This window comes from Vulpes lagopus, chromosome X (assembly GCF_018345385.1).
Source record: "Vulpes lagopus strain Blue_001 chromosome X, ASM1834538v1, whole genome shotgun sequence".
Taxonomy (NCBI): Eukaryota; Metazoa; Chordata; class Mammalia; order Carnivora; family Canidae; genus Vulpes; species Vulpes lagopus.
In genome coordinates this window covers 45001339-45250921 of record NC_054848.1, presented here as the reverse complement: position 1 = coordinate 45250921, position 249583 = coordinate 45001339, and the positions used below count along the sequence as shown (strand labels likewise).

Genomic DNA, 249583 nt, shown 5'->3' with positions numbered 1-249583 from the left:
AGCCCATTGATTTAAGAAGAAACCAATAGAAAGTTGATTGGTTGGGAGCCTGGAAGAGGCAGAGGTCGATCAAGTCAACTACTAGACTTTACTGTGACTGGGTGGGGACCAGCACCTTCTGCTGGAGGACTCCTAAAGTCCGGAAATTGGAGGCTTTGTTCTAGAACTGTTTGATTTCTTTAAGAAACCCTCTGTATTTTGCTTAAGTGCAGATGCTTGGCTCTTCGGATTTCTGCACATGGAGAAGGGCAGAGGGAGGGTGGGGGAGTCAACTGTTCCAACACATACTTTGAATTCTCCCCTGTCAGGGGCTCTACATTTCATGCCTACCATCAGGATAGCTCTTCTGTGCCAGAGTCTCACCAGGATTTTTGCAGGGTAGACCAGGGTTCTCCTTCGCAGGTTCCCCGTCCCACATGTGGACTGTGCCTCTACCTTTCTCTGTCCTGCTTTCTCAGTTACCACCACTCCAGCCTCTTTCTGCTTGCCCGAAAGTTACTGAAATCTCATCCCCATTGATGGGACCTCCTCCAGCTCTTTTTGGAGATGTGGGTTTGTACACAATTCCTTTACTTTTATTCCCAGGAATTAGAGGAGACAGATGTGTTCCACTTTCTTGAATGGAAGTTAGAATCTGAATTATTAGCTGTCTCAGATTATGTGGATATGCCTTAAGCATGTAGGCCAACATTTGTGAACCACTGGCGATAGAAAAAGCCTGGGTTTGGGAGTCTGAAGCATTTAAGTTCGAATTCTGACTCTGACCTCCTTACTCAAGTCACATCCATGGGCCTTGACTTTGTCCTCTACGAAATGGGAATGATAATGCCTATCTGATAGAGTTCTGGAGAGATTTTCTTAGCTACTGTGTGTAAAGCATCTAACACAGGCCTTGGCAGACAGCAAGCAGGTGTTCAGAATGGGAATGATTACTCTTTAATGGGAGCAAGTGGGAAATGTGATTGGAAAGATTTGAATCAGGTTTTAGGAGAGCCTCAGACACCAGGACTTATTCTTGTGACACTGAGCCGTAGCAGGCTTGTGATCAGGGAAGTCACTTGAACCCAGAGAATATGTCAGATTGTTCCCTCAGTCTGGTGTGGGGAGGAAGCTAGAAGCCCTTGGACCAGCAGCTGTTGGGTTAAAATCTTCATCTGCATCTGAGTTATTTGTAACCTGTTGTCATGGCAACAAGTTTGGCAAGAGAGCCAGTGCTGCAAACTCCTGACAGTAGGGAGGGGAGGGCAGTGGGAGAAGACTGAAGATTTGGAAGGGGGGTCGTCTGTGACCAGCGTCTCACTTTCCTCTGATTTGTCTGAAGCATTCTGCTAAAGATGAGGGTGAGCATCCTCCAGGGAGAATCATTGGACATTGGAGAGTCTCCTGCTCCATCTCCTGATATTCCAGATGTGAAAATAGGCCCAGAGAGGTCCAGCAGGCTGGCTCAGTGCCATACAGTAAGTCAGGGCTGGAAACAGAATTAGACTTTTTTTTTTTTAAATAAAAAAGGACTCAGGGTCATAGAACTAACGCATAACACACCTGGAGAGCATCTTTGGAAACATTTCATCCACCTTTCCACCAACACACACATGCTTTTATTGTTGTGTATATGGGAACTTGGGACCCAGAGTGGGTTAGAACTGACTCAGGGTCACACAGCAACTCAGGCACTGACTTGAGATCAGAACTCAAAGGTCTCAGGCCTTCTGGGCCTGGGTACTTCCTGAGGAAGTGGCTGTCTCAGGTTCATGATTCAGAGAGGCTCTTCACTGCTGACTGCCAAGATACAGCCTCCCAGGGGTAGATTCATTTGACTGCCTTGATCTTTGACCCCCTCAAATCCAACATGCATGTGTTCCAATCACATTTCCCCTTCCCGCACACCTTCTCCTGCAAGGATGTGTTCCCACTGCCAATGGCAAGGCTGTTGCACAAATGGCAGCCCAGCCCCACCTCTCCCTGGACCAAACCCACCTGTCACACACCTTCCCCTCCAAATCATCCACAGGGCTAGGCACTTCCTGAACATTCTTTGATGTGATTCATTCCTCACAATTATCATTCTCTGCCTCCTAAGTTAGCAGGTGGACATCTAGCCTTCTTCCTTCCTTTCTTTTTTAAAGTAAGCTCCATGCCCAATGTGGGGCTTGAACTCACAACCCTAAGATTGTCACATGCTCTACTGACTGAGTCAGCCAGGCTAGCAGGTGGAAATCTAAAGAACCAGAGGAAGATAAAATGACTGAACCAGAGGAAGATAAAATGACTGACCTAAGGTCACATGGTGAGTCTAAACCTGAATCCCTCCTCGTCCAAAAAGGTGTTTCTGTCCTTTCTATCCCACACTGATTTCTCAGCCCTCAGAGTTCCCCCATTATCTTTGTCTTAGTCACCCCCTTGACACTTGCACAATACATTTCCTCTGTGTCCTCTGCTTATGTGCATCCTGAACCCCCCCTTCTCTCATCAGAGCCAATCCCTCACCAAGTCCAGCTGATTCTCCTTTCTGTCTCTCAAATCCACCTTTTCTCATCCTCTGGCATTGCCTTGCTTCAACCTCAACATCCCTCATATGAGCGACCCCAAGTCTATTCCCTGGTTCCCTGGTTCCCGACTGGCCAAAATCAACCTACTATTTTGCACACCAGCAGTGAGAGAGCAGTGATCCAGATGCTAATACATCACTTTCTTCCTTTACATCCCTGCCACCCATCCCCCGCCACTACCATTAAAGTTCTAGCTCCTTGTTAGGCAATTAAGGCCATTCAGAGTTCAGACCCCTGCCATACCACTCCAGCCTCATCTCCTACCACACTTTGCCTCACATGCTGTGCTCTGACCACTGAACTAACTACAGGGGGTTACTGCAATATACCAGGATTTCTCTTGTCTCTGTCTTTCTATGGAAGGCCTTTACAGTGAAGTCCCAAATCTGATGAACTTATTTCAAGTGTCATTTCTTCCAAGCAGCCTACCTTGATTCCCAAGTGGGATTGGATCCCATCCTCTGGGCTCCCACAGCCCCGAGAGATCCCCGCCGTCTGCCCCCATGTGTTCTCGTAGCAGCTCAGAAGTTCCCTGAAGGCAGGGACTCTATCTCTAGCAAAGCCCAGGACCTGGCCAGTCCCTAGGAAGGGTCAGTGAATATTCATTGAATGCATTCAGGTGCATGAATGGTTGGACGAGGAATGGAATTTGGGTTCAGCCCTGTGGTTGCACACTCTTGCCTCAGAGGGCCTGCAAGATGTCACTAGTTCCTGGCAGGTTCCTCTGGGTTCCAGGGCATGGTTTCTCTGGGAGGGGCCACAGAGTGGGTCAGCTGTTGCAGGGTGAGGCCAAAGCAGCCAAGTCTTGAGCCTGAAGGTGAGCTTGACATTTTTCTCCTTCAAGTTGGGTCCTTGGTTCCTCCACATATTTAGACTGACCCTCAAGAATGGAGTAGAGTGAAAGCTCATTGGAAGAGAAGGGGTGCGATGCAAGATAGAAAGTGAGGGGAGCCACTAAGGTAGGTGCTATTATTGTCCCTCTTTGCTATAGGTATGGAAACTGAGGCACAGCGAGTCTTAGGTGACTTGCCAAAGCCATACAGCTAAATATGGTCATTCAACTCCAGCTCTGTTCAGCTCCAAGTCACTTTTCACCTTGTCCCCATCTCTCCCAGGATTCACTTTGGACAACAGGTTTGCAGTAGATAATGGTGGAGTTGTGCCTCCAACCTGGGTCTTAGAGAAACAGTTGTCAAGGCAGAAATGAAAGAAGAAATCATACCCTGAACACCTACTGTGACCTTAAGCTCTGGGGACATCTGGAGTGGGGATCAGGGGAGGAGGATGGAGTTTGAACATTTATTGAGTTTCTGTTACCTGCTCATACATAACCTCCTAACACTTAGACTAACTCCTTTATGTGGAAACTATTAATATTGTGGTTCACCTCTGAAAACCTGAGGCTCCTAGAGAGGAAATGACTTACATAAGTTTAGCCACCTAATAAGCAGTGAGGGCAGGGCTTGTGTAGGTGTGTCAAGCTCCACAGTGAAAGGAGCCAAGCAAGGCTCCGAAGCAAATTAGATCATGGCTTTCCAAGGGGCTGGGACAAGAATGTTTGGGTTGAGAGCAGCCTGGAGGACAGGAGAGCCTTGTGGGGGCTGTGCTTTGAAAAGGAAGGGTGGAGTTTGGCTCTGGAGGGTCCAGAGGTAGAATATCAGACCCAGATCTGTTAAAAAGTGATAAATATATCACACATAAATATTATGTTCTCTCTATATATTAAATATTATATAGATATTTAGAGAGAATATATGTTATATGTAAGTAAGCATATTCTCTTTATAGAGAGAACATTATAATATATACCTATATTATTATGCATTTATATATTAAAACATATGTCATATGTATATTAAAGAGAAAATTTTCTGATGCTAAAAGTAAAACTCACTAAATACACTTAAATGTTTTTTGGGGGAATGGGAGTGAGAATGGGGTGTGGGGGGCAGCCTGGGTGACTCAGCGGTTTAGCGCTGCCTTCAGCCCAGGATGTGATCCTGGAGACCCAGGACCGAGTCCCGCATCGGGCTCCCTGCATGGAGCCTGCTTCTCCCTCTGCCAGTGTCTCCGCCTCTCTCTCTGTGTGTGTGTCTCTCATGAATAAACAAAATCTTAAAAAAAAGAAAAAAAGAAAAAAAGAGAGAATGGGGTGTGGGAACTCTGGAGAATAAATAAATAAAATGAACAAAGAAAGGAATCAAGAGAAGAGAAGAAGGAGCCAATGATGATAACGTGCCTGATCTGAGGCCATTAGTAACCTCACCTACTACCCAGAATGTCCCCAAACAACAAAATAAATGTCCCTCCCCCCAAAAGTAATACGTGTTCATTGACAAAAATTATAGGGTAAAAAACATCCTACTGCCCAAACACAACCAATGTTAGCATCTCAGTGTATTTTGGCTTTATTTTTTTTTAAGATTTTATTTATTCATCAGACACAGAGAGAGAGAGAGGCAGAGACACAGGCAGAAGGAGAAGCAGGCTCCATGCAGGGAGCCCGACGTGGGACTCAATCCCGGGTCTCCAGGGCCACACCCTGGGCTGAAGGCAGCGCTAAACCGCTGAGCCCCCCAGGCTGCCTCATATTTAGGCTTTATTTTTGTCCTTAAGAACCACATTTGAGATCACGCTTTACATTCAGTTATATACTGCCACTTGCACATCAACATTTTCCCATTTAAATTGTTCATAAACATTATTTAAACAGTGCAAAATATCGTGTTGAATGGAGATACTTATGGAATTCCTTTCTGCGTGGGATTTGGTATTACTTTTGTTACTTTTTTTTTTCTTTCTTTAGAATTGTTTGGCCAGGTTTTAGGTTTGATTTCCTCTATGTCTTATTTTGGAAGATAGCAGAAAGATCGTTGTTTGAGAGAAGTTGGGAAAAGTAGGCTTATTGGAAGCAGTAGTACTTGAAGGAAACTTTGGAGTATGTTAGACATTACAGGATAAAACCTTGAAATGATACAAGAAGGTATTCAGTGAAAAATCTGTCTCTTTCACACGGCTCACCTTCAGTTCTCACCTTCAGTTCTGCTGGGTAGCACTCTTTGTCTTCTGTGTGTGGATATCCTAAGCCTATACAAGTGTGTGTGTGTGGCTATGTTTTAATTTTTTAACAGCCTTATTGAGATATAATTCACATACTATACAATTCACCCGTTTAGAGTGTGTCATTCAATGGCTTTAGTGTACTCAGAGTTGTGCAATGATCACTGCAATAAATTTTAGAATATTTTTATCATCCTCAAGAGAAACCCTGTACTCCTTTGCTGTCACCTTGAAGCACCCATCTCCCCATCCCTAGACAGCCACTAATCTAGCTCTATAAATCTGCCTATTTCTGAATGTTTCATATAAATGGAATCATGATATACAGCCTTCTGAAAATGACTTTTTTACTTAGCTTGTTTTTAAGGTTCATCCATGTTGTAGTATGTATCAATACTTCATTCTGTTTTTTATAGATAAACTGTATTTAAAACTTAATTTTTTAAGGTAAATTCTACACCCAATGTGGGGCTCGAACTCACAACATTGAGATCAAGAGTTGCATGTTATACTGACTGAGCCAGCCTGGGGCCCCTAAACTTTACTTTTTTGAGCAGCTTTAGGTTTAAACAAAAATTGGGTGGTGAGTACAAAGTTCCTAAATGCCCCTTTACCAAACCCAGTTTCCCCTATTGTTAACGCCATGCATTAGTGTGATGTATTTATTACAATTGATAAACCAATAATGATACATTATTATTTTTCTTTTTTTAAGCTTTATTGAGATATACTTGACTGATACACTATTGAAAGTCCTAAAGTCCATAGTTTACATCAGGGTTCACTCTCTGTTGTACATTCTATGGGTTTTGACAAGTGTATAATGACATGTATCCACCTAATGATATTATACACGGTAGTTTCACTGCCCTAAAAATCCTCTGGTGCTTTGCCTGTTCATCCCTCCCTCTCCCTAACCCCTAGTAACCACTGATCTTTTTACTATCTCCATAGCTTTGCCGTTTCCAGAATGTCATATAATTGGAACCATACACTATGTCTAGTCTTTCACATTAGCGTCCTTCATTTAGTCATATGCATTTAAGGCTCTTCCATGTCTTTTCATGGCTTGACAGCTCACCTCTCTTTATCACTGAATAATATCTCATTGTCTGGATGTACCACAGTTTATTATATAATAATAATGTTGGTGATGTGAGATGCTTTCAAGTTGGGTCCTTGGTTCCTCCACATATTTAGACTGACCCTCAAGAATGGAGTAGAGTGAAAGCTCATTAACCTTCACAGAAGCTGGATTTTTAAAAAGATTTTATTTATTTATTCATAAGAGAGGCAGAGAGAGAGAGGCAGAGGGCAATCCCAATGGCTCAGCGGTTTAGCGCCGCCTTCAGCCCAGGGTGTGATCCTGGAGACCTGGGATCGAGTCCCACGTCAGGCTCCCTACATGGAGCCTGCTTCTCCCTCTGCCTGTGTCTCTGCCTCTCTCTCTCTCTCTCTTTCTGCATCTCTCATGAATAAATAAATAAGATCTTAAAAAAAACCCCACAATACTAAAGAGAGAGGATCACCACCTGAGCCAAAGGCAGATGCTCAACCACTAAGCCACCCAGGTGCTCCTCTTTTCATCTTCTTAATGGTATCTTCCTACCAATAATGAAGCCCAATTTATTGATTTTTTTTTTCTGTCATGGATTGTGCTTTTGGTGTTATATTTAGTCACTGCCAAACTCAAGGTCACCTAGATTTTCCCCAAGTAGTCTTCTAGGAATCTTATAGTTTTGTGTGATCCATTTTGAGTTGATTTTGGTGAACAGTGTAAGGTCTGTGTCTAGATTAATATTTTTTACATGTGATGTTCAGTTGTTTCAACATCATTTGTTGAAAAGACTATCCTTTCTCCATTGACTTGCCTTTGTTCCCTTGTGAAAAGATCACTTGACTACTTATGTGGATAAATTTCTAGACTCTCTGTTCTCTTCCATTAATCTATTTGTCCATTCTTTTATGATCCTACACCTCGATTACTATTAACTGATAGTAAGTTTTGAAGTCAGGTAGTGTCAAGTCCTCATACCTCATTTTTCTCCTTCAATGTCATGTTGGCATTCTGGGTCTTTGCATTTACAGATAAACTTTACAATCAGTTTGTTGATATCCAGAAGATAACTTGGTGGGATTTTTATTGGGATTGCATTGACTCTATAGATCAAGTTGGGAAGAACTGACATCTAGACAATATTGAATCTTCCATCCATGTACATGCTCCATGTATCTTCTTTGATTTATCAGAGTTTTATAGTTTATATAGATTTTATACATATCTTGTTAGATTTATACCCATGTATTTCATTTTTTTGGTACTACTGCAAGTGGTATTGTGTTTTAAATTTTTAAAATTTTTTGTGTATTTTTAATTTAAAATCCCAGTTGTTCATTGTGGTATGTAGGCAAACAATTGACTTTAAAAAATTTAATTTCAATTTGCCAACGTATAGTATAACACCACGTGCTTATCACATCATGTGCCCTCCTTAATGCCCATCAGCCAGTTACCCCATTCCCCTACTCACTCAGTTTGTTTCCCAGAGTTAAGAGTCTCTCATGGTTTGTCTTCCTCTCTAATTTTTCCTCAGTTTCCCCTCCTTTCTGTATGGTCCTTTGTACTATTTCTTATATTCCACATATAAATGAAACCGTATGATAATTGTCTTTATCTGATTTATTTCACTTTAGCAAGCATAATACCATGCAGTTCCAGCCATGCCCATGAAAATGGGAGGTATTCATCCTGTCTGATGGCTGAGTAATATTCCATTGTATGTATATATACTACATCTTCTTTATCCATTCATCTGTCAAAGGCTTCTTCCACAGTTTGGCTGTTGTGGACAAGCAATTAACTTTTATATGTTAACCTTGCACCCTATAACCTTATGATAATTGTTTATTAGTTCCAGCAGTTTTTTTGTTGATTATTTGGGATTTCCTACATAAACAATTACGTCATCTGTACAAAGGCAGTTTTATTTCTTCCTTCCCAATCTGTATACCTTTTTTTTTTTTTTAATTTTTTTTATTTATTTATGATAGTCACAGAGAGAGAGAGAGAGGGGCAGAGACACAGGCAGAGGAAGAAGCAGGCTCCATGCACCGGGAGCCCGATGTGGGATTCGATCCCGGGTCTCCAGGATCGCGCCCTGGGCCAAAGGCAGGCGCCAAACCGCTGCGCCACCCAGGGATCCCAATCTGTATACCTTTTAATCCTTTTCTCAAGTTATTTCATTAGCTAATTGTATAGGAGCAATAAGAGCAGACATCCTTGCCCTGTTCCTGATCTTAGTAGGAAAGCATCTAGTTTCTCACCATTAGACATGATGCTAGCTCTAGGTTTTTTGTAGATGTTCTTTAACTATGTTTTTTAATTAGGAATTTTTCTCTTAAATTTTTATTTAGGCAATTTCAGATTTACTGAAAAGCTCCAAGAATAGTACAAAGAGCTGCTTACACTCTTCACCCAGATTCCTCAAATGTTAACATTTTACCACATTTGTTTATCCTACTCTATTTCTCCCTCTGTCTCATATATATATTTTTATATTTCATGTATATATATACATATTTCTTTTTTCTCCTGAACTAATTAATAGTCAATTGCAGATATGATATCCCTTTACCCATAAGTACTTCAATGTATATTTCTTTTTTAAAAGATTTTATTTATTTGAGAGAGAGAGAGAGAGAGAATACATGTAGGGGAAGGGGCAGAGGGAGAGCGAGAAGCAGACTCCCCGCTGAGCAGGGAGCCCAATGCAGGGCTGAATCCCAGGACCCTGAGATCATGACCTGAGCCAAAGGCAGACACTTAACAGACTGAGCCATCCAGGTGCCCCTCAATGTGTATTTCTTAAAACAAAAAATTATCTTACATAAACAGAGCAATTATCAGTCAGGAAATTCACATTTTAAAAAAAGGAAATTCACATTGATACAATACTATTATAAACATAATTTACTGAATTTATTTAGAACCGATAGATAAATAAATATCTTTTTTAAAAAAAATGACTGAGCCATGTTAAGAATACAGAGAGGGAGGAAGAGGGTGGGAGAGGCCATCAGAGAGAAAAAAATAGCATATCTCTGTGCTTCGGAGGAGGCTGTCTGGAGTAATAAGCTAAGAATTTGAAGACTGAGACTCTAGTTTCACCTCTGCCATTCATTGTGAGATCTGAGGTGGCCGTGTAGCCTCTCTGAACCTTAGTTTCATTGCTTGGCCACGTCACAGAGTTGTTATGAGAATCAAATTAAATGATAGCTCCAAAGCAGACTTGTAAACCCTGAAACATTACACACATGGACATGGTTGTTATTTACCTACCCTAATGAGCCTGGAGTCTCTTCTTCCACCAGAGACCACAATTCTCTTGGAAATGCAATTGATCTAAGTTACAGGAGAATCCTGAAGACCCAAACAGGGGATTTCTATGACGTTCCCTTGGCAAATTTTATTTTGTTTTTTTTTTTTTTAAAGATTTTATTTATTTATTCATGAGAAATACAGAGAGAGAGGCAGAGACACAGGCAGAGGTTAGAAGCAGACTCCCTGCAGGGAACCTGATGTGGGACTCAATCTCAGGACCGGATCATGCCCTGAGCCGAAGACAGAGGCTCAACCACTAAGCCACCCAGATGTCCCTCTCTTGGCAAATTTTGACTCTTGGTATTCATACCCTTATGTAATCCCCTCTTTGAGTGTGGGCTGACCTAGGTACTTACTTCTAACTGATTGAATGTGGCCAAGGTGATGGAATGTCACTTAGGGATTTTACTACATAAGACTGTGACTTCCATCTTGCTAATGGACTGTCTCCCTTGCTGGCTTTGATGAAGCAGATTGCCATGTTGGGGAGGTCCATGTGCCAAGGAAGTGAAGGCTAGCATCCAACCAGGAACGGAGTCTCTCAGTCCAGCAGTCCTTGAGGAACTGAAAATCTGGCAACAATCAGGTGATCTGGAGGTGTATCCTTCCACTGTCAGGCTTTCAGATGAGACCAAGCTATGGCAGACATCTTGATTGCAGCCTCACGAAAGACCCTGAAACAGAGAACTCAGAAGAGGACCTGGACCCAGCTAAGCCCACAGAAACTATGAGATGAATACATGTTGTTTTTTTTAAGCCACTAAGTTTGTAGTTATCTTTTACTCAACAATAGATAACTAATTATAATAACCATCATTTATACAAGCTCCTCCAATCATCTATTCTCTCCTGTATTTCGTACAACTCTGTGCTTTCCCTCTCTTCAGCAAAACTTGAAATACCTCTCTTCCTCCAAAATCTTTCTACTGTACCCCCTGAAAACTTCATTCTGTAGTTAATAAGGTCCCTTGTTGGTTCAGAAATATGTGAATAAACAGACATATCTGGTTCCTGCATGGGCATACTCAGTATTATAAAGATGTGAGTTCCCTTCAAATTAATTTATAAATCTAATGCAATCAAAATCACTTTTAATTCATATTACAGCTCTAAATTATATACAGTTCTAAATTATATAATAAACATCCAGAAATAATGAGGGAAATTCTGAAAAAGAAGAGTAATGAGTACCAATCAGTCTTACCACTTATTGAAACACATTGTAAAGCTATGGCAATTAAAACACAGTGGTACTGATTCAAAACTGACAATTTGATAGAAAGTTCAGGAAAAAGTCATTCAGTCTATGGAGAATTTAGTATATTGAAAGATAATATTTTGGGAACTTGAGTGGCTCAGTCAGTTAAGTGTCTGCCTTTGGCTCAGGTCACAATCCCAAAGTCCTGGGATCAAGTCCCACATCGGGTTCCCAGCAAAGTGGGGAGTCTGGTGTAATAGACTCTCATGCTCTCTCTCTCTAATAAATAAACAAAATATTTTTTAAAAGAAAGATAATATTTTAATTCTTGGTGAAAAGATTATGCAAAAAATGGTTTTGGGATAATTGACTTAAGATTTGGCAAAAATAATGTTGGATCTCTACCTCATTGCTTACACCAAAGTAAGTTCCAGATGTACTAAAAATATAAATGTTCTGCCCTCCCACCCAATATGTTATTCATAATCACACAAAAAGACCAAAAACAACCCAAGTGGCCATTAACAGGTACATGGATAAACAAAATGTGGTATAGCCATACAATGGAATATTAGTCAATACTAAAAAATAATGAACTAAAATGGATCTTGATTTGGAGAGATTATCTTGGATTATTTGGGGAGATCGATGTAATCAAAAGGAGGGAGGAGAGTCAGAATCAGAAGATGTGACATCAGATGCAGAGATCAGAAAGAGAGATTTGAAGATGCATCCGTGCTGGTTTTGAAGATGAAGAAGGGGCCATGAACCTAGGAATCCAAGTATAAAAGTGCAAAAGCTGGAAAAAGCAAAGTAATAATTCTTTTTTAGTCCCCAGGAAAAAAGTCTTTGATTTTAGTCCCATAAAGATCATTTAAGACTTCTGATCTCCAGAACTGCCAGATAATAAATTTGCATTGTTTTTAAAAAAGATTTTATTTATTTATTCATGAGAGAGAGAGAGAGAGAGAGAGGCAGACACAGGCAGAGGGAGAAGCAGGCTCCATGCAGGGAGCCCAGTGCGGGACTCCATCCCAGGACCCTGGGATGACATCCTGAGCCGAAGGCAGACGCTCAACTGCTGAGCCACCCAGGCGTCCCAATTTGCACTGTTTTAAGCCAACAAGTTTGTGGTAATTTGTTACAGTAACAATAGGAAGACTAATGTATATAGTTAAAAAAAAATCAGGGATGCCTGGGTGGCTCAGCAGTTTAGCGCCTGCCTTCGGCCCAGGGAGTGATCTTGGAGTCCCAGGATAGAGTCCCACATCGGGCTCCCTGCATGGAGCCTGCTTCTCCCTCTGCCTGTGTCTCTGCCTCTCTCTCTCTCTCTCTCTCTCTCTCTGTGTGTCGCTCATGAATAAATAAACAAAATCTTTAAAAAAAAAACTATATAAATAGGTGTACACTGATATACAGTGCTCACACCATGTCCCCATCCACTTGTTCCTCCTTGAACACTATAGATAACTGGTTTTGTTAACTTTCTGTTCATTCAGCCAATGTTTCTTTATGCCAATATGAGCAAATGTGAATATTGATTCCTTTTTTCTCCTTTCTTACACAAAAGGTAATATATTATATATACTGTTCTTTCACTTTTCCCCCAAGTAACAATGTAAAGCTACATTTTGTGTACACTTAAATTTATGAGTGGCACTGTACATAAAGTCAAAGGACACACTTGGAAAGGCATTTGCATGTAACCCACAGTAAAAATAAAAGCTGATTGTCCACTGATAGGGAATTATTCAAATAAGTTATGTTGCATTCATATAATGGAATACTATGGGGTCATTCAAACACATGTATAGTCAAGGAAGAAATTAGAATTGGGTGATGGTCAAAAAGAACTTTAGCCTTACCTTAAAGCGTAATTTTTTAGAAAGATTTTATTTATTTATTAATGAGAGACACACAGAGAGGGGCAGAGACAGGCAGAGGGAGAAGCAGGCTTCTCACAGGGAGCCCGATGTGGGACTCAATCCCAGGTCCCAGGAATCATGCCCTGAGCTGAAGGTAGACACTCAACCACTAAGCAGTGTCTCGCTTTAACATTTTTTAAAGGATCATCTACTCCTATATTACTTGTATAATTAAATAATTATTAAAAATAAAACAGAGGGAATTAAGAAAGTATAGCTCTATATAACTTGGAACAATGTTAAATATATAGTGTTAAGTAAAGAAGGCACTTGCAAAATAATAACTATAGTATTATCCTATTTTTGATAAAACATTACTATTGGCATAGGAAAATATATAAAGACAATATAAAAACTTAATAGTTATTTCAAGAGTGTGATATTATGAAGGACTTTTGGCTTTCTACATTAAATGTTTATGTAATGTTCAAATTTTAAAACATCTATCACTTTCACAAGCAGAAATAAAATGAAGATATATATATATATTTTTTAAATTTTTATTTATTTATGATAGTCACAGAGAGAGAGAGAGAGGCAGAGACACAGGCAGAGGGAGAAGCAGGCTCCATGCACCGGGAGCCCAATGTGGGATTCGATCCCGGGTCTCCAGGATTGCGCCCTGGGCCAAAGGCTGGCGCCAAACCACTGCGCCACCCAGGGATCCCTATATGTGGTTTTTTTTTTTAATGTTCTAGGGACACCTGGGCGGCTCAGTGGTTGAGCGTCTGCCTTTGGCTTGGGGCGTTATCCCAGGATCCAGGATCAAGTCCCACATCAGGCTCCTTGCAGGGCATCTGCTTCTCCCTCTGCCGGTATCTCTGCCTCTCTCTCTCTCTCTCTCTCTCTCTCTCTCTCTCTCTGTCTCTCATGAATAAATAAGTAAATTCTAAAAAAAAAAAGAATAAAAAATAAATGTTCTAGGGGATCCCTGGGTGGCGCAGCGGTTTGGCGCCTGCCTTTGGCCCAGGGCGCGATCCTGGAGACCCGGGATCGAATCCCACGTCGGGCTCCCGGTGCATGGAGCCTGCTTCTCCCTCTGCCTGTGTCTCTGCCTCTCTCTCTATCTCTCTGTGACTATCATAAATAAATAAAAATTAAAAAAAATAAATAAATGTTCTAACCACCTAATATCCTTTACTAATCATGGTTCTTTTTTTTTAAAGATTTTATTTATTTATTCATGATAGTCACAGAGAGAGAGAGAGAGAGAGAGAAAGAGAGAGAGAGAGAGGCAGAGACACAGGCATAGGGAGAAGCAGGCTCCATGCACCGGGAGCCCGACGCTCAGGACAAAGGCAGGCACCAAACCGCTGCGCCACCCAGGGATCCCTAATCATGGTTCTTGATTGTAAATAATGCATTGCATCACTGATGACTTTGGTTAACTGTAGCATAAAATGAAATTACTAGAAGGAGTGGCCAAGTCATTTACTGTTTGCTGGATATCCATGTGCTTCCCCACATTTCCCAGTCCTCTCAGAGTTAGATGAGGCCATGTGAAGAGTTCTGGCCAATAGTGCATTGAAGAATTGATGTTCAATCCTTCTGCACTCTGTTCTGCTATGGCAATCATGGAGGCCTCAAGTGCTAGTTGAGACAGCCACAAGATGTCAGCCTGTATCCCTAAGATCCCATTTGGAAAGGAAACTTGCTGTAGATTTTGGATAAGCAAAAAATAAACGTGTATATGTTGTTATTGAGATTTGGGGTTCATTTATGAACAAAACATAAACCATCCCATCTTGACTAACAGAAAATGGTGTTACATATTTCATGGGGTCCATGAGAGGCCTGGAGAACCAGATGGGGTCAGGAACCAAAGGTGGCATGACATGACACAGCAAAGATTTTACTGAAGGAGTGGTCAGATAGCATGATGCTGTTGCTTCCATTGCCAACTAATACTTGCCACTACAGCTGGACCCTGTTGTCCCTTGATACTATTTCTGTACTATCAGATTTTTGACTTTGCAGTAGCTGGTTAAAAAATTACTAACTAAAAAAAAAAAATCACTAACTGACAGCATACTTTTGTATCACTCCTTCAACAATCAAGGTTCCAGGCAAGATCATGTGATTTGTCATTCTGAGGTCACATACTCATGCACTAGCTACAAGTGGATGGGGAGAAGAAATATGTGCCCCCATTCTCTAGCCCATAATATCCTCAACCAAATGCCTTATTGTCCTTCCATCACAGCCCCAACTCCAGATGGATACAACATTCACCTTCTCTATATCAATCCTATGCTCATATAATTGCTTAGATGGAAACCAATAAAAAGTCATGGTCCCCAACCTCTACTGCATCCTGGGAATCCTGCTTCCTTGTTCTCTTCTCCAAGTCTCCATAGCAGCTTTGTCAAATCCCCATTTCCTTAGCCTTCCTACATTTTTCTCTCTTTCCTGTCACTTCACTTCCTACTGAACTTAAAATAGAAAATCCCAAGCAGCATTGCTCTCAACTTTTTGCCACAAACTACTTGCAAATTCATCAGGATCCACACCTGGCCAATCCTTGCTTTTTTCCTTCTGTCATAGTGAAGAGATGCCTTTTTCATACTGACTAATCCTGTTGATGTTCTGTGTCCCATGCCCCATTACTTCCTCAAGAATCTTGATCTATCAGTTTCTCTCTCCCTCCTGTATCCTCAGTCTCTCCCTCTCTACTGATTCAGCCTTTAAACATATTCAAGTTTCTTAAATCTTAAAAAAAATTGCCTTATTTACAATAACATCAAAAAATAATAAAATTCTTAGGAATAAATTTAAACAAGAATATGCAAGACTTGTACACTAAAGACTGTAAAACATTACAAAATTAAAGTAAATAAGAACTAAATAAATGGAAACACATCCCATATTCATGGATTGGAAGATTTAACATTGTTAAGATGGCAATACTACCCAAGCCATCTACCAAACGAATACAACCCCTATCAAAATCCTAATGATCCTAATATAGCACTGCATGCCAATTACAGTTCAAAAATAATCCCGATGATCTTTTTGCAGAAATGGAAAAGTTAAACCTATCATTTATATGGAATTGCAAGAGTCCCCACATAGCCAAAACAATTTTGAAACAAGAAAACAAAGTTGGAAAACTCACACTTCTTAGCTTCAAAACTTACTACAAAGCTATAGTAATCAAACAGTGTGGTACTGACATAAGGATAGACATAGAGATCAAAGGAATAGAACTTTGGATGTCCAAAATAAGCTGAAACATCTATGGCCAACTGATTTTCAACAAAGACGCCAAAACATTCAATGGGGGAAAGAAAGCCTTTTCAACAATGGTAATGGGATAAGTGGATAGCTATATGCAAAAGAATGAAGTTGAACCCCTTACTTCACACCATATACAAAAATTAACTCAAATGGATCAAAGACTTAAATGTAAGAGCTAAAACAATAAAACATTTGGAAGAAAACCAGGGGTAAATCTTCATGATCTTGGATTTGGCAATGGATTCTTATAGATGACACCAAAAGCACAGGCAACAAAAGAAAACATGATTTTGGCTCAGGTCGTGATATCAGGGTCCTGAGATTGAGCCCTGCCTCAGGCTCCATGCTCAGCATGAAGTCTGCTTGAGATTCTCTCTCCCTCTTCCTCAGCCCCTCCTGCTCGCTCTCTCTCTCTCAAATAAATAAATCTTTTAAAAACCACAAAAGAGAAGAAAATGGGCAAAGGACTCAAATAGAAATTTTTTTCAAAGAAAATATATAAATAATCATGAAGCACATGAAAAAAATGCTCAATATTATTAACCACCAGGGAAACACAAACAAATGAGATACTACTTCACATCCACTAGGATGGCCATAATTTTAAAAAAGGAAAATAAGTGTTGACAAGTACATGAGAAAATTGGAACCTTTGTATATCGCTGATGGGAATATAATATGGCATGACCACTGTGGAAATAAGTTTGGCATTTTCCCAAAAGATAAACATGCAATTGTCATATACAGCAATTCTACTCTTTGGTATATACTCAAAAGAATTGAAAACAAATATTCAAATACATGCATGAGGGAGGGAGGGGCAAGATGGCAGAGGAGTAGGGTCTCCAAATCACCTGTCCCCAACAAATTACCTAAAAAACCTTCAAATCATCCTGAAAATCTACGAATTCGGCCTGAGATTTAAAGAGAGACGAGCTGGAATGCTCCAGTGAGAAGAGTTCGCGCTTCTATCAAGGTAGGAAGACGGGGAAAAAGAAATAAAGACACAAAAGGCCTCCAAGGGGGAGGGGCCCCGCAAGGAGCCGGGCTGAGGCCGGGGCGAGTGTCCCCAGGTCAGGAGAGCCCCGTCCCGGAGGAGCAGGAGCTGCACCAACCTTCCCGGGCGGAAAGGCCTCCCAGGGAATTGGAGCAGGATCCCCAGAAAGGCGGGGATGCCCTCGGGCTCCCTGGGTCAGTAACAGAGGAACTGCGCCCGGGGAGATGCGCCGAGCTCCCTAAGGGCTGCAGCGCTCGGCGGGACCCGGAGCAGCTCGGAGGGGCTCGGGCGGCGGCTCCGCGGAGGGGGCTGCGCGGCTCCGGGAGCAGCTCAGCGGCGGCAGCTCGGGCAGAGAAAGAAGCTCAGCGCGGAGGGGGCGGCGCGGCTCTGGGAGCAGCTTGGAGGGGCTCGGGCGGCGGCTCCGCGGAGGGGGCTGCGGGGCGGGAACGCGAATCCAACAGCGCAGGCTCCGGAGCACAGGGCGCCGGGACACAGCCCAGGATCCGGCCTCCCCCCGGGACAGGCAGAGGCCGGGAGGGCCCAGGACAGCAAGGACGCTCCTGCCTGGAACTGAGCAGATCAGCGGCCCCGCCCGGGAGCCCCCAGGCCCTGCAGACGGAGAGCCCCGGAGTTACTGCGGGGGCCGAATCCAGAGTCCCAGAGCTGCCCCCGCCACTGTGGCTTCCTCCTGGGGCCTCACGGGGTGAACACCCCCACTGAGCCCTGCACCAGGCAGGGGCAGAGCAGCTCCCCCAAGTGCTAACACCTGAGAATCAGCACAGCAGGCCCCTCCCCCAGAAGACCAAGGAGACGGACCAGTTCCAGGGGAAGTCAAGGGACTTAAAGTATACAGAATCAGAAGATACTCCCCCGTGTTTTTTTTTTTTTTTGGTTTTGTTTTTTTTTGTTTTTGTTTTGTGCTTTTTTTTCTTTCTTTCTTCTTGATTTCTGATTGCTTCCCCCACCCCACCCCCTATTTTTTCTCCTTTCTTTCTTTTTCTTTCTCTTTTTCTTCTCTTTCCCCCCTTTTTTTCTTCTTTCTCTTTTTTCTTTTTCTCTTTTCTTTCCTTCTCTCTCTTTTTCTCCTTTTCCCAATACAACTTGTTTTTGGCCACTCTGCACTGAGCAAAATGACTAGAAGGAAAACCTCACCTCAAAAAAAAAAGAATCAGAAACAGCCCTCTCTCCCACAGAGTTACAAAATCTGGATTACAATTCAATGTCAGAAAGCCAATTCAGAAGCACTATGATACAGCTACTGGTGGCTCTAGAAAAAACCATAAAGGACTCAAGAGACTTCATGACTGCAGAATTTAGATCCAATCAGGCAGAAATTAAAAATCAATTAAATGAGATGCAATCCAAGCTAGAAGTCCTAACGACGAGGCTTAACGAGGTGGAAGAACGAGTGAGTGACATAGAAGACAAGTTGATGGCAAAGAGGGAAACTGAGGAAAAAAGAGACAGGCAATTAAAAGACCATGAGGATAGATTAAGGGAAATAAACGACAACCTGAGGAAGAAAAACCTACGTTTAATTGGGGTTCCCGAGGGCGCCGAAAGGGCCAGAGGGCCAGAATATGTATTTGAACAAATCCTAGCTGAAAACTTTCCGAATCTGGGAAGGGAAACAGGCATTCAGATCCAGGAAATAGAGAGATCCCCCCCTAAAATCAACAAAAACCGTTCAACACCTCGACATTTAATAGTGAAGCTTGCAAATTCCAAAGATAAGGAGAAGATCCTTAAAGCAGCAAGAGAAAAAAGTCCCTGACTTTTATGGGGAGGAGTATTAGGGTAACAGCAGACCTCTCCACAGAGACCTGGCAGGCCAGAAAGGGCTGGCAGGATATATTCAGGGTCCTAAATGAGAAGAACATGCAACCAAGAATACTTTATCCAGCAAGGCTCTCATTCAAAATGGAAGGAGAGATAAAGAGCTTCCAAGACAGGCAGGAACTGAAAGAATATGTAACCTCCAAACCAGCTCTGCAAGAAATTTTAAGGGGGACTCTTAAAATTCCCCTTTAAGAAGAAGTTCAGTGGAACAATCCACAAAAACAAGGACTGAATAGATATCATGATGACACTAAACTCATATCTGTCAATAGTAACTCTGAACGTGAACGGGCTTAATGATCCCATCAAAAGGCGCAGGGTTTCAGACTGGATAAAAAAGCAGGACCCATCTATTTGCTGTCTACAAGAGACTCATTTTAGACAGAAGGACACATACAACCTGAAAATAAAAGGTTGGAGAACCATTTACCATTCAAATGGTCCTCAAAAGAAAGCAGGGGTAGCCATCCTTATATCAGATAAATTAAAATTTACCCCGAAGACTATAGTGAGAGATGAAGAGGGACACTATCTCATACTCAAAGGATCTATCCAACAAGAGGACTTAACAATCCTCAATATATATGCCCCGAATGTGGGAGCTGCCAAATATTTAAACCAATTAATAACCAAACTGAAGAAATACTTTGATAATAATACACTTATACTTGGTGACTTCAATCTAGCTCTTTCTATACTAGATAGGTCTTCTAAGCACAACATATCCAAAGAAACGAGAGCTTTAAATGATACACTGGACCAGATGGATTTCACAGATATCTACAGAACTTTACATCCAAACTCAACTGAATACACATTCTTCTCAAGTGCACATGGAACTTTCTCCAGAATAGACCACATACTGGGTCACAAATCGGGTCTGAACCGATACCAAAAGATTGGGATAGTCCCCTGTATATTCTCAGACCATAATGCCTTGAAATTAGAACTTAATCACAACAAGAAGTTTGGAAGGACCACAAACACGTGGAGGTTAAGGACCATCCTGCTAAAAGATGAAAAGGTCAACCAGGAAATTAAGGAAGAATTAAAAAGATTCATGGAAACTAATGAGAATGAAGATACAACCATTCAAAATCTTTGGGATGCAGCAAAAGCAGTCCTGAGGGGGAAATACATCGCAATACAAGCATCCATTCAAAAACTGGAAAGAACTCAAATTCAAAAGCTCACCTTACACATAAAGGAACTAGAGAAAAAGCAACAAATGGACCCCACCCCCAGCAGAAGAAGAGAGTTAATTAAAATTTGAGCAGAACTAAAAGAAATCGAGACCAAAAGAACTGTGGAACAGATCAACAGAACCAGGAGTTGGTTCTTTGAAAGAATTAATAAGATAGATAAACCATTAGCCAACCTTATTAAAAAGAAGAGAGAGAAGACTCAAATTAATAAAATCATGAATGAGAAAGGAGAGATCACTACCAACACCAAGGAAATACAAACGATTTTAAAAACATATTATGAACAGCTGTACGCCAATAAATTAGGAAATCTAGAAGAAATGGATGCATTCCTGGAAAGCCACAAACTACCAAAACTGGAGCAGGAAGAAATAGAAAACCTGAACAGGCCAATAACCAGGGAGGAAATTGAAGCAGTCCTCAAAAACCTCCCAAGACACAAGAGTCCAGGGCCAGATGGCTTCCCAGGGGAATTCTATCAAACGTTTAAAGAAGAAATCATACCTAGTCTACTAAAGCTGTTTGGAAAGATAGAAAGAGATGGAGTACTTCCAAATTCGTTCTATGAGGCCAGAATCACCTTAATTCCGAAACCAGACAAAGATCCCACCAAAAAGGAGAATTACAGACCAATATCCCTGATGAACATGGATGCAAAAATTCTCAACAAGATACTAGCCAATAGGATCCAACAACACATTAAGAAAATTATTCACCATGACCAAGTAGGATTTATCCCCGGGACACAAGGCTGGTTCAACACTTGTAAAACCATCAATGTGATTCATCATATCAGCAAGAAAAAAACCAAGAACCATATGATACTCTCATTAGATGCAGAGAAAGCATTTGACAAAATACAGCATCCATTCCTGATCAAAACCCTTCAGAGTGTTGGGATAGAGGGAACTTTCCTTGTCATCTTAAAAGCCATTTACGAAAAGCTCACAGCAAATATCATTCTCAATGGGGAAGCACTGGGAGCCTTTCCCCTAAGATCAGGAACAAGACAGGGATGTCCACTCTCACCACTGCTGTTCAACATAGTTCTGGAAGTCCTCGCCTCAGCAATCAGACAACAAAAAGACATTAAAGGCATTCAAATTGGCAAAGAAGAAGTCAAACTCTCCCTCTTCGCCGATGACATGATACTCTACATAGAAAACCCAAAAGCCTCCACCCCAAGATTGCTAGAACTCATACAGCAATTTGGTAGCGTGGCAGGATACAAAATCAATGCCCAGAAATCAATGGCATTTCTATACACTAACAATGAGACTGAAGAAAGAGAAATTAAGGAGTCAATCCCATTTACAATTGCACCCAAAAGCATAAGATACCTAGGAATAAACCTAACCAAAGAGGTAAAAGATCTATACCCTAAAAAGTATAGAACACTTCTGAAAGAAATTGAGGAAGACACAAAGAGATGGAAAAATATTCCATGCTCATGGATTGGCAGAATTAATATTGTGAAAATGTCAATGTTACCCAGGGCAATTTACATGTTTAATGCAATCCGTATCAAGATACCATGGACTTTCTTCAGAGAGTTGGAACAAATTATTTTAAGATTTGTGTGGAATCAGAAAAGACCCCGAATAGCCAGGGGAATTTTAAAAAAGAAAGCCATAGCTGGGGGCATCACAATGCCAGATTTCAGGTTGTACTACAAAGCTGTGGTCATCAAGACAGTGTGGTGCTGGCACAAAAACAGACACATAGATCAATGGAACAGAATAGGGAATCCAGAAGTGGACCCTCAACTTTATGGTCAACTAATATTCGATAAAGGAGGAAAGACTATCCATTGGAAGAAAGTCTCTTCAATAAATGATGTTGGGAAAATTGGACATTCACATGCAGCAGAATGAAACTAGACCACTCTCTTTCACCATACACAAAGATCAACTCAAAATGGATGAGAGATCTAAATGTGAGACAGGATTCCATCAAAATCCTAGAGGAGAACACAGGCAACACCCTTTTTGAACTCGGCCACAGTAACTCCTTACAAGATACATCCACGAAGGGAAAAGAAACAAAAGCAAAAATGAACTATTGGGACTTCATCAAGATAAGAAGCTTTTGCACATCAAAGGATACAGTCAACAAAACTAAAAGACAACCTACAGAATGGGAGAAGATATTTGCAAATGACATATCAGATAAAGGGCTAGTTTCCAAAATCTATAAAGAACTTATTAAACTCAACACCAAAGAAACAAACAATCCAATCATGAAATGGGCAAAAGACATGAAGAGAAATCTCACAGAGGAAGACATGGACATGGCCAACATGCACATGAGAAAATGCTCTGCATCACTTGCCATCAGGGAAATACAAATCAAAACCACAATGAGATACCACTTCACACCAGTGAGAATGGGGAAAATTAACAAGGCAGGAAACAACAAATGTTGGAGAGGATGCGGAGAAAAGGGAACCCTCTTCCACTGTTGGTGGGAATGTGAACTGGTGCAGCCACTCTGGAAAACTGTGTGGAGGTTCCTCAAAGAGTTAAAAATAGACCTGCCCTACGACCCAGCAATTGCACTGTTGGGGATTTACCCCAAAGATTCAGATGCAATGAAACGTCGGGACACCTGCACCCCGATGTTTCTATCAGCAATGGCCACAATAGCCAAACTGTGGAAGGAGCCTCGTTGTCCATCGAAAGATGAATGGATAAAGAAGATGTGGTTTATGTATACAATGGAATATTCCTCAGTCATTAGAAACGACAAATACCCACCATTTGCTTCAACGTGGATGGAACTGGAGGGTATTATGCTGAGTGAAATAAGTCAATCGGAGAAGGACAAACAGTGTATGTTCTCATTCATTTGGGGAATATAAATAATAGTGAAAGGGAATATAAAGGAAGGGAAAAGAAATGTTGGGAAATATCAGGAAGGGAGACAGAACATAAAGACTCCTAACTCGGGGAAACGAACTAGGGGTGGTGGAAGGGGAGGAGGGCGGGTGTTGGAGGGGAATGGGTGACGGGCACTGAGGCGGACACTTGACGGGATGAGCACTGGGTGTTTTTCTGTATGTTGGTAAATTGAACACCAATAAAAATTAATTTAAAAAAATACATGCATGAATATTTATAATAGTACTATTCACAATAGGCAAAAGGTATAAACAACCCAAATATGCATCAAGTGATGAATAGACAAACAAAATAGTGGTATGTCCATATTATGGAATATTATTCAGACATAAAAAGGAGTGAAGTACTGATACATGCTACAACATGGATGAATCTTGGAAACATTATGCTGAGTGAAAGAAGCCATATATAATAGGCCGCATATTATATAATCCCACTTACATGAAATGTCCAGAAAAGGTAAATTTATATAGGTAGAAAGCAGATTGTTTGTTTCCAGGGACTAGGAACATAGGAAGAATGGCAAATGACTGGCTAATGGGTGTAGGGTTTCATTTGGGGGTGATGAAAATGTTTGTAAATAGATAAAAGTGATGGCTGCACAACACTATGTATTTACTAAATGTCATAGAATTGTACACTTTAAAATAGCTACTTTTATGTTTTGTGAACTTTACCTCAATTTATTTTTTTTATTTTTATTTTTTTTTACTTTACCTCAATTTAAAAAGTCATTGCCTCCATTTCTTTAAATGTTAAACATAAATTTACCATATGATGCAGCAATTCCACTGTTAAATACCTACCTAAGAGAAATGAAAATGTGTCTGCATAAAAAATTGTACTTGGATGTTCATAGCAACATTATTCATCATAGCTAAAAGGTAGAAACAGTCCAAATGTTCACCAACTGGTAAATGCATAAACAAAATGTAATGTATCTATAGATATTTGTCAATAAAGCAACAGAGTATACGTGCTATACCATATATGAAACTCAAAAACATTTTGCTCCATGGAAGAAGCCAGACACACACACAAACACATATTATGAGTTTATTTATATGAAATTTCCAAAAATTGCAAGTCTATAGAGACAAAAAGTACATTATTGGTTGCCTGGGGCAAGGGGTGCAGATAGGGAGTGACTACAGTCATGAGGGATCATTCTGGGGAGGTGGTAAAGGTGGATTGTTATGATAGTTTTACAACACTGTAAATACGATACAACTAATTAAACTGTATACTTAAAGAAGGTAAATTTTATGCTACTTAACTATATCTCAGTAAAACTGTTTTTTTTTTAAAGAACAACACAGAACATGGCATCCAACAGTAGCAGAATACACATTCTTCTCAAGTGCACATGAAACATTTTCCTAGATGCATCATGTGTTAGGTCACAAAACAAGACATAATACATTTCAGAAGACTGAAATTATATTAAGCATCTTTTCCAAACACAAAAGTATGAAACTAAAGATCAATTACAAGAAGGAAATCGGGGCACCTGGGTGGCTCAGTTGGTTAAGTATCTGCCTTTGGCTGAGGTCATGAATCTGGGGTCCTGGGATCAAGCCCCATATCCGGACTCCCTGCTCAGTGGGAAATCTGCTTCTCCTTTTCCCTGCCCCGTCCCCTGCTTGTGCTCTCTCATAAATAAATAAATTAATAAATTAATAAATTAATAAATAAATTAAAATCTTTTAAAAAACAAGAAGTAAACTGGAAAACTCACATATCTGTGGAGATTAAACAACATGCTACTGAATAACTGATACGTCAAAGAAGAAATCAAAAGAGAAATAAATATTTTGAGACAAATGAAAATGGAAATACAACAAATTTAAATTTATGTGATACAGCAAAAGTATTTAGACTTTTTTCACCTCCTTTTTAGCAAAAGTAGTTTTGAGAAGTTTGAGAATTTTGAAATTTAAATTTATGGGATACAGCAAAAGTATTTAGTCTTTTTTTCACCTCCTTTTTAGCAAAAGTAGTTTTGAGAAGGAATTTCATAACAATAAACACCTACATTAAGAAAAAAGAAAGATCTCAGATAAACAATTTAATTTTACATCTAAAAGAACCAGATAAAGAAGATCAAATCAAGCCCAAAGTTAGTAGAAGGAAGGAAATAACAAAGAGTGAAATAAATGAAATAGAGACTAAAAAGACAATAGAAAAGATTAAAAAAAAACCTTTGCAAAGGTAGATGAACCTTTAGCTAGACTTAGAGGGAGAGAGAGAGAGAACCCAAATAAATTAATTTAGAAATGAGGGAGGAGTCATTACAACTGAAACCACACAAATACTAAGGATCACAAGAGACTGAATAATTGTAGGCTAACAAATTGGACAACCTAGAAAGAACGGATAAATTCCTAGAAACATATCAAGACAAACCTATCAAGACTGAATCATGAAGAAATAGATAATCTGAACAGACCAATTACCAGTAAAGAGATTAAATTAGCAATCAAGAACCTCCAACAAAGAAAAGCCCATGACCAATGACTTCACAGGTGAATTCTACCAAACATTTATAGAAGAATAAATACCAGTCCTTTTCAAACTTATCCAAAAACTAGAAGAGAGGAAACACTTCCTTTTTTTTTTTTTAATTTTTTATTTATTTATGATAGTCACAGAGAGAGAGAGAGGCAGAGACACAGGCAGAGGGAGAAGCAGGCTCCATGCACCGGGAGCCTGATGTGGGATTCGATCCCGGGTCTCCAGGATCGCGCCCTGGGCCAAAGGCAGGCGCCAAACCGCTGCGCCACCCAGGGATCCCGTGAGGAAACACTTCCAATCTCATTTTATGAGGCCAGCATTACCCCAATACCAAAACCAGATAATAACACTAGAAAAAAATAAAATTACAGGCCAATGTCCTGCCCTGAATTCAACAATACATTAAAATAATCGTGCACATGATAAAGTGGGATATATTCCAAAGGTGCAAGGATGGTTCAACATCCATGAGCCAATCAATGTGATATGCCACATTAGCAAAATGATGTATAAAAATCATATTATTTTCCTAATGGATACAGAAAAAAACATTTGACAAAATTCAACAAACTGGGTATAGAAGGAACATACTTTAACACAATAAAGGCCATATATGACAAGTTTATAGCCGATACCACACCTAATAGTGAGAATCTGAAAGTTTTTCCTCTAAGATCAGGAACAAGACAAGGAGGCCTGCCTATACCTGCTGCTTTTATTCAACATAGTACTGCAAGTCTTAGCCAGAAAAAATAGGCAATAAAGAGAAATAAAGACATTCATATTAGAAAGGAAGAAGTAGGGATCCCTGGGTGGCGCAGCGGTTTGGCGCCTGCCTTTCGCCCGGGGCACGATCCTGGAGACCCGGGATCGAATCCCACGTCAGGCTCCTGGTGCATGGAGCCTGCTTCTCCCTCTGCCTGTGTCTGTGCCTCTCTCTCTCTCTCTGTAACTATCATAAATAAATAAAAAAATTTAAAAAAAAAAAAAAAAAGAAAGGAAGAAGTAAAACTGCCTCTATTTGCAGATAATATTATATATATAAAACCCTAAAGACTCCACGAAAGAACTGTTAGAATGAATCAACGAATTCAGTAAATTTGCAGAGTACAAAATCAATCTTAAAAAATGAGTTGTATTTCTATATCCTAACAATGAACTATCAGAAGGAAATTAAAAAAATAATCCTGTTTACAATTGCATTGAAGGGAATAAAATACCTAGGAATAAATTTAACCAAGAAGGTGAAACATCTGTACACTGAAAACTATAATACATGTGTTTTACACCAATACAAGAAATTGAAGAAGACACAAATAACTGGAAAGATATTCCATGATATGGATTGGAAGAACTAACATTATTAAAATGTTTGTACTATCCAAAGCAATCTACAGATTCAAAGAGATCTTTATCAAAATTCCAATGGCATTTTTTCATATAAATACAACAAACAATCATAAAATTTGTTGCTACCATGAAAGATCCTGAATAGCCAAAGCAATCTTGAGGAAGAGCAAAGCTGGAAGCATCATATTCCCTGATTTTGAGCTATATTACAAAACTACAGTCATCTGAGAAATATGCTCTCAGATCCTAAAAGTTCTCATCCCAAGGAAAAAAAAAATTGTAACTATATGAGGTGACAGATGTTAGCTAAACTTATGTTAACTAATCTTAATTGTTTTGTAATATATGTATGTCAAGTCATTATTCTATACACCTTAAACTTATACAGTGTTCGTATCAATTATATCTCAATAAAACTGGGGAAAAAACAGTATGGTATTTAGCATGAAAAGAGACACATTGATCAGTGGAAAGAACAGAGAGCCCAGGAATAAACCCATGCATATACAGTCAATTAATTTACAATAAAGGAGTCAAGCATACACATGGGGAAAGGATAAGCCCTTCAATAAATGGTATTGGGAAAATTGGACAGACACATGCAAAATGATGAACAAGATCTCTATCTTACAACATACCCAAAGATCAACTCAAAATTGATTAAAAGCTTGGATATAAGACCTGAAATTGTAGGAGAAAACATAGAGGGTAACCTCCTCGATAGGGATCTTGGCAAAGATTTTTTGGATTTGACAACAAAAGCAAAGGCAACTAAAGCAAAAATAAACAAGTGTAACTGCTTCAAACTAAAAAGCTTCTGCACAGCAAAGGAAAGTCATTATGCTGCTCACCTTTTCAAAATGGAAAGGCAACCTATGGAATGGTTGAAGATATTTGCAAATAATATATCTGATAAAGGTTAATATTCACAATATATAAAGACCTCATACAACTCAATAGCAAAAAAACCAAACAAGATTAAAAATGGGAAGAGGAACTGTAGACATTAAAAAAAAAAAGATATACAAATGGCCAATGGGTACATGAAAGGTGTTCAACATCACTAATCAGAGAAATGCACATCAAAATCACAATATTATTTCACACATGTTAGAATGGCTATCATAAAAAAGACAAGAGAAAAGTGTTGGCAAAAACGTGGAGAAAAGGGAACTCTTGTGCACTGTTGGTGGGAATGCAAATTGGTGGAGCCACTATGGAAAACACTATGGAGTTTTCCTTAAAAAATTAAAACTTGAACTACTATATGATCCAGCAATCCAACTTCTGGACATATATCCAAAGGAAATAAGAACACAGCCTCACAGAGATATCTGTATTCCCATGTCATTACAGTATTATTCACAATAGCCAAGATACAGAGAAAACCTAAGAGTCCAATAAAGGATAAATGGATAAAGAGCATGTGATATATATTCACATATTATATATTTGGATATATATTCAGACTACTATTCAGCTATGTGAAAGAAGGAAATCCTGCCATTTGTGACAACACGGATGGACCTTGAGGCCTTATGCTAAGTGAAATAAGCCAGACAGAGAAAAACAAATATTTCGTAGTATCATGCAAAGTGTGGAATCTAAAAGAAAAAAAGTCAAACTCAGAGAAACAGACAATAGAAAAGTGGTTGCCAAGGGTGGGGCAGTGGAGAAAATGGGGACAGGTTGGTAAAAAGGTAAAAACTTTCAGCTATAAGATGAATAAGTCTGAGGATCTAATGTATATAACATGGTGACTAGAGTTGACAACACCGTAATATATAATTGAAATTAGCTAAGAAAGTAGAACTTAAATGTCCTCATCAAAAATAAAAAAATGACAACAACAATGCCTTGGTGCCTCATTATTCTCTACCTTCTGCCCTGTTTCTTTGCTCTCTGTCATGGGCAAGCAGCTTTAAAATGTTGTTTGCACTCCTGTCTATACTTCCTCATTTCCTGTTCATTTCTTTCTTCTTTTAGTCTTTTTTCACCTCCAGTCTCCTCTTCACCCATTGTATTTTGCCTTCCACTCCTTCCTCCTTAACCCATCATAATTTGCCATCCATCCCCATCATTCCCTGTTCTCTGAAAGACAACCAGTGACCTTGTTACTAAACCTAGTAGAAGGTTTTCAGACTTTGTTTCGTGTAATATCTGGCATGTTGACGCCTCCCTCCATTTGGAAGATGATTTTCCCTTGGTTCCTCTGACACCACACTCTCCTGGTTCTGTTCATTACTTTTTGGCCACTACTTCCTGGTCCCTTTTGTGATCCCCTCTCCCTCTTCCTTTCCTCAAATGTTGGTGTCTGATAGGGTTATATCCAAGGCCCTTTGTTCTTCTCAGTCCGTACAGTCACAGTGGGTGATCTCATCCATTCCTATGGCCCTAATAGCCATGTACATGCTGATGGCTCCCAGTTCTATAGCTCCTGCCTACATTTCTTTCCTGAACTCCAGATTCATATATCCAACTGCCTTCTAAATATCTCCCCTTGGATAGCCCACAAACACCTAAAAGTCGCCAGGTCCAAATCGGATTCAGTATTTTCCCTCTGAAATCTGTTCTTCTTTGGGTATTCTCTCAGTGAATTCACTAATAGTGTTCATTTTTACCTCCTAAATATTCTCTTATTCAAAGATTCTATACAGTGATTCATGGACCCTGGAGGGTTTAGAAAATCCATGAACATACTGAGTTGTAGGCAAAATTTGGTATGGTTATGTGTATTAGTATTTTTCTGTAAGAGTGTGCAAGGCATAGCCTTCCTCACACTCTCAGGCAGGTCTGTGACTCCTCAGAAAGTTAAGCATATTGCTCTAACTCCACTTCTCTTCATCCACCCCTCCACTCTGACTAGATGTAGTCACTGTGGAAGGTTATTTCTCTGTATAACAGTTCTCTTTGCTCTCCAAGTGCTGCAAATAAGGAGGGGATCTTGCCCAGGAAATGGGCTGAGGTGAGCAAAGCTGGAGGCACTCTGTTCCTAGGGGCTCCTGTGTGCTATATAGCTTGCTACTTTCCCCACTTTCTGCCAACAGATTATTTATTCTTTCCCTTTTCCTCCCTTCCCCCATCTCTCTTTCTTCATCTTCTTCAAAACTCTATTCCTCATTATCCTTCCCTTCCCCTTTCCCTTCTCCAGCTCCTCCCTCATGCTTCATTAACACATAATTATAGGGTAATAGTATCTTTGATACACATAGCTTGAAGCCTCTTAAAATCAAGACTAGAGGCAGCTTCACTCTGTTCATTGGTTCCCACTTGCAGAGAGCCCCCAGAAACCCCCCATCCCATCCAAAGGAGAAAAAAGGGGACTGAGCTTGGAGGCGTGGTGTGTGTAAGTAGGGAGACGCCAGTCCCAAGTATAGCTGTAGTGGGTTAGGAGAAATATGTGGGGCAGGCCAAGGAATCATAGACCTTACAATTTTTTATTAAAACTTAAGGTTTGGAAGAAAAATTTGAAAGGATCTACTCTGATCTTCCTCTCATCTCATACAGATGGTTCTTCTTGATTCCCTTCTTTTCTTTATCCTGTATATCCATCAACAAGTTTTGGGGCTCTATTTTAAAATATATTTCACTTTGTTCCATTGACCTATATGTTTATTCTTTCTTTTAATACCACTGCCTTATGTACCATAGTTTTATAGTATTGTAGCTGTCTTGAAATCAGTAGTATGAATCCTCCAACTTTGTTGTTCAGTATCATTTTGGTTGTGTTAGGTCTTTGGCTTTTCCATATAAACTTTAGAATCACTTTGTTTATATCTACAAAATACCATGGTTGTATTTTAACTGAAATTATGTTAAATCGATAGATCAAGTTGAGAAGAACTGATATTTAACATCAATATTTAACAATATTTAACATCATTGAGTCTTCCTATCCATGAACATGGAATATCTCTCCATTTATTTAGATCTCCTTTGGTTTCTTTTATGTGTTTTTCAGCTTTTCATATTCAGATCCTGTACATATTTTGTAACATTTATACCTAAGTATTTCATTGTTTTGCAGCTGCTGTAAGTAGTAACATTTTCTTAAAAGTTCCAATTCTAACATTGCTGGTGTATAAGAAAGAACTTGATTTTTGTGTATTGAAGTTGTATCTGCAACCTTGCTGTACATGTTCTCATTAGTTCCAGAAGGGTGTGAAGGTGTGTGTATGTGTGCGTGCGTGTAAATTGTTGGGGATTTTCTACAATGCTACAAATTTGGATAAACTGTATTTTCATTTAATTCAAAATATTTTAAACTTTCTCTTGAAACTCCTTCTTTGACCCACACATTATTTAGAAATGTGTTGTTTAATGTCTAAACATTTGGAGATTTTCCAGCTACTTTCTGTTATAGATTTCTGGTTTAATTCCATTGTGATCTGAGAGCATACTTTATGTGATTTTTATTCTTTTAAATTTGTCAAGATGTGTTTCATGGCCCAGAATATGGTCTTTCTTGGTGAGTGTTCACTGTAGATTTGAGAAGAATGTGCACTCTGCTGTTGCATGGAATAATCTGTAAATGCCAGTGAGATCAAGTTGATTGATAATGATGTTCAGGTAAAAACATATCCCAAATCTGTCCACTTAACTTTCTCTGTCATCACTATCCTAGCCAAAGCTATCATGGTCAGTCACTTGGACCTCCTAACTGGTTTCATAACTAGCCTTCTAACTCATCGACCTGTTTACAGTTTTGCTGTCACTATAATTCATTCTCTTCATATCATACAAAATGATCATAGATCATATCACTCTCAGCTCAAAGTCTCCATTGGCTTTTAATTGTACCCACAATAAAATCTAGACACTTTCCCATGACTGGCATGGTCCAACACAATCTTTTTAAAATTAATTAATTAATTAATTTTTAAAAGATTTTATTTATTCACGAAAGACACACAGAGAAAGGCAGAGACATAGGCAGAAGGAGAAGCAGACACCCTGTGGAGAGCCCAATGCGGGACTCGATCCCAGGACCCCAGGATCACAATCTGAGCCAAAGGCAGGTGCTCAACCACTGAGTCACCCAGGTGCCCCTTTAATTTACTTTTTTAATTCAAGTGTAATTAACATACAGTATTATATTAGTTTCAGGTGTACAATATAGTGATTCAATGATTCTTTTCTTTAAAAGATTTTATTTATTCATGAGAAACAGAGAGAGGCAGAGACACAGGCAGAGGGAGAAGCAGGCTCCATGCAGGGAGCCCGACGTGGGATTGGATCCCGGGTCTCCAGGATCACGCCCCGGGCTGCAGGCGGCGCTAAACCGCTGCGCCATCGGGGCAGCCCGATAAATGTACTCTTAATCTCTATCATTTCACCATGCCCATACCCACCTCCCCTCTGGCAACCACCAGTTTATCCTATATATTTTTAAAAATATTTTATTTATTTATTTATTTATTTATTTATTTATTTATTCATGAGAGACACAGAGACCAAGACAGAGACAGAGACATAGGCAGATGGAGCCTATGCTCCCTCTCTCCTTGTGGGGAGCCTGTTGCAGGACTCGATCCCGGGACCCTGGGATCACAACCTGAGCCAAAGGCAGATGTTCAACCACTGAGCCACCCAGGTGCCCCAGTTTATTCTCTATATTTAAGAGTCTGGTTTTTTGTGCTTTTTTCCTTTGTTTTGTTTCTTAAATTATGCATATGAGCAAAATCACATGGCATATTTGTCTTTCTCCGACTTATTTCACCTAGCATTATACCCTCTAGCTCCACCCATGCTGTTGTAAATGGCAAGATTTCATTCTTTTTTACGACTAATATGCTCTACACAGTTTTGCTCTGGAACTTCTTTCCTGACTCATCTATTACAAGTCTCTCCTCTTGCTCTCTCTAGTCAGACTTCTTCTGAAGCCCCTTGAATATACCAAACTCATTCTCACCTTAGGGCCTTTGCCCTTGTGTTTCACCGTGACTGGGATGCCATGTCTCTGGATCTTTATGAAATGACTTCCTTCTTGTCTCATGTGCCTTAACTGTCACCTCCTTGGAGAGACCTCCCTGACTACTCTATTTAACCTTGTTCCCCATCCCTACCGGTCACACTGCCTTTGTACATTTTTTCCCATTTGTTTTCAAAGCACTTTTAACTTTTGGGAATGATCTTGTATTTGTTGATTGTTTGTGTCTATCATCTTTTATCTAAAATGTAAGCACCAAGAGAGCTGGGACTCTTTTAACCACTGACTTGTCTATACCTAGAACAGAGCCTGGTATCTAAATATTTACTGGATGGCTGCACTTCTGCTTGAACATTTCCAGTGACTTGGAGCTGACTGCTTTGATCTATAAGGCAGCCAATGCTTCTGTGGGTAGTTTTGTATATTAGAAATTTCATTTTTCTCTTGAGCTAAATATTGCATTCTTGACCATATAAACAGATTAGAAAATAAAAAAAACATGATCATTACAAAAGATGCTGAGGACGCCTTTGATAAAATTTAACACCTGTTAGTGATAAAAAAATATCTTAGCATACTACGAATAAAAGGAAATTTCCTTAACCCAATAAAAGCATCCTCCAAATTCCTACAGCAAACATATATAACGGTGAAACATTGAAATTTTTCCTTTTAAGTTGAATAACAAAACAAGGATGCCCATTATTGCCCCTTTGTTCAGTATTGAACTGGTGATCCTGCACAGTAAGACAAGGACATAAAATAGCTGGAATAAGGATTTGGAAGGAAGAAACAAAACTGTCATTTAAATCTACTTTCTCATATCTTTCACCCACTCATCCTCCTTCTGTTTCCTGGAGGCCCACAGACCAAAGCTGTCCCCTCTTCTGCATGACAGTTCAGGTCTTCTTTCCTCTCTAGGCCTCAGTCACCTCAGCTGAAAAATGAAGAGTTGGACAAAGTAATCCAAAAAGCTCCTTGTGGTTCTATCTTGCCATGATTTATGAGTCTGTATCCTCTCTGCTACTAAACATTTCTATTTTCCTTAATAGTTTCTACTAGTGATGACTTCCAGAGCCCTCCTTTCCTATCAGCACACTCCATCTTGTTTTGTTTTGTTTTTTGTTTGTTTGTTTGTTTGTTTTGTTTTGCTTTAAGTATGACGCTCAGAACTAGGCAGAAGGTGAAGATAGGATAGGACACAAAAACACTGGAGTTAAAAGGAGTTAGACTGAAAACAGAGCCTAAAAATGAAATGGTAGAGGCAGCAGAGGGAATGGGCAAGGGACAGCATCTGAGGGAGAAGTTGCGTCGTGCAAGGACTAGAGAGCTCCTTGACTTCGCTCCCTGGGATGGGAGGATGGTCTCCTGCATGGTTTGGGGGACAGTGATGGGAACTGAGTTTGTGGTTGGCCACAACCATTTGGTGGTTCTGTCAGTCCTTCCTTCCAGCCTTCCTACCTCTAGGCTGGAGGACCCTCCTTCCCAAAGCTGAGGTTGGGGGAGGAGTATTGACAAAAGCCAGCTCTGGATGAGAAGGGATGCTGCACTGAGCCAGGTCTCTGTCCAGGAGGCAGGAGCAGCCATCACAGTGGGAGGGAGAAGCAAGCCAACAGCTGAGTGAGACAAGGCCTGGGTTATTTTTTTTCCAGTTTGTTGGCATGTGGGTGGATTTTTCTCCTTTTTTCTTCTCTCCTGCTCTCTGCCGTTTCCACAGAGATGTGGGAGTTTGCAAATTTGTCTCCGTGGAGGGGAGAAGCAAGAGCTGATTTGGGGGGTCTTTGTCAGGGACCAGGGGATCACCAAAGGACACTGTAATTCTGGTAGCAAGAAATTAGGACCTATTCCTTGATGGTATCACTGGGCAAGGAAGGCTCTCACTCTCTTTCCTTTCCTCTTAAGGCCGCAGGGATGCCTTCTTACCTCTGCTTAGCTCTTGGCTCTCAAATCCATCCCACCTGGTAATTGCAAAAATCTCTCTCTGCTTCTTTCCTTCCTCTGCAATGCCAAATGCCTTTTTCTCAGGGCCCTGAACGAACTATGGGCATACCTGACACTCATGCCCAGAGGCTGTTCTCCTCCCCAGTACTTGTGGGGGTTTGAGGGTGGGAGGCCAGGGAACTTTCCTTTTTTTCCAGTTATATATTTAAAGCATAAAAAACCCCAGTACCTATAGCATATGCTAAGTGTCAGATGAGTGTTTCAGGGGAAAGCTTTCTGAAAGGATTGAGAGATGGATAGTTTAGGAAAGGCTTCCTAAAGGATGTAGCACCTAGACAAACTGACAAAGCATGCCAGGCAGAGGCAGAGAGCACAGCATTGTGGGTCTGGACACCTACATGTTGATCCTAGTTCTGCTATAAATTTGTAATGTGATGTTGAACAAAGAATTTGCTTCTCTTGGGCTTTCTTTTCTCATCTGGAAATCAGACTGGATATCTAAAGCTCTACTGATCTCTGAAGCCTGAATCCTGATTCCTGGCCTTGGGGGTTATGAGCCATCTAATGAGATCACGTATATGCATAGTACACTGAACACCATCAAGGAGTAGGATGACCAACTGTCACTGCCTGGGACTCAGAGGTTCCCTGGGAAGCAGAACTTGAATGCAGAAAATATCCTGAACAAACCTGGGTTGTTGGTCATTCTACCCATATCCACTACTTGTTATGATCATGATCATGGTCATTATTACCACTAGAGGGCAACACTCTCTTATGCCTAGGAGTAGGTCTTACCCCCCCCCCCCCCAAAGGTGCAGAACTGCTCCCTCATTCCAGGACCAAGGACCAATCAATCCTCTGGGTCTTTCTCCTATAGAGGACCTCACTGAGGAACAGAGAGATCAGTGAATTTTGAATACCAGGAGTGTCCTTTTGGTCATACCAGTCCCATATGGTCTGATTTCAGACTCGTGGTACAATGGGGAGCAAAACAGACAGAGTATCTGCCCTTGTAGAGCTAATAGTCTAGTGAAGGAGGCAGGAGGAAAGCAAACAAAGAACTGCACAAATCAATATGTGATTACATACTTGCTAAGCTCAAGGAAGGAGAACGACTCACTGAGAGCTTTTATCAGAGGGATCTGCCTCATCTGGGAGTGAGAGACAGTGCTGCTGAGGAATTGACATTTGAACTGAGATCTGAAGAATGAATAGGCGGTAAGTAGGCAAAGGCAGCAAAAAGAGCTTTCCACGCCAAAAGAACAGCAGGTATGTAGGGCCCAAGAGGGAAAGAGCCCAGCTCCCAGGAGGAGCCATTTGCTCCTTGAGGGCACAGCCTGCCTCTTGTTCATCTCTTGCTATAGCTTCAGGCCTGGTGCACAGATATGCCAAATCAATGTCTGCTGAATTGAATTGGATGAAATTTTGTCATGGAAAATCATCATGGGCTGGGGGTGGAGGTGTCAAGGACCTAGCTTCTACTTCCAGCGCTCCTGGGCAATTCAATTTTCCAATTGCTTACTGTGCCTTCACCATGTGCAAGGAGCTGCAGCCAGGTCTAGTTGGGAGATTGAAAGGTAAACAGAATAGTCTCTGCCCTTCAGCGGCACAGGATCAGTGATGTGGCCGACAGGTAGACAGGCCCCTTCCACTCTCTGGGCCTCTTTCTCTCTAATTCTAAAGTGAGGGGTTGGGATTATAGGATCTCTAAGACTCCTTTGAGCTCTAACAGTCTTGATGTGCTCTTTCTTGAACAATAGCCATGGAAGCAAGGGAGCTGATTCTTTCATTTCTCCTGCCCTGTAAGAGTCATATGGAATAGGACTGGGGATTCTGTTTATGGACCATCTTTCCATTTACAAGGATCTCAGAATCAGTTAGGGTTCACTGCTTTTGACTAGAACATTCTAGCATTTGATGAACTCTTTTGTTTCTTTCTTTCTTGTCTCCTTTCCCCACCTGCCTCTCTCTCCAGTCTTCTTTTCTACACCTAGAGCTGTATTTTGCATATATTAGGGCTGGAAAGGGCCTTTTATTTATTTATTTTAAAGATTATTTATTTATTCATGAGAGACACACAGAGAGAGACAGAGACATAGGCTTCCCGTGGGGAGCCCGATGTGGGACTTGATCCTAGGACCCAGGATGACGAACTGAACCGAAAGCAGATGCTCAACTACTGAGCCATCCAGGTGCCCCAGGAAAGGGCCTTTTAAATTGTCTTATCCAGCCCCTCCATCCAGTTGTTTACATTCCGTATGCAACAGACCTTCCAAATGAAGCCATCCAGCCACTATTTGAAGACCTCCAGTGATGGTGAACTCACTGTCTTTACTAAGCTTTGCCTGTGAGACGTTTCTTCCCTCTGGGAATATGTCTCCCTGTACTTTTTATCCATTGTTCTGGTTGTGTCCTTTGGAGCTAAGCACAATAATTCCACTGCATTGCCCCTCTGACAGCCTATTGGATATTTGATGCCAGTAATCATGTATTCATAAGCCTGCTCTCTTCTGGGCCAAATATCATCTGTTCCTTCAAATGTTCTTTACTAGTTCAAATCCCCTTAGCACCTGTATATATAGTTTAGTTTATGTAAGATTTGTGTCCCGCCTACTTTAAAGAGGTTATTAGGAGACTCATCAGTTATAACATGAAAGAAAGACAATTAGGGATAAAACTGTGGAAGAAAACAGACCAGAGACCATGTAAAGGAAGCACGAATAGATGTTGCCAGGTACCCAAAATGAACTGGATTATAATTGGACTCTGAATTTGGCTCAAAATTTTATGGCAGCTAGGACAAATTTGGAAACACGTTGGGTTATGTGGTTTTATGTTCTGACAGGATCAAGCTTACAAATCATCTTCAGAGAGAAGATTTTTCCTGAAACAAAACTCCAGACTAGCCTATTAGGATTGCTCTCTGTGAGGCTGTTCAAGACTGACAGGTACTTTGAATATATCTTACCCCTTCCCCCACTAGGGGAAAGAGGACTGGAAGGATGATTAATTAATTAGCTAAATACTGTCTCAGTTTTAAGCACCGCTATCTCTTTAGGGATTCCCCACAGAGATAAGAGACTTCCTTTTCCCTTCCTTCTTCATTCTTTTGAGCAGCGTTCTGCTCTGTAAAGTCTGCAATCTTAAGATTCTTCGGAACACCAGACCTCAGGAAATAGCCCAAGTGAGAAATTGTAGCCCAAGCAGTCACACAGCAAGTATGGACAAATAATTTCTCTTGGGTCCTCAGTGTCCTCATCTGAAAGGTGAATTAATCTCTAACATCACTTCGGCTCTGACATTCTGAACTATAAACTCTTTGATGGAAAGACCAATGACTGTTTTTTTTTTTATTTAATTTTCCCATTTCATGTCTGGCAGCTAACCGGTATAAGAAGATCTGTTGATGGACAGAGCTGTGAGAACCCAAAAGGAAAAACCAATTTGAACAGATGCCACCTTTGCAGCTGAGGAAAATATTTCCTGGCTCTCATTATCATGATGAATTCTTGTTGACTAGATACTGGTAGTGGTGAGATGTGGTTTTGGGGGTTCTTTCCTGCTGTAGCTCCATATTCCTTGGCAATGCTGGACCTAGGGTAAGGGGCATTGGAACAACCACACCAGGGGCTGAGGCTTCAGCCCCTGAAATGACTCTGGGAACCAGCAGGCAGGAAAAAATAAAAAGGTAGTACTTCAGTTTCTGCTGAACAACAATGAACCAATACAAAACTCACCTTGTAGTGTGTAATATTTGGTACGTATAATATCCATGTGGACCCACTCCTACCTACCATTTTACTCTCTTGCTCAAAATTGTTCCATGACTTTTCATTGCCTATAAGTGAAGGTCCAGATGCTCCAACTTGGCAATAGAGTCTTCTCCAAGCTAAATCAAGCCATGTCTTCCCACTACCTCCCATTCCTTACAACACACATGCACACACACACACCTGTTCACGCACACATTTCTTGTGCTCTCTTCCACCAAACTATGTATGGGTCCCTAAACACACACTGTTTTACTGACTGTTCCTTTCCTCTTACCACACATGGCTCCTTTCAACAGGTATTTCTCAGCTCTACCACTTCCACCTGTTGAAATGCTAAGCTCAGCTCAAACACCTTCATATCCATAAAGACCTCCCAGCATCCTAGTCCTGCGGTGTCTCTACTCTCATGCTTCATGCATCATGTTGTTAGTTCTGTTTGTGACTTATGGTTGTAACTCTCTGATTAGACTGGGAGCTCCTTGAGGGCACAGGCTCTGTCTGGTTCACCCAGGGCTCTCCGTCATCCTTCCCCCTTTTGTCTTTCTCCAGAGCACCCAGCAGTACCTGTGTTAGTCTCCTCGTGCTGCTGTAACAAAGTACCACAAACTGGGTGACTTAAAACAACATAAATTTATTCTCTCACAGTTCTGGGGGCTAGAAGTCCAAAACTGAGGTGTTGGCAGGGCTATGCCCCTTCTGAAATCTCTAGGGAAGAATCCTTCCCTGTATCCTCCTACCTTCTGGTGGTTGCTGGCAATCCTTAGCATTCCTTGGCTTGTAGACTGCAATCTCTGCCTGTGTCTCCACATGACATTGTCCTCATGTGTGTGCGTGTCTATGTCCAAATTTCCCCTCTTCTTATGAGGCCACCAGTCATTGGATTAGGACTCAGACTAATAGAGTATGACCTCACCTTAACATGATTACATCTGCAAAGACCTTTATTTCCAAATAAGGTTACATGCAGGAGGAGGACATCAAGTTTTGAGGGACACTATGCAATCTAGTGTGCCCTCCAACATGCTCTATACATCCTATTTATTTATTGTCTCTCCATCCCACTAGAATGTTAGCTCCATGAGGTCAGGGATTGTTGTCTATTTCTTTCATTGCTCTGTCCTCGGTGTCTAGAATAGTACTTGATACATATAGACACTCAATAAGTATTTTGTGAATGACTCTCCATACCCACTTGCCCCATGCCCCACAGGGAATCTGAATGAAAGAAGCAAGGATAAGGATGGGAACATAGACCTAGAACATAATATATACTTTGTAAGTGTTCACTGGATGAATAGAAGTATTTGACAGATGTGTTAATTTAACACTTTTGGGGGCACCTCTTTTGTATAAAGTACTGAGAAGATGTACAAAGAAGTGAGAAGGAAACATCTGAGCATCTGGGCTATGCCTTCATGTGGGCCCTGGGCAAGTCATTCAACCTCTGGGTTTCACTTTCCTTACCTGTAACATGGAGGTAATAACATTACCTATGTCATAGGATTGTCACAAGGATTAAGTGAGGTCATACATGTAAAATGCTTAGCACGGCGGTTGGCAAATGGTAAGCTCCATAGATGTGTTAGTTATTATTACTGTAGTTGCTGTTATGTGCCAGACTCTGTGAAAAGTATTTGTTATTTTTAAAGTATTTTATTTATTCATGAGAGACAAAGGCAGAGGGAGAAGCAGGCTCCATGCAGGGAGCCCGATGTGGGACTCAATCCCAGGACTTCAGGATCGATCGCGCCCTGGGCTGAAGGCGGCGCTAAACCGCTGAGCCACCCAGGCGTTCTGGTATTTGTTATTTTTTAAACCAGCTTTATAGAGATAAAATTCACATATCATAAAATTCTCCCTTTAAAAACGTATAGTTCAGTGATTTTTTAATTAAGAGTCGTACAACAATCACCACAATCTAATTTTATTTTTTATTTCTTGTGTTTTTAGGGAGGGGGAGAGAGAGAAGGGAAGAATCTTAAGCAGACTTCACGCCAGTGTGGTGCCCAACTCGGGGCTTGGTCTCATAACCCTGAGGTCATGACCTGAGCCAAAATCAAGAGTTGGAGGCTTAACTGACCACCCAGGCGCCCCAACACAATCTAATTTTAGAACATTTTTTTTCTCCCTCAAAAAACCCCATACCTGTTAGCAGTCATTCCCCTTTCCCCAACACATGCCCCAGCCCCTGGCAACCACTACTCTGCCTTTTGTCTCTACTAGTTTGCCTATTCTGGAATTTTATAAGTGAAATCACCATATGTGGACTTTAAAAAACATATTTTATTTATTCATGAGAGACACAGAGAGAGGCAGAGACATAGGCAGAGGGAGAGGCAGAAGCAGGCTGCCCGTGGGAGGCCCAATACAGGACTTGATCCCAGGATCAAAACCTGAACCAAAAGGCAGACTCTCAACCACTGAGCCACCCAGTGCCCCTTGCCTTTTTAATAAGATTTTATTTCAATATGTGGCCTTTTGTGTCTCATTTAGCATAACGTAGCATAGTGTTTTTAAGATTTATCCATGTTTTAGGATGGATCAGCACTTTATTCCTTTTTGTGGCTGAATAATACTCCATTGTGTGGATATGCCACATTTTATTTGCTTATTCATCAACAGATGAGCATTTGATTGTTTCTACTTTTTGGTTATTATGAATAATGCTACTATGAACATTCATGTACAAGTTTTTATGTGGACATATGCTTTCATTGGTATAGAACCTAGGAGTATAGGGTAGGGGTATAGACCTAGGAGTGGAATTCCTGGATCATGTGGTGACTCTGTTTCACATTTTGAGAAAATTTCAAACTGTTTTCCCAAGTGACCACACCATTTTGCATCCCAACCAGCAGCGAATGAGGGTTCTAATGTCACCACATACTTCTTCTTGTCTATCCTTTTTTAAAAAATTTAAAAAAAAAGATTTTATTTATTTATTAGAGACAGAGACACAGGCAGAAGGAGAAGCAGGCTCCATGCAGGGAGCCTGATGTGGGACTCGATCCTGGGACTCCAGGATCATGCCCTGGGCCTAAGGCAGGTGCCAAACCACTGAGCCACCCAGGGATTCCTTGTCTGTCCTTTTAATTTTAGCTACTATAGTGGGTGTGAAGTGGTATCTGTGTGTGTGTGTGTGTGTGTGTGTGTGTGTGTTAAGAAGCTTGTGTTTATTTTTCAATAACCTTATTTCCATTTATTTTGTTTAAGAGCGTGTGGAAGAGCAGCTTAAGACCACCCAGCGGTTGTTCCTATCCATTCAGTGATCTAAGCAGTGGGAGCTGAGTACCATTGTTCAGTAGTAGGCTGAGCACTCCAGTCTTCAATAGGGAACTTCTGGAAAGTCAATGAGGGTATATGCACACCTTCAGACCAGTCCATGACCTTGGGTTGAGTAACAGTTAACTCAGAAGCTGGAGCAGTACATTCACCTTGAAATTCCTCTTGGACACAGTATTTCAGGAGTGGCTCTCTCTTCCCTTCCGTCTCTTCAGGATCTCCATAGAAGTAGAGATCAGGTATGATCTCCTGTGGGTGCTCATGAGAGATGATGCCACGCACGCGCAGAATGAACTTCCTGGTCCAGCAACCACCACATCAGACCCACTGAGTATTCTCTCTTGTCGTTGCATGGGACAGCAATGTCCATATGGCATTGCCCACAGAGGAGAGTCTGTGTTACACAGAGCAATGGGAACATAACATCAGACACCTCTGTGACAGGCTGATGGTCAGCCCTGGGACCAGTAACCACTAGATGTTATGGCTCTTGGGAGGCTGCCTGGATCTGGCTAGTAAAGCTTCCAGGAGTGAAGTGGCCAGCAGTATGAGTGCCCCTGGTGGCAGCAGAAAATTTCAGCACAGCTGGCCAGCCTGCCAGTATTTCTGGAGGATATGACACTAACATCAGCCAGGTTTTCAATGGCAACAATGGTACAAGCCACCAGCAGAAGCATCTCCTAGGTTCTCTTCAGACTTAAGATGTAGATGCATTTACTTTTCCTTCGGTAGATGTACTGTTCCACTTGGAAGTCGTTGGTGCCACCTAAGAGGGTTCCTGCTGCCGGGAATTTAAAGACTGCCTCCTCCCATCTACAGGACATCGAGGGCTCTGGAAACCATGAAAATTATGACAGGAACCCAGAACAGCATGATGTGTGGGGGGCACAGAAAGCTCATTGTGTGTGTGTGTTTTAAAGACTTTATTCGTTTACTCACAAGAGCCAGAGAGAGAGAGAGAGACAGACAGAGGCTCCATGCAGAAAGCCCAATGCGGGACTCGATCCCAGGACTCCAGAATCACACCCTGGGCTGAAGGCAGGCTCTAAACCGCTGAGCCACCCAAGGATCCCCTCTCACTGTCGTTTTTGATCTGCATTTCTCTGGTGGCTAATGATGTTGAGCATCTCATGAGCTTATTGGTCACTTGTACACCTTCTTTGGAGAAATGTGTCTTCAAATTCTTCACCCAAAGAGATTGGGTTATCTTTTTGTTGTTGGGCTGTAAGAGTTCTTTGCATATTCTGAATACAAAACCAACCCTTATCAGATATATCATCTGCAAATATTTTTTTCCTATTCCATGGGTTGTGTGTTCTGTGCCAAATGTTTTTACTGTTTTTTTTCCAAGACCACTTCCTGTGTGGCAGGTGTTATTGATAGGGGAAATGGAAGTTTGGAGAGGAGAAGATAGAATACAAATCCATTTTTTTTCTGACTGTAAAACGTAGCTTTCTCCTCTACCCCAACTTGCTCACAAAGATGAATGAAGATATGTTTCTGGCTTTAAGAAGCTGAGACTGGCAGAGGACATAAAACAAGAACACAAATGAATGTGCTTTTGTCCCACAAGTGCCACAAGAGAAAAATGTAGGGAAGTGCAATGGAAGGTTGAGAGGAGAGAGAAGGCAAGCACTTCTGGCTAGGGAAATCAAGGTTGCCTTCAGTAAGGTGGCATTTAAGTCTCGAAGGATGAGTACAGTTTCATTAGATGAAGATGATGGACAGAATGGAGAAGCCCATTTCTGAAGGAGGGCAGAAATTGAGAGTTGAATGAATGGAGCTTTGATCCTAAGATTGACTGCAATGGGGAGTCCCAGAGCTTGTTAGGATGGGCATCCTGGCACTGCCTCTGTTGGAGGACCCAGGGACTGGCTAACCTTCCGGATGGTGGGGTTGACTGGGATAGGTGATCTGGGTGCTGGCTTGCCTGGAGCGTTTAGGAACTGGCTGGAGTTGGGGGATGACTGTGATGTTATGGGGGTGGGGTGGGAAGGGGGAGTGGTGTTCCAGGGGCTGCCTGGGAAGAGGGAGCTGTGGATCACCTGGGCTGGAGGAACCATAGGCTAGCTGGGCTGGAGGAATGGTCCACGGACTGGCTAGGATGAGAGATCCTGGGACTACTCGGGATGTGGGCGGGAAGGAGGTCGCCTGAGACAGGACGTCCAGGGGTTGGACGGAACAGGGAATCTGACACTTGGGATTGGCAGACCCAGGGAATGCGGACTCCGTGGGATGTCCGGACCTGGAGGCTGCCTGAGATGGGGATTCCAGGGATGTCTTAAGATGAGGATCTCGGGCTGAGAGGACCCGAGGGACACTGGAACGGGCTGGGATGGAGGGCTTCGTTAGGCTGCCTTTGGTGAAGCCCCTGGGATTGCTGGAATGGAGAGATCCCCGGAAGCTTGTGATGCAGCCTGCCCCTGCCTGGCGCGGGGGTCTCGGGGCGGGTCCGCCTTCGTGCGCGGGTGGCGGCGGCAGGTGGGGCGCGCGGGGGCGGGCCCGGCGCGCGTGGTGGGGGCAGGGGCGGGGGGCGGGCCGGCGGCTGGGGCGGTCCCGCGCGGCCGCGCTGCGCAGTGACTCCGCAGCGGGCGGAGCGCCGTGGGCCGCGTCCTCCCGAGCCCTGGCGGTGGTGGCGGCGGCAGCCGTAGCCTCAGCTCCTGCTTCCAGTGCCGCCGGCCCCAGAGCTGTCTCCCGGGCCCCCCCGGGCCCCCGGGCCCTCGAGCCCGGTGCGCGCCCTCGCGTCCCGCCGGCCCCCTCCCCCGGCTGGGCCCGGGGGAGGGTGGCGCCGTGACCGAGCGGGAACCGGGCTCTCCTGCCCCTTCCCCTGCCCCTGGGCCGCCAGGATGGAGGCGGGGTCGGGGCCCCCGGGCGGTCCGGGATCCGAGAGCCCCAACCGGGCGGTGGAGTACCTGCTGGAGCTGAACAACATCATCGAGAGCCAGCAGCAGCTGCTGGAGACCCAGCGGCGGCGCATTGAAGAGCTGGAGGGCCAGCTGGACCAGCTCACCCAGGAGAACCGCGATCTGAGGGAGGAAAGCCAGCTGCACCGCGGGGAGCTGCACCGGGACCCCCACGGCGCGCGGGATAGCCCCGGCCGCGAGAGCCAGTACCAGAACCTGCGCGAGACCCAGTTCCACCACCGCGAGCTGCGGGAGAGCCAGTTCCACCAGGCGACCCGGGACGTGGGCTACCCGAACCGGGATGGCGCCTACCAGAACCGGGAGGCAGCATATCGGGACAAGGAACGGGACGCCGCCTATCCGCTCCAGGACACTACTGGATACCCAGCCCGCGAACGTGACGTGGCCCAGTGCCACCTGCACCACGAGAACCCAGCCCTGGGGCGCGAGCGTGGCGGGCGGGAGACAGGGCCAGCTCACCCTGGCCGCGAGAAGGAAGCCGGCTATTCAGCGGCGGTGGGCGTGGGGTCCCGGCCACCGCGGGAGCGAGGCCAGCTGAGCCGTGGCGCATCCAGGAGCTCCAGCCCTGGGGCCGGCGGAGGCCACAGCACCAGTACCAGCACCAGCCCGGCCACAACCCTTCAGAGAAAGTAAGGAACGTGTGTTCGTACCCTCCTATCCCTGTCCCAACCTTCCCATTCATCCCGGCTCTTCCCCTCTAGTTCCCTCTCCCAACTTGTCCGGTTGATAAAGTAAGAAGCCTGTGCCTGATTCCATGTCCTCCTCTACCGTCCCAGCCTGTCGGGAGGAAGCTGGGTCCTCCTCAAGCAGCCGCCACCCCTTCTCTAGCCACCCCAGCTTGGGCTGGCCAGATGAGTGCAGGTGTCTTCTTTCTCAAAACCGCCTCCAGGGAGGGCTTACGGCAGTCATCACCCCTCCACTTCTTCACCCCCTAGCTGTAGCCGTGCCAGAGGATGGCTTTTAATTTCTTTATTGATTTTGGATGTGCTGCTTGGGATTTTTATTATCTGTGATTGTGTCACCTCAGAGCCTCAAGGGAAAGAAAGCCCCCCATCCTTACCCCCGCCCTTTGGGTCTCCTCTGCAGGTCCCAAGTGCAGGCCGGATCTTGTCTCTGGTTGCCTCAGCCCCATCCTTTCCCAGAGAGGCAGGTGGGGACCAGAATGGCTGCTGGAGGCTGAGATATCCCTCTGAGGGGAACTGCAGCACATCCTGGCCAGGGGAGCAAAGATGGGGGAGCAAAGATGGAGGCCAGGCCCTTGGCTAGTTCCTCAAAGACCACCCCTCTCTCCACCCTCGAGAAAAACACTACCCAATTAAAGAGCTACCAAGGAAGGGAAGTCTACAGAGCTTTCCTCTTGTTGGATCAGTGCCAGTTTTCCGTGCTGGTGTTTGTGTATCTGCCTATTTGTGACACCTTGGCTGTCTCTCTTGGGTTGGTGGGACATGGGCTGGGGCCACTTCTTCTATGCAGATACTACCAGTATCTACCAGTCGGGATAGATGTCAGGTGAAGAGTCAAGGGCATGCAGGCTCACAGGACTGCCCTGAAGGCCCCCTAATTTCCCTTTTGCTGTGCTGAAGAGAACACCAGACTGAGAGCTAGGAGACCTGGGATCCCCCTTCCAGCCATGCTGCAGATGGACTTCGTGACCTTGACGGAGTCCCTTCCTCTCTCTGGCCAGCAGGTCCCCCCATATCTTGTCTGCCTCGAATGCTCCCTAAAGTCCCTCAGTTTAGATTTGCTGGTTCCGTGACTAATCCAGCCACACTACAGAGCAAGTCTGAAGTCCTCTAGCGAATGGACAGCCTTCCCCCTCCTCTCACTGCTCAGCTGGTCCTACCATGTGCCACAACCAGTGGAGTGTCTCTTGGAGGCTGGGCTGGGGGTGGGGAAGCCTTCTGCCTCAGGAAATCTGCCGGGAGACAGCTCTCTGCAACTCCCCCGTGGTGAGGCAGCAGGCTGGGGTGCTGGGTTGAGATGGCTGGGCCCCAGGAGCAGCAGCTGCAGCTCGAGGGCTCAGCTGGGCTCCACTGCAATGCACCCTCAGCTGAGTTTTGGTGTGGACTGCCCCAGAGTCGTCTGGGGGCAAAGAAGATGGGTTCTCCTGTCCAGGCTCATTCCCAGGAGTCTGCCCGGGTGCAGCTTGGGTCCCCACACCAGAGGAAGGGTCCAGACCCACCAAGCAAGGCTGTGTCCGGAGAGGGCCACAGTGGGGTGGAAGCAAGAGACTGGGTGGGCATGGTGGGCGCTGATCCTGGCTGTGGAATACTTTTCAGAGTGATCAGGCCTGTGACAGGGCAAAGCAGCCTCATTATGTGTGGTTCTGGGGAACAGAAGAACCAGGAGCAGGGGGAGATTTGGGCAGAAATCAGGGAGAACTTTCCAATCTGGCTGTCTGGTGATGCAGTGGACTGACTTGAGAGGTGGGGGGTGGGAGCCGGCTGGACCTGTCCAGCAGAGGCCCAGTGGATGTTGGGATGAGCTGGAGAAAGCAGTGTTCTTGAATCGGGTGTAAAGCCCAGTGAAGTGACCTGGGTCTTCCTCAATTCCAGGATTCCATTGCCCTCAGATTCTCCATCCTGCAGATGTGGATCTGAATCTTTTGGCTGGCTGGGAGCCCATTTGCTCCTGAGCTCTGTGCTTCTGCCATCCGCACAGGCCTGCCTTTCAGTCGGTCCCTCTTTTGTGTACCCTCTAGGCTGTTGGTTGGATTTCTCTGCTTCCTTCACATTTCCCACTGGATTAATAAGACAGTTTAGATAGTACTTTGAGTCTCTCCTAAACATATATTAAATATTTGCACATCCCTTATTGCCTCTTTGGGGGCCTCGCCACAGGCCCCATGCAGTGAGCATTAGCAACTCCATTTTAGAGATGGAGAAACTGAGCTTCCGAGAAAAGGTTTTTGCTCAGGCTTATGCTGCTGGCTCCTGTCGGGGCTGGGACTCAAACCCAAGTCCCTCTGTCTCTGAGGCCTGTCATTTTTCCACCAGAGCTTTCCAACCCACGGGAGACTCCTGGCTTCAGGACCCAGCCGGGTCACAAACTGGGAGAGGCCAGGAGAGCCTTAGGATCTAGAGGATTTGAGCAGCAGGAACTGAGTCTGGGATGAGTGGGGGCGTCGACGGGGGTGGGGGGAGGAGAAGGGGGATGCGGGGTTGAGGCGCAAGGGGGCAAAAGGCTGTGTCTCCCTCCTCGCCATTCTCCCTTGCAGCCAGGCATCAAGAGGGCCTGCTGCTGCAGTGGCCATTGCTGCCTCCATGGCTGCTGAGGAGACTCCCCTGCCAGGCCTGTTGGGGTTTGTCAGGAGTGGGTGAGCAGGCTGCCTTGAGAAGCCAGGGCCAGCAGGGTGGGAGTCTTCGCAGCAGAGGATGCAGCACTGGGGGAGGATAAGTAGCACCTGTCCAGGCGACCCGTTTCTGGTCCCTGGGCTCCCTCTGGTGGAGGAAGAGGGGAGAGAGGGCCTGAGGCCCAGCTGCCATTCGTGGCCCGGAGGGGGGGGTGTGAGGGGTGGGGGGGGGTGTTCTCCCCTCCCCCTTTGCCTCAGGGACTTGAATTAGCTCTTCCCTGAGACCCTGTGTGTCTGTCACTATGATCCACACTTGACAGCTGAAGAAACTGAGCAGCTCCGAGGAGTGAAGCCACACGCCAGAGGTCACACTACCCCGAAGATGGACTCTTGGTCCTGTGAACTTTCCCTCTACTGCAGTTGGCGGCTGCTGTCGTGTCCACCCCCCACCTGTGTCATACCCCCAGGATTCCCACAGCCGCCTGCACTGTCTCCTCTGGACAGGTTCCCGGTTGCCAGTATGCCTTCTGCTTGCTCTGGGTGTGGCCTTTCTTGTACAGCATAGAGTGAGGCGAGGCTCAACCTCCTGCTGGCCACTCACTGCTCTCCTGTATGTGAGGGCTTTGCTTGCTTGCTTATTTGTTTGTGGCTACTGGTCTCTGCCACGCCAATGTACAGGTCTTTTACCCTTGGAATCAGTGTCCCTCTCCAGATGACTAGAGAAGAGGTCTGCGTTTCTTCATTGTTGATCTTGGCCTGCCCTCTCCCCTGCCCGCCCCCACCTGCAGTTCTGGTACCTGGAATGATTTACCAGTGTGCTGGGGGCCACTGCTGAGGTGCTCCACACCGAAGAGAGCTTTATTTCCCACGCTTTTTGCATGGGCCTGGCTCTGGCTCTGCTGTAGGCGGTGGGTGGCTGAAGCTGGTTTGGTGGTAACTCTTCATCCTCTGCCCTCACCCCAGCACCTCCTCATACCCCCCAGCCTACCCTGCATGCTGGCTCACATTGTGAGACAGCAGCCAAAGGGCCCGGCCTGGTGTTCTTGACAGCCAGGGCAGTGCGTGGTCTACTGCTTGGCTGCTGGGCTGTGTCAGTGTGGTCCCTGCAGGGCCTGAGGGCACTGGGAGGGAGAAGGGAGGGGGAGGAGAGAGTGAGCCCAGGGAAGGGCCCTGGGGAAGTCTGTTTCCTCTGGGGTCTGGGGTGCTTTTCCCAGGGGGATTTCTCCTTCTTCCCAGGAGGGTAAGCCATTTATTCCCCTCCCCCCCATGTTGGGAGCATTATACTTGTGTGGGAGGAAATGATAATGTCAAGTTGAATGAGAATTAGAGGAGTCTTTCTTCTCTGTCTATATCTGGGGCAAGAAGGGGTTGTTGTCATCCACAAACATTTCTTGGCTGCGTGCACAGAGCAAGAGGGGCCACCAGGCTGAGTGAACACCATGCTCCTGTGCTTGCAGAGCCCCTTCCTCCTGGCCAGAGATGCAGGGCTCCAGGCTCAGCCCACCAGAGTGACAGTGTTTAGGACAAAATGAGTAGCAAGGGTGGAGGGGTGTGGAGGTTCTCGGAGGAAGGAATGAAAGAGCAAGACACGTCAGGACACTGGCCAAGGACCAGGCTGGAGGGCTTTGAAGAGAGTGGGTGTCTCCTAGTGTCAGATGGGGACCTCGGTTGGAGAAGCCTGGACCCAGGCTTGCTCTCTGCTCCTCTTTCATCTCACCCTCTCCTGCCTACCCAGGGCCTCTGAATTTGCCAAGAGTATAGTGAAGGCCGGGAGCATGGAGAAGAGGCCACTCATGTGCTGAGTGAGTCTCAGCCTTCAATGTGCCAGGCACCACCCTATGTGGCTTTATGTAATAATAGCTAGCACTTTTTTTTCTATATTTACTGTGTGCCAAGCACTATTTGTTCTAAGCGCTTTCCATGTATTAATTCATTCAATCTTCACGTGAATCCTTTGATGTAGATATTGTCATTAAATCTATTATACAGGGATCCCTGGGTGGCTCAGCGGTTTGGCGCCTGCCTTTGGCCCAGGGCACAATCCTGGAGACCCAGGATCGAGTCCCACGTTGGGCTCCCGGCATGGAGCCTGCTTCTCCCTCCTCCTGTGTTCTGCCTCTCTCTCTCTCTCTCTCTCTCTCTCTCTCTCTGTCTATCGTAAATAAATAAATAAATCTTTTAAAAAAATCTATTATACAGATGAGGAAACTGAGGCCCAGAGAGGTTGGTTAACTACCCAAGGTGATTCAATGAATAAGCAGCAGAATGGAGAAGGAGCTAGAAGGAACCCAGGTGGCTAGGCTCCAGAGTCCATCTGCAGCATTCTTACCCACCATGCAGTACTACCTCTTATCTCATTTGCAGAGTCCCTGCCAGGTGGGGGTTAGTATTATCCTCATTTTTCAGACAGGGAAATGAGGATCAGAGAGGTGCAGTGACCTGCCTGAGCTTACACAACGGCATGGGGCCCAGAACTGTCTGGTTCAAGTCTGTGGTGTGCCATCACCTCCCGCAGGCAAGGTGTAAAGATGTTAAAGACACTCCAGGCATGGCTCCGGCCTTCCCTCAGAGCTCCCAAGACCACTGCTCAGAGTCAGGGTCCATCTGCTGATTGCCCCTTGGATTTTCCTGATTGCCTCCTGGATTTTTGCCAGAGTCTTCTCTAATAGATGCCTCCCCTGCTCTTGTTCCTTCAAGCCTCCGATGACATGCAGCCAGGCCAAGCTTTCTGCAGGGCTCCTGTGGTTTCACTCTGCTTTGGCCTGCAGGAGAATGTTTGCAGGCCTCTGCCTGCCACACATGGTCCTCTTAGGATCTGCACTTAACTTACCTTTCTCCTCTCATCTTTCCTACACACTGTGCTCTGGCCAGAAGGGCCTGTATACCCCATTGTTAGCCCACTCAGCCTTTTGATAATTTCAGAGTCTACTCATGCTGTTTCTTTCTCCTAGGCTGTTCCATCCAGTTCCCAGGCTGAGCTGCACTGTCACCTATCCGAGTTTGTTTGTTAGCTTATCCCTGACCCTTGAAATGAGCGCTTTGCCCCTTTTTATACCTTAACGACTCTTTGTTTGCATCTTGTGTCCTCCCTACCAGATTGGGAACTCCTTCAGATAGAGATTTAACTGATAGTATCGAGAGTGTGTTGTGTTGGTCCCTCTGGTAGGTGCTCTGGGCATGAGTGAAAGAGCAAGCAGCCTGGAAACATATAGCACAGTAGTGACTGCTTGGTAAATGCTGAATAGATAAATGCAGGTCAGGTTAACTCTTGGTGCCCTAATGGCCAGAGGCGCCTAAGTTTTTCTTCATCCCAGGGCTCCTATAGAGACGACTCCACTTCAGAATTCTCTTGGCTCCTGTGTGGCCTTCTTATGCTTCCAGGAGTTGTTGGGCCTCCTCCCCCTGTGCTTTTTGTACTCACCCCTCTTCCAGTTGCTAGGATGTCAGGGTAGCAGTCAGAGGAACCTTAGGAGACATTTAGGGCAATCTGCTTATCGTTACCCCTCTGTCCCATGCCATGGCCATGTCACACCATGGTCTTGACCCCCAATCTGTTCTGAAAGGAGCAAAGAGACATGCATAGGACCTGTGTGCAGCCGGTGCGGTCTAGTGGGAAGTTACTTATTATCCATCAAGTCTTTATTGGGCTCAGACCTGGGGCTCAGCAAGGTGTCTTAGAGTAAGAATAAGATGCAACCCCTTTGGCTCTTCCCCTGCTGTGTTCCTCGGCAGAATGATAAACCCTGGTTGTGGGCAAGAATGATGAGTAAATGATTTGTTTCCACTTTTGATGTCACTCATTTAGGCCAGGTAATTTGTTAGTTACTCTGACTTCCTCCTGGAAATTATGTGGTCTCTCTCCAAGCATCCATGTTGATAGCATTTACACGGGGAAGGCTGTTTTCAAGCACTTTGGAACTGAAGTTCTCTGGGGGCCTTAGTATTCGGAGAAAGTGCAGTGCCCTGGAAGGGGGACTTTCTGCAAATTTAGGCAAGTCACTTAACTTTCAGAGCCTCGGTTTTTCTCAAGTAGCAGATAAAACTGTGTTTTCTGATATATAAGATTCATGTTGCGCCCCCCCCCCCCCCACATACCAGAAAATTTCCTGTTTGCCTAACATACCCATCAAAGTTCTTGATCAGATGGAAAGCTGAGAGACAAGGATGGAAAATCATTTGTGGGCCTGCCCTGCCCCCTAGAGGTGTAATGTAGCAAACAAAACAACTCCGCCAAGATCCTCACATCACATCTTCTTCAAAACAACCCAGAGCTACAAGGGCTAATCAGGATGATTCCTCTAACATTTTAGAAGGAAATTTATCACAATTATCACCTGGTATATACCATTTCCTAATATAAATGCATTTTTTATAGCTAGGTAATGTTTATACCCTTTGAAAGGGATAATATGACTGCCAATCTGGACCTTGTGATTTCCTCCTGGATTCCAGGATGTTGCATTTACCTGACAAAAACCAATATTTTCCTCCCTATAGCCACTTTAGAATTATTGTCATCATATCTGAGATTAAAAGTACTTAAATTTTTTCCCTCCCCAAAATTCCCTTATAAAAAAAAAACTGGGAGGGAAGGCACCAGGGTGGCTCAGTTGGTTAAGCATTTGCCTTTGGCTCAGGTCATGATCTCAGGGTCCTGCTATCGGGTCCTGAGTCCCAAATTGAGCTCTCTGCTCAGCGGGGAGTCTACTTCTCCTTCTAACTCTCCCTCTGTGCTCTTCCTCTCTCTCTCAAATAAATGAATGAAATCTTAAAAAAAAAACTGGTAGGGAGGTAGTTGTCTGTCTGATAAGCTGGCCAATTCATAAATGGCTATGAATCTTCTCATGATTGTCGTGAAAATGAAATAAGATGACACAGGTGAAGTGTTTAGCACACAGTGTCTGCTTACTTAGCAGTAGGCATTATTATTATTAATAACTTTGCCAAACTCTGTGCTGTGGAGGGACCAGAGGGAGAGGCCATGTGGGAGCTCACCACATTTCTGAATGAGAGATCAGTCCAGTGAATATTGCATGCCTAGTATGTGCCATGCCTTGTACTACTGCAGGCAGGAAGTTCTGTCGTTAATATTACACAGTTCTCGGCTTCACAACATTCACAGTTGGGCAGTGAAGATGAATGTACTGCGGTTTCCTGTGCGCTGGGCTAGAGGGGAGCACAGGGGGCTGTGGGTGCCCAAAGGAGGGACATCTATCTAGACTGTCAGGGAGGACTTCCTGGAGGAAGTGATGCCCGAGCTGAGACTTGGATGAGTAGAAGTTAGTTAGATGAAGAAGGACGGTATGTGGGTTGGTGGAAATGGAGAACAAATGGGAGGCTAAGGCAGAGGGAACCACAGGAGTGAACATGCAGAGACATGGAACCAGCAGAGTGTGTGTGTGTGGGGGGGCAGTTTATGAGGTCAGTACAAAACTAAAGCACAAACAGGAAAGGCAGGAAGAGTCTGGAGCAGGGTCTGAAAAGTCAGCCAGCCCAGATCAGGAGGACACTTGAAGAGCAGGATAAGGAGCTTTATTCTGTTGGGAATTGGGAGCCAAGATAGGGTTTTAGGTTGAGGAAAGAGGTGCTCATTTTAGAATATGGGGTGGTGTCAAAAGCTATGTTTTGGAGAGATCCCACTAGTGGACAATTTGGAAGACAGATTGGAGGGCACCTAGTGAGAAGTCAGTGGTGACAGTCTAGATGAGAGATGATAAGACCTGATCTTAGGCAGTGGGGAGTAGAGATAATCTATTGGAGAGAGACAGTGACAACACATTGGTAAGTGCTGTGAAAGAGGGGCGTGCAGCTAACTGTGGGAACTCAGAGAAGTGGCAGCCATGCACGACTAGCAGGATTTTAATAATACCAGCATAAAAGCCAAGAAACTTCAAATTAGAAGGACCCTTAGAAATGATCCAGCTCAAGGGGCATCTGGGTGGGTCAGTTGGTTAAGTGTCTGCCTTCTGCTCAGGTCTCGATCTCAGGGTTCTAGGATGGAACCCTGTGGTCCTGGGATCCAGTCTATGGTTGGCTGTCTGCTCAGTGGGGAGCCTGCTTCTCCTTCTCCCTCTGTCCCTCCTCCTGTGCATGCTCTCTCTGTCTCTTTCTGTCTCTCTCTTACTCAAATAAATCAATAAAATCTCTAAAAAAAATCATTCAGCTAAAGCTGTTCATTTCATAGATGAGAAGGCTGAGGCCCAGAGAGAGAGAACCTGTATGATGCTGCTCAATGTCGAAGCAGAAGAGCTCTGATTAGAAGAGTCACTCTAATGTTAATGCCAGGGTTCAAAGGACCATTCCTTAAATGTGCTATTTTATGCCTTGAAATCCTGTGAAGGTTGAAGGGCTCATTATTGTTGTGTCCTACAGATGAGGAAGCCGGGTCTTTGAGACAAACCCTCTGTCTGCCATTGAAGCAAGAGACCCTCTGCTCTGTCTGGCTCAGCCCCACAGAAATCAGATCTCAGATTCACAGCGAGGGAGTAGACCCAGATTTCCCTTTTTCCGCCCAACCCACCTTTTCTCCTGCTGCTTTCTGCCTTCTAGGTCCTCATTTAATGTAAGTGAGGCAGCTCAGAGGCAGATTTTGGCCTGAGAGCCCTGCCTGTCATGCCCCTTTTTTCTGTTTTCATGGAGGAGGACAGGCTTGTCTGTCATCACCTGTGTGTGCCCATTGCTTAGGGCAGAGCCTCTCCAGCCTGGATGACTTTGTTTTGAGGCTCCATGGCATGATACACAAAGAACGAGCTTTGGAGACAGACAGATTAAGTTTGTTTCTCTTTTGTTTTGAGTATAGTGGACACACAATATTACATTCATTTCAGGTATAGGACATAGTGATTCCACAAGTTTATACATTATGCTATGCTCCCCACAAGTGTAGCTACCAGTAGAGAGCTCTAGGTTTGAATCTCGGCTTGCCCCAACCCACTGGAGGACCTCAGCTATGTCATCTTGTCTTCTCTGAGCTTTAGTTTCCTTGTCTGGAAGATGGCTGGACAATGCCCATCTTTTAGGATTAACCTAGATCATTTGAATGGCATTCACTGATATATGTAGGTGCTTCCTAGGCATTTCCAAGGGCAGAAAACCAATGAAATAATCCAAGATCATGCCAAAGCACATGCCCTTATACCTCATTTCTTTTTTTTTTGTATTTTTTTAAAAAATTTATTCATTTGAGAGAGAAAGAGAGAACAGTGGGGGAGGGGGTGGAGAAGGAGAAGCAGACTCCCTGCTGAGCAGGGAGCCCAATGTGGGACTCAATCCCAGGACCCCAGGATCATGATCTGAGCTGAGGGCAGATGCCCAACTGACTGAGCCACCCAGGCACCCCTCTTACACTTCATTTCTATAATCATGATATTACCTGAGATTCTTTAGTTTTTATTTTATTTTTTTAAAGATTTTATTTATTTCTTCCTAAGAGACACAGAGAGAGAAGCAGAGACATAGGCAGAGGGAGAAGCAGGCTCCTCACAGGGAGCCTGATGTGGGACTCGATCCCAGGATCCCGAGATCACTACCTGAGCCAAAGGCAGATGCTCAACGGCTGAGCCATCCAGGTGCCCATCTTTAGTTTTTAATAGGAGCTAACTCATCCAAATATCTGGATAGCATATCATTTAAAGTAGGACAACTTAAAGTTTAAAAACCAAACCAAACCCGTCATTTCCTTCTCCCTCATGAAATCTCCCATGGACAGCGATTTGCAGAATTCCATGCCCAGAGAATGGGTGTATTTCCTCCTTCCTAATATGAGGCTGTCATGGCTCATTGTATCTCACCCCTCTTCCCTGGCTACTGATTAATTTGAAGTACAGCTTGAGCATCTTTGTTGATCTCTTTTTCTGAGCTTATTTTCTAGTTCAATTTCTTATTCTTTCTTTGTGTTATTGAAGTAAGCCACCTCAAATCCTTTGTGACTCAGGCAGGTATAAATAACTAACGGGTGTAAATAGTAGAATGAGTGGAAGGCTGGAGAGGCTGGATGGGTGATGGTGGGGCTAAAAGGGGACCGGAAGGCGGTGCTGGTTGGGGTAGCTGAGAAGGCATTCCCATGGACAACTGTGGCATCAGGAGGAATGGAAGTGTTATTAGGGGGGGGCATCGGCCCCTCACTCACCTGTTTCATTCCTGCTTTAAAAGGAAGCCTGTAGGGCGCCTGGGTGGCTCAGTCCATTAAAGGTTAGATGGCTGCCTTCAGCTCAGGTAATGATCCCAGGGTCCTGGGATGGAGCCCCATATTGGGCCCTCTGCTCAGTGGGGAGTCTGCTTCTCCCTCTCCCCCTGCCCATCCCCCCTGCTTGTGATCTCTCTCTCTCTCAAATAAATAAAAATCTTTTAAAAATATAAAAATAAAAAGAAGCCTACATTGAAGAACAGGACCTTATATCACATAGAATCATACCTTCCCTCTTTTATACATACTGTGTGGGGAAACTGAGGTCCAAAGAAAGAGGAGGGACTCATTCTTTAAATTAAAGCGGTTACATGTGCATACTATCAAAAAGGCAAACAGTGGCACCTGGCTGGCTCAGGCGATAGAGACTGTGACTCCTGATCTCTGGGTTGGAGTTGTGGATTTGAGCCCCATGTTGGGTGGAGAGACTACTTAAAAACAAAATCTTAAAAAAAAACAAAAAATGGCAAAGAGTACACAGACACGTGTATAGTAAAAAGCAATGTCTCCCTCTTCTCCCCTTCCAGCCCCCAGAGGTTACTGCTTTTACCATTTAGGTTTTCTGGTGGTGGTTTCATCTAAGTCATGTGCTTTGATGGTTATTTCTTCATTTATCAACTTGAAACATTATCTACTGACTTCTTTCTCCTCCGACAAATGAGGATTTAACTTATTTATGACACATCTTTCCCCCTCACAGATTGTGATAGTTAACATTACTACTTTAGTTCCTCTGTTAGTTACTTTTGTAACTTTATTAAGCACTGTTTTATTTTTATTTCTTTTAAGATTTTATTTATTTTTTCATGAGAGACACACAGAGAGAGGCAGAGATAGAGGCAGAGGAAGAAGCAGGCTCCTCGGGAAGGCCGATGTGGGACTCAATCCCCGGACCCTGGGATCATGACCTGAGCCAAAGGTAGACACTCAACCACTGAGCCATCCAGGTGTCCCTATTAAGCACTGTTTTAAACTACAGTTTCTGAGTCCATCCATTTTCTACAGTATCTCTTCACCACTGGGTCTGTAAGGCAGTTATTAGGGCCATCCTTCCCTCTATCTCTCCACCCTTGCACCTCCCACATTCTGTGCTCGACACTTTTGCATTCCACAAGGTTGATTGCAGTTGCATCCTGTAATAATTAGGCCTCCAGTGCTTTATCAAGACACATCGATTTAAAAAGTCAACCACCCGTCACCCAGTTACCCCATGGGCACCCCTCACCCAGTAAGGAGGGCACTTGATGGGATGAGCACTGGGTGTTATACTATATGTTGGCAAATCGAACTTCAATAAAAACAAACAAATAAAAGTGGACCACCAATATACTCTGTTTATGTGATTATGACTATAATTGCAGCTCAGTTTCCAGGATCCACAGTCACGACCTCTGTCCTCATAGGAAGATGTGCCTCGCATCAAAAGCAAATGAATTTTCCTTTCTTACTCTCTATGGCATGGCTCAAAATCATGCCACCTTTTACTTTGTTTTATATTTGAGCCTAGGACTTTTCTCCCTCGTTTGTTTGCTTGCTTGCTTACTTATTTAGTTATCACTGTATGGAGCTCCTTGAAACTGCAGGACAATCATAGCACATCTTCTGGGGACAGTTTACCTGGAGTTTTCTTAGAAGAAGGATTTTTTGGTAAACGTCACACTGAAGTATAATATGGATACAGAAAAGTGCTCATATCACAAATGAACAGCTGGGGCAATTTTTGCAAGCCAAACATACCCATGTCACTAGCACTCAGTTCAAGGTCTGTTTTCCATTCACCTGGCCTGGTACTCAGTGAGTGTTCAATCCAGTGCCTTTTATCTCTTCTTACATAATTTCCTTGGTAGTTTCCTCCTCTTCATTTTCTCTGTTTCCTCTTTCTGGAATGTCTGCTAGTTAGATGTTGAACTTCCAGGATTGATCCTCCAGGCTGCCTATCTTTTCTCTCATACTTTCCATTTTATTGTTTATGAATGAGTTCATAGAAAGCCTGATTGATATGTTTATATATCCAGGCTGTCTTGTCCACTTGCCAGCTTTATTTCAGGTGAGCCTCCAGAGAGCTGGCTGTTATCATAAATGCCAGAATGTAAAACACTTCATTCTGGAGACACCAGCATGCCACTGGGTGCCCTAATTCACCCTAGATAGTTTAATTCCTTTAGCTAGAAGCTCTCTGACATTTTGCCTAGGGGCACATGCCAGGCAGCTTGTATTCTGGATTTGGGAGTTAGGGGAGCAGGGGAGGATTTCATGTACTTATTTTCAGTTTATCCCCCTGTTTTCAGATCCTGATCATCCCTGTCCTTCCTTGTATCTACCATCTCCAAGTCTGGAGTCTCTCTGGGCCTCTGCTGGCCCGATTGGCTCCCACCCTGGCTGCCACCCCCTGAATGGTGTCCCTGGCTCTCCTTCAAATATGAACACTCTTCTCTTTGTTTTTAGCTTCCAGAACTTCATTTAAATCTCTCATCCGTTGATATTGCTTTCTTCCATCCTCTTCACTGTTATGACTTCATATCTTGTTTTGTTTTTCACATTCATTTTAGTGGGCTCCTGGGAGTGCAGCCCAGCCTCCTTTGCTTAGGCAAGGGGAGCAGGTAGGCCAGACCAGGGCCCCTAGCGCACAGGAGGGGCTTTGAGGCTGAGTGAGGCTTCTGCAACAGCGAGCTGCTCTAGGCTGCTCCCCACTTCCACCCACTCTCCTTCCCATCATGACTGATCCTCCATCCCTTTGCCTCTAGCAGAGGGAGGCAGGAAGGGAGGGCTGGAGAGAGCCAGTTCCATTTTACTTTTCTCTCTCTCTCTCTCCCCATTCTTTTTCTTTTTTTTCTTTTTTTCTTTATTTTGTCCTAATGCTGAGCTGATCTGGACTGTAATACCTGTGCCTAATCCCACCTTCCCTGTTTGGTGCCCTCCCTCTGACCTAGAATGATTGTTTCTTCCAGAAGTACTTCCCTGAATGTTTATGGTTGAGGGTGGGTGCCGGGCCTGGGCTGCACCATGTATAGGGGAGATGGGGGCCAGGTGAGGGAGAGAGGCCAAGCTCACAGGCTGGTATGGGAGATGAAGTGCCACTTAGCTCTGGCATGACAGAAGGAAGCCACAGCTGTAGCAGTTAAAAGCGTTGGTTTTAGAGTCAGACCAACCAGACCTGAATCTCAGCCCCACCACTTATTAGCTGCATAACTCTAGGCAAATCACATGGCTGTCCTGAGCCTGAGTTTTCACATCTGTACGATGGGAAGAATAACCATCTTACCCAGCTGTCAAGAACACAGTGCAAGCCCCGAACCCATCATAGGTACTTAATAAATAGTCACTTTATTCTTTTTGGATTATTAGAAGGCAGAATATGCTTAAGACCAAATAAAGCCTGCTTGACAGGAAGGAGCCTGGGGTCAGGGAAGGCAGCATCTGACCTTATCAGTCCCGGGGCTGAGCTCCCTAAGGGCTCCCCAGAAATTACAGGACAATAGTCTGTTGCCTGGCATTCAAGGCTCTTCGTTGTAGTCTCTGCCTGTCTTCTTTTTTAAATAATAATGTAAAGTGGCACTGCCTATTTCCTGAGAAAAGAAATTGAAAAGTGATAGCCAAATATTTCCTTTGAAGTATGCAGCCGTCTTCATCATCATCCTCAGCATCCTAGAACTTACTCCACAAATAGTGCTCATCAAGGACCATAGGAAGAGTGATCACCAACAAAAGGATAAACAGCAACCGAAATTATCATGGCCTTCGTTTTACATCTCTGCCACCATCTTGGCCTTTGATTGCTGAAAGTGGTTTCATTATCCAACAAGCTTTTTGATTTGTCCAGTGACTCATCTAGTGGTTCTCTCTTATTAACCTTTATAAGATTTTCTTGCATGTCACCAATCATCAAATCTTCCTGACTTCTCTACCACCTATGTGTCATTTCTAGGTCCGATTCTTGGCTCAGATGGGTCCCTGTGGCAGGAGTCTTCTCCTCCTGAATTATCTTTCAAGAGTTGTTGTTGGTTTTTTTTTAAGATTTAAAAAAAAATTTTATTCAAGTTCAATTTACCAACATTTAGCATAACATCCAGTGCTCATCCCGCCAAGTGCCCCCCTCAGTGCCCATCACCCAGTCACCCCAACCCCCCGCCCACCTCCCTTTCCACTACCCCTTGTTCATTTCCCAGAGTTAGGTGTCTCTCATGTTTTGTCACCCTCACTGATATTTTCACTCATTTTCTCTCCTTTCCCTTTATTCCCTTTCACTAATTTTTATATTCCCCAAATGAATGAGACCATATAATGTTTGTCCTTTTCCGATTGACTTATTTCACTCAGCATAGATTTTTATTTATTTATTCATGACAGAGAGAGAGAGAGAGAGAGAGAGAGAGAGAGAGAGAGAGAGAGAGAGAAAGGCAGGTAAAGACACAGGCAGAGGAAGAAGCAGGCTCCATGCAGGGAGCCTGACGTGGGACTCGATCCCGGGTCTCCAGGATTACACCCCGGGCTGAAGATGGCGCTAAACTGCTGGGCCACCAGGGCTGCCCTCTTTCAAGAGTTTTTTTGTTTTTTTTTTTTTTTTCAAGAGGTTTTTACAGTCACTTTTCACATTGTCACGATTTAGGTGGCTCTTGAACTTAGGAGGCGTCTTTTGCCTTTTCCTCAGGGCTTTTCCATTCCTTGGCCATTGTAAGTAAGTCTTTATATCACTTTTGGTCTAGGAAAGCTCTTGCATGCTCCTTTTGGAAAGGCCAGGGCTCCACTCATCTTTCTAGCCATGCTCTTCCTTTCCTGACCAGTATTCAAGTTGTATTGAACTGTGTCATGTTCCCTAAACAAAGTGGACTTCTTTGTGCTCCCATACCCATATTCTGGCTATTTTATTAGCCAAGAACATCTTTTTACCCCTAAGGAGCAGATAGCTACTGAACTGTAGAAGAACATCTTCTCTGTATGTCGCACTGTTCCAGGTACATGGCAACACTGAACAAAGCAGACAAAATCTCTGCCTTGTGAAGCTGATATTCTAGTGTGTGGATATCTGGGGGTGGGCAGGCAGGGGCAGAAAAGAAACAAGAGGATGCAGAATCTGTCCTATAGTGTTAAGTGCTATGGTGAAAAATCAAGCTGGACAGGAGTATGGGGAGTAGAGAAGGCCCCGTCGACTCCACCATAGTCAGTATTTGCACAATTATTTTTTTTTAATTTATGATAGTCAGAGAGAGAGAGAGAGAGAGAGAGAGAGGCAGAGACATAGGCAGAGGGAGAAGCAGGCTCCATGCACCGGGAGCCCGACGTGGGATTTGATCCCGGGTCTCCAGGATCGCGCCCTGGGCCAAAGGCAGGCGCTAAACCGCTGCACCACCCAGGGATCCCTATTTGCACAATTATTATTAAGCAGCCTTTCCTCATTGAAGCATTTTCCAATGTTTTGCACATTATTTATGACCATAATCCTTCCAGAAGCTCTGTTGGGTTAATGCTATTGCTATTTACATTACATTGATGAGCAAACTGAACCTTACAGATATAATTCACATAGTTAAGAGGGGCAGAGCTGCAATTGAGGTCTAGGCCTGTCTGACCCAAAGCCTGTGCTTGTAACCACTAGGCTGTTCTGTCCCCAGCAAGCCTCACCACAACTCTCTGAAGTGGAAATTATTATACCTGTTTTATAGTTGGAGAAACTGAGGTTCAGGGAAAGGAATGGACTCATTTGTGGTTGCACAGCAAATAAGTGGATTTGAACCTAGATCTGTCTTCCTCTTAGTGTTAGGCCTTTCTATAAACCCTGAGGCCTAAGGACCTATGGACTTGCCTGCCTCTACTTTTTCAGGGCCCAGGCAAGGTACCAGTTGAGGCTTTTGGCCCTCCCTGCTTCTCTTCCTACCTATGGTTCTTATAGAACCTTGGGATGAATATGGCTACTCCATATTCATGGAGTACATACACATCAAAGCCCTGCCCCATACAACTTCCCCTTGGCCACCTGTTGGGCCTAGCAGATGGACCTGGATGATAAGACCACATAATTCTTGCAAATAAGCTCAAGAGGTACAGGCAGGGGACTCTGGGGTTCTGGGTACCAGGAGTGCAGTCTAGAAGACAGAGGGCCAAAGATCCTGATGGCTGTATTCCCATGGCCCCACAGACCCTTTACCTCATGGAGAGAGGCATCTAAAGTTTGGGGTCCAATTTAGGGCCCTCTGTTTCCCAGAATGGCCAATGGTATTGTGATTTGTAATAAGCTAGACCCCAAGATCCCCCTTCTTTGGCTTCCCGAGCTAGGTCCTGCTTTTGCAGTGAGGGGATGGGTGGTATCCATGGGCCTGAGTCTTCAAGGCCTCTGAGCAGTAAAGAACAGACCCTTCCCAGCAAGCACGGCTGGACCTGCCCAGACTCTTAGGTCCCCCGTCACAGTATTTTCTCCATAGCACTTGCAGGACATTTACCTTCATTTCTTAGGAGCTTTTAAAAAATTAGACATTTAATGCATCCTTGCATTAGAAAATGTAGAAAAAACTCAGAAAAGTAGAGGCGAAAAACATTACCTGTAATTACAGCACACAAAGGCAGCCACTGCGAGCATTTGGTGTACTTCCCTTGTTCTTTTTTATTCTTTTCATGTAGTTGAAATGATATAGCACATACGATTTTTTTCTTGCTTCTTTTCACTTGAGCGTTTCCCCCACGTAATTGCATATTCTCCACGAGCATTATTTTTAACGGCAACTGATATACCATAATGTACTTAACCATCCTCCAAATGTAGGGCACAGAAGCTGGGCCCATTTTTTCCACAGTTTTAAATCAGGCTGCAGTGGGCATCCTTGCACATACAGCTCTAAAACTTACAGCATTTTGGGAACTGGCCTTGTAGAGGAACAACTGTCCTCAGCTTATTTCCCTTTCTAGATGTTCCCCGTGGCTGGGTCTGACACATTCTGGTAGTAATTCATTTGTTCATTCATTCCATCACCACATAATGGCTCCATACCTCTGTGAGCTAGACCCTGAGATATAGGGGTACAGGTGTGACTAAGTCACAGCCCCAGACTGCCAGGGGCTCCCCCTCTGCAGGGAGAGTCAGGCACAGTAATGGACACTTTCAGAAAAGTTTGATCAGGGCTGTGATGGAAGCAAGAAAAGGTTACTACAGAAGAACAGAGGAGGGCCTCCTCATCTAGCCTAGAAACATTAAGATAAGCTTTCTGGAGGAGGTCTTGCCTAAATGAGTTACGGAAAATGATTAGGAGTTGGCTGCAATAAAAAAAAAGGGGGGGGGAACTTCCTGTTAAACATAATGAGTTGAATTAACTTATTTATCTCTGCTGCTTCCCCAAATCCAACTGAAATATGAGAATTCAGAGGCACTATGAACCACAGAAGGCAGGGTGAGGTATGGAATTGAAAACAGGGAGAATTTTAAAAGTCTGTTAACAGACCCTCTTGTCCCCTCCCTGGCCCCATCTAGTGAGGGGCCTCCTCCACCCCCAACCCCATCTCTGCAGATGGGGGTTGATTTTTTGGAGAAATTGAAGTTAAGAGGCCCCGGGCTTGGGGATACCAGGCACAATAAAGGGTGGGATGGAATAGGGTTATAAGCAAAGGTTTCTGCATCCTAAAACAGTGGGACCCCAACCTCCTCCCACTTTCCTACTTCTAGGACACCAAAGTCAGGAGCATACAAGAGAGCAAAGTAGTCTTCTTTGAGGAAACTGAAAGGCTCTAGAGAAAGGCCTGCAAAAAATGACAAATGGGAGTCTTCCAACAAAAGAACAGGCTTCAGCCCAGCAACTGTAGTGAAGCCTACCACCTGGCAACCCTCATCTATACACAGAGCTTCCCGTCTGCTTGTTAGTGTTAGGGAAACCAATCGCCAAGGATCACCAGCCAAGGACCCTTAAGATTGGTATATTTGATTTTATGTAAATTAAGCATTGTTACAACTGACATTTAACACACACACACACACACACACACACACACACACACACACTCACACATCCCACTGGCAAGCCTTAGGTAGCTAGATATGATCAGATAGTACAAGGCTTTTTGAAGAAGATATCAACCTATAGAGTGACCAAAAAAGCAAGCAAACAAACAGTAAAGAGAGGAACTTGGAAGGAACAGATGTCAGGAGGGAGGAGAAGAACCTTGGGAAATTAAAGATAGGGTCAAAATAAAGATTTCAGCAGGAAGGATTAGAAAATAAAAGGAGAGAAAACATCCTAGGAAAGCAAAATAACAAGATGAAGAAATAGACAACAGAAGAGAAAAGATGAGAAAATTGGAGGATCAGTTGAGGAACTCCAACATCCAACCACAGGAGTTCCAGAAATAGAGAGTGGCGGAAGCAGCACGAAGGAAGTAATCAAAGCCAAAATACAAGAACATGTCCCAGAACTGAAGGAATAAAAATCCCACTGAGTAACCAGCAAAATAAATGATAAAAAGACCCACACCAAGGTATGCCTGTGGAATTCCAGAATACCAGTGATAAAGAGAGGATCCTTAGGGGTTCCAGAAAACAAAAACATATCATACACAAAAAATCAAGAAAAAGAATGGCATTGGATTTCTCAACAGCAGCACTGGAAGCTAGGAGACTATAAATGTAGCAGTGTTCTAAAAATTCTGAGCAAACATAATTTCCAACCTGGGAGTCTATACTCAGTTGAATTATCAATCAAGGGGCAGCCCCGGTGGCGCAGCGGTTTAGGGCCACCTGCAGCCCAGGGCATGATCCTGGAGACCCTGGATCCAGTCCCACGTTGGGCTCTCTGCATGGAGCCCGCTTCTCCCTCTGCCTGTGTCTCTGCCTCTCATTCTCTATCCGTGTCTCTATGAATAAATAAATAAAATCTTTAAAAAAAGAATTATCAATCAAGGCTGAAGGCCTAATGAATACATTTTTCAGATAGATGGGGTCTGAAGATTTTATGTCCTAGGCCTTTTTGCTCAGAGTGCTGGAGAATGTGCTCCAGCAAAATGTAGACATAAAGTCAGAAAAAAGTCCAAGGGATCTAGGAAACAGATGAAAGGTGAAAGGAATCCCAGAGTGATGGGGCAGGGACAAGATCTTAGTGCAACCTTAGGTGGGTGTAGAGAGCGCCCAGCCTGAATTGCAGTAGGGACAATGTCTTGAAGGGAAAAAGAAGAAAATCTGATGGATTGCCTGATGTGTCAAAACACGTTGAGAGAAGAAATGCGCTTCTGACAGAGTTTGGGGAGAACTGATCATTGTTCTGAAGAAAACTAAGCAAGCAAAGTCATCACCACCATCAACCCCAGGGAAAAGGAAAAGCAGTATGGGAAAGGAAATGTAGTTATAGCATATGATATGATTTATCCATTATTAGCATTGATGCAGTCATAGTAATGTCAGCTACCAGTACTGGGTATTGAGGTAGGTGTATGCACGGGTTCTTTAGAAATGATGAGGTAAATACCTGAACAAGCAGTTAAAAGAGTTGAAGTGGGTTTGTCTCAGAGAGTGGGGGTTGGGGGTGGGAAGGGGGTAGAGTGGAGAATCTGTTTTTTACAATCCTCACAGTCCTGTGTGACTTGAAAATCTACATACATGTATTACTTTGGCAAAAAAAATGTAAAAGGACACACAAAAGAAGTTTCACAAGCAGATTAACAATGTGAACATATACTTTAGAAATCTGAAAGTGAACTGAGAAAAAATAACACTGATAAGGAGTTTCATTCTAAGATCCTTTGACAGTTTGACTTTTTCAGCTGTTTCACATATCACTTTAATACAATTAAAAATAATTTTAAAAGGGCACCTGGAGGGCTCAGTTGGTTAGGCGTCTGCCTTTGGCTCAGGTCATGATCCTGGGGTCCTGGGATGGAGTCCTGCATCGGGGCTCCCTGCTCAGCGGGAAGTCTGCTTCTCCCTCTACTCCTCCCCCCTGCTTGTGTGTTTTCTCTCTCTCTCTCTCTCTCTCTCTCTTTCTCTCTCTCAAATAAATAAAGATCTTAAAAAAATAATTTAAAAGACCTAAAGAGGGGCAGGGAGTGTTCCAGGTAGCCAATACCAGATGCGTGAAAAAGAGATGGGAGGGCAGGGTGAGGTGGAGAGCCTTGGAGAGTTTGGGCAAGACAGGCAGGGAGGTCACTGGGAGGAGTTACTGATGCTTAAAGCAAGAGAACCACATCAACTGATGTGTACTTTAGAGATGTTCCTTTAGCAGTGAGAAGGGAGTTCTCCAGTGAAGAGACTTGCAGTTAGATCAGGCGATGTCTAGGAGAGAAGGTGCCTGGCTGCCCTAAGGCCGATTGTCAGTTTATGGAGAGACCTGTGTGATACCTGGGCTAGGATACCCACCTCCTTGTCCTCAGGGCACTGCTGGAAGAAGCCCTGTTCATGGTTGTCCTTCAGGCTTCCTTAAAAAAAATCTACCTCCATCAGTATCCAACCTCCTTTCTCTTGGACACACGAGTTTTTAGACATGTTACTCAACTCACATCCTGACTTGAGGACCAGTCTGTCTCTTTCAGGTAACTTTGCATTTCTCATTTCTGATATATTTTATGTTTGTTAGTTTAGCTCTCAGAGGACAGTCTTGTTTATCTAATTCCAGGTTCTTGGGGTGAAGCATCTTATTGTTTCCTGAGGTGCTGTTTATGGATGGCTGGGAAGACCTAAACCAGAGGCAGGGAACCAGTCAGAAGGCAAGGGCAGAAACCCCAATGTGGCATCTCAAGGGCTTACATTCTTTTCAGTTATTCTGCCCTGTTATCCCAATAGGTCCCCCAAAGGTTCAGGAACTTTCCATATTTTGCCATTTATTGTCTCATCTGCCAGACTGCTTCTTATACCTGGAAGCAGCAGTGTCAGAATCCTTGGTCAAGGGTGCCTGGCTGGCTTGGTTGGAAGAGCATGAGACTCTTGATCTCGGGGTTGTGAGTTCGAGCCGCATGTTGGATGTAGAGATTGCTTTAAAAAAATCCTCGGTCCGATTACATGCCCAAGTTTTGGGTTCAGAAAATATGGTCACTGTACTCATAGGCTTTGATGAATTACTATTTATTGAGGACCACTCCTGAGGATAGGAACTGGCCCTGTTAAACCTTTTGAGAACCCTGGAATCTTAAGTGGCCTGTCATCAGGAGAAGGCTGTGGGAGTAGCAAGACAGATTGATTTCTTCTCCTGACATGGATTGATAAAGGGAGGCCTTGTCCCCTGGGTCTTTGGGTCTCTATGTAATAGACAGCTGAACCAAATTGATACAAAAGAGAAACTTTGGCATTCCGAAGGAACAAAAAATTTCAGAGCCTGAAGGTTGTTGGGAACTCAACTTAACACAGCCCCATTGTTTATAGATGAGGAACCAAGGTCTAGCCAGAAATGACTTATCCAAGTGTGTGCTATCTTTCAAAGAATAGTGGCTCAGCTTGGTGGAGTAAGAGGTAGACTGACCATTAGGCAGGTCATTAGCCCCAGGGAGGTATAGGAAAGAATAGCATTAATGGTCACTGTTATCTACATGTAATTCATAACATACTAAATGTGTAAGGAGCCGGAAACCTCCGAGGTGGGAAACACCCCTACCTTGAATGTTGCATGATGCCAAACACTCTCAAACTGGTAAGAATTAGTCCACGGTGAGGAGAACTGGTTAATACATCTGCATCATGGCTTGGAGCTCTTTCACTCCCCTGAAGTGCCACCTTGAGGACTGTAACACATCACATAGAAATGCTTTTGGAGCAGAAGTACATGTGTGATAACCCCTCAGAAGAAAGAGCCCTAGAGAGGAAGAGTCTGTCTTGGCATCAGGGAAATAGGACAAGGGATCTCACCTTAATGGTGTGCATGTGCTCAGCATCAAGCCACTGGTACAGTGGAGTATGGTGATAAGAGCACAAGCTTTGGGCTTTATGCCAAGCTCCCCTACTTGTATGATGTGTGGCAAATCATTTCAACCTCTCTGAGTCTCAGTTTAATCATCTAGAAATTGGATGAACAGTTTTCACATTGCAGGATCAAAGTATATAACGTAGGGAAAGAGCCTAACATGGTGCCTGGTACATAGCAGGTGCTCAGCGATTATTCACATGATGATGGGGATGATTATATATGTTGCTTATGCTCTAAAGCAGATTGGGGCAGGGGGCCAGTCCATGAGCTCTTGGAAGGTTCATATTTCCAGGTCTGGGTTTGGTATACAGTAGACCTATTTAGTGTGTGCCGGGGCTCAGGGGTGGGGTGCCTGCCTGGAGCAGAGGCTTAGTGTTAGGGAGAGAGGCTGAGGGGCTTGGCCTTGATTCTGTTGGGGGATCATTGAAGTCAGACCCCTCCGACCTGGTACCTGTGACTAATTGAGCCAGGCCTCAGAAGCAATCTTGCTGATTCGGAGTGAGATGGAAGGTTTTAATAAATGTGAAAACGTGCTCTGTGGCCCTAGTCCTCTGTCCCTTTAGGGGGCCGTGAAGGCTAAAGGTTAGTGCCACTGTCCTTGGCTGAACACACGTGCCATGTGCCAGGCAGAAAGTGTGCTAGGCCAAGCCTCATAGCCACCTGATGAGGGGAGGGATCCTCCCCTCACCCCCATTTTCCAAGTGAGAAAGCCAAGGCTTGGCATAGGGGAGTGCCTTCCCCAGGATCATGTGGCTAGTAAGTAGCAGAACTGGGAGTGCTCTGTTAGAGCTCCAGTGCCCTGATGCTTGCCTGCCCTACCTCTCTGTGAGGGCTCCATTCACTCTTTTTGTTTGTTTGTTTGTTTTTTATTGGAGTTCAATAACACCCAGTGCTCATCCCACCAGGCTCCATTCACTCTTTTTTTTTTTTTAATTTATGATAGTCACAGAGAGAGAGAGAGAGAGAGAGGCAGAGACACAGGCAGAGGGAGAAGCAGGCTCCATGCAACGGGAGCCCGACGTGGGATTTGATCCCTGTTCTCCAGGATCGCTCTCCAGGATCCTGCCCTGGGCCAAAGGCAGGCGCTAAACTGCTGCGCCACCCAGGGATCCCATTCACTCTTATAGCAAATACTCTCTTCTGAGGTCCACCTCCTCTCCCCATGCACCCCTGTCTCATTTTGCATGCAGCAGAGATAATGCTCCTCTCACTGAGCTTGAGTCTTGGTTCTCTTACCTGAGGACAGAGCCTGTGATGTGTTATCTCTCTCTTCTCTGCAGGGAAAATGTGGCGGGGGTGGGGCTGGGGGGGTGGCGGGTGGGGAGTGTGGGGAGGGGTGGGGGGACTCTAAAGGAGGAGGAAGAAGACAAAGGAGATGAGAAAGGCTGCTTCCCACACTTTGCCAATTCTTCCAAGTTCCTGGGTCCTGTCTCCCCTTTCCCACCCTGGAGACCCCAGTGCCACGATCCCAATCCTCCCTGCCCCTCACCACACCCCCTCCCCAGGAGAAGCAGCCAGAGGGGTGTGCTGCAGATTTCACTCATTCCCTCAGCTCCCTCAGAGCTGTCCTGCACCCCACTCTCTCCTCTCTGCCCTTCTTTCACCTCTGAGGGGGCCTCACGATGAAGAAGGCAGGCCAGCATAGTAGAAAGGAGCCCAGCAGCTGACTCACTTACCCCCTCAGCTTCATTCCCTTCATCTAGAAAATAAGCAGGTTGAACTAGGCAATTGGCAAAGCCTTTTCTATGTTGTTAATAATACCTGGCATTTGTCTGCTGGGTTCCAGAGGGCTTAATCATCCCAACAGTCCTGCCAGATTGGCCTTATGTTCCAGGTGGGGAGAGGGAGACTGAGGCTTAGGTCCTGAGAGGGGAAATGGCTTGCCTGGGTCACAGGGCTGGTCTGTGGCAGAACTAATATCCAGGGCTAGGTCTCTCTGCGTTTAAAGTGGGGGGCTCTGCCTTGGCCCACAGTTGTGGGCTGCCTCTTAGCCACTTCGATTTGGGCCTCACTTCTCACTCTGACCCACCAGAGCCCTCATGGTTGGTTCCAGGAACCTCTCCAACCTCACCCACACCCACTCCTCCCCTGGTTCAGTCCACCCCCACCATACTATCTTCCTCCTGGTCCCAACAACTTTCCCATTGGCTCTCCTCTGCATGAAATACCCTCCCCTTCCTTTTCATGGCATGTGTTAGGCCACAAGGCCATTGCATAGGGCACCAGGAGAAGAACAGAGAACGTGTACTGATCATTGGGGTTTTTTTTTTCTGCTTCCCTTTCAGATCTGATGGTGAGAATTCCAGGACAGTCAGGTCAGTACCCTCTTTCTGTAGTAGCAGTGGGGAGATGGGACAGGGACTGGGGTGGGCCCTTTGGTTTGTTACTTGGGGATCTGTGGGCAGGGGCCGGCGGGGGGGGGCGGGTTGACCCCAGGGGTTTTGTCCCATTGGTACTAGGAGTGGGTATGGAGCAGAGTGGGAGGGCTAAGGTGAGTGTAGCAGGCGTGGAAGGAGGCTGAAAACTGTTCCTCAGTCTTTCTGACCCTGGCTACTCTGGGCTGGGCTGAACCCCAGAAAGACTCATGATTGCTGCTCAGATGGGAAAGCTGACCTGCAGAGAGGTCAGCTCTGGACCTGGGTCCTTCTCCACCTTCTCCTTTCTGGAGAAGAGGGCATGAGAGAAGCAGGGCTTCTTTGGTCTGGCATTGGTGCTCCACCCTGAACTGCACTAGCTAGCTCTGAGTAGTGAGATCTGGGTGGACTTTTGACATGACACATTCTACACATTAGAAACATACATTATGGTGACAAGTGCACTTTTTTTTCCATGCTTGGTAAAAAATTACAAGCTTCAGTAAGTTTTCGTGGTGTGATCAATCTGCCACTCGAAGAGATGGGAATAAAACTGGGGTAAAGACAAGGGCTAGTTGTGCATTTCCCAGGCCTTAACCCATCAGAAGCTTCACGAAGTCACAAGTATCAAGAATAGGGTCTATGGGGGAATGATGGGGTATTCAGGATAGGGCCCATTAAGTGTTAGCATCCAGATCAGGGGCAATGCAGTGGGCCTCTGAGATAAGATGAGATGGGCCCAGGCAACAGAGGCATGGGATGGGTACACTGAATTCCAGCCAGGGCTACACAGTTCTTAATGAGCACACACAGTGCCTTTGTGAAGGGTGGGATCCACTGAGTGGACCAGTTGAAGGCATGTTCCCTTTCTCCAGGGCTACTGCGGCCTCTCACCGGGGTTCCCAGCTCAGTGAGCAGAGCACAGGTTGCATTTCAGCCCGCCCCCCGCCCTGCGCTGTTTGTGGCCTCTTGGCCATGAACCCTTGTGCAGAGCACAGCTTGTCCAACCATATGCAGCCGCCCAGGTCCTGCCATTGGGCAGTGGATGTGGGAAGCGAGGCAGAGGATCCCAGCATATAGCCAGAAGCACATAGTGAGACACAGCATGTCCTAGTATCCCAGGCAGGAGCTGTGGGAAGATCACACTGATGCCCCGGGTCTGGGGTATAGGCTGTGGCCAGCGGGAGAGCAGGGGACTGTGTTAGGTGCAGTCAGGCCCAGCGTCTAGGCAAGGAGTACATGACAAGATGCAATTAGTCCCAGCACGCAGCCAAGGAGGACAGCATGGGCACAGCCTGTCCTAGCATTTAGGAAGGCACTACTAGTCTAGCAAAGGATATGGATCCCACTGTCCCACTACGGGTTTGGAGAGAGGCAACTTAACATGGCTCTGAGCACAGGTTCCCAGGCCTCCCCCCTGATATCCCTGCTGCTTGTCGAGGAACCTGATCAAAGGCATCTCTAGCTCCCAGCTCTCCCCAGCAGGAGAGTTCCTGGGACATGCAGCTCAGGGTGTTTACTGATGATCATAATCATAAGTCACGATGGCATACACTAGGCCTTTACAACTTATAAAAGTTGTCAGGGACTTTCTTTTGTTTGATCCTCCCAGCAACACTGTAGGTGGAGCCCGAGCTGGCCTTATCATCACTGTTTTACAGTTAAAGAAATTGAAGCTTGGGCTAGTTATGGGTTTTGCCTACAGCCACACAGCTAATAGATGGCTGGGCTGGAATTCAAACCAAGGTCTGCCTGGCACCAAGCCCAGAGCCCTTCCCACGTTGCCACTGTGGGAGCTCTTGACAGCCTGGCAGATAATAATAATCATCCTCCTCATCATCCTAATATTAGTAATAATAGTAGTTATCCTTTGCTCCTCACATATTAAGAACTCTGAGCATGATCTTATTTAATGCTCACAATGGCCCTGTTAGATGTGGGTTGGGATCCCAGATTTATGGATGAGGACAATGAGGTACCCCAGAGGGTCAGCACCTTGCCCAAGGAAAGAACAGCAATAGGTCAGGGCAGCATCACTCTGACTCATGCCTTGTGCTGTCTGGTTGCAGAGCCAGCATTGATTTTACTGAGCCATACTTCCCAACACCTGTCCCAGTTCCACAGTCCAGGAGGCCGTGGGGGGAGGGTGTCTTGAGGACTCAGCAATTGAGAAGCAAGGGTCACACTTGGGCTGTGGAAGGGTCCTAACACATAGCACTTGTGGGGCAAGAGCCAGCAAATGGGGTGGGAAGACAAACTTGGAACCAGGACTGGGTGGAGACGTGTGAAGGTGCTCCCGGACCGGACCACACACATAAATGTTTGAGCTCACTTCAGTTAGGGGTTAGGGAGATCTTTGTGGAGAAGGCATAATCTGATCCAGGCTGTGGAAGACTGTCATGCAGACTTTACAAGGCAGTGAGGGCATGGGGGCAGGGTCCACATCCCTGGAAGTGGAACCAGCATGCATCAGAAGTGAGGATGGGATGAGAGTGGGTGCATTCTGTTGGGCTCCAACGGATCAGGGCAGGAAAAGAGCTAATGCTAAAGTTCAGAACATGGATCGGGGCTGGGTCAGAGACCTTCTGTCCTCAACAGGAGCCAGGGAAGGCCAGAGGAGAGAGACTGGGCTCTGCAGCATAGCAAAGGCAGCATCTGGGTTGGGGCACAGGACGCCATTTATGGCTAGGTCACTTTCTCGTTATGCGACTTTGGACAAATCTGCTCATCCCTTGGAGCTCCAAGTGTCCTCATCTAATAAACTGTGTGTGTGTGTGTGTGTGTGTGTGTGTGTGTGTGTGTAGAAGGGAACGGTGGATAGAAGAAACACCAAGGAGAGAGGCTAGGCCTTGGCTGTTGTGGCAGCCAAGCAGCAAGGAGGGAGCAGGGTGGGTAGATTGCAAACCACTGAGGCCTGAGGGCTTCTAAGTATGGGGTGCCAGAGAAAGTGTGGAGTCTAATTAGAGCTGAACAGCTGGTGTTGTGCGAGGGCTGTGGGCAGAGGAAGGTGCCTGGACTTCCTGTGGATTTGTGAGAAGCTGTCGGGCCTACAGGCATTTGAAACCAAGGTCCGCAGAGGGCATGAGGATGGCTCAAATTCACAAAGCTACCTGGTCAGTGGAGCCTGCTTCCTCACTGTGTGCTCTCTGCAGTCACTGAACTTCTCAGATGAGGTTTCCTCATCCGTGAGTGGGGACAACAGTTTGGACTCCTCTGGGTTAGATGAGAGAAATGAAAGCAAAGCAGTGTCCAGCATAAAATAGTGCTCACTACATCCTAATGCCCTCAGCCTTCGGCCGCCCCCAATCCATTGTCTTTCACTGGATAGCCAAGCTTGAAAAATGTGGAGATGTGCCTGAGAGGCAGGAGGGACTGCTACCTCTGCCACCAGAAACCCAGGGATCTCAGGTTTGGAGGCACTGCCATGGTTGGGAGGGTCAGGCTGGAACTAGGGGGCCTGGGGGACCAGGCTGGGGTTGCCAGGCATGCAAGGATGAGAGCCACGGAGGTGGCCTGTTGCTAGGGAAGGAGGGAGGAGGTGGGGGAGCCACTGACACCCGCAGAGCCCAGGAGGTCCCCATGGCAACAGGAGCCGCTGCCTTCTGAGGAGAAGTGGGAGGAGGAACCACTGCTGGCTCTGTTCCCAGAGGAGGCCTCCCACTCTGGGCCCCAGTGCCCCCATCTGTCCAACTGGAGTTTGGCTTAGATCACCTCTAAGATTCTTCTTTGTTTTGACCTCCTGGCAATCTGGGGTGGCTGAGACCACAGACCTTCCAAGGCTCCCCAGTCCACATGTCGATGACACTGCCAGTCCCAGGAGGCAACCCAGCTGTGTCCAAGTCTTCCCTCCCATGCTGCCTACCGTTCAGCAGAGCCTAGTTTCCTGTCCTGCCCAGCTCTCTGTTCTCACCACTTCCTGTGCCTGCCACCTTGTCACTTTCAGGTCAGCTGAAGTCTTTCTGGCTCTGGGGGGCCCAACCCCAGTCCTGCTCATTCTGGGAAGCCTTGCCTGGCTGCCCTAAGCCCACCCCGGCTGCTTCCTCCCTCCTGGGATGCTCTGGCCCCCCAAACCTCAGGTCAAGAGCTCCTCCTTGCTGCCTCTCCATATCCACTGCTGCCATTTATCTGGCAGCTTCTTCTTTTTTAAAATATTTTATTTATTTTTCATGACACACACACACACACACACACACACACAGAGAGAGAGAGAGAGAGAGAGAGAGAGAGAGAGAGAGAGAGGCAGAGACACAGGCAGAGGGAGAAGCCGGCTCCATGCAGGGAGCCTCACATGGGACTTGATCCCGATCCTGGTCTCCAGGATCACGCCCTGGGCTGAAGGCGGTGCTAAACCACTGAGCCACCTGGGCTGCCCTATCTGGCAGCTTCTAAGGATGGGGCTCCACACAGGATGCCTGACAGGCTCAGATCTTTACAGTAAAATCTACGGGGTCATATCATGAATCTCCATTTTACAGACAAGTCACTGCTCTGTGAGCTTCTGTGACCTGTCTGAGGTTCCCTGGGTAGTGTGTGGTGGAGCCAGGCTTGAACTTGGCTCTGTGTGATTGCTGCTACCCCAGGGCTGGTGAGGCGGGTGTTTGCAGCAGCAGCACTTACAGAGTGTTAGCTAGAGCTTTTGCATGCCAGGCACCATGCTGGGCACTTTACCTATACTCTCTCATTTCATCTCCATAATAACGCTATCGGGTATATGTTCTTGTCATTTTACCAGCAAGGAAACTAACCTTAGCTGAAATTATTTCCCTGGTAGTAGAACAAGGATAGGGATTCAGACCATCAGAGTTGCCATCACCACAGCAACTCTCCAGCAGCACATAGAGCATTCCCTGTGTACTGGACCTGTGTTGGGTGGTCTGTTGGGGGTGGGAGGGCAAAAGCGAGGTGCCAACACAAACGAGCCAGCTCTGGCAAGCCTATATGGGAGTGTGCTAAAGAGGAGAAACCAGTTGTAAGGACAAGAGTCTGGAGTGGGAGAGCTGGAGTGACAGTGGGATAGAGGAGGATGATGTGGGGGGAAACACGGGGGAGTTGGATAGTTTTCCCAAAGGAGGCACCATTTCAGGAAGCTCACGAGGGACAAGAAAGGGTAAGAGGGTCTTCCCTCCCCTTCCTGTTTGCACTCCCCAGCCTCTGCCTGGCCCAGCCCCAAGAAGCAGGTGACCCCTGAGCTGGTTGCATGCCTGGTTGGCACCAAAATAAACTTGCCTTCTCTCTCTTCCCCTCCCCTTGCCTCTGTCCCCTCTGTCCTGGCTTTAATTAGCAGCCCTGGGGATGAGTCACTTGGCAGCTGGGGAGGGAGGCTGCACAGAGCCCAGTCAAGCCTCGACTCCTGCCCCACGCCCTGTGGGCAATGCCACTGTGCTCATGCATGCAGGTGCCCTCCAGTGTGCCACCCAGTTTCATGTCCATGAGGGTGTGAAGAGCACCAGGGTGCTGGCATGCGTCCATGTGTGTCTGGATGTCTGCAGAGAAGCAAATCTAGGCATCACTGCCTTTGTTTCTGCGTGCCACTGAATGTCAGTGTGTGTGAGTGTGGGGCTATAATGTGTGTCTGTGGTAGCAAGTGGCAGAAAATGAGGGAGCATTTGAGTGAGCAAATACAAACACTGTATAATTGCATTCACCCCTCCCTACATAATGTTCTCTATGCAGTCTTGCTTATGCAAGCCCTGCACTTATATCCCCAATTTTCCCTTGTCTTAGTCTGGGTACATTTTATTGCAGGGAACAGAAACCCACTCAAACTTGCTCCAGAATAAAGGGGGAGAACTATTGTGAGGCTAAGGCTACATCTCACAGAATCTGAGAAATGAAATATATATATATATATGTATATATATATATATATATATATATATATATATATATATATAGAGAGAGAGAGAGAGAGAGAGAGAGAGAGAGCGCGAGCGCCAGGCCTCATACCAATTGGAAGCAGGACCAAGAAGTCAAGGACCAGGATTCTTTCTCTTCCCTCACCCCACCCCCCTCCGCCCTGCATCTTCCAGGCCCATGTCTTGTCTATGTATCTCATGGCTTGACTGGTCCCCCATCATCTCTTTGTCACTGCCTCGCCCCTCTGGACTAAGCCTCCTCTGCTTTCACACCTTTTGATATGGCTGCCAACCCTGGAAGCTATGTGACCTTATAGCTTACGGGTCCATTCCATAGGACTACAGCATTTCTATCCAGCCTATGGTAACATAAGACAGCAAGGGGGGCTGTAGGTGGGAGTCAGTTCTCCTAGAAGTGGGTAAGGATAGAGAGGTCAGATACTTCCACAGTGAGCAGTTTTTATGAGTCCACAAGTGAAATCAGAGCCTGGGCACCTGGTGGGCGGGGGGGGGGCAGTCTGCTCAGAGCCCAGGTTTGTAAGGTTGCCCATCTATCAAGATTTTGATTATTTGCTCACCATGCTTTCAAGTTCTATGCCCTTGCCTCAGAACACCTTGTTTTATCGAAATAATTCCCCCTTTTAATGCCAGAACAGCTTTTATGTGCACCCGTGAATATTACCATTGCTATCCAGGTATGGTTATTGTCATAGCTCTGGAACAACTGGCACAGTGCTACTCATGGGACAGCTGTTACTGAGTTCTTGGTTGCTTTGAGAATTTGCACATTTTATTAGTGCAGTGACTGAATTTATAGTTATCTGCGGTATATAATTACAGGCACACATTATCAATATTATCTGCTTGATGCTTGAGCTTACTTTTCCATTAATATAAACCCTTGCAGTTTTTACATTAATTACAGAGAGAATTAATGACTTCTTAGACAAGTTTTCATCTATGAGTAAAGAGTTTGGAACCAGCTGTGCCCATAATGACTACTCTCCAGACGCAGGGGCAATGCCCACGGCTCTAACTTTGGCCATGGCCTCGCATCCTCTGGCTGAGACTTAGAGGCTGCCCACCACCTCCCCGGGGGCCTCCTGTTTCTGGCCTGGCACAGAGAAGGTGCTGTTGCTATTTTTAATAAGAATGATCGCTTTTTCATTATCATTAAAGCTGTCTTCTACAGGTAAATGGTAAATGTGAGTGGGAGAGATCATCCCAGGTTCAGAGCAGAGTCTCCTTCAACTTCTCCCCTCTGCCTCCTTATTTATTTATTTATTTATTTATTTATTTATTTATTACTATTCCAAATATTAATAATTGCTTTAATTCACAAAATGTCTGCTGTGCAGGTACTGTTAGGGAGCATTTGGCACAGGTTCTCTTTAAGCCTCCTGGCCACCCTGCCAAGTAGGAGTGATTGTGTACACTATACAGCTGGGGAAGCTGAAGCCTGGGGAAGTAAAGTGACTTGCCAGTCATCCATCCATCCATCCACCCACCTGTCCACTCACCCATCCATCCGTTTGTCCACCTATCCACTCATTCATGCGAGGATGATTTATTGAGTACCTCCAGTGTTCTAGGCACTGTGCTAAATTAGATGCAGTTGATACAAATACAAATAATAGAGTCCTGCTCTGAGGAAGCCCACTGTCCAGTAGGGAAACAGACAAGGAGACAATTACCAGGAAGTGGAAGGCGGGAGCATCTCAGAAGTATACCCAACCCAGCCTGAGGGCCAGGGAGGCTTCTCTAAGCTGCCATCTAAGCTGAGACTTGGAGGATGAGTAGAAGTTAGCCGGGTGAGGAGTGGGGGTGGGGTGAGGTGTTTTGGGCAGAGCAGAAAATGTACGCCATGATGGTGGCGGCACGGTCGGCCCCTATATTTGGGAAGAATGGAAGCTCTTTTCTGCAAAAGGAATGGGGCTGTCATGAGAAATGGCGTGGAAACAGAGCAGAAGGTAAATTGGGAGGCTGTAACTGGGACCCTGGTCAATTAGGCTCAGAGCTAAGGAGCTGCAGTCCCCTGGGGCAGTTTCCCTGCTTCCCGGAGCACCTGGTACGTACACACACACACACACACACACACACACACACACACCGCCTTTTGCCTGGGCAGCATCGGGCCACGATCCCAGTGGCCACAGTGCCCTCTAGTGTCCACCAGCCCATCTTGCAGCCTCTCCACCTCCAGGTGGATTGTCCACCAATCAACACCACTTACTGACCTGTGTGACTAGATGCCCTGTGCTGGTTGCAGGGGACACTGGGATAAATAAGACCCAGCCTCTATCCCCATAGGGCTCCTGGCCCAGAAGGAGCATCCGCATGTGGACAGAGGACGCTGAGACAAGTGCAGGGTGAGAAGGAAACAGGGAAGGGGTCAGGGCAGGTTCCCCAAGGGCACAACCTGTGGGCAGAGCAGGTATTTACCTATTTACCTATACACCGACCTGTGAAGAACAAGGGTGAGCTTGCAAGGTGGAGAGGTGGCAGTGGGAGGCCGGGGGGGGGGGCGTGGTGGGGAATGGCTTCTTGAACAGAGGCAGAGTGAAGGCTTGGACAGCTGTGTGGCCAAGAATATAAGCACTTCTGTCTGGGTGGTGCACTGCTTGAAGATGGGAGTCGGGGGAAAGCTGAGACTAACCAGAGGGTGGGGGGTTAGGTGCCAGCTCAGAGAAAGTTCTAGGGTGCCTGCCTCTAGCTTATGGTTGGCACTTAGTGAATGGAATCATATAAGGAGCTCCCCTGCCCTTTGGGGATAAAATAAATAAAATAAGATTTTATTTACTCATTCATTAAAGACAGAGAGAGGCAAAGACATAGGCAGGCTCCCCATGGGGAGCCTGATGTGGGGCTAGATCCTGGACCCTGGGATCACACCCAGAGCTGAAGGCAAATGCTCAACTGCTGAGTCACCCAGGCATCCCCCCTTTGGGGATTTTAAACCCATCTGAGGATCTGATGAAGCTATGCTCCCCCCACCCCCAAACATGCTGTTACTCATTAATATTTTCCATACGACTTCAAGAACTTCAGAGATACTCCCCCCACTCCCACCCCCCAGTGCCTACCCATGAACCACAGGCTGCCAAACTACTCTTAGTATAAATACTGAAACTTTATCGTGGCCTCCAAGGCTCTGTGTGATTGGACACCTGCCTACATCTCCAGCCTGGCCTCTCTCCCCTTTGCTTTTTCCACTCAGCTGCGTTGGCCTCCTTGTAGTTCCTGGAAATACCACCTCAGGCCTTTTGTCGAGTTGTTTCCTCGGCCTGGAACATCCTCTCCTGCTACCTCCACTTTTTGTCCAGCTTAATTCCATTCGTTGGTGAATATCTTCTCCTCTCTGATACAAGCTCTGTGAGATCAGGATGTTGGCTCCCCTCAGCCCCTGCCATATCAGGTCCCGGCCCAGTGCCTGGTCCGTAGGATTTATTGAACAAGTGAGTGAAGGCCCTGCTGGTGCCCTATGGCTGGGTGAAGCTCCTCACCCTCAATTCCTTCTTCCTTTTGGCCCACTGGGTCATCACATGAGTCTACCCAACATGCTCAGATACATCTGATTTCCAAGAGTGGCTCAGAGACTTCTCCCCATCCCTGAAACAAACAGGCTTCCTGTGGGTCTCCCCTGTCTTCCTGGGGTAGGGGTCAGATTCTTTCAGGCTCGAGCTGATTCTTTGTCATATATGCACTTTTGTTTCATGGCACCCTTAGAAGAATCCATGAGGTAGAAATGGCTACTCCTCTCTCATAAATAAGGAGACTGATCCTCAGAGGGGTTATCCAGCTAGAAAGTGCTGGAGCTGGGACTTGCACTTGATCCACCAGGCACCCAGCTCTCTGCCTCGCCACAGAGGGGAAGGAGCCTACCCCAGGTCACACAGTATCAGCCTTCCTTAAGGCCAGGACTAGAATTTTTGTCTCTCAGCTCCTACCAGGCCAAGAGGCGGGTCTGGGCCAGAGGTGCAGCAATGAAGGCACAAGACACAGCTGCCGTAGGAGCTAGAAAAGCTGAAAGAAGAGAGAAAAGAAGCGGGAGTTGAGGCCCCCCCAAGCAGCACCCCAAGGACCAGGGGCTTTAGAAGGTGGGAAGAGGGAAAGGAGGCCACGATAAGCCCATAGATGCCAACTTTGCAGTGGTCTAAAGGGCCTATCTCTCTCAGCAGCTTTGGCCTTTTTTGAGAGGAACCAGCTGCCCCAGCAGGGAGGCAGGAAGGCAGGAAGGCTGGCCTGTTGCCTGTCAGTTCCTATTCTTTCTAGATCACTGGCCCCCTGGCCCCTCCCAGGGCCGCCTTCTGCTCAGAACAGCTAGGGGCCTGGGCTCTGGGGCCATGAAAGGACAGGAGCTCTCTGAGCTGGATATGTGGGACTCTTAGGAACCCCCCTATCTCCCATCCTTCACATCCTCCAAATTCTCTACTCTTTCCAGCTCCACTCATATAGAAGAGGGAGGGAGAGAGAGAGATTACTGTGATAGGTAGGTAGGGAGTCAGGGCATCTGGATTCTAGTCTGACTGGCAGTGTGAACATTAGCAAGACTCTTCCCCTCTGGAGGCCTCAATTTCCCCATCTGTCAAGTCAGGCAGGGCACTTTCCTTGGGAGAAGAGCCTCTTGATTGAGAATGGCGTTTCTTCTGATTTGTGCTTCTCTACTCAGGGAACATTTCTCTTAGCCAACTTGGGAGACAACACAAAAGAGAATGAGAGCTTATTTTTTTTTAATTAATTTTTATTGGTGTTCAATTTACCAACATACAGAAAAACACCCAGTGCTCATCCCATCAAGTGTCCACCTCAGTGCCCGTCACCCATTCCCCTCCACCCCCCGCCCTCCTCCCCTTCCACCACCCCTAGTTCGTTTCCCCGAGTTAGGAGTCTTTATGTTCTGTCTCCCTACCTGATATTTCCCACACATTTCTTTTCCCTTCCTTTATATTCCCTTTCACTATTATTTATATTCCCCAAATAAATGAGAACATACACTGTTTGTCCTTCTCCAATTGACTTATTTCACTCAGCATAATACCCTCCAGTTCCATCCACATCGAAGCAAATGGTGGGTATTTGTCGTTTCTAATGGCTGAGTAATATTCCATTGTATACATAAACCACATCTTCTTTATCCATTCATCTTTCGATGGACACCGAGGCTCCTTCCACAGTTTGGCTATTGTGGCCATTGCTGATAGAAACATCGGGGTGCAGGTGTCCCGACGTTTCATTGCATCTGAATCTTTGGGGTAAATCCCCAACAGTGCAATTGCTGGGTCGTAGGGCAGGTCTATTTTTAACTCTTTGAGGAACCTCCACACAGTTTTCCAGAGTGGCTGCACCAGTTCACATTCCCACCAACAGTGTAAGAGGGTTCCCTTTTCTCCGCATCCTCTCCAACATTTGTGGTTTCCTGCCTTGTTAATTTTCCCCATTCTCACTGGTGTGAGGTGGTATCTCATTGTGGTTTTGATTTGTATTTCCCTGATGGCAAGTGATGCGGAGCATTTTCTCATGTGCTTGTTGGCCATGTCCATGTCTTCGTCTGTGAGATTTCTCTTAATGTCTTTTGCCCATTTCATGATTGGATTGTTTGTTTCTTTGGTGTTGAGTTTAATAAGTTCTTTATAGATTTTGGAAACTAGCCCTTTATCTGATATGTCATTTGCAAATATCTTCTCCCGAGAATGAGAGCTTATTGCTGTGGTCAGGAATATTGGCCAGGGCCTCATCTTGATTTCCCAAAGTGGTCGAATAGAACATTACTTGATCTGGAGCACCTCGCACAATGACAGCTGTAGTACCTGAGCCCAATTACTTAATGTCTCTCCATCTTGTTTTCTCCTCAGGAGAATAGGGCTTAGTGACACATACTTGACAGGGTGCTTGGGGAGATTCTAGCAAAGATGCAGGAGCCTAGCCTGGGTTTGGCCCAGAGGAGTCACTGTGAGTTCTCAAAACTGCTTCCTCTTACTTGAAGTTCCCAGCCCTCCGGGGGGAGCAGGGGAAGGAGCAAAGTTTCCAGTTGCAGTCTGGCCTACCGCCCAGCTGGTCTGGCCACGCCTCCTTGGTTCCTCCTTCTAGGGAAGGGCTAGGGAGGAGGGGGTGGTGACACAGTGGAAGCACCGCCCGGCCAGGGGGCCTGCCCTCAGGACAGGTCCAGACCCATGGAGGCCCCCAGGAGGAGTAGCAGGTAGGAAGATAGCCCCCCCGCCCCACCCTGCAGCCTGACCCCCTCCTTCCCTGCGCTGGCCTGGACTCGGTCCTTGGGCTGCTGATTCAGCAGCCTCCTGGCTTCCTGGTTCCTGGCTCCACTCTTGAACTTTAGGAGGCCTCTGGCTTGGGGAAGGAGTTAGAGTGGGTGAGCATGGGCATCTGGGTGCCCAGTGCTGTAAGGACTCTGGAGCCCTGAACAGCAGCACAGTCTGTGGCCTATGAGGGGTGTAACTAGTGGCTGCCTTGGCATGCTAGCCTGGCTCAGCACTGCAGGGCTCCCCGTAGCCACTGAGATTCTCTGATACTCACATTCCTAAAGCCTAAGGGTCTCTACTTCTCAGGTTTAATGAGATAATGGGTCAAGAACTCTGGCTGGTGACCAGCACATAGATAGCACTTGAGAAACAGTCGTTCTGATGATGATCATCATCATCATCAACATCATTTCAGAGTCTCTGACAAGAACAGTCTCAGATTCCAAGATCCTTATAAGGATCTAAGATTTGGGCATCCTCAAAATCACAAGGGAGATCCTGGGTAGCTGGCCTGGCCTGCAGCCACATTTCCTGGCCTTTACTTGGGCTTTGGAATAGCTAGTCCCTGACCACAACCTGCCTTCAAGGGCTGTGGAGGGGACAGGAGCTGGCTGATCTGGAAGGGCACTGGGTAGACCAGGCCCTCAGCCTCACTGCCCTACTATCTCCTGGTGCCCCTTCCCCCACCCCTGTCCATTCTCTGGACTTTAATCGTGGGAAACAGGAGGCACAGGGGCCTTTGGACCCTTGCACTAGGGGTGGGGGCACAGCACTGGGGGCTGGCGTGTGGGCCGTGTGCTAGGCACAGCACTGGCCTTGGAAGCAAAGATTCCTACTGGGAACCACTGTGTCCTCTGGCTCACTGGGCCCCATCCACCCACTCAGCCCCCACCTTGTCACCTAGACCACTGAGACCTTGTCACCTCTCCTCCGCCCTCGCCTCTCCTCTCCTCTGCTCTGGTGCTCTCTTGCTGTCTTCTCTCTGTGTCTTTTGTCTTGCCCTTTCTCTGTCTTCCTCCTTTTCTGTCTCACCCTTTCCTTGTCCCTTTCAGTTTCTCTCTGTCCCTTTCCCACTCCTCCCACAGTGTTTCCTTCACCCTCCTGGCCTGAGTTCTTCCCCGGCTTTGGGCCCAGAGCCTCTTCTCCCTCTCTCCCTCCCTCCCTTTTCATCAGGGGCCTTCTATAAGGGGGAGCCCCCCCCCCATACATCTTCGCCCTTTCTCTTTCATTCCCCTTCCCTCCCCCTTCCCTACCCGTGTGGTGTCTGGTGTGAGGAGGGCTCCCTTCCCCCTTCCCTGCTGTGGTGTACCAGTGTCTCCGTGGCTCAGGTCCCCATGGAGTCACCTGGAACACAGGAGGCCCAGACTGGATCTTTTGTCTCTGCTGCCCCCTGTTGTCATTGTGTTCTGTTTGTGGTTCGAGTGCCGTCCTCTCTTTCTTGACTTTGTGGTTTTTTTTCTTTTTTCCTTCCTTCCTTCCTTCCTTCCTTCCTTCCTTCCTTCCTTCCTTCCTTTCCTCCCTTCCTCCCGCTCTTCCTCCCTCCTTCTCTTCCTCCCTCCCTCCTTATTTCCCCCTTTCCCTTCTCTCCTTCCTTCCCTGCCTCCCCACCTCCTAACCCTCCTCTTCTATTCCCAATCCTCCACCACCCATTCCTCCCAGTCTTTCCTTTCCCCTACCTCACTTACTCTCATTTCCTTGTCCCTGCTCCCTCACCCTGCCTCTCCCCTCCCTCCTTGTCTCTCTCTCTCTCTCTCTCTGTCTCTCTCTCTCTGTCTCTCTTTCTCTCTCTGTCTTTTGCTGTCTCTCAGGTCCACAGCGTCTCATACTCTACACCAGTATTGCTGTCCTACTCAGGTCCTTGACTCCATGAAGCTTATCCCCTCAGGCAGGCTGGCAGAGAGCAGGTAAGAGCTAGACCCAACCCTCCCCCCATCCTTCACCCTCCTGGACAAATCTGCCACAGCATTGCCAGACCCCCCTCCCCCATCTCCCTCTAGCCCCTGGAGTGATTGTGGATGGATGTCTGATCCTGTGAGGAGAGTGACTGGGAGACCAGGTAGGAGACCAGAGAGGACATTCAGATTCTGTTTGTAGTTTGTCCTTCCTTAAAAATCCCTCCCTAGATACCCACCCCAAAAAGTGGGAGTGGTCGGTTCTAGAATATGGAATATTTGAGCTGTTTTGAAGGATAAATAAGAGTTTGCCAGTTGGATAGGATAGAGAAGGGTGTTTAGGCAGAGGGAAAAATCACCCACACCTTTGAGAGCAACATTATTTCCAAGTTAATTGGAAATCACATTTTATATTTTCTAATCATAATGCAATAACATTAAATATTAATAGCAACAGCAAAAAGGTTAGGCCCATTTGAGAGCTGAAAAAACTACTTGAGTGAAGAAGGAAGTAAGAATGAATTTATAAACTATTTGGGATAAATATCAATTATAGACTATTTAGAATAAATGTCATCAGGAATACTATATATCAAAACCTACAGGATGTGACCATGGGAGATTCCCAGAGGAAAATTTATAGTCTTAAATGCTTTTATTAGAGAACAAGACAGTTTAAATAGAATGAACTAATTATTCCACTCAAGAATTTAGGAAAAGAACAACCAAAAGAAAGAAGAATAAAGTAATTACTATAGATAAACCTGGAAATTAATGAAATCGAAAACAAAAGATTTGATAAATTAAGAGGTGGTTTGGTTTATGAAAAGACCAGTAAACTAGACAGACTGTCCTCTGACAGATATGACAGAGAAAAGGCAAGAAAGACATAAATAAAATAAAGTATCATGAAGGAGATTTAAACAAAATTTGAAGAGATGAAAAAGTCATAAAAGATGCTTTGTTTAATTCTATACCAATAAATGTGAAAATCTAGGTGAAATGGGTGGTTTTCTAGGAAAATATAAATTACCAAAATGACTTAAGGAGTGACAGAAAACCTGAATAGAATAGAACAATATAGAAGTTAAAAAGATGGCCAAAGTTTTCTCCTCAGAAATGGTACCAGGGCCCAGTTGATATTATGGAAGTTCTGGTATTGACAGAAGTTCTATTGAATCTGGAAAGATAGGATAATCGAAGAAAATGGACAGCTTCCCAGTTCATTCCAGAAAGGAGGACTGAATAGGTCCTATAACTGGACTGAATAGGTTTAGACAAAATTCATTCCAGAAAGCAGTACTGAATAGGTCCTGTAACTGGACTGAATAGATTTAGACAAAAAAAAAGAAGAAAAGAAAAAAGGAAACTATAGCCTAATCTCATATATTAATACAGTCATGAATATTTTAAATAAAAGATAAATAATAAATAAAATAAAAAATAAACTGAATCCATCAGTGTATTGAAAAAAGAATGTATTGTGACAAATGGTTTGTCCCGGGAAGGCAGGGATTGTTAAACATTAGGAAAGCTGTTATTATGATGGATTACATTAATAGATTAAAGTAAAAATAACTATCTCCATAAATGCTGAAAAAAATAATCTGATAGAACTACACATCCATTCTTGATTTTAGAACTCTTAGTAAGTGTCCTAGTTATTTCTTGCTGTATTGGGGTAATTTGTTACACAGCAATAGATAACTAGTACAGTAAGCTCTCAGTGAAGAAGACCTTAGGGAAGCCCAGGTGGCTCAGCGGTTTAGCGCCTGCCTTCAGCCCAGGGCATGATCCTGGAGTCCTGGGATCGAGTCCCACATCAGGCTCCCTGCATGGAGCCTGGTTCTCCCTCTGCCTGTCTCTCTGCCTCTCTCTCTCTCTCTCTCTCTCTCTCTCTCTCTCTCTCTGTGTCTCTCATGAGTGAATAAATAAAATCTTAAAAAAAAGACATCCTTAACTTAGTAAAGAATTTTTTTTATCAGAAACCAAAGACAGTCATCAAATGTAATAGTGAAATGCTAGGTAAATTTCCATTAAGTTCAGGAACAAAGTAAGTATGACTGCCATCACTGTCACTAACCAACATTTTTTTCTAGAAGTTTTAAGCAGTGGTATTAAAAAAAGAAGAAATAAGTGGTATGAATATTAGAAAGAAAGACTCAGAATTAGCACTGCTTGAAGATGATATGGTTGTCTACTTAGGTAATAAAAGAGAATAAAAGGAAAACTTATTAGAACTAATAAGAAAATTACATGAGATGGCTAGATACAAGATAAATATACACCCAAACCATTAGCTTCTCTGAATACCAGCAATAACTAATTAGAAGACTTAATAAAAAGAAAGATTCCATTCACAACAGTAGGAAAAAATGATAAAATTCCTAGGAATTGACAAGAAACATGAAATACTTTCCTGTAGAAAACTGTAAAATTTCATCGAAGGCTATGAGAAGACTTGAATAGTCAAGCATCCTATCCTGTTCCTAAATGGGAAGGTTGAATACAGTAAAACTGACATTTCCCCCCTCTCAATTTGGTTAAAAAGGTTCAATGCATTTTGCATTACAATTTCAGTGGTATTTTCTTTCTTTTTTTTAAGATTTTATTTATTTATTCATGATAGACATAGAGAGAGAAAGAGAGAGGCAGAGACACAGACAGAGGGAGAAGCAGGCTCCATGCAGGGAGCCTGATATGGGACTCGATCCTGGGACTCAATCCTGGGACTCCAGGATCACACCCTGGACCAAAGGCAGGCGCAAAACCACTGAGCCACCCAGGGATCCCCGTCAGTGGTATTTTCTTTGGGACTTGGGCAATTGGATTTTAAAGTTCACTTGGAAGAGTAAATACCCATGAATCGCTAAGAAAATTTTGAAAAAAAAGAAGAGTGAGGGGCCATTTGTCCTATTAAATGCAAAACTTATCACAAAGCTGCAGAAATTACATATATAAACACAGAAATAGAGGATTATACATATGGAACAAAATAGTCTAAAAACAAACTCATATTCATATGGGAATTTAATTTATGATTACAAAGTACATTTAAAGTCAGTAGGGAGGGATCCCTGGGTGGTGCAGCGGTTTGGCGCCTGCCTTTGGCCCAGGGCGCGATCCTGGAGACCCGGGATCGAATCCCACGTCGGGCTCCCGGTGCATGGAGCCTGCTTATCCCTCTGCCTGTGTCTCTGCCTCTCTTTCTCTCTCTCTCTCTGTGTGACTATCATAAATAAATAAAAATTTTTAAAAAAAGATTAAAAAAATAAAGTCAGTAGGGAATCAGTAAATGGGATGGGACCATTGACTCCCATTTGGGAAAAATTTAAGTTAAACCTCTTTCTCATATAAAATCAAATGTACCAGAAGAAAATACTGAATATTTTTAAAATATTAGGGTAGAGAAGTCTTCCTGAGCATGAATTAAGAACCCAGAAGCCATAAAGTAAAGAACAATAATTTAGGCAACATTGAAGTTAGGAACTTCTGTGTGGAGAAAGAGACTATACACAAAGTTAAAACATAACAGGTTAGGAAAAAGTATTTGCTACATAAATATCAGAGGTTAATATCTCTGTCTATATATCATCTCCTGGAAATCAATAAGAAAAAGATGTATAGCACATTTAGAATAGAGAAATAACATGATTTGGCAATTCAGCGAAGAAATCAACATCCATTAGCTGATGAATGAGAAAGGATATTCAAGCTTGCTAATAACTAAAGAAATGTAACTAAAACAACAACGAAGTACCAATTTTAAAGTGCCAAAAATTAAAAAGATTGGAAGAATTGTGAGGAAATAGAACCTCTCATATTCCTTGACTGGAGTGCAACTTGGTGCAATTTTTTATGGCACCATTTGTTGCCCCCAGAATCTTTTTTTTAAATTAATTAATTTATTTATGATAGTCACAGAGAGAGAGAGAGAGAGGCAGAGACACAGGCAGAGGGAGAAGCAGGCTCCATGCACCAGGAGCCTGATGTGGGATTCGATCCCGGGTCTCCAGGCTCGCGCCCTGGGCCAAAGGCAGGTGCTAAACTGCTGCGCCACCCAGGGATCCCCTGCCCCCAGAATCTTAAATGTGCATATACTTCTAACCTGAGAGCTATGTCTTGGAGGTAGATTTCTGTAAGGCTTTACTACTTGATGGTCCCCCAACCAGATGTCTTTTCTAAAACATTCAATCCCAACTGCAAACAAACCATACTATGCAACTCTTTATCACATACCCTTGTAGGATAGCATTCTCAACCAGCTCTTAATGAAAAGGTTATATGATGTATGCTCCTCAAAATAAAGATGGGATTATGTGACCAGGAATAATCTTTTAGCCAGTCTATAAAAATTATGTGAGCAGAAGTAATCTTTTAGCCAGTCTATAAAAAATAACTTTTATCTACATTTTAATCAAAGTATGCATTCCTTTGGCCCAGCAATTCAACCTTTAGGCAGCCATCCTTCAAAACTACTTCCAGACATACACAAAGATGTTCATTGCAGCATTGTTTATAATAGCGAAAAATTAAAGCAACCTACATGTTCATCAATAGAGAACAGCTTTTCCTTCGTGATTCACCCATACTATGGAATACTCTTACAGATCAAAAGAAAAATATATATCTCTGTATACTGGCATGGAAGTATATCCAAGATTTATTGTTATATGAAAAACAAGTTGCAGAACAGGGCTTGTAGTATTATCCCATTCTGGTAAGGAAAAGAAAATCCGGGATCCCTGGGTGGCGCAGCGGTTTGGCGCCTGCCTTTGGCCCAGGGCGCAATCCTGGAGACCTGGGATCGAATCCCACGTCGGGCTCCCGGTGCATGGAGCCTGCTTCTCCCTCTGCCTGTGTCTCTGCTTCTCTCTCTATCTCTCTGTGACGATCATAAATAAATAAAAATTAAATAAAAAAAAAAGAAAATCCATATAAAAATGGTGGAAACAAGTTATACACATCATGTCATAATTTCAAAATTACTGGCTTTTTTCCTTGCTCCCATTTCCTTGCTTCTACTACCTCATTTCCTTCCTCCTCTATACCATTTCCCTATGTCCAGTTGTTCAGATCTTGCTTTTCCTTTTAATAACTAGCTCAAATACCACCTTATTCATTCAGCAAGGTTTGTCCTGCCTACCCTCTGTTAGGCCTTTTGCTGAACCTTTGTGGCATATAGGAATGAATTGCATCTGGTCCTACCATCAGGGAGCTCAAGTCTAGAAGGGAGAGACATATAGACCATGACAGTGCAGTGTGGTTTGGTATGGGACAGAAGAAAGTTCAGAGGGGTTGCTGAGGAAGGGTACCTAATCCTATCTGTCCCTGACAGGAGGGAACATGGGTACTGAGTCTTGAAAGAGTACTAGCTTACCCTGCCAGAAGTGGTCTTGCCTACTTTTTGGCTCTTGTGAGCAGGATGACCTAATGGGGGAAAATAGTTGAGTCAGTACCTTTCTTTATTCAAATCTAAGTTTGACCACTTACCAACTCTATGACTGTGGGAAAACCATTTAACCTCTGAGCCTCTGTTTCCTCATCAGTATAATGAGGATGATGCCTACTTACTTCTCAGAGCTGATTTAGGATTGGAGATGGTACGTGTAAAATTCCTGAGTGATTATCAACTCCTGAAGAGCAGGGACTGCCCATGTCTTGTTTTCCTGATAGCCAAGTATATAGCATTGGATTGGATTGGATCTAAAGGCTTTATGTGTCTGGGGATGGTTCTGGAGCAAAGAATGGGCCTGACCATAGTGGGACTTCTTATGTTAATGAGAAGGCTGAGAATAATAAATGGGATGGAGGGGGTTGCACTGTAAGAGAGAGCCATGTCTCAGGTCTTGGCATGAAGGTGACACATGAGCAGAAAAAATGGGCAGGTGGCCCTGGGAAATGGAGCCTAGATGGGGCATTCTGGCCCTGGTTATTGGCCCTGTTCTTCTACTGATACCATCTTTCAATCTCACAGTCCAGGGCAGGGAAGCATGGTGGACCAATATTTGCACTGGTGCCAACACATCTCAATTTCTTTTTTTTTTTTTTTTTTTTCACATCTCAATTTCATTCTCAGTTCTTTCACTCACTAGCTGAGTGGCCATAAACAACTCACTTCACATCTCTGAACTTAGTTCCATATCTGTTAAAAGAAACACAATACCACTAACATCATGGGGTTTAAAGATGAGATCAGTTGCTGAGTGCCTGGCACATAATGGGTACTCAAAAACAGCATAGCTGTCATTAGTGTTCATTTCAGTAGACACTTATGGAGTCCTGCTGTAGCCAGGGCCTATGCTGGGTAATGGTTTTTGCCTCCCACAAGTCCCCAGTTAGTTGAGGAGACCAAGGAGGGCTATGATAGAGGGGGTCATAGTGGTGGTGGGGTGCTGTAGAAGCCCAAAGGAAGGGATCTGGCCCATTCCAGGACTGCTGCAGGTCAACTCACCCTAAGAGTTGAGTCTTAGAGGATGAGTAAGAGGTAGTCAGGGACAGAAGGGTAATGTGTGGAAGAACATTTCAGGCAGAAGGAGCAGCATATGCAGAAAAACCTAGATGTTATTGGATAGGGTCAGAGTTCTTAACCTGGGTTGCATGGGCTCTGGGTTGTCCCTGAACCTCCTGAAATTGAGTGCAGAATGTTTTGTGTGTATACCTATGGGCCTTTTTTGTTGGGGAGATGGTCCGTGGCTTTTGTTATACACATAAAGGGTTTATGTTCCTCCAGAAGGGTGGAGAACCAATGTTGCTAGTGACAAGTATCATGGGAATGGATTCTAAATAGGAGAGAAATTTGGTAAAATTTGTGTTTTAGAAACATCACATCAGCAGTCCGTATGAGAAATGGATTGTATGCATGGGGGCCAGTTGGAAGGCCTAAACCGGGGTACTGGCATAGAAGGGAATGGAATTGAGCAGGACTACCCTGTTGCACTACTCCATTGGGTACCAGTCATATAGAAATATTTTCATTTCAAATTATGAAATCAAAAGCCTTTGGGAGTGATTAATGAGATAGACCCAACAAAAGATGAAGGAGAAGGAAGAGACAAGGATGAGTTGGCATTAGCAGAGGGCCAGAGGGATGTGAATCCCGGATAACAGTGCAAGAGGAAAAGGCAACCTCTTTTAATACTTACCCAGCACTAACATCCTTGGGAATTACTAACTTCCAATCTACTCGGTTCTTGGAGATCCTGAGTGACACTGGAGACACTTATCTCTCTATGGACTTTGGAGAGGAACTAACGTCTGGTTTGTGCATCAGGTTGTTTCTCAAAGAAAGTGGTGTTGAGTCAATCATTCAAGGTCCATAAAGATTTATAGAGCTAGAGATGGGAGAGGATGCTCTAAGAGTACACGCAAAGGCCCAGGGGTGAGAGATGGTGAAACTGAACATGGGAAGGGGGCAGAGCTTAGACCTGCCCCAAATAGCTCCCTGGGGAGTTCAGGCTTCATCCTTCGTGGTAGGCCAGGTAGAGAGCCATGAGCAGCTCTTGAGTAGGTGAAGTGACACATCAAAGTGGCTTTTTAGAGGACGAGAAACTAGGGAGGAGGCAGCCATGGTAATCCAAGAGAGAGATTCGCTAAGGTAGTGGCTGTGGGGATAGAGCAGAGGGGATGCATTTGAGAGGTGATGGGAAGAGAGAACTGGAGTAGTAGGCCAAATAAATAGTGGGGGTTGAAGGGAGTAGAGAGGACAGAGTTTGGAATTCAGAGGGAGCTTCAGTGTTCAGGTCTGGCCATGGAGTCATTCATTCAACAAATACCTATTGAGTGCCAGACACTGTGCTGGGCATCAGGAAAATGGCACTGGACAGAACAGATGCTGGGCCTGATGGATCTTGTGGTGGACGAGATGGATAACAAATAAACAACCTAATATATAGACTGTGTCTGGTGCCATACCTCTCTGGGGGACGATGTTCCAGACAGAAGGAACATAGAGCACAAAGGCCTGGAGGCAGGAGTTTGCGTGTCATGTTTGAGGGACAGCAAGACCAGTATGATTGGAGAAAGAGTCAACAAGGAGTGAGAAGAGTAGAAGATGAGGAGGTGAAATCCACAGAATTTGGTGACTAACTTGTTAAGGGAGCGGGAAGAATGACTCTCGGGTGTGTTTGGGGCTTGAGCAAGTGGGTGGATGGTGCTGCTTTTTGCTAAGGTGCAAAACACAGAGGACAGGTTGGCAGTGGTAAGATGACAAATTTGAGGTCCCTGTGAGCTCTGAAGGCCATCCTGGTGGGGCTTCCTGCAAGAATTAGGCTTGAGGGGGCTGAGGCCCAGGAGAGAGATCCATGAAACAGGGTTGGGGTAGGGGTCCTAAGCCATCCCTGAAGTCATGCAATGTAGTGAGATCACTGACACAGGATGTGAAATGATAGAGAAGAGGACCAGAGCAGAACTGGGGAAGAGGGACCAACCTATGAGTAATGAGGAGAAGAAGAAGAGATGGGGTGGTCAGAGGAGTAGGAGGAAAACCAGCAGGGAGGTGGGCTCAGGGAAGCAGAGGAAGGAAAGAGCCATCCACATACAGGAGGGGCTTGTAAAGAGTGGCAAGTGTTACACCTGGGGGAAGGCAGATGAGGGTAGAAGAGTCTATTGGCTTTAACCACTAGGAGGTTCTTGGTGACCTGGCTGAGAACAGTTTCAGTGACATGGTGGGTGCATGAGGCAGATTGCAGTGGGCCGAAGAGCTCGTGGGAGGTACTGAGGTGGAGATGGCCAGTGTAGATGAATTTCTCAAGAAGCTTAGCTGTGAAGAGGAGAGAGGGACAGTGATTGCTAGAGGGAGATGTGGGGGCAGATAGAGGGTTTTTATTCCCAGATGGGAGAGACTTGAGCTTCTATAAATGTGGTAAGAAGGAGGCAACAGAAAGAGAGAGAGAGAGAGAGAGAGAGAGAGAGAGAGAGAGAGATTGAAATACAGGAGGGAGAGGGGATGATGGTTGTGGAGGAGGTAGCAGGTGTGGGCTCCAGAGCCCAAGTGGAAGGGCTGGCCTTAAGTAGTATAGGGGCCCTCTCTTTCTCACACAGAAGCAGAGCAGAGGTAGTAGGGGCGAATACAAGGGCGTTGAAGGGGTTGGTGAAAGAAATGCTTTGGTGAAGTTTGGAGCAGCTGCCGGAGATCCAAGGGCAGAGATGGGGGAGCAAGGAGGAAGCAAAGGAGTACTTCTGGTTGAGAGGGAGGACTTCCTGTAGGAAGCAGCATTTAATATGGGCCATAACGTTTCAGATGGGATTTTGATAGCGAAAGATGTGTGCCGAAGGAAGAAACAGAGTCACCAAAGCAGAGATGTGTAAAGAAGCTGGCCATTCTGATGGAATAGTGAACAAGCTAGTTTGATGGAGGCTGAGCATGAGGAGCTACTGATAATGACAGTACTAATAACAGTTACTGTGTATGAAGCACCAAACCTACCCTGTGGCAAGTGCTTTGAATACTTGAATTCATTTCATCCCACCATGCCCTGCGGAATAGGCATTTTTCTCACTTCGTAGATGAGGAAAGTAAGTCCTAGTGAAGTAAAGAAGCAGACCCAAGGTCACCCAGCTAGTAGGAGGTGGGGGCTGATATTTGTACCAAGATCTGTCCAACTCTGAAGCCAATGCTTTTTCCACTGGACAGGGTAGGTCAGGTGAAGCCATCTGGTGAGGGAGCCTTGAATACCAAGTTGAAGAGCTTGACCTTTATCCAGGAAGCAATGGGGAGCCAAAGTGGGTGTCTAAGCAGAGACAAGCAAGAGATCTGTGCTTGCGGATTTTAATAGGAAGCCTAGTGGGTCCAAAAGGGTAGAGAGAAGAAATTCGGAGGTGACTGCAGGGTCAGGGTGAGGGGTGGCAGGAGCTGGGCCTGGATACGAGGGGAAGTGAGCAGCAGGACTGGAAGATCACTCATTTTTCATGACAGCCTTGAGAGGTGTGGAGACTTCTCCTTTTATAGATGAGGAATGGGAAACTCAGGGGGATCTGCTTGCCCAGGACTTGAGCTCTGCTTCACGTGGTTTTGCTGACTCAGTGACTCTGTGGAACAGTGTGTCAGAGGGAGCTTGAAGGATGAAGTGGGGGGCGCGTGTGCTCGGGTGTGTGTATGTGCGCATGTGCATGGGTGTGTGCTTGTCCAGCTGTCAGATGGACCGCAGTGCCTTCCCTTGCCTGTCCTCTCTCCTTTCCATCTCTTCCCAGCCCTCCAGGTTCCAGGATTCCACACTTCCTGCATCTCTTGAGCCATGGGGTCTGGGAGTGGGGATGATACCGTTTCATTGGCTATCTCTCCAGAGGATCAGCCTTTTTCTTCCTGAGGCAGCTGGACCCCTCTCAGCCCTCCTGTCTGTCCATCCACGCCGTGAAACCATAGCCCAGCTCCAGTGACTGCCATGTGCAGACCGGCCCCTGGGATCATTCCGCAGGACCCTGGGGCCCGGGGCCTGTTCCTGTACCGACTCCTCCCTGCCACTGCGGCACTTCTGCGTGGGGGGCGAATGGCCGCCTTGGGAATTAGATTCAGTTCATGAGCTGTGAGCAGTAACCACCACCACATCCCCGTTACTCTGATTTGCCAGGCACTTGATGCATGTTCCAGTCCTTGCAACAATCCTGTGGGCTTGGCATCCTGAGCCCTATTTTTATAGATGAGGACACTGAGGCTTCAAGAGGGGCCAATAACATGCCTGGGCACATAGCCTGGAAGCGCTCGTAGAGCTGGCCTTGGAACCCAGGTCTGTTTGCTTTCAAAGCTGTGGGCTTTCTACACTCCATGCCTGAGCATCTCCAACCTCCCCTACCCAGAGCCTTCCAGAAATAGAAATCTTTGTCCTTTAAGGGCAGCCTAGAGTTCTAGAGATAGTGCCAAGTTCACCTAAGGGACCTAGTGGGATGAGTTGGAGACTTGGAGCTCTGAGAACTCCACATTGAAATCCTGACTCTACCACTTTCCCAGCTGTGTGACCTTGGTTGGGCTGGTTAACCAACCTCTCTGAGCTTCAGTTCCCTTCTCTCTAAAAGGTTGCAGTTTTGTTGCACGAGTTCAATGAGCCAATGTCTGCAAAGAGCCAGCACAGAGAAGGATGCTACTATTTCTATTCAGATGAAGGTTGGGTACCTGTCAGGTCCGAAATAGAATTGGTATACTCTGGGCCTGACTATAAGTGAGCCCAGCCTGGGTGTGGGGGAGGGCTATCTCAGGCTCCTTGGAGACTGAGTAGGGTGTGGCCCTAGCTAATCTGTCACACTGGCCTCCCCATTCAGACCCCCATCCCAGCCCTACTGCCCTGGTTCCAGCCGTTCATGTATCTCCCCTGCTCTGCAAACTAATGCCTCTGCCTCTCTCTGTCACCCGCCTGCCTGTGGCCTCTACCCTGCCCTTCCTGGCCTCAGGGAACAGGAGGAGGAGGAGGAGACTGAGGAAGAGGAAGAGGAAGACGCTCATCAGTTCTGCTGTCCGGCCTCCGAGTGCAGTAGTCCCTCCTCTCGGTAACTGAGAGGGCATGGGTCATTTTCTATGCAGAAGCAAAAGCCTTAACCAGCCCCCTCACCCCCGCCCACCCACACACCCTGCCCTCGACCCCCCCAAGGGGACCCTGTCCCTGCTTCAAGATGGGCAAGCATCGTGCCCCTTCTTCCCCCACCTCCTTGGAATTCTCACCCCCATCCCCCTGCTGTCTCCCCTGGACTCCAGCCCCCGAATTATGAAGGCTGGAGCCCTAGATCTGAATAAAACAGCTTGGAGCTTGGAGCTTGGACCCTCCTGCACCTGCACCCCACTTCCCAGGCACCCTGGAGCCTGCCACTCCTGGAGAGGTCTCCAAATGACATCCTAAGGACCTACCTCTGTCCTCTGTGAGCACAAACAGAGATGCAGGGTGCCTAGGGCTTTAGTGGACCAGACGGGGGCGGGACCCAGCCTGCCTAGTTCCTACCCCCACCCCCCCACCCCCATCCTGCCCCCCCGCCTTGCTCCGTCCCTCGCCCGCCCTTGGCCATTGCTGCCATCTCTTCCCCCTGCTTGAAGGCCTCATCCACGCCCTCTGCCACTCCCATAGTGCTCTGTAAATATGATCAGGAGGAAAAGGCCTTTCAGAGTGCGTGTGTCGCTGTGTACAAAGGAATTTCCATCAATAAAAGCTGATCTCTTCTCTCTGTCTGATGTATGATCCACCCTGCCCCCACTTTCCTCTCCTCATTCCCACCAGGGCCTTACTTCTTTCCTAGCCAAGGCTGAAAACAGGGCCTGGGAGAGAGAGAGAAAGGGTGGGGGGAAGGCTTCAGTTTTTGTTATTGTCAACACCCAAGAGACAGGCACTCAATGAACAAATGAATGGTGTGGCGCTCTCACTGTGGGCAAGCCTGCCGCCCTTCTCCAGCCTGTCAACCTGAGGCGGCGTGAGCTGGCCAACTTGGACATATCGCTTAACCCCTCTGCTAACCTAGTCTCCCCCATGTGCGAAAGGAGGAGGGAGGTTGAGTCAGAGGATCTCCAGGGGATCCTCCAGCTCTGACATTCTGTCAGCCTCAGATGCTATGATTTTAAGAAACTGCAATTACATGAATTTAAATATGATAATTCAGTGACACATTCCATGCAATTCTGGGGTTTCTATTTCTACAACACTGTGATTTGAGGATTCTCCAATCCTGTGTTTTTAAGATTTCCTGATTCTATTATTTAAAAAAAAAATTCTGATGGTATGATTTTAATGTTCTGTGACGGTAAGAGTCCTTGATTCTGTACTTTCACGGTTCCGATTCTATAGCTTTAGGGATCTCTGAATCTAAGGGGGAGCTGTTACCTCCAGATGTAACGACCCTAAATATTTCCTGCACCTTCCAGAAGCTGGTTCTCAGAATCCCTAGGCTGTTGGCAGGAGGGTGGAAGGTATCCTTTATGGACTGTAGGACCCACACCTTCCATCATATGTCTGTGTTGGGAACAAAGCCAGGAGACACCCAGGTGGGCTCATACCCTGGCTTTCCCTTCCTGAGCCTTTGGCATTGAACAAATCTGAGTTTACCTTCTGGTTCTCTCACTATCTGTGTAATCTTGAGCAAATACGTTCTCCTTGAGCTTTATTTTCCTCCTGAGCGCAGTGAGAGTATATCTACCTCTGTGGGATATCGTGAGGATTAGCAAGAAAAACCCAAGGAGCTCAGTGTATAGGGTTTGGTCTGGTGCACAGTTGGGCAAGTGTGTAGTGACTGGTGGCCCTTGCTTTGATGAGGGTCCATGTGAGAGTCCTGCCTCTCCTTCCTTTCAGCCCTCCTCTCAGCATCCCCATTACATTGGTCCTGTCCTATTCCCGGAGGCTCACCTTATTCCCTCACTGTGTGTTTCACTCAGCTACTCAACTCATCAACTCTTTTACTCATTCACATCCCAATTTATTTCTCCCCTCCCTCTGACCTCTTCTCTCTCTCTCTCTCTCTCTCTCTCTCTCTCTCTCTCTCTCTCTCTCTCTCTCTTTCTCTCTCCCACCTTTACTCTTCCAGAAGGCATTGCTCGAGCACCTGACTGTGGGGAAGGCTTCAAGCTAAATGCTGTGACGGGTCCAAAGGAAGACAGTGGCTGTGTTCTCCATAAGTTCTCCATCTCTCAGGGGAGATGAGAATCCCTTTGGGAAAATAGGCAGGACGTGAGGGGCAGAAATGACTGAGTATATAGATGGCTTTGCTGGCAAGCAAGATATGTTCCTGGCCCAAAGAGTAAAGCAGGTCCAGGTGGGTTGGGGAGGATGGCAGTATCAAGGAGGGCTTGCTGGAGGAGGAGGGGTGAGAGTGGAAGACTGGGAAGGTTTGAATGGGTGGTGGACATGAAGAGGCATCATAGGCTACAGGCATAGCCTGGACAAAAATGTGGTAGAGAGCTCCATGGTTGTGCTAGGGAATGGTGTGTAGATTGCTCTGTTCAACTGGCTCTCTAGGGTGTGTGAGGGCTGGATGACCTGTGGCTGGAGAGACGATCCTACCTTTTCTCTGATTGGAGATACAAGGAAGTGGGGTGGGGGTGGGGGTTCGACTAACTGGAGGGAGAGGGCAAGTCAAGGTCAGATGATCACTGTGGGAGCCAAGGAAGTGTAGACCCCTGTGTAGGTAACTGAACTGGCTGAGGGCTTGTGCTGTGGGAAGGGGGAAGGTTTCCCATCAGTTGTTGGGGGAAACGTGTGTGCCTGTGCATGTGTGTGCATGTTTTTCTGTGTGGTGGGCAGGTGGATCTGTAGTGAGAGACTATGCATTATCACGTATCTAAGGGAACGTGATCGTTTGAGGCTGGGCATGAGGAATTCTGAGTGCGTGTATGCAAGTTTGATTGTGTGAGGTGGCGACTTTTTGTGCCCAACAGGCTGTGTGTGTCTGGTAGAGATAATCATAAGACTGGGTGTGGGTGGCTTTCAAGCATATGGGGCTATGACTTTTAGGGTGACAGTTGTCAGGCAAGATGGTCACACACATTCAGATACACACAACTGCCACCTGTCTTAGGAGATCAAGGTGGCTGCTGAGCATGTGCTGTGTGCTGGGCTCTGGCCTGGGCATGCACAGTCCACAGAGGTGAATCATACCCCGCCACTGCCCTTGGGAGATAGGAGCAGGGAAGGGGAGGGACACTTGGAGGGAGTACCATGAGTTAGCTGCCCATAAGGACCACCCATGACATGAGTGTGCACAAGACACAGCATGGGGAGTAGTTGGACCCTGTCAGGTTTGGGGTAGGTGGTGGGCAGCAGGAAGTGAGTCAGAACTGACTTTCAAGGAGGGCTCATCTGCTTCAGAGTGCTGCAAGATGCAGATAAGCTCACCCAGACCAATGAAGTCTGAGGCAAAGTAGAGAGGGAGGCCATCCTGGGCAGAAGAAACAAAGGAAGAATATGAGCACAGGCACTGGGCTTACACCGCCTAGCAAGTTCAAGTAGCCTGCTATTGTCTGGGAGCTTAAAGGTGTAGGGTTGGGGGGGTGCTGGACAGATTCAAGGGGCTTCTCCAACTAAAAGTGGGACACTGGCCTGGAAGGTAGGGGATTTGGATTCTCATTCTTCATGGACACATCACTTTGACTTTGTGGGCCTGGTTTGCCTGGACACATCACTTTGACTTTGTGGGCCTTGGTTTGGATCTCTGGGATTGGCTGGTCCATGAAGTCCATCCCAGGTCTGTGGCTCTTCTCCCCTTGGCTAAACCCGTGACTCAGTATACTCGAAGTCAGGCACTTCTTCCATCTAACCCCAGTCTTTCCTGCTTCCTCTTGGGTTGCTTCTTTTCACACTCCACAGATAGTTCCCCAGCATCTGGCCCTGTGCATGTCACTATAAGAAGGCACAGGGAGCCAGAAAATGCAGACCAGACCTGGGAGGGGTGGTTCAGCGTGGGGGGGCGGGGGTCAGAACATGAGTGTCGATATGGCTCCTGGTCCCACCACTGGTGAGCTTTGAGCCTTTGGGCAAATTACTTCATCCTTCTGTACTTCAGTTTCCTCCTCTGTTGTCTCCTTTGGGGAGAACAACCCAGACCTTGCAGAGTTGCTAGGCCTAGCCAAAAGTAGGTACTTGGTAAGTGACAACAATTCTTTTTAGGGCTGCGAAGAAGTAGAGGTGGGATTCAAACCCAGGCCTGTGTGCTCCCAAGCCCATGTTTGCCTACTGTCTCCCCAGTCAGCCCCTCTGATTGGCTTCCTCCCCTGCCAGCCTCTATGCCAAGCCAGGCTGGCCTCAGGTTTGGAATCTCCATGGCATTGGGATTGGGCAGCAGAAATAGCTTGCAGAAGAACGGTCAGAGGAGACCGAGGTGACTGGGGTCCTTCAGTCCCTCTGCCCTACCCACCCCTTTGTCCGACCTCCTCACCTAGTATCCTCCAAAGCCTGAAGCCCCTGCTCTCATGTAGGTGTGCTGACCTCCTCTTTTGTTTTCTTGTCTCTCACTTCTGGTCCCCCCCTCCAGCCTAAGTTGTCATGGGGATAGTCCTCAGCATCCCTAGCTTCCTCTTGCCCTCATCTTATGGTATCCATAGCAACAGCCCCCATTCATTTCCATAGCAACTGTATCCTGATCCTGTCCCCTGCTGGCTGCCTGGCTCCAGCAGTGCCAATAAAGGGAAGGAGGGAGAGAGACCTCCCATTAGGAACGGCATCCAGGGAGGGTCAATGCCCCCACTCCGTGGGCAGGCCACCCCAACTCCCTACAGAATGTCCTGCCCTGCTTCTCCCCATCTCACTGCCTTGGCTCACAAGGTCACTCACTCACTTCTACCAGCTCCTCTTAGGCAAGGAGCTTCCTCCCCATGGAAGCATTTAAGGCAGCAGGGAAACTAGTTCAGGCTCTGGGCTTTGGCTTCCTGTCCTACACACTTGCTAGCTCTGAGACCTTTTGGCAGTTACTTGCCCCCTCAGAGCCTTTTTCCTCACCTGCAAAATAGGAATCCTAATTCTTCCTTCACGTTTGTCATGCAGATTAAATAATATGCCAAAATGCCTGACACAGGGAAGGTGCACTGTAAGTGTGAGTTTATTTTTATTCTGTGCAGCCACCCCCAAGCAGAAGGAATCTCTCTCCTGAGCTCCCCCAGCACTTCCTCTGTTCCCCGGCCTTGAAAACTTTCAGCTTTGTACTGTGTTATTTGTGTAACATGGTTTATTTCCCCCACTGCAGAGGATGCTCTCCAGCTTCCCCCACAGAATAGCCCAGAAGACAGTGTACATAGGCATGCATGCACATGCGCACGTGTGTGTGTGTGTGTGTGTGTGTGTGTTCTTGTGTTCTTTGCTCCTGCTGGGAGGAGTCCAGGGGGGTGTCTCCCAGGCCCTATCTGTAGTCCTGGAACCCAAAGAGGGAATTGCATTTCCCTCTAGCCCTGCATAGATGAGAAACAAGTACAGAGAGGGAAAGGGGCATGTCCAGGCTCACACAACTGACAGTCAAGACCTGAACGAGAGAGGAGAGATTTTCCATGTGATCAGCATGCTCCTCAGTGTTTTGGGGGCCCTGAGTAAAGGGATTTCACATCTCCAGGTCTGATTTCTTCGGCAGTATGTATGATATCAGAAGCAGCACCCCCAAGCACTGTCCTTTCTGCCAGGCCCTGTTGGGGGAGGCTGCGTTGACAGCCTGACCTCCCTGCCACTATTCCCTCTGCAACCAAAATTGGGGGCCAGCTCTGAAGGGAAGAATTGCCAAAGAGCGGAGAGCCAGGGGCAGCATGAAGCTGGGAGTGGCAAGAGGTGATTAGATGTCAGGAAAAAACAGCCTGGGCCCTGTGCTTGCATCCTGACTTTCTCTCTTGATAGCTTGTGTGACCTTGAGCAACTTTATATTGCCTCTCTGAGCCTCAGTGTCCTCATCTATAACACAGGGCTAATGGTGTCTGCCTTGATAAGTTTCCAGGACTCAGCTCATTAATGCTCTTGCCCTCAGGGTGGAGGTGGCTATAGGGCCCTATGGCAGCAGAGGAAGTTTCTGAGGCTGGTGGCCGCCATCAAAACCGCCTTGGCTCAGGGCTAATGTGCCCTGAAGGCAGAGCCCAGTGACCTTGGCCCAGCGCCTCGTGGCAGACGCTTCATGATGGGAAGAACTGAAATATCTCGTGGACGCCTGGTCTTTCCCTGATGTCCCCACGACTGCCATGTGGGGGCAGAGACTGATGTCCCTGGTCTTTGCCTCTGTGTGTGTGTGTGTGTGTGTGTTTGTGTGTGTGCGCGCATGCACGCCTCCGGGAGTGTAGCTCTGCACCCCACTGCCTTGCTCCTTCGCCTCCCCACCCTTCCCCACCTCCCCGCATCCCCCAGCCCCCTGGCTACTCCCTGGCATTAGGCCTTCGGGGTGGTCCTGCTCCTGGCTTCCTTCTCGGGGGGCCGGGAGAGGGATCTGAGTGAGTGAGTCGTGAGTGAGTTGCAGGATCCAGCAGTATTGGCAACGGTTCACCGTTCAATAAACATTGGATGAGTTTAAAAAAAAAAAAAAGCCAACCCGTGTGGAGGGGGCAGTCTGCATGGATGGGCACACCTGAGCTAAATGTTGAAGGGTGAGCCAGAAGTAGCCAGGTTGAAGTAATGGGGCAGAAGGTATATGAGGCAGGGGTCAGGTCAGGAGAGCCATCCATGGCTCTGGTGAGGTAGCTGGAGATTATCCCATGGATGATGATTTCTATAAAGCCAGAGGTAGATCACATCCCTCCTCTGCCCTTTCAGAGCAAAGCCACAGTCTTTACCATGGGCTCAGTGCCCTTCACAATTGGGCCCCCCTTACCCCCTGATCTTACCTCCTGTCATTCTCCCCTTGTTCACTCTACTCCAGCTACACTGGCCTCCTTGTTGTTTTTTGAATATGCCAGGCATTGTGTTTTTTTTTTTTTTTTGGTTGTTGTTGTTGTTGTTTTTTACCGCAAAGTCTTTGCACTGGCTCTACCTTCTGTCTGGATTGCTTTGGCTTCAGGTGACCACACCACTCACTCCCTCACTTCCATCTGGGCTCAGCTTATACGCCCTTTCTTCAAAAAGACATTCCCTGACTGCCAGGTTGAAACAGCACCTTTTATCACTCAGCTGTACTTTCTTTCCTAGCACTCATCTCTACCTGAAATTATAGTCTGTATTTATAGCTTGCATCTCCCACTAGAATGTCACCTCCCCTAGGGAACACATCTTCTGTGTCTTGTTCACCATTACATTTCCAGCACCTAGCGCTGTGCCTGGCACATGAAGAATGGATTGGAAGAGGACACAGGAGGGGGAGGTCAAGGCTTAGGTGGGAGGACTTATTAGGAAAGCCACCAGAGCTCATTCATTGACTCTGGCACTCCAGACGCTTCTATTGAGTGACTGTTCAAGGCCTTGTGCTCTGTGTTGGCAAGGAGATTACCAAATTCTCTTCCTGTGCTGGGATTCTGGGAATCATGAACACAAATAGCTGTCACGCTTTGCCAAAGCTAACCAGCACCATAAAAAGAAGGACAGACATGTGCTATGTGTGGGAGCTCTGAACAGGATCAGCAATAATTTTTGGCTGGAGGCGGGCTTCAGGAGGGCTTCTTAGTGGTGGCATATGACCTGAATCTTGATGGAAGTAGGGTGTGGGGGGATTTCTCGGGTTGCAGATGGCAGAGATGATAGGGACTGCATTCCAGGTGGAAGGTACTGTATAAGCAGTTTCAGAGGTGGAAAGCAGAGGAGTATTTGGGAGAAACAGAATCTGGGCCAGGCTGGAGCGAAGGGTGGATGGGATGGGGAGCTGGCAAACCCTGCAGTATGGCTTAATGTTTAAGACTGTGAGCTCTGGCGTCAGACTGCCTGGATTTGAATCCTGGTTCTATTGTTAGTAGCTGTGTGACCATTGACAAGTTACTTAACCTCTCTGGGCTTCCGTTTCTTGATGTGTAAAATGAAGATAAATCACAATTCTTATCTTCATAGGGTTGTTCTGAAGAGTGAACAGGTTATTAAATGTGAAGTGGTAAGAATAGCACCTGACATGCCAAGTGCTCTGTAAGCATTGGCTATTGTATCTTTGAGAAGCCTCCATTGCCAGAATAAGGAACTTGGGGCTATCTCTTGTGGGCAGCGGGAGCTATGGATGGTTCATGAACAGAGGGGACAATTGGATCGATCCTGGGTTTAAGCTGTGTGCTGAGAGGGAGAGGTTTGAAAGGTTGATGGGCAGGATCCTGCAGTCCCTGAGGGAGGTGGAGAGGAACGTCTTAGATGCCCAGGTTGGTTGGGAGTGGGGGGCTGGACGAGGTCTGCCCCCCAGAGTGGGACTTCATAAGCCCCTGAGGCCCCAGAGGAGAAATAATTTAGAGTAGAGGGCAGTTCCCCAGTCTGTTTCTGCCTTGTTCCTGGCAGTGTCATAGACTGATATCATAAGGGTGGAGGATGAATGGTGGGAAGAGGGGGCTCACTAGGGTGGAGCTGAGCTCTACTGCTGCAGCCCAGGACCCAGCCTGGTGGGTGGGTGCAGCTGCCCACTGCACCCAGCCTCCAGCACAATATGCTCTCCTGAGTTCCATGCACTCCAGCTTGCCTTGCCCTGCATCCAGGCCTCTGCCAAGTAGAGGTTTGGGAGTGGCCCCTTAAGCCTTTCCAGCCAAGAGCCCCCCCAACCATGTGCCTGCCCAAAGCAGATAATTCTCTGGGCTCTATGACACCCATTCCCCCAACAATGTCCATGCTTCACCCACCTGTCCCTCCCCTCCTGAACCCCTCCGCCCTCCTCCTCACCTCTGTGGCTCCTCACTTTGCTGGCTAGGCTCAGGGCACCTGGGCTCTGTTGCCACCTGGGTTTCCTGGCAGCCTGGTTGCCATGGTACCATGGGAGCAGGGCTGGCAGAACAACAGCTCTGGGAAACCAGGGCAGGCAAGGCCCAGTACCCAGCTCCTGCCAATCTTCGACCTTGAGACTTTTGCCCCCTCCCTCCCTCAGCAGAACAGAGAAGGCCATGAGGAGAAAAAAGAAGTTGCCCCTCAGGGCTGCTCTTTACCTGTGAGGATGCTGAAGGGGAGGTGCTTCTCGCTGTCCCAGAGCCTGGCAGCCAGAGAACCCTGGGAACTGGCCAGGCCCATGTCCAGGCAGTTGGGGGCAGGAGGGAGCAGGGCTGGGCGGGGTAGGGATGAGTCTGGAGGTGCAGGAGGCAGGAGTGGGCCCCCAGGCCTGGGGTCAGGGCCCATCTAGGTGGTGCTGCAGGATCAGACTGGGAGTGGAAACTGTGACACAGTGCTGGAGACAGAGCCACGAGGGGTTGGAGCTGAGAGGGGAAGGGGCCTGGTGGTGGGAGGGGTGGGGCTGTGAGGGACCTGGCCAGCAGGGGAAGGAGGGTTTGGGGATGGAATCATGAGGGGCTGAGACTATTAAAAAAGGGGACTTGGAGTGGACGAGACCAGGAGGAAGCTTGTCCGGGCATAAGGCTGTGAGGGGGCATGACTATGAAGGGACCAGGTGTGAGGGGTGAGTGGGGACCAGGACAAGCCTGTGAGGAGACCCTGTCTTGAGGTAAAGGAGTCTCACAGCTGGTGCTGTGAGTGGTGGCCAGAAGGGCAATATGAGGGTAGGGCTGGGAATGCAAGGGGGCCCGAAGGGAGGAGACTGCAACAGGCAGCTTGAGAGGGTAGAACTTCCCTCTGGCCTTTAAATATTAGGGTTCCTATGTCCTCAAGGAAGCCGGGGAGGCTGGGGTTGTGGGAAGGGAGCTGATCCACTCACATCCAGTCTGGCTGTGCAGGCCCATCTCCCGGTCCCACATCTTGGCTCATGTTATCTCATCCCCACAGTGTGGAGGGTGATACCCCAGGCAGTGACCTGAGCACAGCGGTTGATAGTCCTGGGAGCCAACCCCCCTACCGGCTGAGCCAGCTGCCCCCCACCAGCAGCCACATGGGGGGCCCCCCAGCTGGGGTGGGCCTTCCCTGGGCTCAGCGAACTCGCCTCCAGCCAGCCAGTGTCGCCTTGAGGAAGCAGGAGGAGGAGGAGATAAAGCGCTCCAAGGCCCTATCGGACAGCTACGAACTCTCCACGGACCTGCAAGACAAGAAGGTGCAGAGGAGACAGACAGCTCTGGCGGGGAATGAGAGTGGGAATGGAGGGCCCTGAGAGAACCAAGGGAGGGATCGGGGTGTGACCCTCAAGGAAGGGTGGTATCCAGGGGAGGCATGGGGAGCCTAGAATAGAAGACTAGCTCTAGGATCCTTCACCCTACTAGGGACTCACTCCCTCATTCACCACCCATCCGCTGAGTCTTGTTTACTCAGCAAATATGGATTGAGCTCCAAGCCCATGCTGGAGACATAAAGATGAATGGGACCACGACCCAGTCCTCCAAAATCTGTCTGATAGGAGAAGGACACACATAAATTGACACTTCCAGAAGAGTGTGCTATAGTACAACATATATATCACACAGGATATCAGTTAGTTAAAAAAAAAAAAAAAAGTGGGAGGGGCACAAAAATGCCATGAATAGAAAAAAAAAAAACCTGGAAGGACATATACCAAAATGTTAATTGTGGTTTTCCTAGGTATTGGGACTTTAGGCGAACCAATCTTCCTTCCTCCCTTCTTTCCTTCCTTCTTTCTTTCTTTCTTTCCTTCCTTCCTTCCTTCCTTCCTTCCTTCCTTCTTTCCCTTTCTCTCCACTCTCCCTCCCTTCCTCCCTCCCTCTCTTCTTTCTCTCTCTCTTCCTCTTTCCTCCTTCTTACTCCCAACTTATTTTTTACTTTCTTTCCATTTTTGGCTTCTGTGGGTTCTTTTTCAAACTGTTTTTGGGATAACAGACATCTACTTCCTATAAATAAGAAAGAAAACCGCAGGGGTGCCTGGGTGGCTCAGTCAGTTAAGCATCTGCCTTTGGCTCAGGTCCGGGGATTGAGCCCCAGATTGGGCTCCCTGCTCAGTAGAGAGTCTGCTTCTCCTTCGCCCTCTCCCTCTGCCTCTGCCCCTGCTTATGTTCTCTATCTCTGTCAAATAAATAAATAAAATATTTAAAGAGGAAGAAAGGAGGAAAGAAAGAAAACCACAAGCCAGCCCCATGTGATAAGTGCTATCTGAGATTAAAGTGAGGACCCAACACAGAGCACAACCTGGAGTGTCCAGGCAGCTCTAAGCAGCTAACTGTGACTGGGGGTGGTAGTGTGGTTGAGGCCCAGGGAGAAGAATGAGGCTATAGAGGGTTTCTGACCTTGTTTTCCTCCATCTTCCCCATGCTAGGTGGAAATGCTGGAGAGGAAGTATGGAGGCTCCTTCCTGAGCCGCAGGGCCGCCAGGACCATCCAGACAGCCTTTCGCCAGTACCGCATGAACAAGAACTTTGAGCGGCTCCGAAGCTCAGCTTCTGAGAGCCGCATGTCCCGCCGCATCATCCTTTCCAACATGCGGATGCAGTTCTCCTTCGAGGAGTATGAGAAGGCCCAGAACCCTGCGTACTTCGAGGGCAAGCCTGCCTCGCTGGACGAGGGTGCCATGGCTGGTGCCCGGAGCCACCGGCTTGAACGAGGGCTCCCCTATGGAGGCTCCTGTGGAGGGGGCATCGATGGTGGGGGAAGCTCCATCACCACATCTGGAGAGTTTTCTAATGACATCACAGAGCTCGAGGACTCCTTCTCCAAACAGGTCAGCATCCATGAAAAGGGCCTTTCCTCCCCAGCCCCATACTCTGGCTATTCCTATGGCTCTCACCTATATTCCAAACTGAAAGAAGTTGCCTAGCAAGCATTTGAGTCAGGGCTGTGAGATTGATGAGAAAGAATTGGCCAGATAAAAAATCATGTAGTTAAAACAAGCAAGCTAAAAATCTATGTGGGATCACAGTCTCTGAAGACTTGACTGGCACTGATGAGTGTGCTTCCAAACTCACTCATTTGACTACTGGCAGGAAAATTCAGGTCCTTACCATGTGGGCATCTCTATGGGACTGCTCATGGTGTGGCTTCCCCTAGAGCAAGGGGTCTGAGAGAGGGGGAGGGAGGGAGGGAGGGAGGGAGAGAGAGAGAGAGAGAGAGAGAGAGAGAGAGAGAGAGAGAGAGAGAACAAGAGTTATCAAGAAGGAAGCTGTAGTCTTTCATAACCTAATCTTTGAAGTGACATCCCATCACTTCTGCCATATACTGTTGGTCCCACAGACCACACCTGGGACATAAAGGTGTGGATCCCAAGAGGTAGGGATCTTTAGAGACCATTTTGGAGGCTGGATACCACAGGGAAACAGGGTTGCCAGTCATAGTTCAGAGTCTCAAGTGATAAATATTACAGATTTCCTAAGACATAACCAGAGGACTCTGGGACCCCAGAGGAAGCTGGGATTTCGGTTTACCCTGGGGGATGGCAGAGGCAAGAAATGTGGATTGAATCAGGGTGGAGGCGTCATTTGGCTTGGGTCTATAGGGACATGAAGGAGGTATTGAGATATCTGAGAAGGGACCTTGTCACTGCCATTATACAGCTCCTGTGAGCTCACAATGGCTCCCTGGGAGCTATTTTATATACTGCAGAGAACCTGTGGAGGGGGAGGGGTATTCCTTCTTCTTGGCTGACCCACTAGGAAGATTCCCCCCTTCTCCCTCCCTTCCTCCCTCCCTCCCTCCCTCTCCGCTCCCTCCCCTCTTCCTTCCCTTCCTCATTCCTCCCTTGCACCATCCCACCCTCCTCCCCTACATCTTTCCTCCCTCTCTCTCCCTTTCCCTCTTCCCCTTTCCTCCTGCACAGGTAAAGTCTCTGGCTGAATCCATTGATGAGGCCCTGAACTGCCACCCATCAGGGCCCATGTCTGAGGAGCCAGGGTCAGCCCAACTGGAGAAGCGGGAGTCAAAGGAACAGCAAGAGGACAGCTCAGCCACATCCTTCAGTGATCTTCCCCTCTACCTGGATGACCCAGTTCCCCCACCATCCCCTGAACGACTGCCCAGCACAGAGCCCCCACCCCAGGGCCGGGCTGAGTTCTGGGCACCAGCCCCTCTCCCGCCAGTTACTCCACCAGTGCCACCAGGGACCCGGGAAGATGGTGCCCGTGAGGAAGCCACTCGCAGGGGTCCCGGGTGCTTGGAGTGCCGGGATTTCCGGCTGCGGGCCGCTCACCTTCCCCTGCTTACCATTGAGCCTCCTAGTGACAGCTCCGTGGACCTGAGTGACCGCTCAGATCGCGGCTCTGTCCACCGCCAGCTGGTGTACGAGGCTGACGGCTGCAGCCCCCATGGGACCCTGAAGCACAAGGGGCCACCAGGCAGGGCCCCAATCCCCCACCGCCACTACCCAGCCCCGGAGGGCCCAGCCCCAGCCCCACCAGGGCCCCTGCCACCAGCCCCCAGCAGTGGCACTGGACCCAGTGGTGTGGCTGGGGGTCGGAGGTTGGGGAAGTGTGAGGCAGCAGGCGAGAACTCTGATGGTGGAGATAATGAGAGCCTTGAGAGCTCCAGCAATTCCAATGAGACCATCAACTGCAGTTCTGGTTCCTCTTCGAGGGACAGCCTGAGGGAGCCTCCTGCCACGGGTCTGTGCAAGCAGACTTACCAGCGAGAGACGAGGCACAGCTGGGACTCGCCAGCCTTTAACAACGACGTGGTACAGAGGCGGCACTACAGAATTGGCCTCAACCTGTTTAATAAGTACGTGCTCCCTGATCCTGCCTCCGCACCTGTTTCTACCCTGCTGGGGGTGCTTTGACTGGGGCGGGGGTGCTGAACTCCAAGCAGAGATCCTGCTTCCCCTTGCTGTCCTCTTATTTCATGGATGGGGCTTCTCCCCAGCTTTTCAGGGAAGAGGATTGGCAACAGGGTGGCAGAATAGAAAGCCCTCCCCACCACACACACACACACACACACACACACACACACACACACACACACACACACCGTCAGAGGCAGTTCTAGTCTTCATACTGCCTCTGACTGGCTATGTGACCTTGGGCAAGTAACTTCCTTCTCTGGGCCCCAGTTCACTGTCTCTAGGGATGGATTCTGAACCTCGGTTCTTCCACATCCCCTTTTTGGTGGGGGAGGTAATATGATGTATAAAGAGCCCTGCTCTGAGTAACAGGTACCCTGGGCCCCAACCTGACTTCAGCTGAACTCTGTGTGCAGCCATGGGCAAGGTGTGTGCCTTCCTTAGGGTTTCAGTTCTTCCACCTATTGATTAGCAGGGTGTGTAATGTTTGAAGTGCTGGGGAGCATGGTGGGGTGCTGGAGTCATCAGTAACCATGATTGAGCTCTTTCTAGGTGCCCGATCTTGTTGCCAGGTGCTTAGGAGTGGGGTAGAAGTGTGACATTTGGTCAGAAAATAATTAGAAAGCAAATGCTCTGTGTCTATAGCCTAGGAGACACTGCCACCTGTATTTACTTCTCACAATAGCTCAGTAAGGTGGGAAGTAGTGTCCCCGTTTATATTATAAAAAAGAACTGAGGCTTGGAGAAGTAAAAGGAGTTGTCCTGTGTCATACAACTGGTAAGTAATGGGTTTGAGACTCTGGTGGCACCAAAGTCTCTTCCAAATTCCAGCCTTGTGGCGTCCTAAGGCTCTGGGGTTCTGACTATGGGATAGTTCAGACCCAGATTTGGCCTTGTGGAAAGTAGGGAGTATCTTCTCTGTCAAACCACCCACAGAGGCTGGGTAATACTTTGTCTTAGTGGGATGTGGGAGGCAGACAGAGTAACCTCTTCACCTTCCTATTCTGAGGGTCTGTGACCCAGAGAGAAGGGCTTCGCCTGGAGCTCATGCCTTTTCCTGGGACTCCTCTATGCCCCCTAGGAATATCAAAGCCCCTGGCATATAGAAGCCTCCCATTAGATCTTCATTTTCTTTCCATTGTAGTGTGGCTCCAGTAAAGGAGGCAGTTGGGTTGAGGATACCTTGGAAATTTGGAAGCTCTGCAAGAGTATCTTCCTCTGCCTGGGCCTGTTTTCTCACCTGTAAACCACGGTGTCATTGGACCAAATTATGTATTCAGTTGACTGCATAGCAAGGAAGTTGTCTTGGTTCTCTGAAGCAGTGGTTGAGCCCCAAGTTAGTGCAAGTAGTGGGGACAGGGGGCGGAGCTCCAGGCGGACAGCCATCTCATCTACCTCCCGTCTTTCTGCAGGAAGCCAGAGAAGGGTATCCAGTATCTGATCGAACGGGGCTTCCTGTCAGACACACCGGTGGGAGTGGCTCACTTTATCCTGGAGCGGAAAGGCCTGAGCCGGCAGATGATAGGGGAATTCCTAGGGAACCGGCAGAAGCAGTTCAACAGAGATGTGTTGGAGTGAGGACCCCAGGAAGGGGCAGAGACTGGGCTGGGGCTTCCTGGAAAAGGAGGGCAGGAGGGAGGAAGTGGGCAGCTGGTCTGTTGTGCTCAGATGAGCTTGACAAAACAGGATGAAGAGACTTTCCTGTTCCCGTACCCCTGTACTTCACAAAAGCTCTCATCTCTCTTGGCTCTATGCCCAAAAGTCTTTCTGGGTGGCCCGGCTTATCCCCTGCCCTGCTTTAGGCCCCCATTTTCCTGTCTCTGAAATGAGTGGGTCAGTGGAAAGGACCCCGAGTAACCATGTAGTCTGGCCCTGACTTTCTGGGGGTGGATTCCATTTCAAACATTCCTTCCTCATAAGGACCTGCTAGGGACCATGGGTCCAGATTTTGGAAGTCTTGTCAGTGGGGGTGTCTGTCCATTCAGGCAGGTCAGGGTAGGTCAGAGGTTTTCTGCAGAGGACTTGAGAGTGCCATACCCACTTCTGTGTTTCTCAGCTGTGTGGTGGATGAGATGGACTTCTCCTCCATGGATTTGGATGATGCACTCCGGAAGTTCCAGTCCCACATCCGGGTTCAAGGCGAGGCCCAGAAAGTGGAGCGACTCATTGAAGCCTTCAGGTGTGCCTGTTTCCCCACTCTCCCCAAGCAAGATTAGGGGTGGGATGGGGATGGGGAGAGGGGTCAGTACAGTGTGCATCTCCAAGTTACCTCTCTGGGCCTCCTACTTTCCTCACCAGAAAATGGAAATGATAAATCCTACCTTGCCAGGCAGTTGTGCAGTTGTGAGGATCAGAGGTAGCGTGCCTAAAGTGTTTGGTTCAGCATCTGGGACGTGGGCATCCAATAGGTGACAACAGCAGCCACAGCTAATATTTGTTGAGCACTTACCAGGTATCAGGTGCTAAGCTGGGCACTTTACACAATTATTTCTCTGAAGGCTCACAACAACCCTGTGAGGTAGGTGCTTTTATTGTGATTCCCATGCTGCAGATAAGAAATCGGAAATTTAGAGAGGTTAAGTAACTTGCTCAGGGTCATAAAGTGAATAAGAGGCAGAGCCAGGACTTGAACTCAAGGGTGTTTGCTTTCATGACCAGATGCCCTTAACTTAGTAGAGTTAATGCTTTGGGGATTAGGCAGACCTGGATAGAAATCCTGGCCCCACCACTTTGGGGTATTTAGCAGAGAAACAGAAGAATTCCTAAGAACTTTTTGCCCATAATGGGAGAAGGATTTGACTTGTTAGTCAGAAAGATCTGGATTTTCATCTTGTCTTCACCATTTACCAGCTCTATTACCCTGAGAAAGATACCTCTTCACTTTGGGCCTCATTACTTCCTCTGTCACATGGGGCTGCTAATAGCTACTTTGTAGGATTCTGATAGGATTACATGACACAATGTACCTAAATCCCCTAGCAGAGCTCCCGAAGAGGTAGTGGTTGTGATTTTTACACACTAGTGTTGGGAAAACTGAAGAAAGAGGTTGTACCCAAAAGGCTTGGGAGTATTTCTTGGGGGAGAGGGTTGGTGGCACCAGACTCAGGACAGAGGGGCAGTGGTGGGTAGGTGAAGATTACTGGTGCCTGATCCTGGCCCTGATCCTGCCCTGCAGCCAACGATACTGTGTGTGTAACCCAGCCCTCGTGCGCCAGTTCCGGAATCCAGACACCATCTTCATCCTTGCTTTTGCTATCATTCTCCTCAATACTGACATGTACAGTCCCAGCGTCAAGGCTGAACGCAAGATGAAACTAGATGACTTCATCAAGAACCTGAGAGGTGACCCCAGGCCCCCCTGTTGGCTTGTCCTGTCCTTCCCTTTGGAAGGGAGAGTGGGCAGGGTGGGAGTGGGCTGGGAAGGAGGAGGGAGATCATATAGGCTCCCTGGATATTAACCTGTGATGTTCTCTGATTTCCTCCAAAGCTGCCATATTCCCTTATTAATTCACTCAAATACTTGTCCATCCACTCATTCCTGCACTGAACACTGACTGAGTGGGTTCTGGGGTTACAACAGTGGACGTGAGAGATGAAAGCCCTGGCTCTTACAGAGCTTATTCTAATCCACCCAGGCATTGACGCATCACTCCTTCTTCCCCTCTCCTCTTTATTTATGCTCATAAAGGCTCATTTAATTATGCTCTGTGCTCCTTCTCCATCCATACATTTATTGATTCCCTTGATCAGCCAGCCAACACTGAGTGCCTCATGTGTGCCCGGCCCTGCATTGGGGACTTAGGACACTGTAGCCCCTGCCCCGAGAGAGCTCCCGGTTTGTGGGACTGACTTATAGTACCAGATACCCAACACAAGAGAATAAATAAGTGAATCATGATGTCAGATAGGCCAAAAGTGCAGTCAGAGCTCAGAGGTAGAAGAGCCCACCTTCAATACACTTCCTGGAGGAAGTAGTATTTTAAGATTGACCTTCAAGGCATAGACAATGTGACAATGTGACAGAATAGCAACAGAGGAGGCTTACCTAGCAGTAAGAATAAAAAGGCACAGAGGTAGGAAAAGTTGTTGGGAGAACAATTAAGATGGGGTGGACGACCTAGTCAGAAAGGTCAGTTGGAATCAATATATGAGGGCCTCAAATGCGAGGTGAAAGGTGTCACCTTGACCTTTTTTCTTGGTTTATTCTGTTGATATCAAGCCTGTCATCTCACTAAAGAGCAGCCTACTAAAAGCGGCACAGATGTTAGTATTATTTAAACAGAAATGAAAGAGAGCAATAGATTTGAGGAAAAACAAACAGATGAGACAAATTGGCTGACCGACAGGCTTTGCACAGTTGCTGGGCTTAAGCTCTCTGGCAGCTGAGATAAAAAGATGATGTGATGAAGGATGTTCCCTTAGCACCTGTCCAAGGAGGAGGTGTGGCATTTCCAAAGGAGAATACAGTTTCTCTAGCAGAAGATTTAGGGGGAAGAGTGAGTGGGTTTCACTCAGCAGACAGGAGTGGAGAAGGATGGTAGACTCGAGGGGAGGGAGTTAGATCAGAGGCCATCTGGAGCTGTCTTCCAGACTCCTGCTGTTAGTCATTTGTTCATTCACTCATTCTCCCCTTTCTTTCTCCCTCCCTCCTCCTCTGTATGTATATGTGTATGTGTCCATACATATGGTTACATGCATACACATGTGTGTGCATACATATATGTGTATATATACGTGTGTGCATATATTATTGTATATGTGTATATGTATTTGGAGAGGAGGTACTTCCTCTCTAGGTATATGTGTGCATATACATATATATGTACATACATTTATACATATATATGTATTATGTATGTGTATATCTTTCCCCCTCCAATTATTAAATAAATAAACAAGCGAAATGAATACTTCCTCATGCCCAGAAATTTTGGAAATAGAGCAAAGGGGAAAAAAATTGTTTAATTGTCCTGAATTCTGCTGCCTAGAGGCAGCCATGGTTGATATTTTGCTGTTTTCTAGTCTTTTTTCCCCCCTCAGCATATGTAACTTTTTATACAGTTAAGATCACAGTTAAGCTGTGAATGTAATTTTCATCCTGCTCTTTCCACTTACTTTGCTCCAGGAATTTTCTCAGGCTTTTTTGTAAACATCAAGTTTTTAATAGCTGTAAATTATTAAGTGGATACATTCAGCTTTAGTTGACTATTCCTCTATTGTGAGGACTTAGGTTGTTTCAAAGTTTTCCTGTAAGTAGCACTTGCACATGTATCTCTGCACTGTTTCTGAGCAGATCCTTAGGGTAGATTCCTAAAAGAAGAACCCCAGAATATTTAGGCTTTTGCCAGGTTACCTTCCAAAACAGTTATGTTAATATATGTGCCCACTCCCTGCCCTTTTACTAACAATGGCTATATCATCTAATGCTATTTTTGCTAGTTAGAAGGGGAAAAAAAGTACCTGATTATTTTAATCCCAGGTGCTCTGAGTTGCTTAGAAAAAATCCCCACGCTGGGAAAGAAAGCAACTGGGTATCCAGTTGTTTGCTGAACAATAGTCCTTGGTGAAGAGCAGCTCTTCTGGCCCAGTCCTAAGGGACTGAGGGGTGCCCACTGCCTCCAGTCCCAGCCATTGCTTGCCTTCCTGCCTGGGTGTGAGGTATTGTGGAGAACCACTACCACCCACTCCCCACATTTATACAATATGCCTCTGTGTTACTCCCCTACCCAGGGGTTGACAATGGTGAAGACATCCCCCGAGACCTCCTGGTGGGCATCTACCAGCGTATCCAGGGGCGTGAACTGAGGACCAATGATGACCATGTGTCCCAGGTGCAGGCCGTGGAGCGCATGATTGTGGGCAAAAAACCAGTAAGTGCCTTGGGAGGCTACAGAGGGGACAGGGTTTGGGTTGGCTTCTGCCAGAGTGGTAGGTAAGCCAGTAGCCCTCTCAGAGCCCCAGACTCCCCTCTCCTGCTGACTGGAGTGAGTGATAATGCGTTCTCAGGGGTCATGGTGCAGAGTGTGATGCTCTTAGGGGAATGCATCTAGCACATTGTTTTGTTTTTAAAGATTTTATTTTATTTACTCATGAGAGATACAGAGCGAGAGAGAGAGAAAGAGAGAGAGAGAGAGAGAGAGAGAGAGGGGCAGAGGGAGAAGCAGGCTCCACGCAGGGAGCCCGACATGGGACTCGATCCCGGGTCTCCAGGATCAGGCCCTGGGCCGCAGGGGGCGCTAAACCGCTGCCACTGGGACTGCCCGCATCTAGCACATTGTAAGACACATAATGGGTGCTGTGTAAATACTAGCATCCTTCCCACCTCTGTTTTTGCCTCTCCATCTCAGGTGAGGAGCCAAGCTCATAGTTAGCTGATAACCCAAATGAAGTACACGCTCTAGTCTTGTGGTCAACAGACATTTACAGATACCTTTCCACAGAGCCCAGCATTGCACCAGGGAGTAGGGACATAGATATGAATCAGATAGAGGCTCGTCCTTGGGGGCACTCACAGCCTGGGAGTGGGGGGTGTCAGACAGCACAATACTTCTGCATCATAGTTAGTCTAAGGGAGCATAAAGGAGGGAAAGGTCACGGCAGCTGGGTGGCTCAGTTGGTTGGGCATCTGCCTTCAGTTTGGGTCATGATCTCAGGGTCCTGGATCAAGCCCCACATCAGGCTCCCTGCTGCACAGGGAGTCTGCTTCTCCCTCTCCCTCTGCCCCTTCGCCCCACTCGTGTGCACGTTCTCTCTCAAATAGATAAATCAAATCTTAAAGAGGGAGAAGTCATTTTCAGTCCAGGGAAATCAGGAACAGCTTTTTGGAAGAGACAACACTAGAACTGGGGTTTGGAGGAAGAGTGGAATATGGAGCTGGGCAAGAAAGGCATTCCAGTGATACCTGGATGACTCAGTGGCTGAGTGTCTGCCTTTGGCTCAAGGGGAGATCCTGGGGTCCTGGGATTGAGTCCCACATTGGGCTCCCCACAGGGAACCTGCTTTTCCCTCTGCCTCTCTCTCTCTCTCTCTCTCTCTCTCTCTCTCTCTCATAAATAAATAATATTTAAAAAAAAAAAAGAAAAAGAAAAGAAAAGAAAGGCATTCCAGACAGAGAAAGCTATTAGGACAAAGGCAAGCCTAGGCCTTTGTTGTTTAGACTCCTTGTGTCAGAGTGACAGTGATATGTATCAGAGGTAAACTTCCTCTTGAGGTTGAGTGATAAGGTACCAGAGGCCTGAAGCTGGTATTCTAGCCTTGTTGACACCTATTTCTTCATGCCTGTCTAGGTCTTGTCTCTTCCTCACCGTCGACTGGTTTGCTGCTGTCAACTCTATGAGGTGCCAGATCCAAACCGCCCACAGAGGCTAGGGTTGCATCAGCGGGAAGTCTTCCTCTTCAATGATCTCCTTGTGGTATGAGCGATCTCCTTGTGGTATGAGGATACCTTGTGGTATCCTATGTGGGGGTGGAGATGAAGGAGAGGTGGTAAGTTCAGACCCTGGGTCCAGTATGAACCATGCTAACATTGGCAGGTGGAGGCATGGTGGGTGAGGTGCTTTATCATGTGATCTGTGCAGTCCTGGATAAGGCACAGGCCCCCTCTGCCCCTCTATTACCTTTTGCGTTCTTTTGGAGGTAGTGACAGTGGCATAGGGGGAGAAAATGTGAGGAGCAGGGGAGCTGACAGATCTACAGTCTGGGAAGTGGTAGGAAACGTCCCCATCCATCTCAGTACCCCAGAGTGCTGGCTGGAAGGAGGTAAACCTGTGACCCTGGGGTCACTCTGAAACCTTTGGGTGGTCAGGACACTTGAAGTGATTCTTAAAACCAAGCTCATCACCACTACATCTTTTAGAGCTGGGACTCTTAAGGACTCTGCCAGTAGGAAAAGAATTTCAGGGCCTCCTGTCCAACCTCTTACCCGGTGCAAGAACTAGTTTCCTGCATGGTCCCCTGCCTGCATGACTGCAGAGAGAAGGCTGCCTTCCTCTAAGGCAGCCAGTTTCCTGGTTAGACAGCTCTGATTGATAGAAACTGCCTCCCAATGAGTTTCCGCTAACCATCTTCCCCGGGTCCTTGCAATCACAGAGAACAAGTGTTCTCCTGCTCTGAGACAGCTTCCCAGGGATTTGAGGACAGTGACCTGTCTCCCCCACCACCCACCCCCATGGTCTTCTGTGCTTTAGAACAGGGTCTCTCAATTTCAACATTATTGACATTTGGGGCGGGATAACTCTTTGTTGTAGGGGCTATCCTATGCATCAGAGGACATTTAGCAGCATCCCTGGTCTCTACCTACTAGATACCAGTAGCACTCCTTTCAACCAAAACTATTTCCAGACATTGCTAGATATCCCCCCAGGGTTCAAAGTCACCCCTGGTTGAGAATTGCCACTTTAGATGAAGCCCCTCTGATGCTTTTGCTAAGCCTTAATTTCCTCCTCTGTGAAGTGGGGCTAATCCCTCTCTCATGGGGTTGCCATGAAGATGGAGTTAAGAAGTTGGATGTGGAAGAACCTAACCCAGAGGAATGATTGGCCCACACAGCTGCTGAGTAAATGTCTCAGTACCTGTCACATACTGACACCTGTGTGTGTCCAGCCCCATACTAGGCACTGGGTTCCCAGAGATGAATGAGACTCAGTCCTTGTTCTCAGGACTGAAAAAAAGAAAAGAAAAGAAAAGAAAAGAAATGCTTTGCATAACCATGCACTGTAACCATCCTGAAATGAAATACTTTGCTTTTAAACACTACTTGTAGACTGTTTGAGATGTTCACAGCCTATGGTGGTTGAATCTAGAGTGCTCAAGTATGTGCTCAAGTACTTGGTAAAGACCTTGGGGTATTGAGAGGAAGACTCAAGACATCCATTCCTTGGCATTTGCCATTGTTTTGCTGGGTTCCGGGGGGGGGGGGGGGGGGGGGGGGGGGGGGTGGGCAAGAGACAGGAAAATGAGACTCCTCTTGGCACTTCTGGTCCAGCAGGGGGCAATCCACCCTCAGAGTGCTCACCTAAAGCCTCATGGTGAAAGGCACTGAAGCAGCACTCTCAAGTTCCAAAAAGGGGAGGGGGGGCACCTAGGTGGCTCAGTCGGTGAAGTGTCTGCGTCTGGACTAGAGTCCAGGAATCAAGCCCCCCCATCAGGCTCATCAGGCTCCCGGCTCAGCAGGTAGTCTGCTTCTCCTTCTCCCTCTGCCTCTCCCTCCCATTCATTCTCTCTTTCAAATAAATAAATGAAATCGTTTTTAAAAAGTGGGGGGCAGGATGGGGGAGTCTGTGAGAGGTGTTAGGTAGAACAGACTTTCTGGAGAGAACAGCCTTCAGTTACCTCCTATAAAAATCATAAATGCCTGTTATGTGTCATTACATCAGGAACTTGCGTTTTCTCCCCGTCTGCTCCTTAAGCTTCAGTTTTTCCCAACTTGTGGGTATGAGTGTTTGTACGTGTGTGTGTGTGTGTGTGTGTGTCTGTTAGTGGCAGTGGGAGGGGAGGGTGGCTGTGAGAAATAGGTGTCATGTGGAAATTCCTCACCCCAAACTCTGCCTTTTGTCCTTTTCCCGCCCCCCTGCCAAAGGTCACCAAAATTTTCCAGAAGAAGAAGATCTTGGTGACGTACAGCTTCCGTCAGTCTTTTCCTCTCGTGGAAATGCACATGCAGCTCTTCCAGAATTCATGTGAGTCCTTCCTTGGATCCCAGCATCCCCAAAGTCTATGCTATAGCCCCTGTACTCATCCTTCATCCGTACCAATCTCCAGTTTTTGGAGTCCTTTGCAACTGGACCAAGGTCTCCAAAGCACCTACTTGGTCCTAGGATGGCAGGGCAGGCCAGGGTGAGGTATAATTTGGGTCTGTGCCCTGGGGAGCTCGTGGTCTGGCAGAGAGCTGTGGTGTGTATGTTTTCCGGTGGGCCGAAGAGATGGTGATCACACTGTGCTTTGCAGGACTGAGCCAGTGGAGCTTTGTGGGGTGGCAGCGGAAGCAATGTGAGTAGAGGCAGAGGTGTGAAGGAAGGGGTTCGAGAGAGCAGCTAGAGTTCACTTCGCCTTTATATCTGGAATAGAGGGAGTAATGGGGCCATAACTACCAGGAACTTGGGGGGGGGGCTTGGGGAGGCAAAGGGGAGCCACTGAAGATGCTGGAGCAGGAGAGGAAGCTGGAATTGAGAAAAATGCGTTCACATATGAGCCATTTTGCTTCCATCCTGACGAAGGTGCCCGACCTCCTGCTTCCCCGCAGATTACCAGTTTGGGATCAAGTTGCTGTCTGCAGTACCTGGCGGGGAGCGCAAAGTCCTCATCATCTTCAATGCCCCCAGCCTCCAGGACCGGCTGCGCTTCACTTCCGACTTGCGTGAGTCCATCGCTGAGGTTCAGGAGATGGAGAAATACCGCGTGGAGTGTGAGTATTGCAGCCACGCCTCTTTCCCCTTTCCCTGACACAATACTCCACAGACACCAAGAATCCTGTCCTCTGAGAATCTCAGAGTTGAGGGTTAGCTTGTCCAACCTTCCTACCCTCATTCTAGGAGCCTTTCAGCCTCTGCTTGAATACCTTCAGTGACAAGGGGCTCATTACCTCTGAACTGCAAATTATTATTCCAAGCCCTAATTATGAATCAACTCCTCCTCTTGAAAGGCAGCAGGGAGAAGAATCAGGGTACCAGAGGTAGGACTCTAGTTTCAGATCCCAGGTATGCTACTTATTATTTAGATAAATGGGGGCAAGTTGCCTGACTCCCCAAGCCCCAATTTCTTCATACATAACATTGGAAAAATGAAATCTCCTTCATAGAGTTGTGGAGATTCAATGAGGTAAGGGAGACAGGGTGTCCTCTTCTCACATTCAGGTTCCTGAGCAGTGTCCTCATTGCCCATCCTTCTGGCCACCAGAAGCCACATCAAGTCGCTTAAAGCATATATAATGGAAAGTGGTGATTACATCTCATTCCACTCAGTGCCCTCCAAGTTTTCTCTTCTCCAGGATAAGCAACAGTTAAGTAACATGGTGTTGAGGAGAAAGGGGCAGGCAGACACAGAGAGAGAAACTAAGGCAGTGGACAGCTGCTCAGTGAGCTCATCATGGTTCCAGAGTCTACTCTTCTCCTCAGCAAAGCAGGGTCACACATTTCATTTCCATGAGACCAGATCCTTGAGACTCAGGGGATATTCAGAGAGGGGTGAGCATACCAAGATGAGGGGGAAGGCCACAGACAGAAGTCTCCATGACCTCCTCCAGGAAATGAGGGTATAAAGAGGCTGGGGAGCTCAGGCTCTGGACTCAGGCAGACCTGCTTCCAGAGTATTGGCTCCCCGCCTTCCAGCCGTATGACCCTGGGCAAACTCTATGTATTCTTGGACTCTCAGTTTCTTTATCTGAAAACTGTGGATGGTGGTGCTTACCTCTGAACTGTTGTGAGATTGAGCAAGATCAAGTATGCATAGCACCCAGCATACTGCTGGCACATAACAGAGGATTGCATTCCTTTTGGTTTCCTGCTCCTGTCTTTCCAGGACCCCTCTGCTCTGAGAACTGAGCAGACTTTGGAATGCTTGCCCTTTGCAAAATCTAGAATCTCTGCCATAATCTAGAAGATTCTTCCTACCCCTGGTGTGACCAACAACTCTGAAGCTTTGTTTTGAAGGGCAGGGGTGGTTTGGGAGACTAGAATGAGAGTGGGCAGGGAAGCCAGGAACCAGAAGTTGCCAGAGGAAAGGGGGGGAATAGGAGGAACAGAGGGAAACCCCAGCTAGAGCTAGGGGAGATGGTGCAAAACAGGGCTGGGCACTATGGGGGGCTTCAGAGATGGAGCTGAAGTGGGAGGGAATGTGCTGAATGTCCAAGGGGCAAAGCAGGAGGCCTGGAGACAGAGCGGGAAGGTTCATGGAGGGCTGGGGGCAGTTAGGTGGCCTTTAACTCCTGTTCTTGACCCTCTCTCCCTGTCTCCCCGACTACCCCAGCGGAGCTAGAGAAGCAGAAAGGTATGATGCGGCCTAACGCCTCACAGCCTGGAGGGGCCAAGGACTCAGTGAATGGCACTCTGGCCCGCAGCAGCCTGGAGGACACATATGGGGCAGGCGATGGGCTCAAACGGGGCGCACTCAGCAGTTCCCTGCGAGACCTCTCTGACGCAGGCAAGTGTTTGGGGCCCCTGCCCTGGCCAAGGAGATGTGGGACCAGGTGTCCTCTCTGCCTCCTCTCACTGGCCTCCAGCCTTCCCTGCACCTGCCATACATGCACGCACCCTGCCTGCCTTCATCCAGAGCCCTGGGTGCTACACCGCAGGGGGGCCTGGGAGCCAGGTCAGATCAGGTTGAGCCTAGAGTTTGGGCCAAGGAGTGTGAAGCGGGGCCACAGTCTTAGCTCCTCTCTCTTGCTGCTCCACCTCTCCTCTCCTCTTCTATCTCTCCAGCACCACCTTTCCTCCTCCATCTTTTCCTCCTCTCACTCCTCCTCCTCCTCCTCCTCCTCCTCCTCCATCTCTCTTCCTCCCTGCCTTCCCCTCTTCAATGGGGAAAAGGGAATAGGGGTGTCTATCTCCGGGAGGGGCCCAGGCCTGGTGCCCAGCTCTGGAGCCCAGCAGGGTGGGGAGAGGGAGTTGCTGCTCTGACGCTGGGCTCCTTGCTTATGGGTGCAGGGAAGCGGGGGCGGCGTAACAGCGTGGGATCGCTGGACAGCACCATCGAAGTAAGTGCCAGCTCCTGCCCCACATGTCCTCTGCATGAGCCCTGCCCTGCCATGGAGCCCCAGAGGAGGAGGGGACCTGTTGCTTCCCCCTCTTCCCTGACGGGAACCCTGAGGCTGCCTCTCCCGGCCACCCACTCTCTATCTGTCAACTCTGTCTGTCCTCACTCTGCCTGTCTCTCAGTCTTTTTTCCACTCTCCCTAGCCCCGCTCAACCCCAGGGCTGCTCCGAGTAGAGCTGTCCTTGGAGTTGAGCCATGAGAAGCTCTCACCTCCAAGTCCCTGCCCTTTGAGCCGGGGCAGGTCATTCTGTGTCTCTCTCTCGGGGCCTGACACTCTTCCTGCCTGCAAAATGGGGATGATGAAGAGGGACTACTTCTTCCTCTCCCAGTGGAGGCTCAGATGAGATAGTAGATGTGACAGCAGAGTTCTGCAAGCTGGGGAGCTCTGTGTACAAAGTATAGGACCGCTATTGGTTTTCATGATGCCCTGGGGGTTCCTGTCTCCCCAGCTCCAGACCCCCAGGGGCCGGGTGGAGTTTAGGGTTGGGCATTTAGGAAGTCTAGACTGGCCTGACTTTCCCCCCCTCCCCGCTTCCAGGGGTCTGTTATTAGCAGTCCACGCCCTCACCAGAGGATGCCACCTCCGCCCCCACCCCCGCCGCCAGAGGAGTACAAGAGCCAGAGGCCCGTCTCCAACTCCTCATCCTTCCTGGGCTCCCTGTTTGGAAGCAAGCGGGGCAAGGGGCCCTTCCAGATGCCACCGCCGCCAACAGGCCAGGCCTCTGCCTCCTCTTCATCTGCTTCTTCCACCCACCACCACCACCACCACCACCACCACGGTCATAGCCATGGTGGCCTGGGAGTGCTACCTGATGGGCAGTCCAAGCTCCAGGCCCTGCATGCCCAATATTGCCAAGGACCAGGCCCTGCCCCACCACCCTACCTCCCACCCCAGCAACCTCCTCTCCCCCCACCTCCTCAGCAGCCCCCACCCCTGCCCCAGCTGGGCTCCATTCCACCACCTCCCGCCTCGGCCCCACCTGTGGGGCCACATCGCCACTTCCACGCCCACGGCCCAGTCCCAGGCCCCCAGCACTATACCTTGGGCCGGCCAGGCAGGGTGCCCAGACGGGGGGCTGGAGGACACCCTCAGTTTGCTCCACATGGCCGCCATCCCCTGCACCAGCCCACATCCCCATTGCCTCTGTACAGTCCTGCCCCCCAGCACCCTCCAGCCCACAAACAGGGCCCCAAGCACTTCATCTTCAGCCACCACCCACAGATGATGCCAGCAGCAGGGGCCACTGGGGGCCCTGGATCCCGGCCACCAGGAGGCTCCTATTCCCACCCTCACCACCCCCAGTCACCCTTGTCACCGCACTCACCCATCCCGCCCCACCCTTCCTACCCACCCCTGCCCCCACCCTCCCCCCACACCCCACACTCGCCCTTGCCACCCACCTCCCCCCATGGCCCACTGCACGCCTCTGGGCCCCCTGGCACGGCCAACCCACCTAGTGCAAACCCCAAGGCCAAGCCAAGCCGGATCAGCACCGTGGTCTGATGATGAATGGAGGGAGTGAGCTGGGGCCCAGGGAGGTCTGGGGATTCTACAAGAGATTCCCTGGTTTTTCCAAAATATATATACACATAGAGATGTCCTCCTCCCCACTTCCTCCCTGCCTCGGCACCCTTCCTCTAACCCCCAACAGTTGCCATGGGGTTTCCTTCCAGATTCAAGGATCTTTGTCACTTAAAGCCTGGACACAGGGCTCTCAAGCTCTGGGGAGTGGTGAGGACCTTTCAGAGATCCTTGACCTTTTTGTTTTTCCTCTCTCCACCCCCCCACCCATTCCCCACTCCCTGAGGTGGCCTCCGGCCTGAGAACCAATGTGAGCAACCTGTCAGCTCTAGCTGGTAGAGAAGGGCAGGTAGGTGTCAGGAGCAGTGAGGGTGAAGGCTTCCCCAGAGCACCTCTAGCCATGGGGGCCTAGGAGGGAGCTCTGTAGAGTTGTGGCCAAACCTCAGCTGGCTCGGCTCTCTCAGACCTCAGGGCCTGGCTAGATTCCTCCGTGTGTCTCTCTGCCTGCTGGAGGAATGGGGCTATCGGGGCTATCAGTGCACTCAGTGGGTGGGCCGCCACTAACACTGGGGTGGGGGGGCCTCCCCCCACCCTCCGCAAGGGGCAACGCTTCCTCTCCAGAGCCAGCCTCTGTCCTCTCTCCAGTGGGCCCCAGCCCAGACCTCTTCAGCTTGATCAAAGTCCAGACAGGTTTTGGAGGGGGGTGCTCAGGTCTAGGATGAGAAGGGCACTGCCCTCCCTCACCCATGTTGCATGCCCCCCCATTCCCTTATACCTCCCCCACCTACAACTGAAGACAATGCACTTTATAGATCTTGCCCACATACACCTCGCTAGGGCAGGGCACCCTGCATCAGCCCTGGGGAGAGAGGCTCCCAGAGGGCCACCATAAGCCCATGATGTTCCTTCCTGAGGCAGATTGAAGCCATCAGAGCAGGGGTTGGGAGCCAGGATGCCTGAGTCCTTCTGTCCATCAAAATGTCTGCTGCCTCTCCAGCCCCTTTACAGCCCTGTTTATTTATTATAAATATATTTTTTACAAGCCCCAGCTCCTCTTCTTGCCCCGCATATCCAGCTCCTTTCTCAGCTCCTGCCTCCCTCTCTCCCCTCCACAGTGGGCTGCAGTACAGACAGACAGAGCCTGGCTGTATGAAGGTCCAAGGACCCAGGGGCTTGGGGGTGGGGGAGGGCAGCAGCCAGAGGGGCTGTATGGAGAGGAGCTGGGGTTCAGGCATTGTCTTTTTTCCTCCTTGTATATAAGAATGTATATTTGATGCCTCATAAAAGACCTTGTGCTCACCTCCTGCCTCTGCCTCCTACTTATGCCCCTTCCCCCTGGGTGGAGCCCATGGAGAAAGAGGCCTTAGCCTAGAGAGGTAAGGAGCTAAGGGTAGCAGCTCAGGCAGCTGGGTGGGTGAGATGCCTTAGTTGGGTGGGAGGTGGGGAAGAGGGAGGTTTCCCTGTCTCAGCTCATTAGCTGCCCAGGTGACAGCAGCAAGGGTGTGGGCTCTGGAGTTGATCCAGTTCAAATCCTGAAGCTTTCCCTTCTGAGGCATGCACACTTGGGAAGAGCACCCTCTCAGTCTCAGTCTTCTTACTTTAAAATCGAAGGTGATAAGCCGTTGCCACGTGGAGTTGGGATGATGACATGCAGGGAGGGATGAATGTCAAGCCAAAAGCATGGAGTAGGTGCTCGGGAAGTTACTTCCCTGCTCTTCCTTTCACAGGTCTGAGACTTCCTTCTGCTCTTTTGCCATCTATGCTTACCCTTCCTGTGGCTGGCCTGGCTTTACCCTGGGGCACTCCCTACCCTCCACAGCAAGCCATGTTTCTGTCCTTGAGAGGGAGGTCCGGCGGCGTGACAAGGGGGGTAGTAGGTGACCTGGGCCAGGCATCCAGAGGCTAGATACATTATAAGAGTTCTTATGTGTATCCACTTAGGTCCTCAGATAACAAAGAGCTGGATTCTCTTCAGTTTACAAGGTAGGGGACAAGTCCAGAGAAGGGAAAGGTCTTTTCCAAGGCCACACAAGTCAGAACAAGGGTTCCTGAGTTCTCGGCCAGGCTACTGTCCAGCCCTCCAAACTGCCTCCCTAGGAAATGAACATGTTTCCAACCCTACTAGTTATATCCTGGGGAGCACAGGAGAAATGGGGGCAGAGCATTGGCTCTTGGTTAGGCTCAGCAGGGTCCCCAGAAGCAGCAGTCAGTAAACATTTTTGGTGCCTTCTAGGGAATGGTTTGGATGGCCCCACTCTTTAGCAGCTTGGACAGTGGCTCAGTTTGCCTCTTTGCCTGCACATTCGAATGGAAGAAGCAGCTGGGACTGTCTAGCCACTTGATGCCTCCTCGGGGACCCACCCTGAGCTTTTGAAGAGCTTAGATACAGAGGTGCCAGAATGAAATCCAATAAGCATTTTTTTGGTTGGTTTCTTCCCTGGTGGGCCAAGCTGGACTGCCTTTGGTTGCTCTCCCTTCTCCAACCTTCAAGGTGATGCCAGATGCCGGTTTTGTCTCCCCAAGGCTGAGCCTTTTGCACTCAAATCCAGGCTCAGTCACATATCCGACTATGTTGCCTTTGGCAAGTTACCTAGCCCTTCTGAGCTGGGTCTTTCACTTGTAAGACAGGGATAATAATCTTGTAGGGAAACTGATAACAGATGCATGTGAAATGCTTCCCTCCTGCCAGACACACAGTAAGCTGTTCTCTGCCACCTACAGAAACTAATGCAAACTCCTTGTCTTGACATTGGAGGTCCTCCACCGCAGGGCCCCAATTGATCTCCTCATCCTCATTCCTCACTCACACTTTGACCACCCACTCACTGTTCCCTGAGAAGGCCTGTGTGTAATTTCCCTGTAATTTACCCTGTGCGTAATTTCCCTGTGCCTCCCTGCACCCCCACCAAAGGGGCTCCCCTCAACATCCCTGATGAAGAGTTTCTCATTCTTGTGAGATGGGCTTTAAAAAACCCATCCCTCACAAAATGGGCCCTTGATTACATCCTCTGAGATCTTTCGTTATCTTTCTCCCCCACCAGGCCATATAAGTGGCTCAAGAGCGACGATGGTCTGAATCATCGCTGTCCAGAGCATTGCCCAGCACAGATGATGCTGAAATTTTGTTGATTCAAATGAATATATAGTTCTTTCTAGAGTCAGGTACTTTTGCATTGGTTGATTTACTGATTGGTGCAACCTGTGTCCCAAGCTTCTGGGCCCCCTGGGACCTCTTCATGCCTCCTTCAGCTCTTGCCTATGTTCTCCTGTTCCCTCCTCATTGCAGCACCAGCACTGGGCTGTTCCTGACCCTGCACCCTCACCCTCCCACCCCCACTCCCCGGAGCCTCACCATCCAGACTGTGGAGGGGTAATTCTGCTCCTCACCTCCCCATTTGTTTGAGGGCCTGAAGACAAGAAGCCCAGTGGCTGTCCGGCTATCAAAGGTTCTACTGCCAATCTCTTTGGGAATGTAGATGGCAACAGACAACACACAACAAAAGACAAAGGTCCTAGACTCTCACAGCATTCTTTGTCCTAGACTAGCACTGTCCAATAAGTCTTTATGTGATGATGGAAATGTCCTGTATTTGCACTGTCCAGTACAATACCCCCTAGCACATGTGGCTCTTGGGCACTTGAAATGTGGCTACAGCAACATAGGAACTGAGTTTTAAAATTTAAATATAAATAGCCACATGTGGATAGTGGCTACCATATTAGAGCAGAACAAGAACTTCAGGAGTGAACAGCCTGGCGGGGATAATGTCCATGTGATATAACAAGTACAGGCCCAGAAGGGAGCACAGCATGGATGAGGGGGTGCAAAGAAGAGGGAAAACCCAGCTTGGGGTGGGTGATGGGCAGGCAAGGAAGGAACTGCCCCTTTAGCCGAGTCTTCAAAGGTGAAGGAATTACCCTCATAAGGAAGGGCATCTGTCAGAGGGAACAGTGTATACAAACGCCTGGAGGGGTGTGAGTGTGTGATGTGTTAGTGGCATAGTGAGGAAGGAATGAGAGAGGGAAGCCCAGGTGGTAGGCCTGGCATATCCTGAAGCACAGTGGCTGGCAGGCAGCATACCCTCATTCCTCTGTTGCCAATAAGTTTTTTCACCTGAGCCTCATGAGGACCTAAGTAAGACCCGGTGACACATTGAGCTAGACCTAGTGTCCCCATTGCACAGTTACTGTTTTCCTCTTTGTAATAAATGAGCATCTTGTGGAGAGCTACATCGACATCATATAAATATCCCGTTCTCCTCAAACTTGCACCCACCAGTTTGAGTATTCACTGATGATTCTCCAGGTTGCCAAGTGGTGATTTTCAAATGCCATCATTCTTTTGACATGGATTAGTTGGCTTTCCACTCTAAGGGAGAACTTTCCCTTCTTCTACAAGTATTTGTTTATATCCTTGTGGACTCTTGATTGTCTATTGTATTCAATGGGTTATAACACATTAGTATCATTCTTTATTATGATGTTCAAAATGCCCCAGATCTGGCCAGCAGGAGGCCCTCAGGGAGCTGGCTGCTGTGTACTTTTGGCAGGTCTCCACCTTTTTTTGAGCACTTCCTTGTTTTCTGGCACCACAAGATGCTCCAGCCCCGTCATGTACTTTCCTTGCCCTAGTCTTGGAATCAGCCACTTTTTCCAAGGAGCCCTGGTTCTTTTTAGTAGAGAATGGCATTTAGGAACCAAGATTTGGGCCAAGATTTCAGTGTTATAGCTATGTTTTAATTAAGAGTTTACTTTCTACTTGGAAAAAGTCTGAGCATCTATTGAGGATCTACTTACTCCATCCTTCCTTGAAAGAAAAGCTTTCCCTTTCCCTCATTTTATTTATGTATATCAGTGTGAAGTCATGGATTTTTATTCCACTCTTCAATGAGTTATAATCCACTTTCATAATTCATCTGGAATTGTCATTATTTTGAATATGTTTTATTGTTATATGTGCGTATATATCCATGAATTCACACAGATACCTTAATACCTTGAGGAGGCTCTTTTAATAATACAGGCTAGAGATAGGAAATGGCTCTCTGGGGAATAGGTTAGGCAATGGCAAGGGAAGGAGAGGATGGATTCCAGAGCTCTTCAGGAGTCAGAACTCATAGCTCATACCCACATCAGAACTAAAAGGGATCCTATTTTACAAATCAAAAAAGTAAGGTACAAAGTCATTCTAATCCTGTCCATTCAGAAAACATGGATGGGGTGTGTGGTGGAGAGCTCAATCACTGCTTTGCACCAGCTCTGCGCCAGACTTTCTCTACCAGGTGGGTGGGTGAGGCCCAGGGTGAGCTCCCTGGTGCTTCCCAAATCTTAACTCTGCAGTGGCCAGATGCGGATTGATCTCCAGCAAGACCAGAGGGTTGGGCAAGGAACCCGTTTCCTGAGCACCTTACTGGGGCTGCGGGGTGGGGGTAGGGGGCACCATCTGAGACTTTTACAGGCAGACAGGTCTGGGTTTGAATTCCAGCTCTGCCACTTACTAGCCATATGACATGATAAGTTTATACTTCCCTGAGCTTCAGCCCACTTATGTGCAGAACATGGATAACTATACCTATTTCATGGCACTAGGCCCTTGATGAATGGCAGTTATCATTATCTCTAATTTTCATAACTACTCTGTGAGGAAGGGATTATAGAGCTTCATTGGATAAATGAGAAAATCAAGGCTAAGGGAGAAGTATCCGGCAGACCTCTGTTGGTGAATGCTAGCCTCAGGAAAGCAGGGCCCCTATCCATCTTGGTCACCATTATATTCCCAGGGCCCAGAAAAGTGCCTGGTACATAAGAGGAATTTAATAAATATTCATGAATGAATGAATTAGATCTCACTGGCTTTAAAGATTCTGTGCAATTTCCATTCGCCCTTCTAGGATTCTGGGGTTGGTGTCTGGGCTAAGGACCTCAGACATGTGGGCTGAACTGAGGTCCTGAACCTGGTCTCCTGACTCCTGATTTATGTTCTTTGCCCTTTGCTGAGCTGCATCTAGATGGAAAGGCTGAACTTCCTTCAGCCTAGAATTTGACATATCTCCCACCTTCTGCATTCTCCTCACCATTCTGCCTGTCCTATTCCTAGTGAGAGCAAATGATAGGAAGAGCATTTGACCAGGAGTTTAGCAACTTCCCGTGTAACAGTAGACAAGTTGTTTAATCTTTCTAGAATTTAGTTCCTCATCTACAGAATGGGTAAGTTGACCTACATCTTTCCCAGGACAAAGGTTAAGGGAAATTGCAAAGATTAATAATAATTAAAATAGTTAGGCCTATCTGACCCTACAGTGTGAGCTCCTAGTGGTGTGTGCTGCTCTATCAGGATGTCTTCAGCTCAGCCCTGAAGCAGGTAGAATGATGTACCTAACTGGAACATGGTACAGTTAATTGTTCCTGCTTCAAACATATTTAAGCTTGTAACAGATGCTTATTATACACAGGAAGTCTTTTCAAAGAGCATATATTATTTTCAGTCAATATATACTAAGGATGCTCAAAAATATATACTCATTTTTCTTTTGTTTACTCAACATTTACTGCTTACCATGCCAAGTGCTAAGGACATATAAAGCCACATGGTTCCTGCTCTTAAGAAATTCAGTCTGATGCGGGGGGGGGGCACAAATTAAGCATTTATCAGCATGTACACAAGTACTCTAATATGTGCATAGTAGGTGTTCACATTGTGCGCAATAGTCCCACAACCAATGAAAAATATCCTCAAATGCAGGAGATGCCTGATGTGTGGGCAAAGTGCTGGTTTGATACTCAAAGTAGTTGCAATAAACCTATTCAGAAACCGCTCAATGGTCACGCACACAATAGGAGTAGATGCATACATAATAGGTACTCAAATGCATATGACAGGTGTTATACACAAAAAATACAACCCATGTACACAGATGTTTGGTAAGTACACTGTAGGCTCACAAATGGTATATGTTCCATACAGTAGGCACTAGTAGGCGATAGATGAATATGCTGTTGCTAAACACCCAACAGTTAAAATATATATACACTCGAGCATGTTTTATAGTACATTCCACAAATGTGCACACAATAAAAGTGCATACAGAACAGTTGAAAGTGTTCATTAAAATGCTTACTGACAATGACTCTTTGGGGGGTATGAATGGAAGCCCCATCTCTGAGAGGCTTCTACACATAATCTTGGATGAAATAAATATTTCCTTCCTCTCCCTGGGACCCAGCATTCCCAAAATCCATAATCCCCAGGGGGTGAGCAGCATCTTGCTCTCCTTCTTTCAGAGGTGTCAGTGCCTAGAGCTGGGAACTCCCTACGTCTTTCCCAACCTGTTTGTCAGAATAAGGGATCCCTCATATTCAAGCACCCAAAGCCTCCTTCTTTGGCCCACACCGGAAGGACCCTGAAGAAGAAAATGTTGGGGCGGGGCTCGGGCCAGAGCTGAGGTCATAGAGGGGGAGCCAGTTTGGGCCCACCACCCACCAACGCCAGCTCCTCTTCCGGTCTGAATTCGTAGCGCGCATGCGCACCACTGGCCTTTAAACGTGCGCCGCCGGTCCATCCGGAAAAAGGACCCGGCGGTTTAATTACAATATTGCTCCTCCGCCGCCGAGGTGGACTATTTGCTCTCAGTCTGGGAGGTACTTTTGAGTTCCCGCTTCCAAATAGGGAACCCACACTTGCAGATTCAGCTCAGTCCCCACGGGATGAAAGTTTCCTAGGGCTTTGCCTCACGCAACGTATACGAGGCTCGGAGGGACACACCGCGGAGGGATCCGGTTTGTTGTGGTGGGGGGGGGGGAGACGCTGACAAACCAAGATGGCGGCGGCGGCGGTGAAGGCCGTGGCGGCAAGGAGGTAACTGTCGTGTTGAAGGCTACAGTAGTTGGGAGGCAGCGGCAGAGTTTGGAAGGAACGGAGCAGGACGAAGAGGCGGTAGCAGTAGCGCCAGCCTGTGCCTCTCGGAGCGCAGCAGCTACACGCCCCCCAAAGCCCTCGGCGGGCGGCGGCCGCCCCGCGTAGGGCCTAGTCCCCGAGCAGTGCCTCGGCTTCATACAGCGGCGTCCGCCATGAGTCCTTAAGGGTGGTCCGAGCCCTCCAGTTCTAGGGCCCACCATGGAGCCGGGGTCCGACGACTTCCTGCCGCCGCCGGAGTGCCCGGTGTTCGAGCCTAGCTGGGCCGAGTTCCGAGACCCTTTAGGCTACATCGCGAAAATAAGGCCCATCGCCGAGAAGTCGGGCATTTGCAAGATCCGCCCACCCGCGGTAAGGCCCGGGGTCTGTGGTCGCCGCAGGCGAGGCCGGGAATGAAGAGCTAGGGTAGCTGGCTGAGAATTCTGGGGCGGAGGGCATCTCGAGGTGTGGGGAAACGGGATGGCTGGGACCGCTGTGGATGTGGCGCTGGGTCGGAGAAAGGGTGATGGGGCTAGGGTCCTCTCGTGGTATGAAGCCCTCAAGGGATCTGGGGTCAGAGACCCACCCTCACTCCCACTCCGACTCTTAGGTTCATTCTTGGTAAGGTTCAAAAAAGGGATGCCGAGTGGGCCGAGGAGCGTTCAGAGAAGTACCTGCACATCTCTTAGTTACCCTGGACCACCCAGGTCAAGGCTGCACTGAATAAGGCCATCTTTCCGTTTATTGTCATCACTTCCCTTAAGGCAGGCAGTGTGGTGTAGTGGAAAGACCACAGCTGTAAATGGAGACAGGTACCTGAGTTCAAAATTCTGTGCTGCTTACCAGCTGTGTGACCTTGGAGAAATAACCTAACCTCTCTGAGCCTGTGAAATGAGTCCCGTGAGTGGTTATTTTGAAAATTGGATTAAGCTAGGTAGAGTCTGTGTAGTAGGTGCTAGGTAAGTGGTAATTATTGTGACTGCGAAGGTGTTTGATGTGGTCATTGGTTTGCTTCTATGTGGGTTGATTCCTATTTACTCACACCCTGCCAGACCAAACCATCTATGATAATATCCTGGCAGGTCAGTCAGGAAATCAATCTCTGGGAATGTTCTGTCTGGCTCCCCTGAGATAGGTTTAGGGAATTGTCCCCTTCTTTTCCTAGTGGAAGGCAATATCCTTCCCTGCGTATCACCCCCCAGGCTTGACTTCTACGGATAGGCTTGGACCAGTCAGCTTGGCAGCTTGGTATGGGTCCTTCTCAGATTTGTATGGTGTTCTGTCCCAGGATATAGCAGGTCCCGGACAAAAGGGTATTCTTGGACTTCCAAAAACAGAATGGAGCTATGGAAGTCTGTCTCCTTTGGAACACTCGATTCCCAGAGGTCAATGACAAAGGGCATATCTTTGTTCTTAGGCCTGGCTTCAGGCTGCAAGAAGTCCCCCAAGGGCTAGGATAGGCTGCCACCTTGCTGGCATGGAGGAGAAATGATGATGTGTGTTGCTCAGTCGCCACTTGGGATTCCAAAGGCAGGAATTGAGTTTGGAACAGGGTGTTTCTGAGTGGGTGTCTCCGGTCTGAAAGGGGATAGGAAGCCTGACTGCCACCTGAGGAGGGCACCACAGGCCTCCTTATCCAACTTGGTGTTTTCTGGTGTTCAGCCACAGATCTAGGCTAGTTTCAAATGGATCTTTTGGGAGGTGTTGCGTAAACCAATTTTTTCCTAGTTGGAGCCTGGCCACTGATCTCTAAGGTATCCTTGTTCATGGTGAATGAGTGGCATTAGGTAGTTAGAAGTCAGGAAGGCACTAAGCAGAAAGGAGAGGTTGGAGTCCTGGGCAGCCTCAAGGAGGCACTCCCTGGAGTGGTCCAGCATCCCTGTGGGAAAGAAGTATATCTGACACAGGGGGTGGCTGAGGCCTGTATTTCTATTTTTCTGCCTTGAACTTACGGGCAGGCTGGCCTCGTGCAGGTGTTACCCTTCCTTAGGGGACCGGGAAGGGAAAAAGTGACGTGTGTGTGTGTGTGTGTGTGTGTGTGTGTGTGTGTGTGTGTGTGTGAGAGAGAGAGAGAGAGGGGGGGGGGGGCCCGCGTGACCTGCAAGGGGCCATCTTTTGTTATGCTTCTCCTCTGTACCGCAATAGTGTATTTTCTTTTCCTCCAGTCCTGGAAACCTGGTCTCTTTGGTTTTGTTCAGTTTTTTGTTTTTTGTTTTCCTCCTGTAGGGCTGCTCCTACGCCACCTTTAGGCAGCCAGGCCTTTTGGCTGGAATTTGAAGCACTCACCCAAGTTGTGCTTGGGCCCACAGTGGGAACCTTGTATGGGTGGGTGCTTGGAAATTGGAGGTTTGCCTAAGGAAGGGTGATTTGGGTTTTGAGTTGCTAGATGGTTGACTGCTAGTCTTGGGGAAGATGGGTAGGAGAAGAATGTTGGTACCCGGAGTAGACCCAGGGGATCTGGGAAGGGCCTTGCTTCCTGTATCACGTAGCCAACTTTTTAGTCACCATCCTGATAATACTGGTGTGTTTGGCACACAGGTGTATGAGATGAAGGCAGGATGAGGGAGCTCATAGGTCCCATGGAGAACAGGGCAGGGAGGTTTGCTGGACCTTCCACACCTATCTGTTGCACCCACAGCTCCTTCTCTAGGATTCAGTTTTGCCATTTCCTGTCAGGTTGCTTGATGCTGTACTTACATAGAACTCGATTCAGCAAAAAAAGAAGGGTGCCTGGAGTTTTGAGTTTGAATCCCTTTCTACCTGTACTAAGGGGACTGCCCTACTGATGGCTGGCAAGAGGACATGGGGTGCTTGTCTGGGCATGAGACATACCATTTTAGTCTTCTCTCTCTCCCTGTCTCTATCTCTCTCCTTTTTTTTTTAAAATTTTCCCGTGCTTCACTGAGCCCCAGGTGTTTGCTGCAAACCTCTCTCAGCTGAAGGGTTGAGGGGACTATATGTGCATGCAAGTGAGAGTCCTCTTGCCTCTTTTCTAAAAGAATGTGTGCAGAAGAGGCCAACAGTTTTTTTTTTTTTTTTTACTACCTCCCACTTCCATATGTATGCATGTGTGTGCGTGTACGAACACTGGTATCCTGGTGTAGTGCAAAGAGCCTTGGACTGGAGGTCAGAAGACATGGGTTCTAGTCTTGGCTCTGCCACTAAATCAGCATGTGATGTTGGAGAAACCGCATTTCTTCTCTGGGCCTCATTTTCCCCATTCATAAAATGAATGGGTTACTGGAGGTTCTTTTTACCACTCCCCAGGAGCTGAGGCTCTGGGGAGGAGAGGACTGTGCAAGGTTTGGGGAGGCCATCAGTGAGGGGCTCCCCATAGCCACCCTTTGGGTAGGACACAACAAGCTTAAACTTGGCAGGATAGAGTCACCCTCCCCACCCTTTTCATTATCTTTCCCTGACTTCCTTCCTCTCCAAATTCTCCCATTTGCCACCACAGTTGGGTATTCCATCACTTATCTCCCCTGTCCCCCCCACCCCCCACCCCCTGCCTCTTTCTGTACTGGGCAGGTGTTTGAGAGAGGACCCACAGGAAACCTTCCAGTCTGGGTGAGTGATGCAGATTCTTGCTTTTCCCTGCAGTGTCTGTCTCAGGCCCTTTAAACTGAGAGAACAGACGTTAAAGGCCCGAACCTTTAAATCCTGCTAGGATCGGAGCTGAGCTGCTGTGCATGTGTATTAGGTGGTGGGGTCAGCTTAAAATATCAAGTCTTAAGGACAATTCCTTTGGGGATAACATTTTCATTTTCATTTGAAAACCAGTTTAATTTTCCATATCAGTCTTATGAGGAAGCCAGGGCAAGTGTTCATATTCCCGCCTTACATGAGAAAACCGGCCCAGAAAGGTAAAAATCCCATAGCTCATAAGTAGTAGAGCTAGAACATGAACCAAAGTCTTCTGACTCCAGATCCTTTGTGCTTACCAGTAGTTCTAGCCTGTGTTCTATAGCACATGCCTGGGGAATAAGGAGTTAATGTTGATGTAGGGAGAGTTTGGGGTCAACTGTTTTGGGTCCCCTATCTCTATTTCTTGAAATCTAGGCACTGTACTGTTGAGAAGGACTTGGGAGAAATTTTCCAGGACATGTGCTTAGGGCATTGAGTATGGACTTGAGGGGCTGCTAGGGCCCTATTGTGAATCCTGGGCAGTGGGTAGTGGGTTGGGTGTTTGCCAGGTTAAAGAGTCGGGTGGCCAGAGGTCTGGGGAGGCACGAATGGGATGCTGAGCTGCTTGTGGTGCCCTCTGGTCTTACACTCCGCTGGAATAACCCAACTCCCTTTCCCCTCTGTAACTCCCCTCCCCTCCCCCAGGACTGGCAGCCACCCTTTGCTGTAGAAGTGGACAACTTCAGGTTTACACCCCGAATCCAGAGGCTGAATGAACTAGAGGTGAGAAGACTAGCAGCTGATGGCGGGATTGGGCGAATGAATACCTGAGCTCTGATCCCACTTCCCTCATTCCTTCTCAGGCTAAGGTACTTTACCCGACTTGGCCTTTATTCTCTCTTCTGTGAAGTTGCATGGAGGTCATGGAGGAAGCTTTAGAGCTCTGAATATAACCAAGAGCAGGAGCATTTAGCATCTCCAGTTTGATAGCTCAAAGACTGGGTATCTCCGTTTCCCTAAAGGTTTGCTACTTCTGAGACTCCTGTTGGCTAATGTATCATACCTGAGTCAACAAAAGGGAAATGGGTTGGCTGAGCCCTTTCTTTCTTGGCCAGCTGAGTGTGGCCTCATTATCCAATTCATCCACAGCACTGTGCTTCCTTCTATGGGGCTTGATAAGGTGGGACATGAGGTGGATGGGCAGAAACAACACAAGAACTGGTCTGTATGGAGGCTAGAGTGGTTATAAATTTGAACAGGGGTTAGGCAGATAGGCTTTTCCCTCTCCCTTTTGTTCTGTACAGGAAGTCCAGGCCCTTTGCATGGATAGGGGAAGTTCTCCACTAAGGGCTTGAGAATGCCCTGGGGGTAATGAGAGTGGGTGCTTTGAAGCCAGTTCCAGGGAGGATCCTGGAGTTTCCCACAGAAGATGTAGTTTACAAATTTGCTACCACTATTCAGTCATTGTTATATATCCACAAACCTTACTAGATGTCCTGGGGAGAGGACGTATTAGGGCCAACTGGAAACCCATGACCTAAAGCCTTAACTTGTTTCTAGACCACAGTTCCTCAGCCTTGACAATATTGACATCTTGGCCCAGATAATTTTTTGTTGTGGGGGGACTGTCCAATGTATCGTAGGATATTTGTCAGCACTCCGACTTCTACCTGTTAGATGCCAGTAATATCTTTTCCCAGTTACAGCAACCAAAAATATCTCCAGGCATTGCTAAATGTCTCCTGGGGTGGGAGTAAGGGGCAAAATTGTTCTCATTGAGAACCACTGTTCTAGAGTCTGTCTGTATGCTGTCCTGGTCAGACCAAAAGTCCTCTCATGAAGGGGTTATAAGTTCCTTAAAGAAATGGATCTGACTAGGTCTGTGAAGGTACAGCTAAATGCTATATGATGTTACCTAGTATGGGACAAGAGTAGGTTGTTTTTTTTTTTTTAATTTTTTAAATTTATGATAGAGAGAGAGAGAGAGAGAGGCAGAGACACAGGCAGAGGGAGAAGCAGGCTCCATGCACTGGAAGCCTGATGTGGGATTCGATCCTGGGTCTCCAGGATCGCGCCCTGGGCCAAAGGCAGGCGCCAAACCGCTGCGCCACCCAGGGATCCCCAAGAGTAGGTTTTTTAGAGGTACTGTGCTGGCTAATGATGAGGAAGAGCAAGGATGAGGCCAAGATTAGAAAGCTAAGGGGTTAAAGTGGAGGGAGTAGAGTTCCTGGCCTCTTCCAGGTTCTCATAGCTAAAGAGCCATAGTTTGTTTATTTCTATAAACAGACCTTAGTTTTCCCCATCTATGAAATAGAACTGTTTCTATTCCTCTAATAGGATCCAAGCAAGGTGGAGAACGGTAAGGACTCTAGTTCTCCCTAGAATCAGGCCCTCCGACCAGTGCAAGATGTTTCTAGACTTGGGGCTTTCGAGAGTCTTTCTTGGGCCACTGAAATATCAGGGAAGCATGGTACATGCCTTGTTCCCAGGATCCTTGGCCCTCAGCAAGTCCTGGTTTGGCCAGGTCCCAGCGCTGCTTTGGTACACTATCTTAGTTCTTCAGGCCATTCTGCCTCCAGCATGTACTCTCTACCATCAGCCCCCACGGGACAAGTTTGGTGGTGCATAAGAAGAGGTAAATGTGCTCTTTTAGAGCCTTCAATCTCTGAAACATGCCAAGAGCTTAGATATAGTTTTGTATATTCCGGAAGGCCTCCATTGTTTTTCTTGTAAGTCCACCCTTCTGGAGTAAGTGGACTGGGCAATTATTTTATTTTCCTTTTGTAATCAGTAGATGGAGATCCAGAGAGTAGAACCAATTTGTTCAAGGCTATACAGCAAATCAGCAGGGAACGGCTAAAACTTACTTGACATTTGGGTCTCTTGGTACCTGCTGTTTGACTTAAGGCAACAGAGGCTCTCTGTAGAAGAGATGATGATACACAACCCTGACCAAGATTGAGAGGGTGTGTATGTAAAGCTTTGGCCTTGTGCCATGACCTTCTCTGTTGGGCTTTTCCTATTGACGGTGGCAGAGATGAGACAGGTGGGCTAAGCACTGCCTACACTTTGGGACCCATTTCATGGGAGAAATCCTGGATGGTGAGCTGCTCTGTATACCCTTTCAACTCTTCTAAAATTAGGCCAGAAGACAGGGGTCAGGTGGAGGGGGAGGCCAGCCTCTTTGAGCCATTTCTTTTCCAGGCCCAAACAAGAGTGAAGCTGAACTACTTGGACCAGATTGCCAAATTCTGGGAAATCCAGGGCTCCTCCTTAAAGATTCCCAATGTAGAACGGCGGATCTTGGACCTCTACAGCCTCAGCAAAGTAAGAAAAGGTTTTTCTCAAAACCCTCCCTACCCCTTAATATCCTTGATACTCTGGGGGCTCCCTTGGTTTGGATATTAGATCTCTAGGCTGCAGTGGAAGGGGCACAGTCTGGTAACACATGTGTCACCAGAACTTCTTGGCATCTCTTACTGTAATCTGAATCTGATCGGTGGTGGTAGGAGGAGGGGTTAGCCCCCAGTGAGGTAAGGGGCTGGAGTTGTCCTCATCACCCTTTCTGCAGGCCTACTCCCTTATGTACATACACACAGCACATCCACATCCCTTCCTGCTTGTCCCTGCAGATCGTGGTGGAGGAAGGTGGCTATGAAGCCATCTGCAAAGACCGTCGGTGGGCCCGGGTGGCCCAGCGCCTCAACTACCCACCAGGCAAAAACATAGGCTCCCTGCTACGCTCCCACTATGAACGCATCGTTTACCCCTATGAGATGTACCAGTCTGGAGCCAACCTGGTGGTAAGGATGCCAGGCTGGGGTGGAAGAAGGCTTTCCCCCACACCAGAAGCAGATTTCTCATACTTGCTCTTAATGGAACTGGTTCAGTGGGCTGGAGACCTGGGAGCTAGACTCTACCCTTTTCTAGTGATGCTTATACTCTTCCCATACTGCCCAGGGTCACACGTCTTGGGGTTGCCCACAGGACGAGCCTACTATCCAATATGTGACAAGGTTTTAACTGATAAAGGAATAGGAGGGAGAGACATTTTGGGCTGGAGAGGTCTGGGAAGAAATGGCATCTGATTTAGTTAGGGAGGTGGTTGTGGGAGGTGGTTTGAAAGTGGAATGACATAAGCAAAGGTAAGAGAAGAATTCTCAAAGCGTGTGCTGGTGTCGTTGATAATGACCAGTGGAACAGGGCCTATTGTTGCGGTCAGGCAGGTGCAGCTCCACAACTTTGTTTGCTATCGGGTAAGGATAGAGAGGAGTCACTGATGGTGGCTGGGGCCCCATTCCCTGACCCTTACTCGTCACTTGTCCCCAGCAGTGCAACACACGTCCATTTGATAATGAGGAAAAGGACAAGGAGTACAAACCCCACAGTATCCCCCTTCGACAGTCCGTGCAGCCTTCCAAGTTCAATAGCTATGGCCGGCGGGCCAAGAGGCTGCAGCCTGATGTGAGTACTCCACTTCTAACTTAGAGCTTTGGGGGTGGTGATGGGAGTCCACAAAGTTCTGACCAGAGTTCTGTTTCCTGTTTTACTCTCCCTTCACTATTTTCCTGAGTTCCGAGCAGTGGTGTGACCCCCGGTTTCTTGATCTTTCTCCTTCACTCTCAGCTGAACTTCTGATCTGTGTCTTAATCTGCTCATTTACTGTCTTTTTCTGTGTCTGCCTTTTTTTCTTACCCGTCTTGTTCTTTCCAGACTCACTCTGCTCCTAGGGCTAGAGCTCTTCTTTTCCCTCATACCTCTATCCTAGCTTGAGGCAGCAGCTTATGTGCCAGGCATTGTTCTAGGCACTGGGGGGATACAAAAAGGAACTAGATGGACATTGTCCCTGGGCTCACCAGAGCATGTTGTATAGTAGGTAATATTAGTTACTGCCATCTACTGGTAGTGCCAGACACTGTTAGATTTCTCTCTCTGTGTTCTCCCCAAGCCCCTTTGTGAACCTCCTTGGAAGGTAGGACTTAATATTCTCATTTTACAGTTGGGAAAGCTGAAATTCCACCTTAATTTCTTTCCAAGAGAGAGCTAATGGGGGAGCTCACTTAACTCTAGTCTCCAAAAAGCAGCTCTGAGTTCTTGACCCGGCCTGCTTCTGCCTCCTGGCATGAGCTCAAGCAATATATAGTCCAAGCTATCATTCTTTTAGGTTGGAGCAGTTTGCCTCAGATAGCAGACTTAATTCATTTCCTTTTTCTCCCCTCCCAGCCGGAACCCACGGAGGAAGACATTGAAAAGAATCCAGAGCTGAAGAAGCTGCAGATCTATGGGGCAGGCCCCAAGATGATGGGCCTGGGCCTCATGGCCAAGGATAAGACATTGCGGAAGAAAGGTGAGGCCTGACAGGCTGGGGCAGTGTAAAGGATGGCCTCACCTGGGGAGAGGAGGCGGGGCCCTGACTGTTCTAGACCTGTACTTTAGAGCCACTCTTCCCTCTCCCAGATAAGGAAGGGCCTGAGTGTCCCCCCACCGTAGTGGTGAAGGAGGAGTCAGGCGGGGATGTGAAGGTGGAGTCAACCTCACCTAAGACCTTCCTGGAGAGCAAGGAGGAGCTGAGTCACAGCCCAGAGCCGTGCACCAAGATGACCATGAGACTACGGAGGAACCACAGCAATGCCCAGTTTGTAAGGACCCAGCCCTGACTTCCTAATGCTCTGCTTCTCATCCCTTCAGCGAGCATTTCCCCAGCATGGCTCTGGACCAGGTTGCATTAAGCAGAAAAGTGGGCCTGGTGGGCCCTGCCCTCAGGTAGCTCACTTAATTGGGGAACCAAGGCCAACTCACATGGAACAAAGGACGAGAAAGGGTGATCAAGTGCTGTCAACATGAAGTGCTGGAAGGGTCCAGAGAAGGAGGCTCCCTCCATTGCTTCAGGATAAAGGCTAAGCTCCTCATTATCATGCATGATCCAGTCCCTGCTGACCTCTAGCCTCATTCCCCAGCACTGCCCACCTCACTCCTCTGCTATAGCCACACTGAACTACTTATAGGTATGTTCATTTTTTCCCGAGATGCACCATGCTCTCTTTCACCCATCCCTTTGTACCTACTATCTCTTCTACCTGGAAGAGTTCCCCTGTGCTCTCCCCCATTGCCAGACTTTAGTTTGCCTGCAGGTTTTAGTCAGTTTCAAATGTCATTGTCAGGTATCACCTTTTCAGTGAAGTCCTTCCTCAAAGCTATTCTCCTTATCTCCAGCTGATTTGAGTGCTCCTTTTTCTAGGCTCCCCTGGTACCCTCTCTAGACTGATAGTGGCAGTTTCCACACTACCCTTTAATTTTTATGAATATATGTCTCTGGAATACCATGTGCCTTTAGAAGGCAGATGTCATGTCTTATTCATTGCTGTATTTCAGAGTCCAGCACAGTGTTGAACATGTAAGTGCTCAGTGTTTACTGAATTAATAAAAATGGGAGATTTCATGACTGAATGATAAAGACTGCTCTCACAGCTCTACCAGTTTTTTGGGGGAGATGGTATGTGCATATAGTTAAACTCCAAAACTAGCACGATTAGCCTGTAACAGAGCTGTGAATGATCTAGCCAGCAGGCATGGTGGATTTCTAATGGAGAGCTCTGTGGACTAGGGTGCTGTCTGGAGGACAGGGCTTAGATTGATGAACCGTTGCCTCCTTTTCCTGGCAGATCGAGTCATACGTGTGCCGGATGTGTTCCCGAGGAGATGAGGATGACAAGCTTCTGCTGTGTGATGGCTGTGATGACAACTACCACATCTTCTGCCTGCTGCCTCCTCTGCCTGAGATTCCCAAGGGTGTCTGGCGGTGCCCAAAGTGTGTCATGGCGGTAAGGTCCTCCCAGCCTCACTTCACGTCTGCCTCATAGGGTATTCTTGCCTTCCTTCATCAGGCCTTATTGACAAACTTCCTAGCTCAGCCACAATTCAATGTTTTAGAACCCTGAGGAGGCCAGGCTGGGCAGAGTTTGGGGGGAGAGAAGAGGAGACCTAGCCTTTGCTTGTGTCCCCCTGGGAGCCGCCAGACTACCTGGGGAGATGAGAGTCATAATTGGATGGATCCTTTGCCGATGTAGAGTCAGGTGCTAAATTATGTGTTAGAAACTCTGAGGTGTAGAAGTTCAGAGGAAAGGAAAATGACAAAAGGTAGCAATCAGGAAAGGTGACAGGAATGAGATTTGGAGGATAGGAATATGAAGGAAAAATTGTTCTTTTAATTTCCAAGCTTTTTATTCTTTGGTGTTTTTTTGTTTTGTTTTGTTTTGTTTTTTAAGAAAGCTTGGAAAATAGGCAAATTACCTATCATTTCACCACCTAGAGACAGCCATTGTTAATAGTCTGGTATATTTTCTTCTCATCTTTTCATTATTGCGAAACTATCTTTAACAAGTTTGGGCTCTTATTATATATAAGAGCTGTCTTATAATCATTTTTATATGTTGTTACATTTATTCATGGGTAGTGATTTGTTTTTTCTTGTAGGGGAGGGTCCATCATATGGGTATAGTCCTTAGTTCATTTTCCTTTTGTTTTGGTAATTTCATTAGTTTGTAGTGATATAGGCTTTAACTGGAAGAGGTGGGCAGGCTTTGTAAACTTGGGATGGAGGCATGCTGGAGCAAGGATGTTTGGGGAGGATGCACCTTAGGGTAAGAGAGGCGGTAAGGAGAGCATCTAAAGCAGCAGTGAGGGCTGAGAGGTCCAGTAAGTCTGCCAGGTCCATTCCATTGGCTTGCTTCCTTCATCCAAATTCTGGGCACTCATCTACATTTTTCTCTGGGTTTCTGGAGAGCAGTTGTTGATGTTTCTGGAGAGCAGATGTTGATGGTCTTTTGTCTTGTCTTAGGGACTCAAACGTGGCCCTAGAGACCAGGTATGTGTGTACGCACACATATACACACAGCTGAGAAAAGAGACCAGGGCAGTGCATAATGGCCTTGGAAATGGCGGGAATTCCTTCAGGAAGGAGTTTGGATACCAGCAGCATCATAGACAGTGAAGGCTGTCAGCTCTACTTGGCTCTAAGTGGTTCTGGTCCAGCAGACCAGATTGACATTGATTTTTCCAGACATGAGTGAATCTAACTCTGGGATACATACAGCTCTCACCTGAAACCATGAACATAGGTACAAAGCAAGGTAGTCTTACGCCCTGTCTTCTGAAACAGTCTAATGAACAGGAATAGTGTAGAAGCTAGCGCCTTTGACTTCCATCCTCTGAGTTATTGGAATATTCAGCGCCATTTTCCCAGGCTTGTAGTTCCAGTCTGGGCATAAGAAAGTTTCCTTAGTTACCCTGTTTAAACTCCCTGTTTTAAGCTCAAGAGGAAAACACGGTGGCAGAGGAGCATAAGATAGCATATCTAAGTCAGAGTTCATGATTTCAATGGTAGAATCCTAAAGGAAGGGAAGAGCAAAAGCACAGCAACAGTGCCTGTGGGGAATGAAAAGACTAAGCCACAGCACTGGGAAAAAAAGGTGGAGCTATAAAGTGAGGCCTGCCTCAGGGGTCTTGAGTGCAGACCTAGGGCTCTTCTTCCTCCCTGCTCCTATCCCATATTCCAGCTCCGCTCCTTAGGGTTTTTCACCTCTGTGCCCTCTGCTGTGGTGACATGTTCTCCTTTGGGTTTCAGGAGTGTAAGCGCCCCCCTGAAGCCTTTGGCTTTGAGCAGGCTACCCGGGAATACACTCTGCAGAGCTTTGGCGAGATGGCTGACTCCTTTAAAGCCGATTACTTCAACATGCCTGTGCACGTAGGTGACGGAGGGCTGGGGTAGCATCAGGGCTAGGGTCATAGATGTTGGTGCCTGAGAGGCTTGGCTCTCTTGGGTCATTGGGGCCAGGATGTGGTGGGCCACAGTCATCTGCTACCCCTGTTCCCCAGATGGTGCCTACAGAACTCGTGGAGAAGGAGTTCTGGCGGCTGGTGAACAGCATTGAAGAAGATGTGACCGTCGAGTATGGGGCTGACATCCATTCCAAAGAATTTGGCAGCGGTTTCCCCGTCAGTGATAATAAGCGGCACCTAACTCCAGAGGAGGAGGTGAGCGGGTGATTCACGGTTATATGTCAGCTGTGTGAGTTTCAGCAGGTCATTTAGTATCTCTGTTGGGGTAGGGGGTAATTATGCCTGCTTCAAATGGTTGCTGTGAGATGTAGATAAGATGGTATATGTAGAAAACAGCCCGATGATCTGGTATGACATCTCTAGCCATGAGATTGGCTATTTCTTTCTAGAACGAGGATAGTATCTACCTTACAAATTTGTTACAAGAACTAAATGAGAAGGTGTATGAAATACTTGGCAGGGTGCCTGGTTCATTCATAAGAAGAGTCCAGTGACTGGTAATGTATGTGTAGGAAAAAATGAGGGCCCAGGCCTACCTCAAGAGAAGGGTGCATTTTGGTCCAGAGCAGGGGCTTTTAGCTTGCAGATATTTTGGTGGGTGAGTATTTCTATAAAACTCCCTAAAATCAAATGGAATTGAAATCTTGTATGTATGCATTTGGCTAGTGGGGGTGGGTAGGAGGTGGAGAAAGTCTATGGTATCTCAGATGTGTCAAAAGGTCTGTGACCTCAAAATTAAGGTTCCCTGGGCTAAAGATCTCAGCTCTGTAGCATAACCCTCATCCCCTTTCCACAAATACCCAACCTGACAGGAGTATGCTACCAGTGGTTGGAACCTGAATGTGATGCCAGTGTTGGAGCAGTCTGTACTGTGCCACATCAATGCGGATATTTCTGGCATGAAGGTGCCCTGGCTGTATGTGGGCATGGTCTTTTCAGCCTTTTGCTGGCATATTGAGGATCACTGGAGTTACTCCATTAACTACCTCCATTGGTGAGTGGGGCCCCTGGGAAGCCAGGGAGGCAGAGTAGGTTCCCTCAGGACCATGTGCATGACCACCATGTGTCCCCTTTCCATGTGACCAGGGGTGAGCCGAAGACCTGGTATGGGGTACCCTCACTTGCAGCAGAACATTTGGAAGAGGTGATGAAGAAGCTGACACCTGAGCTCTTTGATAGCCAGCCTGACCTCCTGCACCAACTTGTCACCCTCATGAATCCCAACACCCTCATGTCCCATGGTGTGCCGGTGAGTGCTCAGGAAACAGGAACAAGGGGTAGGAATGATGTAGCGATGTCCTTTGTGGTGGTGGTAATTGTGGTGGTGGTGGTGGTGATCATCCAGAATTTACCCCGGCCTCTTTCTTATTCCTTTTCTATCTTAATTTGACAACTCTAGAGACTGTACATAATAGTGGTTAGATAGGCAATGTGGTGGTGAGCCCTCTGGACCTTGTGTTTGAGGGCAACACCTCAGGATGGCTTCTTTTCATGTCTGTATTCTAGCCAGTGGAAGAGGGAAATGGGAAAAGGACAGGGCAAGACAAGTCTCCTTATTTTTAAAGTCTCACATCATTTCCATTCATCTTCTGTTAGTCACAACTTAGTCACATGGCCACATCTAGCTGCAAGGAGAACTGGAAAATGTGATTTTTATTCTGAATGGTCACATTCCAGTTACAAATTCATACTGTTGTGAAAGAAGGTAAGAATGAATATTGGGGGATAACTAGCTGTCGTTGACAGAGCAATGGGTGCTTTTTTTCATTTTTTACTTATGTAACAAGTCAGGAGTTCTATGGTAGTAATTATTTTGTAACATATAAGTGTATTAAGTCAACATGTTGTACATTTTAAACTTATACAGTATTATATGTCACACATCTCAGTAGTGCTGGAGAGGAGTACATAACTTCTTTCTAAAAAGGGCTAATATCTGTCAACACTTAAAGTTGAACCCAGAGTGCTGGACTGAACCTATCCTCCTCTGTGGACTCCATAAAACACTTTGCTGGTTATACAGTCTGGCTTGTCTGTAATGGAATTTCTAGCATTAGCATCAGTCAGTTTTCTGGTGTGGATCTTAAGACAGCCTGATCAGTTCTGTAGGAACAGTAATTAGTATATCTTCCACCTGTGCTTTGAGTCTTATTCTATACTACTTTTCCTCCCAACCCCCGCCCCTCCCCACCACCTTGGCTTCCCTGCCACTTAGTCTAACACATGGGACATGGTAGGCAGTCACTTCATATTGAATTAATGTCTCCTTGATATCCCCGATCATCTATATAGTAGGGCTTTGGACTAGGTCAGTGATTCTCACCCACAGTTCTTGCCTTCACCTTGATTTAATACACTACATGCCCAATAATATTAATCATTATATACTACTATATAACTAAGCATTGAGGGATCTAGAGAATTAGAAGTGTATACCACAACAGTTCAGGCAGCCTTCCCCCACACAATATGGTGGGGGTGGGGGTATGGGCATCTTTTTCCCTCACTGCCTCACTCTGTTTAAAAACTACTGGACTTAAAAAAAAAAAAAAAAAACACTACTGGACTTGAGGGGTGGAGATGATTGAAGGCCCTTCCACTTCTCTTCATAAGTAGGCATTGGGTCTGACTTTTCCTCATACTCCTTTCTTCCTGACCCACAGCACGGTATTAGTCCTTGCCTAGTGTCAGGAAAAATTAATTGTAGGAGTGGAAGAGGATCCTTAAGGATTTAGACAGCTAAGAGATCTATATAGATATATAGATATATAGGTATAGATATATGTATATATATGTACTGTATATATCTATATATATGGCTGTTTAATCCTTACCTCTTTTTAAGAAAACTTGAATACAGATTTTTAAACATGTGCTCTTTGCTTCCAGCTCCACAGCATTTGTCCTGCTCATGGCTCGCCAGCTGCTGCTTCACCCCCCACCCCCATCCCCTACCCTGCCCCTCCTATAGGTGGTTCCCAGCATCTCCAGACTCTTTGGACTTGGCAGTATCCCCTCAATCCAAGGCATCTGATTTTCATATTCTCATGCTGGCAGGTTGCAGTTTAGCCAGCTGAAGCTCCCCAAGGAGCTATCTTTAGCCCAGCCCCTCCCCCCTTCCCCTTTGGTGGAAGGCGGCCATTTCTTTTTATAGCTATATAGTGTAAGTATTTATTTTCATTATAAAAGAAACCTACCCCCTTTTCAGAAGATGGAAATTTAAAGTGGTCATCCCTGTTTCCTCCACACTTTGTTACATTTCTCTTATTCTCCTATGTAAATTTTGACATAACAATAATTAGTGTGTGGATTTTATCATCTCTTTTTAAGTTTAATGATCTAGAACAGCACTGTCCAGTTTGGTAGCCACTAGCCACATGCGGCTGCTGAGCACTTGAAACAAGGTTAATCTCATCTGAAATGTGCTGAAAGTATAAAACACGTTGGATGTCAAGACTTAGTATGATAATATCTCACGAATACTTTATTATGTACCATTTGATACATTGAAATGGTAATATTGTGGATATATTAAATAAAATTGAAGTTAATTTCACCTGTTTCTTTTTACTTTTTTAATGTGGCTACTAGAGAATTTAAAAGTACTTATGTGGCTGGTGCTATATTTCTGTCGGACAGTGTTGATCTAGAATGATTTTTGCTTCCTTAGTTATAAACTGTTTATAACTATCTTTTTAAAAAAAAACCTTATTGCAGTATAATTTCCATAAAATTCACCCATTTTAAGCACACACAGTTCAGTGATTTTACAGAATTGTGCTACCATCACCACAATCCAGTTTTAGGACATTTATCACCCCAAAAAGATCCTCATGCCCTCTTGTAGTCACTCTCCATTCTAACCCCCTAGCTCCAGGCAACCACCAGTCTAGTCTGCCTTCTGTCTCTAGAGATTTCACTTTTCTGGAGAGTTCACGTGAATGGGATAATATGTGGTCTTTTGCATCCAGCTTGTTTCACTTAATATTTTCAGGGTTTGTCCACGTTATAGCATGTGTCAGAACTCCATTCCTATTTATGGTGGAATAATATATTTTATGGAAGTACCACATTTTGTTTATTCATTCACCACTTGATGGCTGTTGGGGTCATTTTTAACAGCTGCAGAATGTGAGGAGAGCTTTATGAGCTAACCACATAGAAAGTGGTGAAGGGATATTGATTGCCAAAGTGAGGGTGCAGGCTGAGATGAAGAGTCAAGAGCCTTAAGTTCTCTTTCTGGCTCTGCTATTTGAAGCTTCTCTCAGATTCAGTTTTCATATCTATAAAATTACAGCTGGGTCTAGATCATTCAGCAGGTGTTGCTAGAACTCCTTCTGTGTACAAGGCCTCTGGCCAACATCTTGGAGACAAATAAACCAGTCCTTGCCTTCGGGTATGTGCAGTTGAGTGGAGCTTGGAGGTGAATAAATGTTAGAGGTGCTTCAAAAGAACAACAGATTGGGTCACTAGGAAGAGGGAGTCAGGAAAGCCATTTGTGGAAGTGGTGATCTTTGGGGGAAGGTGAGAGTTGGCCCATTGGAGCCGTGGCTTCATCATGTGGACATGGGGTTTCAGGTAAAGGGTTCTCAGCAGGGGCCTTGCTGATCAGATTTGCATTTTTTGAAAGATCATTCTAGTGCTTGGTAATGGAGTAATCCAGGCAAGAAATGCTGATGTTACCCCTCAATAGGGGTAGATTTGAAAAGAAAACGTATTGGAGGTGGGAGCTGATGTATGACCTGAATAAATGTGGAGATGTATTCATGAATGGGAAGATTCAATATTGTGAGGATGTTAATTCTCTCCACATTATTCTAGAATCCTAGCAGAGGAATTGTTGGGTTGAAGGGTATAAACATTTTATACCTTGATCTAATTAGCAATTTGATTTTCCAGATAGTAGAAGTTACTGGTCCCATTACCTGTACCTATTTCACTGTGTGTTCATCAGTATTGAATGTTCATCTTAATGAGACTTTTAAAGATGGCAAATTAAACACACACATGGCTGCTTCCATTCCTTACTAAAACCACTTAAACAGCACAGAGAGTTTCTTTTTTTTAAGGTTTAAAAAATTACTAAAATGGAGAAAATGAGATGATACAATAAAATTCTTGAAACTAAAAAACGGATAAGGAAACTGAGTCTTAAGCCAGTATTGAGACATCTGAGAACCAACCAGCCTGATTTATACCTCAGAATATCCCCCAAAGGTTCAGTAGTCAGTGACACCGGGTATTCTGGGAGGAAGGATGAATGAGGTGAAAATAAGGATTGGTTCATGTCTATATAGGAAGCTGTGAGATTCCCCTCCCACACTGGGCAGCTGGAAATGTGACCCTTCCTCACTAAAGTAAAAGACTTTACTTTTGAAGAGGTTAAAACGTCTCTGGACTGAGGTCTTCTAGGTACTGTTGAGGGTGGAGGTAGAGTGAAAATAGTAGGATTCATCGTTGTATACATAGTGGATGCTGAGGTTTCCAGCCATCTTCTTCCACTTGGCTCTTAGAACATTGGCAGCCAGATCTTTTTCCTTCAGGCAAAAAAATGGGAGAGTTTTCTCTGGAGAATCTCAGCAGCCTTAAAAGAAAGACCTAGAGTTTCCCAAACTGAATGGCGCTTCCAGATCACCCTACAGTGAAGCTCACAGTTGACAGATTTCACCTATATACTCAGAACTTCCATTCAGCTTTTCCATTTCTTACTCTTAAAAGTTGACAGTCACAGATAAACAAACAGCCAAGGAACCTCTAGAAAACAGAACCAAACAAGGCAACTTGGATAAATAGGTTGGGCAGGCAGAGAATTAAACTTCAAAAAGAAAAGGGAAAGAAACCTCAAGATCTTCAGAGATAAGGGTGCCTGGGTGGCTCAGTTGGTTAAGCATCTGCCTTCGGTTCCGGTCATGATCCAGGGGTCCTGGGATTGAGCCCCATGTCAGGTTCCCTGCTCAGTGCGGGGGAGCCTGCTTCTCCTTCCTCCTTGCTCATGCACTCTCACTGTCTTTAGAGAGGAGTATATAGCGCAAACAGGATACTATTTGAAAACATCCTGAGAACAGAAAAGAGCCCTTAGAAATTATGATAGTAAAAGTGGAAGAAAAAAGTTTAGAAGATAAATGGTTAAGGAAATCTCTCAGAAAATAGAATAAAAAATAAAGATGGGAAATGGTAAAGTTGAAAGAAAATTTGTTCAGGATGTTCAGTATTCAAATAATGAGTTCTGAAAAGAGAATAGATGAAAACAGAAGCAAATCATTAATGAAATCATTCAAGAACATTTCCCTGAACCAGAAGATTGAGTTTTCAGAATCAAAGGGCCAGCCCAGGACATGAATGAAAATAGATGCACACCAAGGTATATCTGATGAATTTTTATATCAAACACTGGGGTCAGAAAAGTCCTACAAGCTTCCTGAGAGAGAAAACAAGTTTAATTCAAAGCATTAGAGACCAGAATGGCTTAAGACTTCAAAAGCAACACTAGAAGACTAAAGCCGTGCCTTTTTTTTCCCCTCAAGATTTTATTTATTCATGAGAGACCGAGAGAGAGACAGAGAGACAGAGAGAGGCAGATACACAGAGTAGCAAGCTCCCCACAGGTAGCCCGATATCCCAGGATCACACCCTGGGCCAAAGGCAGACGCTTTAACCGCTGAGCCACCCAGGCGTCCTGAGCCATGCCTTTACGTTGGTTTTCAATTTAGAATTCTATAAGGTCAAATTATGAAGCACTAGAGTAGAATAGAGACATATTTGAAAAAAAGTTCTTCCCATCATTTCCTGGGAAGCTAGTGGAGGATGTACTCAAGTATAGTGAAAGAATAAATACCAAGAGAGGAAGACCTGGGATCTAGGGAATGGAAGAGATCATCGTGGGAGAGTGACGGTCCAGGGAGGACAGCTGGTTTGGGTTGGAACAGATCATAAGACTGCTACAGAAAGGTGAGAAGTGATAGGCAAGAGGAGGGTTAGACACTTGTTAAAAGGTTGGGATTGGATTACTAATACATGCACAGAAAACTAAGCAAACTGAGAAATAATAGGCTACCCTTGAAGTCTAGAGGCATTTTATTTAGGGCTGTTAAGGTAAATGCCAAAATAATCAGAAGAGGTGAAAGTGATTTGCTCTGGGGATTGGAGAATCCTGGGCCTGCTGATTTTCAAACAAATCTTGTAGAACATTTGGCTCTTGGAACTGCATGTGTGACTGATAAAAATAATTTTTAATGAAAAGTGATAAATTTTTATAAAAATTACAAGGAAAGTTGAAATATGTTGGTATGTACATTTCCTACTTTTGACTCAGATCTTCCTGTTGCTGCCAAGGTAAACTTCAATTTTGAGAGCAGAGGCCAGTTGTCCTTCCTTTTAGAATTGGAGGATCTGAGGATCTGTCCTCACACTGTTCCTTCAGGCTCTCCTTTTTTCTCCTTAAGGATCCTGCACTTAAATCAGGTTTCTCCCAACTGTAGAAAACTGTAATCATGACCTTGGCTGCCTTCTTCCCCAGGTTGTCCGCACAAACCAGTGTGCAGGAGAATTCGTCATTACCTTCCCTCGTGCTTACCACAGCGGCTTCAACCAAGGTTACAACTTTGCAGAGGCTGTCAACTTTTGCACTGCTGACTGGGTGAGTCTAGAGTGTAGTGGGCTGGCTGACAGGGAGAAGCAGGAGGGTTGTGGGGAAGCTGAGGCACCCTGGCCTTCAGACTTGGCCACACTCATCCTTTAATCTGCCCACAGTTGCCAGCTGGTCGCCAGTGCATTGAGCACTACCGCCGACTCCGAAGATACTGTGTCTTCTCCCACGAGGAGCTCATCTGTAAGATGGCCGCCTGCCCAGAGAAGCTGGACCTGAACCTGGCAGCAGCTGTGCATAAGGAGATGTTCATCATGGTGCAAGAGGAGCGGCGTCTACGAAAGGCTCTGCTTGAGAAGGTAGGGTGAAGGGGAAAGTGCCCTGAACTAGGTACCCTATTCTGGCAGAAGTGGGAGAAGGAAGAAGTAGATGTAGCCTCTCTTCTTGGGGTGTAGTAAAAAAGAACTGGATGCATCTGGGTTGGAAATCACATTCCATTCTCTGCCATTTATCAATAGCCATGAGCAAGTTAATTTACTTCACTGTCTATATCCATCTCTGAAAAATGAGTATTATAATGTTTATCTTTTTGGATAGTCAAGTAGATTAAAGATTATGTTTGTTAAGTAACTGACCCATAGCAAGTGCTGGTGTCGCTGCTATTTGTCATCTGTTTAAATAACCCAACAGCACTGACGGGCACATGAAACCCCCACTGCTGATTAGCCGGCTGACCTTTTCAGGTTACTTAACCTCTCATGGTCTCACGTCCCTGCTCTGTAAAATGTAAAGCTTGAGGAAGGTTATTTACATCAAAGTATCTATTAATTGTACTTGCATTGTAACAGCTGCTTTTATTGGTAATTTTAATTCATGAAAAAAGAGATTGAAATATGGAACATTCCTTAGGAAATGTCATCTTAGTACATTCAAATGATTCAGTAGCTCAAACCAGGGTGATACTACCAAACACAAGCAGTCCTTCTTTAATTTAATTAATTAATTTTTTCTTTTGTAAAAACTTTGAGAGAGAGGGAGTGAATGAGAGAGAACACAAGCTAGGAGGAGGGCCAGAGAGAGAGGGAGAAGCAGACTCCCCACTGAGCAGTGATCCTGATGCAGGGCTCAATCCCAGGACCCTGGAATCATGACCTGAGCCTAAGGCAGCCCCTAACCAACGGAGCCACCCAGGCACCCCTATTTTATTTTACTTTTTAAGGCAGTGTTCCTTTAATAGATTTCTCATAAGCATGTGGTCAGTTGTGTTTGTAGATGAGTGGGATTGCTACTCATGTAGTTCAGTGGCCTTCTTAAAGCTCCACACCTGCCCTGTTAGATAAGTGACTTAGTGAGAGTCCTTCATAGTATTACAAAGGAATGCTCGTCCTGAGGGACCCCTTGCTGTCCATTTAGGATAATACTTTCTTATTTTAAAGCTCATTTATAACTTTCCCATGAGCATGGGCTGTAAGGAGATTTGCAGCTGTGGTAATGTTGAAAGTCTGTGGTGTTAGTTGGTAAGTCCCGGGTCTTTTCCAGGCATCATTTTCTCTCTCTCTTCAGTGATATTATTAAATGATGACTCTGGGGTTGTACCAGACTGTAAGAAGTCAAAGCAAGGTGAGAAGACTAGGTATTCTCATCCTAATGTTGAAAATTTTTTATACTTGGCTCTTACCTTAGAGGAGGGTTCTGGACACCATAGTCTTAAAAATCTGTAAAAGATTGTGTGTGTGTGTGTGTGTACTTTTATGAGGAGAGGGGTGTGTGTGTGTGTGTGTGTGTGTGTGTGTGTGTGTGTGTGTGTGTTTGAGTACTTTTATGAGGAGAGGGCTCCTAGCTTGCATCCAATTCTCAGAGGAGTCTATGATTCCTTTGGAATATCCAGAAGTGAGATTGCTAGATCATAGGGTAATTCTATTTTGAATTTTTTGAGGAATGAACATACTGTTTTCCAGGTAGCTGCATTGATTTACATTCCCACCAATAGGGCACGAGGGTTCCCTTTTCTTCACATCCTTGCTAATACTTATTTCTTGTCTTTTTGGTAATAGCCATTCTGACAGGTGTAAAGTGATACCACATTATGGTTTTGATTTGCATTTCCCTGATGTTCGTCACATGGAGCATCTTTTCATGTACCTCTTGGCCATTTGTATCTCCTTGGAAAAATGTCTGTTCAGGTTCTCTGCCTATTTTCTTATCGCTTGTGGGGTGGTTTTTGCTGTTGATGTTGGGCGAATTCCTTATATGTTTGGATATTAGCTCTTTATCAAATAGATGGTTTACAAATACTTTCTCCTGTTCCATAGGTTTCCTTTTTATTTTGTTCATGATTTCTTTTGCTGTGCAGATACTTCATAGCTTAATGTAGTCCCATTTACGTAATTTTGCTTTTTGCTTTTTGTTGCTTGTGCTTTAGGTGTCCTATCCAAGAAGTCATTGCCAAGATCACACGTAAAGGAACTTTATCGCTGTTTTCTTCTAGGAGTTTTACGGTTTTAGGTGTTAAGTATTTAATCCATTTCAAGCTAATTTTCTTGAGTGGTGTAAGGACCAAAATTCATTCTTCTGTATGTGGTTACTCAGTTTTCTCAGTGCCATTTATTGATGGGACTGTCCTTTCCCTATTGAGTATTTCTAGCTCTCTTATCAAATGTTAGTTGGCTGTGTATGCAAGTGTTTATTTCTGGGCTCAATTTTGTTCCACTGACTGGTCTGTGTGTCTGTTTTTAAGCAAGTACCATACTGTTTTAATGACTATAGCTTTGTAGTATAGTTTGAGATCAGGAAGTATGATGCCTTCAGCTTTGTTCTTCTTTCTCAAGGTCAAGGTTGTTTTGGCTTTTAGGGGTCTTTTGTGCCTCCACTAATTCTAAATGTTATAATACTTTACTAAGTCCTTAGTTGCTGTACCTTTGTTAATCTTCATGACAATACAATGAGGGTATATTATCTCCCATTTTATAAGACAGGGAAACGGAAACAGAGAGATGTAAATAATGTATTCCATATCATACAACCAGTAAGTAGCAGAGAGGGATTTGTAATATACAGCGGACTCATCTGATGCAGAGGTTAGACGTTACAGTCAATATAGAACGAAAACTGTTAGCCAGAATTTCCCTTTAAAAATCCCTACAACTAGCCATAATGCATAGCATTATACTGTCTTTTAGTATAATGAAAAGCAAAGCTGGCTTTTCTTCCATTTTTGGAATAGAATGCTTTTTTTCATCTAAGTGAGAGATGAAGTGATTGGCATAGGTTTGGAAGCCATGTTGTTGAAAAAAAATTTATCTTTAAACACTGGACACAAGCACAGAATTTTATTTCTGTGAGTTTTATGTGTGTGTGCAGTGTGTCCTGTCTGCCAAGCTGCCAGCATGGTGCCTGGAACACTGGGCACTGAATGACTGGAAGCCAGCATTGTTCCCCTTGTACGCAGTTCTCTTGGCCACTCCCACATATTGCCACCTCTCTGGTGTCTTGGCCCACCACTTTCCTCACCCTCTCTTACCCTAAAGGCCCTTTCTGCTGATCTGAATCTTACCTCATTTTTTTTTCCTCTCAGCCCACACTGATCTTGCCCTGGTTCATCCGATTTCCCCAGTTTCGAGAGTTTGAACTTCACAGAGGTAGTCTGTTCTGTGGTGTTTGCTCTCCACAACTCTCAACCCAGATTAGAGTCTAACACAGGGCTCAGCTGTGGCAGAGACAGGGCCATATCTGCAGCCCCGTTCTGATTCTGTATAATGTGTGTGGGTTGAATTTGCCCCCAGGGCATCACGGAAGCTGAGCGAGAGGCTTTCGAGCTGCTCCCAGATGATGAGCGCCAGTGCATCAAGTGCAAGACCACGTGCTTCCTGTCAGCCCTGGCCTGCTATGACTGCCCAGACGGCCTTGTCTGCCTTTCCCACATCAATGACCTCTGCAAGTGCTCCAGTAGCCGGCAGTACCTGCGGTGAGCAGGGAGGGGGCCTACTAAGGAAGTGGGCTGAGGCAGGGATGCAGAGAGCTGGGCTAGATGTGTGCTTCCCTGCTGTCTGCCTGCAGGTATCGATACACCTTGGATGAGCTCCCTGCCATGCTGCATAAGCTGAAGGTTCGAGCCGAGTCCTTTGACACCTGGGCCAATAAAGTTCGAGTGGCCCTGGAGGTGGAGGATGGGCGGAAGCGCAGTGAGTGATGGGGGGATGGAGGGACTGCACAGGCAAGTTCTCTTCCCTTTTCTTCTGTACCCCACCCCACCTCCTTCCTCTCCCTTTACTCAATACTGCCTACTCCTTGCTGCTTCCATTCTCTCCCCAGGCCTTGAAGAGCTGAGGGCACTAGAGTCTGAGGCCCGTGAGCGGCGGTTTCCTAACAGCGAGCTGTTGCAACGACTAAAGAACTGCCTGAGCGAGGCGGAGGCTTGTGTGTCCCGGGCTCTGGGACTAGTCAGCGGCCAGGAGGCTGGGTATGGCAGTGGGGGGTATCGGGCTCAGATAGCCTGCTGAGGAGCCCGCGCCTAGGAGGAGTAGACTCTGAGTGCCATTGAGCAGATGACATCAGCAGGAAGCTGACAAGCACTGCAGTGCAAGGTGGCCTAAGATGTTGGGAGGGCAAGGAGATCAGGCAGCTAGAATGGAGAAGAGTGCCTTGGTGCTGGGAAAGCTAGAAATGGTTCTCAGTATCTGGAGAAATGGTTATCAGTATCTGGAGATTTCAGACAGGCCAAGGGATTTTGTGGGCAGGGAGGAGTTGTGGAAGGTTTAGGGACAAGAAAAGGACACAGAAGCAAAAACCTGATCAGAGAGTTCACAGTAAAGGATGAGTTGAAAAGTCTAGCTTCTGTTACAAGCATTTAATTTCTAGACTCCCCCCCCCCCCCCCACAAATATATCCTATATCCCACCCTCCCCCCATCATTCTTTGCTCCCATCATATGAGTGTGCTGATATCTTAAAACCCTCCCTCTAACCTGGACAGTTGGGGGCACTGTGAGTAGGAGAGCTCAAGGTGGGCAGGTATGAGGAAAGGTGTTGGATCTGAGCACGGAGATGGAGGGAGGGAACTCGGCTTGGACCTGAAACCCCACATGTGAAACTCCACAGCCCCCATAGGGTGGCTGGTCTACAGATGACCCTGGCTGAGCTCCGGGCCTTTCTGGACCAGATGAACAACCTGCCTTGTGCCATGCACCAGATTGGGGATGTCAAGGTGAGGAGGAGTGTACTTAGTGCTGATGAGGGTTCAGGGGGATTGGGAGACCTGAGCAGCAGGCCACTCTCAGCTATTTTCAAAAAGCAGAAGGTGTTTGGGCAAGACAGCATGCACATGTGAGAGGAACAGGAGCTAGGAGGCAGAGGGGGCCTATGGGGCAGGTGGCAAGGGTGTAGGTACAAGATGTGGAATCAAGGGAAGGTGTCCTGGTGGAGGTAGAAGAGGAGAAAGGAATGAGGATGTCTTTGGGCCTGGAAAGCTAAGTCAAGTTCATTAAGGGAGAGGAGAGGTGGGATGAAGAGGGCCGTGGACACCAGTGAGAGTGTAGGGGTTTGTGAGAAGGCCAAGCATAGCAGAGTGTTTTTAGGGCAGGGAGGTCTCCTGGTGTTAGACCTCAGAATCCTCTGGGGACTTAAACCATAGATTCCTGGCCAAACCCTATTAATACTCTAAGATCCCTGGGTGGGGCCCAGGAATCTGTTTTAACAAATTCCCTGGGGTATTCTGACAGGCAGTGAGTGTTAGGAACCATTGTCTTAGGGCATGGTAAAAGAGGAGAGCGCAGCCCGTGTTAGACACTCTTCCCAAATACTGGAGGGTAAGAAGGTAGATGGGGCAAAGGTATTTGGTGGTGGGACCTCTAAGTGGCCCCAGCTGAGGAGTTTGTTCTTCCATCTGTATCCTGGTAGGGTATTCTGGAACAGGTGGAGAGCTACCAGGCTGAGGCCCGTGAAGCCTTGGCCTCACTGCCCTCCAGTCCAGGGCTACTGCAGTCCCTTTTGGAGAGGGGGCAGCAGCTTGGGGTGGAGGTGCCTGAGGCCCAGCAGCTCCAGCGGCAGGTGGAACAGGCACGATGGCTGGATGAAGTGAAGCGGACGCTGGCCCCTGCGGCCCGAAGGGGCACCCTGGCTGTTATGCGGGGACTGTTGGTTGCGGGTGCTAGCGTAGCCCCTAGCCCTGCTGTCGATAAGGCCCGGGCTGAGCTACAGGAGCTGCTGACCATTGCTGAGCGCTGGGAGGAGAAAGCCCACCTCTGCCTGGAGGCCAGGTAGGTCTAGCCTCCACCCCTCCCTCCTCTGCCCCAACCTTCAAAGTTTAGTGGAAGAGCTGACAGTGATTCCCATGGGTGGCCTTGGGTACCAGACTCTGGTGTTGGTGTATTGACTTTCTTCCCCTTTTTTAGTTCCCTAGCTTCTCTCTCTCTCTCTTTTTTTTAAACTCCGTGTATACATAGAGGCAGAGATAAGCTTATGGGGAAGCAGGGATGGACAGGTACAGAGATGTATAGAGGACTAGCTCCATAGGCTCACGTGGGCGCACACACACACACGAGCACAAGTACTAACAGGCAGATGGACAGATGTTGATAGAAGCCACACACTGCAGTGCCAGATCACTAACACCGGTTGTATAGGCAGCATGAACAGGCTGATAGCCTGGTAGATGAGCAGAGGCACGAAGGCTATGGCAGAAGTTGGGTGGGTGCGTGCAGTCTGGAGTAAGCAGGGACTGGCAGCCCCCTGTAGGCAGAATGCTAGCAAGTAGGCCCAAGTGGCAGCTCCGGGGGCCCATGCTGATATATCTGGTAGTCAGTTCAGGCTGCTGCTCAGGCAGATCACTCTAGACTCAGGCCTCTTTTTCCCTTATCTTTAGGCAGAAGCATCCACCAGCCACGCTTGAGGCCATAATCCATGAGGCAGAAAACATCCCAGTTCACCTGCCTAACATCCAGGCTCTTAAGGAGGCTCTTGCTAAGGCCCGAGCCTGGATTGCTGATGTGGACGAGATCCAAGTGAGGACCCTATTGCCCCCTGACCATCCACCCTAGCCCTTCACTCCTGCCAGGAGAGCTGGCATGCATTTGGCTGTGCTGAGTTGGGTTGGCTAGAGAAGCAGGCACAGTACATTGAGAGGAGGCAAAACGTACTTGGTGGCAAACAACGTGAGGAGGGCTCACAAGGCCAGCCTGAGGGTGGAGAGGTTGTGGAGAGGGTCAGAATGATAGGGGCAGGGAGGATGGAAGAGGCAGACCACAACAGAATGATCAGTCTGATGGTCATGGAGCCTGAGTGCGGGTGGAGCTACTGAATGTGGGAGTTGTAGGAGTGCTTTCCTTAGGATGATCCCTGTTCTGTTCTGCCCGAAGACCGCAAATCTGGTGCCTCTTCGCAGCTCTGGGCTGAGCACAGAGTGACATCCGTGGATGTTGGCAAGTTGACTTGAGCTTTCTCTTGCCCCTGTCCCAGAATGGTGACCACTACCCCTGCTTGGATGACTTAGAGGGCCTGGTGGCTGTGGGCCGGGACCTCCCTGTGGGATTGGAGGAGCTAAGACAGCTAGAGCTGCAGGTACTGACAGCGCACTCCTGGAGGGAGAAGGCCTCCAAGACCTTCCTCAAGAAGAATTCTTGCTACACTCTGCTAGAGGTGAGGCCTGGACCCTGACCCAAAGCCTCTCCAGCCTCCGGCCCAGCTGCTATGAGATGGCTTCTAGGAGAACATGGGGCTTTGGGTGCACTGGGAGTGAGGGGTAGGGGAAGTTGAGGCATCTGCACCCTGTCTGCCTGCCTTAGGTGCTCTGCCCATGTGCGGATGCTGGCTCAGATAGCATCAAGCGCAGCCGGTGGATGGAGAAGGAGCTGGGGTTGTACAAATCTGACACAGAGCTTCTGGGACTGTCTGCGCAGGACCTCAGGGACCCAGGCTCTGTGGTAAGGAGCTGGGGCCTGTGGTGATCAGTGTCTGAATAGGGCAGCCGTAGGCAGACCACTTGCTCCCTGGGCCTCTCAATTCTCCTGGTTTGGGAGTAGGGTGTTAAGGGTGTCCAAGAAAGGAGGGGATGGGCTGCTGACCTCCTCTCCTGCTGTCCTGGGTATACCAGATCGTGGCCTTCAAGGAGGGGGAACAGAAGGAGAAGGAGGGCATCTTACAGCTGCGTCGCACCAACTCCGCCAAGCCCAGTCCTCTGGCATCATCAGCCACGGCTTCTTCTGCAACCTCTGTCTGTGTGTGTGGGCAGGTGCCAGCTGGGGTGGGAGCTCTGCAGTGTGACCTGTGTCAGGACTGGTTCCATGGGCGATGTGTCTCGGTACCCCGCCTCCTCAGCTCCCCGAGGCCCAGTCCCACCTCATCTCCACTGCTGGCCTGGTGGGAGTGGGACACCAAATTCTTGTGTCCACTGTGCATGCGCTCACGGCGCCCACGCCTGGAGACCATCCTGGCACTGCTGGTAGCCCTGCAGAGACTGCCTGTGCGGCTGCCTGAGGGTGAGGCCCTGCAGTGTCTCACAGAGAGGGCCATCAGTTGGCAAGGCCGTGCCAGGCAGGCTTTGGCCTCTGAGGATGTGACTGCTCTGTTGGGACGGCTGGCTGAGCTTCGCCAGCGGCTGCAGGCTGAACCCAGACCTGAGGAACCCCCTACCTACCCTCCAGCCCCTGCCTCTGACCCTCTCAGAGAAGGTAGTGGCAAGGATATGCCCAAGGTGAGCTGCTCACCCCAGTTCTTGCCCTCCAATTACCATCTCCTAGCCCCCTCCCCCGTTTAGGCTCTAAGCCCTGTCCCTGCTCTCTGACTTCTAATCTTTCTTGGCCTGGCCTCCCTGCCCCCTTGTGCATTCTGTCCATATCCCCAGACTGCTCCCTGCCACAACCTTTGCCCTCCTCCTCCAGGAGACAGAATGTCCTGAGTCTGGGGTTGGTGGGAGCCCGGTTCTCTAGTTACCGCTACCCATCCTTGCTCTCCTTGATAGGTCCAGGGGTTGCTAGAGAATGGAGATAGTGTGACCAGTCCTGAGAAGGTAGCCCTGGGGGAAGGCTCAGGTAAGAGAGGTAGGTCTAGGTGTGGGTAGGCTGTTTCTTGGGTATTCCCAGTGACCCATGGGGTCCTCGGCTCTGTAGTGGGGCTACAACTGGAGCAGCTTCTAACCCAGCCTGTCCCCTCAACCCCCTAGACCTGGAGCTGCTGTCCTCGCTGTTGCCACAGTTGACTGGCCCCGCATTGGAGCTGCCTGAGGCCACCCGGGCCCCTCTGGAGGAGCTTATGTTAGAAGGGGACCTGCTTGAGGTAACCCTGGATGAGAACCACAGCATCTGGCAGTTACTGCAGGCCGGGCAGCCTCCAGACATGGAGCGGATCCGCACACTTCTGGAGGTGAGGACAGGGATCATGGATAGGGCCAGGAGGTCAGGCCAAGGAGGCAGGGAGCCCAGGCCTGACCACTTGCCCACACCTCTTTCTGCCTGTCTGATCACAGCTGGAGAAGGCAGAGCGCCATGGGAGCCGGGCACGGGGCCGGGCATTGGAGAGGCGGCGACGGCGGAAGGTGGATCGGGGTGGGGAGGGCGATGACCCAGCCCGAGAGGAGCTAGAGCCAAAGAGGGTACGGAGCTCAGGGCCAGAGGCCGAAGAGGCCCAGGAGGAGGAGGAGCTGGAGGAGGAGACTGGGGGTGAGGGCCCCCCCCAAACCCTGCCCACTACTGGCAGCCCCAGCACCCAGGAGAATCAGAATGGCTTGGAGCCTGCGCTGGCCACTTCAGGCCCCTCAGCCCCTTTCTCTACTCTGTCTCCTCAGCTGCATGTGCCCTGCCCACAGCAGCCACCTCAGCAACAGTTGTGACAGTGGCTGAGCCTAGCACAGACCCCCCCAACAAAGACCCCCTCCCTTGGCCTCAAGGATCCTTTCTGACCATCAAGCCTGCTTCTTGGGAGGTGGACAAGTAGGGGGGATGGCCACCCCCCACCCCCCAAGCCCATCCCTAAATCCCTTGACTTTTATATTCTGACTCCAAGGTATTGTTCAGACCTCAGCTCCTGGGGGCCGGCCCCTGGAGTCCCCCTCCCTGGTAGCCTCTAACCAGCATTCCCAGACACCTGAGGCAGATAGATGGATAGGCAGGTGGGCAGGGGGGTGGCTGGGGCTGGGCCAGCACCATTCCAGAGACAAGGCCAGTGCATATGCAAACTGGGGGAAACTCCTCTCCCTTCTCTGCCCAGTTCTGGCCCTGGCCAGGCCATGCTACACTAACCTCACCTCCCTCTCACTCTTTCTCCTCTCCCCTTTCCTGCCTCCCCCCATCCCACTTTCTCCCTCCTTCTCTCTCCTTCCTCCCCCCTTCCCCTGACTGTTCTACCCAGGAGGAGGAAACTTCACATAGCTGTGCTCACGGTTGTTTATTTTCAATGAATTTGGTTGGGGAGCTGAGCAGGCTCCCTATGATCTGAAGAAAGCTTTTGGTGCTTGTCCTCACAACCACCTCAACCTTCTCTCCCTGTCCTGCCCTGTCTTCTTTCCTCCTCCTGGGTTCATGTTGTAATAAAAGAAGATTGTTGGTGTGTAATTAATTTGTTCAAAAAAAAAAAAAAAAAAAAAAGAAAGAAAGAAAAACAAGAAACTTGGTTCCAACTGAAGCCTATTTTAATTTTATTTTATTATTTTCCTCTTGTTAGAAATAAAACCCTTAGCAACATTTTTTGGAAATATGTTTCTGAAGTGCATTTCTCTTTGAAGGGGGAGAACAGTGCCTCCATCACCTGTCAGTGGAGCAGCTGCAGTGCTGGCGGGAGCACTAGGGCTGAAGCCTGGGAGCTCTGGGTTCTGAAAACAAGTTCTACCAGGTTCTCCTTACCTGTGGGCAAGACATCCTGAGGCTCCCCTACCCTATCCCCAGACCAGTTTTCCCCATCTTTCAGCAGATGGGCCTGACAACCTTGCAACTAAGCTTCTGCCATAGCCCCCTCCAACTTTATGCCCTCTGGTCTGTCCTCATGCCCCCTGCCCCCAGGGGGATTTTTGGTTTTGGCTTTATTGAGACATAATTTATACATCATAACGTTTACCTGTTTTTAAATGTAAAATTCAGTGATTTAGAGGGATGTTTCCAAAGTACAGATCTCATCATGTCACTCTTGCTGCTTAAAACCATCCGTGATGCTTTATTGCCCTTAGGATCAAGATTATATTTATGATCTCATTCTTTCTGGAATGCTTTCCTGTCCGACCCATAAGCCATGTTCGGGGAGGCTTCCCTGACTTTTCTCTACCCTAAAGGGTTTTTTCTGCCCCTGTGAATGGAGACTAAAGCTCAGATCTATGGTCATTTGCAGCCCAAGTTCACTTTTACAGCTTTATTGTGATATGATTTACATATCCTACAGTTTACCCACTTAAAATATACAATTCAGTGGCTTTTAGTATAATTCTAGTTGTGCAACCATTAATGCAAAAGATTTTAGAATGTTTTTTCATCATTTCAAAATGAAACCACACTCCTTAGGCATCACCCCCCTCCCCGGCCCTTCAACCCTAGGCTACCACTAATCTATATGGATTTGCCTATTTTGGACATTTTATATAAATGGAATCATACAATTTGTGATCCTTTGTGACTGTGTTCTTTCACTTAGCATAATGGTTTCAAGGTGAGTTCACTTTTAAGTGTAGATATGAATGGTGTCTTTATATTGGACAGATTTTCCCCCCATCTGGGCTGTTTGTTGTTTTTTTTTTTAAGATTTCATTTATTTAGAGAGACAAAGTATGTGTGGTTCTGTGTGTAAAGGGGAGGGGCAGAGGGAGAGAATCCCAAGCAGACTCCACACTGATTGTGGAGCCTGACATGGGGCTGGATCTCAGGACCCTGACTGAGGTCACAACCTGAGCCAAAACTAAGAGTTGGGCACTCAAAATTGACTGAGCCACCCAAGCACTTCCAGAGTCAGGAAAATGAGGCTGTTGGACTAGATCAGGAACTATCAGTACTCTGCCCTTTCTCATCTTGTGTGCTCACTTAATGGCTTCATTTTGCTCCATTTCTCCCCCTTCCCAAGATTTCCGGTTGATAGGAACCTGGTGATGAATGAGAAGGCCCACCCTCTTCTGGTAGGTTTGATTGGTGGGAGGATCTGGCCAGCCCTGCCTCTAGTCTTCTGGTCAGGAGACACTGGGTTGTATAAGTCAAGGGGAGGGAGGCAGGGGTCAACACACCCCTGCTGGATCCAGTTCAACCCCAGGCCCCAATCTAGGGGGGAAGGGCTGGCTTTTTACCTGCCCACCTGTTTGGAATTGATCACGAAAGCAGGGTTGGAGGAGACCTCTCAGAAGAGACAGGCTTGCGAGCTATGATGGACAAGGAAGGGGCTCAGGCTCAGCACTTTACTACCATTCCCACCCCAAGGCTGTCTGCCCCTAGAAGTGGCCCAACAGGGGAGGAAAAAGGGTACCTGTGGCCTGCAGCAGCTTCCAGGCCAGCAAGTGCTGGGCCCAGACGGGTCCTTTAGGGTATGGCCTGGCCCTCAGCAGGGCCATCTTGGCACTTTCCATCTTGGCACTGCCTGTCCCATTCCTCACAGTGGACCTACATCTGGAGAGTCCTACGGGTGACACCCTAACTCTGATCCCATAAGACCTAGGTCAAGCGTGGCCTCTTCAGAAAGCTCACTGGTGGCATATATGTCCCCCTTTCTCAGGCACTCACCTAGAAAGGGAGGAGTGATGTGTTGGGGAGAGGTTGGGGAGAGGGGGCAGATGAGTGGGAGATGGGAAAAAGGATCCAGGAAGAAGAGAGTATCTTCACTTTGAAGTCATTTTCTATAGTGACACCTCCTTGCTGCTGTTGCATCCTCCCAGACATGGCTCAGGATGGCTCCCGGGTCTGCAAGTGGCAAGGGTGGGAAGAGACCTCACTTCCATTAGGGACTTACCCCAAGTCTTCTCAGGCCCCACTGACACCTTTCCTCCTAGTGCTTCCAACTGTGCTTTACATGGTGTCTGAAACACTCTGGGATTAACAGGTCTGTCTCTCCTGGGAGCTCCTGGATGGAAAGCAAGGCCCAGGCCCAAGTCCTCTGTCTTGTACAGAAGGAGGGAGACAGGAGCAACCTCTGAAGCCCCACTGCATATGAACTCTATTCCCTTTGCACTATGTAAACCCCACTGGTAAAGGTGTTAACCTATGAAAGTGGGGTCTAGGGTCCAGGTCCATGGTCACTGGGGGCCTAAAGGAGCAGGCACTGACAATGCTTCTCAGAAGTCCTGAAATTGTTGTTGGGAGTAGTTTCAAGACAGACACGAACCCTATCCCTGGGACATTCTTAGGAAAGGGAAGGGAGCAGTTCCTGTGAACTCCCTCCTGGGTGCCAGCCCCATGTGAGACATTTCACAAAGTTCCTGTAGGACATGGGGGGAAACAGACCCCTGGAAGAATAGGCCTAGTCTGGGCATATCAGCCTGGCAGAGCCAGGATTCCCACCAAATCTCTGAACATACTGCTCTGTGCTACATGATAGAAGGGGTCCAAAGTAATCAGCCTGCACCCAGGAAATACTAGGTAGCGGGGGCTCATTATCGATCTCTGTCACTGGCAGGTGGGAACTCAGCAATGCTACAGCCAGATTGGCCTTGGTAGGTAAAAGTCCATATTGCTGAACTTGGGCATAACCTTCATGCCTGCCTATATGCATGAAGTATTGTTGAGTAACAAATTATTTCCAAAATTTAGTGGCTTTGAAACCATGCCATTTATCTCACAATTCCTGTAAGTCAGAAATCTGGACACGACTTAGCTGGGTCCCAATTTTGGGGCCTCACAGGCTGCAGTCAAGGCGTCAGCCAGGGCTACGGTCATCTCAAGGCTCAAATGGGGAAGGATCTGCTTCCAAGCTCACTCACGTGGGTGTTGGCAAGATTCAATTCTTTGAGGGTCTTTGGACTAGGGCCTCAGTTCCTCACTAGCTGTTGCCCTAAGGTCCTTGTCTTGTGGGCCTCTCTATAGGGCAGCTCACAACACGGCCACTTGCTTCATCAGGCCAGTCAAGTGAAATGAGAATTGCATGAGTGCAGGATGAAAAGTCTTCATGACCCAATCTCTGAAATGACATCCCATCACTTTTGCAATATTCCACTCATTAGGAGTAACTCACTAGGTTCAGGCCACACTCGAAGGAAGGGAATTACACAAGGGTGCGAATACCAGGAGGTGAAGATCCTTGGTGCCACCTTGGAAACTGATTACGGTAGTTCATTGGCCCCCAGTGACTTGCATCCCTTCCACTTGGGGAATACATTCATGCATTCCCACTCCATTTCAGCATCACCTCAAAGTCCAGAATCCCCTCTAAATCAGGACCAGGTGTGAACATGGCTCCGTGTGTATTCCTTAAGTATGGCTCCTTGAGTACTATTTTTCTCCACCTGTAGATCTGTGAAACTTATGACACAAGTTTTCAGTCCCCAACACACCCAAGATGCAATGGTGAAACAGGCACAGGATAACTACTACAGACATTTCAGTTCAGAAAGGGAGGAAATGGGAGACACAAGGAAGTCACTGCTTTATAGCAAGTCTGAAATCCATTTCGGCAAATGGAAGTTCCTTGATTAGGTCATACTCCACTGCAAGGGACATTGGAAAATGTAGTCTGAATAGGAAGAGGAAACAGGCTTAATGACTACCTAGCTAGTCTCTGCCGCACCTCTTAATGTATTTCTCAAAGCCCTTGTAAGAGGAATGTCCACATGGCCAGAAGGTGAGTTAAATGGGTTACACATGATGAGTTAACACCAACATTCTTATTGCCCTAAATATTTGGAGAGCAGCTACATTCACCACTATGCTATCAATACCCTTGGCATTTAGAGATTCCTCCCTCTACATTGTATATCTGGCATCTTAACCTCATTTAACACAGGCTACTGCTGAGTACAGCTTTCAATCAATGGAACAAATCTTAGAAATATTCCTAGCTGCTTCAGCTAGCAGTATATCCAGGATTGCTGATAAGTGCACCCATATTGAAAAGTTTGACCCTACCAATCAAAAAACTCCCCAGAAGGAAAAGTCCAGGGCCAGGGGGCTTCACAGGCAAATTCTACCAAACATCTAAAGAAGAGTTAATATGTACCTATTCTCAAACTGTTCCAAAAAATAGAAAAGGAAAACTTCCGAATTCATTCTATCAAGCCAGGATCACTCTGTTACCAAAACCAGATAAAGACACCCACCACAAAAAAAATAAATAAAATAAAAAAAAGAGAACCACAGGCCAATATCTCTCATGAGTATAGTTGCAAAAATCCTCAACAAAATAGTAAATACTGGGTATTTACACCCAAAATACAAAAACACTAATTTAAAAGGATACAGGCACCCCTATGTTTATAGCAGCCCTACTTAGAATAGCCAAATTATGGCAGCAGCCCACGTGTCCACCAATAGTTGAATGGATGAAGAAAAAGAAGTGAAACACACACACACCCTCCCTAAGATACTATTCAGCCATAAAAAAGAATGAAATCTTGCCATTTGCAGCAACATGGATAGAGCTAAGGTATAATGCTAAGGGAAATAAGTCAGAGAAAGACAAATACCATATGGTTTCACTCATATGTGGAATTTTAGGAAAAAAACAAACAAGCAAAGGGGGAAAAAAAGGGAGAGAAAGAGGCAAACCAAGAAACAGACTCGTAACTATAGAGAACAAACTGATGGGTACCAGAGGGGAGGTGGGTGAGGGAATGTAAAAAAAAAAAAAAGTTTGAGCCTGCCAAAACCAGATAAAGACATCACGAGTAAAGAAAATTATAGATCAATTATCCCTAAGAATGTAGATGCAAAAATCCTCAACAAAATACTAGCAAACCAAACCCAACAGTATATTAAAAAGATTATACACTATAATCAGTGGGATTTATCACAGGAATGCAAGAGTGGCAGAAAAGGCATAGAGCTAATAAATTCAGCAAAGTTGCAGGGTACAAGATCAACACATAAAAATCAGTTTTGCTTTTATACATTAGCAATGAACAATCCAAAAATGAAATTAAGAAAGCAATTCCGTTTACAATAGCATCTAAAAGAAATACCTAAAAATAAATGTAACCAAGGAGGCCAAAGACTTGTATATAGAAAACGTTGAAAGAAATTAAAAGAGACATTCTGTGTTCATGGATTGGCAGACTTTATATTGTTAGGATGTCAACACTATCCAAACTAACATGCAGATTCAACACAATCTCTTCAAAAATTTCAACAGCCTTGGGATGCCTGGGTGGCTCAGTGGTTGCATGTCTGCCTTTGGCTCAGGTCTTGATCCCGGGGTCCTGGAATGGAGCCCCACATCCTGCATGGAGCCTGCTTCTCCCTCTACCTATGTCTCTGCCTCTCTCTATGTGTGTCTTTCATGAATAAATAAATAAAAATAAAATCTTTTTAAAAATTCCAACAGCCTTTTTGCAGAAACATGGAAATGCCAATTTGCCAAGAAGAACATGCCAAGAAGAACAAAGTCAAATGGCCAAGTGGTTCTCTTTAATTAAAATTGAAATGTAATTAACATACAGCATTATATTAGCTTCAGGCATACAATATAATGATTCAGCGATTCTATACATTACTCAGTGCAAGAGTACCAAATCCATTCAGTGGGGCAAAGACAGTGTCTTTAACAGTTGGTGATGGTTCAACTAGATTTCTATATGCAAAAGAATGAAGTTGGACCCATACCCACTATTTTTTTTTTGTAGCTAATATTTCCATTTTTCCGTGCCTGAGAGTAGGGGGTAAGAGTAGATCTCATGGAGAAGGTGGTGATGAGCTATTTGGAGAGATGAACAGGAGTTTGCCCGATTATAAGAATAAAGAGGAGAATCAACCTGAAGGTTCAGCAGTAGCTAAGCCTGGAGACCAGACAACAGGGCTCAGGTTGTCATGGGAATAACTAGAACATCGGAAGTAGGGTGGGAGGGACATGAGATGGAGAATACTTTATAGAGCTATGGTCTTTGAGGCAGGTGGAGAGAGCTCTGAATTGAGAGCCCCACAGATGGTGACCTCCAGAAAGATGCAGCTTCAAGGCAGTGTTGGAGGACACGCAACTTCCCCCCCACTTCACGTTCCAGCTCCAACCTCCTCCCCTTGGGCCTCTGCCAGAGGTCCCTCCTTTCTTTCCTGGAAAGGAAGATGAGATGGGGAAGGAGACTTGGGCCCAGGAAAGTTGCGTACAGAACCTGTGGTGAGATCTGAATTTTGTGGGATGCTGGGGCAAGGGGTGGGGCAAAGTGGTTCAGATAAGGAGAATAGAGGAAGGCAGCCATGATAAGGGCAGGAATCTGTGTGAGAGAAAGATGGTGGGGAGATACCAAAGAGCCTGCCTTTGAGCAGAAGAGCCCAATCTGAAAGAGTTTGGATGCTGAGGCTGATGAGGGAGGGGCAGACCCTGGAGGTACCCAGAGGGCCATAACCGTCATTTTCCAAAAGCCATTTCTAGGTCATAATTACCTCTCTCCCTCCCCTGGCTGTACCACCCACTGCCTCCTTCCTAGTGGTTTCCTGACACTCAGGCCCTAGCCTCTTCTGAAGTTCTTCCATCATCCACACACACCTCCCCGTCCTTGAGGAGAGGGTGTCCCATGTTTTTTCCTCATGATCTGCTCTAGGTAAATAGACCACGGTCTTGAGAGGAGTGAAACCTCCTTTATTCCCTGCTCCACTGAGAGATTCTACAGTGCTTCCTTCCCCTGAAAGGACTCCACACAGCATCTTACCAGGGGATTTTAGACAGTGGGGTGTCTACGGGGGTATTCTGATAAAGGGTTGGCTCTGGGGAGGGAAAGATAGCTTCTGAATAAACACAGGGCTGACTGGAGGTGTGTGGAGGGCATAGGAGTTGCATTCTCAGAGTCAGTAGAGAGGTATGAATAGTGACTTTACCGTGGTCTTGATCCAAAGGGAGACTTTGAAAAGAAGGTGATTCGGAGGATCAGAGTTAGGGAAGCTAGTTTGAACAGGTCAAGAAACCAAAGATTGGAAGGCATGCAAGTTCCTCAGAGTATAGAGTATAGAAGCCCTGGTTTGGGTCCAGGCTTCCCACAGTACTGGGACTATCAGTGTAGCCCTCACAGAGGGGAAGCTTTGACAATACCTTCAGGTGCAAACAGGTCTACAAAGGATATGAAAAGGAAAGCAAGCCATAAGGCTAATAGGCACATGAAGAAATGCCCAAACTAAGTAGCTATCAGATAAATATAAATCTCAAAATATATTATTAATAAAATCTTTTTTAAAAAGGGATGCTTGGGTGGCTCAGTGGTTGAACATCTGCCTCCAGCTCAGGTTGTGATGTTGGGATCCTGGGATCGAGTTCCACATCAGGCTCCCTATGGGGAGCCTGCTTCTCCCTCTGCCTGTGTCTCTGTCTCTCTCTCTCTGTGTGTCGCTCATGAATAAATAAATAAAATCTTAAAAAATAGAGATTATTTAAAACCTATTAGACTGGTGAAAAGAATTTTAAAGTGAAATAAGGCCAAATGTTGAGGTGTGTGTGTGTGTGTGTGTGTGTGTGTGTGTATAGGAATCCTCATGAACTGTTGATAGGAGTGCAGATGCTGCAGCCATTTTGGAAAGCTTAGTCAAATTAAGAATATACTCTATGGAAAAAAGAGAAAGGATATACTCTATGAACCCACAATTCCACTCCTTGATGTATATCCCAAAGAAATTCTCCCAAACGTGCATAAGGAGACATGTTGGAGGATGTGGATCACAACAAAATTGGTAGAATGGCAAAGAATTAGAAGTAACCTAGGTGACCATCGCTGGCGAGTAAACAAGAAAAATAAGGTATTTGAACACCATGTAGTGCTGTGAGGTAGTTGAGGTTGATAGAAGTTCTACTCAGTCTCTTGAATATATATCTTACAATACATTGTTGCCATTTTTCATCATAGCCAAATAAAAATGGAAACAACTCAAAATGTTCATAACTGATGAATAGATAAGTAAAATATGATCTATCCATATAGAATGGAATATTATTTGTCAATAAAAATGAGTGAAGGACTGACTCATGCTATATAAAGGGATGAGCCCTGAAGACATTTTGCTAAGTGAGAGAAGTCAGACACAAAAGATACATATTTCATGATTTCATTTCAATGAAAAGTCCAGAATAGGCAAATCTACAGAAGCATAAAATGGATTAGTGGTTGCCTAGGAAGGCGGTGGGGAGAGATTGGAGGGCAATGGGGAGTGACTACTAATGGATGCTAGTTTTCTTTTTGAGGTGATGAAAATATTTATTTATTTATTCATTCATTCATTCATGAGAGATAGAGAGAGGCAGAGACACAGACAGAGAGGCAGAGAGAGAGAAGCAGGCTCCATGCAGGGAGCCCGACACGGATCCCGGTCTCCAGGACCACGCCCTGGGCTGAAGGCAGGCGCCAAATCGCTGAGCCACCCAGGTGTCCCGAAAATATTTTATACTTAGATTGTGATGATGGTCAAACAACTCTGTAATTTATTCATTTGAGAGAGAGAGAAAGAAAGAGCACAAGCAGGAGGAGCGGCAAAGGCAGAGGGAGAAGCAGACTCCCTGCTGAGCTGGGAGCCCAATGCAGGGCTCGGTCCCAAGACCTGAAGATCATGACCTGAGCCGAAGGCAGATGCTCAACCATCTGAGCCACCCAAGTGCCCCTCCCTTTATTCATTTTCACAATACATTACAAATACATGCAAACACAACAGTATACTTTACCAGAACACGTACAAACAAAAAGGTTATACACTAAAACATTAGCTTGATTCCCTGAGAATGGCAAATGGGAAAGGGGGGAATCAGTCATTCAGTTTATCAGGAGATGAAACTTAACTTAGGCACTATAAGGTTTCCTAGAGGGTTTGGGATTAGATTTGGACCTTGCAGGATGTATGTAGGGACTTGGGAGAGTTAAGAGGTGGTCTGAAGTCACGGTAGTGGCAAAATATGCGAAATGGAGCTAGATGGGGTTTGGAGGTGGTGCCAAGAGTCAGCCTTGGTCTGAGAGGAAGGACCAGGTGCAGAGGGGTTGGGAGATGAGGCTGGCTAGAAAGGCTCAAGCTCTGGAGATGGCTTCTGGGCCAGTCTCCTCTCTGGCCATGTCATCTCCTTAGCTACTGCCAGGAGGTGCTGCTGGTATTGAACACTTTTCTGCCCTTTTCCTGCTATTCAGGTCTCATTCTCTTCTAAGGACCTTCCCCCCCATAATGGTATCCATTGTGTTGTCCTATGATCAGCTCCACATAGGGGGTTAGGTAAAAGGCCAGACCTTTCCCCTAGACTAGGGATTAGGGTTGGGCTGGAGCAGGAGCTGGTGCCTCCATTACTCCTTGCTTCCCTTAACTATAGACCTGTGTCCCTAGCTGGGCCTGTCCCGCTATGTGGCTTATGTGGTCATCTGTACAACCTATAGCTAGGCCTGGGACAGCCTCAACATAGGATCCTCTCACAAACAAGCATTGCAGATGAAAATCTGAGGCCCAAAGGGAGCATAAAGGGGCCCAGAAAGAGCAAGCACATAAAAGCATACTCAGAGGAGGAACCACCGACCCAGCAGCTACTGAACTGCCTGAGTGCAAATAGTGCCTCCACCAGTTATTGGCTATGTAATTTTTTTCACAAATTAATCTCTAATAGTCTCAGTTCCCACATGTTTATATTGAAGGAGAATAGCTGAATTATAGTAACTATCACAGAGGGTTATTGTGAGAAGTAAATGAGATTATGTATTTAGTATCTGGCATAAATTAAGTCCCCAGTAAATGTTAGCTGCTGTTATTATTATTCAATGTTTTCAGTCTTGGTCCTTGGGTTCTCATAGCTGGTGTGAGACATGACCCTGGCTGTGGCTATGGCTCTACTTCAGAGGAGTTATGGGGTATTGAAAAAGGATGGGAAATGGGTTTGATGAAAACATGTACTACTTTGTATTTATTTTATATAGTTATGATAAGGGGTGTCTGGGTGGTGCATTGGTAAAGGGTCTGACTCGGTATTGGCTCAAGTTGCAATCTCAGGATTATGGGATGAAGCCCTGCAACAGTCTCTGCACTCATCTCCAAGTCTGCTAAAGTTTCTCTCTCCCTCTCGCTCTGCCCCTCCCCACCTCATGTGATTGCTCTCTCTCTCTCTCTCTCTCTCCAATAAATAAATAAGCGATTATAGCTTGAATATAGTTTGAAGTTCAGAATTGTGATGCTACCAGCTTTGATTTACTTTTTTTTTTTTATGATAGTCACAGAGAGAGAGAGAGAGAGGCAGAGACACAGGCAGAGGGAGAAGCAGGCTCCATGCACCGGGAGCCCAATGTGGGATTCGATCCCGGGTCTCCAGGATTGCGCCCTGGGCCAAAGGCAGGCGCCAAACTGCTGCGCCACCCAGGGATCCCAGATTTTATTTATTTATTCATGAGCGACACACAGAGAGAGAGGCAGAGATACAAGGAGAAGCAGGCTCCCCGCAAAGGAGCCTGATGTGATACTCGATCCCAGATCCCGAGATCACACCCTGAGCCGAAGGCAGATGCTCAACTGCTGAGCCACCCAGGCATCCCTTCAAGTTTCTATAAAGTATATTCAGGGACCCAAAAAAGACAGCTACTCTTTTTTCCCACAATCTACCAGGTGAGAATGGTTCATGGAAAAAAAAATATTTTTATTTTTTACTTACAAACTTTTGAAAATATTCTTTCTTTGGATCAGCTCACACACTTATGAAACAGCAAAGAGGTATGTTCTAATCCTTTGTCTTAAAACAAAGATAAAAAACAGGTGGGATGTTAGTACCTTGTATTTTAATTAGATCATCATACCAACAGTACCGTTTCCCATGGAAATCAGATCAAAAGGCAGACTCTTACAGATAAATATTCCTCTGTATAAAACAATAAATAAAACAATGTATTGGGCAGCCCAGGTGGCTTAGCGGTTTAGCGCCGCCTTCAGCCCAGGGCCTGGTCCAGGAGACCCAGGATTGAGTCCCACATCAGGCTCCCTGCATGGAGCCTGCTTCTCCCTCTGCCTGTGGCTCTGCCTCTCTCTCTCTCTCTGTCTCTCATGAATAAATAAATAAAATCTTTTAAAAAAATGTATTACTAGAATCTCAGGGTTTTTAGAACAAACTCTAGATGCAAAGCCTTTACAGTCCTTATCACTGTGGTCTCACTACACAAATTTATTTGTTTCAAAATATTCATAAAAATGTAATGCACTATCCTGGATTGGGTCCTTTTGCTATAAATTATAGACATTATTAGGAAAATTGGTAAAGTTTGAATGAAATATGAGGATTAGTTTGTAGTGATATATTAACATTGATGGTTTTATTGTTATTATGTAGGAGAATGTCCTTATTTATAGAAAGCACACTAAAATATTTAAAAGTGATGGGTGTGCAACTAGGTCTGCAACTTGCTTTCAAGTGGTTCAGGAAAAGAAGTTCTCTATATTGTTCTTGCAATTTCTCTTTAACGTTGTGATTGGTCCATAATAAAAGATAATTAATAAAATATTTTCTTGGATATTTTAACCTGGAATCATCTGTTTAGCATTGTTGCTTCTCTTGATAATTTTCCATACAAATCAGACATTTAGGCTGAGGAAAGAGGGCTTGTTGGGCACCCAAGTACAAACTTTTCTTTTTAATAAATTTATTTTTTATTGGTGTTCAATTTACCAACATACAGTGCTCATCCCGTCAAGTGCCCCCCTCAGTGCCCGTCACCCATTCACCCCCACCCCCACCCGCCCTCCCCTTCCACCACCCCTAGTTCGTTTCCCAGAGTTAGGAGTCTTTATGTTCTGTCTCCCTTTCTGATATTGCCCACACATTTCTTCTCCCTTCCCTTATATTCCCTTTCACTATTATTTATATTCCCCAAATGAATGAGAACATACACTATTTGTCCTTCTCCGATTGACTTACTTCACTCAGCATAATACCCTCCAGTTCCATCCACATTGAAGCAAATGGTGGGTATTTGTCTTTTCTAATGGCTGAGTAATATTCCATTGTATACATAAACCACATCTTCTTTATCCATTCATCTTTCGATGGACACCGAGGCTCCTTCCACAGTTTGGCTATTGTGGACGTTGCTGCTATAAACATCAGGGTGCAGGTGTCCCGGCGTTTCATTGCATCTGAATCTTTGGGGTAAATCCCCAGCAGTGCAATTGCTGGGTCGTAGGGCAGGTCTATTTTTAACTCTTTGAGGAACCTCCACACAGTTTTCCAGAGTGGCTGCACCAGTTCACATTCCCACCAACAGTGTAAGAGGGTTCCCTTTTCTCCGCATCCTCTCCAACATTTGTGGTTTCCTGCCTTGTTAATTTTCCCCATTCTCACTGGTGTGAGGTGGTATCTCATTGTGGTTTTGATTTGTATTTCCCTGATGGCAAGTGATGCAGAGCATTTTCTCATGTGCATGTTGGCCGTGTCTATGTCTTCCTCTGTAAGATTTCTCTTCATGTATTTTGCCCATTTAATGATTGGATTGTTTGTTTCTTTGGTGTTGAGTTTAATAAGTTCTTTATAGATTTTGGAAACTAGCCCTTTATCTGATATGTCATTTGCAAATATCTTCTCCCATTCTGTAGGTTGTCTTTTAGTTTTGTTGACTGTATCCTTTGCTGTGCAAAAGCTTCTTATCTTGATGAAGTCCCAATAGTTCATTTTTGCTTTTGTTTCTTTTGCCTCCGTGGAGGTATCTTGCGAGAAGTTACTGTGGCCGAGTTCAAAAAGGGTGTTGCCTGTGTTCTCCTCTAGGATTTTGAGGGAATCTTGTCTCACATTTAGATCTCTCATCCATTTTGAGTTTATCTCTGTGTATGGTGCAAGGGAGTGGTCTAGTTTCATTCTTCTGCATGTGGATGTCCAATTTTCCCAGCACCATTTATTGAAGAGACTGTCTTTCTTCTGTGGATAGTCTTTCCTCCTTTATCGAATATTAGTTGACCATAAAGTTGAGGGTGTCACCAATTTTCCAATCGTGTTTTTTCTAAGTCTCTTGACCATTCAGACAAACTATTGGCCACAGCCTATGGATTGATATATAAGTACACATCTGGGCATTTCTTCTTCCAATCAAAGTGAATGATGAGGTGCACTGCCCACTGGGAAGATTTGTCTTCACCACTGCCTTTGGGGATGTTCCAGGCTCTAGTGCTACAACTGCCCACTTTTGCATGGTGCTGCATATTGTGGAGAACCATCTGTAAACCAGGCCAAAGTCTTCTCTTCCTCTGTCAATTGATCATAGGGAACTCCCTATGATTCCATAGGTGCAGACTGGGAGGATGATGGAATGATGCTGTGCACAACCAACTCTAGAGTGTAGTGGGTCAGATAATGCCCAGTTCATTATGCACAGCTCAGATCACATGGTAACTTGGTGGCCCATGGTCTTTCATTGTCTGCTAAAGCCCAGTAGCATGTCAAGAGCTATTTCTCAAAAGGAAAGTAGTTATCCACAGAGGATGGCAGGACTTTGTTCCAAAATCCTAAGAGCCTGTACTGCAGTTCACTTATAGGAGCTTGCCAAGTCTACGGCCATACCACCCTGAATGCACCAGATCTCGTCTGATCTCAGAAGCTAAGCAGAGTCAGGCCTGGTTAGTACTTGGATGGGAGGAGCCTGCAAAATGCTCCAAACAGCATATCTATCTGCCACTGACCCTTCAAGTACCATTGGATCTGCTGGATCATATGGCCCAAGTGACAGAGCAGCTTGCACGGAAGCCTGGATCAGATGCAGAAACTTCTCTTGTTCTGAACCCTACTCCGGACTAGCAGCTTTTAAGGGCACTGGGTGAATGAGCCAGAGTAATGCACCCAAATAAGGAATATGTTGTCTCCAAAATCCAAAGAGGCCCACTAAGCATTGTGCCCCATTTTCAGTTCTAGGAGGGGCCAGATGCAACAACTTATCCTTCACCTTGAAAAAGTTATCTCAATACGCCCCATACCACTGGATACCCAGAAATTTCACTGAGGTATCAAGTCTCTGAATTTTTGTTGGACTTGTTTCCCACTTTCTGACACCATATGTCTTACCAATAGGTCTAGAGGGGTTGCTACATCTTGCTCACTAGATCCAGTCTGTAAAACCTCATCAATGTAATGAACCAGTATGATATCTCATGGAAAGGAAAGGTAATAAAGATACATGTGAACTAAATTATGACATAGGGCTGGAGAGTTGATATATCCCCAAGGTTAGGCAGTGAAGATGTATTGCCCGCCTCGTGAGCTAAAAGCAAACCACTTTGGGTGGTCCTTATTATCGAGTATGGAGGAAAGAATTTTGCAAATCAAAATTCCTGATCTTGATCAGGGGAAACCAGGGGATGGGTTAATTTGCTCAAGCAATGAGTCTGCATCTAGTACAGTAGCTGCAATTGCAGTCACCATCTGGTTAAACTTACTATAATCCACTGACATTCTCCAAGACCCATCTGTCTTCTGTATAAGCCAAATAGAATTGAATGGGTGGTGTGGTGGGAATCAACACCCTTGCATCTTTCCAGTCCTTTTTCTAAAAAAGATTTTATTTATTTATTCATGAAAGACACAGAGAGAGAGGCAGAGACACAAACAGAAGAGAGAAGTAGGCTCCATGCAGGAAGCCTGATGTGGGACTTGATCCTGAAACTCCAGGATCACACCATGAGCCACCCAGGCATCCCTCTTTCCAGTCCTTGATGATGGCATTGGTCTCTTCAGTCCTTCTGGGGACCCATCCTTTCAGTCCTTTTAGGGACTCATCCCTTCTAGGGATGTTGCACTGCTCTAGTCTTATTATTTTCTATATTCCTAGGTAGGTGCAGTTCATGGCTTCCATTTGGATTTTCCCACCATAATAGCCTTCACTCCACAGGTCATGGAAACAATATGAGTGTACGTATTCTAATTATGTAGTTAGCAGCTGAATATATAGATACCAATTATGAATTCCAGACTAGATAAATAACCACAAGATGGATTTGGGGACTCACTAAGCCCATTGTGAAATGGAATTGGGCTAAAACCCCATTGATCACCTGTCTTCCATAAGCCCCTACTCAGATTGGAGGGCCACAGTGAGGTTTTGGTGATGATGATGATTCAGTGACATTTTGGATCTCCTGGAGTCAATGTCAATTCAGAGCTAGTGTCCAGTAATCCTCCAAAGATCTGATTATTTTCTTTTACCCAGTGTAGTTATCCTGGTAAAAGGCTGTAGTTAACTTTGAGAGAAGGCTAAGAGAAAGATTAGCAGTATTAATTTTCATGTTGCTCAAGGAGACCTGGCTACACCATCTCAACTTTCAGGATCCTATTCCTTCCCCCATCAATGCTTTCACTTTAACAGTAGACACTCTGTGAGGCTGTGAGTCCAACTTGTGTTAAAATTCAACCAGTTGTAGAATGATGTTCTATGTTTGATTTTCAGCCATCTCAGCCCTATGACTACAGGAGATAAGGGGCTCCAGGGCACACACAGAAGCTTTCAGGTCATTTATGTGACTATTGCACTGGGAATGCAAATACTTGAGCTCATCCTTTCTACTGCCACCCCAACTTGTCCAGCAACATTAGAGACAACCAGCCAATCTCATTATATTTGTTAATTTGACAAAAAAAATGTTCAAAAGTAAATACACGGTCACCCAGATCCTTGCTTCTTATATGTGATTGATTAGGAGTTTTTCATGGTGATATTTTGTGTATCTCCATAAGTTCATGCCATAGACTATCAATTCTCTCTTTACTACTGGGATGGAATCATTAGTATCTATAAATATAATCAGATTAGAGATCCAATTCTAGAAACCCCAGAACTAATTCAGAAAACTCATCCTTAAAATTCTGTTCCTCTAGAACCACTTTCAGTACCAAAATCTGTATTAAACAGGGTTTTCCAGAGAAAGAGAACTGGATAGTATGCAAATATAAAGAGATTCATTATAAGGAATTTGTTTAAATGATAATAGACACTGACAAGCCTGAAGATCTGTAAGATATGTTGGCAAGTAGGAGACCCAGGAAAATTGATGGTGTAGTTCTAGTCCAAAGGCTAACATACCCAGGAAGTCATTGTTTCATTTGAGTCTGAAGACAGGAAAAAGCTCATATATCAGTTCAAAGGCAGTCAGACAGAAAGAATTCTCCTTTACTCTGGGGCGAATCAGAGTTCTTTTCAGGCCTTCAACTGACTGGATGAGGCCCACACACATTCAGATCAATCTGCTTTACTCAGTCTACTGGTTTAAATGTTAATCTCAGCAAAATGACAACAAGAATAATATTTGACCAAATATCTGGGCAACCCATAGTCCAGCAAAGTTGACACATAAAATTAATCAATATCAAAATTGTGACTTTTAGAGTAAAGCTGAAATGCCATCATATTTTCAAGACCAACTCTGTGTCCATGAGTAACGTTTTAGTCATGAGGATCATCTCAAGTTTGGACTTGGGGAGGAGGGGCAAGATGGCAGAAGAGTAGGGTCCCCAAATCACTTGTCCCCACCAAATTACCTAGATAACCCTCAAACCATCCTGAAAATCTACGAATTCGGCCTGAGATTTAAAGAGAGAACAGCTGGAATGCTACAGTGAGAAGAGTTCACGCTTCTATCAAAGTAGGAAGACGGGGAAAAAGAAATAAAGAAACAAAAGGCCTCCAAGGGGGAGGGGCCCCGCGAGGAGCCGGGCTGAGGCCGGGGCGAGTGTCCCCAGGACAGGAGAGCCCCGTCCCGGAGGAGCAGGAGCTGCACCCATCTTCCTGGGTGGAAAGGCGCCCGCAGGGAGTTAGAGTAGGACCCCAGGAGGGTGGGGATGCCCTCAGGCTCCCTGGGACACTAACAGGCACCTGCGCCCCGGGAGATGCGCCGAGCTCCCTGAAGGGCTGCAGCGCGCACGGCGGGACCCGGAGCAGCTCGGAGGGGCTCGGGCGGCGGCTCTGTGGAGGGGGCTGCGCCACCAGGAGCACGAATCCAACAGCGCAGACCCCGGAGCACAGGGCGCCAGGACACAAGCCCAGGATTCGGCCTCCCCACGGGACAGGCACAGGCCAGGAGGGCCCAGGACCTCAAAGACGCTCCTGCCCTGAGCTGAGCAGATCAGTGGCCCCGCCCCGGAGCCTCCAGGCCCTGCAGACGGAGAGCCCCGGAGTTACTGCGGGAGCTGAATCCAGGGCTCCAGAGCTGGCCCCGCCACTGCTGTTGTTCCTCCTGGGGCCTCACGGGGTACACAATCCCCACTGAGCCCTGCACCAGGCAGGGGGCAGAGCGCTTCCCCAAATGCTAACACCTGAATATCAGCACAACAGGCCCCTCCCCCAGAAGACCAGCTAGACGGACAAGTTCCAGGGGAAGTCAAGGGACTTAAAAATACACAGAATCAGAAGATATTCCCACGTGGTTTTTGTTTTTTGTTTTTTGCTTTTGATTTGTTTGCTTTCCCCACCCCTTTTTCCCCTTTCATTCTTTTTCTTTCTTTTTTTCTTCCTTTTTTCTTTTTTCTTTTTCTCTTTTCTTTCCTTCTTTCTCTCCTCTCTTTTTCTCCTTTTCCCATTACAACTTGTTTTTGGCCACTCTGCACTGAGCAAAATGACTAGAAGGAAAACCTCACCTCAAAAGAAAGAATCAGAAACAGTCCTCTCTCCCACAGACTTACAAAATCTGGATTACAATTCAATGTCAGAAAGCCAATTCAGAAGCACTATTATACAGCTACTGGTGGCTCTAGAAAAAAACCATAAAGGACTCAAGAGACTTCATGACTGCAGAATTTACATCCAATCAGGCAAAAATTAAAAATCAATTAAATGAGATGCAATCCAAGCTAGAAGTCCTAACGACGAGGCTTAACGAGGTGGAAGAACGAGTGAGTGACATAGAAGACAAGTTGATGGCAAAGAGGGAAACTGAGGAAAAAGAGACAGACAATTAAGACACCATGAAGACAGATAAAGGGAAATAAACGACAGCCTGAGGAAGAAAAACCTACGTTTAATTGGGGTTCCTGAGGGCGCCGAATGGGACAGAGGGCCAGAATATGTATTTGAACAAATCCTAGCTGAAAACTTTCCTAACCTGGGAAGGGAAACAGGCATTCAGATCCAGGAAATAGAGAGATCCCCCCCCTAAAATCAATAAAAACCGTTCAACACCTCGACATTTAATTGTGAAGCTTGCAAATTCCAAAGATAAATAGAAGATCCTTAAAGCAGCAAGAGACAAGAAATCCCTGACTTTTATGGGGAGGAGTATTAGGGTAACAGCAGACCTCTCCACAGAGACCTGGCAGGCCAGAAAGGGCTGGCAGGATATATTCAGGGTCCTAAATGAGAAGAACATGCAACCAAGAATACTTTATCCAGCAAGGCTATCATTCAAAATGGGAGGAGAGATAGCTTCCAAGACAGGCAGGAACTGAAAGAATATGTGACCTCCAAACCAGCTCTGCAAGAAATTTTAAGGGGGACTCTTAAAATTCCCCTTTAAGAAGTTCAGTGGAACAATCCACAAAAACAAGGACTGAATAGATATCATGGTGACACTAAACTCATATCTGTCAATAGTAACTCTGAACGTGAATGGGCTTAATGACCCCATCAAAAGGCGCAGGGTTTCAGACTGGATAAAAAAGCAGGACCCATCTATTTGCTGTCTACAAGAGACTCATTATAGACAGCAGGACACCTACAACCTGAAAATAAAAGGTTGGAGAACCATTTACCATTCAAATGGTCCTCAAAAGAAAGCAGGGGTAGCCATCCTCATATCAGATAAATTAAAATTTACCCTGAAGACTATAGTGAGAGATGAAGAGGGACACTATCTCATACTCAAAGGATCTATCCAACAAGAGGACTTAATTATCCTCAATATATATGCCCCGAATGTGGGAGCTGCCAAATATTTAAACCAATTAATAACCAAACTGAAGAAATACTTTGATAATAATACACTTATACTTGGTGACTTCAATCTAGTTCTTTCTACCCTCGATAGGTCTTCTAAGCACAACATCTCCAAAGAAACGAGAGCTTTAAATGATACACTGGACCAGATGGATTTCACAGATATCTACAGAACTTTACATCCAAACTCAACTGAATACAGATTCTTCTCAAGTGCACGTGGAACTATCTCCAGAATAGACCACATACTGGGTCACAAATCCGGTCTGAACTGATACCAAAAGATTGCGATAGGCCCATGTATATTCTCAGACCATAATACCTTGAAATTAGAACTTAATCACAACAAGAAGTTTGGAAGGACCTCAAACGCGTGGAGGTTAAGGACAATCCTGCTAAAAGATGAAAAGGTCAACCAGGAAATTAAGGAAGAATTGAAAAGATTCATGGAAACTAATGAGAATGAAGATACAACCATTCAAAATCTTTGGGATGCAGCAAAAGCAGTCCTGAGGAGGAAATTCATCGCACTACAAGCATCCATTCAAAAACTGGAAAGAACTCAAATACAAAAGCTCACCTTACACATTAAGGAGCTAGAGAAAAAGCAGCAAATGGACCCCACCCCCAGCAGAAGAAGAAAGTTAATTAAAATTCGAGCAGAACTAAATGAAATCGAGACCAAAAGAACTGTGGAACAGATCAACAGAACCAGGAGTTGGTTCTTTGAAAGAATTAATAAGATAGATAAACCATTAGCCAACCTTATCAAAAAGAAGAGATAGAAGACTCAAATTAGTAAAATCATGAATGAGAAAGGAGAGATCACTACCAACACCAAGGAAATACAAACGATCTTAAAAACATATTATGAACAGCTGTACGCCAATAAATTAGGCAATCTAGAAGAAATGGACGCATTCCTGGAAAGCCACAAACTACCAAAACTGGAGCAGGAAGAAATAGAAAACCTGAACAGGCCAATAACCAGGGAGGACATTGAAGCAGTCATCAAAAACCTCCCAAGACACAAGAGTCCAGGGCCAAATGGCTTCCCAGGGGAATTCTATCAAACGTTTAAAGAAGAAATCATACCTATTCTACTGAAGCTGTTTGGAAAGATAGAAAGAGATGGAGTACTTCCAAATTCGTTCTATGAGGCCAGCATCACCTTAATTCCGAAACCAGACAAAGACCCCACCAAAAAGGAGAATTACAGACCAATATCCCTGATGAACATGGATGCAAAAATTCTCAACAAGATACTAGCCAATAGGATCCAACAACACATTAAGAAAATTATTCACCATGACCAAGTAGGATTTATCCCCGGGACACAAGGCTGGTTCAACACTCGTAAAACCATCAATGTGATTCATCATATCAGCAAGAGAAAAACCAAGAACTATATGATCCTCTCATTAGATGCAGAGAAAGCATTTGACAAAATATAGCATCCATTCCTGATCAAAACCCTTCAGAGTGTTGGGATAGAGGGAACTTTCCTCGACATCTTAAAAGCCATCTACGAAAAGCCCACAGCAAATATCATTCTCAATGGGGAAGCACTGGGAGCCTTTCCCCTAAGATCAGGAACAAGACAGGGATGTCCACTCTCACCACTGCTGTTCAACATATTTCTGGAAGTCCTCGCCTCAGCAATCAGACAACAAAAAGACATTAAAGGCATTCAAATTGGCAAAGAAGAAGTCAAACTCTCCCTCTTCGCCAATGACATGATACTCTACGTAGAAAACCCAAAAGCCTCCACCCCAAGATTGCTAGAACTCATACAGCAATTTGGTAGCATGGCAGGATACAAAATCAATGCCCAGAAATCAATGGCATTTCTATACACTAACAATGAGACTGAAGAAAGAGAAATTAAGGAGCCAATCCCATTCACAATTGCACCCAAAAGCATAAGATACCTAGGAATAAACCTAACCAAAGAGGTAAAGGATCTATACCCTAAAAACTACAGAACACTTCTGAAAGAAATTGAGGAAGACACAAAGAGATGGAAAAATTTTCCATGCTCATGGATTGGCAGAATTAATATTGTCAAAATGTCAATGTTACCCAGGGCGATTTACACGTTTAATGCAATCCCTATCAAAATACCATGGACTTTCTTCAGAGAGTTAGAACAAATTATTTTAAGATTTGTGTGGAATCAGAAAAGACCCCGAATAGCCAGGGGAATTTTAAAAAAGAAAACCATAGCTGGGGGCATCACAATGCCAGATTTCAGGTTGTAGTATAAAGCTGTGGTCATCAAGACAGTGTGGTACTGGCACAAAAACAGACACATAGATCAATGGAACAGAATAGAGAATCCAGAAGTGGACCCTGAACTTTATGGTCATCTAATATTCGATAAAGGAGGAAAGACTATCCACTGGAAAAAAGACAGTCTCTTCAATAAATGGTGTTGGGAAAATTGGACATCCACATGCAGAAGAATGAAACTGCACCACTCTCTTTCACCATACACAAAGATAAACTCAAAATGGATGAAAGATCTAAATGTGAGACGAGATTCCCTCAAAATCCTAGAGGAGAACACAGGCAACACCCTTTTTGAACTCGGCCACAGTAATTTCTTGCAAGATACATCCACAAAGGGAAAAGAAACAAAAGCAAAAATGAACTATTGGGACTTCATCAAGATAAGAAGCTTTTGCACAGCAAAGGATACAGTCAACAAAACTAAAAGACAACCTACAGAATGGGAGAAGATACTTGCAAATGACATATCAGATAAAGGGCTAGTTTCCAAGATCTATAAAGAACTTATTCGGGATCCCTGGGTGGCGCAGCGGTTTGGCGCCTGCCTTTGGCCCAGGGCGTGATCCTGGAGACCCGGGATTGAATCCCACGTCGGGCTCCTGGTGCATGGAGCCTGCTTCTCCCTCTGCCTCTCTCTCTCTCTCTCTCTGTGTGACTATCATAAATAAAAAAAAAAATTAAAAAAAAAAAAAAGAACTTATTCAACTCAACACCAAAGAAACAAACAATCCAATCATGAAATGGGCAAAAGACATGAAGAGAAATCTCACAGAGGAAGACATGGCCATGGCCAACATGCACATGAGAAAATGCTCTGCATCACTTGCCATCAGGGAAATACAAATCAAAACCCCAATGAGATACCACCTCACACCAGTAAGAATGGGGAACATTAACAAGGCAGGAAACAACAAATGTTGGAGAGGATGTGGAGAAAGGGGAACCCTCTTACACTGTTGGTGGGAATGTGAACTGGTGCAGCCACTCTGGAAAACTGTGTGGAGGTTCCTCAAAGAGTTAAAAATAGACCTGCCCTATGACCCAGCAATTGCACTGTTGGGGATTTACCCCAAAGACTCAGATGCAATGAAACCCCGGGACACCTGCACCCCGATGTTTATAGCAGCAACGTCCACAATAGCCAAACTGTGGAAGGAGCCTCGGTGTCCATCGAAAGATGAATGGATAAAGAAGATGTGGTTTATGTATACAATGGAATATTACTCAGCCATTAGAAACGACAAATACCCACCATTTGCTTCGATGTGGATGGAACTGGAGGGTATTATGCTGAGTGCAGTAAGTCAATCGGAGAAGGACAAATAGTGTATGTTCTCATTCATTTGGGGAATATAAATAATAGTGAAAGGGAATATAAGGGAAGGGAGAAGAAATGTGTGGGAAATATCAGGAAGGGAGACAGAACATAAAGACTCCTAACTCTGGGAAACGAACTAGGGGTGGTGGAAGGGGAGGAGGGCGGAGGGTGGGGGGGAATGGGTGACGGGCACTGAGGGGGACACTTGACGGCATGAGCACTGGGTGTTTTTCTGTATGTTGGTAAATTGAACACCAATAAAAATTAATTTATTTAAAAAAAAAAACGCTTAAGAAATGCCTTGCCCTGAAATAACACCTCACTGTCACTGTTCCCCCACTTGGTATTGCTCTGCACTAAGGAATCAGCCAATATAGGTCATCTTCTCAAGAGGGACCCACCCTTAAATACACTACTTCCTGTCTTCCCACTGAGGAATCCTATCCCATTCTACCTAATGAATTTGATATCCCACACCCTCAGGTGCCCAAAACACTGCTTCAAATTCCTGACTTTGTGGTTTTTGTGAATGACCTTTGTCTCCAAGACACTGGGAGAACACACAGGACAGGATACACTCTCTGCTTTTCTCATTGCACTAAAGAAATTCTACTTTGGGATGCCTGGATTGGCTCAGCGGTTAAGCGTCTGCCTTTGGCTCAGGGTGTGATCCCGGAGTCCCAGGATTGAGTCCCACGTCGGGCTCCCTGCATGGAGCCTGCTTCTTCTTCTGCCTATGTCTCTGCCTCTCTCTCCGTGTGTCTCTCATGAATAAATAATAAAATCTTTAAAAAAGAAAAAAAGAAAGTCTACTCCCTTCAAGTGCAAAAGTAATGATGGTAATAATAGCAAACACATAGCTGGACTTGGACTCACTGTGTGTCAGACAATATTCTAAATTAACTCATTTAATACCCTCAACCACCCTACGAAATAAGTACTGTTATTACCCTCATTTTTACAGGTGAAACTACAAATAAAGAAGTCCCCTGCCCCCCCTATGAAATGACAGATCTGGAATTTGATTCCAGGCAGTCTGCACCAGAATCCACCGCACTACTAAGGTCTCGAGTGACAGAAGTATGGCACTGTTCTGTACTTGCACACTAGGAGAGGGGCCCCTTCCCACCCCCACTATTTATACAAACTCTAAGACTTCAGAATATATCGTGTCTTTGGAATCTCTGGTGCCTCAGGTCAAATCTGACATCAGTGAGTTTCCCACTGCTGCTGACACCCAAATATACATATTTGGAAACAAAGACTTGGACTGAAGACTGAGGATTTAATGTCCTCAGAGTGACATGAAAAAATACTGCATTCATGAAGCAAGATCAGGAAGCTCTAAAAAGAAAGGTTCATCCCCTCGGTATTCTCAGGCCCTAGAACATGGCTTCTCAACAAATATTCACCGGAACATTTATCAGATGATCAAAATTATCAGGAACAAAACAGGACTACCTGCTACTACCATAATACTCAACCTTGTCTTGGAAGCTATAAAGGAACAGTAGGGCAAAAAAATGAGGTGACTGGTATAACACTAGAAAAGCAGAGATAAAAAAACCTATTTGTTGCTGATATTATTTTATGCCCAGGAAGCCCAAAAGGTTCTGATGAGAAAAATGCATTAAAATGAATATACTAAAAAAAAATAAAAAAAATAAAAAATAAAAAATAAAAAAAAATGAATATACTCATGAGGTGGCTTATAAGTTAAATGTATAGAAGTCAATAACCATTATCTATTTTAATAATTTCCTAGAAAAGCAATGGGGGAACTTTTTCCATTCATAATAAGGGAACATATAGAGAATGACAACAAAAAGCTTTTAGCATCAAGCAATAATCAAAGAAGGATCTTCAAAGTATCCAGAGAAAAAGGACACCTACAAAAAAAAAAAAAAAAGATCAATCAGACAACAGCAGACTTCTCAACAGCAATAATGGAAATCAGAAGACAATGTCATAATACCTTCTAAGGGTTTAGAGGGAAAAATATAATTTAGAATTGAGTACTCAGCAAACCTATCTTTCAAGAAGAATAAAAAAATAAAGGCATTTACACATTTGCAGATAAATACAGTTTGAGACAGTTTACTGTGAAGAGATTTGCACTAAAGGATCTACTAAATTATATATTTCAAGAAGGTGGAAATCATCCCAAAAAAGGAAGACTAAGGTATAAAAAGGAAGCTGAGCAAATAAAATAGTAAACAAGTATTCAAATGTAAACGAGCACTGTGTGCATAAAATAATATTATTAACGTCTATTCTTTCAGTATGTTAATAGCTTCCTTAGGAAAGAAAGCACTAAAATAGTGAACAACAATAACATGTAAATTGGGAGACAGTGTTTCATGAAGTCCTTGTATTGTTTGGGTGGGAGATTACAATACTGTTTAACTGATTTTAGATTAAATACATATGGTAAAATTTTAAGACAAACCACTAAAAAATCTTTGGAAGGACCAATCAAGGAAAAAGAGAAAAGGCACAAATAAGTAATGTGGACAATGTAAAAGATATGGCCGAAATAAAAAAAATAAGAGAATACAATTAATTTTATAACTTAGATGAATTGGACCAATTTCCAGGAAAATTCATTTATTTATTGGATGAGCCCACTCTACCCTTAACCAGACAAATACATTAAGTGACCGAAGATGCAAAAATCCTAAACAATTTATTAGCAAACCAAATCCAGGGTGAGTAAAATAAATAAATAGATAAATAAATAAATAAATAATAAAAAAATAAAAAAAATAAAAAAAGATTTACTCTAACATGACAGTGTTGGGTCTAATTCCAGAACTGCAAGAGCAGTTTATCATTAGAAAGTCCCATTAACAAAGTGTCCCCGTGACTCTGAGGGAGAAGCTCAGTCCTCTTTGTCAGCCCTAGGGAGAGGGGTAGCTGAGAAGGGGACAGGTTTCCTGGGGAGGGGGTCTCTGAAGAGGACAGGCTGGGGAGGGGCCTGGAGCCTGTGAGAACATATACACTGCTATAATAATATATACACATGGCAACTCTGAAGTAGAGGCACTAACCTCCTTTTGAAAATGTAAAAAGTAAGGCTAAATGAGGTTAAAAAACTTGACCAAGGTCACAATGCTACTAAGTAGTCGAGCAGCAATCCAAATAGAGGTTGATCTGGATCTATGGCTCATGTTTTCCACCACTATGCTGTTTTTCCTTTACTGTTGACTGTAGTAGACATTCAATAAATGGTGGCCATGTGCCAGGTACTTGACATATGTTCTAACAGCCACAAAAACTGTCCAAGGTAGGGGCACCTGGGTGGCTCAGTTGGTTAAGCATCTGACTGTATCTCAGGTCAGGTTTTGATCTCAGGGTTGTGAGTTCAAGGCCCGTGTTGGGCTCCTTGTTGGACATGGAACCTACTTTAAAAAAAAAAACTGTCCAAGGCATTAAACTCATTTTACTGATGAGAAAACTGATACTTGAGAGGGTAAGTGTAAGGTCACACAATCAAGACGTGGGGGTTCCTGGCTTGGAAACTGGGCTTGCCAGACTCCACAGCCCACTTGTCCTAGATTGTTACAAGGTGTGAATGAAACCCAAGTGGAGATGAATCTCAATGTTTGAAGTCAAGATAGGCAGGCCCTCTTCACTCCTTGAGAGATGAGGGTCTCTACATCACGGTTAGTGTTAGGAATCAGAAAAACTCCTCTCCACAGAGATCTCTCTACCCATAGAGCTGAGGGAGACCCTAATCTCCAGGAGAGTGAGAATGACTCCAAACCCAGGGAGGTCTAAAGGAAGCAGTTCACATTAGCAGTATGGTCTAGATACGGAAGCCAGGGACATTGGAAGCTAGTATGGACAAGCTCATGGGAAGTCATGTCTAACCAACTTTTCATTACTTTCATTACTTTCATTACTTTTCATGAAGAGTTTGAACACAGTATGTCAGGAGGGCCACAAACTCCTCATATCCGGGTTTTAGTGTTAGAGTATCTTAGATGATCTCATGGACAGGTGAACAGTAAGTGTAGTTAGGCAGGTTAGTGGATATCATGCTGCTTCCTATCTTTGAGCCTTTGCCCATGCTGTACCATTTGCCTGGACTGCCCTCCTCTCCTCTTGTTAGTCATCCAGTAGATTATTACTCATCTCTTTAAAGCTCAGTTCATATGCCATCCCTTCTAAGAAATCTTCCCTGGTCCCCTGACCTGGGTCCTATATTCCTCAGAGACTCTCACATCTATTGTATCCACTGTTACTGCACTGGCCACACTGAATTGTGGTTCTGTGTCTGGGGACATATCCTGTTCATTTCTGGGTCCTCAGTGTAGAGCAGGAGGCCTGACATGTAGTAGGTGGTCAGTTGATTTTGCTCAATTAGACTTATAACTAGTTGGATGGTTACATTGGTAGTGACTAATGAATTCATGTTGGCCTGGAGAGGGAAATCTCCGGTGGCATGCTACAGGGCCTTGTGTATACTGATAGCATTCTGATGAAATCAGTGGGTGACCAAAAAAAACTAAGGGAGTATGTTACATATTAGACAACAGAATTAGTATCCCAACAGTCATGGGCAAGTAGATACACTGGAACTACATTGGTCCCAGGACCAACGAGTTTAGGGGAAAAGTCAGGACTGAAACCTCACAACCTATTGCAACCTTGACAATGGAAGAAAAGAGTTTTGGAGCTGAAACTTAGCTCCCCATGTTGTCCAGCATTATAACAGTACTTACTATGTTCCAGGCTTTGTACCAGCCTCTGTACCACCACCACTTACAGCCCAGTAACAGAAAAAGTCTAATGGGGGTGATTGGCTTGACCTGGGACCAAGAAACAGTTCCTCACAGAGCAGGGAGAGGGGGATCCTAGCTGGGCTCAGACGGCTCAGTGAGAGCTGGGGTTTTGGTTTTCACCAAGTAATAGGCAGGCATGACAGTGCGGTGGTTTGAGGGCTGTTTGAGAAAGAGGTCCACCTTCAAGGCCCTCAGGGCAGAGAGCCAGTCATAGAGAACATGGGTCTTTGTCACCACCCTACCAACCAGGAGCTTGCTTCTCCAAAGAACCCAGGAGCTATCCTTACTGCTTCTTCACAACCCTCACCCTTCCAAACAATGACATCCATGCTCCTTAGCATGGTATGAAAGGCCTTCATGACTAGCCTCATTCTCAATGCATTTCCCAATCATCCACATTAATTATTTAATTAGTTAATTAATTCAGTTTATTCCATAAATATTTATTGAATGTCTACTAAATATTACTATGCACTGTTCTTCTTGGCACTGGGGATACAGTTGTGAACAAAACAAAGTCCCTGCTTTGTGGAGCTTACAGTCTACTGGGAAACAACAAACACCAATCACAATAAATAAATACAAAATATATCAGGGAGTGATCATCACTTCGTACAAAAACATAAGACATCAAGTAGGATAATGGGGTTAGAAAACACTGGTGAATGGAACTAGTTTGGTCAGGGAATGCTTCTCTAGGGAGGTGACATTTGAGCATACGGGAAGTGGGTGGGAAACTCATGAGATTATCTGGAAAGAAGAGTGTTGCAGGCAGTGAGAACAGCAAGTACAAAAGCTCTGAAGGGGGGAGGGCACCTGACATGTTTGAGGAATATCAAGGAAGCTGGGGTGGCCGGAAAAAAGTGAGAAATGGGAAGAGTAACAGGATAGGAGGTCAGAAAAAGCATGGGGACCAGACCGTGCAGGCTTTTGGGCCATGATGAGGGCTTTGACTTTTATTCTGGGGGAGCTGGGAGCCAGGAAGAATTTCGAGCAGAAAAGAGACATGAACTGATACAGATTTTAAAAGGAATTTCAAAGAATTAGTAATAATAAGCAAAAGAAAAAAAGATGATTACTAGGAAAACAAAAAGGCATACAACAAAGGATCTATAATTAGAGTGTAATGTGTGGTTTAGACGTGAACAATAATTATAATGTCATACTTATGCAAACAATGATTATTGGTTGAACAAAATAGTATAAAATTTTTTTTAAATGAAAGATGCAACCACAAAGATGAGCAAGCAACAAGAGACTATGAAGGATGACAAGGCAGATTAGAAAGCGAAAAATATGCAGCTTGTACACGTGAAAAATATACTTACTGAAATAAAAAACTCAGTAGTCAGATTAAGCAGACAGAGTTGACAGAGCTGAAGAGAGAATCCGTAAACTGAAAGATATATCTGAAGAAATTGCTTAGAATGAAATGTAGGAAGACAAGGAAATAGATAATATCAACAAGACATTATGAGATATGGAAGATACAATGAGGCTCAAAATATGACTAACTGGATTCTGAGAAAGAAAATATAGGAAGGATGGAAGAAAGGCAATATTTGAAAAGATAATGGCTGAGAATTTTCTAGAATTTATGAAAAACATGAATTCAAAAGCATGAAGCACATTTTTAAAGTAGAATAAAAAAGAAATACATGCCTAAACATGTTAGAATGAAACTGCATACCCCCTGCAGATCCCCCTCTGAGAGAGAGTGAGAGAGAGATAATTTCTTAAAAGTAGCTTAAGTATAAGAAAATAAAAACAGCTACCAAAAATAGCCATTAGACAGCAGACTTCTAAATACCTATCACAACAACTGGGAGAATTTAACACCAAGAGACCTGGTCTAAAAGAACATCTAAACATTGTATTTATGATAAAAGAAAATGATCCCAGAATGATAGTCTGAGATGCAAGAATGTATGCATGTAAATCCAAAAAAATACTGTCTATATAAAATAATACTAATGATGATGCAGAATCTGTGAGGTTAGAAAAAAAGGAACAAACTAACATACTCAAGACAATAGCATGTGGCAAAGAGAGGAATGATCAGAGATGAAGTTTCCTGCATTCTTCAAGAGGGAGGTTAAAATACAATTTCCTTTAGACCTTGTAAGTTATGCATGCATGGTAAAAGTTCAAGGATAACCACAGAAAGAATTTTTTAAAAAAAGAATGCGTAAATAAATTTCAAACAGTACAGAGGAAAAAAGTGAATAAGAAAGCAAATAAACAAATATCCAAACTAAAAAACAGGCCAGCAAAAGAAAAATGAAGCATAGAAAAGGTGGTGGTAGGAAATAGAAATAAAAAAAGTATGATGGTAGAAACTAGCCCAAATATATCACAGAAAATGTAAACAGACTAAACTCACCCATTAAAAGGGATCATCAGATTAGATTTTTTTTTAGATTAGATTTTTTAAAAAGGGTCCAGCTATATGTCATTTTTAAGAGATATTCAAGGAAAAGGGTATGAGAATATTGAAAAATTAAAGGATGGAAAATTCTTCATCACACAAATCCAAATAAGAAGAAAAGCTTGTGTTGTAAGATTAGATAGACTTCAAAAATGTGTTATTGAGAATAGAGAGGGTCATTACATATTTACCAGGAACATATAACAATTTTTCATTTGAATATTCCTAATAAAATATCCTCAAAATATATAAAAATTGTTAAAAAGAACTCTAAGGAGAAACAGACAAATCCACCATCATAGTTGAAAATTAGCACACCTATTACAATTATTGGCATAGCACAACCAAAAAATCAGTGTAGAAAATTTGAATAATACAATTAACAAACTTGATACTAAACATAGGTGGAACTCTGTGTTCAACAATTAGAGAACACACATCTTATAAAGCACATAGGAAACATTCAAAAATATTTATCATGTACTTAGCCACAATACAAGTCTCATAAATTTTAGAGTTGCTACCACACAGACTGCATACTCAGACCACAATTCAATTACGATAGATTTCAATCACAGAGAGATACATTAAAAATTGCCCGCACATCTAGAAATTTAGAAACACACACCTCTATATAACTCACCAAAGAAGTAACCATGGTGGAAATGCTGAAGTACTCGGAACTGAACAATAATGAAATGGGACATGTTTGAATGTGTAGAAAAGTAGTATTTGGAATCTACATCCTTAAATGCACACACCATGAAACAAGAGAGGCTGAAAAATAATGAGCTCCATGTCCAACATAAGCAATTAGAAAAAGAACAACAGAATAAATCCAAAAAATGTGGACGGAAGTAGGTCAAAAAAGATGAGAGCAGAAATTAAAGAAATAGAAAACAAAGACACAATAGAGAGGAGTAACAGGGCCAAAAGTTGGTTCTTTGAAAAGACTAATAAAATGGACAACCCTCTGGTGAGATTGATCAAGAAAAAAAGTGAGAAGGCACAAATAACCAATATCAGCAATGAAAAAGGAGACATAGTTACAGATTATACACAGCAGAGGACTTTAAAAGGGGGGCCTTTATGCCAAAAACTCTGAAAGTGCAGATAAAATGGACCAATTCCTAGAAATTGATAACTTACCAAAATTGACTCAAGAAGAAAAAACAATCCTGACTAGCCCTCTGGCTACTAAAGGAATTAAAGAAGTAGGTAAAACTCTTCCTAGCCTAAAACAAACACAAGAACAAAAAACAGGAGGCTGAATTTTCCAGTCAATGTGTGGATCACGGGTAGGTGAAAAAGTATTGGATCCCCTCAGCCCTGGAGGCATCCACGTAGGACGTAAGGCAGTGGAGAACCTAGGCAGGCTCTCTCTCTATGGCAGCCTCCTGTGGAGATCTTTACAGGGTGGCCCTTTGTGAGACAAGGCCTGACAAACCCCTCTACAGTTCCCGTAGGTAGTGAGCACGAATGAGTAACATCCAGCACTCAGCTACTGCTCTGTGGTAAATGTGCTAAGCAGAGTCAAGGAGGAGCTCTATCACTTGGACAGCCTCTTCAGTAGCCAGCTTCTGTAGTCTTCTGATCACTGAGGACAAGAGGGGCTGTGGAGCTGCTGGAGGAGTCTGTGTCCCAGTTGCCAAGAAACACCACACACAGCCCAAGTTGTGACTGGCTGGTGCAGGGCTGGGTGCAGGGAGGCCAAGCAGGGGTTGCTGGAGGGTGTAGCTCCAGGTGGTAGCCCTGAAACTCTGTCTTCACGAATACCAGACACTTCTATCCGTTTGTAGCTGATGAGCCCTTTTAATGGTGTCCAAGCTAGCTGCAGGGTGATGGTTCTAACAGTGATGCATGTTCTGCAAATAAGAGCTTCATCATTATTTCAAAATAATTAGGATGAAAGAGTTCAATTGGATTCGAAATCTAATTACACTGTCTCAAGAAATTTTAACAATACACTTGGTCAGTGAAACAAAAAGGGCTGATACCATTTCAACTGTTAAACATTTTTTAACAGGTTTTAAAATTGGCTTTAAATACTTTATTGCTTAATTGTACAAAGGAAGATTTTTGTTGAGGATTCAAATCTCTGTTAAGGATTTGAAGAACACATCATTAAAAAGTCTTGATTGGGATTTGTGTGTAGTCACTTCAAGCATAAAACCTGACATAAAAATAAGCATGTTATGGAAGCAGATGTCAAGTTTTTCATTTAAATTTTTGGAAATATTTTATTTAGAAGTTTAATATTAAGTCAATGTTAAAAAGCAAAACACCAGGGCAAGATGGTTTTACAGGAGAATGCTACCAAACAAGTCATTCCAAAGTCATTTAGCATCTTCCAGAATATTGAAAAAAGGGAACACTAACTCATTCTATGATACCAGCAGAACTTGAGGCCAAAAGCAAATTACGATAGCATGAGAAAGGAAAATTAAAGACTGATTTTACTCATTGACACAGATACAAAAACCCTAAACAAATATTAACAAACTAAATCTGGTACTCTATAAAAAGGAAAAGATCATGACCAGGTTGTGTTTATACCAGAAATGCAAAAGTAGTCTTCCATGAGGAAAATCCATAAACATCATTTACCACATTATTACATTCCTGGGGGGGGAAACCCCATGATCATCCTAAGAAATAGAAAAGGTAACTGACAAAAAAAAAAATTCAACACCGTTTTGTGATTTAAAAACAAAAATAGAAACTTCTTAGCATAGTGACAGGTGGGCACTTGCTTGAATCTGATAAAACCCAGAGAAATCCACAGCAAATATCATTCTTAATAGGGAAAAAAGTTAGTGGTGTTTCCTTGAAAATACCCAACAAGAGACGGATGACCACTACTGTCTTTTCTCTTGAACACTGTACTGGAGGTCCTGTCCATCTCAGTAACACAAGAAGAATAAATTAAGGGCATAAAGAATGGAAAGGAAAAAACAAAATGGTCATTATTTAGAGCTGATATTGTTGTCAACATAGAATACACAAAAGAATATACAGACAACTTAGAAGAAACAAGGGCTCCTCGAGAAATGGTCAATTCTAGGGATGGAGCAGGAAAATAAGATGAGTAGGGAGGATCTTGTAGTGCCAAAGCAAGGAAGACAGTGCTAAAAAAACAAAAGATGGAAGCATGTCAAAGGGACACTGTAGCCAACCTGAAAGAGCCCCCAATGGCCAAAGTTAGAACAATTTGAGCAATAAGACAAATGACAAAGGATTGGACTTATAAGTCAAATTCTTAAATAAATATGCAAGCGTTCATACGGATACAAACAGGCAACTGGGTACAAAAGCAAATGGGCAGGTAAATAAACAAATGAGAAGAAATAAATAGTTTTTACAGAAGAATTCCAAATACTACATGTAAATGCACCCCCTTTCAGAGGTGGGGCTTAAATCCTCTCCCTCTCCTTGAAGGTAGGCTAGATTCTTCTAAAGAACAGAAAATAAAAAGGGGAAAATAACAACTTCACAGCGGAAAAACTTGGTGAACACTGCTTTAACCGGTGATTAAGGCCAACATTGGTGATGTCATAGGGATATCACATACCTCTGATATAATGTGATGAAAAGGCCACTTCAACTCTATGGTATTCTTTCCAAAAACAACCCCAGTCTAATTATGAGGAAAACTTCAGACATCCAAACTGAGGGACATTCTACAGTACGCTTCAAAACTGTCAAGGGCATGAAAAGCATGGAAAGACTAAGAAACTGTCATAGACCAGAGGACAACAGAGGTGACAACTAAATGCAATGTGGTGTTTTGAACTGGATCCTAGAACAGAAAAAAAGACATTAGTGGGAAAACTGATAAATCCATATAAAGTCTGAAGTTTAGTTAATCGTAATATACCAATATGGCTTTCTTAGTTTTGACAAATATACCATAGTGAGGAATACACAGGAGCTCTCTGTACTATCTCTTTACTTAATTAGTTAAAAATAAAAAGTTTGATTAAAAAGTTAAAGGTTAGCAAGGTGAATGGTTGTAATATTAATATAAAAATCAACTTCATTTCTATACACCTGCAAATGAGATAAAACATGTTAAGTAACAAGATCTCCTTTATAGTAACAACAAAACCATAGATACCAGGGAATAAGCCTAACACAAGATATGCAAGTCCTTATGTAGAGAATTAGAAAACTATACCAAGAGACATTCAAGAATTTATTTAAAATGAAAGGTATATCATGTTCATAGCTAGAAGACTCAGCATCATAAACATATCAATTCTCTTCAAACTGATCTAGATTCATTGCAATTCCAATATTCTTGTAGGACATGACAAGATGATTGTAACATGCGTTTGGAATAACAAAGGGCCAGGAACATATGATATTCCTGAAGAAGAATAAGATGGGAAGACTTTGCTGTACTAAATGTCGAGATCCTTTATGAAACCAAAGTAATTAAGGTAGTGTAATTAAGATAGTGTGATACCGGTTCAGGAAACAAAAAGTTGGCCAATAGCAGAGATCTCAGAAATGGAACAATATAGATATGGGACTTTGGTGTATGACAGAGATGGCACTTCAGATCATTAGGTTATCAGTGTGGAAAGTAATGAAACTGGCTCCCTTGGGGCACCTAGGTGACTCATTTGGTTAAGTGTCTGCCTTCAACCCAGGTCATGATCTTGGGATCCTGGGATCAAGCCCCTTGTCAGGCTCCCTGCTCAGTGGGGAGTCTACCTCTACCTCTCCCTCTACCCCGCCCCCCTGCTCGTGTTCTCTCTCTCTCTCAAATAAATAAAATAAAATCTTTTAAATTTTTTATTTATTATTTATTTTTTAAAATATTTTATTTATTTATTTATTTATTTATTTATTTATTTATTTATTTATTCATGAGAGACACAGAGAGAGAGAGGCAGAGACATAGGCAGAGGGAGAAGCAGGCTCCATGCAGAGAGCCCGATGTGGGACTTGATCCTGAAATTCCAGGATCATGCCCTAAGCCAAAGGCAGACGCTCAACTGCTGAGCCACCCAGGATTTCCAAATGAAATAAAATGTTAAAAAAAAAGAAACTGGCTCCCTACCTTATATCTTTATATCACACAAAAATCAATTCCATTTGGATTAAGGACTTAAATAGGGAAAAAATGCTTTTAAACTTTTATTTGAAGAAAATAAAGAATGTCTTTATGATCATAGGTTAGGTAGGACAACACAAAAAACTGTGCTGGCTATACAGAAAAGATTGAATTTTTCAACTCAACTAAAAATAGGAATTCCTGCTCATGCATAGACATCATAAAAGAAAAAAAAGCCACAAACTGAGAAAAGATATTCAACACATATAATTGGCAAATAATGAGTATCTAAATGATCGACTCCTACAAACCAATAAAAATGATAAAAATCCCAATTTTAAAAATAGGCAAAAGACATTAGCAGTCACTTCACAAAAAAAGAAACATGAATGGCCAATAAACATGAAAAAAATCTTCAACCACATTAGTGATTGGAAAAATGCTAATTAAGTCCACGTCGAGATCTCATCACTCACTATAATGACAGAAATTAAAAAGTGGGACAATATCAAGTACTAATTAGGGTGTGGACCAATGGGATCTCTTATAAATTGCTGAAAGGTATATAAATTGGCAGTCTTCAGATAGGAATACATTTTGGCATAATACTGTCAAGCTGAATGTTTACATTGCTACTAACTTAATTCTATTCCTAAGTGTATACATTAGAAAGATGGGTGTGCATGTGTAGTAGGAGACATGTAGGAGACAATGCACAAGAATATTCATAGTAGCACTCTTCCTAAGAGCAAAAAGCTGGAAACAATCCAAATGTCTATCATCAGATAAACAGATGAATAATTTGTTTTATGGTCACCCAATGAAATATTATATAGCATTGAGAATGAATAAGCTAGAGTGACACGCAAAAACACAGGTGAATCTTTGAAACAATAACGAGTGAAAGAAGTCACAGAAGAGTGCATACAATATGATGCTATTTTACAAAGCCAAATAAATAATGTATTCATTAAACATTTCCACAAATATGAAAAAAAATGTGTCAAAATGAGCAAGGGAACGTTAAACATAAGACTTAAGAGAATGGGACTTTATGGTGGGGGATAGGGGAGACTAGGACAGAAAATGACATAGGAATAGACACTATCATTAATGTTGCTTTTGGGTGGGGTTGTGACTTCTTCAATTTTCATCATATTATTTCTTTATAACTCATGTATATAATTTTTTATTATATATCTAATATATTTTTCATGAACAGAGAATTGAAGAGTAGGAGGAAGTGAGGAATGACAGCTCTTTTGGAGAGTTTTGCTGTTAGGGGAATAGGGAAAGTTAGTTGCATGGGGATGTATGATGAATAGGGTTTTAAATGTTTTTAAAGATGGCAGCAATAGGATATTAATGGAATGACAGAATAAGAGCTTTGGTGAACTGGCTTTCCTTTTAACACAATAAAAATATGGGCAAACCAAGTAAAATCAATGATCTCAAAACCTGCAATTAATGAAAGACACAGAATGACTTGGAAATCATCTAAGAGAATCTACAGAATCTTGGTATGACAATGGGTTCTGTGACATTTTAACTTGTAGCTAATTCCATCCTCCTTCGCTCTCTAGCTCAGTAGTATATAGTAGGCAAAGGCTGACTATATTGCAGACAGCAGAGAGGCCTGACTGCTTTGGCCAGGAATTTTTTTTTTTAAAGATTTTATTTATTTATTCATGAGAGACACACACAGAGAGGCAGAGACACAGGCAGAGGGAGAAGCAGGCTCCTCGTAGGGGGCCTGATGCGGGACTCGATCCCAGGACCCCAGGATTATGACCAGAGCCAAAGGTAGATCCTCAACCACGGAGCCACCCAGGTGTCCCTTTGGCCAGGAATTTAAAAGGAAATCCCAGAGAATGAGACAACCATAAGAAACTTTGAAAAGCTCTGATACATTCCCAGGTATCTAAAGGGCTGTGCACATATTCAAAGCTATGCACATGCCCAAAAAAGAGCTGGAAAAGGAAAGGCCCCAAGTCACTCACTTCTGGCTGACTGTAAGCAGAGTATGAAAGTTAAGGCTGCCTTTTAAACTGGCTAAAGTTTGAAGGCATGCTTTCTTGCACAGATCCCCTTGGCAAAGGGTGGAAGACATGTGGACAAGACATTTTTTAAAAGATTTTTAAAATTTATTTATTCATTCATGAAAGACAGAGAGAGAGAGAGAGAGAGAGAGAGAGAGAGAGAGAGAGAGGCAGGCAGAGACACAGGCAGAGGGAGAAGCAGGCTCCATGCTGGGAGCCCGATATGGGACTCGATCTCGTCTCCAGGATCACGCCCTGGACTAAAGGCAGGCGCCAAACCACTGAGCCACCCCGGGATCCCTGTGGACAAGACATTTAAAGGAAATCCAACCAATCACTGGCTGACCACCAAAGTATACTTACACAGGTGTGACCTCCTAGCAATCCAGGCTTAAAAATAAAAACAAGAAGTTTTTAAAAATAAGCTAGCAGAGAACTCAGACCACATAGTGCAAGGAATATAGAATCCACTGAATTAGTTGAGAAAAGTAACTGAACAACTAAACAGCAATAAGGAAAATAACAAGGATAACCACACATACATACACACACATTCACATATTCCCAGAAAAACAAACCTTGAGGGTAGAAGAGGTTTATACCAGAGTTGTTAGAATAGAGTATCTAAAATGCCCAGTTTTGGGGGCACCTGGCTGGCTCAGTTGGAAGAGCAAGTGACTCTTGATCTCGGGGTCATGTGTTCAAGCCTCATGTTGCGTGTAAAGGTTACCTAAACAAATAAAAGATTTTTAAAAATGCTCAGTTTTTGACAAAAAATGATGAGATATGCAAAGAAATAGCAAAATATGTTACATGTACACATAAAAAAAGCAGCCAAAAGAACTTTTCCCTGAGGGAGTCCATGTTTAGAACTTAATAGACAAAGACTTTAAATTATTACTATATTTTCAAAGAAATAAAAGAAAGTATATCTATAAGAATTAAGGAAAAGTTTGAGAACAATGTCTCACCAAAGAGAGAATATCAATGAAGACACAGAAATCACAAAAAGAATCAAATAGAAAATCTGGAGTTGAAAAGTATAATAACTGAGCAGCCTGGGTGGCTCAGCAGTTTAGCGCTGCCTTCAGCCCGGGGCATGATCCTGGAGACCAGGGATCGAGTCCCACATCAGGCTTCCAGCATGGAGTCTGCTTCTCCCTCTGCCTGTGTCTCTGCCTCTCTCTCTGTTTCTTGAATAAATAAATAAAATCTTTAAAAAAAGTATAACCAACATATGCATAATGGGAGTACCAAAAGAGCAAGAGGAAGAGAAAGGGCCAAAACATTGCAAAATTGATGAAAAACATTAATCTAGGGGCACCTGGGTGGCTCAGTGGTTGAGCCTTTGGCTCAGGTCATCATCCCGGGGTCCTGGGATTGAGTTCCACATTGTACGCCCCACAGGGAGGCTGTTTCTCCCTCTGCCTGTGTCTCTGCCTCTCTGTGTCTTTCATGAATAAATAAAATATTTTTTAAAAAAAACAAAAATATTAATCTGTATACGTAAGAAGTAAATGCAAGTAGAATACGCTCAAAGAGATCCACAACTAGACACATCATAGTGCAACTGATGAAAGCAAAGACAAAAAGAAAATCTTGACTACAGCAAGAGAAAAATGACTTATCACATATATGGGACCCTCAATAAGATTAACAGCTGACTTCTCATCAGAAACCATGGAGATCAGAAGATAGTGTGATGGCATCTTCAAAATATTTACAGAAAAAGACTATCAATTCAGAATCTCTGTATCTAGCCAAAGTGGTTCTTCAAACATAAAAGATAAGATAAACAAAAACTGAAATAATTTGTTGCTAGCAGACTTATCCTACAAGAAACACTACTTTTGGGCTTAAATTAAGGGACACTAAATGGTAAGTTGAAATAGGTATTATGAAAGAAAGTATTTTTGTTTTTGACTCTTATTTTCCTATCTGTTTTAAAATACAACTGTATAAAGCAATAATAATAAAACTGTGTTGATGGGCTTATAATGTAAGAAGGAATTCATATGATAATAACACTACAAAGAAGGAAAGAGGGAACAGAGGCATATTAGAACAAAGTTACTTTTGAAATCAGAATTAATTTGAAATAGATTGTTTCCAGTTAAGATCTTTTTTTTTAATAAAGATTTTACTTATTTATTTATGAGGGACACAGAGACAGAGAGGCAAAGACACAGGCAGAGTGAGAAGTGGGACTTGATCCCAGGTCTCCAGGATCACACCCTGGGCTGAAGGCAGCGCTAAACCGCTGAGCCACCAGGGCTGCCCAAATATCCAGTTAAGATCTTAATTGTAATCCCCAGGGCAACCATTAAAAATCTAAAAAAATATAATTAACAAGAAAATTTAAAAGTTAAGGTAAAAAATACTTAACACAAAAGAAGAAAGGAACTGAAGAACAAAGGAACAGAAAAGACAAATGACAAACAAAGCATATATTAATTCTTCACAAACTCTTCCAAAAATAGAGGAAGAAACACTTCTCAACTCATTCTATGCAGCCAGTATTACCCTGATACTAAAACCAGACAAAGACATCACAAGAAAACTATAGACCTATATACTATATGAATATAGATGTAAAAATCCTCAACAAAATACTAGCAAACGAAGTCCAGCAGTGCATAGAAAGTATCATGTAGGGGATGCCCAGGTGGTGCAGCAGTTTAGCGCCTGCCTTTGGACCAGGGCGTGATCCCGGAGTTCCGGGATCAAGTCCCACATCAGGCTCCCTGCATGGAGCCTGCTTCTCCCACTGCCTCTCTCTCTCTTTCTTTCTCTCTCTGTCTTTCATGAATAAATAAATAAAATCTTTTTTTAAAAGTATTATGTAACACGACCAAGGGTGATTTATTTAAGGAATGCAACATTGGTTTATCATCTGAAAACTAACCAATGTAATATAGTATATTAATAAAGTATAAATAACAGATGATCATCTCAGTAGACACAGAAAAAGTATTTGAAAAAAATCCAACATCCATTCATAGCAAAAAGACAACAGAAAACTAGGAGGTGAAGGAAACTTCCTCAATTTGATAAAGGATATCTATATAACACCCACAACTAACATCACACTTAATGGAGAAAGACTCAATACCTTCTAAGATCAGAAGCAAGATAAGAATGTGCACTCTTATCACTTCTAGGCATCACTGTACTAGATAGATCTAGTCAGGGCAAATAATCAAGAAAAAGAAAAGGTATCCATATTAAGAAAAGTATAACTGTATTTGCAGATGACATGATCTTATATATAGAAAACCCTAAGGAATCCACTAAAAAACTATTTGAACTAATAAGTTTAGCAATGTGACAGGACCTAAGATCAAGAAACAAAAATCAAATATATTTTTATGAACTAGCAATGAACACTCTGGAAGTGAAATTAGGAAAATAATTCCATTTATAATAGTAGCAAAAAGAATAAAACACCTAGGAATAAATTTAACAAAAGAAGTGCAAGATGTGTACACTAAAAACTACAAAAACACTTCTGAAAAAAATTATTTAGATCATGTTCATGGATTGGAAGGCTTAATATTGTCAAAGGCAATACTTCCCTTTTAAAAATATTTATTTATTTATTCATGAGAGACACACAGAGAGAGGTAGAGTCACAGGCAGAGGTTAGAAGCAGGCTGCATGCAGGGAGCCCGATGTAGGACTTGATCACAGAACTCCAGGATCACGACCTGAGCTGAAGGCAGATGCTCAACTACTGAGCCACCCAGGTGTCCCAAAGGCAATACTTCCTAAATGGATATATAGATTTAATATAATCCCTATAAAAATCCCAGCTGTTTTTCTGCAGGAATTGACAAGCTGATCCTAAAATTCACAGGGAAATGCAAGGGACTTAGAATAGTCAAAACGGTCTTCAAAAGAAAAAGTTAGAGGACTCCCATTTCCTGATTTCAAAAGTTATGACATAGCTATAGTAATCAAGACAGTATGGTCTGGCATAGTGACAGACCTACAGATCAATGGAGTAGAACTGAGAATCCAGAAAATTAACCTTTACATTTAAGATTTATGGTCAGTTGACCTTTGACAAGGGTTTCCAAGACAATTCAAAAGGGGTAAAAATACTCTTTTCAACAAAAGGTACTGGGACAACCAGACGCCCATATGCAGAAAAATGAAATGTGGACCTCTGCCTCACACCATACACAAAAACGAACTCCAAACGGATCATTGATCTAAATATAAGAGCTAAAACCATACAACTGCTAGAAGAAAAAGCAGGAAGAAACCTTTGTGACCTTGGGTTAGGGATTGCTTTCTTGGGCTATGATGTAAAATACTCAAGTGACAAAAAATTGACAAATTGGACTTTCTTCAAATTAAAAACTTTTGTGCATCAAAGGACACCATCAAGAAAGTCAAAAGATAACTCACGGAATAGGAGAAAATATATGTAACTCTCATATCTGACAAGAGACCTGTGTCCAGGACATATAAAGAACACTTACAACTCAACAATAGGACAATCTAATTTTAAAAGGGCTAATGATTTGAATAGACATTTCTCCAAAGAAAATACTCAAATAGTCAATAAACACATGAAAAGATGTTCAACATTATTAGTTATTAGGGAAGTGCAAATCAAAAACAATGAAGTACCCCTTCATACTCGCTAGGATGGCTATAATGAAAAAGACAGACGGTAAAAAGTGTTGGTGAGGATATGAAGAAATTGGAACCCTCATACATTGCTGATGGGAATTCAAAATGGTGCAGGCACTTCTGCAAACAGTTCCCCAAAAAGTTAAACATAGATTTACCATAGGACCAAGCAATTCCACTTCCTAGGTGTCCACCAAAGGGAAAAGAAAACACACGTCCACAAAAAAAAGACTTGTGCAGAAATGTTCAGAGCAATATTATTCGTAATGCCAAACATGGAAACAACTGAAATGTCCATCAGCTGATAAATGGATAGGATAAACAAAATGCAACATATCCATATAATGGAATATTATTTGGCAGTAAAAAGGAACACTACATAACATGGATGAACCTCAAAAATATTATGCTAAGAGAAGTCAGTCATAAAGACCGATATATTATATGATCTCATTTATATAAAATGTCTAGACTATGGGACGTATGGGTGGCTCAGAGGTTGAGCATCTGCCTTCGGCCCAGGGCATGGTCTTGGAATCCCGGGATCAAGTTCCGCATCAGGCTCCCTGCATGGAGCCTTCTTTTCCCTACGCCTGTGTCTCTGCCTCTCTCTCTCTCTCTCTGTGTCTCTCATGAATAAATAAATAAAATCTTTTAAAAAATAAACGTCTAGACTAGACAAATCAATAGATAGGGACAGAAAGAAGATTAGTGGTTATCTATGCGGGGATCAAAGGAATGTGGTGTGTCTGCTAATGAGTAGGAAGCTTCTTTTTGGGGGGCATAAAATGTTCTAAAATTAATTGTAGTGATGGGTGCAGCAATTCTGCGAATATACAAAGAACACTGAACAGTATCCTTTAAAAGGGTGAATTTTGTGATATTAAATATATCTCAATAAGGCTGTATAACAAAAAGATGGGAACAAGAGCAGAATGTCTGCGTGCTAATGGGAACAATCTCATAGAGAGGGGGAAATTGATGAAGCAATGTCTTCAAGTAGGTATAAGAGGGTGGAATCTAGTGCCAGAGTAGAGGGACTGGATTTTTGTGACAGCAGGGCCAATTTATCCATAATAACAGAGAAGAAGGCAGAATCTGTGAATACAGATGCTGTTTGGTGGTGAGATGTGATGATGGGAATCTATGCAGGTTTTCTTCTGATGGTTTTAATCCCTCAGTCAAGTAGGCAGCTTGAGCAAAGGATGGAAGAAGTGGTAGCAGGAGATTTGAAGACAAAGAAGATAACAAAATAGTCAACCAGGAAGGTAGGAGAGTGAATAGCCAGGGAAGAGCAGTGGAGCCGGCAGAGAGTTGGATTTAACCAAGACTGGGGTTCTGCCCTATAGATGGGCTGAGGTACAGAGGGCCAAGGAAGTGAGGATGTATGCAAGGGAATGATTGTCATGATGGACCTTGGAATCGAGGCTAGCTAAAGGAAGGACACATGAACAGGGAGGAAGTAAAGGGTAGTGAAAATTTTCCATCTTGGTGGTGTTGAGGGATCATTGGAGTTGAGGGGTCAGAGTACAGAGTACACTAGAGGATAAGAAGCACTGGCTGGATGGCAGGATGCCTGAAGCAGAGTATGGAGGTGATGCAGTCATAGGTACTGATAAGAGGGGTTAAGACTGTTGTAGAGGGTGGCTGTGGGAGGGTCGAAAGGCAAAAGCGTTAAAGGAAAGCAGATCACAGAACTGAGAAACAGGAACATTGGAAGGATCATCTATGAGGATATTAAACTACCCAAGAAGTGGGACTGGGGTAGTGTTCAAGAGTGTCAGTGAGCTGACAGCTAAATTCTAGGAATGAAGTATGACTGGGGCAGGTATGTGTGTATGTCTGTACCTGACTATAACACAGATGGGTGGGTAATGGTATAGTGTGATGATCTGAGATTTATTTTTTTTAATTTTTATTTATGATAGAGAGAGAGAGAGAGAGAGAGACAGAGACATAGGCAGAGGGAGAAGCAGGCTCCATGCACCGGGAGCCCGATGTGGGATTCGATCCCGCGTCTCCAGGATCGCGCCCTGGGCCAAAGGCAGGCGCTAAACCGCTGCGCCACCCAGGGATCCCATGATCTGAGATTTAAAACAAGGTGGTTGTGGGACGCCTGGGTGGGTCAGTCGGTTGAGTGTCTGCCTCGCAATTTTGGCTCAGGTCATGACCTCAGGGTCAGATACAGTCCCAGGTTGGGCTCCACCCTGGGTGTGGAGCTTGCTTAGACTTCTCGCTCTCTCTCTTTCTCTCTGCCCCTCCCCCACTCCCTCTCTCTCTCAAACCCCCCCCCCCAAAACAAGGTGGTTGATATTTACATAATCTTAAAATATCCCCCACAAATTACTTATTACAAAGGAAAAAAGAGGGGGATCCCTGGATGGCTCAGCGGTTTGGCATCTGCCTTCGGCCCAGGGCGTGGTCTTGGAGTCCCGGGATCCAGTTCCGCGTCAGGCTCCCTGCATGGAGCCTGCTTCTCCCCCTGCCTGTGTCTCTGCCTCTCTCTCTGTCTCTGATGAATAAAAAAATAAAAAATATTTTAAAAAAGCAAAGGAATAAATAAAAAATAAAAAATAAAAAAGCAAAGGATAAAAGAGTAACCATACTGGAGAAACCTGGCAGGCATCACCTTAATAAATAAATAGTCAAAGTGAATAAAACTAGTATCAAGACAAACTGATAACGTGTGCGTTTTGATATAAAGCACTGAAGACACATCTCTTCTGTGGTATTCTTGCCAAAATAACATAACTTAACTATAATCACAAAGAAACATCAGACAAACCCAAATTCTGTAAAATAGTTGGGCAGAATGCTTCAAAAGTATCAAAGTAAAAAAAAAAGTATCAAAGTCATGAGAGACAAAGAAAGACTAAAGAACTGTCCCAGATTGGAAGAGCCTAAGGAGACATGACAACTAAATGCACTGTGGAATCCTGAATTAGATCCTAGAAGAGAAAAATTATATTTGTGGGATAACTGATGAAATCTGAATAAGTTCTATACTTTCATTAATAGTATTTTATCAAGATAAACTCTCTAATTTTGAGAATTGAACAAGAGTTGAATAATTTATTAACAAAGAATCTGAGTGAAGGGAGATATGAGAATTCTTTGTCTTATTTCTACAACTTTTTAAATCTGAAATTACTTTAAAACAATTTTTAAATTCTTTTTTTATTTTTTTAATTATTTTTATTCATTTATTTATGATAGACAGAGAGAGAGAGAGAGAGAGAGAGAGAGGGAGGCAGAGACACAGGAGGAGGGAGAAGCAGGCTCCATGCCGGGAGCCTGACGTGGGACTCCAGGATCGCGCCCTGTGCCAAAGGCAGGCGTCAAACCGCTGAGCCACCCAGGGATCCCCCCCCCTTTTTTTTAATTCTAAAAGGAAAGTTGTTTGAGGAGGGAAGAGAGAAAGTGTCTGGGAAGGTGAATTAGACTGAGGACACCTACCTTCACCTCTTGGCCTCCTGGCAAGAGGGATATGAGGGGGCTCCTGGTGAGCACCGTGCTCAGGGGAAAGCCAATTTCTATTCGAGCAATGGTTCTCAGCAGGGGCATAGACAGTCAAGGAATGTTTGGGGGCATTTTTGATTATCACAGTAATTGGAGATCACTAGTGACATTTAGTGGCCATGGACCAGGAGTGCTCAGTATCCCACAGTGCACAAGACAGCACCACACAGCAAAAAATTGTACTGCATCCCATACAACTTTAGAATGTCCCACCAGACAATAATCTCAGTGAAAAACCTGTTCATTTCACTCATTTATTCATTCAACAAACATCTATCGAGAGTGCCTACTATAGGCTAAGCACTGTTTTTAGGTAATAGGGGTACATCAAGCACAGAAAAGACAAAAATCTCTGCCCTTCTGGAGCTTACAGTCCAGTAGGAGAGTCAAACAATAAACAGCAAACACAATGAAGGTGTTGATGATACATTATTGAAGAGGGTGAGGAGTAGTATGGAAAAAATAGGTTGGGGTATATCTTAGGGGAGAGTGGTAATTTTAAACAGTATGGTCAGGGTAGGCCTCATTGAGAAAGTGACATCTTAATAGAGACCTGAAGGAAGTGAGGTCATGAGCCTTGTACATATTTGGGGGGAAAGCATTCTAGGTCCAGGGGATGGCCCAGTACAAACCCCTGAGGTGGAAGTGTGCCTACAAGGTTCAAGTATCATAAAGGAGGCTAGTATGGGTAGAATAGAGGGAACAAATGGGGAGAATGGTAGGAGAGAAGGTCAGAGAAGTTATGGAGGCCGGATCATGGATTTTAATATGTACTGACTTTTCCAGAAATTCAACAAATTGAAGGAGGATTTCACTTTGTTTAAAATTTTATGAAGAATTAATCATGACATGGAAAATCACATCATCATGGTTTCTAAGTCAGCAATCAACACATATGTGTCACCTTCCCAGATACAAGTATCATTACATGCAAGACCATTCGTTATGTCTTCTAGTAAAATTATATTTTAGTCTTTACATATTGAAATACATATTGTTTTATTAGAAATTACTCTTCCCTTGCTTCCTTCTTATATTACAATTAGGACATTACATTGGTTGGGGAGGGATTATGTGTGTAGGCAGATTCTGTTCTCTATGTACTTCATTTCAGAATAGTGAAAGAATTTCAAAATATAAATTATAAAAATGGAATGTTGGGTCCAATAGGTATGAGAACCACTAAGGCATGACAATACAACAAAGAAATTGTTCAGAAGCCAGAGTGAGGATGAAGATTTCGCTGACACCTGACGGTGAGTTCCAGAAGGCCTGGTTAAAGAATTTCAGGATGGAGACAGAAAAGAGGGAATTCAGGGCTGTGTGGAGATGTAACTAGGAGAATCCTGGTCTTCTGGTGGTGAAAAAAAATTATAAAGGATAAAGGGCCTGGTTCACTTTTTCATCTAAGTTGCTTCCCACTCTGGAGGTCTCTGCCTGTTTAACACAGTAAGGTGAGGAACAAAGAAGGTTCTCTCTACAGTGAGGCCAGAAGCAGACCAAGGCCAGGCTCCATTCCACCCCCCCCCCCCCCCCCCCCCGCCACACACACACACCACAGAACAGTCTAGAGCCCCAGGCTAAGCTCTAAGGCCTAACTCATAACTCATTGCTATAAACAATGCACCTCTAATCTGCTTAGAAATGGGAAAGAAACAGAAAGATGAAAAACAGGAACAGAAAAAAGAAGCATTCAGAAAGAAGAATCAATGAGAGTGGGTCAGAGACAGGGAGAAAACAAAGCCAAAGACCAAGAGAGATTTTTTTTCAGTCACGACAGTCATGATTTATTGAAAATGTTCTAGGGGAACATTTTCAGGCACAGGGCAAAGTGATGCACATATATTCTCTCAGGTGGAGATTATTAGACTCCCATTTGACAGATGAAGAAACTGAGGCCCATACAGGTGATGCAGATGGCTCAAGGTCTCATGGCTTGTTTTAATTGGCAGGGTCAGGGTTCAGCCTTCTAGGTCTGAGCTGTCTAGTATGTCTCAGAGAAGGTAACAGGGAGAAATATAGAGACACACAGAAAGATGGAGTGGGAGAGGAGCGGCAGAGAGATGGAGACTTACAGGCATGCAGATGATCACGTGAGCCGCAGACCTGCACAGAACCCTTTCCCAAGAGACAGGGGTGGGCATGGGTAATGAGCTCCGCGGGGGTACTCACCTGGTTGTTGTCTGGGGCTGCAGGGGCACTCGCCATCCCTTTGCTACCCGCACGATCCTCCGATACCCGCTGACCTAGGGTTAAGAGGCCGCCCAGGTAAAAGCTCGCCCAGGCCCCACCCCTCATGCGATCCAGCCCGGCCTCTTTCCCTCACATCCCCAACCCCCATCTTTATAGCGTCTCACCAGACACCTCCTGCCCTCCGCGCCACCGCTGCCGAGGGGGAGCAGATTCAAGGGGCCGGCGGCTGGATCTAGCGAATACCCTGGACGCGTCCCTCCAGCGGGCTGGAGAGCTAGCGGGGGTAGCAGGCCTCCACAGCCACTGACCGCTCTCGGGCTCCCATTGGAAGAGTGCCCTCCTGCCTTCTCTGGGATTGGCTGGAGGTGGAAACATTTTAGTTTTACCCCTCAGGCAGAGATCCAGGCCAAAGAAAACTCCGCCCCCTTGGGGGTCTCTGATTGGTTTATGAGCCAAGCCCACCCTTTTATAGGATTGGTCAGGAGAGGAGGACTTGTCAGTGCCTTTTGCCAGTCTGTTTGACAGGGCTTCGGGAATTAGTTGGGAACACGCAGACGCGAAGCCCAAAGTAGGCTGGGCGCGAGTCACTCACTGAACAATCGTTGATCCTCGGCTTCTTGACGTCTTACTCTCTGTAAGCCACCTCGTGTAAGACAAAGCTCTGCTAAGAGACACTTTATCCGCCACCTGTAGGGATTTCTGAGCCAGATTTCTTTTGCTCAAAATAAGCGTAGTTCTTAATTTCATCCCTGGAGAATGAGGTGGTAATGGGGGGCTGGCCAGTCACCCACCAGACCCTGCTGCTAAGACATTGGTCAAGTGACAACCTTGCTAGGAGCCTCTGTTTAACCATCTGTGACATGGGAAGATACTTTTAAAATCTTTCCTAACAAGGCCGTTGTGAGGATTGAGAATACACAAAATAATTGCCTGGAGCATATATAGTTAAGGTCTCTCCTCTTAATTCTTGCCTTTCCCATTGTTTCAGAATGAGGGAACTATGGCTCAAAGAAGCAAACTGATTGGCTTGAGGTCACTCAGCAATAAGACCCTGAATAAAACCCAAGTTCTGTCCTCCAAAAGATAGCTATTTAAGAAGGAAGGAAAGAGAGGAAGAATATTTCTCTTTTTAAAAAGATGTTTATTTATTTATTTGAGAGAGAGAGCATGGGCACAAACATGAGCAGGGGAAGGGGCAGAGGGAGAAGCAGGGTCCCCCTGAGCAGGGAGCCTGATGCAGGGCTTGATACCAGGACCCTGTGATCATGACCTGAGCCAAAGGCAGCCACTTAACAGACTGAGCCTCTCAGGCGACCCAGGAAGGACATTTCTATTATCAGGGGTTCTTAATTTGGGTTGATGGATTTCCAATCCAGTCCAGGGACAGGGTTTGGAGGGGTGCATGAATTTGGATGGGAAAAATATACACATCTTTATTTACTGATTGAAATTTAGCATTTTTTTCAGTAAAGAATGTAACATAGTAGTAGTACTTGTGATTCTGTCACCAATAGAAATCACAGATTTTCTTTTCTTTTTTTATAAGATTTTATTAATTTATTCATGAGAGGCAGAGACACAGGTTTCCTGCAAGGAGCCCGATGCAGGACTCAATCCCGGATCCTGGGATCACATCCTGAGCCAAAGGTAGACGCTCAGCCGCTGAACCACCCAGGCGTCTTGGAAATCACAGATTTTCATATCGCATTATAGATGTTGTAGATCTGCTGAAATATCATGTATCTCACCTCTATTTTAATATTATGATAGTCATTAGACCCTCCACTAAATCTTATGATTTAAGGGATTAGTGAGGAGCACATATATTATCATAGCACATATTTGCTTTTTCCATATTTTAATAACTATATTTCAATATAATCAGTTTCTTTTGTAACTCTAGGTATTTTATGTATTTAAAAGACATTGTTTTCTAAAGAAAGGTCCATAGGCTTCACCAGATCATCAAACAGGTCCATGGCACAAATTGTCTTAAACTCTGGGAAGGAAGATAGACCTGGTTTATCATGTTTCTTTATTGAACCCCTATCACCCAGTTTAGTATTAGATACACAGTAGGTGTTCAATAAGTGTTTACTGAATGAGTGGAATTCCTCCCCAACCACCCTCCAATCAACCAAGAGAGCCAGTGCTGGCACTCTTGGTCACCTGGGAAGGAGGGATTTTGCCGAATCTGGTTTGTCCCTGCCAATATGCCTTTGTTCACAGAAGTGGGTGGAACTTTAAAAGCGTGGTCCCAGGAGAACCTGGTCCCTGGGAACCTCACCTCCGGGAGCAGGGCCCTCTGCTGCAGAGGAGTGGGATAAGTTGTGAAGGACACAAAGACAAATAGCTTCACCATGGGAACAGGCCCTGCGGCTCTTTGCACCCTTGACTCCTCATCTTCCACCTGGTCCTCCTGGTTTCTGTTTAGGATCCCAGCAAAGGGGGCCTGTCTTCTCTGGTCTTCTGCAAAGACTATATTTTGGAGTTGGATGTGACCTTAAAGACCTTTGAGAACAGCTCTTCCTTTTGGAGGCCAAGACTGGGCAGGACCTGAAACCACACCACACAGTGAGAAGTGAGGACACAGGGAAAAGATGTCACTCTAGGTAAAGAACATCTCCTCCCGTGCCTTAACACAAAACATGAGCACCCTAGCAAACTACATTAGAATCCTAAAATGGGCTCCTAACAGTGTTCCTGAAGCCAGAGGGTGGGTCTCTGATAGGGTGAGGGAAAAGGAGCCTCAAATGCCAGGATGAGGGGCTGGGGATTTGATTAGGGAGCAGAGAGGAATCAGGGAAGAGCATGATGAGGGCCAGGCTTCAGAGGTCTGCTTCAAGACTAGTCTCCATCTTGGAATCCTAGGCAGGTTGCTTCTCCCAGGCTGGTCCTCCTGTAAGATTAACCTAAGTCTGAAGATGGGAAAACTCAGGCCCTCTAGTGAGGGTGATGGAATCATTGTGAGGCAGAGCACACTGAAGGAAGGATACCCAGGCCATCTGTCTCTCAGGTTGGCTGGGATCCTCTTGCTAGGGTGACCTCTTCTCCTGGCCAACTCAAGGCCCTTCGCCCCTGCTGTTTTCCCCATGATGTCACCACCTGCTCATTGGGACTGGCTCCTGATACTGCATGTAGGTATCTCCTCCCTCTGCACAAGATGCCTTTGATTCAGGATCCTGCACTCTGAGCTCTGGCCCTGAAGCAACATGTTTTCCTTTCCAGGCCAGAGTCTCCTCTATCCACCTCTGACAGTGCAGTCCCAGGTCAGAACCAGATGCATCAGGATCTCCCCCAAAACATTTATCAGAATCATGAGAGTATACCCAAGATCTAGTATTCCAACTATTTCATAGAGGTAGCCCAGATAGGGAAGGGGCCTTGCCAAAGGTCCCACAACAACCTGGCAGTCATCCCTGATGCTTCTCAGTCCCCTCTTTTCCCATATCTAAAGCCCATTGGTTCCAGCATCTAAAAAGCTTTCATAGACAGGTTTCTCATGCAGAATTACAATTAATTTAGGTAGATTCCTCCCCCCTCAAGGAGATGGAGCTTAACACCCCACTCCCTAAGCATGGGCTACATTTAGTGGCTTCCTTCCAAAGAGTAGGGTATGGAAAGGGGGTTGGGGGTGGGGAGGAGTAACTTTACAGTGGAAAAGCCTGACATAGACTATTACCTCAGTCAGGTGATCAGAGTTAACATCAACAGTGATAAGGCATATTGATAGCATGTACCCTTGATATGAGAATGGAAATTTCCTTCTGTGGTCTTCCTTCCCCAAACCCATAACCTCAATCTAATCATGAGAAAATAAACATCAGACAAATCCCAATTCAGGGGCATTCTACAAAATATCTGACAAGCATTGCTCAAATGTTGATGATTCCAGGGAAGTATGAGAAACAGTCAGTTAGAGCCAAGAGGAGACTATGGAGACATGACAACTAAACGTAACATGATATTCTGGATGGCATCCAGTAACAGAAAAATTACATTAAAAATTAAGGAAATCTGAATAAAGTACGGAGTTTAGTTAATCATAATGTATTGAGGGACACCTGGGGGGCTCAGTGGTTGAGCATCTGTCTTCCACTCAGGGCATGGTCCCGGGGTCCTGGGATGGAGTCCTACGTTGAGCTCCCTACATGGAGCCTCTGCCTATGTCTCTGCCTCTGTGTGTTTATCATGAATAAATAAATAAAATCTTTAATAATAATAATAATGTATTGATATCGGTTCATTAATTGTGACAACTGTACTATATACTAATGCAAGATGTTAATAATGGGGGAAACTGGCTGTGGGGTATATGGGTACTCTCTGTATTACCTTCACAATAACTCTATAAATCTAAAACTTTTAAATTTTTTTTTTTTATTTATGATAGTCACAGAGAGACAGAGAGAGAGGCAGAGACACAGGCAGAGGGAGAAACAGGCTCCATGCAGCGGGAGCCTGATGTGGGATTCGATCCCGGGTCTCCAGGATCGCGCCCCGGGCCAAAGGCAAGCGCCAAACCACTGCGCCACCCAGGGATCCCTAAAACTTTTAAAATGAAAAATGTATTTTAAAAAACTCCCAAATCCACCCATTATACCTCTCTCACCTGAGGAATAGCGTCAACTTCCTCATTGCTCTCCCTCCCTCCAATCCATTCTTCTGGCATCCAGCAGAGGGCATTCTCTAAAACTGAAATCTGACCTTGTCTGAAGTCTTCCATTAAAACATGGGCGTTGGATGGAAAATTCGGAAGGCATATTGCAGAAGGCTAATCTGGGTATTTGTATAAATTATTTTTATGAGCTACAAAGAATCTGTAGGTATTTCTGGTGTCTGCCGAAATAAAGGTACTGTATCCATAATCTAAAACTTGGCCTTTCCAAGGTCGGCTTTCAGACACCCACCTCCTGACCCCAACCACCCCCTCCCCAATCACACAGCTACATAGTAATTTCCCTTTGCTTTTGCCTCTCTATGCACTCTTTGGCTCGAGCCATCTTTTTTTTTGCCTTCTCTTCTAAGCCCAGTTCCTGGGATCCTGCACCCTGTCTCTAAAACGAGAGTATTCCTGCATTATTAGGATGTAAACGTCTCAACAGATTATCATTTTTTAAATTTTTATTTATTTATTTATTTATGATAGTCACAGAGAGAGAGAGCGGCAGAGACACAGGCAGAGGGAGAAGCAGGCTCCATGCACCGGGAGCCCGATGTGGGATTCGATCCCGGGTCTCCAGGATTGCGCCCTGGGCCAAAGGCAGGCGCCAAACCGCTGCGCCACCCAGGGATCCCCAGATTATCATTTTTTAAATACTACATGCAAACAAGAAAAATGGATTCCAATGCCTTCTCACGCCCAGCTCACACTAGGCCTGAGGAAAGGTTTGACGCACGATAAATAAAAAGATGAATCACTGAACAAATGGGTATTCTAGGGCGCAGGGTATTTCTGTGCGCCTGCGCGAGAAGGGAAGGCGTGGGAAGCTGTTTGCTACCTGCGGGGGTCCACTGCAGCCACTGGTAGGGGGTGGGGCTTTCTCAGCCTCGCTCTGCCATTGGCCAGGATGGTCCGCATTGGTCTGACGCAACACCTCTGCGGCCTGCAGAGTTCTCCCCTAGAAAGCTAAACACACACCCCCCCCCCCCCCCCGCCCCGCCCCAAGCACACCACCATCTTGCAGCCCAGCACGTAGAAGAGACAGCGATTTGAGGGTCTGTGGAAGGGAAACTGGTCCTCGGGATGGCTCGCCAAGCGGGACAAAAGACTGGAAGCAGCACTTTCAATTTGCTCAGAATTTTATTAGGATCAGGTTCACAAGGAACAAGGAGGGGCTTCTGGGGGAGGGGGACAGGAATACCGCATTGACAAGCGGCCTTGCATAGACACCACCAAGGCTGGCTGGCGGGCTTGCGGGCACAGCGTGGGGGAGGGGGCGAGGGACGGAGAGAAAGAGAGGCTTGGGAGAACAGGGTGGCAGCAGAGCCCCCCAAGGCCACAGCGGCCCTCCCCGCTTCGGGATCAAGGGTGTCCACTCCACACAGCACGAGGAGGGGGATAGAGGGGCCCTGACCAAGGCATCACAATAAATACGTGTAGCAGCACACAGAAGCCTGCAGAGGAGGAGGGCCAAAAGGAAGGGGGAAATCCCCCTTTCCCTCCCCCCGAAATAAGAATTCTGCAATTACTAAACCATAAAAATAAACTTTAAACCCGTGTACGAAGTCGGTCACCCCCCAGAAGTGCAATGTGGGGCCGCACGGCCCTAGCTGAGGGGGAGGGCAAATGGGGAGGGGGGAGAGGGATACAGAGAGGCAGCCCCTGCAAAGGTAAAATGTTTATCCAGTTTTGCCCCTCTTCCCCGGGTTGGCCCAAACGTTCTGGACCTGAAGCACCTCCTCCATGTCGGAACCTTCAGAGTCTTCCCCTCCTTCTGAGTCTTCTTCAATCCCCTCCTCCTCATCACTTCCTTCCTCATTATCACTCTCCTCACCTTCTTGTTCGCTGTCTGCACAGGGGGAGAGAGGCAAGCAAGGAGGGTGATTAGATGAGCAGGTAGATGTCATTCTTTTTTTATTTGTCTAGACAACAGAAATTTACTTTCTCACAGTTCTGGAAGCTGGAAGATACCACTCTTCACGGGGAACAGAGCCCATGGCCAGGGCTTTGGGGACCTGGAACACTAGCCAAGCACCGTTTGGAACAAACACCACTGTGTGCATCTGCGTGTGTGTGCGTGTGTGTGTGTGTGTGTGTGTGTATACTCAAGCAAGTAGGGGGTGAGGGAGGAGTAGGAGGGAAGCAGAAAGCAGGGTGGGCTCCAGGCCTCTGGCCTATCAAAATTGATACATCTCTGAAAGTAGCTTTTTCTCTCCATGTAATGTGTCAATGTGTGTGTTTTCCTGAGCTCTGACCTCAGCTGAATAAACCTACTGTTCATTTCAAGGCAGCTCCCCCGCTTCTTCTCCGTAGTCTGATCCGAACAGACCCCAGTCTGTCTTCTTCAGTCCAATTCCCCACCCCCACTCCCACTCCCACTCTGGAGCTGGGCAGATAACTCTTCCTCCCCTTCTCTCAAAGATGCCATCTGGGGGCAATTCCCTCAGTTTCCCTACTCTAACTGAATACATGTCTAGATTGAATATACTCTTATTCAGTGCCTCCTTCCTTGCCCTTGCCCTCAATGGAAATTTGCCAGAGAACCCATGGCCAAAACCCCCAGGAATGGTTGGCCTTCCAGCTCCTTCTATCTCCCCCAGGAGCCTGCCTCTCCAAAGTCAGCCTGCCCACAGTCTGGCTCAAACATCTTCTTGCCCACACTCCATCGTCCCCTTCCTAGCTAAGGTTTGACTCCATTGCCTTGCCCCTTGCTCATTACCTCCCCCTACCCCACTGTGGTCTGACTCTGACCCCACTAATCCATTGAAACTAATCTTGCCAAGGTCACAGATAATCTGTTTAGTTCCAAATCCAACGGACACATCCCAGTCCTCATTTACCTAGTTTTTCAGCAGCACTGAATACTGCTGACAATCCCCTCCTTCTGAGAACGCTCCATGACCCAGGTATTTTCCTAATTCTACCCTTTCAGAGCCTCAGTTTCCTCATCTATAATAGTACCTACCTCATAAGAGCTGCTGTGAGGATTAAATGAGTTCATTAAGTAAATCACTTAGAATAGTGCCTGGCATATAGTAAACACTAGGATTCTGCTCTGGCTTTACCCCTTTATTTACCTCTTCTGACTTCCCAGACATATAATCAATCACCTGCCTGGGCTACCTATATCTTATGTCCAACAAGCCTTTCCAACTCCATGTTCCTGCCACCATGTCATTTCCCATCCTAAGAAATGGCACCTCTGCTTGCCAGTCCAGTCATCCAGGCCAGACCAAACCTGGTAGTCACCTTAAATACTGCCTTTTCCCTCAAACCCCATATGCAAACCTTTCTTAGCATTTCCTAAAATGCATGCTTCAGTGAATAGTGAACAATGGCTTCTGTGGTCAAGAAGTTAGGGAAATGCTGAGATCCACAATATTTAAATAGGTTTCTCATAGTAGGACTTTTCAGAGCCTTTAAGGTACCAATATACATGTCACCCTACCTGACTATATTAATGTATGCAGTATGTTCCCAACATATCTGACTACTGGACCTTTTTGTGAGAAGCAGCTTTTAGGACTGGTGAAGGATCCTCAGAAGACAAAACAAGCCTGGGAGTTCCCTGAAGCCCTGGGCTGGGTGTAGAGTGTGCTAAATTATAATGTGTTTGGCATTTTTCCCCTGTGTGTGAACTTGTCCTCCTTTTCTACCCACCTTCTCCTTATCTCTTCAGTTTTCATGTATCTTTTGCTCTGTTACAAGTATCTACCCACCACCTACAAATGATATTTGTTTCTTTGGTTCTGTTATATTTGTCAGTTAAAGGTTCCCTAGCCTTGCTTTGTTTAACAAGTTGCACAAAATGCTTTTTCTTTTCTCAAGAGCAGACTGTATTCATGCCTTGATACCCTGACCCTGGCCAGCTTTTCTCTGTCTGAGAAGACTAAGGAGGGAAAATAAGAGGGGCTCTAGGCTCACCTTCCTCACTGCCCTCTTCCTCTTCCTCCACTGATGATTCTTCAGAGATGTTCTCTACCTCATCCTCATAGTCATCCTGTTTGTTGCTGTTATCTTGATCCTTGTCAGGGTCATCAATGTTATTCTTGTAATCTTCAATGTCTCTGTCGTCATCGTCACTGCCTTCATTGTCACCTTCATTGCCATCATCATCACTGCCTTCGTTATCGCCTTCATTGCCGTCATTATCTTCATCATCACTGCCCTCATTGTCTCCTTCATTGTCACTGTCGCTGCTGTCCTGGTTGTTGCCGTTGCTGCCATGGTTGTCACCTTTGGGGTTCTCATCATCACCATCAGGGTTCTCATCATTGTCATCAGTATTCTCTTCATTGTCATCAGTGTTGTCTTCAGGGTTCTCATTGTTGTCATCAGGATTCTCTGATGACTGACTGTTGTCAGTGTTCTCATTGTCATCAGAGCTCTCATTATTATCAGTGGTCTCACTGTCATCAGGACTCTCGTTGTCAGTGGTCTCATTGTGGTCAGGGCTCTCACTGTCACAGAGGCTCTCGCTAATGTCAGTTATCTCATTGTCAGTAGTCTCAAAGCAGTCGGTGGTCTCCATGAAGTCAGAGATCTTGATGTCATGAATGGTCTCATTGTCGGTGATACCATCACTGTCTGAGGGCACGCTGATAATGTCTTCCATTACATGATAGTCATCAGAGTCTTCCAGGATCACTACCTCACACTTGTCCCTGTTTTTACTGTGGAGAAGCCTGGGATTGAGGGTTGGTGGGAGGCAGGGCAGACACAAAGGTAGTAAGTAACTGGGGAGGCAGTAGGCTATGAGGAATCCCAGGGATGAGGTTAGGGTGGGGAAAGTCCCATTTCTGCTCCTGACTGACTCAAGCCAATTACACCCCATTTAGGGGCATCATTCCCCACTTGCAAAATGTATTGGACCGAATTCTCTCAAAGGTCCCTTTGGCTCTATAACCTGTGTGACACTAGCCTAATCTTCCTCCCATCTCTAACAAAGCACCTCTCAGCCAACCAACCCCACTCACCTTTCTTCCTTTTCTTGCTTCTTTCTGTTTGCCCTGTAGCCCCCTTCTCCCATCATGTAGTAGCGCAGAGGGTTAACCCACAGGTCATTTTTGATAATCTGTGGAAAGAAAAGTGGGGGAGGGGAACAGAGTTACGAGTACAAGCCACAAGGCCTACTCCCAATTCCCCAGTATAGCTTCCTCTGGCAATGCCAGGAGGGGCCCTACCTCAGCAATCCTGTCAGCCTCTGGGAGGCTATGATTTGAGAACCAGCTGAAGAAGCTGTGGTTGGTGTCCTGGTTCCTGTGCCTGCGGGCCTGGGGCTCCTGGCCCCGGTGCCAGCGGATTGGGGTAGAGTGAGACACCAGCCGGCCTGGGGGAAAAGGAAGCTATGGAGAAGGCTGTGGACAAGGACAGATGGGGGTGGGGTATGGATTTTCCCTAGGATTGCCTCTTACCCGAGCGGTTGCGCTGGAACTCCTTGACAATCACCATGTTTGTGAAGTAGGGGTTTGTCTGGAAGTACAGCTTCATCTTGTAGCCCATGGAGATATGTCTGAGATCCTGTACCTGCTCAGGGTACAGGTTAACATTGGAATCCCCACCACACCAAGGCCCCTCCCACCCAAGCCCCCCTCACCTCCAAAGGCCAGAGTCCTTGCCCAATCCTAGTAAGAAATATATCTTTGGCCTGACCTGCAGATTGGTCAAGTAGCGGAAAATGTCTTCATCTCGTTGGTTGATCAAGATTGAAATTTTGGGGTGGTTGAGGAACTGATGGAGGGAGCAGTTTAGGTCAAGGAGTGACTGTTCAATGAGAGAAGGAGGGAGGGAAGGCCAGGCAGGGAAGAGCAAATGAGAGGCTGGAGCAGAATTTCTTCTGTGTTCATGAGATGTGTGTGGAGCAAATGGCCATGGGACATGACCCACACTTTTCTTCCCATGTGGTGAGCCTGTGTTTATGCAACGTCAAACCTCTGTATTAGGTTGCCTTGCCTTGGCTCATATTTGCTGTATGTCTGGGCGCTAAGGGTCTCTGTCTCTGTGACATTGTGTCCCTGGGTGCTGAAAATTTGTATTCAGGAAACATTGTGTGCCTGGGAGCTAAAGGCCCATACCCAAGTGATGTTACACCTAGTTGCTTAGGGCCTGTAGTCACATGATGTTGGTCATTTTGGTGTTACATGTCTGTGTCCACATGATACTGTGTATCTGGGTCTGAGGGTTTGTGTCCAAGTGATGCTGTGTCTGGGTGCTGAAGACCAATAGTCACACGATGCTGTGTCTGCATGCTGAGGATCTGTGGCCACATAATACTGTGTGTGCGTGAGTTCCGACAGCCTGTGATCATGTGATACTTCATAGGAGAATGCCAAGGGTCTATATCTATGTAATTCCACCAGGAAGTTAAGCTCACATGTTCCTAACGTGTTGCATGTACGTATGTATGTGCCCCAGAGATAAGCTTTTCACCAACAGTGAATGAGATTCTTCTTACTCTCTTCTTCCCTTAATTTAACTCCTTGATCTTCAATTCTAGGTACCCCTTCGCCTGAGCCTTTTAGGGACTCCGGCCCCTTTCTCTCCAGCTAAGACTGGGATCTCCCTAATATCTAAGCAGAGATCTAGCCTTGCAGAGCCATGTGTGACTTAGGCACCCTTTCTGGGCAATTTTTCTGTTATGTGCCCTTCCCCTCTCTCTTCACCATCTCTGAGTCAGTTTATCTTCTCTGTGCCCCTCCCCTCCTCCTTTCACCATCTCTGGTCTAATTTTTCTGCTGTGTGACCCTCTAATACCGTCCCCATTTCACTGCCTGTGATTCATTTTTTTAAAAATATTATGCTTCTCTTCTCCCCTCCTTCCCATCTGTAGTCCAGTTTTTATGCTATGTGACTCTCTCCCCCCTTCATTACCTCTAGTCCAGCTTCTCTGATGTTTTGCCCCTCTCCTTCCATTCCTCCTCCAACCAAATCTAGTCATTTTTCTAAAAGGGGCCCACCCCCACACTTTTTCTTTCCCCTCCCCTTCCCACCTCCCCCCTTTTTTGTCATGGGCTCTTGGCCCATGAATACAGATGACAAGGATACTGCTTTGACCCAGAAGCCTGGGATATGTTGGATGATGAGGTCTCTGCGCTCCAGGAAGGGTCTTCGCATCTGGATGAACTTGCGCTTCAGACGGAGGAAGGCCTTGCCTGCTTTGATGTTCACCGCCTCCAGGTCCAGTTGAATGTTTTCCAGTGCCTGCAGGATGCACTCTATCTTCTCGGCATTTCTCTCCTTGCTCTCCTTCTTCACCTTCCTCTGCTTCCTCTTCCTCCTCCTCCTCCTCTTCCTCACACTTTCCTTTTCATCCTCGTCGTCATCTTCCACTAAGATGATAGCCTCTTCCCTCCCCCTCGGACCAGCTAACCCCTGGTACCCCCACTCCTCTGCGCTACAGGTTTCTAGGGCCTTCTCTCCAGCAAAACTGCTGGGCTCCATAACCTGAAAGTCAATCTCCAGACTTCCCCCAGAAGCCTCCGAAGGAGAGAATGTTTCTAGGCTCTCCGTGGGAGGGGGCGCCTCCCCGTACCCTGACTCCATCGCTGGCTCCCAGCCGGGACCCCCAGCACCCAGGGTGAAGTATGCGCGGATCCCTCCCTCCTCCAGAATGACATAGGGCGGCGGCGGGGGCAGAGTGGGGCCCAGTCCCACCCCCCTCATGTCAGCCAGCACCTGTGCTGCCTCGGTTTCCTCCCGGAGCCTCGGGCGCTGCTCCGGTGGAGGCAGGGGCAGTCGCAGGAGCGGAGGCGGCGGCGGGGGCGGCAGCTGGTCGAGCTGAGTGGGCTCTGAGCTACTCAGGCGGCGGGCCTTGGCTGGAGGCCCCTCATCCTGGCGGTCCATGGTGACCGCGCTCACAGCTCAGGGGATCGCACTGGCTTCTTCGTTCTCAGCCAGGCCGCCGCTGCCTGTCACACCTGAAGCCGAGCCGCAAGACCTCACGCAACCAGCTCAGCTCACAGCCTCGCTCTGGCGTTCCCTCCCACAGCGCCTGCCCTACTCCCTCCGCGCCAAGCGTCCAGGACCCGCCCCCTCCCTGATGTAAGGGACCGTTTTGTCTCTCCATTGGCTGCCAGCCGCCGCCGGTCGCTCGCGCTCCCTCGACCTCTGCCCGCTCTCACGCAATCCGCTTGCCAACACCACACCTCATCGCTTTCCGATTGGCTTCACTTGGGCCTGCCAATCATCGGGCTGACTGCCCCAGCGACTAAAGGGAAACTGCTGGGCGATTGGCTGCGAGGAAAGCTAAGGGAAAGGAGCCCCTCTCCCTCACCCAATGGGAAAAGTACCAGTGGCTCTTAAGACCAAAAGACAAAACAAAAAAACAAACGCAGGCTCTGAGCATAATGTGCTCAAACAAAATTGGGAGAGCCTCGCTGTCGTCTTCCCCCTTCTCTGCCCTCCCCTTAGCAACTACGCACTTCTTAAATCTGCCCTTTCCCCTAACCCTGGCGTTAGCCCATGTGGCGAACCGTGATGTGGCCCCCGGAGACAGGGTTGCCCTAAAGGAGCCTGGAATTTAGAAGGCTAGGACCTATGGTTTGGGGCCAGGTTTTGACGTGGCGTTTTCATCTCTGCAAAATGGCTCTAGAAATAATCGCACACAAAAAGTAACTTTCTCTGCGTCATTAAAATGATTGCGATTCCGTTCATCTGCTACATTTTTCTAGGACTTTATATCTCTTCATCCACTGAATACTTGGTCTCCTTCCAATCTTTTCCTCACCTTTTCCCCAGTGTATGCTGTTTTTAATTGTATTTTAAATTTCGGGGGGCCAGATGGATGGTCTTTCCTGAGCCATGGTGGTAGGGTTCTGGCTTTAGGTCTGGGATTCACACCACGGGTCTGCTCCTTAATTTGTAACCCTAACCACATCATTGACTCTCTCTGAGCTTCAGTTTCCTTTCCTCTAAATTAGGCATCCTTAAGACATGTAGGAAACTGCCCATTGTAGCCTTTCTGTGGTAGCATAAAATTGGAGGCAGCTTAGAGACCCATCACCAGGGGAATGGATAAGAAAAATGTGATATATGTAGAAGATGGACCACTAGAATGAATTAGATCTACGTGCAGCAACAAGGCTGGATCTCTCAAAAACAATGTTGAGTGAAAAAAGAAACAACAAGATTTATAGTACAATACTGTTTATGTAAATTAAAACACATAACAATACCATATATTTTTCACAGATACACAGATATGCAAATAAACACATGAACGGTGAATTGGAAGGACATACATTAAATACACGAGAGTGAGTGCCTATGTGGGAGACGGGATTGGATCAGGGATGGGTGATGGAGGGTATGAAACAAAACAAAGAATAAAGGGGACTCGCATGGACCAATGATGATGTAGTGTGCCAAGAACTGAGGAGTATGGTCAACTCAATTCTGTGCACCTGAGAGAATAAGTAAATAAATAGTAAAGTGAGTGCCCAGGGAGCAAGCTAGCTGGGTAGACTCCCCGGCTTGGCTTTCCCCCACCCTGTAACATGCCTCCTCCGAATTTAGTCAAAGCTTATACCGCAGTTCCAGCTGTATACAGTGGGAGCCCTTTTCAGAAAGTCTCTCATCCCAGACTGAATAGCCCCTCCAGAAGCCATTACTTTGTAGGGGGCATTTTCTAACCTCATTAGTTCCCCCTCAACTGTGATCCCCAAATCCCAGTCTCCATTCTCCAAAGTGGTCCACTTTTAGGAGCACCTTGTGTGCGTTTTGGAGAGGAGACTGATACAGAAGTTGGAATGGTACCTGGGGGATCCAGGCTTTGGGAAGAGGTGGGGTTCTCAAGTATCCTGTCCCCCGTGTTCAGAGCCTGGGCCACAGGAGGAAGATTTTACGAGATGGAAGCCCACCCTCTTGCTGCATACATACGTACATTTTAAAAATTCTATGCTCTGACCACTCTACTTCCTACTGCAGGCACATACTTTCCTTTGTCTTCTTTTAATTAGGTACATACGTGTGTGTGTGTGTGTGTGTATGTGCTATACGTCTCCACATACAGGCATTTGCTCACATGTGTGCACCAGGCAGTGGTGCCTTCCCACACAAAGTCACACAGAAACAGTCCCATTCAATCATACCTCCCCACATGTGGTCATGCAAACAGGACACACACACACACACACACACACACAGAGTCAGAAAGAGAAAACATCCAATATAGCATTGTTCTTGTCAGTTTCCCATTTACAAAATCCAATGGTGAATCCAGGCAGTTAGAAAAAAGAAATGGAGGAAAACCCTCCAGAATGTACCCTATCTACTCCCACCCCTGTGGTCCCCCCCACCCCACTCCCTGGGAAAGGCACTCCCATCACTATCACTGAGAGAACAGGTACCCTCACCCCAGCCTCTCAGCCACTCTGGCCTGCCTTTCCAGGGCCACCCCACAGCCAGGCTCATTAATGTCTCTCCTGCCTATAGTGCCCTCCCCATTCCTCTTGGGTCAAGGCTTCCCCAGTTCTGGGGCTGTCTTGGGGATGGGGAGGGAGCTTAGGACAACAGCTTCTATCAGGAAGGGAAAGGGCGTAGATAAATACAGATCTCCCACTCCCCCAGGAAATGATAGGGGGACAAAGAATCTGGGCAAGGCCAGGCAAAAGAATGCCAGCTTAGCTCACCAGTCCATAAGAACTGGCAGTGATGTAAGCCCAGAGTGGACTCTGCCCTGGAAGGGAGGCTTGGGCTCTCCCACCTGGAGAATCTGGCTGCAGTCTGCTCCACTTTGGGTGGAGGGAGGAAGGGGGAGAAGGCTGCTCAGGGGAAGGAAGTTGTGGGCTGAGGGCCCAGGAGGCCAAGGGCTACCGAGAGGGGCCTGAGGCCCCTGAGGCTTGAAGGGGACAAAAAGAGGTCAGATAGGAATGGACTCAAGTCCACAGTGCCTTGGAGCTTATACCACTATGTGTTACACCAAGGCCACCCCCTAACTTTTCATCTTCCATAGAATAGTGTGAACCCAGGAGACAATTCTGGGGTTGAGTTCTGCTCTGACCCCAGGCACTGGGATCCAGTTACTCTGGGGAGTTTGGCTTTCTCCCTACACTTCCCTGGGGGAATGCTCCTGCCTGTATGGCACCCACATCAGCCCTAGTGGGGCTGGAGTGGATTTCCATCCTCAGGAAGAGGAGTTGGGGGCTGGGGATCCAGGAGGCAGCTCGAAAGAATGCAGCCAAGCTTGGGTCTCTTCAGCTTGAGGCATGCAGCTCACATCTCAGGTCCTAGCCTGGGCCCATCCTAGGGGTCCTTCTCCCTCCGCTTCTGGCTTCTTGAACAGCTGCTCAAGAAACATTTAGGAGGTCTGGACATGGTAGTAAGGGAGAAGAAACCAGGCTTGGGACCAGGGTTAGCTTAAAACAACATTGCACACAACATAGCAATTAAACATCTCTGCTCCCTGGGGACCCAGCACCCCCTTTGGTCCCTGTTGTAAGCAGATGAATTTCTCCCTAAACATCCAGGCCTTGCTAAAGGACCCAGGAGGGGAGGGTGCATGGGAGCAGACGGGGTAATAAGAGCTCTGGAAGTCTATTTTACAGGACAAATTTCCGCCTTCTGGACAATGTCAGAAGGAGAGACATTAAAGCAAGAAAGCCTGTCTCCTCAGCTGTTAGTAGAAAAACCTGCATTTTCAGTCTTGTTTTCTTTTTCTGAATTGTCACTTCTGAGAGAAAGAGGAAGAAAGAGAGAGAGAGAGAGAGAGAGAGAGAGAGAGATAAGAAAGGAGAGAGATTGTAGAAGTGGAGAAGGAGGCAGGGGAAGACAGGCCCCACAGAATTAGAAACACCTCTTTCCCAGTCTCCCACTCCAGGCTCCAACCCTGGGGAGGTGTTGGCAAAGGTGCCTAGATTCCAGGTGGTTCGAGGGGCTAGGGCTGGAGCTCAGAAAGAAAGGCTCCTGTGTGGGGCCCACCCTTCCCTTACTGCTGGCCCCATCACGGTAGCCATGACCTTCTCCCTGCCTGTCTGCCTACCAGCTTGCTTCACATGACACAGTAGGGTTCTCTGGGGGCCGGGGCACCTCCTGTGCCCCAGCAGGGGGCGTGAGTCCTCAGGCACTTCTTGAGGTCCTTGTTGAGCAGGAAGCAGACGATCGGGTTGACAGCAGCCTGGGCGAAACTCATCCAAACAGCGATTGCCAGGTAACGGTGGGGCACGGCACAGGCTTTCACAAACACTCGCCAGTAGCAGGCCACAATGTATGGTGACCAGAGGAGCAAGAAGAGCAGTGTGATTGCGTAGAACATACGGCCCAGCTGCTTTTCACCCTTGACCTCGTCCATGCCCAGGAGCCGTCGGCTGGCTGCGTGCCCATTCTGCCTAATACCCAGCAGGGTTGGTGGCATGGGCCCACGGCCAAAGCCAGCGATCCAGTTGGCAGCAGCCTGGCCGGTGGCCCCAGGGCCATGGAATGTCCAGTTCTGGCTGATGGCTGGCACCATCTGCACTGGCTTCATCTTGCGGTGACGATACTCGAAGAGGAGGAGCTTGCCATAGACAGCATGTGTGGCTGCCATGAGCACAGCCAACATAAGCATGAAGCCCAGCGTGTCATTGGCCTTGAAGTAGCGATGCTCAAAGATGCACTGGTCCTCCTCACGGATAAACTTGTAGGTGCCCACATCAAAGACGGGTGGGAAGGCCATGGCCACAGACAGGGTCCAGGCCATGCAGATGACAGCTGCGCATGTCCAGAGTGTCATGCGCTTGGCGTAGAAGCGGTGGTGGGCGATGGCCATGTAGCGGGTGACACTGATGCAGAATAGCATGAAGGCCGCATGGAAGCAAAAGAGCACGGCCATAAAGGCGACAATCTTGCAGCTGAGTGCACTGAAGGTCCATGAGGAGCCGTGGCGCACAGAAGCCAGCACAAAGGGGAAGCAGACAGCAGATCGTATGCCGTCAGCCAGGCACAGGTCCAGTAGAAAGTAATAAGGAGCCTTGTGCAGGGCACGCTCCTTGAGCACCAGCAGGGACAGGATGGCATTGCCTGCCAGGCTTACGCACATGATCAGTCCCAGCAGCACCAGTTTCACGTAAGCTGATGCCGATGGTGGGGACAGTGCGCCGCTCACCTCTTCGGGCTCTCCAGTAGTGTTGGCCATACTGAGGGGCGGGGACTGCTCCCAACCCTACGGGATCAGCCAGTCCAGTATTATTCGATGGGCCCTGGGGGACTCCATCAGTTGTCTTGCTCGGCTGCACCTGTAAATGGGGATAATGAGGGAGACACAGACACAGAGAGATAGAGAGATGAAGGCAGGAGAGAGCCAGAGACAAAAACACAGAGGCACAGCATGAGAAAGGAGAGAACAAAGAGAAAACGGTGACAAAGATATAAATGGATACAAATTGAGATGGAAATGGGAGGATGAGCGTGAGAAGAGATAAGAAGAAATGGAACCAGAGAGACAGGGAAAGAGGGAGAGGGAATACGGAGATAGAGATGGAGAGAGAGAGAAACACAAGAAAAAGAAACAGTGAGAAACAGATGGAAAGGAAAGGTGAGGAAGAAACAGAAAGGGCAGTGTTAGTGGCCTCTGCACTTACTCCCCGGCTGGTGTCATGCCCTGCCCCTGGCCCATTGCTCTCCTACCCTTTCCTTGCTGGGTGAAGGAGGGTACTTCACCTCTCTGGATGTCCTCTGTTACCTGTTTCCTCCATTGGTAGGTCTGTGCAGTGGGGATGTTGGTGCAGCTCTTCTCCCCCTTTACAAAGCCCCAAGGTTATGTTCTTCAGACCATTTTGATTTCTGCCCATAGTAAGCCATACATTTTACATCACAACCCCATACATATACACATGCATGCACACATAACTGAACCAAAAGTTTCACAAAACAGCACTGATCTTATGTGTGATGTACCCCATTAGTTCTATTCTATTTCATGATTTGTTTTCATTATGCTGGCCACTAAATAGGTTAAATAGGTTTTTATATTATTATTATTTATGATCTGCAGTGTGCTTAGGATGCTCAGGAAAGAGTAGGAAGACTAGTGTGGTGGAAAAGGCTAGGCACAAAAACAGCGGTAGAAAGTGAAATCACAGAGATGTCTGGAGCCAGACTGTATAGGGCTGTGGGCCATGACAAGGACTTGGGTTTGTATTTTGAATGGGGCAGGGAGTACCATGAATATAAAGATATGTGTATGCTTGTGTGCACTCATTCATTGAAAAATGATTTATTGAGCAGCTACTGTGTGCCAGGTGCTGGGGACACAGCTGTGAACCAGATAGAAAAGGATCCTGGCCCTTATGGAGCTGATATTCTAGATAATAAAGAATATATACAGGTGAGGTACAGTAGGTCAGATGATGATAAGCTTCTAAAAAGAAAAGTAGGGCAGCCCAGGTGGCTCAGCGGTTTAGCGCCACCTTCGGCCCAGGGCATGATCCTGGAGACCCGGGATGGAGTCCCACGTCGGGCTCCCTGCATGGAGCCTGCTTCTCCCTCTGCCTGTGTCTCTGCCTCTCTCTCTGTGTTTCTCATGAATAAATAAATAAAGTCTTTAAAATAATAAAAATAAAAAAAATAAATGAGGGAAAGAGGCTATGAAGTGCTAGGGGTGGGGGAGGTATACTTTTAGATGAAATGGACAGGGAAGGCTTCATGGAGGAGGTGTCATCTAAGCAAAGTCTTAAAGGTGGTGAGAGTGAGCCATGTGGATACTGGAGGGAAGAGAAGTTCAGGCAGAGGGAACAACCAGTGCAAAGGCCCTGAGGTGGGAGCACATGTGGTGTATTTGGGGAAGGCAAGGAGGCCACTATGCATGCAACGGAATGAGTGATCATAAAGTGGTGGGAGGTGAGGTCAGAAAGGTGGTGAGGCCAGATCACGTAGGCCATGGTAAGGATTGTGACTTTTACTCTGAGTGAGATGAGAGCCACGGGGGCAGAGGTGAGATGTGATATGACCCAGGATTGAAAAGGATCCCCCTTGCTGTGAGGAGCACAGGCCAGGTGGGGCAAAGGTGGAAGTAGGGAAAACTACACAGGAGGCTCCTGCAGTAATTCAGGTGAGAAATAAGGGACACTCTGTGTCCCTTACCCTGCTTTATTTTTCTTCATAAAATTTATTTCTTCTAATGCACTATATAATTTACTTAAAATTCAGTTTATTGTCTGCCTCTCCCTATTTGAATGAAAGCTCCACAAGGGCAGGGATTATAATTCAGACATTCTCCTCTAGAGGAGCAGTGCACAACGCATAGTAGGCCCTTGGACAAAGGCTGTCAAAACAATTGGTTGAGGGACTAAATGGGCTGGTGGCTCAGGGAGGGAGGCCTGGAGGCATCCAAGGAGGATTTGCTGAAAAAGCAGCCTAGGAAGTAAAGGAGTGGGAGAACACAGGCAAAGCCTTCCTGTTGTGTGTGAGCTGGAGGCAGGGGAGGGGAGTGTGATAATGTAACATTGTAGGTCCCAGAGGGAAGCTGGAGAAGCTCAGAACTACTGTTGGGGATGAGATGGCCGTGAGGTTGAAGGACAAAGGGCTGAGTGGAGCCTTTCTACCCTCTCCCTCCCAGGAAAAAAAAAAGTCACCCCTCAATACTGTTTCCCAGCTCAATCCAGCCTGGCCTGCCACAGCCATCTGGGGCCAAGCTTTTTTGATGACACTCCGAAGTCTCAAATGCAATGCCAATAGACCATGAGAAGGTGCCAGGGCAGGGGCTTGGGAGAACTGGGGTTGGTAGACGCCCTTTTAGGTCCTCAAGGCCTGATAGCTCCCACAGAACTGCACCAGCTGACAGCTGGGTATGTGTAAATGTGCACACACACACACACACACACACACACACACACACACCTTAGCCTTGAGGAGAAGAAGGGGGAAAGCATTACAGACAGAGAGAGATTGGATATAAAAGAGAATCAGGGGGATCCCTGGGTGGCGCAGTGGTTTGGCGCTTGCCTTTGGCCCAGGGCGCGATCCTGGAGACCCGGGATCGAATCCCACATCGGGCTCCTGGTGCATGGAGCCTGCTTCTCCCTCTGCCTGTGTCTCTGCCTCTCTCTCTCTCTCTCTCTGTGACTATCATAAATAAATAAAAATTAAAAAAAAATTTTAAAAAAATAAAAGAGAATCAGAGAGATACACAGTGTTCGAGAAAAGAGGTTTGTGAGAGAGAGAGAGAGAGACAGAGACATGGGGGGAAATAAACAGAGAAAGAAGAGCAGGCCTTACCCACAAACAGGAAGAGATAGAAATAGAGACAGAAAAGGGAAGAAGAGTGAGAAAAAGAGACAGAGACACACAGAGAAACAGAGCACAAGAGAGAAGGAAGGAGGGAGGGAGAGAGAGACAAGGAGAGGGATAATGCCAGGAAAGAAAGGAGAACAATATAGAGATATATAGAGACGGGTTGGAACAGAGGGAGAGATAGAGATAGGGAGAAGCAGAAATAAAGATGGAGAGAGTGGGAGACACAGAGAAACACCCTAAGATCAAGAAGGTGGATAATTCATAGCCCAGAGCTTCGGTGAAAACAAAACCAGACACTAAAATGAAACAAAACAACACAAAACAATAGCAGCAAACGAACAAAATCCTGATGTTGCCTGGAAAGCTGGGGTGGCTCTAGAAGGGAGGAGAAGGTTCTTTTGAGCACACGGGCGGCCATGGCCTGGGCTAAAACTGTGAGCGCATGCACACAACATATACACACCTGCTCGTGCCCAGACCCCCTCAGAAAGATAGGCAGACGCTCACAGACACATAGGCTACTGCTGTGGAGACCTATGGACAGTAACCAGCTCACTCACAGGGACATCGCCTTGCAAGCATGTACGTGGTCTAGGGGGTGGTCTAGAGGGCCTTCCGCAGGCACAGTATTCGGTCTGAACAGTGCATCGTCTTCAACAAAGGCGTTACTGCCCCCTAGGGGACATTTCGGAAAGTTGTAGGAGCAGTTTGGGGTGCCACAATGGAGCGCATAGGATGTCCTTCTAACGTGAAGGGGTCCAGGGCAAGGATGCTGGCCATCCAATGAGGTGTGGGGCAGTCCCACACAGCCAACACATGTCTTGAATCCGTAGTACTTTGGCCTAGTAATGAACTGAACCTTGAATAATAAGTCTATTTCGCATATAAATACAAATTTCCCCCTAGTTCAATATACCCTGCATTACCCAGGAATACAGCTGACAAGTAAGTCCAGAGGAGACTGCACTTTGTTTGGGGGAGCACTTTTTTTGAGTTAACTATTTTGAAAAATCTCACCCTTAGGCTTTTGCCTGTCATTTTCCTGCACTTTGAGCAAGGGGTAGCTTCTGATTTTTCCCCTTCCAAACCCACATTTACTCATAAGATGTTACAAGCCTCTAACTATCTTATTGAATTTCCTGGGGATTGCCATGTCTAACACATTCACATATCAAAATACAAATTACTTCCTTATAAATCACTTTCCATTTATTTATTTATTTTAGAATTAATACAACATGCAGATTGCATGAAGTACTATAAGGATTTTCTTTTGAAATTATATGTGCAGAGAGACTATATTACCTAAGAACTTCATTTCCGTATAGTAAAGGGGTGTTACAAAATATGTTACATAAAAGAGGGTGTTAGGTACGAGAGAGATGGGAATTGCTCATATACACAGACACACTCAGACACACCTATGTGCAATGGCTCATAAACCCACAATTCTAACCCCCCTAACACACACATGCACACACACACGGATGAACACTCAAATCCTGACAGATACACATACTCAAACCTACTCACACATAGATTCATATATACAATTACTCGATTTTTCAAATCTCACATAGTCAGACACAGGCACGTACACAGTGGCACACCTATATCATCACATACACTGTTACACAAATTAACACTCAAAGTCACTTACATATACCACCATACTCACATGCATTTGAACTCTGCCACATGCATACACACAAACACACACATGTATGTACACACAGACAGAATCCTCCTCAGATATCCACAAATATATCTGCATGGAGAAAAAAACAGACAAGCAAATAGCTGCTCACATATACACACATGATGTACTCTAACACACAGAGGCCAAGTGATCCAAACTCTTTCACATACATTAGCCATACTTGCCAAAACAGACATATACATTCTGGCACATGTACACACAGATACCCATTCATGCACACACTCACTTATACAGGAAAGTATACCAGCTCCAACAGACACAAAGAGAAAACATGCAATATATAACACAACCAACCACAAGGAGAAAAACTTCCCATGTATACAAACATACTATTGCACAGACACGTGTACATACACAAACTTGCTCACATTACTTGATATACACACCCTGAAACAGGTATACACCCAGAGACAAACCCACATATGTGCACATACCAGCCAATTCCTTCAGGCACAGGTGGAAACAGCAGAGTTGCTTGGCTGGTGGGCACATACCATAGCAGGGAGTCAGACCAAGAAAGATTCTAGGGGGTCAAAGGGAGATTGTAAATGCTTGGATCACTTTCTATTGAAACATCCCAGATCGTCTATTATTATTTATTTTTATTTTTGTAAGATTTTATTTATTCATGAGAGACACACACAGAGAGAGGCAGCAACATAGGCAGAGGGAGAAGAAGGCTCCATGCAGGGAGCCCGATGTGGAACTCGATCCTGGGGCTCCAGGATCATGCCCTGAGCCAAAGGCAGACGCTCGACCACTGAGCCACCAAGGTGCCCCAATTTAATTTAATTGCCTTGATTTCTGCTTCTTTAGAAAAAACTTTTTTTCCTTCTAAAACATTTCAAATATAAAAAAGTATAAACTGTAAAGAATCCAGTAATGAACTTCAGTACACTCATCGCCCAGATTCACCAATGATCAACCCTTATGGTCTTGTTTTGCCTATAACCTCACTTACTTCCCCCACTTTCCAAGTATTCTGAAGCATATCTATTATATCATTCATCTATAAGTATTTCACGGTATTTCTGAAAGGACTCTTAAAAATGTTACAATAGGGATCCCTGGGTGGTGCAGTGGTTTGGCGCCTGCCTTTGGCCCAGGGCGCGATCCTGGAGACCCGGGATCGAATCCCACATCGGGCTCCCGGTGCATGGAGCCTGCTTCTCCCTCTGCCTATGTCTCTGCCTCTCTCTCTCTCTCTCTCTGTGTGACTATCATAAATAAATTTAAAAAAAATGTTACAATATAATTTTTATTATTTCTTGGTTTATTTGCTGATTTGCTTGTGACTGGCTTTTATTTATTTTATTTTTTTTGTGACTGGCTTTTAATGTTAAAAATTAGCCAAATCTGATTCTTGGTGGGATTTCATAATTTATTTCATAATTAATTATTACCTTTTGTTTTTAGGTAAAAATATTTGTCAATAAAAGAATAAAACCTGACTGTAATTGAATTGATTCATTAAAGGGAAAGCTAGGCCTTTTTTTAAAAAAATTTATTTATTTATTCATGAGAGACACACAGAGAGAGGCATAGACACAGGTAGAGGGAGAAGCAGGCTACACTCAGGGAGCCCAATGTGGGACTCGATCCTGGAACCCCAGGATCACGCCCTTGGACCAAAGGCAGGCACCACTGAGCCACCCAGGCGTCCCAGGAAAGATAGGCCTTTAAGGCTTTGCTTCCAGAGCACTACTCTCTTAAGAATGCAGAAGACCTCAAATTTGTTTTTTTTTTTAAATCAGTTTTTGAAGATCTGCTGGCCCCCTTCAATACTTCACATTCAAGTAGATTTAAAATTTTTTGTATATTTTTTTAATTGGAGTTCGATTTGCCAATATATAGTGTAACACCCAGTGCTCATCCCATCAAGTGCCTCCCTCAGTGCCCATCACCCAGTCACCCCATCGCCCTGCCCACCTCCCCTTCCACTACCCCTTGTTCGTTTCCCAGAGTTAGGAGTCTCTCATGCTGTGTCACCCTCTCTGATATTTCCCACTCATTTTCTCTCCTTTCCCCTATAATCCCTTTCACTATTTTTTATATTCCCTGTATGAATGAATTTTTAAGATATTTCTTTTCCCATCAAAATGGGCTTTTTGATTAAAGCTGGAAAATCAGGAGACTCAGAGACTCATAAGACATATTCCCTTCCAAAATAATCCAGGCTGTCCCTAATTTAAGCAATTTAATGAGGATTGTCCCAAATTTGGATTCAGTTGCCAAATAAGCCCTCTCATCCTCACCCTAAATGTCCAATTTGTGTGGAAAAGTTATCAAAAGAAACTTCATTTCCCAGTAGGCTATGTTGATCAACTGTTCATGAAACAAACACTCTCACAAAGAGAAATATTTGGACTTTTAAAAGCATCTCAAAGGGGTACCTGGGTGGCTCAGTGGGTTAAGCATCTGTCTGCCTTCCACCAGGGTCATGGTCCCAGGGTCCTGGGATAGAGCCCTGCATCCAGCTCCCTGCTCAGCAGGGAGTCTGCTTCTCCCTTTCCCATTGCCCCTCCCCGCTGCTTGTGTGCTCTCTCTCTCAGATAAATAAATTAAATCTTAAAATTTTAAAAAATATTTTATTTATTTATTAATGAGAGACACAGACTGAGAGAGAGAGAGAGGCAGAGACACAGGCAGAGGGAGAAGCAGGCTCCATGCAGGGAGCCCGATGTGGGACTTGATCCCAGGACTCCAGGATCACACTCTGGGCCTAAGGCAGGCGCTAAACCACTGAGCCACCCAGGGATCCCCTAAAAATTTTTTTAAAAATTAAAAAAAGGCATCTCAAAATGCAAATTAAGAAACCTGGCTCTTTTATGAGATGGGTTAGAGTATTCTTTTTTCTTTTTTATTCAGGTTAGAACATTCTTAGATGGAGCTCAACCAACTAGTGACAGGGTTGCATGATTCACAAGTAAAGCTAAGATGTCCCTCCCAGTAGAATCTCAACGTTCTGCCAGGAACATTCTAGCAGTCTGCCAGGAAATTGTCCACATCATATTTGGGACCAATGGAGTAAAAAGAATAAGAAAGGGATCACTTTCAATTATTGCTACTAGGAGACACAGTGATGACGGGTCAAAGGACACTGAAATGTCACTAAGAAGATTATTGAATCAAAAGGGTTTTCATTTTATATTGATGCATCTCTAGATGTTGATTAATTGTGCTCAGCTCATAGTAAGGAAGTGCTCGGTTCATAGTAAGAAAGCCTGAAGAGAAATGCAAGAAGCACCAAAATAAACTAAGGTTGAAATATTCAAAGTGATACATGAATATTTTCTAATATCATGGAAACTCTGTATTAGTCCATGCACTGCTGCTGCTGTTGAGATGGCATGAAGTTTACATTCTGGAATTTGTTCTGAAAATGCCGAGATTCATGCACTAAGGAGAATTCATGTATAAAAGTTTGCCTGTAGGTCTAATTTCCACAATAAATGATGCTAAGTGCATTTGATTAAATCCGAGCTACCACCCACCGGTGTGTTGGATTTCTGCGAAGCTTTGGGGTCAGTACACTTTTCTCTACTGTTTTAAACCCAAGTGTTTAAGGATTTTGTAAAAGATTTATGAGCTAAAAGAATATTTTCAGCATTTTTTGTGAAAGATTCGCATTTGCAGATTTGATGCTTACTCCTTTCAACAAATGGCTCTTTGAGCATATGAATAAAGTTATAACAAAAAAATTTTTTTAAATTTTATTTATTTATGATAGTCACAGAGAGAGAGAGAGGCAGAGACATAGGCAGAGGGAAAAGCAGGCTCCATGCACCGGGAGCCCGACGTGGGATTCGATCCCGGGTCTCCAGGATCGCGCCCTAGGCCAAAGGCAGGCACCAAACCGCTGCGCCACCCAGGGATCCCATAACAAAAATTTTTTAAGACACCCGGGGCATCTGGGTGGCTCAGTGGTTGAGCACCTGCCTTTGGCTCAAGTTGTGATCCCATGGTCCTTGAATGAGTCCCGCATCAGGCTTAGCGCAGGGAGTCTGCTTCTCCCTCCGCCTGTCTCTGCCTCTCTGTGTCTCTCATGAATAAATTAATAAAAAAAAAAAATTTTAAGACAGTCAAAAATATATGAAAGTATACTGTCAAGGTTTATGGATTCAAAGCAAAATTAAAACTTAGAAGCGAGGTTATATATGATTCCCTGGGCGATATTTAGTTGGTGTTTTTAAGTTGAATACTAAAAAAAAGACTTATTTGTCTGTGTCTACTTAGGACAAAGGTTTCATCAATTATCCAAGTTCTGATTATTGTAGAGAAAGGAGTTTTAACTACTAAAACAAAACAAAAAAATCTTTGACCATTTGCTGCCACCCACTCATGCAATAAGTTTCCTGTTGATGGTGACCACTAAGAGAGAGCAGAGATCATTAGCTATTTCGAGTATAAAACCTGGGTCTTGGGGCAACTGGGTGGCTCAGTGGTTGAGTGTCTGCCTTTGGCTCAGGTTGTGATTCTGGGGTCCTGGGATTGAGTCTCGCATCGGGCTCCCCACGGGGAGCTTCCTTCTCCCTCTGCCTATGTCTCTGCCTCTCTCTGTGTAGCTCATGAATAAATAAATAAAATCTTAAAAAAAAAAAAACCTGGGTCTCTACCTGGCCATGGTAAAAACAAGTGAGTTATGAAAGGGAGGTGAAAGAGAGAGGGACTAATAAGCAGTTAGCTGTTGTGTTTCTTAAGAAAGGTTGGTACGGTGTGAACGCTTCAGAGAAACCAAAATGGCACCCGATGTCCTCAAAGCTAATGCTTTTCAGGTGAGCTTTGCTAACCTGCAGAATCATGCAGCTATGTTTCATACATTCAAGCTAATTACTGAGGACATTAGGGCTAACTGTGCCTGCACGACCACCATGGACTAAATCTTACCTTCAACACCAGGCTTTCCAAGATCAAGAAGTAGCAGGTCACAATATAAGCTTATATCTGTGTCAAAAGTACTAACGGTTATTTGTTTCATTTGTTTTGTTTGAATTTTTACCAGAAACACAGTAACTTGATGTAGAAGATCTATGCCCAGCACAAACTACATTACCAAGTCATGATGGAAATGTTCATAAATGAGTCAAATTACCATAAAATAAATTAAGGCAGTCACAACTGAAGGCTCAGAAGTGGGCATGAATGTTGACCACTACAAATTTGCATGAGTGTGAATAAAAGTTATGTTTCCAGAAGTGAGTTTAACTGTGCTATGAAAAAAATCCTGAAAAGATTTCACTTGAAAGTTGTATACAAATTCAGTATTTAGTAACTCCCCTCAAACTTTGCATTTTTGTATTTCTCATCATAATTCATATAATATAAAGAAAATATGGGGCACCTGGGTGACTCAGTCAGTTAAGCATCTGTCTTCAGCTCAGGTCATGATTTCAGGGTCCTGGGATCAAGCCCCGCATCAGGCTCCTTGCTCTCAGGGAGCCTGTTTCTCCCTCTCCTCCCTGCTCGTGCTCTCTTTCGCTTTCTGTCTCTCAAATAAATAAATAAATAAATAAAAAGAAAATGTAAGGGGATCCCTGGGTGGCGCAGCGGTTTGGCGCCTGCCTTTGGCCCAGGGCGCGATCCTGGAGACCCGGGATCGAATCCCACATCAGGCTCCCGGCGCATGGAGCCTGCTTCTCCCTCTGCCTGTGTCTCTGCCTCTCTCTTTCTCTCTGTATGACTATCATAAATAAATAAAATTAAAAAAAAAAAAAAAAGAAAATGTAAGGAATTTCTTTTCACCCTAGTACCCCTAAATCTTCTTCAGTTTACTCTAATGTGCTATATAGATATTTCACCTTTTCCATGTGCCAAGTTGGGAATGCCCTAAGACATTCACATCTAGTCACATTGCATAAACACACTAGCACACATGGACAAATATGTGCATACAAGCACACATGTACATTGAGATTCAAATTTGCACTCACATCCAGACTTATGCCAGCTTATAAGCACAATCAGGTATATGCGTATATGTACACACACACACACACACACATCTCCTCTTCTACACAGAAAGTTAGGCATGTGTGTAGGCACCCACCTACCAGCAAATCATGCAAAGATATACAAAACACGCACACACATGCACACACACAGATAACCATCCGTAAATAGAAATATAGGGGCCTAGGCAGAGAAAAACTCCCCGTACACATGGACACATGCAGACACATACATACCAAATCATATGGACCTGGGGTGCCTGGGTGTCTCAGTCAGTTAAGCATCTAACTCTTGATTTCGGCTCAGGTCATGATCTCAGGGTCATAAGACCAAGTCCCACTGGGGTCCAAGCTGGGCGTGGAAACTGCTTAAGATTTTGTCTCTTTCTGTCCCCCCTTGCGTGCTCTCTCTCTCTCTCTCTCTCTTAAGAAAAATAACCAAATTGTATGGACCTACATGCTTTCACATACAATCATGCATGCATAGACATAAGAACTGACATTCAGGCACAGGGTAAGTCGATTCACATCCTGTAGATCCAGTCCTTCCTCCACCCCAGGCTCTTATATTAAGAGATTAAAATCCACTCTTTTATACAAACTTTGCCCTGGTACACAAACATTATACACATAGTACAGACATGCTCACACTTATTGGCATATCGCTCAGGTTCACTGCTATACACGCAGAGGCAGGCAGGCAAATATAGAGCAATGCAGACTCACATATACATAGCCACATAGCCACCAATGCTTATACACAGACACAAACCCTTAGATGCACACACCCATTCACACCTATGCATTCACTTACACAACACAAAAACATACATCCTGATACATGGCCATATAAGCACAAATCCTTTATACACACACACCATCATATATAAACCTGGATACTAACCTTCTTATGTGTATAGACTCAACAGAAATTCACATGTATACTGTTTCAGCCTGACTACTACAAACCTATTTACATATTCAGATAAAAACACAGTGATGTGTGTGTGCATGTGCACAACACACACACACACACATGTGCACCCCTATGTGCAGCATACCAGCACACAGGTAACATCTGCACTCACAGGGACACACATCACCATAGATACAGATGTGTACATTCATACACCCAGGTGTACACTGGGAAATACACATGCATGGCCAAACCCCCTCCATTGACCTCCTAGACACACACTTCCTTTCTCATACACTCATGGGTTTATACACACACTGGGATACATATAAGTATAAAGCCAGTTTTATATACAATAACACATATACACAGAATCTGCTCACTTTCTTACACATACACATGGATACAGATGTGGCAAATATGCACATAGAAACTATTCCATTGCACTTGAAGATGGACACATACTATTACTTATACACCAGGCACATGCAATAATTGTAGTACTAGGTAACACTTGATATGGCCCAGAGGAGTTATGTGCCAGGCACTGTCCTAAGCACTTTTCAAATATTAACTTATCTGATCTTCACCCTATGAGATACATACTATTACTACCCTTACTTTACAAGTAAGAAACTGGCTTAATTTCTTACAAGTAAGAAGCTGACTTGCCCAAAGCCCCACAGCTAATAAATGGCAGAACTAGGATGCAAACCCAGAGCCTGGCTCCAGACAGCTTGCCCACTGAACTTACTCACATGGAGAAACACACCTCTCTCTCTCTCTCTCTCTCTCTCTCTCTCTCTCTCTCTCTCTCACACACACACACACACACACACACAAATACACACCACTCTAGCACAAACCCATGTACACATAAGCCATGTACCAACATACTTGGATACCAATAGCCACACACATGTAAGCACATACACAAACATGGATATGGTCACATTTACAGACACTCTAGCAGAGGCATATATGCCCTAGGAAAGATATACACATTCCTACACACACCCACAATCACACACCCCACCTAGATACACCCACACTATCAAACACACAAAACACCCAAGATATACCACCTACGCACCATCTGGATGAATCCACACTCACATGCAGATACACCCACATTCTCAGAAACATTCCCCACTCAAATACACCCAAACACTCTCTCACACACACTATCCAGATATACTCACATGCACACACCCTCACCCAGATACACTCACACACCCCACACAGATTGACCTATATACTCGCTTTCACACACTACCCAGATCTACACTATCTGTCTCTCATACACCAGCCAGAGAAGCTTCTTACTTAGATACACCCACACTCACACCCAGATAGGTGCACATTATCCTTCTTATACATCATTAAGACACACCCACTTTCATACATACCCAATACTGATACAGCCACACTCTCACATACATCCCATCTGAACACACTATCTTCATACACACACATCTCTAATACAAATACAACCACATTCACTACACCCAGTTACACTCACACTCTTATATGCAATATTAGGTATACTCAAACCCACAGACATCCCTAACCTAGAGCCTTCATATTTGACCCAGGTGCACCTACAATCTCACACATGGTACCATGACACACACACCATTCAAAGACACCTACACAGAGCACACTCACAAATTCCCAACCAAGTATATTCACACACACAGATACCTACACATTATCCAGAGACACCTGTTAACACACAAATCCTATCCATATATACTCATATTTTCTTTCGCTCACACACTCACATACCCCAAACACAGACCCACTCACACAGCCCAACCCAGACAAGACACGTCTACTCTCTAAAATTTATATACACTATCTAGATTCATTCCAAATGGACCGCTGATACACACACACACATCAACTAGATACAATTCACTACCCTCTAGATACATCTCCATTAACACACACACATCCCACTCAGATATATCCAATTCTAACACATGCCTTCCATTTATATTTCCCCAGACGCATCCCAGATACATCCATGCTCTCATCCCCTCCATGCCACTCAGATACACTCGTATTCTGAACACACACTTTCCACGCAGAAATGTCTCCCAAACTCTCTCACACACCCCATCCAGTTATAAACACACTCACACACATATCCAAGTACATACACACCCAGATACACCACCAAAAGCTCTTACAACACACCATCCAGATATAGTTTATTACACATTCCACCACCCAAATACACCTGTGCTTTCACCCACCATTTAGATACATTCATATTCAAACACATTCTACCCAAACTATACCCATACAACACTGTCTCACACACAGCCCACACATACCATTACACTCTCTCTCACATGCCATCCAGGTATATCCACACCTCACACACATGACATCCAGATACATCCACTCACACCCTCCAACCTAGCAAATCCCACTTACAACCATCCAAATACACCTACACATTCCTCCCACCAGATATATCCATGCTGTCACAAGCCTAACCAAACTCAGAAACTCCTGCACTCTCTTTTACACATACACAAAATCCAGACTGTCCCCCTCTCTTAATCACCATCATCTAGAATACTCACACTCCACACACACGATGCACATACACCTATAATCTCTCACACACATTACACACACATCTCATCCACATACACACCCACGTACCATCCATAGATACTCCAATTATATACACATTCACATATACCCCCATAATCACCCAGGTGTGCCCAAATTCTCTTTTACACACACACACCATCTAGATACATTCTATCATACATTTCCATTGCCTAATAGACTTATATGCTCACCCACTTACACACCATCCAGATTTACCCATACTTAAATGCTCCCACCTCATCATTACAGTCATACTCCCTCATGCACACTCTACCCAGAAACACCCATACTCTCTTTTAACACAACACAGATACATCTACACTATATAACACATACACTATCCAGACACTACACCACTCTCTCTTGCACCATCCAGATACACCCATACCCACATACTCCTCGAAACCACACATCTTCACACATATTCCCACCCAGCCATACCCAAACTCTCACTCACACCGTCCTCCACCCAAATAGGCTGATGTTCTCATAGCACCTCACAAATGTACCATTTCCATACTCCCACATTCACACTCACCCCTCCCAAATACAGCCAAATGTCTCACATACATATCTTACCCAGAAACACCCAGACTGTCTCTTACATACACGCAACCCAGATCCTTTCTCTCCCTCTCCCTCTCTCTCATTCTTTTACCAAATATACCACTTTCTATACACACACATAGCCCACACTCTGCCCACATATACCGTTACTTATACATATATATTGACATCTAGATTTCTGCCTGGATGGCATAATTTGGGTGCTCTCTGTGAAAACCATTTACCAACCTTAGACACTATACAATGCCATTTTGTCCTGGCCTCTCAATGGGGGGGGGGGGGGATGGGAAGGGAGGTCTTTGTGTTTCAAGAAATCCATTTCTAAGGTCACAGGCCCCCTTGCCTAGGAGGACATCAGTGATGATTGGTCCCTACTTCTTGAGTGTGAATGATGACAAGAATTATCCTGAGACACCCCCTCCCTCACTGCCCTGCAAAAGCCCAGCACATGGTTGAGGCCAGGGAGGTCCCAGAAAAGGGTCATGTATTGCTCAGGTGTTATAGCTTGCCATCCTGTAGGATGTCTACACAGAGCCAGATATGGTCTAGCAGGGTGCCACTGACTCTTAGACATGCACATCAGTATATGCAGTACACATAGCATCACACAGACTCATAAGTACCCTCCTTTATCACTTCCTCAGGGATTAGGGCTATCTGCATAAGCCCAAGGCCAAATCTCTCTCACTCACACATATATACCGTCAGACAGGCACATGCATAAATGCCTACACTTATCCCTATACATCAACACACTCATAGCAATGCACATTCACCTGCACTTGGTCCCACATGTGCACATCCATTTACTCTCAAACACAGGCATACATACATGTGACATAATGCCCACAAATGACATACATTCACTCACAAACACAGGTATACATATAGGTATATTTCCACATGTCCACAGACAGGCAGACTCTACATCACACCCAATGAGACAATGAACAAATATGACACACAGAGGTGAGCTCCCAAATGTAGACACACACATTCCCAGACATGACCACATAAGCATTTTCACACATGCTCACATGTGGGTGTGCCACATACATAAACACCCAGATGGGTACATGCTTGTCAATGAGATGATGTATTCACATACAGACATTGAAGCACACGTAGACGTTTATACACAACTGGGCATGCATGCCTATAAGCATATTCATATGCATATAGATATGCACATCACTCATTCCTATATGCACACACAACCAGACACGGAGACACTAATTTACTGACAAAACACACTCACACAATCATAATGAGAATGCACACTACGTATGTTCACATATGTTCATACTCATATAAGAAGCTATGCAAACAAAGATCCATTTATACCCACATTCTCAGATAGACTTGGACACACACATGCACACATGGAAGAATGCTCAAATATTCTCAGATACTTGTACGTCTTCATAGGAAGAATTGATAACACTTATCACATACACATGCAAAGGCATCCACACACACAAACATACATATGGCATGCATATACATTCACTCACACTTTTCTACAACATATGCTCCAGAATAAATATAAACATGCATATACAAATAATTAGAACTACACAAACTGGTACATTCACACACCTGTACACTCAGACAAATATAGGCAGGCATATTCACACACACACACACACACACACACTCAGATGTGCATGAACACATGGACAAATATAAAGACATGTTCACTCAAATGCATACACAGCCAGATGTTCACACATCCTAGCATACACACACACATATACACTCATGGTCACTCACAGGCATGTCCATACTCACACATTCACACTTGAGCTCAGAAATTCAAACAAAACACATACTGAGTTATGCACACTAAATATTTTGAAATGTATTCACTCATGCATACCACAACCAGACTTGCACTCACACAAACACAATCAGACATGTATATAAATGCATTCTTTCACTTATGCACACAGCCTCTTGTGCATATATACACAGGCATAGACCCCCCTCTACAGCCATACCCGTATACATAATCAAATGTGTACACATGGGCACACCCACAAAATATGTTTTCATGCACAAAATGTGTGTTCACACACTCCCCCCCCACACAATTAGTTCTCTTTATATAAGGGTGATCATCTATACTAACATTTCCCTAATTAGATGTGGACCTGTAGGTCCATCTATAGATAATATGTACTCAGACACACACAGGCATACACACAATTCAAAATGCTGGACAATCCACACGGACATTAACACAACGGCCATACTCATACGCATATATGACAGACACACCCACACAGAAGCATATTGACACACACATACCCTCCCATATATGCATGGACACACACACACACACCCTGACACTCCCAAACACACCATTCAGATAATCCTACACTCATGTGCACACATAGGCACACAGAACTTACGCAGATAAAGCTAGGCATTCACCTAACTGGGCGTGCATACCCCAGCATTCTGAAACCCTCATACTTATATGCATATAATCAGACATATACACTCAAAGACAAATGGATATCACACACATATACAACTAGACATTCAACAGGCCTGTTGGCTCACAGAAACACAGTTTTACTCAGTCTCAGAATCAAACGTGCCCATTTGCTTACACAGTCAGACATGCAAAGTCATACCTACTCCACTGTACACACACACAAGCCTACCCAGACACTCACACACTTGCACACACCATCGTGTGGTCTGGCTCACACACAGATTCATACACACCCACAATGCCCATGGACAGACACAAATACTCACAGACTGCACACATTCACAGTTACACATATATACCCATTCTTAGGCCCAGATGCATCCAAACCAGAGGCTGGGTTCTCTCCCTTCCTTATCAAATGCTTCTTCAGAAAAGTCTACTCTATACCCAGAAGCCCCACCCCTTCTTACCCTCACCATGGGGTCTTCTTGGTCTCAGACTTTCCCCTCTTCCTCCCCTGGCCTTAAGGACCTTCCTCCAGCCACCTACCCCTCACTCAATGTTTCACCACATCTCCACATCCGGAAACCAGCCAGCAGACCCCACTGCCCCCCGCCCCAGTTCAGGCTCTAGGTTAGCAAATCCCTGGGACCCATCCCCCAAGGGTCTGGCTGCTGCATGGGCCACACCCCAGCTCTACCCAAAAGCCCTGTGATCTCAGAAGCTTCAGCCTTGTCTCCAGGCACTGCCAACCACTGACCACAGGCCCAACTCTTGCCAAGTTTCCCCTCAACAGAGAGATGCCTACATCACCAGGGCCAGGAATGCTGCAGGCTGTAAGCCAGGCCTCTGCTAGCTCATGGGAGTTCAAGCCTGTGTGTGTGTGTTTGTGTGTGCACGCACGCATGCACACACAAACACACACACACACACACACAGGGGCAAGTGCAGGGAAAGGAGATTGGAGTGGAGTGGGGGTGGGAGGCTCTGCCTATAGCCACCACTCATCACCCCCTACAAAGGAAGAGTGACAACATTGAGCCCCTCCTGCCTCCCTTCCACTCCCCAACCCCCATTTAACTACCTGCTATCCTCCCTAGATCTCTTCCAAGACCCTGGAAAAGAGGGACCAGTCCCTCCTCCAAATAATCAATAACAATATTAATCATGAATAATCAGCAATATTGACTGTGAGCTTTGTTGTTGTTGTTTCAGGGCCACTACCATGCACCTCCTTTATTTGCATGCACCAACTCAGTCACCCCACACACCCATGAAGGGAGGGTTACTGGTCTCTCTGACAGATGGAAAAACTGAGGTCCAATAAGTGGCACACTCTCACCAAAGTTAGGGGGTACTTGGGGGAAGTGTCCCAGAAGAATCCATGTTCTCCACATATCAGGCTTTCCTACTCCTCCAGACATAAAGACTGCTGGCCACTGTGCACAAGGCCATAAGACCTGAGGTTCCCAGATACAACATGGGCATCAGCAACAGAGATAGAGAGCCTTAGATAGAGGCTGGGGCCCCCACTGTGGCCCCTTGCAGGTTGTGTGGCATGGTCCTGGCCTCCCCAGAGCCATCAAGCAGCCTAGGGCCTAAAAGTGCTTCCCACGCGCACCTCACTTTCCCAGCAGTGGCTTCCTCCCTTTAGCTGAGAATCACAGCAATATCCTCAATGGGGAGCGAGCACAAATCTGTGCTACCTGTAGGGAGATACAGGGGAAAGTAGAAAGAAAGGAAAGCAGGGAGGGTGGGGAGAAGGGAAAGAGGAGTGGGTGGTGGTCTGGGCTGGAATCAGCTTCTCTGTCATTGTCTACCTACCTGCCTGCTCACACACAGAGACAGAAGCACATACACCCTGCAAGCAGGCCAAAGAACCTGGAGAAGAGTGGAGGAGGAGGAGGGGGGAGAGGGAGAGGGAGAGGGAGAAGAGGCAGCTGCAGGAGGCTGAGCCTGCCTGGGGTGCAGGCATTGAGGAGAGCACTGCAAGGTTCCCAGGCATGCCTTCCAGAGTCAGCACACTAGGGAATATTAACACAGCTTCTCACCCCAAAGCGACCATAATGATCAAAACAGACCCTGTGTGGGGTGTGGGGAAACAGGTGGTAGTTCCTCTCTCATGGGACATTTGGGATTGGGGAAGATGGAGATGGCTGGAGGACTCTCCAGGCTTGGGTGCCCAAGTAGTCCTTGTGGTAAAGTGGGAATGGGGGGTGGGGGACACAGTAAGTAACACAGAGAGAGAAAGAGAAAAGGAGAGAGAGAGAGAGCACGGCAGTGATGGAGACTCTGAAATATATGTGGGGAGACAGAAGAGAAGTCTCGGCCTCCCATCCTTGGTGGAAAGATGCTGACTACTTACCTGGGTTCTCGCAGCAGGGCTGTGTTGGAATCCAGGGAGGGGGTTCAGGCTGTCTCAACCACGATAAAACACTGCCCAGGCCACATTGTGGGACCCTCAGTGATCTGGCGGCCAGTGGCACTCCTGCTTCTGTTGCGTGGATATAGCAGCCGGCGGGTCTAAAACGCAGACATCAGGGGAAGCAGGCACCGAAGGGGTGCACCAGGCAGGATTGGGGGTGTTGGGGAACACCAGGGGGGCAGCACATAGCATTGGGGTGCCCAGCTAGCTGGCAGGTGAGGGTCCAGGCAGGTGCTTCTCCCACTACACACTCCCACCCCCATCTTCATGCCACCGCCAAGCTGGGAGGGGGGCCAGCGCTGGCCCCTGCCACCCGTCTGCCCGCCTGGCTGCCGGTCCCCCCTCCCCCGCCCCGTCTGCCTGCTGGCCGCCGCCTTTTGTCCTCAGAAGACACGGTCCCCGCGGGGCCTCTGCCAAGCCTCTAGCAGATGCTCAGGGGCCAAGGCTCCTCTCTGGGAGCACTCTGGCCATGGCCTGGGAGAGCCCCAGGCTGGGGGGCTCTCATCCAGGCTCACCCCGCTCCCTGGGCCTGATGGGGATGGGGAAAAGGTGCAGGTCTACAGCCAGAGGCAGCAGCAGAGGTGGTGTTGGGGAGGGGATGGACGCCAGAAAGAGGGGGTGGGGTAGAGAGAGAGGCTGGCCTGATAGCTGTGTCCCGGGTTTTAGATCCGGGTTGAGGAGGGTGGCTCAGAGCATCCGAGGGGGGGGGGTCCAGATGCAAAACGGGGGTAGTGTGGGTCTGCCGCAGGCATGCTCCTGGCCTGGGAACCACCCCGGCTCACGCAGATCCAGGTCCCAAGATGTTGGGGACACCCAGCCTAGATGGGACATCAGTGGGGAGCCCAGGGCTTTAAGCTGGACCCCATCCGGGCTGCCAGTCCCCCCTCTCCTCGATTTGCACGGTCCCTGCCTCAGGGGCGGGCGGGGGAGGGAGGCAGGCAGGGAGGGAGAGGGAGGGAAAGAGTGAGGCTGAGCAGGCAGACTCCTAGCCGACTGCTTGGTCCTCCCTGGGGCGGGGCGGGGCCGGGCGGGGGCTGGGGCGCAACCGGCTGGCGTGGGGCCGTGTGGCCAGGACAATAGCTGGCTGGGGAAGTCAGACTCCCAGACGCCTTTCTGGGACACTTGAGGGAGGCACGCGTGGAGGTGGGGAGAGGTGGCCAGGGGGCTGCTGAGAGCGCAACTCACCTAGGCCACAAGAGCAGAGGAGGCAAAGATAGGGGTCTGGGGTCGGGTCGGGGCTGAAAGGTCCTGTGGAAGTTTCTCAAAAGCTTTGGAATGGAGGGACGCTTAGAGCTCCGCGAGGTAGGATAGATAACCTCATTGAGAATGGGTTCTGTGGGGATTTTCCCCCCAAGGCCCGTGGGCTGGTCTGGAAGGGGTGGGGTGCGGCGGTGGAGAGGGTCAAAGAGCGCTGCTTAGCTCTGAACAGCTGCTCTCAGGACGCCTCTTGTGCCACCCTACTTTCTCTGTGCCGATATACAGGCACATACTCATACCTAAGGCCACGTTCCAAGACCGCAGACCAACTGGGACAGGTGAGGAAGAAGCTTAGTACGCAGAGATTTGAAGACAAGTAAAAAAATATTTCTGTCCTGAATGGATTACATTGGGACCAAATGATGCCCTCATCATTTGTTCTTCGCTAATTCACAGCACTCAAAAACTCCAAGTCTCTCAATAGAAACAATTTTCTTATATTTGTTTCCTTCTCTCACCTATTGGCTTACTCTTGAACCTGACTTTATGCTAAGCCCAGTGGTGGGCACTGGAGAAACAGGAGAATCAGACTTGCTCTCTGCCCTTAGGAAAGCCTTGCTGTGCTACCAGA

At 45.9% G+C, this 249583-nt stretch overlaps 4 protein-coding genes, 1 long non-coding RNA gene and 1 pseudogene across 20 annotated transcripts; 2 read left to right on the top strand and 4 right to left on the bottom strand.

The window, feature by feature from the left end:
* Positions 1 to 42032: 42032 nt before the first annotated feature.
* Positions 42033 to 42907, bottom strand: LOC121482513 (annotated as a pseudogene).
* A 1789-nt stretch (positions 42908 to 44696) lies between these two features.
* IQSEC2 (IQ motif and Sec7 domain ArfGEF 2) lies at positions 44697 to 125396 on the top strand. Of its 5 annotated transcripts, XM_041741652.1 has the most exons (16): positions 44697 to 45636; positions 70631 to 70660; positions 84617 to 84712; positions 105949 to 106210; positions 107381 to 107782; positions 108875 to 109770; positions 111241 to 111402; positions 111885 to 112007; positions 113004 to 113170; positions 115559 to 115698; positions 117115 to 117240; positions 119406 to 119505; positions 120069 to 120230; positions 121790 to 121963; positions 122467 to 122516; positions 123114 to 125396. In XM_041741652.1, exons 1-16 carry the CDS (start codon positions 44930 to 44932, stop codon positions 124077 to 124079), a joined length of 4563 nt encoding a protein of 1520 aa, XP_041597586.1. In that variant the 5' UTR covers positions 44697 to 44929; the 3' UTR covers positions 124080 to 125396. The 5 variants fall into 5 exon arrangements, with proteins under 5 accessions (XP_041597586.1, XP_041597587.1, XP_041597591.1 ...); XM_041741653.1 differs by lacking the exon at positions 84617 to 84712 and having other exon boundaries at positions 44698 to 45636; XM_041741657.1 differs by lacking the exon at positions 122467 to 122516 and having other exon boundaries at positions 44699 to 45636; positions 123114 to 123275.
* A 6315-nt stretch (positions 125397 to 131711) lies between these two features.
* On the top strand, positions 131712 to 163613 carry KDM5C (lysine demethylase 5C). Of its 9 annotated transcripts, none has more exons than XM_041740974.1 (26): positions 131714 to 132360; positions 136318 to 136395; positions 138817 to 138939; positions 139245 to 139415; positions 139945 to 140076; positions 140836 to 140959; positions 141070 to 141251; positions 142275 to 142433; positions 144236 to 144355; positions 144487 to 144645; positions 145263 to 145444; positions 145537 to 145699; positions 151967 to 152086; positions 152200 to 152394; positions 155818 to 155999; positions 156092 to 156216; positions 156347 to 156494; positions 157132 to 157237; positions 157930 to 158288; positions 158894 to 159032; positions 159487 to 159666; positions 159813 to 159950; positions 160121 to 160720; positions 160988 to 161066; positions 161189 to 161388; positions 161492 to 163613. In XM_041740974.1, the coding sequence occupies exons 1-26, from the start codon at positions 132211 to 132213 to the stop codon at positions 161852 to 161854; spliced, it is 4677 nt and encodes a 1558-aa protein (XP_041596908.1). In that variant the 5' UTR covers positions 131714 to 132210; the 3' UTR covers positions 161855 to 163613. The 9 variants fall into 9 exon arrangements, with proteins under 9 accessions (XP_041596914.1, XP_041596915.1, XP_041596908.1 ...); XM_041740976.1 differs by having other exon boundaries at positions 131715 to 132360; positions 160988 to 161057; XM_041740973.1 differs by having other exon boundaries at positions 131715 to 132360; positions 139942 to 140076.
* Positions 163614 to 186770: 23157 nt separating this feature from the next.
* Positions 186771 to 210623, bottom strand: LOC121482403. The gene is made up of 3 exons (XR_005985600.1): positions 210401 to 210623; positions 210216 to 210289; positions 186771 to 187456 (listed from the first exon to the last, which is right to left on the bottom strand). It is a non-coding gene; the product is annotated as an uncharacterized LOC121482403 (long non-coding RNA).
* A 5397-nt stretch (positions 210624 to 216020) lies between these two features.
* Positions 216021 to 222899, bottom strand: TSPYL2 (TSPY like 2). 2 transcript variants are annotated; one of them, XM_041742139.1, is made up of 7 exons: positions 221944 to 222899; positions 220552 to 220629; positions 220314 to 220425; positions 220083 to 220228; positions 219876 to 219973; positions 218824 to 219584; positions 216021 to 216748 (listed from the first exon to the last, which is right to left on the bottom strand). In XM_041742139.1, the coding sequence occupies exons 1-7, from the start codon at positions 222739 to 222741 to the stop codon at positions 216579 to 216581; spliced, it is 2163 nt and encodes a 720-aa protein (XP_041598073.1). In that variant the 5' UTR covers positions 222742 to 222899; the 3' UTR covers positions 216021 to 216578. The 2 variants fall into 2 exon arrangements, with proteins under 2 accessions (XP_041598073.1, XP_041598074.1); XM_041742140.1 differs by having other exon boundaries at positions 218824 to 219572.
* A 2168-nt stretch (positions 222900 to 225067) lies between these two features.
* Positions 225068 to 248692, bottom strand: GPR173 (G protein-coupled receptor 173). 3 transcript variants are annotated; one of them, XM_041742276.1, is made up of 3 exons: positions 247696 to 248692; positions 233260 to 233348; positions 225068 to 228107 (listed from the first exon to the last, which is right to left on the bottom strand). In XM_041742276.1, exon 3 carries the CDS (start codon positions 228005 to 228007, stop codon positions 226886 to 226888), a length of 1122 nt encoding a protein of 373 aa, XP_041598210.1. In that variant the 5' UTR covers positions 228008 to 228107; positions 233260 to 233348; positions 247696 to 248692; the 3' UTR covers positions 225068 to 226885. The 3 variants fall into 3 exon arrangements, with proteins under 3 accessions (XP_041598210.1, XP_041598209.1, XP_041598211.1); XM_041742275.1 differs by lacking the exon at positions 233260 to 233348; XM_041742277.1 differs by lacking the exons at positions 233260 to 233348; positions 247696 to 248692 and adding an exon at positions 246952 to 246996.
* Between the last annotated feature and the right edge of the window lie 891 nt (positions 248693 to 249583).

What these genes read in the sequence shown, in the direction of transcription:
- IQSEC2 (XM_041741652.1), top strand. Translation starts at nt 44,930, where the DNA reads ATGGAGGCGGGGTCGGGGCCCCCGGGCGGTCCGGGATCCGAGAGCCCC. An exon ending in CGACTCATTGAAGCCTTCAG is followed by an intron (nt 112,008 to 113,003) that starts GTGTGCCTGTTT and finishes CCTGCCCTGCAG; the next exon opens with CCAACGATACTGTGTGTGTA. An exon ending in CTTCATCAAGAACCTGAGAG is followed by an intron (nt 113,171 to 115,558) that starts GTGACCCCAGGC and finishes TCCCCTACCCAG; the next exon opens with GGGTTGACAATGGTGAAGAC.
- KDM5C (XM_041740973.1), top strand. Translation starts at nt 132,211, where the DNA reads ATGGAGCCGGGGTCCGACGACTTCCTGCCGCCGCCGGAGTGCCCGGTG. An exon ending in ACTTTTGCACTGCTGACTGG is followed by an intron (nt 152,087 to 152,199) that starts GTGAGTCTAGAG and finishes ATCTGCCCACAG; the next exon opens with TTGCCAGCTGGTCGCCAGTG. An exon ending in GGAGGATGGGCGGAAGCGCA is followed by an intron (nt 156,217 to 156,346) that starts GTGAGTGATGGG and finishes TTCTCTCCCCAG; the next exon opens with GCCTTGAAGAGCTGAGGGCA.
- TSPYL2 (XM_041742139.1), bottom strand. Translation starts at nt 222,741, where the DNA reads ATGGACCGCCAGGATGAGGGGCCTCCAGCCAAGGCCCGCCGCCTGAGT. An exon ending in AGGCTGACAGGATTGCTGAG is followed by an intron (nt 219,974 to 220,082) that starts GTAGGGCCCCTC and finishes TTCTTTCCACAG; the next exon opens with ATTATCAAAAATGACCTGTG. An exon ending in GGAAGAGGGCAGTGAGGAAG is followed by an intron (nt 216,749 to 218,823) that starts GTGAGCCTAGAG and finishes CCCCCTGTGCAG; the next exon opens with ACAGCGAACAAGAAGGTGAG.
- GPR173 (XM_041742276.1), bottom strand. Translation starts at nt 228,007, where the DNA reads ATGGCCAACACTACTGGAGAGCCCGAAGAGGTGAGCGGCGCACTGTCC.